The sequence below is a fragment of the Amblyraja radiata genome, chromosome 13 (assembly GCF_010909765.2).
Source record: "Amblyraja radiata isolate CabotCenter1 chromosome 13, sAmbRad1.1.pri, whole genome shotgun sequence".
Classification (NCBI taxonomy): Eukaryota; Metazoa; Chordata; class Chondrichthyes; order Rajiformes; family Rajidae; genus Amblyraja; species Amblyraja radiata.
The window spans coordinates 40,428,071-40,710,492 of NC_045968.1; the positions used below are offsets into that span (position 1 = coordinate 40,428,071).

General features: G+C 44.9%; 6 protein-coding genes across 9 annotated transcripts; 2 read left to right on the top strand and 4 right to left on the bottom strand.

The window, feature by feature from the left end:
- The first annotated feature begins 2,292 nt into the window (after window positions 1-2,292).
- hltf (helicase like transcription factor) lies at window positions 2,293-55,861 on the top strand. 3 transcript variants are annotated; one of them, XM_033031871.1, is made up of 25 exons: window positions 2,293-2,425; window positions 7,574-7,808; window positions 9,001-9,167; window positions 14,775-14,908; window positions 17,502-17,602; window positions 18,819-18,893; window positions 20,706-20,897; window positions 21,662-21,745; window positions 22,426-22,513; window positions 26,150-26,243; window positions 26,634-26,719; window positions 27,561-27,629; window positions 28,009-28,113; window positions 32,318-32,415; window positions 32,529-32,672; window positions 34,676-34,814; window positions 35,624-35,759; window positions 39,976-40,155; window positions 42,581-42,705; window positions 43,776-43,954; window positions 46,471-46,596; window positions 48,971-49,083; window positions 50,061-50,241; window positions 52,114-52,194; window positions 55,413-55,861. In XM_033031871.1, exons 1-25 carry the CDS (start codon window positions 2,418-2,420, stop codon window positions 55,557-55,559), a joined length of 3,087 nt encoding a protein of 1,028 aa, XP_032887762.1. In that variant the 5' UTR covers window positions 2,293-2,417; the 3' UTR covers window positions 55,560-55,861. The 3 variants fall into 3 exon arrangements, with proteins under 3 accessions (XP_032887762.1, XP_032887763.1, XP_032887764.1); XM_033031872.1 differs by having other exon boundaries at window positions 26,634-26,713; XM_033031873.1 differs by lacking the exon at window positions 27,561-27,629 and having other exon boundaries at window positions 26,634-26,713.
- Window positions 55,862-68,216: 12,355 nt separating this feature from the next.
- gyg1 (glycogenin 1) lies at window positions 68,217-135,081 on the bottom strand. Of its 2 annotated transcripts, none has more exons than XM_033031878.1 (7): window positions 134,934-135,081; window positions 116,893-117,028; window positions 111,076-111,250; window positions 108,236-108,398; window positions 83,540-83,666; window positions 71,165-71,387; window positions 68,217-69,124 (listed from the first exon to the last, which is right to left on the bottom strand). In XM_033031878.1, exons 1-7 carry the CDS (start codon window positions 134,941-134,943, stop codon window positions 68,951-68,953), a joined length of 1,008 nt encoding a protein of 335 aa, XP_032887769.1. In that variant the 5' UTR covers window positions 134,944-135,081; the 3' UTR covers window positions 68,217-68,950. The 2 variants fall into 2 exon arrangements, with proteins under 2 accessions (XP_032887769.1, XP_032887768.1); XM_033031877.1 differs by having other exon boundaries at window positions 116,893-117,031; window positions 134,934-135,075.
- A 20,232-nt stretch (window positions 135,082-155,313) lies between these two features.
- On the top strand, window positions 155,314-183,201 carry LOC116979930 (carboxypeptidase B-like). The gene is made up of 11 exons (XM_033031879.1): window positions 155,314-155,487; window positions 155,584-155,659; window positions 155,741-155,865; window positions 155,964-156,066; window positions 159,720-159,821; window positions 161,144-161,248; window positions 161,812-161,922; window positions 170,076-170,166; window positions 172,851-173,053; window positions 177,463-177,547; window positions 182,249-183,201. The coding sequence occupies exons 1-11, from the start codon at window positions 155,414-155,416 to the stop codon at window positions 182,434-182,436; spliced, it is 1,263 nt and encodes a 420-aa protein (XP_032887770.1). The 5' UTR covers window positions 155,314-155,413; the 3' UTR covers window positions 182,437-183,201.
- Window positions 183,202-195,109: 11,908 nt separating this feature from the next.
- LOC116979931 (carboxypeptidase B-like) lies at window positions 195,110-214,789 on the bottom strand. The gene is made up of 11 exons (XM_033031880.1): window positions 214,673-214,789; window positions 212,505-212,580; window positions 212,291-212,415; window positions 210,214-210,316; window positions 207,993-208,094; window positions 205,815-205,919; window positions 205,616-205,726; window positions 200,617-200,707; window positions 199,813-200,012; window positions 196,321-196,405; window positions 195,110-195,519 (listed from the first exon to the last, which is right to left on the bottom strand). The coding sequence occupies exons 1-11, from the start codon at window positions 214,741-214,743 to the stop codon at window positions 195,332-195,334; spliced, it is 1,257 nt and encodes a 418-aa protein (XP_032887771.1). The 5' UTR covers window positions 214,744-214,789; the 3' UTR covers window positions 195,110-195,331.
- A 4,140-nt stretch (window positions 214,790-218,929) lies between these two features.
- On the bottom strand, window positions 218,930-253,971 carry LOC116979933 (carboxypeptidase B-like). The gene is made up of 11 exons (XM_033031882.1): window positions 253,838-253,971; window positions 233,394-233,469; window positions 233,171-233,295; window positions 232,394-232,496; window positions 229,591-229,692; window positions 228,231-228,335; window positions 227,259-227,369; window positions 225,146-225,236; window positions 223,306-223,508; window positions 220,669-220,753; window positions 218,930-219,156 (listed from the first exon to the last, which is right to left on the bottom strand). Exons 1-11 carry the CDS (start codon window positions 253,969-253,971, stop codon window positions 218,969-218,971), a joined length of 1,323 nt encoding a protein of 440 aa, XP_032887773.1. The 3' UTR covers window positions 218,930-218,968.
- agtr1 (angiotensin II receptor type 1) lies at window positions 238,836-253,907 on the bottom strand. Its single transcript, XM_033031881.1, has 2 exons — window positions 253,838-253,907; window positions 238,836-240,045 (listed from the first exon to the last, which is right to left on the bottom strand). The coding sequence occupies exon 2, from the start codon at window positions 240,034-240,036 to the stop codon at window positions 238,879-238,881; it is 1,158 nt and encodes a 385-aa protein (XP_032887772.1). The 5' UTR covers window positions 240,037-240,045; window positions 253,838-253,907; the 3' UTR covers window positions 238,836-238,878.
- Window positions 253,972-282,422: the final 28,451 nt, after the last annotated feature.

A 282,422-nucleotide genomic window follows, 5' to 3' on the forward strand; every position in this document is an offset into this window, starting at 1 on the left:
TTTCAGACTTCATCTATCTGAAGAAGGGTCCTTGTGTTCGTCTTCACATGCACTGACTCTGTCCACCCTCTAAACTTGCTTTGGTTTTCAATCATCCAACCAATGCTTTCTACCAGGATCACTTCCTTCATTCATTCAGCAGGCTCTCAACGTTATTGCCAATGATAACTACAGTTTCTGGTGAATTCCATGGTAAGATGTGCTCTCGATTCAAGAAATTGAAGAGAGTGGTGTATGTAGCCCAGTCCATAACACAGGCTAGATTGCGTACCATTGACTCCATCTACATTTCACGATGCCTCAGAAAAGCAACCAACATAATTAAAGATAGACAAAAATGCTGGAGAAACTCAGCAGGTGAGGCAGCATCAACGGAGCGAAGGAAATAGGCAACGTTTCGGGTCGAGAAGGGTCTCGACCCGAAACGTTGCCTATTTCCTTCGTTCCATAGATGCTGCCTCACTTGCTGAGTTTCTTAAGCATTTTTGTCTACCTTCGATTTTCCAGCATCTGCAGTTCCTTCTTAAACATAATTAAAGACTTATCCCACCCTGGTCATTCCTCCTTCTCCCCAGTCCCATCGGGCAGAAGATACAGAACCTTGAAAGTGTGCACCACCTGGCTTAGGAACAACTTCTTCCCCTCTGTTATCAGTTTTCTGAACTGTCCTCCCATAAGCTAAAGTGCTGCCCGATTCACCTCTACCCCATTGCGGGCATTGGACTTTGTCGCTGGAACTGGTGCACTACAATGCTGAGAACTATAGAATAGAATAGAATAGTTTCTTTATTGTCATTGTAACATGAACCATGTACAACGAAATTTAAAAATGTCAGCCAGTCAGTGCACCATTCAAACATTTCTAAAAGCTAACGATACATACAAGGTAAAATATTTAAAAAAGATAAACAACTAAAATAAATATGAAAATAGCACGCATAAACACCCAACCCTACATCCTTCTGTCGATTTCACAGTGTACCACAGTCCCTTAGTATGTATCGCCCCTGCGTTCCTTGGCGGCTACATTTAGTGCCTTTATAGCAGTGGGGTAAAAACTGTTTTTAAGTCTGTTTGTCCTTGTCCTTGTAGATCTGTACCGTCTGCCTGACGGCAACAGTTCAAACAGGGAGTGTCCGGGGTGGGAAATGTCCTTTATAATACTCTGGAATTTTTTGATGCAGCGGGAACTGTGTAAGTCCTCCAAGGTAAGGAGGGGCAGCCGACAATCCTCTGGGCGTTGTCAATGACCCTCTGGAGCGCTTTCCTCTGAGCCGCTGTGCAGCTGGTGTACCAAACGCATACACAGTATGTTAGGATGCTCTCAATGGAGCACAGATAAAATGACAGCAGCAGTCTCCGAGTGATGTTATTCTTCCTGAGCACCCTCAGGAAGTGCAGTCTCTGCTGGACCTTTTTCTGCATTCTGTATATTCTATATACAGAACTATATTCTGCACTCTCAATCTTCCCCTTTGTTGTACCTATTGAGATTGACTTGATTGTATTTATGACTAGTATTATCTGATCTGATCTGATAACATGCAAAACAACGCTTTTCGCTGTGCATCAGTACACGTGACAATAATAAACCCGAAGATAAACACAAAAAGCTGTAATAACTCAGCGGGTCAGGCAGTATCTCTGGAGAAAAAGAATAGTAAATAAGTAATTTTTATTTATATAGCACTTTTAAATCAAATCAAGTTGTAGTCAAAGTGCTTTATAGAGAAGAAATTAGATTACCATACATCCATATAAAATAATAGGTAACATTTCGGGTCGGGGCCCTTCTTCAGACCAGAAACGTCACCTATTCCTTCTCTCCAGCGATGCTGCCTGACCCGCTGAGCTATTCCAGCATTTAGTGCCTATCTTCAGCGCAAACCTACATCTTGCAGTTCCTTCTTATGCAATTATTAACCTATTCCCCACCTCCACCCCCCAAAAAAAATCTTAATTCAGTAGAAATTGAAAAAAAATCTAAACATTGCCGTGTCTTTTCTCTGCATTGTGGATCAGCAGGCAGGAAAGGCAAGTAAAAACAGCTGTCAAGTCAGATAAAATGAAGAAGTTAGAAGATGTTGATCATGTTTCATAATATTGACCCTGTCAACATCCCACCTTTAAGAGCTGGGCGGCGGGAATGGCAGCTCATCACCGATTGGCTGCCACGGTGCATCCACTGGCCGGCGCCGCACTGGTCCCGCCTCCCGACGGCTCCTATAGGTCGGGCTGGACGAGGGGCCGGCGTTGTATGGCTGAAGGCGCTGTCAATCAACGGCAGCGTTGCCTGCGAATGTGAAACTAAAAGGAAGCACGGAGCTCCGGCGCTGCTACAGTTCAGGCCTTTTGTTTTTGGAAAATCACTGACAAGGGGGGAACGATTTGATTTTGTGCTGAAGATTTATCGTTATATGCAGAGGTAGTGAACCAACTTTCATGTGCGAGTTGCGGTTTAAGAGCTGCGTTTTGCTTTTAAAACGTTTGCGTAAGGACTGGGCTGCAGAGCTCTCTTTTTCTAGCTGCAAGTGTCCTGTTGCAAACATAATACTGGCGTAATACTGTGCCATCAGAGCCTTCACATCATGCTTTGCTTTAGTGTTTTGTAATCCACAGTCGATTGTTTATGGGAGATAAGAACCTGGGGGCAGGCGTTTTGCCTGCCTAGTCATTGCCTTGTTTTGGGCCCTGGGTCGTCAATGAGAAATCAGTGAATGAAAGGTTTTGTTTTTAATGGGAGGGAAGTGGAGAGGCAGCATTTCCTGTTAGAATCAGATCACTTCAAATTAATGTTAGGAAACAGAGTGATATTTCACCGTCCCTTCCAATCGTGTGGTTTAAATTGCCTTTTAATCACGAATGGAGAAATGGATTAGTAGTTCAGCTAGAGCCCAGAATATCCATCAGATTCGAATTAAGTGCAAACCCTAAAATCTATTATCCAGAAGACCGTTGTTCCTTTTTCCCCATTGATTGAGTTAAACGTAGACCATCTAACAGCTTTTAATCTAATTGCTTTGGGACCGAGAATCAGAGGACAGAGGTTTAAGGTGAGAGGGGAAAGATTTGATAGGAACCTGAGGCATGCTGGCCTTCATAGCAAGAGGAGTTGAGTATAAGAGCAAAGAGGTCCTTCTGCAGTTGTACAGGATCCTGGTGAGACCACACCTGGAGTATTGTGTGCAGTTTTGGTCTCCAAATTTGAGGAAAGACATTCTTGCTATTGAGGGAGTGCAACATAGGTTCACGAGGTTAATTCTCAGGATGGCGGAACCGTCATATGTTGAAAGAAGGAGCGACTGGGCTTGTATACGGAATTTAGAAGGATGAGAGGGCATATTATTAAAACATATAAGATTATTAAGGGATTGGACAAACTAGAGGCAGGAAACATGTTCCCGGTGTTGGGGGAGTCCAGAATCAGGGGCCACAGTTTAAGAATAAGGGGTAGGCCATTTAGAACAGAGATGAGGAAAAACTTTTTCACCCAGGGAGTTGTGAATCTGTGGAATTCTCTGCCTCAGAAGGCAGTGGAGGCCAATTCTCTGGATGCTTTCAAGAGAGAGTTAGACAGAGCTCTTAAAGATAATGGAGTCAAAGGATATGGGGAGAGAGCAGGAACGGGGTACTGATTGTGGCTGATCAGCCATGATCACAGTGAATGGTGGTGTTGGCTCCAAGGGCCGAATGGCCTACTCCTGCATCTATTGTCTATTGTGGCGTAATATTTTTTACACAAAGGGTGATGAGTGTATGGAACGAGCTGCAGGAGGAGATAGTTGAGGCAGGTACTATTGCAAGGTTTAAGAAACATTTGGACAGGTACATGGATAGGATAGCTTTAGAGGGATATGGGCCAAACACTGGCAGGTGCGACTAGTGTAAATGAGGTTGTTGCTTCAAAGGGTCTGTTTCCATGCTGTATGAATCTATGCTCAGTTTTGTAATGCTATTGGGTACAATGGTTGGGCTGTTGTGTGTCTTTTCGTAGTGATACCAACACTCAAGAAAATGTAGATATGAAGTGCTGGAATAACTTCGAGGGACAGGCAGCATCTCCATGAAAGTGTAATTAGCTTGGGATTCATACATAGAATGAAATCTTGAATACAATGGTAAGAAAAATACACAATGTGTTCCATGTGATTGGATAGTTAGCACTGTGTATATACCTGGTGACATTTAAAAGGACAGTGTATAAAATCATGAGAGGTATAGATTGGGTAGATGCACAGAGTCTCTTGCCCAGTGTAGGTGAATCGAGGACCAGAGGGCATAGGTTTAAGGTGAAGGGGAAATTATTTAATAGGAATCAGAGGGATAATATTTTCACACAAATGGTAGTGGGCGTATGGAACCAGCTGCCAGCGGATGTCGTTGAGGCAGGGACTATCCCAACGTTTAAGAAACAGTTAGGCAGGTACATGGATAGCACAGGTTTGGAGGGATATGGGACAAACGTGGGACAAACTATAGCTGGGACATGTCCTGTGTGGGCAAGTTGGGCCGAAGGGTCTGCTTCCACGCTGTAGCACTGTATGACTCTTATGACTGACTTGCAGGTGCATTTCTATCCTGCATTTTTACCTGTAACAACATTATCTTAAGTTGTGGAAGATGTTTGATGTCAGGACATTGCTGGTAGAACATGCACCTATAGTTATAACCCAAATAAAACTCAATCTTTGCGATACATCAGTTCACTTTAGCTTATTGTCACGTGTACCGAGGTACAGTGAAAAGCTTTTGTTGCTTGCTATGCAGCCAGCAGAAAGATAATCGATTATTCCAATTGATCCAATTACAGTGTATAGATACATGATAAGGGAATAATGTTTAGTGCAAGGTAAAGCCAACAAAGACCAAGGATAGTCTTGAGGGTCACCACTGAGGTAGATGGTAGTTGTGGTAGGATGATTCAGTTGCCTGATAACAGCTGGGAAAAAATCTATCCCTGAATCTGGAGATGTGGGTTTTCACACTTCAATACCTTTTGCCTGATGGGAGAGGGGAGAAGAGGGAGCGACTCGCCCTTGCTTATGCTGCTGGCCTTGCCGAGGCAGCCTGAGGTGTTAGTGGAGTCAATAGAAGGGAGGTTGGTTTGGGCTGCATCCATAATTTGCTAATTTCTTGCAGTCTTGGATGGAGCTGTTCCCAAACCAAGCTGTGATGCATCCTGATAAAATGCTTTCTATGGCGGCATCTGTAGAAGTTGGTAACATACCAAACTTCCTAAGCCTTTTAAGGAAGTAGAGGCGTTGGTGTGCTTTCTTGGGCATTGCTTCGATATGGGTGGTCCAGGAGAAGTTGTTGGTGATATTAACTCCTAGGAATTTGAAGTGTATAACGGTATTGGTTTATTATTGTCTTGTGTACCAAGATAGAAACATAGAATTAGGTGCAGGAGTAGGCCATTCGGCCCTTTGAGCCAGCATTGCCATTCAATATGACCATGGCTGATCATCCAAAATCAGTACCCGTTCCTGCTTTCTCGCCATATCCCTTGATTCCTTTAGCCCTAAGAGCTAAATCTAACTCAATAAAGTGAAAAACAAATGACTTGCTCAGTCTGAGGAAGGGTCTCGGCCCAAAACGTTACCTATTCCTTTTCTCCAGAGATGCTGTTTGACCCGCTGAGTTACTCCTGTATTTTGTGTGTATCTACAATGAATAACTTTGTTTGGCATGCTACCCAGGAAATTCATACCATACATAGGCAAGAGGTACAGAAGTGTGATAATGCACACCTCCAGATTCAGGGACAGATTCTTCCCAACTGTTATCAGGCAACTGAACCATGCTATCACCAACTACAGAACGGTCCTGAGCTACCATCAACCTCATTGGAGACCCTCAGACTGTCTTTAATCTGACTTTACTGAACATTATCTTGCACCAAACGTTATTCTCTTTACCCTGTACACTGGATGGCTGGATTGTAGTCACGTCTAGTCTTTCCGCTGATGAGAACGCACGTAACAAAAAGCTTTTCATTGTACTTTGTTGCATTTGACAATAAACTAAACTAAAACTACTACAGGTAGTGCAAAAAGATAAAGGAAAAAGAGTGTAGACTATAGTGTTATAGCCACAGAGAAAGTGCAGATAAAAAAAAATGCCAGGGCTGCGAAGAGGTAGATTGGGGGAACAGGAATGCTTCCTTGGCTTATGAGAGACACATTCACGAGTTTGATAACAGCGAGGAAAGAACTGTTCTTGAATCTGGTGGTGCAAGCTTTCAAGCTATTGTGCCTTCTGCATATTAGAAGTTTGTACAGTTGGCATCGGGATGGATGATAGTGGTTTTCTTAAAGAGGTGGGAATCTTAGAATGGAGCATGAAAGAGAGCATTTAAAATGACTTAAAAAACTTTGGAAGCCAAGTTGAGACATTGAATGAGATTGTGATATACATTGTGTGGATGAAATATAATTTCTGTATTGTGCAGTCTCTACGATTTATGTAGTAAAGCATATTTATGTATTAATTGTGTTTTAATCCTTGTGTAGGATTTAACAGGAAATATTTCATTTAACAAACTGGCAACCTTTGTCATCTTAGCTGTCTAGAGATGCAGCAATGTTATTTTCTCTTTTTGGAATCATTTATTCTTGGAGAAAGCCAAATTATGACAAGGGTCCTGTGTCGACAGATCAAATAACAAGGGAGTGGGTTGAACCATCTCCTAATCTGAGTCAAATACCCTGGTTGTTCAAAACATTCTGTGGGATGTTACCAGCTAAAGACAGAGCAGATTACAGGTCATGTATTAAAACGTTGCAGTTTTATGATGCATTTACGATTTATGAAATGTTGCAGGTTTTATGATGCATGCAGTCAAGGATTAATTTAATTTAGAGATAGAAAATAGGTGCAGGAGGAGGCCATTCGGCCCTTCGAGCCAGCACCGCCATTCATTGTGATCATGGCTGATCGTCCCCAACCAATAACCCGTGCCTGCCTTCATAGAAACATAGAAATAGATACGGCATGGAAACGGGTCTATCGGCCCACTGAGTACATTCCGAACATTGATCAAGGATTTTAGGTGAATATATAGTTTACAGATACAGCATGGAGTCTGTATCTGGACTCATGGACTCCATTGAGCCCACGTTGACTATCAGTCACCTGTTCACACTAGGTCCATATTCTCCCATTTTCTCATCCACTCTTTGCATTACAATTTAACTTAGAAATACAACATGGTACCTTTGTCCCACTGAGTCAACACCAACCATTGATCACCTCTTCACACCAATTCTATGTTATCTACTCCCCACACATTAGGGACAATTTTACCAGACCAATTAATCTACAAACCAGCACGTCTTTGGGATGTGGGAGGAAACTGGAACACCCGGAGGAATTCCACATGGTCACAGGGAGAACTTACAAACTCTGCACTGACAGCACCCGGGTCTCTGAGGCAGCGGCTCTACCTGTGCAGCAGAATTGCTGCTGCTTCATGCTGCTTGTGGTAAAAGGGTTCACTTCAGGTGCTGATAAACTGTGCGTTTAAATGCTCCATTCCCACAGATCATGGTTGGTGTTGCTTTTCTTTCTGTAGCATGCTGTCCTGGCGGAATTGGTACAGTTCCCAGTACCTGGGGGGGCAAGCTGCCTCTCGCTTCACCGATGGAAGTTATATCTTTGCTGTGGATCCAGAGGAGACGTTGTCCCAGATGATAAACCGCACACTTGCAGATGACACAGCGGCAGCAGTAGATGAGGATCTGGACACCGCCGTCTTATTTGGAAACCTCCGAGGAAATATAGTTGGATTGCGTTATTATACTGGTGTGGTAAGATCTCTTTCTCCCACCCTATTGTGATAGTACTAACCTGTATTTAAGTTATTGTCAAGTCACGTTTATTGTCAAACGTACAGTAGGGCACAGCTACAAAGTAAAATTTAAAGAGTTCTACAGCATGGAAACAGGCCCTTCGTCCAACTTGCTCAATCCAACCAAGATGCTCCATCTACACTGGTCTCATCTGCCCGCATTTGGTCCTTATCCTGCACCTATTTTCTATGTTTCTAAAACCTTCCCTATCCATGTACCTATCCAAAAGTCTTTTAAATGATGGTTTTAGTACCCATTTCAACTATCTCCTCTGGCACCTCGCTTCATGAACTCACCACTCTCCGTGTGAAAAAAGTGCCCCTCGGGCACTATGTCCTCTGGTTTTTGATTCCCTGCTCTGAGCAAAGGATTGTGCATTCACCCTCATCTATTCCTCTCATAATCTTATACTCCTCTATAAGATCACCCCTCAGTGTCTTGCACTCCAAGGAATAAATTCCTAACCTGCCCAACCTTTCCCTATAGCTCAGGCCCTCGAGACCTGGCAACAAACTCGTAAAACTTCTCTGCAGCTTTCTTTTCCAACTTAATGACATCCATCCTTTGGCAGGGTAACATAAACTGAACATAATACGCTAAGGGGGCATAATGTCTGTGTCCATGTCCTTTGGAGGGACATAGATTCAGACAAACACAAACGCAAATCATACACAAGTTACACACAAAATCTCCAAAAGAAATGTGATAAAAAACAAGAAATTAGCGCAAAAACTTAATTATAACATACCACAGTGCTACCGTCACTTATGAAGGTTATTAACTTGTTGCAGAATTGATTTAAATGTAGAAATCAAGCTATTAAAAAATAATAAGCATAAAGGGTGACAAAAGGAAGCAGGAAGACACAAGGGTGTCAGATTAGGAGAGAAGAGGAGTGAAGTGTAACGCCAGAGGGAGGAAATAGGGGGACATGGAGCTGGTGGGAAGGGAACAATGTAGTAAACCTTGATGTGCACCTTGGTGGGGCACTGGAAAGAGAGGGAGCATAGTTTGTAGAGTGCGTACGTTGCTGTAGGAAGCACCCACTGAGGATGCTGATGTATTTGCTGACAGACTGTGTTCACTGTGTTTGAGGCCTAAACAGTATGGGGTTGCTACGCTGTTAACTTGCTTTTAATGTTGTTGTCAGGTGAGCAATAATGAAATGGTTGCACTTCAGCGGGATCCGAACAATCAATATGACAACAATGCGGTCCAAGTGAATAATGTGAACGGCATACAGGTGGGACACATCAAACGTGAGCTGGCAGCTCCACTGGCCTTCTTCCTGGATAACAAGCTGGCGAGGATCGAGGGGTGAGTCGGCATCTTCATTCCTGGGAGACGCCCATTGTCCAGGAATGCACTTGGTTAACGCACAGGGTTAATTAAGCTGTGGGCCGATCATTGAAAATGTGTCTAGAATTTAACTTTCGTGACCCATGTCTGGGAACTACTTGAAATTTTGCACAGATTTAGATAAAATATATTTGAGAAGGAAGTCATAACTCGTCAGTGCCAAAAGTTGCACATTAATTAATTAAGTTAATTTGAAAATGAGATCGAAAAAGTAAGCGCCATCTAGTGTTCAATGCATCGAACACTAGATGGCGCTTACTTTTACGATCTCGTTTTCTAATATGTATATATAACGTGAATATGACTGGAGTTATATATAATTATATAAATAATATGATGAATATAATTGTGAGTGTGTATTTTGAATGAGACTGCCGCAGCGGTCCAGCTCCTGAACCAGCCTAATTAATGGGCGAGGGCAGTTCCTGTGCGTTCACCCATTTACTGAACCCCACTGACTGCCAGTGTGCAGGGTGGGGGTCATGGCAGTAGTGGGACTGGGGCAGTGCCAGGCTGGGGGAAGGCTAAGGCATCTTCCACTGAGGGGAAAATGCCTAACCCTAACTCGCCCTCCCCCTTCCAGAGTTGCCCACAGCTGGAGCTGGAGCCACTTTGGGACCGGCTGTGTGCTCCGTATGTGTGGCCGCTCAGCGAGTCCATCTCGGCCAGCATGCCCTTCTGGATCACCATGGTGATGATGGTGGGGAGCAGCACTACCCTGCACGTCGCCTGGGCAGCCTTCAGCACCCTCATAGCGCCGGCTCCGTCAGTCCAGCTCGCTTGTTGCAACACCGGCCGGCCGACAGTCCGCCCCACCCCTCGCAGCATCCACCGGGGCCCGACAGTCCGCCCCGCCCCTCGCAGCATCCACCGGGGCCCGACAGTCCACCCGATCTTTTACAGCACTTACCGGCGGCCCGACCGATCCTTCACAGCATCCACTGGCGGCCCGACCGACCGACCGATCCTAATCCTAACCCTAGCTCTACATTTTTATTTATCATTTTTATTTAACAGTTCACATCATAACTTTACAAAGATAAATCAATTGTCAAACAAAATTATCAGCAAGGTTAGCATTACCTTTATTCCTTCGAAACCTTGCTATTGTTTTGATGTAATTAGGAGGCAGCCATGATCCCAGAGTACTCACTGCATAGCTACCATGAAACAAAGCGCGTGATTGGTCAATTGGCTTCCGACGCAATGTCAAACGTGCATTGATTGGACAATTACTACTCGGCAAATTGGAGGTTTCTCTCGTATTTTAAAAATATGTGCAGGTTTTGTTCTTGACGAGTTTTAGGTATGATTTCTATAATATTTTTACACAATATGCTAAAAATTCAGGTAGTTACGTGATTTGGGACACGAACTTAAACGAAAAAGCACCTCGGCCCACAGCCTAAATGTTGTTAAGTGTGAGGTGTTGCATTTTGTGAGGTATGAGGATGTGGCCAGGATTTGAGGGCCTGAGCTTTGGGAAGAGGTTGGACAGGCTATGACTTTATTCCTTGGAGCACAGATGGATGAGAAGTGATCTTAAGGCAGCGATCTTACGGTGTATAGCAGTGATCTTATCGAGGTGTATAAAATCATGAGGTGAATAAATAGATAAGATGCACAGTAGTTTACCCAGAGCATATAGGTTGAAGGTGAGAGGGGAAAGATTTGAAAGGCATTTGAGTGGCAACCTTTTCACACAGCGGGTGGAATGAGCTGCTGGAGGAGGGGTAGTTGAGGCAGAAATTATACCAACATTTAAACTACATTTGGACAGGTAAATGGACAGGAAAGGTTTAGAGGGATATGGACCAAACACAAGCAGGTGGGGCTAGTGCAGATGGGGCATGTTGGTCGGCCGAGGCATGCTGGGTCAAAGGGCCTGTTTTCATGCTATATGACTATGAAGGAATGATGAATCTTAGTCGCACCTTTTTTAAACATGGTGCCATGCTGAACTTGGCAATTTTAACGGTTCAAATCGACAGGTTTATTGGTTGCTATAAATTGCCAATTGTGTGCAGGTGAATGGTAGAATGTTGAATCTGTGAATGGAGCCTGCATAGACTTGATGGGTTGTAATAGTGTCTTCCATGGGGTAAGGGAATTTCTGATCTTTGATTTAAAATATGTGAATGAAATTGTATGTAAGGAAGCTGCTTGTTCAGTGGTACTTCTTATCACATGTAGATGAGGAATATTGTGTGCAGTTCTGGTCGTCCTGTTACAGGAAGGATATGGAGGCTATGGAAAGAGTACAGAGGAGGTTTACCAGAAAGATGCCTGAATTAAGAGGTTTGGATCAGTGTGTGTGATGATCCTTACCAGCAAAATCACTGCTGGAAGGACTCAGGGCAGCACAGTGGGGCAGCGGTGGAGTTGCTGCCTTACTGCGCCAGAGACCTGTGTTCGATCCTGACTATGGGTGCTGTCTGTACGGAGTTTGTACGGTCTCCCTGTGACCGCGTGGGTTTTCTCCAGGTGCTCTGGTTTCCTCCCACACTCCAAAGACGTACAGGTTTGTAGGTTAATTGGCTGTGGTAAAATTGTAAATTGTCTAGCATGGGTAAGATAGTGTTAGTGTGTGTGGACCGTTGGACGGGGCGGTCTTAGTGGGCTGAATGACCTGTTTCCGCACTGTATTTCTAAACTAAACTAATTAGAGGAGAGTGACAATCTTTGGTAACAAATTGGTTGTCTTGTTTATCATTCATCTGATTTTCTTTGCTATTGAATTGAATCGTGAAGAAAATCAGGTGGCGTGGTAGGGCTCTCGACTCATTATTAATCATGCCTGCTTCGGGGGATCAAATTGAAATGCTGAATTTTTAAATGGGAGTAATGTAGAGTCTGGCAATGAATATGCCAGGCTGCTCTATCGGGAATGCTTCCTAGTCCCATCTCCACATCAGCAGTGGTTTAAGCTGCAGGGTGGCAGCTTGCCTCCTTGGTTTGTAGAATTAGTCTTCAGTGTTATTATTTGTTTTGCTGAGCCCCCGCGACGCTGACATTTTGAAAAATACAACTTGGGACTACCGGCTGCAGCACGGAGTTGAGAAGTTAACTTTGCAGTGGTGGGTGATGAGGGGGGGGGGGGGGAGGTAATGATCTCAGTCCCGTGGCGATTGCTCTACTGGTGTTGACGCCCCAGAGCCTGAAGCGGAGTTTGGAGCGTCGTACATTGACAGAGGGGGATTCCTGCAGCGTCTGGACACCATTGCGCCGCTGAGATGCGTTTCCATGCTTGGTTGCAACGCTGCAGTTTTGCTGTCGGCTGTGGTTTTACTAACAGTATAATTTCAGTCACTGACTTGGGGAATGGTTTAGGTTTTGGGTTTATTATATTGCCACGTGTACTGAGGTGAAGTGAAAAGCATTGTTTTGCATGCTATAGTTCATGTCATAGGAGCAGATTTCCACAGCCATCCATGTCAATGAATTCCACAGATTCGCCACCTTTGACTAAAGAAATTCCTCCTCAACTCCTTTCCAAAGGTACGTCCTTTTATTCTGAGGCTGTGCCCTCTGGTCCTAGACTCACCCATTGGTGGAAACATCCAAACAGATCAAATACACTATACATAAATACAATCAAGTCAAACTCAAGTACAACATGTAGAACAAAGGTGAAAATCCAGAGTGCAGAACATAGTTCTCAGCATGTATTGAACATTTAGAAATGCTGCTATACTAACAAGTAGGATAAAAGTGTGACACGGCAGTGCAGCGGTAGAGTTGCTTCCTTACAATGCCAGAGATCTGGGTTTGATCCTGACTACGGTATTGGGGGTTCAGTATTGATGTGGATAGAGAACTGGCTGGCTGACATGAAGCAAAGAGTAGGAATAAACGGGTCCTTTTCAGAATGGCAGGCAGTGACTAGTGGGGTATCGCAAGGCTCAGTGCTGGGACCCCAGCTATTTACAATATATATTAATGATTTGGACGAGGGAATTGAATGCAGCATCTCCAAGTTTGCGGATGACACGAAGCTGGGGGGCAGTGTTAGCTGTGAGGAGGATGCTAGGAGGCTGCAAGGTGACGTGGATAGGCTGGGTAAATGGGCAAATGCATGGCAGATGCAGTATAATGTGGATAAATGTGAGGTTATCCACTTTGGTGGCAAAAACAGGAAAGTAGGCTATTATCTGAATGGTGAAAAAAACATTCAGTATCCCGTACCTGGGATACCGTACATTTTTCACACAGAGTGGTGAATCTCTGGAACTCTCTGCCACAGAAGGTAGTTGAGGCCAGTTCTTTGGCTATATTTAAGAAGGAGTTAGATGTGGCCCTGGTGGCTAAAGAGATCAGGGGGTATGGAGAGAAGGCAGGTACGGGATACTGAGTTGGATGATCAGCCATGATCATATTGAATGGCGGTGCAGGCTCGAAGGGCCGAATGGCCTACTCCTGCACCTATTTTCTATGTTTCTATGTGGCCGATTAGGAAAAGGGGAGATGCAACGAGACCTGGGTGTCATGGTACACCAGTCATTGAAAGTAGGCATGCAGGTGCAGCAGGCAGTGAAGAAAGCGAATGGTATGTTAGCATTCATAGCAAAAGGATTTGAGTATAGGAGCAGGGAGGTTCTACTGCAGTTGTACAGGGTCTTGGTGAGACCACACCTGGAGTATTGCGTACAGTTTTGGTCTCCTAATCTGAGGAAAGACATTCTTGCCATAGAGGGAGTACAGAGAAGGTTCACCAGACTGATTCCTGGTATGTCAGGACTTTCATATGAAGAAAGACTGGATAGACTCGGCTTGTACTCGCTAGAATTTAGAAGATTGAGGGGGGATCTTATAGAAACTTACAAAATTCTTAAGGGGTTGAACCGGCTAGATGCAGGAAGATTGTTCCCGATGTTGGGGAAGTCCAGAACAAGGGGTCACAGTTTAAGGATAAGGGGGAAATCTTTTAGGACCGAGATGAGAAAAAGAAAATTCACACAGAGAGTGGTGAATCTCTGGAATTCACTGCCACAGAAGGTAGCTGAGGCCAGTGTATTGGCTATATTTAAGAGGGAGTTAGATGTGGCCCTGGTGGCTAAAGGGATCAGGGGGTATGGAGAGAAGGTAGGTACAGGATACTGAGTTGGATGATCAGCCATGATCATATTGAATGGCTGTGCAGGCTCGAAGGGCCGAATGGCCTACTCCTGCACCTATTTTTTATGTTTCTACGGGTGCTGTCTGTACAGAGTTTGTACCTTCTCCCTCTAACCGCGTGGGTATAACCCAGGTTCTCCGGTTTCCTCCCACATTCCAAAGATTAATTTGGTTTTGGTATAAATTGTAAATTGCCCCTAGTGTGTAGAATAGTGCAGGTGTATGGGGATCTCTGGTTGGCACGGAGTCGGCAGGCCGAATGGCCTGTTTCCGTGCTGTATCTCTAAACTATAAGATTTAAAAGAGTAGAACGATTGTATGGGATGATAACAGATCCTTCTCAGGGTGGCACAGGCAAAGAATCGCCACGCTCCGGGGCCATCTTTGGATCGTGCGGGGGTGGAGTGGGCGATGACTGAATCACTACCGTCTTCTTTCTTTTCCCCTCAGGGTTGTCCCGTACGGTGCTAACAATGTGTTCACCATGCCCGTGCAGCTTTCCTTCTGGGGCAAAGAGGAAAACCGCGCCGCTGTTCTGGAGAAACTGAAGATTCACGGCTTCAAACTGGCACCGCACAACAAAGGTAAAATCCCATCGGTCCACAGACTCCGTGGGGGGGGGGGGGGGGGTTCTTGTCTGAGGTGAGGAGTCTTAAGTTGACACTGGCAGCGGTAGAGCTGCTGCCTCACAGCACCAGAGACCAGGGTTCGATCCTGACTACGGGAGCTGTCTGCGGAATTTATACGTTCTCCCAGTGACCGCGCAGGTTTTCTCCAGGTGCTCCGGTTTCCTCCCACACTCCAAAGGCGTACAGGTTTGTAGGTTAATTGGCCTCTATAAATTTGCCTTAATGTGTAGGGAGTGGATGAGAAAGTGGGATGACAGAGAACTAGTATGAACAGGTGACCACCTATATTGTACACTGCACAATGCTCCCAACCCATCAATAAAAACAAGTCTATTTGATCAGCATTCTTGCAGGTCTGCTTCTGACAGGAAATCAGACTTGTAGTTCCACAATTCCTATTGTGATGTTACATCTCTTTATGTAATTGAGGGCATTTTGAAATTGAATCACTGTAGTAGCGATGATCGCAACCAGTTTCCACCCTAAGATTACAATACAATACAATACAATACAATACAATTCAATTTATTGTCATTTGGACCCCTTGAAGTCCAAACGAAATGTCGTTTCTGCAGCCATACATTACAAAACAAAAAGACCCGAGACACAACACAGTTTACACATACATCCATCACATTGCTGTGATGGAAGGCAAAAAAAACTTCTCTCCACTGCACTCTCCCCCCCGATGTCAGAGTCAGAGTCAAAGTCAAAGCCCCCAGCTGGCGATGGCGATTGTCCCGCGGCCATTAAAGCCACGCCGGGTGATGCAAGGTCGCACACCGGGTCTTGGTGTTAGAGCCCCCGGCGCGCGCTCGCAGAGTCCCGCGGCCATTCCAAGCCGCGCGGGGCGATGGTGTAAGGCCCCGCTCAGGTGCTCTTCAACCCCGCAACTCGGGCGGGAGAAGTCGCCGTTGCGGAAGCCCCGAAAAGCGGTCACCCAGCAGGGCTCCCTGTGCCGCCGTCCGCCAAACCCGCAGTTGCAGCCTCCGAAGCTCCGGAGGTCGGGTGGCAGCAGTGCTCAACCACAGCTCCACCCGCTCCGGACTCGGCCAGCCCCGTGACGGTGAGTAGTCGGCAGCTCCGCAGCTGGAACCCCAGGTCGTTCCTGTTGGAGGCCGCTCCACGTTGCAGCCCCAACGACAACGGAGACCCGACAAAGAAAAGGTCGGGTCTCCCGTGCAGGGGAAAGATTTGTAGATTATTTATACTTGTTGGCTGTGTGGTTAATGTTGACCAGGGCACTAAACCTGTCATGAATGAGCTTTAGGATCTTTCACTCCAACCTGTGAGGGTAAGTCCGGGACCAACAGAGAATGGCTTCCCCACACTGCAGCAATCCTTCAATAATGTGTGTTTGATGGCCTGTATCTGCTGGCGTGTAGAAGGATGAGGTGGGGGGGACCTAATTGAAGCTTACCGAACAGTGAAAGACCTGGATAGAGTGGATGTGGAGAGGATGTTTCCACTAGTGGGAGAGTCGAGGACCAGAGGGCACAGCCACAGAGTAAAAGGATGCAGCTTTAGAAAGGAGATGAGGGGGAATTTATTTAGTTAGAGGGTGGGGAATTCATTATTACAGACGTGCGTGGAGGCCAAGTCAATGGATATTTTTAGGGTGGGGATTGACAGATTCTTGATTGGTAAGGGTGTCAGGGGTTACGAGAAGAAGGCAGGAGAATGATCTTGAAAGGGAAAGATAGATCAGCCATGATTAAATGGCAGAGTCGACGATGGGCTGAATGGCCTAATTCTGTTCCTAGAACTTATGAACATAATGTGTCAGACTAGATTTACCTCTAACACTCAAGTTCCCAGTGTGCCCCGAATTCAACAGTTTTCAGACTCTGGTGTACTCTTGTTGAATCAGTAACACTTTATCCGTCTACTTCAGGCATCATGCACCTCCCTACTAAACCTCCTCTTCAACATAAACCGTGCTGAATATCAGCATCTTCTGCGATTTTATTCACCTCCCTTCAACGTGTCTCCCTCCCTTCTGTAGTTGTATGACCAAACGTTGGAAGGATAAACAATGGAGCAGCGGTAGAGTTGCTGCCGTGCAACGCCAGAGATCTAGGTTCGATCCTGACAACAGGTGCTGTCTGTATGGAGTTTGTACGTTCTCCCTGTGACCCTCGTGGGTTTTCCCCAGGTGCTCCGGTTTCATCCCTGCTTGAAAGACGTTCAGGTTTGTAGGTTAATTGGCTTGGTAAAATTGTCCATAATGTGTGTAGGATAGTGTTAAGTGCGCAGGGATTGCTGGCCAGCCCAGACTCAGTAAGCTGAAGGGCCTGTTTTCGCACTGTATGAACCAAACTAAACCTGAACTTTTATTAACAATTGATATAGTGTGTGGTGTAGACAGTGTGGACAGAATCTGAAGAAGGGTTCCGACCTGCATCGTCACCCATCCTTTTTCTCCAGAGACGCTGCCTGACCCGTTGAGTTACACCAGCACTTTGTGCCCATGGACAGCACTTGTATTTGGTTGATGCAGACAAATCGCTGGGATGTATAGCAGCCTGACCTTTCATGTTGTTAACAGGCAGTGGGATTGCTGAAGCGTGGTCTGGAATGGGTTCTGCAAGAGCTGGACCAAGCTACAAAGCTCCTGTGCACACAGCAGTGCAGATGACAGCAGAACAGGTGAGCGTTTAGTTCAACACGGCAGTTCCTCAGTTACCTTAGTCGAATTAGCCACATCACCTTCAGGGAGCTTCCACACATATTTTGCAACCAGGCTGATATACAAGTGGAGCGGCATGGTGTTGCGGTGGTAGAGCTGCTGCCTTACAGCGCCAGAGACCCGCATTCAACCCTGACTACGGGCGCGGCCTGTATGGAGATTGTACGTTCTTCCCGTGACCGTGTGGGTTTCCTCTGGGTGCTCCGGTTTCCTCCCAAAGACATACAGGCTTGTCGGTTAATTGGCCTTTGGTGAAAAATCGTAGAATTTCCCTCGTGTGTGGGATAGTGCTAGTGTAACGGGGATTGCTGGTCGTTGCCGACTCGGTGGGCCAAAGGGCCTGCTTCCATGCTGTATCTCTAAACTAAACTAAACTTAACTAAAAAAATGGAGCACTGTTCCAAGCTACAACTGATATGGAATTAAAATATTTGATATTTCCTGAGGTACTAGCCAGCATAATTGCATGATTGTTAACTCAATGGTTCATAAGTTATAGGAGTAGAATTAGGCCATTTGGCCCATTAAGTCTAATGCTCGATTCAATCATGGCTGATCTATCTTTCCCTGTCAACCCCATTCTCCCCATAACCCCTGACACCCGTACTAATCAAGTAATCAACAATGGTTCTTTATTATCACATGCAGCGAGGTGAAATTCTCTTATTTGCATACAGTTCAGTAAATTATTACTATAAATAAACACAATTGCTGATTAAGTGTAAAGTGTACTGAGACCATCTATTCAAGTTACCCGGTTATGGCACCATTTTCAAAGTCCCAGCTGCCGGCCCCTTTGCAGCCGTCTCCTCTGTCCGGATCGTCCAGTGAACTGTTGTCCTCTGCTACCCCGGCCACCTTCAACCTTTGTGCCCCAGGGGTTCCTCCTGCAGCCAATCTTGAGGGCACAGAAGATAAGACCCCCTGTTCTTCTTACTGACCCTGTGTTCTTGCATCTGACGTTGCCGACTCCCTCCGCCCTCCTCTCAGGGACGAGCAGGGGCCGGGCTCGGCGGATTTCATCTTCAGGCGGGTTCCTGTTACTGTGGCGGGCGACCCAGGCCTGACGAATGCCCCAACGATCCTTGTCCCAAACAGTGGTCGACCTCCAGGGAAATACAGAGAATAATTGTTCTTTTGCTGCTCCACATGAGAATTGTTCATTTCTTTTTACAGCTAAAGAATGAATTTGACAAGATATTTGAAGATCTGAAGGAGCATGATAAGACTCAGGAAATTGAACCGGCTAAGGTAATATGAAACGCTTTTGGGGAAATACATATAATTGTGAAGTCTTTTGAGCTACTGTGAAGCAACTTGGAATTTTTCACACCAAAAAGCTATAGAAATGGGAATTGTTAATTTTTGTACTTTGTGTTATGTGTTGCACAGATCAATAATGACAACAGAGTAAGTATTTAAACACTAGTTTACTAAACATCAACGGACATTGCACAGAAGACAGACATAACGCGCTGGAGCAACTCAGTGGGTCGGGCAACATCTCTGGAGAAAAGGAATAGTTGAATAGAAATTGGGTTTTGGGTTGGAACCCTTCTTCAGACTGAAAGTAGAGTAGGTGGAGGATACTGGGGGTAGGAAAAGGCTAGAACAAAACAGAGCATTGTCCATCTCAGTAACCTAAATAATGGCTGCTGCAAAACGTACCTTGTCCCCGCGCAAGCCCTGTGGCACCGTCCTCCAATTGATCGGTGTTGCCAATTTACTGCGCACACATTTACCCATGACATTACTGACCCACATGCACGGATGTTGACTCTTCAGAACAGTTTATCTTGGTCTTAAATAATTGCTTTTATGGAATTGGGCCCAATTTTTGACTCGTGGCCCACCACAGTGATTAATGTTGACCCAGATTTTTGTTCCCTGACGGAAATCGTCTACTTTGACAAAGATTTTTGTATCTTCTGTAGCTCTGGTCAAGGTTCCAGAGGTTTGGAGGGTAGCCAATATTGTTCCTTCAATGAAGATGGGAAATAGGGCCTTGCATCAGTGGCAGGGAAGCTGTTGCAGAGGATTCTTAGATATAGGATTTACATTTGGAAAAGAATGGATTAATTGGGGAGAGTCAGCATGACTTTGTGCAGAGTCGAACTTGATTGTGTTTTTGAGAGTATAATGAAGGTGATTGATAAGGTTAGGGCAGTGGATGCTGTCTACCCGGACCTTTGGAAGGTATTTGACTTCACCCTCTGACTAGAGAAATCCCTCCTCATCTCCTTTCTAAAGGTACGTCCTTTTATTCTGAGGCTATGCCATAAGTTCATGTTATAAGGTATAGGAACAGAATTAGGCTATTCGGCTCATTCAATCATAGTTGATCTATCTTTTCCTTTCAACCCCATTCTCCTGCCTTCTCCCCATAACCCTTGACAACCGTACTAATCATGAATCTATCAATCTCTGCCTTCACATGGTCTGTGGTAATGAATTCCACAGATTCACCACCTTGAAGACACAAGAGACTGCAGATGCTAAAATCCTAAGCAAAATACAAAGCGTGAGAGGAACTCAGTGGGTCAGGCAAGATCTTGGCTGGGGTTGGACAGGCGACGTTTCAGGTCGAGACCCATCAGCCTGAAAAAGAAACCGACCCCGAAGTGTCGCCTGTACGTTCCCTCCCCAGATGCTACCTGGCCTGCTGAGTTCCTCCAGCACGTTTGTGTTTTGCTTAGGCCTATATCCACTGGACTGCGGAAGAATGGGGGGAGATTTGTAGAAACGAAGAACTGCAGATGCTGGATTATGAAGATAGGCACAGAGTGCTGGAGCAACTCAGCGGGTCAGATCATAAAATATGGCAATGATTTGGGTGTGTCAGAGTCTCTAGGTCAGAGGTCTCGCTCTCTAAAGCAGAGGCAAGAGCCAACTCTTTTTTTGCCAAAGCAAACGTTTTCCACTGTTCTTTGGTACAAGTGATTTGTGTTCTAAACTAAGCTAAACTCTCTTCGGCTGTTTGATTTACACGTCAGTGGAAACTGCCCTTGAAGCACCTTCTTCCAGCACGTGAGGTTACAGTGTTTGGACGGTTTTCGTTGGCAGGCAGTCCTCACACCGTTGCTGCCTCACCAGAAGCAGGCGTTGGCCTGGATGATACTGAGGGAGAACAATACTGACCTCCCCCCGTTCTGGGAGCAGAGGAGTAACATGTACTACAACCTGCTGACAAACTTTGCCGAGCGCGAGAGACCCGAAAGTGTTCGCGGGGGCATCCTGGCCGATGACATGGGCCTGGTAAGAGACCGTTCCTCTATCTATATCGCCCTGTATTACCTCATCTTGTAGAACCCTTATTCATACCATCCTTATCACATTGCATCAACTTATCACCCATATCACATTATATCACCTTAGTAGCTGTATCGCCTATATCACCCTGAATCCCCTGTATATCCCTGTATCACCCAAATCACTCCGTATCCCCCGTTTCACCCATATCGCCTTGTATCAGCTTATCACCCATAACTGGTGTCGTATTCCGGTGGTGCCCATTACTTATTCAAAGGTTAAAATGTTCTCCCTTTACCATCTCATGTGAAAGTACACCAAGGCTGTTTTATCTTTTAATATGCAAGAAGGAACTGCAGATGCTCGTTTAAACCAAGATAGACACAAAAAGCTGGAGTAACTCAGCGGGACAGGCAGCATCTCTGGAGAGAAGGAATGCCTGACGTTTCGGGTCGAGACCCTTCTTCAGATTGCTGAAAAAGGGTCTAGACCCAAAATGTCACCCATTCCTTCTCTCCAGAAATGCTGCCTATCCCGCTCAGTTATCCAGTTTTTTGTGTCTATCTTCTCTTTTAATATATTTGGAATTGGGGCAGGGATGATAACTGTACAATCTTGTTTCCCATTCACAAAACGCTGCTTACACACAATCCACAATGTGCTTGCTGCTGCAAGTAAGATCTGAATTGCTCAGGTATCGGTTCATATGACAGTTAAACTCTTGACTCTTCTAATCTCACAATAAGGATACTGCTTTGTATTTTTTCTAGGGAAAAACACTGTCGACCATTGCGGTAATCCTCAGCAACCATCACCGTGGAAAGCCGCTTCCTATTGAAAAATATACAACGGAGGTAGGACTTTATCCCGATGTATTCCATTGGGTTGAATTAGGGCCACAATGATTATTACTGAAGAGATGTCACTATGCAATGGTTGAAGCTATTAATGGTCAAATAATTTTAATAGATAGTAAATAGATGAATGACTGATATTGTTCTTTTACAATGGCCCCATGCATTATTGTCTACTGGCTGTGCCACTGTGCTGCCCCTATTTTAAGTCACTAGTTACAAGAAATTAAGTTAGAGTGGCTCAGCTGGTGGAGTTGCTGCCTCGCAGCGCCAGAGATCCAGTTCGATCCTGGGTGCTGTCTGTGTGGAGTTTGCACGATCTCCCTGGGTTTCCTCCGGTTGCTCTGGTTTCCTTCCATATCCCAAAGGCGCTTAGGTTTGTATGTTAATTACGTCTAGTGTGTGGGGAGTGAATGAGAAAGTGGGATAGCATTGAATTAGTGTGAACGGGTGATCGATGGCCGGCATGGACTCAGTGGGCTGAAGGGTCTGTTCCCATGGTGTAAGACTAAAGTATCGTGAGGCCTAAACTGCATTGTACTCCTTGTGTTAATACTAAGCTCATGAACTACAAATCTGTAGTTCTAGGACAACCTAACTTTGTGGTGTTGTAAAACTTTTAGCTACCAGGATAAACCTTGAAAATAATAAACATTGGCTTTCCATCCTCCCAAATGTAGGAATTATCTGGCTACATGGAAATGACGGGAAAGACTTGCACAGAAAGGTCCAACAAGGCACCATCCAGTACTTCTGAAGTACAATCTGGTAAATGCTTCGTCCTTTCAGTATGATCAATGAACATGGATTTTAGCAAACAACAGGCTACCATTAGGATAACCTAATTTTATGGTGTGGTAAAATCTGTAGCTAGCTAGGAGGCTTGGTAGGCCTGAGTTGGTAGGCCTAATAGCTTGGTAGACCTGGGTTGAGTTGTAAAATGTAATACTTCTTGTCATTTCTGGTAAGAATACTTACCATTGAAAATTGCAACTTCGCTTTTTGATGTATTTATTTTAAAAGTTATACGTGTGAGCGACTTTATTCATCTGACTGTGTTGTTCTATACCAAGAGATACAATTTCATTTCCATGGCAACCCTTCTTCCACCAACTCTTTCCAACACCTTAGCTCCACAAGTGGCAAGTTTTAATGTATGAGCGTAACTTGGCTGGGGGTTGGTGGTGTCAAAGGCAAATTGATCACATTGTGGTATGAGCCTGTCACATCTGTCCTTTTAATTTGCTTCTAATTATTTTAGAGTTTAGGATTATTCCTTATTTTGGATTCACTTTGACACCTATCCAGCTTGTTAATTTTCAGAGTCTAGTTTAGTTACAGAGTCGAGTTACAGTGTGGAAACAGGACCTTCGGCCCACTGAGTCCATGCTGACCTGTGATCACCTTGTACACCAGCACTTTCCTACACACTAGGGACAATTTACAATCTTTACTGAAGCCAATTAACCTACAAGCCTGTACGCCTGCGGAACACCTGGGTAAAACCCAAGCAGTCACGTGGAGAACATACAAACTCTGTACAGACAGCACCCGTAGTTGCGATCGAACCCGGGTCTCTGGCGCTGTAAAGCAGCAACTCTACCGCTGCACCACCGTGTCGACCCGAGTTACAGAGACATCCAGCATGGAAACAGGCCCTTTGACCCAACCTTGTCCATTTTGCACAAGATGCCCCATCCAAGGTTGTCTCAATTGTTTGTGCCTGGCCTATATCCCTCTAAACTTTTCCTGTCCACGTACCTGTCCGAATGTCTTTTAAATGTTGTTATTGTACCAGCCCCAATCACATCCTTTGACAGCTTGTTCCATATACTCACCCCACTCTGTGTTAAAATGTTCCCGCTGGTTCCTATTAAATCTTTCAACTCTCATTTTAAACCTATGTCCTTTAGTTTTTGACTCCCCTATCCTGGGAAAAATATTCTGTACATTCCGCCTATCTTTCCCCAGCACAACTTCTCCCTAGAGCTCACGTCCTTGAGTCCTGTGAACATCCTTGTAAATCTTTGCGCACTTCCTAGCTTAATGTCATATTTCCTACAGCAGGATGACCAAAACAGAACACAATACTCCTTGTGATCTCACCACCATAAGGTCCCCGCTCTATACCCAGTTCCCTGACGAATGAAGCCAGCATGGCAAAAGACTTCTTCACCACCCAATCTACCTGCAACAACACTTTAGTGGAACTATGTACCTCTTAGATCCCACTGCGACGACCTAATCCGCGAGTTAAGAAGAGTCCCTTCGACCTTCAAGCTCGAGGGCACTCGCCTGGAAAACCGCGAGCTGGATCGACCGACCACGCGCGCGCACACACCCACACCACCACACACATCGCAAAGGCGGGGGGGGTCAGGGAAAGCGGGGAAGCGCTGTCTGAAATTCACACCCGCGATGAAGAGGAAGGTAAAAGATGGCTGCACAATGTACGGTAAGTCCTTTAGAGAGCGCGGAGGGGGGGGGGGGGGGGGGGTGAGGGAGAGGGTGAGAAGGAGTGGAGACACTTTTAAGAAGTTTAATAAAGTTTAGCGGGCATTTTACCTACCAGTCGGTTTTCCTTGGTCCTGAAAACTCAATGAGCCAATCAAAATGCCCGGTCAGTGAAGGAGATTGCATAGGGCTGCCCTCGACTGCCTATAACTAAATAGCAACCCCACTGCACTGCGAGTTAAAAAGAACCATGAAATTTTACTCGTGGAAAAATTTTCAACATGCTGAAAAATTTTCTGCAACCTAGCAAATCATAGGTCCTCCTAGGACCACGTGTCAACCATGCTGCGAGTTTGAGTCGAGGGCAAACTCTTCTGAACTCGCGGATTAGGCACCGCAGTGGGACAGGCCCTTTAGTCAACCGTCGGCCCACCGATCAAGATCCCACTAATTCTTGATAACCATCTTCGTTGTCTACAATATCGCCCATTTTAGTGTCATCTGCAAACTTACAATCATGCCTTGCACATTCTCATCCAAATCGTGAGTATAGATAGCAACAGCAATGGACCAGCTCTGACCCCTGAGGCACACCACTAGTTACAAGCCTCCAGTCCAAAAATCAATCTTCCACCACCATCCTGTTTTCTACCACAAAGACAATGCTATATCCAGTTAGCTAGCTCTCCCTGGATTCCGGATTGCTCAGCACTTTAATTCCCTCTCCCATTCCCAATCTGACCTTTCTGTCCTGGGCCTCCTCCATTGTCAGAGTGAGGCCCAGTGCAAATTGGAGGAACAGCACCTCATATTTTGCTTAGGTGGCTTACACCCCAGCGATATGAACATTGACTTCTCTAACTTTTCTTGCTTTTCCTCTATCTCCATCCCCTCCCCCTTCCCAGTTCTCCCACCAGTCTTACTGTCTCCGACTACATTCTATCTCTGTCCCGCCCACTCCCCTGACATCGGTCTGAAGAAGGGTCTCGACCCGAAACGTCACCCATTCCTTCCCTCCAGAGATGCTGCCTGTCCTGCTGAGTTACTCCAGTTTCCTGTGTCTATCTCCCTAGATTCCATGCAGTCCAACCTTCTAGAGCAGCTTACCATGCTGAACCTTGTCAAAAGCCTTGATGAAGTCTATATACCTTAGACAATGTCTACGGCACTGCCTTCATTAACTTTCTTGGTTGCTTTTTCAAAATCCTCTATCAAAATTGTGAGACATGATCTTTCACCTACAAAACCATGCTGACTTTCCCTAATCAAACCCTATCTTTCCAGATGCATGTATATCTTATACCTCAAAGAATCCTCTCCAGTAACTTTCCTGCCACAGATATTAGGCTTGCTCATCTATAGGTCTCTTCTTTAAGAGCACAATATTAGCCACATTCTAGTCATCAGATGGCCCTCAGGTTCCTATTAAATCTTCCTACTCTCACCTTAAACATATGCCCTCTAGTTCTTGATATCCCCACAGTCAGAGACAGACACTGCATGCTATCTTCCTATGGGCCTCGCTATTTTTGGACAGCAGAGGGCGGCACAGTGGCGCAGCAGTAGAGTCGCCGCCTCACAACACCAGAGACCCAGGTTCGATCCTGACCTCGGGTGCTGTTTGTATGGAGTTTATACGTTCTCCCTGTATTCGAGTGGGTTCTCTGCTTTCCTCCCACTTCCATAGACGTGCAGGTTTAGAGGTTAATCGACTTCCATAAATTCTCCTTGATGTGTAGGATAGAAATAGTGTACGGGTGATCACTGGTCAGCATGGACTCAGTGGGCCGAAGGGCCTGTTTCCACGCTGTATCTCTAAACTAAACAAAAAAAAAACTAAAACTCTGTTGTGGTTTAATGTCTCTGAACATTCCACCCTCCCCCCTCCCAAAAATAAAGAATTGTTAAGCATCCATCCATTCACTACTTTTCACTAATGCTGCTTTATAGATGCTGACAACAGAGAAAAGGTCTCTACGATCGATACCACAGGAAACGTTGGTTCCTCAGGATTTGATATATTCACTTCATCACATCCTAAAAGGTAATGAATTGTAATGTAAACATGCATTGTTTCATCTTGTTACTCATTCCTGCCTGTTATTGTTAATTTGCATAATTTTCATTTATTGTTTAAAGCATGGAAACAGGCCCTTCGGCCCACCTAGTCCATGCCGACCGAGATGCCCCATCTAAACTAGTTCTATTGGCTTGCATTTGGTCCTTATCCCTCTAAGCCTTTCGTATCCATGTACCTCGTTTAGTACATACAATGTCTACATTTTGAAATCACTTCATAAACGCTAATGGGCTTTGGATATACTAAGGTTAAAAGGGGCTATATAACAACATTTATCTTTTCACTAAGATTTTTAAAATAAAATTTCCTGCTGTTACTGTGCTTCTATTTTATAAACAATACATTACTCTGTAGGAAGAAAGCGGAGAACGTTAAGTACACTTACAGCAGCGACTCTGAGAAGGATGAAGAATCTCCCCCTACACCGAAAAAAGGCAAGTGTCTGTTTCATTAGAAGACCTCATCAATAAAAGTCATTCATCGCAATCTTGTTTTTCACTAAACTACCTAAAGCATTATTTGGAGACACAAGGGACTGCAGATGCTGGGACCTCGAGTAAAAAGACAAAGTGCTGGATGAATTCAGTGTGTCAGGCAGCATCTGTGGAGGAAAATGGACAAAGAGTCTTGATCTAGAAACGTTATCTATCCATTTCCCTCCACAGATGCTGCCTTGCCCACTGAGTTCATCCAGCAGTTAGACACAAAATGCTGGAGTAAATCAGTGAGTCAGGCAGCATCTCTGGAGAAAAGGCATATGTGACTTTTCAGGTCGACACCTTTCTTCAGACCCTCTTTAGTTCCTCCAGCAGTTTGCACAATCTGGTCATTTTCCAGTTTCTGTTTGCAAAGAGGCAGCTGGTGTGTATGTAGAAACAAGGAACTACAGATGCTGGTGAATATACAAAGTGCTGGTGTACATCAGTGCGTCAGGCAGCATCTCCAGAGAACATGGATAGGCGACGTTCCGTGTCGAGACCCTTCCTCGGACTCTATTTAAAAAGCTCTACGTCATGGATGGCCCGCAACTCGTGAAGGTGGGGGCAGAAGGGTCAAAGGTAAGGCCTCTGTTGAGGACCCAAAACTTTTGCCTATCCACGTTGTCCAGAAATGCTGCCGCTGAGTTACTCCAGCACTTGAGTCCAGTTGTTGTGTCTCCAGTTTTAAGCGCAAGGGCACTTCATTGGCTGTGACATTGGGTGGGTGGATGTTGTGGTGGTGAAGCCGATATTTAAAGGCAGGAATCTCTTGAAAACTGACCAGGTTATCATTGCTTTGCAGTGAAAGCGCGAGCAAGAGGTACGACGGTTAAGGAAACGGAATGGAAGCCGCCAAACACTGGGAAAAAGGGTAAGCCGGGAACAAAACACACACAGTAGCAAGAATACGAGTTTATTTTGAAAATAGATACAAAATGCTGGAGTACATCAGTCGGTCAGGCAGCATCTCTGGAGAAATGTAATAGGCGATATTTTTTGGGTTGAGACCCTTCTTCAGACTGAGAGTCAGGGGAGAGGGAAACTAGAGATATGAAAAGGTTCAGAACAAATCAGAGCCTAAAGAAAGATCCCGGCCCTTAACATCACCTATCGACGTCCTCCAGAGATATTGCCTGACCCACTGAGTTACTTCAGCACTTCGTATACTAACCTTGTAGATTTGAACTTTTTGCGAGAAGATAAATGGTGACAATGAAGGAACTCATTTGATAAAATCTCTTTCAATGCAGCTGTTACCGAAGGTGAATCGCGCTTCAGGTGTGGCATCGTGGAGGATGTTGAATCTACCACCGCACTTGGTGGCAAAGTTTCCACCTCAAAAAAGATGAAGAAAGGTAAAACTTTAGACCATCTCTTCAGACTTTAGTGATACAGCGTGGAAACAGACCCTTCGATCCAATTTGCACACACCAGCCAACATACATATCTCATCTACAATAGTCTCGCCTGCCTGCATTTGGGCCATTTCCCTCTGAACTTGTCCTATCCATGTACCTGTCTAATTGTTTCTTAAACGTTGCGATAGTACCTGCCTGAAGTACCACCCCTGGCAGTTTGTTCCATACAGCCACCACTCTGTGTGGAAAAAGCTACCCCTCAGATTCTTATTAAATCTTTCCTCCCCTCATCTTAAACCTATGTCTTCTGGTTCTCGATTTCCCCCTACTCTGGGCAAGGGACTCTGTGCGTTACCCGATCTATTCCTCTCATGATTTTATCCACCTCTATTGGATCATCCAGCAGTCCCAGCCTGCTTAATCTTTCCCTCTAGCTCAGACCCTCGAGTACTGGCAAATCCTCGTAATAACCCTCTGTGAAAAAAAAACATGCCTCGAACACATCCTTTAAACTTTGCCCCTCTGTCCTTACAGCTATGCCCTCTAGTATTTGATTTTTCCATCCCAGGAAAATAATGCTGAACATATAGAACGTCTCCCGCAAGCTGTTGGGGTTTATCACACAGCCCTGTGGTTTCACCATTAGTCAATAATATCTTTGTCAAGTGCCTACCCAGTTGTTTGTGCACATTCATACTGCTTCAACTATGCCTTAAAGCTGAGAACTTTCACAATCTGATCTTCGGCTAGCTAAAATTTAAAAGACATTTGGACAGGTACATGGATAGGATAATTTTAAAGGGATTTGGGCCACATGCAGGCAGGTGGACTAGGGGACTAGTGTAGATTGGGCATCTTGGTCGGCATGGGCAAGTTGGGCCGAAGGGCTTGTTTTTTTGCTGTATGTTTCTAACCAGCCCTGTTCACTTCTCCTCCGAGATTTGTTCCCATCCCATTACAACCTTTGCTGCTTCATTTAATATTCTCGATCAAATAGGTAAAATTCTAGTCACAAACTTGACTGAAGAAAATGAACATGCATTAATTGTATTGCCTTTAGATGGTGCTGGTGAAGCATGAGCGAGTGCCATAATCTAATATTTCACAAGAGAGATGTGGGAATATTGCTTCAGAACTGTAGATTAAAGGGAACTAAATGCCTTGTGCTTTCTCATGGCAGAGGAGGAGGCCATTTGGCCCCTTGAGCCGTGCCAGCTCCCTCGGGCAAAATACCCTAGTCCCATTACGCCTCTCGATCTCCTTGTAGCCTTGTGCCTAATTCTCATTCACGTTCTTTCAATTCCCCTTTGATTTTATTTCTCATCCACCTACGCAAAAGAGCAATTCATAGTAAGTAGTTAACAGATCAGTGTATATTTGACAGGCACAAAGTGCTGGAGCAACTCAGTGGCTCAGGCAGCATCTCTGGAGAAAAGGAACAGGTGACATTTCGGGTCGGAACCCTTCTTCAGAGTGAAAGTATAGCAGCAGGGGGCAGTGGGGGTTGCAAAAGGCCTGAACAAATCCGGGCCGGTAACAGATGACCAAGCAATGGCCCATTGTTGGCTGGGGAAGAGATGATAACGAAGGGATGCAAGGATGCGAACAGTGGAACTAGTAGAACGACTAAGGTGGGGGTGGGGAGGGTGAGAGAGGGAATGCAGGGGTTACTGAAAATTGGAGAAATCAATGTTCATACCACTGGGTTGTAAGCTGCACAAGTGAAATATGAGGTGCTGTTCCTCCAATTTGCGTTTGGCCTCACTCTGGTGTGGAGGAGGCCCAGGACAGAAAGGTCAATGCGGGGATGGAAAGTTGGCTTAAAATGATTGGCAATCGAGAGAGGAAACTGGAGCACCTGGAGAAGGCCCACGCGGTCACAGGGAGAACGTACAAACTCCGCACAGACGGCACCCGAGGTCAGGATTGAACTCTGATCCCTGGAGCTGTAGGGCACTACCTGTCATATCAGCATGCTGCTCTGGGCACTGAGCCGATTGGAAACGTGGGGTAAATGTTTAGAATCGGTGATCAAAGAACAAGTATAAGAAGGTGAGTAGGGGATCGTCAAATGGGGAATTGGGAAGGAATACAAAGAGCACAATGTTTGTGATGTCTTGTTGCATTTGACAGCACTGGGCCTGTGCTCGCTGCAGTTTAGAAGGATGAGGGGACCACCTTATTGAAACTTACCGAATAGTGAAAGGCCTGGATAGAATGGATGTGCAGAGGATGTTTCCACTAATGGGAGAGTCTAGTAACATAGGCAATAGCCTCAGAATAAAAGGATGTACTTTAAACAGGAGATGAGGAGGAATTTCTTTAGTCAGAGGGTGGTGAATCTGTGGAATGCATTGCCACAGACGGCTGTGGAGGCCAAGTCAATAGATATTTTTAAGGTGGAGATTGACAGATTATTGATTAGTAAGGGTGTCAAGGGTTATTGGTAGAGGCAGAAGAATGGGGTTGAGAGGGAAAGATAGATCAGCCATGATTGAATGGCAGTCGACTTGATGGGCCGAATGGCCTAGTTCTACTATAACATCAACATGAAATGGTCATTGAACATTAAGGATGCTGCTTTGAAGAATTGTTACCACCTTCATTTTAATTTATGTTGTGTGTGTGTGTGTGTGTGTGTGTCTGTCTGTCTGTCTGTCTGTCCACAGTGGCGCAGCATTAGAGTTGCTGCCTTACCGCGCCAGAGACCCAGATTTCATTCTGACTACTGTTCGTACGGAGTTTTTCCCTGTGACCGCGTGTGTTTTCTCCGGTTGACTCCCACACTCCAAAGACATGCAAGTTTGTAGGTTAATTGCCTTCTGTGAATTGTAAATTGTCCCTAGTGTGCAAGATAGTGCTGGTGTATGGGGTCATGGCTGGTCGGCGTGGAGATAAGAGTCTGGAGAATGGTGCCCAACCCGAAAGGTCACTTATCCATGTTCTCCAGAAATGCTGCTTGACTCGCTGAGTTACTCCAGCACTTTATGTCCTTTTTTGACTGTCTGCCTTACTGCTTCAGAATCAGAATCAGAATGCTTTATTGTCATTGCATGTGTCACATACAACGAGATTACTGTGTCTCTCCATTTAAAAGAACTTCAAACATTCACATACTCATACTTTTTACACTCCCTCCCTCCCCAAACCCACCCATGGATTCACATTTACATAAATTAACACTGTCTCCCACCCCCCCCTCCTTCACCATAACCCGCTCCCGAGAGAGTTCAGTTCCAAGATTGCTGATGGGTAAAAGCTGTTCTTGAGTCTGGCAGTGCGTGACTTTAGCGACCTGTACCTTTTTCCTGAGGGCAGCAGTGTGAAAAGGTGGTGACAAGGATGTGTAATGTCTTTCACGATATTACAGGTCCTGCTGCGGCATCTGGAGTGGTAAATGTCCTCCAGAGGGGGCAGGGGGAGTCCAATGATACCCTGGGCAGTTTTTATCACCCTCTGGAGAGCTGCTCTGTCAGCTGCTGAACAGTTCCCAAACCAGGCAGTTATGCAGTAAGTCAGTATGCTTTCTACCGAACAGCGGTAGAAAGACTCCAGCAGTTTAGCAGACAGATGGGCCTTCCTCAGTGTTCTGAGGAAGTAAAGTCTCTGTTGTGCCTTTTTTACAACTATAGCAGAGTTCACAGACCATTTAAGATCCTCACTGATGTTGATCCCCAGAAATTTAAAACTAGGCACCCTCTCAACCTCCTCGCCCCTTATCTCCAGTGGCCTGAGCTCCGCTCTATGTCGCCTGAAATCAGTGATGATCTCCTTTGTCTTTTTAGTGTTCAGAGAGAGATTGTTGTGAGCACACCACTCAGAAAGTCTGTGCACCTCCTCTCTATAGGCGACCTCGTTCCCATTTGAGATGAGCCCTACCACGGTTGTATCGTCCGCAAATTTTATGATCCTATTTGCGGGGTGATGGGGCAAGCAGTCATGTGTGTATAGGGCGTAGAGGAGCGGCCTGAGCTTGGCTGCAGAGTTAGATTTTAGCAGCTATTAAAAAAGAGGAGATAAAGAGGGGCCTTGGCAGCTGAAGGCACACTACCCACTGTGAGTGGCATCCACAAATGCACCATTCAGACAACCTGTATCTCAGCTTACAGACATCATCTGACTTTACAACTGTTTTGTGCGCAGTCCTTGAAGTAATTGTGGTTTGCATGTCCAATATCTGCAGTTATTTTGTTTTCCTTAGGTTGTACCAGTATACAGACCAGCATGAAGTCAGCATTCAGCACAAAGGCAAAGTCAACCCTGGTTATTTGTCCACTCTCAGTGCTCAGTAACTGGATTGTGAGTACATCATGGCCGATCGCTTTCTTCAATATCCTTCTTTATTATCGTTGCAAAGTGTAAAGATCAAACTTGGTGAAATGACTTGGTGGAAAAATAAATCTGTCTTTCAGGATCAGTTTGGCCAACACCTGTGTCCTGATGTGAAGCTGAAGATGTACCTTTATTACGGCTCTGAGCGAAATAAGGACACAACGTTCCTTGCCGAGCAAGATGTGGTACTGACGACCTATAACACATTAACGGTGGATTACGGGGTAGGTACTCAGCAGCTGAACTCCACGTGGAATATAGAGTCCTAGTGAGTTTAAAGAGAGTGTGGGAAATGGGGGCCCTGGTGAATTTAAAGGGAGACTCATTCAGATGAGCCAGATGGGGGAACCATTGCGATTGCCAACCCATCAGATGCTGGATTATCGGAGTTTTGCTGCAGATTCCAGTAAAAGCTTTGTGATCTGCCATTTTGAATGCAGACGTGCTCTGGAACTGGTATTGAGGGGAGCACTAACCCGACAGCAAGACTGCATTGCTGGGCCGACGGGCTGCCTATTGATTGAATAGACCCGGTCAAGTTAGGCATGTGCCAGAGGACAGAGCTTGTGGTGCAGTTGCAAGCTGAGATGGTGGTATTTGTTCCCATTGGGTAAGGAGAAGAGGCAGGCCAGGAGAATGTTGGAGTGGATGAGCACAGTTGATGGTGGAGGCAGGGACGTGTAGTGTAAATTAGTTTTAGCGAGGTTGAAGATTGAGAGCTTTATTTTTGGAGCCATTACAGGCTTATTATCTTGTCGTGGCAAAAGGAGAGGCACTTTTGATCCTGACCCTCTTCCCTCCTCTCTTCCCCCAGCACAGCCCGACCCGAAAAGTCATTCCACCCCCCCTTCCCCACATGTTCTCCAGAGATGCTGCGAGGCCGACTGAGTTACTCCAGCACTGTGTGTCTTTTATTTTTATGGGGTTATTCCCTTTTCTTGGCAAGAGGAAGTTCAGCACAGTGGCTTAACTCGTAGAGCCACTACCTCACAATGACAGGAGACCCGGGTTTGATCCCGACCTCAGGTGCTGTGTGCGTGGAGTTTGCACGTTCTCCCTGTGACCTGCGGGTGCTCCGGTTTCCTCCCCATCCCAAAGACGTGCGGGTTTGTTCGGTGAATTGGCACTCTGTAAATTCCCCCTGGTGTGTAGGGTGTGGATGAGAAAGTGGGATAACGTGGAACTAGTGTGAGCGGTGATTGATGGTCAGCTTGGGCTGGGTGGGCCGCAGGGCCTGTTTCCATGCTGCATCTCTTAACTAAATTAAACTTGTTATCAGCCTGGTTGTGACCCGTGGTAATGCTAAACCAAAAGCCAGCTTGATTTCCCTGCCTGCCAAGGATATAAGCATCAGAGTGACACCGCTCACTGGGTTTATAATATCTAATGCAACCTGGATGATGTAATGGTAGGAAGCTTCAGCATCGGACATGCCGCATCTGTGGAAGTTTGCACAGCAGACGGAATGGGAAATGATCTGTTAGAAACCGTTCGGGAGTGTTTTGATAATTCCCGTGTGGGTTAAAATGATGAGTAGGCATGGATGCAATATTCCTGCAGAATGAATAATGCAAGAGAGATGTAATAGGAGTAGCCTCCTAGTATACAGTGCCTCAGCAGTCATGCGAGTCATTAGAGGGTTGCGAGGAAGTTTCCGTCTGTCAGCACAGAGATTTTAATCCTAACACAGGATCGTTAGTTCCCAGTCAATATTACTTCCATTTTAGTTTAGTTTAGAGATACAGCATAGAAACAGGCCCTTCGGCCCACCAAGTCCACGCCGACCAGCAATCACCCTGTACGCTAGCACTATCCCACACACTAGGGACAATTTACAGTTTTTTTTTTTTTTACCAAAGCCAATCAACCTACAAACCTGCACGTCTTTAGAGTGTGGGAAGAAGCCGGAGCACCCAGGGAAAACCCACACGGTCACAGGGAGAATGTACAGACTGCACCCGTAGTCAGGATCAAACCGGGGTCTCGGGCATAAGGAAACAACTCTACTGCGCTGTATCTCTAAAAACATAATGACCTGAAACGTCACCCATCCATTTTCTCCAGAGATGCTGTCTGACCCGCTGTGTTACTCCAGCCATTTATGCCTGACTTTGGTATAAACCAGCATCTGCAGTTCTTTGTTTCTGCATCTGCAGTTCCTTATGTCTAGCCAAATTGTGGTGGTTTGCTGTTCTTTATAGTAAATATTATAAATTTGCCCTGACAGAGTGGAAGCGCCAGCCCCTTGCATAAGGTGAAGTGGCTCCGTGTGGTACTGGATGAGGGGCATACTATCCGAAACCCCAATGCCCAGCAGACCAAAGCAGCCCTGACTCTAACTGCTGAGAGACGATGGGTGTTAACAGGTATAGTTGGGGGTTGGGTACTGTGGAAGGGATTTGATCATTGTCTGAGGAAAGGACTTAGGATCTCACTGTGATCTTGCTATTAGTGCACTCTACTATTGAAGTGTGAATCGAACAGAAACATCTATGATCTTTCAGCACAGACAGTTATGTAGGTTGTAAAGTAACAGTCTTGATCCTCAAAGTTGTACCCTGGTATCTTACTAAGTTACATTCCATTAAAGGACATTGAAACTGTTCAATTAACTTTTTGTAACTTTGTCGGTGCCAGAAATGTGGTGACTCTAGTTTAGTTTAGTTTGGCTTAGTTTAGTTCAGTTTAGTTTAGAGATACACCGCTGAAACAGGCCCTTGAGCTCACCGATTCCGCGCCGACCAATTCCGTATTCCGTATACAAACTTCACTAGGTTCCCACAGAATGAAATGCTGCCCATGTTCATGACAAAACGGAAGAACAGTCTAGTTCTTCCCACAGCTCACACAACAAGGTCCAATGTCTGCAATGGGGTAGAGGTAAGTCGGGCAGTACCCGAGCTTATGGAAGGACCGTTCAGAAGCCAGATAACAGAGGGGAAGTAGCTATTCCTGAGTTTAGCTAGCTTTCAACCGTTTGTACGTTAAGCACAACAGGAGCAGGGAGAAGAAGGAATGACCGGGGTGGGATAAGTCTCTGATCAAGTGGGCTGCTTTTCTGAGCCCGCGCGACATGTAGATAGTCTGTGGTTGGATAGTCTGTAGAGAGTCAATGGTTGGGGGTCTGGAAGCCTGTATGATATACCGTTATTAATACAATATAATTCTGCTGCAGGCACACCAATTCAAAACTCCTTGAAGGATCTCTGGTCCATTCTTTCATTCCTGAAGTTGAAACCATTTACAGACAGACAGTGGTGGCACAGAACGATCCAACGCCCTGTGACCATGGGTGATCAACACGGCCTCAAGTAGGTACTTTTTGAAATGTCTGAAGAAGGGTCTCGACCCAAAACATCACCCATTCCTTCTCTCCAGCGATGCTGCCTGTCCCGCTGAGTTACTTCAGCATTTTGAAATGGAGATGTGTGTGATGGAAGGAACGAAAGGGCGGCATGGTGGCGCAGCGGTAGAGTTGCTGCCTTATGCCAGAGACCCCAGTTTGATCCTGACTACAGGTGCTGCCTATACGGAGTGTGTACGTTCCCCCTGTGACCTCGTGGGTTTTCTCCTGGATCTCCAGTTTCCTCCCACACTCCAAAGACATATTTATAGGTTAATTGGCTTCTGTAAAATTGTCCTTAGTGTGTAGGGTGGAACTAGTGTATGGGTGATCGCTGGAGAGCACGGACTCAGTAGGCCGAAGGGCCTGTTTTTACAATGCATCTCTAAACTAAACTAAATGGGTAGAGGCTATTTTGAGACTGCAGATGTCTTTGGTGCAGAGAACTGGCCCAAACGTCAACTGGAGGCTCAGACCATAAAGGTGTATAAAGACGGGAAGGGGAGGGAGGGGTCGGGTGGTGGGGGAGAGTGTCAAAGGAAAGCCAACAAGTGTAGTTTCTAAAGAGAACAAGGCTGATGATCAAAATATTTAGTGCTTGATTGCTGTAATGTGGCAAGCTGGATTTGGGAAGGATTAATGATGAACAGGGCCTGGGAATAAATAGATGGGGCCAACTGTACGGAGTTTGATGTGCTTTTACCTGTTGTTCTTTCTGTGACCAGACTCTGGAACGTGGGTGTTCGGGTGGTGTTTGATGAAGAAGTTTTAACTTCATACCTTTCTCTGGAGTGCGCTCTGACTTGGGAGCAGACCTATTGTGGGTGATACATTCCCATGGTCATTGTCTATCCTCCCTCACAGGGAGAATTGCAGATAAGACTTTTCAAAAACAAAATGTCACAACTAAGAGGAAAAAGAGAATTTCTGAGATGTTTAGTTTTTTCAGAGTTTTCTGTAGCATGGAACAGGCGAGGTGAATAAGGAGCAAGATTAGGCCAATCATCTCCTTGAAGCAGCTCCACCATTCCAAACGATCATGACTAACGTCATACAGCAAAGAAACAGGCCCTTCGGCCCAACATGTCCACACTGGCCAACATGCCCCATCCACACTAGCCTGCCAAAGCCCATATCCCTCTAAACCTGTCCTATTCATGTACTTGTCTAAATGTATCTTAAGCATTGGGATAATACCTGCTTCAACTACCTATACTCCAGCAGCTCGTTCTGTACACCCACCACCGTTTGTGTAAAACAAAAATTACCCCTCTGGTTCCTATTAAATCTTTCCCCCCTCACCTTAAACCAACGTCCTCTGGTTCTCGATTCTCCTACTCTGGGCAAGATACTGTGCATCTACCCGATCTATTCCTCTCTTAATTTTGTACACCTCCATAAGATCACCCCTCATCCTCAAGCGCTCCAAGGAATAGCGTCTTAGCCTGCTCATCCTTTCCTACAGCTCAGGCCCTTGAGCTTTGGCACCATCCTCTTAAATCTTTGTACACTTTCCAGCTTGACATCTTCCCTATAACATGGTGGCTAAAACTAAACACAATACTCTAAATGCTTCCTCACCAACATGTTATATAACTACAACATGACCTCCCAACTTCTATACTCTCTGATCAAATCTTGTCCTCTCGTTCTCTCCCCTTGTTTAAATGCCAGTTGATCGTTTCCTTCACTGCATTCATATATTCCACTTGGACATGGGTAGAGAACTCCAAAGAGTTACTAGCATTCAAAAGAAATTATTTTTTCTCGTCTTTCCCCCCCACTCCCATTGTTCCCCTCTCTTCCCTGTGCCCAACCTGTCTGCGCACCTATTACTCCCTTCCCCCTCCCGTCCCCTTCCACTTATATTCCTTCCACTGACTTAACATTTTTTACGCATCTTCTCTCCTTGTCTCCTTATCTTACGCTTTTTGTCTTTTCATCTCTGGCCTTTGTACACCACCTGCAAATCAACCCCCACCACCATCCCTCACCTGTATCTAGCAATGTTACAAAATTTTGAGATTTAAAAAATCAAGTCTGTAATTTATCCCATCAGATAAAGCATAAAAAGAAGTTTAATTTGACACCTAATTCACTTTCATATCTCAAGTATTAAAAAAATTATGGCCATTTTCATACTCGGAAATTAGCATCTTGTTCCCTATTGATTTTCTATGGACATAACAAAAAAGCTGTGATCGTGTGCAGTCAAAAGCCCATAACTTTCTTAAAAATTAAGAGAACTGAATGAAATTTTCAGTTATCGTAGATTGAACCATTCTGAAATAAATATAAAATAATCTTACTTGGATGACCTGAAATTAAAGCATATAATTAGTTAGTTACCCAAGTGTAGCTAATTTCAAACTTCAATTACTAGATCTAAACATCTATCCATTTCTTAATAAATGATTAACATTTTTAAATAACCTAAGTGTCCAAATAATATTCATAAATAATTCACAATAAAACATGATTTTTAAATCTCATTTACATTAATTTATAGGCCAAATGGAAGGAATTTAGTGTTCAATTGCTGTAAATTAAAGTCCATTTTAAATCAGCTTTCTAGTGGGATCCTGTGAACGCGCTGGTTTAGAACGTTCACATTGCGGTAGATTTGTGCCCTCAAATGCCCAGAAAAATACTGCGGGATATAATGGGCCCAAAATGAGCTACTCGCAATATTAAACTTTGTATAAAGGGATCTTAAGAAGCCCTTTTTAATGTAAAAATATGCAGCTTACCTTCAGTTGTTTGCTCTATGAGACCCTGACAGCTGCCGTTGTTCGCGGGTTTAGAGATTGATTTTTAAACTACTATAACTATTATACGAGGCCTTTAAAACTAATAATAGCTTTTGCGACGGGGTCTTCCAGCGATTTTTCGTTAATAATTAAATAGGCTTAACATCTTCGATTTGAACAGCCTAGAGAAAATCGCGTTTTAAACCCGCCCCCCTCTAAACGGCGCCAAAATCGCGCACACCCGCAGCGACAGATTTTCAGCGACACTTCAGGTAGGCTTTGCAACATACCTACTGTATCCATCTATCATTTGCAAGGCTTTGTCCTGCCCCTACCTCTCTTCCAGCTTTCTCCCCTCTACTCCAATCCATCTGAGTAAAGGTCTAGACTTGAAGCCTTTCCATGTTCTCCAGGGATGCTGCCTGACCCCCTGCGTTACTCCAGCACTTTGTGTCCTCTTTTGTAAACCAGCATCTGCAGTTCCCTGTGTATCTTTCTCATCTTCGTCTGAAATGGGCAACAACTTATTTACTGGAGAGCCTCCCCTCAGCATCGATCCCTTCAATCTGCCTGAGGTTGTTGGTGAAACCACCTCCTTGCAGACCCGAGTAGGTTTAGGTGCCAATTAATCAGCCTTCCTTCATATATCAACCTCTTTGTCCCAATGAAACTTCCACGCAATGTCTCCAGTGAAAGTATACTGTTCAAAATGGAGATTCCAACTGGAGACATCACAAAAGTAATTTCTCCACGTTCATTGGTATAACTTAGCCAGAGGGTGGTGAATCTGTGACATTCATTGCTACAGAGGGCTGTGGAGGCCATCAATAGATATTCTTAAGGCGGAGATTGACCGATTCTCGATCAGTAAGGGTGTCGGGGGCTATGGGGAGAAGGCAGGAGAATGGGGTTGAGAGGGAAAGATAGATCAATCATGATTGAATTGCAGAGTAGACTCGAAAGACTGAATGGCCTAATTCTGTTCCTAGAACTTCTGAATGTATTAACTTATGAACCTTACCATATGGACATAGGAAAGATTCATACTTCTTCAGAAGCTTGATAAAAGTATATACAATTATGAGAGGCACAGATAGGGTAGTCAGTCAGAACCTTTTTCCCAGGGTGGAAATATCAAATACTGGAAGGCTCAGCTTTACAATGAGAGAGGCAAAGCTTAAAGGAGATGTGCGGGGACATGTTTTGTGTACAGAGGGTGGTGGTTGCGTGGAACGCACAGACGGGGGTGATGGTGAAGGCAGATACAATAGTGGCGTTTAAGAGGCTTTTAGATAAGTGCATGGATACGGAGGGATGTGGAGTACGTGCAGGCAGAGGACACGGGTTTAACCTGGAATCATGTTCCGCATGGACATTGTGGGCTGAAGTTCTGTGTTGCACTGTTCAACGTTTTCCTGCGTATTTATTCCATAGACGGCTTCAAGCATTGATAAACAACATCACCTTACGAAGGACCAAAACCAGCAAAGTCAATGGCAGGCCTGTAATTGAGTTGCCGACACGTACCGTTTTTATTCAACACATCACATTATCCGACGAAGAGAAGCAAATATATGAATCTGTAAAGAATGAAGGTCGGGCAATTATTGGCAGGTGAGCCTCATAAAGAAACCCAGAACACTTGTGGAATGGTTGTAGAAAAATATTAACAAGCTACTGGAGGGTCACAGAGGGCCAGGCAGCATCCACGGAGGGAAATGGCCAGATGACGTTTCATAAGTTCATAAATTATAGGAGCAAGACTAGACCATACGGCCCATCAAGTCTACTCTGCTATTCCATCATGGCTGATCTATCTATCACACTCAACTGCATTCTCCTGTCTTCTCCCCTTAACCCCTTCAGGTTGATTCAACGTTGTCAGTCCATTTCCCTCCATAGATGCTGCCTGGTTCATTGAGTTCCTCCAGTAGACACAAGGAACTGCAGATGCTGGTTTACCAAAAAAAAGACACAAAGTACTGGAGTATCTCCAGTCAGGCAGCATTTCTGGAGAACATGGACAGATGACGTTTCAGGTCAGGATTGTTCCTTAAACCTCACCGATCATATTCTCCAAGGATGCTGCCTACCTGTTGATTTACTCCAGCACCTTGTGTCGTTTTTTTGTAAACCAGCATCTGCAGTTCCTTGTTTCTCACTCTGAAGAATAACATTTTTGCTGAAAGTATTTATTTCCATGAATGAAGCTTTATAAAACGTTGATCTTTTATATTGCATTGTAGCTTTTAGCAATAAATTGGCAAATTTACAGGAAGGTTGCTGTTTTTAATTTAATGCATGCCTATACCAAGTATATTTTCCAGATAGGCTTTGATATCCTAGTAGAAACAAGGAACTGCAGATGCTGGTTTACACAAAGGATTAAAAATGCTGGAGTAACTCAGTGGGTCAGGCAGCATCTCTGGAGAACGTCACCATAGATAAGTATCGTTTCAGATGGGAACCCTTCTTCGGAGCGGGGGAAGTGAAGGACAGTGTTTCACTGTTATTTCTCTGTGTGGTTGTCCAAATTAGGCCATGTCATAGAAGCAGAACGAGGCCATTCAGCCCATCAAGTCTGCTCCGCCATTCAATGTATTTTCCCCTCTCAACCCCATTCTCCTGCTGGGAGAGAGGAGAGGCAGGACAAAGTGTGAGAATAGAGCAAGGGTCTACACTCAATACTAAGGAGCACCAATGTTGAGGGTCTGGCTGGTGGATCTCCAACATCATACACTTGATCCTGCCTCCCCTCTCTCCCAGCTTGAACGAAGAAGGTTCCTGACCCGAAACGTCACCTATCCTGGTTCTCCAGAGATGCTGCCTGACTCGCTGAGTTACTCCTGCACTTTGTGCCCTTTTTTGATATCCAAGTTATGGGAATGACATTTAGTGGACAGCGGTTCAGAGAGTAAAAGGCTGTCTTTTGCTTTTATTGCTCTGTGGTCGTACAAATTTGACCATAACTCATAGGAGCAAAACAGAGCAGGGCGGCACAGTGGTGGAGTAGTAGAGTTGCTGTCTGACACCTGGGGTTGATCCTGACTACGGGTGCTGTCTGTATGGAGTTTGCACGTTTTCTCTGACTGTGGGTTTTCTTCAGGTGCTCCGGTTTCCTCCCACATTCCACAGAATACGTAGGCTCTGTGTATGGGTGATCACTGGTCAGCATGGACTTGGTAGGCCGAAGGACCCGTTTCCATGCTCTATCCCTATACTAAACTAAACTAATTTAGACCAAAAGACTTAGGTACAAAATTAGGCCATTTGGCCCATCGAGTCTACTCCGCTATTCAGTTATGGTTGATCAATTTTTCCTCTCAGCCCCTTTCTCCTGTCTCTCTCCACCCCCCCCCCCCCCCATAACCTTTGATGCCCTTCCTAATGAAGAACCTATCAATCTCAGCTTTAAACATGGTATGTGTTCAGTGACTTTAAACATTAGAGATACAACATGGAAACAGGCCCCATACCCCACCAAATCCATGCCGACCAGCGATCAACCCGCATACTATCACTATCCTACACACTAGGAACAATTTACAATTTACAGAATCCATTAAACCTAAAAATCTCCACATCTTTGGAGTGTGGGAGGAGATCGGAGCACTGGGAGAAAACCCACAAGGAGAACGTGCAAATGCCGTACAGACAGCACCCGTAGTCAGGATCAAACCGGCGCTGTAAGGCGGCAAATCTACTGCTGAGCCACAGTGCCGTTCTGGGGGCAGAGCATTGTGATTTCACGTCCATAAAGCTATGTTGAGACTGATGAAATGGACAGGGAACAGTTGATAAAATTCAACTCAAAGGTGCTTTGAATTTTGGAAGGAAAAATGAGGAGAGGTTTAAAAGCAAAACTCAATGTTACAGTCTTTGGAGTGTCAAAGGATAAGGGAAGATTTTATAGAAGTATACAAAGTTATGGAGAGGCATTAGTGATTGAGGAGTACACCTCTTATCTCTCTGTACACACTGCTTTCAAATGTTTGTGTAGCCACGGGTTAATGATTGCCGCCTTTCCACCATGTTTCAGATATTTCAGCGAAGGATCCGTTTTCACACATTATGCCGATGTCCTTGCGATCCTGGTCTGGTTGAGGCAGCTGTGTTGCCATCCGCGTCTGTTTGCAAACTCTTCAGCTGTCATGTCCTCCACAGGTAGGAGGGAGCAGATTCCTGCTGAACCCCCACCAGTGCCTTTGTTTGAATGAAATGGGAGACTCCTTTGGGCGCCTCTTGTAGTCGAAGCCCAGGAGGCAGCGGCTCTGTGATGGAATTCTTCAGCGGGTCAGGCTGCAACTGTCCGCCAAGCCCTACTGGATTTCAGAATATAAGGACGTTCCTTTAGGAAGAAGATGAGGAGGAATTTATTTAGTCAGAGGGTGGTGAACCTGTGGAATTCATTGCCACAGGCGGCTGTGGAGGCCACGTCAATGGATATGTTTAAGGCAGAGATAGATAGATTCTTAATTAGTACGGGTGTCAGGAGTTATGGGGTGAAGGCAGGACAATGGGGTTGAGTGTGGAAGATATATCAGCCATGATTGAATGATGGAGTATACTTGATGGGCTGAATGGCCTAATTCTGCTCCCATCACTTACTAAACTTATCTCCTGGTTGCCAACCCTTCCCCTTCCCATACTGACCTTTCTGTCCAGAGCCTCCTCCATTGCCAGCGTGAGGCCAAACGCAAACTGGAGGAACAGCATCTCCTATTCAGCTTGGCTAGTTTACAACCCAACGGTATGAACATTCAGTGTAGGAAGGAACTGCAGATGCTGGTTTACACCAAACATAGACACAAAATGACAGAGTAACTCAACGGGTCAGGCAGCATCTCGGGAGAAAAGAAATAGGTAACTTTTTGGGTCGAGTCCCTTCTCCAGACTGCGAGTCAGTGGGGAGGGAAACTAGAGGTATAAAAAGGTTCAGTACAAATCAGAGCCGGCACCAATGGCCAAGGAGCTCACAATGGTCCATTGTTGACTGTGGAGGGGGTGATAACAAAGGGATAGAAACAGTGAAACTAGTGGGATAACTCCCCAAGTTTCCCCTTATCTCCCTGCTACTCTTCCCTCTCCCAATTACCCTTCCCTCTCACTCTTCCCACTCCCCATTTTCCCGTCTCTCTCCCACTCCCCTCGTCGCCCCCATTTCCCTTTCTCCCTCCCCCCCCATTTCTCCTTTCTGCCCTCTCATTCTCCCCATCTGCCCCCTTTCCCTGTAGATAGTGCCACTCCTGATGAACTGAGGGAGAAGTTGGTGAAGAAGATCAAACTGGTTTTGAATTGTGGCTCGGACGAGGAGTGTGCCATCTGCCTGGAATCACTGACGTTGCCAGTAATCACACACTGTGCCCATGTTTACTGCAAGCCCTGCATCTGCCACGTCATTCGCAACGAACAGGTTAGTAAAATGCAACGTTACATAAACTCTTCTGTTCTTTGAGGATCTGGGCGATTTCTATGAGAGCTTGTCATAGAGACACACAATGTGGAAACAGGCCCTTCAGCTCAATTTGCCCACACTGGCCAACATCTACACTAGCCCTACCTGCCTGCATTTGGCCCATATCCTAAACCTGTCCTGTCGATGTACCTATCTAAGTGTTTCTTAATGTTGCAATAGTACATTCCTTAACTAGTTCCTCCAGAAGCTTGTTCCATACACCCACCACTCTTTGTGTGAAAAAGTTACCCCTCAGATTCCTATTAAATCTTCCCCTGCCCCCCCCCCCTTAAACTTATGTCCTCTGGTTCTCAATTCTCCTACTGTGAGCAAGAGACTCTGCTTCTACCCGATCTATTCCTCTCATGATTTTGTACACCTCTACAAGATCACCCCTTATCCTCCTGCTCTCCAAGGAATAGTCCTCGCTGCTCAACCTCTCCCGTTAGCTCAGGCCCTCGACATGTTTTAACATTATTTAACATGTATTAGATTTCTCTGACTGGTTGCTAAAACTTCAATGCAAACCCTCTTCAATTATTTGTCTTGGGGTGAAAGCCAATTCATAAGTCATAGGAGCAGAATTAGGCCATTTGGCCCATCGAGTCTACTCTGCCATTCAATCATGGCTGATCTATCTTTCCCTCTCAATCCCAGTTTCCTGCTTCTCCCCCAAACCCTTGACACCCTTATTCTCCACCTTAAAAATACCCATTGACTTGGCCTCCACAGCCGTCTGTGATAATAAATTCCACAGATTCACCACCTTCTGACTGAAGAAATTCTTCCTCATTGCCTTTCTAAAGGTACCTCCTTTTATTCTGAGGCTGTGCCCTCTGGTCCTAGACTCTCCCACTAGTGGAAACATCCAACTTTTGTTTGGAAGTGTCTTGCTTGATGGTAACCAAAAGCAAATGATTGTTGAATGACCCAATTATTAGTTAGTTGTTAATTGCTCGTTGTGTCTGCTCAGTGGATGTTTCTTGCTGTGCATGTCTCCACTAACCTCAACAATGAACTGTCATGGTTGCACTAAGGACTTCTTTTTTGGGATGTTATTAATTTATTTTGAATTTTTGTATATTATTTAATAGTAGGGACAATTTTTTTATGCAGAGGATGGTGGGTATATGGAACGAGCTGCCAGAAGAGGTAGCTTGGGCAGGTACTAAAATTACATTTAAAATAATTGAACAGGTACATGGATAAGAAAGGCTTAGAACACTTAGTCCCACCTGCCCAAATCTGTGTAGATGGGGCATCTTGGTCAGCATGGGCAAGTTGTGCCGAAGGGCCTGTTTCCTTGCTGTATGACTCTGACTCTATGGTAATATAGACCGCTACATAGTGGCACAGCGGTAGAGTTGCTGCCTCACAGCGCCAGAGACCCGGGTTTCCTATAATAATAATAATAATAATAATAATGGATGGGATTTATATAGCGCCTTTCTAATACTCAAGGCGCTTTACATCGCATTATTCATTCACTCCTCAGTCATACTCAGTGGTGGTGAGCTACTTCTGTAGCCACAGCTGCCCTGGGGCAGACTGACGGAAGCGTGGCTGCCAATCTGTGCCTACGGCCCCTCCGACCACCACCAATCACTCACACACATTCGCACACAGGCAAAGGTGGGTGAAGTGTCTTGCCCAAGGACACAACGACAGTATGCACTCCAAGCGGGATTCGAACCGGCTACCTTCCGATCGCCAGCCGAACACTTAGCCCATTGTGCCATCTGTCGTCCCCGATGGCGTTATGGGTGCTGTCTGTACGGAGTTTTACGTTCTCCCTGTGACCGTGTGGGTTTTCTCCGGATGTCCCGGTTTCCTCCCACACTCCAAAGAGGTACAGGTTTGTAGGTTAATTGGCATTGGTAACATTTTAATTGTCCCTCGTGTGTAGGATGGTGCTAGTGTACGGGTGTTCGCTGGTCAGCTCAGACTCGGTAAGCCGAAGGGCCTGTTCCATGCTGTGTGACTGACTGCTACTGGACAATGAATAAAATCAGTTCCACCTGATTTCATGGGATTTATTAGGCCAAAAGGTCTGTATCGTGCAGTTTAGTTTAGAAATACAGTGCAGGAACAGGCTCACCGAGTCCGGCCAGTGATCCTTGTACACTAGCACTATCCTACACACACTGGGGACAATTTTACCAAGCCAATTAGGCTACAAACAAGATAGACACAAAATGCTTGAGAAAGATCTCGACCAGAAACGTCACCATTCCTTCTCTCCAGAGATGCAGCCTGACCCGCTGCATTTTGTGTCTGTCTTCTGTGTAAATCAGCATCTGCAGTTCCATCCTACACAGCCGGCAATCAATGCTGTATGGCTCTATCACTCTATATGTTACCTATGGACATTGTGTTTGCAGGCCAGTAATACTGCTGCAAGTAGGAACTTCATTATTTTGTGCCTACGGCAGTTAAACGCTCTTTGACCCTTTCTTCCCACTCGTCTCTGCTAGCCCACAGCCAGGTGCCCCCTGTGTCGGGCGGAGATTCGCGTGGAACAGCTGGTGGAATGTCCTCCTGAGGAGATGGACTCGGCACCGTTTGACAAGACCCAGCAGGCCTGGGTCTCCAGTTCAAAGGTGAGTCACAAGCCGTGCATTCCCATCCACCATGTGTGGGAGAGAGACACTGATGCTGGGGAGGGGAGAGGTAGCGGACGTCATCTGTGGAATGTATGGGAGAGACGGCTGCTCCAACGCTTGTGACCTATGTGGGAGCTCACATTATTTATGAACTTGACAGTAAGTCATAGTTGAGATGTTGAGATATAATCCCAAAGTTAAGACTAGCTGGATCACCAAATTTGGGCAATCCTGCCTGTCGCGACTTTAGGATTATACTTGAGAAACACAACTGGGCATTTACAGTTGCCGTGGGAGAGGATTCCACTGCACAAGAGAATTTAAATCCAAAATATTTATTTGCTTGATTTTCATTGCACTTCCTTTACATCGCTTTACAGAAGTGGGTTTGTTATAGGGCGGCAGCGTGGTGCAGCGGTAGAGTTGCTGCCTCGCAGCGCCGGAGACCCGGGTTCGATCCCGACTACGGGTGCTGTCTGTACGGAGCTTGCATGTTCTCCCCGTGACCTCATCGGTTTTCCACAGGTGCACCGGTTTTCTCCCACATCCCAAAGACGTGCAGGTTGCTAGGTTAATTGGTTTTGGTGAAAATTGTAAATTGTCCCTAGTGGACGATAGGATATTTAGGAAAGTGCTGATGTATGGGGTGGTAGCTGGTCAGCACGGACTCAGTGGGCCGAAGGGCCTGTTTCCACGCTGCATCTCTAAAGTCAAAATTAATGACTTTAGAGACACACACTTTACAATTTTACCAAACCAATTAACCTACAAACCTCTACGTCTTTGGAGTGTGGGGAGAAACTGAAGCACCCGTGAAAATCCCCGCAGGTCACAGGGAAAATGTACAAATTCCATACAGACAGCAGCCATAGTTAAGATTGAACCCGGTCTCTGGCGCTGTAAGGCAGCAACTCTACCGCTGCGCCACAGTGCCATCTTAGTTTGATGATCATGCTCCCTCTGCAAACCTGCGAACCTCTGAACAGAGGCTTCTCTGATTTTAATTTTGCCTTTTAATTAATCTTGCTTCCTAAAAGCACAGGACTCCTGAGTTTGTTTCTCTTTCATGGCACTGTAGATAATTCTGTCCTCTTTGTAAATTGCCAAAAGGTGTATAAGGGGTCATGGATTTTTTTTAGAATTACGTGACGATCAAACTCTAGCAGGTGTACAAGCATATAATCTGCGATATATGTACATCCAGGAATTAGTTGGAGGGATGGGGACAATTGGAAGTACATGTAGGTATGTTGCAAAGCCTACCTGAAGCGTCGTTGAAGATCTGCCGTTGTGGGTGTGCGCGATTTTGGCGCCGTTTAGAGGGGGCGGGTTTAAAACGCGATTTTCTCTAAGCTGTTCCAATCGAAAATGTTCAGCCTAGTTAATTATTAACGAAAAATCGCTGGAAGACCCCGTCGCAAAAGCTATTATTAGTTTTAAAGGCCTTGAATAATAGTTATAGTAGTTTAAAAATCAATCTTTAAACCCGGGACAGCCAGCAACCGCAGGGTCCCATAAAGCAAACCACAGAAGTTAGGTTGTATATTTTTACATTAAAAAGGGCTTTTAAAGAACCCTTTATACAAAGTTTAATATTGCGAGTAGCTCAATTTGGCCCCATTATATCCCGCAGTATTTTTCTCGGCATTTGGGGCACAAATCTACCGCAATGTGAACGTTCTAAACCAGCGCGTTCCACAGGGACCCACTGGAAAGCTGATTTAAAATGGACTTTAATTTGCAGCAATTGAACACTAAATTCCTTCCATTTGGCCTATAAATTAATGTAAATGAGATTTAAAAATCATGTTTTATTGTGAATTATTTGTGAATATTATTTGGACATTTAGGCTATTTAAAAATGTTAATCATTTATTAAGAAATGGATAGATGTTTAGATCTAGTAATTGAAGTCTGAAATTAGCTACAATTAGGTAACTAACTAATTATATGCTTTAATTTCAGGTCATCCAAGTAAGATTATTTTATATTTGTTTCAGAATGCTTCAATCTATGATAACTGAAAATTTCATTCAGTTCTCTTAATTTTTAAGAAAGTTATGGGCTTTTGACTGTTCACGATCACAGCTTTTTTGTTATGTCCATAGAAAATCAATAGGGAACAAGATGCTCATTTCCCAGTATGAAAATGGCCATAACTTTTTAAATACTTGAGATATGAAAGTGAATTAGGTGTCAAATTAAACTTATTTTTATGCTTTATCTGATGGGATAAATTACAGACTTGATTTTTAAAATCTCAAAATTTTGTAACATTGCTAGTACATGCTACCAAAACGAGGGGCCATTCTGAAAGCGGTCAGAAAGATATTTCAATACGTTGGTGTAACTTTGCTCTTTGCAATTATAGGTGGATGCCCTGATGCATTCCTTGATTGAACTTCGAAAGCAGGACCCCACCATTAAGAGTTTGGTTGTGTCACAGTTCACAGCCTTTCTTACTCTTATAGAAACTCCTCTGAGGTAGGTGAAATCTTGCACATTTACTTCTAGTTTTCTTCTCAAACAGGCTGTCTCCAATAGTTAGCGGAGCCACAAGGAACTGCAGATGCTGGATTCTTGAGCAAATAACAAAGTGCTGGAGGAAACTCAGCGGGTCGGGCGGCATCTGTGGAGAAAAATGTAAGATGATGTTTTGAATCAAGGTGCTTCCTCAGCCTGAGGACTGAATTTGAAGAAAGCACTCGACCCGAAATGTCACCTGCCTATTCCCTCCGCAGATGCTGCCTGACCCGCAGAGTTCCTCTAGCACTTTTTTTTTGTGCAAGAGTTAATGTTTGATTACTTTGCTGCACTCCCCGTGTAGTAACTATGATCTATGGGTAAGAAAACCCAAATTATATGCCACATGAACTGTAGTTCTTCCAAAGCAAAAAGAGTCTTCATTCATTTAGATTAATTAATTTAATCTAAACTAATTGAGTTTAGTTTATTGTCATGTGTACCAAGGTACTGTGAAAAGCTTTTGTTGCATGCTAATCAATCAGCGGAAAGACTATACATGATTACAATCGATGTATAAGATCAAAGGAATAATGTTTAATGCCAGATAAAGTCCAGTAAAGTCCGATTAAAAATAGTCTGAGGATCTCCAATGGGTAGATAATAGCTCAGGACCACTCTCTAGTTGTTGGTTGGATGGTTCAGTTGCTGAGAACAACTGGGAAGAAACATCCCCTGAATCTGGAGGTGAGTGTTTTCACACTTCTGTACCTCTTGCCTGATGGGAGAGGGGAGAAGAGGGAGTGACTGGGGTGAGACTGGTCCTTGATTATGCTGGTGGCCTTGCCAAGGCAGCATGGGGTGTAAATGGAAGGGAGGTTTATTAATGTAATTTAGATTTAATTGTACTTAATTACTTCAGCTATTTCATCGGGCTCCAAACGCGTGCCTTGGTCGGAGTTGGATTATGCGTGCACACCTGCTTTTATCTTTTCCAGACAAGAAGGCTTCAGCTTCTCCCGCTTGGACGGCTCGATGCCTCAGAAGCGACGGATAGTCGCCATCGACTCCTTCCAGAGCAGCAGCCCGGGCTCACCAACCATCATGCTCCTGTCGCTAAAGGCTGGCGGCGTTGGGCTGAATCTCACGGCAGCTTCCCGCGTGTTCCTCATGGATCCTGTGAGTGGCCGGGAATCCTTCACACCCATCTAGCTCAAAACTTCATGTGGCTACAACCATTTTACACAGTTTAACCCATGCAGTTCCCATTACTTGTGCTCTTTATGAGATAACTCTGTTTATCCCCGTTGGTGAACAGGTCCAGAATTTCCAGTCTATACCCCCAGTTCATCTGGCTTCCTTCCCAAGTGTCTGCAAACAAAAATATTGAGTAGCTCTTGGACAGGGAATCCTCTTTACCATTTATAAAATTCAGAATGCAAACTTATCCAAGTCCAAAACTCACACTCCTTAGAGCGAACTATAGGACATCGGTTTGGGTGTGGGGGGTGAGTTATTTGTGATTAAATCTAACTTCAATCAGACTTGTTTGTGTAAACTGGCTGGTCAGGTCTTGCCCCAAGACCCATTTACTCCACTTGATTGATTGAAAGATACAGTATGGAAACAGGCCCTCAGGCCCAACAAGTCACGCTGACCATCGACCATCTGTTCACACTATTTCTATGTTATCCCACTTTCGCATCTACTCCCGACACACCAGGGGTAATTTACAGAAGCCAATTAACCTACAAACCCACGCGGTCAGGGGGAGAACGTGCAAACATCACACAGACAGCATCTGAGGACAGCATCAAACCCAGTCTCTGTTGCTGTGGGGCAATAGCTCTACCAGTTGAGCCACCGTGCTGCCCTTGGCTGTTAATCCTTACGGAAAGATTAATTCCAAGGGCATGGAAACAGATCCTTTGACCCACCGTCGATTCTGATCATCAGCGATCCATTTAGCACTAATTCTATAACAATCCCCATTCAAATCTTCCACTTTAACATTCCGTGCTGACTTACACTTACTGTGGCCAGTTAACCTGCCAACATATTAGGGATGTGGGTGGAAACCAAAGCACCAGACGGACACTGGCACAGTCACACGGAGAGTGGGCAACTCCACACAGGCAGCAGCAGAAGTTTATAAGTTCTTGGGCATATCAGAACATTACCTAAAACTCACAATAAACCAAAGAAATTTCCTTGATTACAGTATATAAATTGGGAAAAAATTAATATTAAAATTTTGGAAAGGCCCAACAACCCCCACAATCAAGATGTGGATTATGGAGATGTCGGAGACCTTACATTTGGAAAAAATTAGATATGTCTTAATTGACAAACCAGAATTATTTATTAGAATATGGTCTCCATTTATAGATTACTTGAAGGGGTAGACCGGATTGGCACAGAGGCCGGACTGAAGCCTGAACCCAGGACTAGATGAATAGTTATGTTCTCTGACCTACGGACCTAACTCCCAAGTTGTATTATTGATAGTTTATTCTATTTTTCTAATTTCTTTCTTTCTTTTTTTCTATCTATAAATATAAATAAATAATTAGAGGCAATGTTTATAGATAACCGATAAAGGAGGATCCCAGCTACTTCGGTAACTGGGTCCCTGGAAACCTGAATACTTGATATGTAACCGCTAAACAAAGTCTGTACCGGCTTGGTTTATGATATGCAAATGCCTCTCATAAAAATTTATTTAAAAAAAAAAAAGGTTTATAAGTTCTAGGAGCACAATTAGGCTATTTGCCCATCAAGTCTACTCTGCCATTCATTCATGGCTGATCTATCTTTCCCTTTCAACCCCACTCTCCTGCCTTCTCGCCATAACCCCCGACACCCTTATTAATCAACAACCTGTCAATCTCGGGAAGTCTGGATTGAACCTGGAGCTGTGAGGATTTTCATCCATTAAGTACTTTTGGGTGTCTGTGGGAAGCAGTCTTGACACGGGTTGTGCTTGCTGCTAGGGTTGGTAATGAGTGTTCTTGCATTAGCAGCAGTGTAGTAATTTATTGTTGTACCCAGGCTTGGAATCCCGCTGCAGAGGACCAGTGCTTCGATAGATGCCACCGGCTGGGTCAGACGCGAGATGTAGTCATCACCAAGGTAAGTACAACTGCCTTTCACAAGGTCAGAGGGAAATCGACTGCACTGCAGCCACTCGGGTAACCTGCATAAAGCCCAAAGGAGCTGCACTTTTATTTCTCTCTCGTCACCTCCTCCCTCATAAACATCGGACATTTGGTGCAAGGCATTTTACATATCAAAGAGATCAATCTAGCTTCTTCTCTGCTTCCTCTCTCGTCACTTGGGAGACAAATGTTATAGTATTCATTATCTCAATACACAGCAACCTGAGGCAAACCTAAACTTGCCTTTCTGTATTATTCTATTGGTGAAAAGCCTAATTTGAGACTAAATATAAGCTGTAAACTAGACCAGGAACCAATTTAATATCTTCTTATATTTTTAACTTAATTCAGCCTTATCACTTTTACATTAACTTCCCTGCAGATGCTGCCAGTCCTGATAAGTGTTTTTGGCAATTCCTGGGATGTAGAGTTTCAGAGGTACAGCACGGAAACAGGCCCTTAGGCCCATCGCGTCTGCTCCGATCCGCGACCACCCTGTACATTAACACTATCCTACATCTACACACTAGGGACAATTCACAATTTTACCGAAGCCAATTAACCTGCAAACCTGTACGTCTTGAAGTGTGGGAGAAAACCCTCATGGTCACAGGGAGAAAGTACAAACTCGGTACAGACAGCACCCGTTGACAGGATCAAACCCACGTCTCTGCCGCTGTAAGGCTGCAACTCTACCGCCCTTTATTTTCAGATTTCCAGCATCTGCTATTTTTAAAAATCTTACTTTTGAAATCCAAATGTGTTGAAATCACACGGGTCAGGCACCATCTGTGCTGAAAAAATGAATAGTTAATGTGTTTAGTTTAGTTTAGTTTAGAGATACAGCACACGGTTCAAGCCTTTTGACTCACCGAGTCCACGCTGACCATCGATCACCCGTACACTAGTTCTATGTTATCCCATTTTGTGGTCTCGCCAAGTATAATTATATTGTATTGTATTGTATTGTATATCTTTATTGTTATTTTCCTGAGTACTCACATACCCAGAGGAAACAAAAAAACGTTACTCAAACCAGTGTCCATTCAGTGTGCAGTAAAAAATAAATAGAAATAAAAATACATATATCATGAACAAGATTAACACTACTCTCAACTAAACATCAACAGGCGTTCCGATCGGCAGCGGCACGACAGTGGCTCTGTCCAGGTTGGTGGTTGGTGCGCGATACTTTGGCAGGGGGCAAAGTCCGTTTAACAGTCTTATAGCCTGAGGGAAGAAGCTGAGGAGCATCCTGCTGGTTTTGCAGCTAATGCTCCTGTACCTCTTCCCAGATGGCAGGATGGAAAATATGTGATGCGATGGGTGGTAGGGGTCTTTGATGATGGAGATGGCTCTGTTGATACATCTCTTCCTGTATATGTCCAGCAAGAAAGGGAGTGGAGCACCAATAATCCTGCTGGCGGTCTTCACAATCCTGTCAAGTTGGTGCCGTTCGTACGCCTTGCAGCTCCCGAACCAGGAAGTGATGCCGTTGGTTAATGTGCTCTCGATTGTCCCCCTATAAAAAGTTCGTAGATGTGTAGTGGGGAGACCTGCTTTACGTAGTCTTCGGAGAGGGTGTAGTCGCTGCTGGGCTCTCTTGACCAGTGCTGTGGTGTTGGTTGTGGACATCAGGTCATCTGACAGGTGGAGTCCTAGGAACTCCATGCTTATAATAAGCGTATAATAATAATTATACCCTGTATCATTGCAGAGAAATACCTTTATTAGGAGTGGATTTGAGGACAAGGGCACAATGTACCATTGCCTTAATGATCTGCCACCCCTGTTTATTGGGTTTCAGTGACATGTGTACAAGAACCCTCGGTCCCTTTAACCTTCAAAGCTTCCAAATGTGCCATTATTATGGGTGCGACAGTGACGCAGCGGTAGAGTTGCTGCCTTACAGCGCCAGAGTCCCAGGTTCGATCTTGACTATGGGAGCTGCCTATGGAGTTTGTACGTTCTCCCCGTGACCGCGTGGGTTTTCTCCGGCTGCTCTGGTTTTCTCCCACATTCCAAAGACGTGCAGGTTTGTCGGTTAATTGTTCCTGGTGTGTAGGATATAACTATTGTACAGAGTGATCACTGGATGGCACAGGCCCAGTGGGCCAAAGGACCTGTTTCCACGCTGTATCTCCAAACGAAATTAAATAAAATTTAAACGAAGCTCTCATAGTGAATCAGATGAAGTAAAAATAAAAGATTATTTCTGTACCTATAGATTGGGCTAATTTCTGCTAGTGACTGGGAAGGAGAGCAGAACATGTGAAGTTAATTTTGTTTATAAGGTCATCTCTCTTTATGTTGCTATGCCTTGGGAATTAAATTGTTCATTCTATTAAAGCTGTTCAAGCTTTTCCACCAATTAATAAGTCCTTTGTAAAGAGTGCCGAGGAGGTTTACCGGAATGATGCTCGGATTAGGGGGTATTAGCTACAGGGAAGAGTTGAACAGACTTGGATTATTTTCTCGGGAACCCCAGAGGCTGCGGAGAGACCTGATAGAAGTATATAAACTTGTGAGAGGCACAGATAGAGTAGACAGTCAAAATCCATTTCCCAGGTTGGAAATATCAAATACGAGAGGGCATAGCTTTATGGTGAAAGGGGCAACATTTAAAGTAGATGTGCGGGGCAAGTTTTTTTTTAGAGAGGGTGGTGGGTGCCTGGAACGCACTGCCAGGGGTGGTTTAGTTTATTTTATTTTAGGGATACAGCGTGGACGCAGGCCCTTCGGCCCACCGAGTCTGTACCGACCAGCGATCCCCGCACATTAACACTATCCTAGGGACAATTTACACATACACCAAGCCAATTAACCTACATACCTGTACGTTTTTGGAGTGTGGGAGGAAACCGAAGATCTTGGAGAAAGCCCACGTGATCACGGGGCGAACATACAAACGTCTTAGACAGCACCCGTAGTTGGGATCGAATCCGAGTCTCTGGCGCTGTAAGGCAGCAACTCTACCGCTGCGTCACCGTGGTCGCCCGTTGAGGCGGATATGTTAGTGGTATTTAACAGTCTTTTGGCACATGGATATGCAGAGAATCGAGGGAGATGGATTATGTGCAGGCAGATAAGAATTGGTCTTGGCATCATGTTTGGCCCAGACATTGTGGGCCGAAGGGCCTGTTCTTGTGCCGTACTGTTCTATGTTCTTACGTTTTGTTTGTTTGTATGCAGTTCATCGTGAAGGACTCTGTGGAGGAAAATATGATGAAAATTCAGAGCAAGAAGCAAGAACTTGTTGTGGGAGCTTTTGGATCCAAACAACAGCAGCAGATAAAGCAGAGTCGCATTGAGGAGATCAAGATCTTGATCAACATGTAATGCCAGTGTCTGCTGGCTAAAATGTTTTATTTTATTTCCTTCCGTCAAAGAAAACGCAATAATTGAAATTTTAAGATTTTGGCAGTTTTGCAGCCTGAACAAATTTGAATGAGAAGGCAACTTTAATACAAAATGTATAACGAGTTCTGTAAGTTTAGAGTCTATAAAACAAATCCAGTTTAATATATGTGCCAGTTTCTTCTTCAGATGGATGAAATGCTGCAGTCAGAAGTGCCAAGCCTTGGATGTGACATTAAAAACATAGAGATTAAAGTAATTTTTGTCAAGGGAAATCTAACATACAACCAGTATTTACTCTTGCATTTCTTCCTCGTTCAACAAATGTTGTTATGTTCATGATGTTCCCGTGCGTCTGCAGTACCTGCCTGATGGCAGTGAGTTCACTGTGGGAGGATTGATGCACGTTTAACATGGGACGAGATCTGACCTGACTTTGGCAGAGTGGTAGAGTTGCTGCCTTACAGCGCCAGACCCGGGTTAGAGCCTGACCACTGGTGCTGTCTATACGGAATTTGTCCGATTTCCCCATGACTGCTTAGGTTTGCTCCAGGTGCCCCAGTTTCCTCCCACATTCCAAGGACGTGCAAGTTTATATATTAATTGGCTTCTGTAAAATGCCCGTAGTGTGTAGGGTAGAACTAGTGTTTGGGAGACCGCTGGTCGGCGTGGACTCGGTGGGCCGAAGGGTTTATATATCTAAACTATAAACTAAAGGAAACTTCGTCTCAACTTATCCCTATGTTGTTGTACAGTGTAATCCAGCTAGTTTAGCTTATTAGCCCGTGTACCGAAGTACAGTGAAAAGCTTTTGTTGCGCTAACCAGTCAGCGGAAATACTATACATGATAATAACCAAGATGTCCACAGTGTGCAGATAACATGATTCTTAAATTTGTCCGGTTTCATAAGAAACAGGACACTGGAGCAGAATTAGGCCACTCAGCCCATCACTCTGCTCTTTCATTCATGGCTGATCTATTTGTCTCTCTCAACCCCATTCCCCTGCCTTCTCCCCGTAACCTTTGACACCCTTACTGATCAAGAACCTATCAATCTCTGCTTTAAAAATACTTAATAACGTGGGCTCCAACACCGTTTGTGGTGATGAATTCCGCAGATTCACCACCCTCTGGCAACCTTCAGGTGGCATGGTGGCCCAGTGCCGGAGACCTGGGTTCGATTCCGACTACGGGTGCTGTCTGTATGGAGTTTGTACATTCTCCCCGGGTGCTCCTGTTTCCTCCCACATTCCAAAGACTTGCAGGTTTGGAGGTTAATTGGCTTCAGTAAATTGTCCCTGGTGTGTAGGATAGAACAAATGTATGGGGATTGAGAGCTAGAGGACATAGGTTTAAGGTGAAAGAGGAAAGATTTAATAGGAATCTAAGGAGTAACATTTTCACACAAAGGGTGGTGGCTGCATGGAATGAGCTGCCAGAGGAGGGAGTTGAGGCAGGGACAATTGCACCATTTAAGAAACAATTAGGTACACAGGATGGGACAGGTTTAGAGGGATTAAAGGCTAAACACAAGCAGGTGGAACAAGTGTAATTGGCCATTCTTGTCAGCTTTGGCAAGTTGGGCCGAAGAGCCTGTTTCTGTGCTGTATGACTACGATAAGTAAGGTTTAGAGGGAAGGGTCATGACTCAAACATCGCCCATCCCTTCTCTCAAGAGATGCTCCTATCCTGCTGAGTTATTCCAACATTTTGTGTCTAAGGTTTAGAGGGATATGAGTTCAACCTTTGGTCGACATGGATGAGTTGGGCCCCAGGGCCTGTTTGCCTGAATATGCAGTGCATGCAGCAGTGTGTTGCACTGGCCTGCAAGTGTCACTTGCTGCAGGGAGGCAGAACCCCACAGCACTGCTGGCACCAACTGTAAAAATAAAGAGGCCCAGTTACTCTTGTGTCTGTTGCAGACAGCAGCCTACACGCTCCCCCTTCCCCCGCTGGCATCGTCATGAGCCTGCCATTCTGCGGGTTACACAAATGCCTGGCCACAAATCTGTATCTATCGTGTCTCAGCCGCTGCGAGCTGTTTACCCCTGCTCATCAGCTGCTGTGTTAAATAAAACCCAATGTTCACACATGCTTTGCTCCTTCACACGGGTCATTTATAACCACGCACGATGCAACACAGCTCTGCTGCAGGTAGGAGGCGTGGCAGAAGGCTGGCCATAATACATGGATCGAGTGGATGTGGAGAGGATGTTCCTACTAGTGGGAGAGTCTCGGACCAGACGCCATAGCCTCAGAATAAAAGGATGTACCTTTAGAAAGGTGATGAGGAATCCCCTTAGTCAGAGGGTGGTGAATCTGTGGAATAGGTGATTTTTCGGGTCTGATGAAGGGCTCCGACCCAAAATGTCACCTATTCCTTTTCTCCAGAGATGTTACCTGACCCACTGAGTTACTCCTGCACTTGGTTTGTAGGTTAATTGTCCTTAGTAAAATAGTTCCTCATGCAATTTGGATGAAAAGTGAGATAACATAAAACAATGTGAAAGGGTGATGAACTCAATGGGCCGAAGAGCCTATTTCCATGTTGTATCTCTAAACTGATAACTACATGCGACTGATAGAATATGGCTGGGGTTTGGTGTGATACCATCTTTCAAGAAGACAAAACAAGAAACTACAGAAGGTACACACAATTGCTGGGGAAACTCAGCGGGTGCAGCAGCATCTATGGAGCGAAGGAAATAGGCGACGTTTCGGGCCGAAACCCTTCTTCAGACTGATGGGGGGTGGGGAAAGAAAGAAGGAAAAGGGGAGGAGGAGGAGGAGCCCGAGGGCGGGCGGGTGGGAGGGTGGGAGGAGACAGCTAGAGGGTTAAGGAAGGGGAGGGGACAGCACGGGCTAGCCAAATTGGGAGAATTCAATGTTAATGCCATAAGGACGCAAGGACCCCAGACGGAATATGAGGTGCTGTTCCTCCAATTTCCGCTGTTGCTCACTCTGGCAATGGAGGAGACCCAGGACAGAGAGGTCGGATTGGGAATGGGAGGGGGAGTTGAAGTGCTGAGCCACCGGGAGGTCAGGTAGGTTATTGCGTACTGAGCGGAGGTGTTCGGCGAAACGATCGCCCAACCTACGCTTGGTCTCACCGATGTAAATGAGCTGACATCTAGAGCAGCAGATGCAGTAGATGAGGTTGGAGGAGATACAGGTGAACCTTTGTCGCACCTGGAACGACTGCTTGGGACCTTGAATGGAGTCGAGGGGGGAGGTGAAGGGACAGGTGTTGCATGTCCACCTAACACCTCCAACGTGACCCCACCACTCGCCACATCTTCCCATCTCCCCCAATGTCTGCCTTCCGCAAAGACCGCTCCCTCCGCAACTCCCTCGTCAATTCTTCCCTTCCCTCCCGCACCACCCCCTCCCCGGGCACTTTCCGTTGCAACCGCAAGAAATGCAACACCTGTCCCTTCACCTCCCCCCTCGACTCCATTCAAGGTCCCAAGCAGTCGTTCCAGGTGCGACAAAGGTTCACCTGTATCTCCTCCAACCTCATCTACTGCATCCGCTGCTCTAGATGTCAGCTCATTTACATCGGTGAGACCAAGCGTAGGTTGGGCGATCGTTTCGCCGAACACCTCCGCTCAGTCCGCAATAACCTACCTGACCTCCTGGTGGCTCAGCACTTCAACTCCCCCTCCCATTCCCAATCCGACCTCTCTGTCCTGGGTCTCCTCCATTGCCAGAGTGAGCAACAGCGGAAATTGGAGGAACAGCACCTCATATTCCGTCTGGGGTCCTTGCGTCCTTATGGCATTAACATTGAATTCTCCTAATTTGGCTAGCCCGTGCTGTCCCCTCCCCTTCCTTAACCCTCTAGCTGTCTCCTCCCACCCTCCCACCCGCCCGCCCTCGGGCTCCTCCTCCTCCTCCCCTTTTCCTTCTTTCTTTCCCCACCCCCCATCAGTCTGAAGAAGGGTTTCGGCCCGAAACGTCGCCTATTTCCTTCGCTCCATAGATGCTGCTGCACCCGCTGAGTTTCCCCAGCAATTGTGTGTACCTTCGATATTCCAGCATCTGCAGTTCCCTTTTGAACAAGAAACTACAGAGGCTGGTTCATACACAAAAGGACACAAAGTATTGGAGCAACTCAGTGGGACAGGCAGCATTGCTGTAGAACATGGATAGGTAATGTTTCAGATCAAGACCCTTCTCTGATGTGCTGAGTTACACCAGCATTTTGTGTATGAACCAGCATCTGCAGTTCTTCGTTTCTTCCGCTAACTGGTTAGCACGCAACAAAAGCTTTTCACAGTACCTCGGTACACGTGACAATGAACAACTAAATTTCACTAAGTTAATGGGAAAAGAGTGCCCATGGGCATGAGGTCAGAGGTATAAAAGTTCTGTAATTGTTGAGGAATTCATCCAGTGTCCTTGTGATATTTTTGCACCTACACTTTGCTAAAAGGGAACCTTAACAAACCTCTGGAGCGATCGGGGGAATTCTGAAATTCTCCATTGTTGGCAGGAATCAGCACATAGCAAGAACATACTTTCAAAAGAAATCCAAAACCTAAATGACATGATGAGCAAAGTGTTTCTTCCATGTTTATACTGAAGCACGCTTCTTTTAGCCACAGCTTAAAACCTTAAGTGCCATCGGGCCTGAGTGATTAGATATCATGGATTAGAAAGGCCCCGACATAACATTGTTCCCTCAGGACTTCCATGACACTTTTAGCTGGTGAGTTGCTCTGTTCCAGCTGTTGCACAAGCATATCTTGGTTTTTCTTAAGAGGCACAGCTTGGAAACAGGCCCTTCGGCCCACCGAGTCCACACTGACCATCGATCACCTGCACACTACTATGTTATCCCACTTTCTCAACCATTCCCTACATTCTAGAGGCAATTCGGTGGGAATGGGAACCAGCCCGAAGGCTCATTGGTCAGTGGGACTGTGAACGCTCCTGAAGGCTTGTTGGTCAGTGGGGCCTGGCAAAAGGCTCGTCCGACAGCAAGGGAGCTGGAGACATCGGGCACTAGGAGTGGGCCAGAAGGAGAATGAACCGGGGAAATGCCTCTAGCACTTTCGTGGTTGGCTGCAGGAGGCACAGCCGGGACGCAAAGATGGCCGGTCGAGGAGAGGGACGTTGGTTCATGGGAACTGCTCCAGTAGATCGAGCGCACGGGCCCACTGGAATTTGGACTCAGTATAAGTCATGGCAGTGCCCACATGCGTAAAATATGCAAAAAGAATTTCATTGTGAAGTTGCATATGTGACAAATAAAGGATTATTGAACCAGCACTGAACAATCAAATGTTGGCAGCCTTGTCAGCTGGTGGAATGCAGGGGGCGACCTCTCAGTTCCATGCGTTGGGTGTTCTCCATCAACCCATGGATGGCAGTGGTCATATTTCTTCGAAGAAAAAGTATGAAACCTCAATTGCAGCAAGCAAGCTTTTCCGATCATTCTGCAACTGCAATTGAACCCTTTGCAAAACACTTCCAGGATCTAGAGTTACATCAGAGGCGCTATTTTAGGCGAGGCGTCACTTGTAAATCCACATGGTTGACTTGAGTAGCAAATCACCGTGGCTGACATGCAAGGCACCAGAATGATTTATGGGACTAGGACTTGCTCACCAGCTAAAACTGGGAGCTTAAGTAGTTCAAAAGTCTGGCTGGTACATTACAATCAGTGGCATGTATTTAAGTGCATAAGTTACGGGCTTTACATTTTTGAGTTTAGAGATAGTGGAAATAGGCCTTTCGGCCCACCAAGTCGGTGCCAATCAGCAATGACCCTGTACACTAGCAATATCCTACACACGAGTGACAATTTATAATTTTTACTGAAGCCAATTAACATTTTAACCTTTGTTTTTGGAGTGTGGGAGGAAACCAGAGCACCCGGAGAAAACCCATACGGTCACGTGGAGAACATATAATCTCCATACAGACAGCCTCTGCAGTCAGGTTCGAACGCAGGTCTCTGTCGCTGGAAGGCAACGCAACCCCTTTCCCCAATATGTACAATCCTTGTTTTCAACACCAGTAGCATGTCCTTGTTACTCTGAATAGTTGATGAATGCTCTATAGATAGTTGATGTCATCTGTTCAAGACCCAGTTTGCTTTCTGACTGAATTTGTGGAAAATCTCACTCATTCAGCAATATCATGATAACAATAGCCTTGGGTCAGCAGAAGACTCTTGCCTACCCAGTTTGAGCAGAAGGCTGAGAGTTTAAGTCTTAAATCAGAGACTTTGGCACTAAATCCAAGTTGATGCTCAACTGTGGTGCTGAGCGAGTGTCACATTGTCGACATTTGTTTGGGAACTTACCATCACCCCTGGAGGGGAGCTTCGACCGCCGGCCCTGCAGTCTGCGGTGCTTCTGGCTGCGGGGACTTTAAATCTTCGACCGCCGGCCTGCGGCCTACACCAACTTAAAGCCGCGGTCTCCGGTGGGGAAGAGCCGACTCTGGACTTACCTGGACTTGTACCTTGTTCTTTTACCATCTGGACGCCCGCAGCAACGGCTGCGGAGGGTTCAGGTCCCGACCACGGGTGAAAATGGAGGACTGGCCAAATTGTGTGCCTTCCACCACAGTGATGAATGCTGTGGTGGATGTTTATGTTAACCTTTTATTGTGTTTTTGTGTGTGTTCTTTATAATTGTACCGCTGCTGACATATTCATTTCACTTGCACTTATGTGCAATGTGACAAATAAACCGTATTGTATTGTATTGTATTGTATTGTTGTATTACCTTGCAGGTAGACTTTTGAGATGTTACAGCAAATGGTACTCCAACCAATGTTTATCATAGCAAATAAACTGGGTTACATTGTCAAGAGGGAGATTAATGTGCACAACACAAATAGGAAAGATGTTGTTAAACTGGAAAGAGTACAGAAAAGATTTACAAGAATGTTGCCAGGACTGAGCTATAGGGGAGAGGTTGAGCAGGCCAGGACTTTATTCCTTGGGAGTGCAGGAGAACGAGGGGTAATCTTATAGAGGTGTACAAGGTCATGAGAGGAAAAGATAGGGTAAATGCATGGAATCTTTTACCCAGAGTAAGGGAATAGAGAACTAGAGGAGGTACACAGAATTGCTGGGGAAACTCAGCGGGTGCAGCAGCATCTATGGAGCGAAGGAAATAGGCGACGTTTCGGGCCGAAACCCTTCTTCAGACCTAGAGAACTAGAGGACATGGGCGTAAGGTGAGGGGGGGGGGAGATTTTATAGAAACGTGAGGGGCAACTTTAAAAAAAATACACACAAAGGGTGGTATGTGTATGGAACAAGCTGCCAGAGGATGTATTTGAGGCTGGACTTATCACAATATTTAATAAATATTTACACAGGTACGTGGATAGGATACGTATAGAGGGATTTGGGACAAATGCTGGCAGGTGAGACTAGTGTAATTGGGGCATGTTGGTCAGTATAGGCAAGTTGGGCCAAAAGGCCTGTTTTCCTGCTGTATGTTTATGATTCTAACATGGTCATGAATATATAATACCTGCTCCATTTGCTCAAGAAAAGTTTATTTTGCTCAAGAAAAGATCATGAAGGTATTGTGCATTTGTCAAAGCTGCAACACTGATTGCTGCCCAAGCATTCTATTTCTGCTTTGCCATTACAGTTATACGCTGCCTCAACGCCACTTCTGAAATAATCCAGATTTTCATTAATGTACCAACAATTGTATTGTACCAACAACAATGAGAGTTTAGACATCATCCTGACCGCGGTCTACATCCCATCCCAGGCAGACATCCGTCTAGCATTGGAGGAGCAACAAGCACCAGACAGCGTACCCCGAATAGTTTACCACCATAGCTGGGGACTTCAACAAAGCCAACCTGAAAAAACGCTCCCAAACTACCACCAACATGTCGCCTGCAGCACCAGAGGACGAAACACCCTTGACCACTGCTACACGACATCAAGGATGCCTATCGCTCTCCCTCGCCCTCACTATGGGAAATCCAACCATTCAGCAGTGCTGCTTCTTCCTGTATACAGGCAGCAACTGAACAGCGCACCCCCAGAGGTGAGGACTGCACTGAGCTAGTCTGGGGAGGCAGAGGAACAACTACAGGACTGCTTGGAGTCTGTAGACTGGGCAATGTTCAAGGACTCGGCAACGGACCATAATGAATACGTCACAGCCGCTACAGACTTCATAAGGAAACGTGTGGAAGACTGCGTTCCTACCAAAACCTTCCGAGTGTTTCCTAACCAGAAGTCTTGGATGAACCAGGAGATCCGCATTCTTCTGAAGACCAGATCCCGTGCATTCAGGTCTGGTGACGCTGAGATCTATAAGGTCCAGATACGACCTTGACAAGGCCATCAAAAAGGCCAAAAGGCTCTAAGCTGGAGGATGAGACGGATGTTCAGCAACTGTGGCAGGGTGTGAATGCCATCACCTCCTACAAGGCGAAAACAGGAGGCGGCTTGAACGACAGCAAAGCATCACTCCCTGACGAGCTCAATGCGTTCAACACACACTTTGATAGGGAGAACACTGATGTGCCTTCCCGAGCCCACATTCGCCCTGATGGTATTACAGTCACAGTGGCCAACGTCAGAAGATCCTTCAGGGGGGTGAACCCTCGGAAAGCGGCTGGACCTGATAGTATACCCGGTCGAGTTCTCAAAACCTGTGCAGACCAACTGGCTGGGGTTTTTGCAGACATTTTCAACCTCTCACTACTGAGGTCTGAGTTTCCCACCTGCTTTAAGTGGGCGTCAATAATACTGGTGCCCAAGAAGAGTAAGGTGACATGCCTCAATGACTATCGACCAATGGCACTAACGTCTCAAGACAAGAGTCAAGTCAAGAGAGTTTATTGTCATGTGTCCCAGATAGGACAAATAAATTCTTGCTTGCTGCAGCACAACAGAATATTGTAGGCATAAATACAGAACAGATCAGTGTGTCTATATACCATAGACTATATATATATACACATAAATAAACAGAAGGCTCAAATCCTTCAATGTGTGTAATGATATGCTGCACATGTTTTACAACACGGTGGTTGCAAGTGTTATTTTCTACGCTGTTGTCTGCTGGGGCAACAGCATTAGTGCAAAAAACAACAAGAAGCTGGTCAAACGAGCTAGCTCAGTGCTGGAGGGGAGAATAGACTCTGGGATGGATGTGCTTGAGAGGCGTATGAGGCACAAGGTGCAGGTCATCCTGAAAAACCCCGGGCATCCCCTCCATGTAATTCTGGAGAGTCAAAAGAGCACTCGGAACAACAACCGGCTCCTCTCTCTGCCCTGTAGAACGGAGCGGTTCAGGAGATCCTTCACCCCTGCAGCCATTAGATTTTATAATTAACTGTTAATTATTGGTCTTTTTAAGTATTTATTGCTCTCAGGTAGTGTCCACATTGTATTCTATGTATTTTCTGTCTGCGTTCGTTTTGAATCTGTGGGTTTGTTGGTTGGGGGCTTCTGGACATCTGAATTTCCCTGAGGGGATCAATAAAGTATTTATTATTATTATTATTAGATAAAGTGCAATAGGCTGTTATAGTTCAGAGTTTGATTGAAGTTGTGTTTAATAGTTTGATGGCTGTGGGGAAGCAGCTGTTCCTGAACCTGGATGTTGCAGATTTCAGGCTGTGGTGATGAAGTACATTGAGAGGTTGGTTACGGTGGATATCAACTCCTATCTCAACAAGAACCTCGACCCATTGCAGTTTGCCTGCCGTCACAACAGGTCAACGGAGGATGCGATCTCACTGGCTCTCCACTCCGCACTGGACCACTTGGGCAATAAAAACACTTGCGTCAGGCTGTTGTTTATAGACTACAGCTCGGCGTTCAATACCATCATCCCCTCCGAGCTGGTTACACGAGGTGTGGTGTTGCGGAGCTCCCGTCCAAACACAAAAACGAGTGTGTTTATCATCTTTTTGGGAATTCGGAGGAGGTCAGCGGAACATTTAAACATTCTTGAGTATCGCTGGGACGTTCCAGAGACTTGTTTTAAAGTTTCTGCGTGTTTTGGGACTGCGAGCAGTATTATCAGCTAACTGCGTAGCTCCCACAACTGTGGCTGGCAACTTGCCAGGAAACTGTGGCGCACCAAAAGGGGGAGAAAACCTTTCTGGACTTTTGCACCTGTGTCCGGAGCAACCTCCCCCCCCCCCTTACTGCCTCGTCGGTGCTGACCGGGCTGGTCTGGCTTCGTGCGGTGTGGGAGGTTTTCTACACCTGCACCGTATCAACCTCCTTCTGCAGCCTTGGAACTTGGAGCTTATGAAGCCTTCTTTTTCTCGGCTAGACCGGCGGAGATACTATAGGAGGCTTCCAACAACAAAGACTGCAAGCAAATCCCTTTCGTTGCTGCAGGAGCAGCAAAGGCCGTCTGGGATTGTCTGCAAAGGTCAGCAGTTCGCCAGGGAACGCAGGAGAGCCGAGACAGACGGGCAAAGAGGGATCGGGGCCATCCTGGAGCTATGCAAAGGCGGATGCTTCAGCTGCTCCTATTGGGGCCTGGTTCTCCATGAGGAACCTGCCTTTTGAGCATGGGATAAGGTGCTACTTGCCCCCCCTGGCGGACCGTGGCGGCCAAGCCCGCAGGTGTCCTGTACCTGGGCAGGATGTTTGGGAAGGCCGTGTTCTTCCTAGAGTCTGTTGAGGGGGTGAACGCAACCACGAGTAAAGGGATCTCAGTGGGGGGGACATTCCTGCAGGTCTCCTGTCCAACGTCCCGCCCTGCAGGACAAATGAGGCCCTCCACCCCCACCTTCACACCCTGGGGAAGGTACTCACGGACATCACCCCGATATCCCAGGGGTTCCGCGGGAAAGAGCTGCGGCACGTTCTTTCCCTCCGGCGCCAGCTGACGATGCTGCTGTTGACGGGCGCTTCTGTGTCCAGCAGGATGGATGTGAATTCACCATCTTTTGGACATCAGAGTGCCTAAGGTGCCAAGCCTGTAAGGAAGTGGGACATATTCGGAGAAATTGCCCCAAATCCCGGGCGGAGGTCTCAGCCTCCGGTGCCGCTAAACCTCCCTCCCCCCTCTTGTAGTGAGTCAGGGAACCCTGTGGTTGCACAGAGGGGAGGGGGAGGGTCAAAAGAATGGGGGCAAAGAAAAAAAGCTGGTTACTAAGCTCACGGAACTGGGTCTCTGTGCATCCCTCTGCAATTGGATCCTTGACTTCCTCATCCACAGACCAGTCTGTTCGAATTGGCAGAAAAACGTCTTCCTCATTAACAATCAATACGTGAGCACCTCAAGGCTGCGTGCTCAGCCTCCTGCTTTACTCACTCTATATTCATGACTGTGTAGCCGGACGTAGTGCGAACTCCATCTTCAAGTTCGCCGACGACACCACCGTTGTTGGACGAATTACAGATGGTGATGAGTCAGAGTATAGAAGTGAGATCGATTGATTGACCAAATGGTGCCAACACAACAACCTGGCTCTCAATATCAGTAAAACCATGATTGTGGACTTTGGAAGAGGAAAGATGAGGACCCACAATCCTGTTTATATCAATGGGACGATGTTGGAGAGAGTCAAAAACATCAAATTCCTGGGCAGGCATATTTCCGAAGATCTTTCCTGGACCCTGCGCACTGATGCAATCACAAATAAAGCACATCAGCGCCTCTACTTCCTGAGAAGATTAAGGAGAGTTGTGATGTCAAAGAGGATTCTCTTGAACTTCTACAGGTGCACAGTAGAGAGCATGCTGACTGGTTGCATCGTGGCCTGGTTCGGCAACTTGAGCGTCCAGGTGCTGAAAAGACTGCAAAAAGTTGTGACCACTGCCCAGTCCATCACCGGCTCTGACCTCCCCACCATCGAAGGGATTTATCGGAGTCGATGCCTCAAAAAGGCAGCCAACATCATCAAAGACCCACACCATCCTGGCCACACACGATTTCACCACTGCCATCGGGAAGAAGGTACAGGAGCCTGAAAACTGTAGCGTCCAGGTTCAGGAACAGCTTCTTCCCTTCAACCATCAGGCTATTAAACACGACAACCTCAAATAAGCTCTGAACTATAATAGCCTATTATTATTATTATTATTATTGCATTGTTTGTTTTTTTGCGTGTGCGTGTGTGCGTGCGTGTGCATGTGCTATATACACACTGAACTTTTTTTCTCTCTCGTTTATCATATTGTATACAGTGCACTATGTTTACATATTCTGTTGTGCTGCAGCAAGTAAGACTGTCGTTGCTCTATCTGGGACACATGACAATAAAACACTCTTGACTCGAAATGCTGGTGGAGTAACCAAGCGGGTCACGCAGCATCTCCAGAGGAAATTAATAGGTGATGTTTCAGGTCGGGTCCCTTCGTCAGACGGAAGGACAACTTGAGTCAGAAGAAGGTTCTAGACCCGAGACGTCAGCTATTCCTCTTCTCCAGAGATGCTGCTGACTCATTGAGTTACCCTAGCACTTTGTGTTTATATTTAGTATGAACTAGCATCTGCAGGTCCTTCCTCCAAAAGATTTTACGAGAATTATATTGCAAAAAGGAATAACATCATTAATTTCTGGATTGCTTCACGTTCATTCATTTCCCTTATCAATCCATCTTGTGACATTTTAAAAATGGCAGTGCATAAAATGGCGGGAATTTCACACACGGTACAAGAGAGTCAAAGCCAGGGGTAAAGATACTTTTATTGGAAAACATTTTCAAACCATAAGCTTATTTGGTGGTTAAAGTGCGACGTTACACTTCAGGATTGATGGTCAGTAGTATAATCACAGCACAAATGTCATAAAAGGTTGGGGTAGTCTTCGGTTCCTTGTTAAATTTGTAGGGTACACTGTGTACTGTGTATGCACAGAAAGCTCACCTCTAGGTTTCTTTATATCATTAAGACTCAAAAGATACAATTGGTTTTGTCGTTTGAACAATGGGACACAGTACTTCCACGGAAAAGCTGATGGGGAAGGGATATAATTAAATTCCTTCATGCAACAGGGCAGCTAATTCAAACAGTAAAATACTGGCGGAACTGTCAAATCCTGTGTCTATAAGAGTGCAGAAGTTTATCATTAAGTGTGTCTTACTAAGTCAAGCAAACAGCAGTATTGTTCAGGAGGAATATTTCAGCAGGAGGCAGTGTTGTGATGCGCTGAGGATTTAGACATTGGGAGGTGATTTGCTTCAGGAATTTAAAACTTGATCTTCTCGGGGCTTTTGTCACATTCTCGCTACAATTCCGCAGCCTGCAAGTGACCAAACCAGAGCAAGACAACCCATCTCAAACCATGTTACTAACAGGCCAAGTACAAACCAACCATGCACTGGACTCCAGCCTAGACGCTGAAGACCTTCTCAATTCAGTTCTTGCTGGTCAGACACAGCCGGTGGTGTTCATTCGAGCAGTTTAATTCAAGTACGTATCCAGCTTCTTCTGGATGTTCTGGAAAGAATCCACTCCCATGAAATCAGCTTGGCCCTGTTCCCAATTTCTCCGCCGCTCTTCCGAGGAGATCATTGGGGCAGTTGGGACAGGCGGACTGACAGAAAGTTGGGAGACGGCTTCGCTCAACTTCTCCTCCTGCAGGATTACAGGGAGATATTAAGTACACAATGTCAACCTTGCAGAGACTTTGGAAAAATTGTGACTGCGTTAAATGGTTAACCAAGCCCCCCTGCACAAATCTTGCATCGTACAACAGCGGGAAGCATTGAGTAATTTATGCTTAAACGATATCCGATCAACAAAGTAGCTTTGTACTGATAGTTATCAAGATGTAAACAAAACCACAAAAATAATCATCCATGCACACAATAATCCTTTAACAAAAAGCAGATAGCCTTCAGTAATCAAGGTAGCAAGAACTTGCCCAGAGAGAGAGAGAGAGAGAACAAAAGCAAAATACATTTAACTTAGATAACTTAATCAAAATTCAATGAGAATCGATAAGAGGGGCAGGGACCTTTGAAGATGAGCATACCTTCCTACAGAATGGCAAGCCACAAGTGAAAGCCAGTGAATACACCAGACATGACTGCTGAAAGGTTGCCAGACATATTTGTAAAAGAGAAAGAGAGTCAATGTGGGAAGTTCACATCAGTTTTACTGCAAACAAACAATGGCTCCACATCACAACCCGGTTCCACATGGACCGCGCCTCAAGACTATTAACACCAACATGCAGGTGAGGTTTGGGAGTCAATGCACGATGGGGGTCCTGAACATTGATGGGACCTCAAAGGGTGGAAGGATTGGAGTTAGATTGTTGCCTCTCACTCAGGTCTGAGCTGGGGTGGGGAGGGAAGTTTTGAAACCCAATTTTGCCACCAGGTGGCAGATTTGTTTGGAAAATTTTGGGGGGTAGGAGTTCTGAAGAATCTTTTCACCAGAGATTGGTTGCAATCTAGAACTCATTACCTGGAGCAACTATAACATGTAAGAAGCATCGAGCCCAGCATTTGAAGTCACTAAGACTCAGCAGGCTCAGGGTGTCTGCTGGCAAATGGGGTTCGTATAGATTGGTTGGCATGGACATGGTGGACTGAAGGGCCTGTTTCTGTGCTGTGTGGCCCTCTGACACTTGGGAGGCATGGAGAGATGCGAGGCTGGTGAGGGGTGGCTGATGGATGAGCGGAGGTCGAAGTCTACAAATCATCTTAACAGCTTGCTTCATTACACAAGCTGCTTGGACAAGTGAGTTAGAGTGAGCCATGTTCCAATTTGTGTTGCCGTTCATTCGCATCTTACAATGCAAACCGGAGATCAAGAAGCAGGCAGAAACCGAACAGGAGATTATGTTTCATGTTCAACTAGATGAGAACTGGGTTCCAAACCATTAATTATACAATTCAGACCACCTAACGACTAAGAATTTATTCCCGATCTCCCAATCTACCTTGTTGCAGCCCTTGCACTCTTTCCTTTATCTGCACTTTCTCTGTAACTGGACACTACATTATGCATGGTTGATTATTTTCACATGTGGATGTTCTATCTGGATAATAGGCAAAACAAAGTTTGTCACCACTCTACACATGACACCAATAAACCAGTACTAGTAATAATTAGTAAAACTAATCGTTAACTGCTCACTCACCATTTAACTAATACTCGTGTATTGATGTTTATTCATTCAACTAAGCTTTTATAAATGTGCATTCACTTAAATTTACTGCAACACCTTAAATGAAGTGTTGCTACTTCCAAAATCAAGGAAAAGCTACAACTCACACTGTTAGAGACACAAGGAACTGCAAGTGCTGGAATCTTAAGCAAAACACAAAATGTTGGAGTAACACAACGTGTCAGGTAGCATCTGTGGAGCAAATGGATAGATGACGTTTCGGGTAATGACTCTTCTTCTGACTGATTGTAATAAGGGGGAGAAAGCTGTGAGCTCTGAAGAGTCTGAAGAAGGGTCCCGAGCTGAAATGCCATTTATCCATTTCCTCCACAGATGCTGCCCGACCAGCTGAGTTACTCCAGCACTGTTTAACTCGCACTGTTACACAGGGTTAAATCTTTTTATCTGCTTTCCCACATGTTTGTTGATCTCCGGATTGTTCAATGAGCCATTACTTTGCCAGCGTGCCGAGATCCAGAGTTATATCTGGAACTTACCTCCTGTTTGACAGGACTGATGCTCTTTGAGATACCATGTTCCATAAGCATCGGCAGAATAGATGTGGAGTAGATGTCCCACCACATGCTGACGAATTCCGAGTGAACAACTGGAGCAGAGTCGTGAACGGTTCTCGTCACACATTTTGTCTTCGTGTCATAAGAGCAGTTCCACGGTTTGATGTTACCAAGGAAGTGGACCACTTTGGCATCTGCACCATATCTGTGCACATTTAGACAAGGCATTAATCATATTTACTTCATTTTAAAAGTTCACGTTATAGAAACATAGAAACATAGAAATTAGGTGCAGGAGTAGGCCATTCGGCCCTTCGAGCCTGCACCGCCATTCAATATGATCATGGCTGATCATCCAACTCAGTATCCCGTACCTGCCTTCTCTCCATACCCTCTGATCCCTTTAGCCACAAGGGCCACATCTAACTCCCTCTTAAATATAGCCAATTAACTGGCCTCGACTACCCTCTGTGGCAGGGAGTTCCAGAGATTCACCACTCTCTGTGTGAAAAAAGTTCTTCTCATCTCGGTTTTAAAGGATTTCCCCCTTATCCTTAAGCTGTGACCCCTTATGGACTTATGAAATTGAACAATTCTTCAGGGATAAATCTTGCAGTAATTCAAAGACTTTTCCTGCAAGACGTTAGTGGTGGCATAGCAGTAGAGTTGCTGCCTCACATTGCCAGTGACCCAGGTTCGATCTGACCGGGTGCTGTCTGCATAGAGTCAGCATGTTCTCTCTGTGACTAAGTGGATATTCTCCGAGTGCTCCGGTTTCCTCCCACATTCCAAAGACTTGCAAAGGTTTGTAGGTTAATTGGCTTCTGTAAATTGTCCCTAGTGTGTAGGATAGAACTAGTGTATGGATGATCGCTGGTAAGCGTGGACTCAGTGGGCCAAATGGCCAGTTTCCACACTATCTCAAATACTAAAACTAGGAGAATGTTACCATTTAATACAGTAAGTATATCAGGAAGATTGTTTGTGTCCTCCTCAGTGAAGGCGGATCCAAAGTAGCTCTTCAACTCATCTGCCATTTCCTTGTTCCCCATAATAAATTCACCTTTTTCAGTCTTCAAGGGTCTAACTTTGGTCTCAACTATTTTTTTCCTCTTCACATACATAAAGAAGCTTTTACTATCCTCCTTTATATTCTTGGCTAGCTTTCCTTTGTACTTCATCTTTTCTCCCCGTATTGCCTTTTTAGTTATCTTCTGTTGCTCTTTAAACATTACCCTTAATGTGTTCTTCATTAAACACAGCGAGTGGTAGATGCCTGGAACGCAATGCCTGGGGAAGTGGTGGAAAGAGATATGATAGTAATACTCGAGAGGCATTTGGACAGTCACAAGGACGGCAGGGTACAGAGGGACACGGATGTTGTGCAGACAGTTTAAATTGGCATTGTGGCCAGCACAGAAAAGGTGGGCCGAAGGGCCTGTTCCTGCACTGTACTGTTCTACATTCCCTCCCCTGGAGATCCAGGGGCAGGGTAATGTTCCATCAGGCAGGGCTGAGAAAGCCAAAGGGAGGCTTTTGTTCACATTTATCCAGGGAAGACTTCATTCATGGTTTGGGCTTTAAATAACCCTGCTATTCTTAATCATGTTCTCTCAGCAGATAACCAGCAGCTGTTGCCTTCAACCTCAACCCTGGATCACACTGGCAAGGAATGGAAATTTCACTTTGGCTCCGAGCTGTGCCAAAATGTACAAGACCTTAAACCTATACTTCACGAGTCACTGAATGTCCTCCCATTACAGGTGTGTGCATGCCTTTCGTCAATACATTCATGCCTGATATACGTACATCACTGCAAAGTGCATTCTCTACTCTATCGCCCATTGTGTCTGAAATCACGGTGGGGGGGGGGGGGGGGGGGGAGGAGGGGATATGGCCCTCCCATGTTTTGAGAGGTGGGGACAATCCCCCCCACGGTTTGTAATCCGGATTTTGAAATTCGGTGACAAATCTAGGAATATCTCCGATTTCCACGAGACAATGGGGGTGTCACTGTTAAGCACTTGTTATATGTCTCTATTAACATTGTATTAACATGATGTGTCACCAATTGTGTTTTGACCTTCAAGTATTACTGAAGGTACTCACGAAGAATTTCTTAAAGCTGTCTGATGTGGGTACAATTACCATTTGACCTAATTGGATGTATTGGTGGATGGGAAAGATTTAACGGGTATCGGATTTAAGCAAGTCAGGTCATTAAGGGCTCCGGTCGAACGGGTTTCCTGGCTGGCTTGCAGGTAAGTCCTTCATTCACGGTCACTCACGTTATTTAGTATTTTCTTCCCATCTCGCTCTCTCTCCACCTCCCCCCTCCAAGGTTCTTCTGTTTGCCTTTATTTGCTTCAGTTTTATTTGTTTAAGTTTTATTTATCACATTGTAGCTTTTGAAAGATTCAAGCGGGTATCAGACGCTTTCTAAGAGATGAATGGGCCCGTCCGCCTTTTATTGTCCGGCGCGGCTTAAAATCAAACTGCTGCGTCGAGACGATCGAGGCTCCCGATATTGAAGCCCCGCCGGCCGATTATAAGCCGCGCGGAGCGATGAAAGGCCCCGCGAACGGGCCGATTCAAGCACTACGATTCGGGGCAGACGAAATTGCTGTTGCTGGAGTTCGGAGTCGGTCACCAATGAGATAATCTCCCGATGTTACCATCCACAGGGGCCACGGCAGAAGCCTCCGAAGCTGTGTGTGTGTGTGTGTGTGCGCGCGTGTGCACGTGTGTGTGTGTGTGTGCGCGCATCCCCATATTTTTATAGTGATTTCCGCCCTGGTCTGAACTGTGGGGGCAGGTTAATAGTGACACCGTTGGGCATCGAGTTGGATGCAGATTAGACCAAGGCTGACATGTGTCTTCTCCTGAAGTGCATGGGTGAACCAGATGTTGCTACAATCTGGTAGTTCTATGGTTGTTATTAAATGAGATTACCATTATTTTTAAAAATTGCAGATTTATGAATCATATGAATTTAGTTCAGTTTAGTTTAAAGTTATAACGTGGGAACAGGCCCTTCATCCACTTAGTTCTAGGTTATCCCAGTTTTGTATCTGCACATTGGGGACAATTTACAGAAACTAATTAACCTACAAACCTGCACGTCTTTGGAATGGGGAGAATGTATAAACTCCTTACAGATAGTACCCATAGTCAGGGTCAAACCTGGGTGTCCGGTGGTGTAAGGCAGGAACTCTACCACTGTGCTGCCCATTTAAATCTCCAAGCTGTCATAGTGGGACTTGAACTCGCATCTTTGGATCAGAACCTTATGCTACTACTCATGTAAATTAACCACTGCACCACTGAAGATCCTTCCACCCACTTCATGCTCAATTACTCCCTATTTTTCACACCTATTCCTTAGGAAGGCCAAACTATTATTCTCATCCTTGGAAAAAAAACTGCATTGTCAAAACCCTTTCACACAATTGTATTGCAAGATTAATTTTTGTCTCATTGACAATGAGTACTTCGTTTAAAACCTTGTTTGTGTCTCACATAAGTTCTCCATCCTGATTCTCAAACCCTGCCTGACTTGAACTAGTTGGACCATTTACACATGCTCTTAAAACATAGAGCATAGAACAGTGCAGCACAGGAATGGACCCTTTGGCCTACAACGTTTGTGCCGAACACGATGCCAAGTTAAACTGATCCCATCCTCCTGCACATGATCTATATCCCTCTATTTTCTGCATGTCCATGTGCCTATCTAAAAGCCTCTTGAATGGCACTATCGTATCTGCCTCCACCATCATCCCTGGCAAGGTGTTGCCCCACTCATCTCCATTAAAAACGTTCCCCCTCCCACCCTCCAGCGTTGGACATTTCCACTCTGGGTAAAAGATTCTGACTGTCCATCCTCTCATTATTTTATATACAAATACTCTGGTGATGAACCTGTATTAGGTTTAAATTTATGATTGTCACATGTACCAAGGTACAGTGAAAAGCTTTGTTCTGCATGCTATTCGATCAAATCAGAACACTATACATAAATATAATCATCCAAACTTAAGTACAATAGGTAGAGTGAAGGGCAAGATACAGAGCGCAGGACAGAGATCTCACCGTTACAGAGCAATTGGTCTTGTTGGAGTCAAGGGAGTTTAATTGTCACGTGTATCGAAAATAGAATACAATTCTTACTTGAAGAAACAAAGAACTGCTGGTTTACCAAGGAAAGGCACGAAATGCTGGCTGGAGTAACTCAGGCAGCATCCCTGAAGGACCCTTCTTCAGACCATGTTCTCCAGGGATGCTGCTTGACCCGCTAAGTTGCTTCAAATTCTTACATGCACTAGCATAACAGGTCAGTAAACATAGTATTTATTGATAACATAACAAACAAACAAAATAAAACATACATTGATAGCCCCAATATTAGTGCTAATAGGGCGGAAGTCCTGAGTGCAACCAAGACAGTTTGTAGATTAGATCGTGTTTGTAGTGCTCAAGAGCCTGATGGTTGCTGGGAAGATGCTGTTCCTGAATCTGGAGGTTCATGTTCATAAGATCTAGGAGCAGAATTAGGCCATTCAGCCCATCAAGTCTGCTCCGCCATTCAATCATGGCTGATCTATCTTTTCCTCCTAACCACATTCTCCTGCCTTCTCCCCATAACCCGACACCCATACTAATCAAGAATCTCTCGATCCATGCCGTAAAACTATCCATTGACTCTGCCTCCACAGCAGTCCGTGGTAATGAATTCCACAGATTCACCACCCTTACGGGTGATCAGGTCACGATTTTCAGACTCCTGTATCTTCTTCCCGATGGCAGGACTGAAGCGAGAGCGTGGCCAGGGTTGTATGGGTCCATGATGATGGTGGCTGCCATTTTGGAGTGTGATGGCCATGAATTGGGAAGGGAGGTAGATGAATTGATGAGTAATCAAGTGGGTAAAATAGACAATGGGATTAGTGTAGATGCCTACTGGTCTGCATGGACACGGAAAGCTGAAGAGACTGTTCCTGTTCTGCATTACTGAAATTTCCTGTAGTCAATAGAAACTGCTGCATTAGAGCCATCTTCCTTACATGGGGCCCATGCCAACTTTGAATTAGGCTCAGAAATACTATGAACCGGCAATTAAAAGAACTGCCTGCTTTTGTTAATGGGTATGTTCTTACACTGGCCAAATACCAGATACATTTTAACAGTACATTTTTGAGCAGTGTTTCTCCTCCAGCCACGATGTCAGAGGAAGATGGAACACTAATGAGTCTCAACTCAGAGAACAAGCTGAAATTCGGAACCCTTTGGGACCGGCCTAAGTTGATGTAATGGTAGATACTGTAACCCGCACTGCACCTTACCAGGAACCTGTATAAATCACAGGAGATACCCCGCTCAATCTTCATCCCAGCTACAACACTGCAAAACGCAGGCCAACATTTAATCTTGGCACTGAGGTGGAGCTGCACTGTTAGCGGCGCAGTCTATCATTTGAGACGCTAAGCCAAGACCCAGCTTGCTCTCTCGGACAGATATTAATGATTCCAAGACACAATTCTGAAGAGGGTCTTGGCTAAAACTTATCCCTCAACCATGGCAGAGAAATCATATCCTTGGACTTTCAAAAGGGCTTCGATAACATAACCCATGACAATGCAAATTTTCGAATTGGTTCCATAGGAGGTGCTGCCTCAAAAAGGCAGCCCTTATCAACGACCCACTGCACCCTGACCCACACTCATTTCATTCCTACTATCAGGAAAGTGGTATAGGAGTCTAGAAACCATGAGTACCAGGTTCAAGAACAGCTTCTACCCAACAGCCAGCAGCTCTTGAACACTGCACAACACTAAACCTCAACTATGACCTTCTATGGACTGGTCTTGGGACTAAGGACTTTGGGATTTTTTTTGTACTCGCATTGGGGTTATAAATTTATTGACATTTTTTGCTTCTTATATATCTACGCAAATTATGTCTACAGGTCTGAAATTCGGAACCCTTTGGGACCGGCCTAAGTTAATGTAATGGAAGATACCGTAACCCGCACTGCACCTTATTGCACTGAGTGAAATCCAGGTTAGCCGGGAAGTGGTGTTAGGTAAATTGAATGGATTAAAGGCCGATAAATCCCCAGGGCCAGATAGGCTGCATCCCAGAGTACTTAAGGAAGTAGCCCCAGAAATAGTGGATGCATTAGTGATAATTTTTCAAAACTCTTTAGATTCTGGAGTAGTTCCTGAGGATTGGAGGGAAGCTAATGTAACCCCACTTTTAAAAAAAAGGAGCGAGAGAGAAAACTGGAAATTACAGACCAGTTAGTCTAACGTCGGTAGTGGGGAAACTGCTAGAATCAGTTATTAAAGATGGGGTAGCAGCACATTTGGAAAGTGGTGAAATCATTGGACAAAGTCAGCATGGATTTATGAAAGGCAAATCATGTCTGACGAAGCTTATAGAATTGTTTGAGGATGTAACTAGTAGAGTGGATAAGGGAGAACCAGTGGATGTGTTATATCTGTACTTTCAGAAGGCTTTCGACAAGGTCCCACATTAGAGATTAGTATGCAAACTTAAAGCACATGGTATTGGGGGTTCAGTATTGATGTGGATAGAGAACTGGCTGGCAAACAGGAAGCAAAGAGTAGGAGTAAACGGGTCCTTTTCACAATGGCAGGCAGTGACTAGTGGGGTACCGCAAGGCTCAGTGCTGGGACCCCAGCTATTTACAATATATATTAATGATTTGGACCAGGGAATTGAATGCAACATCTCCAAGTGCGGATGACACGAAGCTGGGGGGCAGTGTTAACTGTGTGGAGGATGCTAGGAGGCTGCAAGGTGACTTGGATAGGCTGGATGAGTGGGCAAATGCATGGTAGATGCAGTATAATGTGGATAAATGTGAGGTTATCCACTTTGGTGGCAAAAACAGGAAAGTAGACTATTATCTGAATGGTGGCCGATTAGGAAAAGGGGAGATGCAACGAGACCTGGGTGTCATGGTACACCAGTCATTAAAAATAGGCATGCAGGTGCAGCAGGCAGTGAAGAAGGCGAATGGTATGTTAGCATTCATAGCAAAAGGATTTGAGTATAGGAGCAGGGAGGTTCTACTGCAGTTGTACAGGGTCTTGGTGAGACCACACCTGGAGTATTGCGTACAGTTTTGGTCTCCTAATCTGAAGAAAGACATTCTTGCCATAGAGGGAGTACAGAGAAGGTTCACCGGACTGATTCCTGGGATGTCAGGACTTTCATATGAAGAAAGACTGGATAGACTCGGTTTGTACTCGCTAGAATTTAGAAGATTGAGGGGGGATCTTATAGAAACTTACAAAATTCTTAAGGGGTTGGACAGGCTAGATGCAGGAAGATTGTTCCCGATGTTGGGGAAGTCCAGAACAAGGGGTCACAGTTTAAGGATAAGGGGGAGTTCTTTTAGGACCGAGATGAGGAAAACATTTTTCACACAGAGAGTGGTGAATCTCTGGAATTCTCTGCCACAGAAGGTAGTTGAGGCCAGTTCATTGGCAATATTTAAGAGCGAGTTAGATGTGGCCCTTGTGGCTAAAGGGATCAGGGGGTATGGAGAGAAGGCAGGTACAGGATACTGAGTTGGATGATCAGCCATGATCATATTGAATGGCGGTGCAAGCTCAAAGGGCCGAATGGCCTACTCCTACACCTATTTTCTATGTTTCTATGCTATGCTGCTGAAAGTAAGAATTTCATCGTTTTGTTTGTCCATACACATGACAACTAAATACTTTCACTATTAAAAAGCACAAAGCAAAAGGAATGTGTAAAGTGTTACATTATTAAGTAGGAAAACAGTGGTGTTTCTGAAGGTTTATTGCAAGGACCATGAATGACACTCATGCTATATCAAGGATTTGGACAGTAATGGGTGACTGTTACAAACTTTACAGATTATTTCAAAATGGAGGCAATAAACTGCATCCCTACAAAAACCTTCCGAGTGTTTCCCAATCAGAAACCTTGGATGAACTTTGAGATCCGCACTCTCCTGAAGTCCAGACACAGGGCATTCACCTCCGATGATACAGTGGCCTACATGAAGACCAGATACGACCTTGGTAAGGCCATCAGAAAGGCCAAAAGGGACTTCTGCTCCAAACTGGAGGACGAGACAGATGTTCGGCAGCTGTGGCAGGGTCTGAATGCAATCACCTCCTACAAGGCAAAACCAGGAGGCAGCTCGAATGCCGGTGTAACATCACTCCCTGACGAGCTCAATGCATTTTACGCACGCTTTGACAGGGAGAATACTGATGTGCCTTCCCGATCCCCCATTCGCTGCGATGGCATTTCAGTCTCAGTCACAGAGGCCGATGTCAGGAAATCCTTCAGAGGGGTGAACCCCCGAAAAGCACCTGGTCCTGATGGTATACCCGGCCGTGTTCTAAAAACCTGTGCGGACCAACTGGCGGGAGTTTTTACGGACATTTTCAATCTCTCACTTCTGAGGTCTGAGGTCCCCACCTGCTTTAAAAGGGCATCAATTATACCGGTGCCCAAGAAGAGTAAGGTGACATGCCTCAATGACTATCGACCAGTGGCACTAACGCCGGTGGTGATGAAGTGCTTTGAGAGGTTGATCATGGAGCAAATCAACTCCTACATCGACAAAAACCTGGACCCACTGCAGTTCGCGTACCGCCACAACAGATCAACGGTGGATGCGATCTCGCTGGCCCTCCACTCCGCACTGGACCACTTGGACAACAAAAACTCATATGTCAGGCTGTTATTCATTGATTACAGCTCGGCATTTAACACAATCATCCCCTCCAAACTGGTTACCAAACTCGCAGAACTGGGTCTCTGCGCATCCCTCTGCAACTGGATCCTCGACTTCCTCGTCCACAGACCACAGTCTGTTCGTATTGGTGGAAATGTGTCAGCCTCAATAACAATCAGCACGGGAGCACCTCAAGGCTGCGTGCTCAGCCCCCTGCTGTACTCACTCTATACCCATGACTGCGTAGCGAACCACAGTGCGAACTCCATCATCAAGTTCGCTGACGACACCACTATTGTGGGGCGTATCACTGATGGGGATGAGTCAGAGTACAGAAGAGAGATCGAGCAACTGTCCATATGGTGCCAGCGCAATAACCTGGCCCTCAACACCAGCAAAACCAAGGAACTGATTGTGGACTTTGGAAGGAGTAGGAGGGGGACCCACAGCCCCATTTATATCAACGGGTCGATGGTTGAAAGGGTCAAGAGCTTCAAATTCCTGGGCGTGCACATCTCTGAAGATCTTTCCTGGTCCGAGAACACTAATGCAATCATCAAAAAAGCACATCAGCGCCTCTACTTCCTGAGAAGATTACGGAGAGTCGGATTGTCAAGGAAGACTCTCTCTAACTTCTACAGGTGCACAGTCGAGAGCATGCTGACCGGTTGCATCGTGGCTTGGTTCGGCAATTTGAGCGCCCTGGAAAGGAAAAGACTACAAAAAGTAGTAAACACTGCCCAGTCCATCATCGGCTCTGACCTTCCTTCCATCGAGGGGATCTATCGCAGTCGCTGCCTCAAAAAGGCTGGCAGTATCATGAAAGACCCACACCATCCTGGCCACACACTCATCTCCCTGCTACCTTCAGGTAGAAGGTACAGGAGCCTGAAGACTGCAACAACCAGGTTCAGGAATAGTTACTTCCCCTCAGCCATCAGGCTATTAAACCTGGCTCGGACAAAACTCTGATTATTACCAACCACTTTCTGTTATTTGCACTATCAGTTTATTTATTCATGTGTGTAGATATTTATATCATGGTATATGGACATATTTATCTGTTTTGTAGTAAATGCCTACTATTTTCTGTGTGCTTAAGCAAAGCAAGAATTTCATTGTCCTATACAGGGACACATGACAATAAACTAACTTGAACTTGAACTTGAAATGGAGTTAAGAGTCTGTAAACTGTAATGTCCAGGTTCAGGAACAGCTTCTTCCCAATGACCAGACTATTGAACACAACAAACTTCAACTAAACTCCAAACTAGCTGGGTTGCACTAGGGACTTTGGGCTCCGTTTAGCTTTTGAATTATATTGAGATTTTATTAATTGAACTTCCTTTCCGTTTGTTTATTGTACGTATTATCTATTGAGTCACATGTTTACAACCTGTTGAGCTGCTGCGAGTAAGAATTGAATTGTTCTGTTTCAGGACATATCACAATTAAACACTCTTGACTAATAAGGCAGCAATAAAGAGAAAAATGTCATCCAACAGGACTCAAGTTAGTTGTGTATGTGGAGACCGCAACAGTTCATACTTCAGATCAGGGTGGCATGGTGGCGCAGCGGTAGAGTTGCTGCCTTACAGCGCCGGAGACCCAGGTTCGATCCTGACTACGGGCGCCCTCTGTACAGAGTTTGTACATTCTCCCCATGACCGCGTGGGTTTTCTCTGAGATATTCGGTTTCCTCCCACACTCAAAAGATGTACAGGTTTGCAGGTAAATTGGCTTGGTAAATGTAAAAAAATTGTCCCTAATGTGTGTAGGATAGTGCTAATGTCCAGGGATCACTGGTCGGTGGGGACCCGGTGGGCCGAAGGACCTGTTTCCACGCTGTATCTCCAAACTAAACTAAAGAACAACAACTTTTCAAAGATCCCAGGCCTGAAATGTTAAATCTACTTCCCTCCAATTTCCTGCTGTGTCCAAAAAGGAAATGAAGGTTCTTCAGTCTGAAAATGATAAGAATGTGGAACTTGCTAACAGAAAGTAATCGAGCCAAGTACCTCACATGATTTCACCAGAGAAAGGAAATTGGCCAAAGCTTGAGAGAAAAATAGAAAACAGGGAAAACCCAAAATGCAAGAGTTGATGACGCAGCCCAGTCCATCGTGCAAACCAGCCTCCTCCCCTAATCATGGATTTCACCTACACTCTACACACTCAGGATGTAGCCAACATCTCTCCTCTGTGCGCCACCTGGACTCACACCCATTTCTCCCCTCACCCTCCATTCTCTTCTCCAGCTCCACAATTTACACCTCTTCAATTCTTTTGTCTCGCACTTTCTGCCTTGTCATTTCTGGCCTTAGTCCACCCATCTGCCTATCAAAAAAGATCTACCGGATGCCAAACATTTTAATTTACTTTCCCATACTGACCTTTCTGTCCTGGGCCTCCTCCACTGTCAGAGTGAGGCCACACTCAAATTAGGGGAACAGCACCTCATATTTTGCTTAAGCAGCCTACAGTCCAGCGAGTTGATTTCTCCAATTTCATGTAACCTTGCATTCCCTCTCTCCCCCCCCCTCCCTTGTCATCCTACTAATTCCACCATTCACATCCTTGTATTCTTTTGTTATCACCTCTTCTCTAGCCAACAATGGGCCATGATGGTCTCCACCCTTCCTTGGTCATTTGTTGCTGGCCCCGACTTCCATTGACCTTTTCTTACCTCCAGATCCCTCCCCTCTACTTTCAGCCTGAAGAAAGGTCCCGACCCGAAACATCATCAATCCTTTTTCTCCAGAGATGCTGTCTGACCCGCTGAGTTACTCCAGCACTTTGTGTCTATCCTCATTCCATTCAAAGTATTGATTGGCGATAGAGGCTTGAGTCACCCAGGAGATGTGAAAGGCATTATATAAATAAAACACTTAAAACAAAATCATTATCTCAAGCTAGATAATGAACTGCGATAAGATTATTTTGTAGCATGAGCTAGCAGCCAGAGGTTTGCGCCCATTGTAAAATATGGATGGAACATAGAACAGTACAGCAGAGGAACAGGCCCTTCAGCCCTCAACGCCTGTGCTAAACATGATGACAAGTTAAACTGATCTCATCTGCCTGCACATATCCCTCTTCCACGTGACTATCTAAAAACATCTGAAACACCACTGCAATATCTGTCTCCACCTCCACCCCTCCACCCCTCCACCCCCATCACTGGCAATGTTCCAGGCCCATGTAAATAAAACTTGACCCACATATCTCCACTAAACTTTCCCCCTCTCATCTTATAACTATGCCCTCTAGTGTTGAACATTTCCACCATGGGGAAATGATTCTATCTATGTCTCTCATAATCCAAGTCTACCCACCCTCTCCCTGTCGCTAAAACCCTCTAATCCAGGCATCATTCTGGTAAACCTGCTCTGCACCCTCTCCAAAGCCCCCACATCCTTCCCGTAATGGGGCGACCAGAACTGCATGCAATACTCCAAATACAGCCCAACCAAAGTCCTATAGAGCAGCATGGTGACACCCCTGGCTCGTATATTCAATGCCACTAGCAACGAAGGCAAGCATACCATACGCCTTCTTAACCATCATAGAAGTCTAGAACATTTTGAAGAGAGCATTCTGCTAGTACTTACTGTTTGAATGCAGGAAGGTAGGAATAAATGGCGACACTGCTCAGATTGTAAATGAAGGGAAGGTGCTTATTGATGTCCGCTGTTGGCCAGCTACTGAAGAAGCTGTTCAGTAAACCCTGGTCCCCACCTAGATCAAAGGAAAATAAACTTCAAAATGGAAAATTTCGAAAGAGAGGTGGGATAAACACTTGCTATATGTGCATAAATGCTCGATCAATGTAAGACATATTCTAATCCAATTTAAAACTTTACATGGACTATATTACTCAAAAACTAAAATAAGTAAACTTTTTCCAAATGTAACACCCATCTGTGATAAATGTCTATCCCAAGAAGCAACTATAGCACATACTTTTGTTTTTTGTATAAAAATCCAAAAATTTTGGAATGAAGTCTTTGATATTTTTACAAAATTATTTAAAATAAAACTGAAACCGAACGCAGAATTGATTATTTTTGGAACAATGGAAGCCAGCCTTGAGCTGACTTTATTCCAAACGAGCTTATTTAATTACGGTTTAATAACGGGAAAAAAACTCATACTTAAATTCTGGAAAAACGCCCCAACACCAACGATAAATATGTGGATTTCAAATATGTCCAAAATGTTACACCTGGAAGACATGAGATTCCTTCTAGCAGGCAAACCAGACCATTTCCAATAGATTTGGTCTCCATTTATCGACTTATTACAAGTATAGGGTGCAACATAACTGAAAATAAATGGTTTCAGGACCGGGTGAGGGGTGAGTAAAGATACGAAGTAGGTATATCCCTTTTATATTTTTTTAAACTTTTTTTAATATCTTCTGTTCTCTTCTTCTCTCTTTCTTTTTCTTTGGCTTTCTTCTTAACTATTTTTCGAGTTTTACGTTTCTAAGGGTCTCTCTTGATCACTCTTTCACGCACTTACTATCCTATCTAACTCTCTTTACTTTTCTTCTTTTTAAAGTTTAAAATATGAAGTGGTACAGGAAATGTATTATGTTATTTTGGGCTTATATCACTGTAATGTACACTACTTCTAATAAATAATTTAAAAAAAATTTAAATAAAAAATGGAATGGTGTCTGGCATTTTAACAACCATTACATTCACGCGGCAGCAGCAGTGTTCTTAATGCTCCAATGCTCAATGCTTCTGATTGAATTATTTATCCCGTAAAGAGAGATCGAGTCTTTGTCAGAGTCGTGCAGCACAGAAAAGAGCCCTTCGGCCCCTCACTTTCATGCTGACCCCTTTGTACCCATCTATGCTTAACTCAGGTCATCTTTACCCAGTGGAGATTACAATAAAGAGGGGTGCCCTCATGAAAAGATAACTGGGTATTGACGGAATTCAACTTTTATTAATGTCAATGTAAAATTGATTAAAAAAAACAAAGAGCTGGAGGAACAGTGGGTCAGGCAGCATCGGTGGAGGGAATGGACAGGCGACGTTTTGGCTCAGGACCCTTCATCAAACAAAATTGATGTGTATACTAATGTATTCATGCTGGGGGCCAAGAAAGGAGGTGAGGGGAGAGCTGAAGAGTCATTTTCTCCAGAGATGCTGCCTGATCCGCTGAGTTACTCCAGGACTCTGTGTATTAACCAGCACCTGCAGTTCGCTGTTTCTACTAAAAAAACATCTCTAGTTCCGAGGAAGGAATCTGAGCAGCCTGCAGCCAGTTAGTTCTTCCAAAGCCAAACAAATGTGTCCCCCCCCCCCCCTCCCAAAGCAGAGAAGACAGCATTACATGATTTTGATACTTTTACACTGAAGTCTTTATTTTAACATGTTGGTGCAGATTGCAATGAGTATTACATAAATAATTAGATCATTGAATACACTCCAAACGGCAGGAGCAGGGTCAGGCTCATTAGAGGATTGTGCGTGTAATGCTATCACCTCCAGGTCCTACAAGTTATAATTTAGAGGCAATAACTTACAAATTAAAGTTAGAAATCTTTGGCCAAAACAGATGCTAATAATCGACAGCATACCAGAGAATCAGAGGTGATAGTTTTATGGGGTCAACACAAATCCGTACTAGTGCTGGAAAAAGTGCAGAGAAGATTTAAGAGAATTTTGCCAAGACGCCAAATCCTGAGCTATAGGGAGAGATTGGCTGGGTAGAACTTCATTCCTTGGAACGCAGGAAGCCGAGGGGTAATCTTCGAGGTGGATAAAATCACCAGAGGAATACTGGAATTAAAGTCCGAGATGAGGAAGAGGCCGGAACTGACAGCACAGAGACCTCAAGAGGGATGCAAATCTAGATTTCAAACCAACAAAAAGAAGGGTTTCGGCCCGATACGTTGCCTATTTCCTTCGCTCCATAGATGCTGCCTCACCCGCTGAGTTTCTCCAGCATTTTTTTCTACCTTCGATTTTCCAGCATCTGCAGTTCCTTCTTGAACAAAAAAAAAGCTCTTCACTGTACCTCGGTACATGTGACAAGAAAAAAACTAAACTAAACTATGGAGGAACTTGCAGAGAACTGTAGACACAGTCTGGTGTTCAAAGTCAGCTTTAGAAACATAGAAAATAGGTGCAGGAGTAATCATCAGTCATGGAGGTGCACTACAATACGTTGTTAGTTCATCTCTACCACCGGTGTAACTATGTAATATGGGAAGTGAGTGTTAATATAAAGTGTACAGTAAGGTGGAGCTAGTGTTAGTACATTACTCTGATTGGTGCACATGCACTAACCAATCTACAGAACTCAAAAGCCAGGATGAGATTTCCAAGAAGAAGGCATTAATGTGTTGGAAACACAAGGGGTGCTGGTGCATTGGTTCTCTTAGTTTCTGATAGGACAGAAGGGTAGTCAGCACCTTGAGTTTCTCAGTGTTCTCCCATCAGTCGCATTCTCCGACATATCTTCCAGCAGCCTCCTCTGATAGAACCATTTTATCAAGCAGTTCCTGAGCTAATTGAAGTTCCTGACCTAACTCATTGAAGACACTATATTTAAATCGGACTTTATCTCCCCCCAAATGTTATTCCCTTTGTCATATATCTTTACACCATGGATGGCTCGATTGTAATCAAGTATTGTCTCTCCGCTGACTGGTTAGCACGCAACAAAATCTTTTCACTGTACCTCGGTACATGTGACAATAAACTAAACTAACCAGCTAACAAAATAACCAACTAACCAGCTAACAAAATATCCAACTAATCAATTAACAAAATAACCAACTCCCTTGCCCATTAAGACCTGAAGAAGGGTCCCGACCTAGAACTTCAGTGCCCTTTCTCTCCACAGATGTTGCCTGACCTGTGAATTCCTCCAGTACTTTATTGTTTAGCTCAGGATCAGCACTTGTTTAGGGCGTCAACAGTCGAACAGAGTGTTGAGTAAAGTTGCCGAACAGGCTTTCCTGCAGTGGACATTCATCAAGAAAACTGTGTCAGCAATTTCCAGCCACTTCCTGAAATTCAGTAAAGCCGACAGTTTAAGTGAGCCAACAAATTAACTGCCACCCAGCCAACGACTCAAGTAAAATTATGTAAGTGTTTCCCACAATGTAATCACCTTGGTGTCTGTTCTCCCAATTAATATGCTGCACTTCACATGACTGCAGTGGTGACGTTAGCAGACTTGGCAGTCCAGAGGTTCACAGGGTAGGTGTAGTAGTGTTGTTGGGCCGGATATGCCTTCGTCATGTCCGAACCCTATGTCAAGTTTGTGCGGGACAATTCACCTAGTTTTCCTCATATTTTGACAGGGTGGTTCTGGTGTGTATATATATATATATATATATATATATTTATATTTCCAGGGCAGAAATGTCCATTAGTTGGGACCTGAAATGCCACCTATCCTATTTCTCCAGAAATGCTGCCTGACCCACTGGGTTACTCTAGCACTTTGTGTCAATCTTCAGTATAAAGCAGCATCTGCAGTTCCTTTCTACACACCAGTTTAGTTTAGTTTATCGTCACCTGTACCTTAGGTACAGTGAAAAGCTTTTTTTGTTACGAGTTATCCAGTCAGCGGAAAAACTATACAATATTACGATCAAGCCGTCTACAATGTACAAATACAGGATAAGGGGAATAATGATTAATGCAAGATAAAATCCAGTAATGTCCGATTAAAGATAGCCAGAGGGTTGGTGATAGTTGGTGATAGAATGAGAGGGAAGGGGGTGAACGTTTAACGTTGATATGCGGGGCCACACATGGGTGCTAGGAACAGAATGGTGGTGGAGGCAGATAATATAGTGACGTTTAAGAGGCTTTTGGATAGGCACATGGAAGTGCAGGGAATAGAGGGATATGGATTATGCATAGGTGGATCATTTTATCTTGGGATCATGCTTGGTACAAACACTGTGGGCCGAATGGCCCGTTCATATGCTGTGCTGTTCTAAAGCTGCAGCTCGCTAGCCTTTACAGAAGAGAGCCAAGGGTCAATTACACAAGTGTGCTTGGAAGTCACATCCAGGCTAGACAGACAAGGATCATTCCAGGCTCAACCTCATCAGCAACATAAAGGGCCAGAACAAGCAGACAGAAGCACGAGTGACAGAAATCCTTCCTCAAGCACATTCTTCTTAATAATATGTAACACGTACTCGATTTCGAAATTTGTACAAACTGTAATCACATTCGGTGGACATGACAAATAACAGGTTTCACTCTCCTGGTATTCAAGACGCCACACCAAGATGAAAATAAATCAGGAGCAGAGCTTCAAAGATAGGATCACATTTTTGCAGGAGTTTTTCAAACAACAGGACAATAGTTAACAACCAGGAATAACCGGGTCGGAACACAAGGATGCTCCACAGATGCTGAAATCTTGAGCAAATAAACAAAGTGCTGGAGGAACTCAGCAGGTCAAGCAGCATCTGTGGGGGGAATGGACAGGAGATGTTTCAGGTCAGAACAATCGGTATGAAGAAGGGTCCAGACCCAAAGTGTGTTATATTCATTTCTCTTGGTACCTCACTTGGTAACCCCTACATTCCCTCTCTCCAGCCCACCCCCACCCTAATTGTCCTGCCAGTTTCACTGTTCGTATCACCTCTTCCACAGCCAACAATGGATCATTGTGGGTTCCACCTTTCCTGAGTCATCGCTGCCGGCTGATTTGTCTGTACCTTTTCAAACCTCTAGTTTCCCTCTCCCCTAACTCTCATTCTAAAGAAGGGTCTCGACCCAAAACGTCACCTATTCCTTTTCTCCAGTGATGCTGCCTGACCCACTGAGTTACTCCAGCATTTTGTGTCGATCTTCGGTGTAAACCAGCATCTGCAGTTCCTTCCTACACGATAGTCTTACTGATCTGTATGCAAAGAGAGAATTTCACTGTACCTTGGTACACGTGATAATATAGTACCATTGAACCTGGACCTTGATGTGGATGGGAGCTTATAATTAAGAGAGTTGGGGCACTGAGACTAGTTCCTCTGAAGGACGAGAACATAAACAGGTTGAGAGGGATATGGGCCAAACGCAGGCAGGTGGGACTAGTGTAACTGGGATTGTTGGCTGGTGTAGTCAAGTTGGGCCGAAGGGCCAGTTTCCACGCTGTAGGACTATGAAATGCTGGAGGATCTGAGAGGCAGACATGCAGCCTCCGTGAAAAGAGAACCAGTCATTGTGTCAAGGCAGGGACCCTTCCTCAAAGCTAGGAGAGTGTTATCAAAGCACTGCTGGTGGGATGGGAGATGGGGGGTGGCAGGGGCAGGAAGAGCGAGATGCAAGACCAATGGGACCAGGTTGGGTTTATTTAATCCTTGAAGACAGCAAAGTTGACTATTTCTTGTAGTTACAGGGATAAATGGCCTTCAGTTTAAAATTGTTACTAAAATTGAGACATTAGAAAAACAATCCTCATGCGTTGAGCTATTAGATCCTTGAGAACTGTGCCATAAAAGGATAATGGAAGCTGAGACAATGGCTAAAAGGAGAAGTAGGTAAATACTTTCTTCAGGTTTTAATGAGTACTCGAGCATTTGTCCAATAGTATGTGGTGGAGGCAGGTTCTCTGGATGCTTTCAAGAGAGAGCTAGATAGGGCTCTTAAAAATAGCGGAGTCAGGGGATATGGGGAGAAGGCAGAAACGGGGTACTGATTGGGGATGATCAGCCATGATCACATTGAATGGCGGTGCTGGCTCGAAGGGCCGAATGGCCTACTCCTGCGCCTATTGTTCGGCTCAGTGGTTTTGCATGGAAACAGGCCCTTCAGCCCACCTAGTCCGGGCCGACCCGGGATCACCCATACACTAGCTCTATCCTAAACACTAGGGACAATTTATGGAAGCCAATTTGTACCTCTTTGGAATGTGGGAGGAAATCGGAGCACCCATTGAAAACCCACTCGATCACATGGAGAATATACAAACTCTGCACAGACAGCATCCAATGGTCAGGATTAAACCAGGGTCTCTGGCACTGTAAGGCAGCAACTCTACTGCTGTGCCACTGTACCTCCCCAGTGGATCAAATGATTTTTTTCTACATGACTTTAAAGCAGCAAAGAGAACACGTGGGAGTCATCTCCTGCGCTGATGAATTGATCATGAATTATTCACTTGGCACTTTAATTAGATCTGTCAGTTCTAGTCAGACCAGTCCCCTCACATAGGTCCATGCAGTATGTGACCTGCTGAGAAGAGCTAAGGTGACAGAGACCCATTTTACAGACAGCAAAGCAAATAATGTAATCAGTCTCCATCAGTCTCTCCTCTCCTACTCACTCCAATATCCCCTCCCCCTCTCCCATCACAACACTCTCCCTCTCTCTACCTAACTGCATATTTGAAACAGATATTCAGAACCAAACCCCTGTAAATGGAAAACCTGATCAAACCAAGAGGTAGTAGGTAGAAAATACGAGATCAATAAAGAGTCGAGGAAGACCAGAGTTTTAAGAGAGAGGGGAAATAAATGGTTTTGATCCTAGTGTGAATTAGCAAATCTGCTGGACTGGTCATTTTAACCAGGGGGTTGAGGAGATGAGGATAAACCTTTGTATATTACACATAAGCAATGTCTTTCAAAATGTTCCAGGCATTTCACAGCTGATCACCATGTTTGTTCAAGATCAAAAGCCTGTTTGAGGGGGGAAAGATTTAATAGGAACCTGAGGGGTATACTTTTTTTTACACAAAGGATGGTGGTTATATGGAACGAGCTGCCTGAGGAGGTAGTTGAGGTAGGTACTGTCGCAAAGTGTAAGAAACGTTTAGACAAGTACATGGATAGGTTTAGAAGGATACGAGCCAAACACAGACAAGTGGGACAAGTGTAGATGGGCAAGTTAGGTCAAAGGACCTGGTTCCATGCTGCACGACTACAGCATTAAGTGTGCACCACCAGACTCAGAAACAACAGTCTTCCCAGAAAATAACACATTTTTAGACGTAAGTGTAAAAGAACACATGAGTAACTCAGCGGGTGAGGCAGCATCTATGGAGCGAAGGAATAGGCAACGTTTCAGGTCAAGACCCTTCTTAGCGAAGGAAGAGGCAACTTTTTTGTCTACCTTCGTTTTTTCCAGCATCTGCAGTTGTTTCTTAAATATTTGTTCTGGAGTAACTCAGCGGGTCAGGCAAAATCTCTGGAGAACATGAATAAGTGACATTTTGGATTGGAACAACCTTTTCCTCACCGTTATCAGGTTCTGAACAATTTGTCCACAGGCTAAGGTACTGTCCTATCCACCTCAACCCCATTGTGAACATTGGACTTTTTCTGTGGAGCTGATGCACTATAATTCTGAGAACTATACTCCGCACTTTGTACCTTCCCTCTTTACTCCATCTGTTATACTCAGGTTTGACTTGATTGCATCTATGCATAGCATGTCTGATCTGTTTGGATGGGTGGCACAGGGCTCCCCCCCCCACCCCGGGTGCTCTGGTTTCCTCCCACACTCGTGCAGGTTTGTAGGTTAATTTGGCTTCGGTAAAAATGGTAAATTGTCCATAGTGTATAGCATAGTGCATTGGATATAGAAATGCCTATTTCTGCACGATATCTCTAAACTAAAAAGCATGCAAAATGAAACTTTTTACTGTACCTCAGCACACGTCACGATAATAAGCCTAAACCTAATATGGTCTCTTCCATACAGACAAGCCAAGCACATACTGAGGGACAATTTGCACAACACGTCAATTCATTCCACAAGAGCAACCTTGACCTTCCAGTTGTCTGTGACATTAACTTTGCACCCCCACCCAATCCTATCTGTGACCTCTTATAACATTCCAATAATGTCCATAGCAACACGACAAACTGCTCTTCCATCCCTCTGTGTACAACATTAGTCTCTCTCCCCTCCCCCCCCTCCTCTCCCTCACTCGCTCTGCTGTTTTATTGTCATTTTTACTGAAACATTGAAATTCTTACTTGCTGCAGCTCTCGCCCAAGTGATATTTCAGTTTCAATTTATTCCTTTGATTCCTGTCTAACCTCTTTCTAGCTGCCAGTGTTTAAAGCAATTGACAACTTTAGTCAGCACTTTTTACCAAGGATGTTGCCTTTACGAGGATGTTGCCAGGACTCGAGGGCCTGAGATAAAGAGAAGAGGTTGAGCAGGCTTGGACTCTATTCCTTGAAGTGCAGGAGGATGAGAGGCGATCTTATAGAGGCGTACAAAATCATGAGAGGAATAGATCGGGTAAACACACTTGCCAAGAGTAGTCTCTTGCCCAGAGTAGGAGACTCAAGAACCAGAGGACACAGGTTTAAGGTGAAGGGGGAAAGATTTAGTAGGAACCAGAGGGATAACGACTGCCGCATTTGACCTGCTGAACAGGGGTTTGATTTATCACGAAGAGACATTGATCTGAAATATTAAGCATACCAGAGCGATATCAGGCATTTTCAATTTTGTTTCAGATTTCCAGCATCTGCAGTTTTTTTGTTTCAGTTACTGTGTAGTCACGATTGCTTCCTTCGCCACCCGATCCCATAAACAGCAAAGAGCTGAATCAATGAGTTTGATTTTGTTGGCATTGGCCATGGGATGAATGTTGACCAAGAAAATTAGCCATTAACCTGTCCTTCACTCTAAAGTACATTGTGACCATTGTTCCTGGCCTGATCCGGCAGCCATTACACCCTGGTGAGGGGGAGGAGTGGGGTGGAGTGGAGAAAGCAGTTGTTCATAAGAGCTCAAAGTGCACCCATTTCATTAAAAAAATCCATTGCTCACTGAAGGGTGAGTGCATACAGGCTTTTGCACCAATGTAGAGGAATCAAGAACTAGAGGACATAGGCGAGAGAAGTAAGAATTAATAGGGACCCAGGGGACAGCTTTTTCTCCAGTGTGCATATGGTCGTCTTCTTGGAGTTGAGGACGAGGTTATTGTTGGCACACCAGGTTGTCAGGTGCTGGACCTCATCCCTGTAGGCTGACTCGTCGTTGTCACTGATCAGTCCTACCACCGTGGTGTCATCGGCAAATTTAATGATGGCGTTGGAGCCATTCTTAGAGATGCAGTCATGGGTGAAGAGGGAGTAGAGGAGAGGGCTGAGCACACAGCCCTGTGGCACGCTGGTGTTCATTGTTATAGTGGAGGAGGTGAGGTTGTTGACCCTAACAGACTGTGGTCTGTTGGTGAGGAAATCCAGTGTCCAATTGCAGAGGGAGGTGGAGATGCCAAGTCCGCTGAGTTTGGTGATCAAACTAGCGGGGATGAAAGTGTTAATGGCAGAGCTGAAATCAATGAACAGCATCCTGATGTAGGTGTTATTGCTGTCCAGGTGGGTCAGGGCAGAGTGTAGGGCCGCCGATATGGCGTCCTCTGTAGACCTGTTGGTCCGGTAGGCAAACTGATGGGGGTCCAGTGTGGGGGGGAGGCTGGCTTTGAGGTGAGCCAAGATCAGCCGCTCAAAGCACTTTGCAATGACAGGGGTGAGTGCCACTGGGCGGAAATCGTTGAGACTCCCTGTAGCTGATTGTTTGGGCACTGGCACGATGGTTGATGTCTTGAGGCAAGTGGGGACAACACCCTGGGCCAGTGACAGATTGAAAATGTCAGAGAAGACCAGGGATAGTTGTCCAGCACATGCCCTGAGCACCCGCCCGGGGATGCTATCGGGGCCGGCAGCTTTGTGCTCATTCACCTTGCTCAGTGCATCTTGTACAGCAGAGGTGGAGAGACTGAGGGGTTGTTCGTTCGGGGGTGGAGCAACTTTGATGGCTGGAGTTTTGTTGTCCCGGTCAAAGCGAGCATAGAAATGGATTAGCTCGTCAGGAAGGGAGGCGTTGTCTGGGGGGGGGTGTTAACTTTCTGGTAATCGGCAATGGATTTGATTCCTTGCCACATGCGCCTGGGGTCGGAGTTGTTTTGGAAATGCTCCTCAATCCGCCGTTTGTGATTGAGTTTGGCATTCCTAATTCCCTTTTTCAGATTGGCCCTGGAAGAGCTGTATCCCTCAGCGTTGCCAGATCTGAATGCGGCATCGCGAGCCTTCAGTAGGAGTCTGACCTCCCTGCTCATCCACGGCTTCTGGTTAGGGAAGGTCTTTATCTCTTTGCGGGCAGTGACGTTGTCAGTGCAGAATTTTATATTGTCCAAAACGGATGAGGTGTATGAGTTGATGTCCACTTGGGAGTTAAAGGTGGCCTGGGTGGCAAACAGACTCCAGTCTGTCTGCTGAAACTGTTCCTGTAAAACAGAGACAGCCCCCTCAGGCCAAACCTTCACTGTCCTCACGGTAGGTTTCACACGTCTGATCAGAGGTGTGTATTTGGGGAGCAGGAACAGAGAGAGGTGGTCAGACTGTCCAAGGTGGGGTAGGGGAGGGCTTTGTAGGCTTCAGTAATATTAGTATATACTGTCCAGAATATTGTTTCCTTTGGTTGGGCAGGAAACATGCTGATGGAACCTGGGGAGTACAGTTTTAAGGTTGGAGTGGTTGAAATCACCCGCAACAATAAATGCCCCCTCTGGGTGTGCAGTTAGTTGTTTGCTGATAGCAGCTTGCAGCTCTTCCATTGCTAGCCTGGCATTAGCGTCCGGGGGTACATAGACTGCAGTGATAACAGTCGATGTGAATTCTCTGGGCAGATAGAAGGGCCTGCACTTTATCATCAGGTATTCCAGGTCAGCAGAGCAGTGACTACCAATCCTAACAACGTCCGTACACCATGTGTTGTTCACATAAATGCACAATCCACCGCCCTTGGTCTTACCGGAGTCCTCCGCTGTTCTGTCGGCCCTGAAGACAGTGCGCCCCTCCAGCTCGATGGCGTTGTCCGGGATGTTGTCGTTGAGCCATGTTTCAGTGAAGACCATGGCGTTGCAGTCGGCGATCCGTCTCCAACTACAAATTCCTCGGGGTACACACCTCGGAGGATCTGTCCTGGTCCCTCAACACCTCCAAGCTGATCAAAAAGGCGCAGCAGCGCCTTTACTTTCTGAGGAGGCTCAAGAAAGCTCACCTGTCCCCCCAGATCCTGACCAACTTTTACCGCTGTACCATCGAAAGCATCCTGACCACCTGCTTCACGGTATGGTACAGCAGTTGCACCGTAGCGGACAGGAAGGCACTACAACGGGTGGTGAAAACCGCTCAGTACATCATCGGTGCCCCGCTCCCTGCCATGGATGCCCTCCACCGAAAACGGTGTCTGAGACGGGCCGGGAAGATCATCAAAGACCCCTCCCACCCCAACCATGGACTGTTTGCCCTCCTCCCATCAGGGAGGCGGTACAGGAGCCTCAGGTCTCGTACTAGTAGGATGAGGAACAGCTTCTACAACAACACTATCACATTGCTGAACTCGGAATCCCGCCGATAGATTTCTCCAGTCTCTCCGTCCACATTGTTTGCTTATTCTGTATTTTTATTTCTATATTGCACTATTACTACGGACTGACGCTAAACTGCATTTCGTTGTACCCATACTTGTATCTGTGCAATGACATTAAAGTTGAATTGAATTGAATTGAATTGAAATGGTACGAGCTTCTCGAGGAAGTGGTGAGGCAGGTACAATAACTACATTTAAAAGGCACTTGGACAGATATCATGGATAGAAAAAGGTTTGTGGGATACAAATCAAAGTGGGGGGAAATGAGATCAGCTAAAGTGGGCATTTGGTCAGCATGGAAGAGTTGGGCTGAAGGGCCTGTTTCTTTCCTGTACGAGACTATGATTCTATGAAGGAAGCAAAATATTTAAACCAAAAAACCGCCCATCATTTATTCTGTTCCACTTACCCCCTTCCTTACTATTCAGATTCTGAATAGTAACTGCTCGTGTTTTACTTATTACCTTGCAGCCTCCATCACTACCTCATTCCCTCACCTGTCTCCATTTGCCCTTTTCGCTCTTTCCCAACGTTTATAGAACACAGTACAGTACAGGACCAGGCCCTTCAGCCCGCAATGTCTGTGCCCAACATGTGAAGTTAATCTTCTCTGTGACCGCGTGGGTTTTCTCCGGGTGCTCTGGCTTCCTCCCACACTCCAGAGACGTGCAGGTTTGTAGGTTATTTGGCTTCTGAAAACTGTCCCTAGTCTGGAGGATGGAAATAGTGCATGGGGATTGCTGGTTGGCGCAAACTCGGTGGGCCAATGGCTCCGTTTACACGTTGTATCTCTAAACTAACGTGTAGATTTAAAAGAATTCAAGGGCCAAGTTATTCCGATGATTTGGAAGAGTAGAACAATTTGTAACGCAAATGGCGACGGATGTGTTAAGAGTCTCCCAGCAGTTGCCCTTGCTCAACTGACCAGTGTGATCAATTGTCCTTGTTTAAACCTCCATCCTCCTCTGCACAATTACTTCAGCATTTGATCTTGAATGCAAGTCCTGTATTGTCCAGGAACTAGCGCTATCAATCTGTCCAATACCCATTGCAAGAATGCAACAGTGATTTGCCTGGACTGCCCGAGGCAGGGAGAGCCTGCAGTCAACAGTGAATCAATGGACAGGTGTGAGATTCAGTCTACAGATATACACACTCTTCTGACCGTGGCATCAGCAGGCAACCCGTTTCTCACCAGCCCGGAAAGTTGCAACACTAACTTCCCCTCCAATTCCCACACTGACCTTCCTGTTCTGGGCCTCCTCCACTGTCTGAGTAAGGCCCCGCGGAAACTGGAGGAACAGCACTCATATTTCATTATATGCAGCGGTATGAATATTAACCCTTGCTTTCCCTCTCTCTCCATCCTTCCCCCTTCCTAGTTCTCCAACTAGTCTGACTGTCCCCTTGATTAAATTTTTTTAATCTCTGTATGCTTCGTTGTCAACTTTTCCTAGCTAACAATGATTTCCCTTGAACTTTATCCTCTTTGATGTGTCGCTTTCTCTTCCTTATCTCTGTGTCTCCCTCTCCCCTGACTCAGTCTGAAGAAGGGTGTGGAGCCGAATGCCATCGTCTATGTTAGGTGTGTGAGAAAGAATTGATGGGAGATAAATGAAATGGTGGATACAACAAGGACACACACACGCACGCACAGTGGGTGTGGGGAGGGAGGTGGATGAGAAAACTGGACGCGAGATGGGGCAGGACAAAGCCTGGCAGGCAAAAGGTTGGTACAATTGCAGGGGGTGGGGCAGGTTTAAAAAAAATAGGCAGACGGTGGACAAAGGCCAGAGATGGAAAGGCAAAGTGTGAGACAAAAGGATTGAAGTGTTGCAAATTGTGACGGTAGAGTAGGGAATGTGGGTGGAAGGGGAGAAATGGGTGCAAGAAGGAGGAAAGAAAGGCAGAGGGGGAAGAGTTGTATATCTATATTACTAAATCTCTGTTCTTGACCGGTTTTGGCCGTCTGTGCTGCGATTTCCGAGAGAACGCCGCCACCTACAGCCGTCATTTTTGGCCACCTCGCTCAGAGCCCCCCTCCGCCGCATGTGTGCCGAGGATTTTACCCGTCGATGAAAAATGACAGAGATATTAATGTTTTTACAAAATTCACCATTCTCTCTGCTGCCCCTGCTGGAGGGAGGGGGAGGGACTATAAAACCAGGAAGTGGTGTGCCTCAATTAGTCTCTGCAAGATGGAGCTCTGTCAATTAGTCTCTGTCACTCTGAGCTCTGAATGACACTGAACAGATGTCTACATCACTGCGAGTACCCTTAATGTGGTTTGAAAATGAATATATGGTTAGTTTGAAGTAAAAAAACACTGCCTGCAAATGGTTGTTTGGGTTTGGGTTCAAGTAAAAAGGCACTCTCTCTCTCCCTCTCCCCTGTCTCTCCCCCTTTCTCTCTCTCCCCTCCTCTCTCCTCTCCCCCCCTCTCTCCTCTCCTCTCCCCCTCCTCTCTTCCCCACCTCCTCTCTTCCCTCCTCTCCCACCCCCCTCCTCTCCTCTCCCCCCTCTCCTCTTCTCCCCCCCCTCTCCTCTTCTCCCCCCTCTCCTCTTCTCCCCCCCTCTCCTCTTCTCCCCCCCTCTCCTCTTCTCCCCCCCTCTCCTCTTCTCCCCCCCTTTCCTCTCCCCTCCTCCCCTCCCCCACCGTCCCTCCCCTAAACCCCCCTCCCCTCCACACACCCCTACCCCCTTCTCTCCACCCTCCCTCCCCCTCCCTGCTCCCCACCTCTCCCATTCCCCTCACCTCACCCCCCTTTCAGCACACCCTATCTCTTCCCCCCTCTCTCTCTCCTCCTCCCCTCCCCCACCCTCCCTCCCCTCCACACCCCTTACCCTCCCCCCCTCCCTGCTCCCCACCTCATCCCTCTCTCAGCACCCCCTCTCTCTCCTCCTCACTCTCACCCTCTCTCTCCTCCCCTCCTCCCCCACCTTTCCCCCCTCACCCACCCTTCCTCTTCTCCTCCTCTCCACCCCCCTATCCCTCTTGCCCCTCTCTCTCTCTGTGTCTCTGCCCCTTCTCTCTCTGCCCTCACTCTCTACCCCCGCACCACCACCCCCCCTCTCTCTAGATGTGACTGCAAGTTGGGGGCTATGCGTCAGTAGATAGGGTGGTTATGGGGTAAAAGGAGCAAATTAATAATATTAATATAATATCAAGGAGGGTAATTAGCGTGAGTGCGGGGAGGGGTGGGGATAGTTAGTGTGTGTGACGCTGCATGCCGCCTCTCATCCCCACAACCGCACGTTGGGGGAACAGACCCAACGGGTCTGCACTTGGTCCAGTAGTTACCTAAAATTGGAAAATTCCAAAATGGTGACTTTGGGTTAATGAGACTGGCATTGACTTGATAGGCTGAATGGCCTCTTATGCTGCAGGAAAGCATTAAGTGTACAGGTTCCCCTCCAGGACACACACCATCGCAGCTAAGAAACATAAACACTAGCCATTTACCGTCACTGGTTGCAAGTCCTGCAACTCCATGTCAAATGGCACTGTGGGAATACCTGAATTGCCCACTGGGCTGAAGCAATTCATCATTAGCAGCTCTGATTAAAACCCATTGAAAAAGGCGCTGAGGTTCATCGCCAAAAGACCCTGGGAACCCTAACAAAATGCACTTAGTAAGATCTGTACACAATTTTATTTTGTAGTTCAAAGAGACATCTTTGGTGCAGTTACACCTGGCTCCAAGCCAGAAGTTCAACATGCTGCACTTCAGAAAGGGAAGCCACTTGGCAGTTAAGGTCGATCAAAGGGGAAATGATTTTTACTAATCTGCATTATTACATCCACAGAAAAATACATAACTTCCTTCAGGTACCACTTAGTTAGCTCAGTTTGTGCAATGCTGGTCATGGTAGCCGGCTATAATGTGCACAAAATGCTGGTGTAACTCACCAGGTCAGGCAGCATCTCTGGAGAAAATGGGTGACGTTTTGGGTTGAGACCCTTCTTCAGATTGGGTTCAGCAGTCTGAAGAAGGGTCTCAATCCAAAATGGCATCTATTCCTTTGATCCGCTGAGTTACTCCAGCATTTTGTGTCTAACTTCAGTGTAAAACAGCATCTGCAGTTCCTTCCTACACACAGCTATAATGTACAGCAGGCTCCTCTTGTGATATTGTGTACAGACAATGCTTCTAATGTTGGTCAGGCTGCTGCAGCAGGCCGAAGCACCATTTTGAAGCACAATGCAGTGCAACAGAACACAATTAAAAACACAATCTGCAGTAAAGAGATCATTGCACCAGACATTAGTATGTAGAGGAGAAAAGGGAGTCACTCAAGCAGAAATTTGGCAGCCTGAAGCGCACCATTTGATCTGGTTTATCCCAGTCAGGTCTGTTCAAGCTGCACTGCACACAAACCATAATTTATGGTTCTTCACACTAATTATAGAATCCCCACTTTCAGAGTGGAAGGCTTATTTAAAGTTGGGTCTATGCAGACAGTGCCACAGAAAACAAATGAGAGAATCTTGCTTAATAGCACCAGTGGGTGGGGCAGCAGCCCATTGAATAAAGCCGCCCTTGTCACACAATCATTGTTGACATGAAACACGACAATAAATAACCAGAGCCACTGGTCCACAGAGGAATGCCTTTGGTATCCACCAGAATCACTGCTCTCTTAGAAAGGTCAGTCAGTGGCAAAACCCAGCCAGCCAAGCTAGAGTTGTTCCAAATTGCAGATTTTTCCTTCTGAGAGAGACATTGTTGTCTCTTGGCTCTGCCACCCCAATTAAAAAGGCTCATTTCGTTTTCACACAGTCTTTCTAGCCATTTTTCCATTGCAGGGTTGATGTCACAGACTCGGACACTTCAGCAAGCTCCAATTAGATAGAAGTTTTCAAATTCTCCAAGGTAGAAACAAAAAGGTTTTTTGTCCACATCCATCGAAGAGCATGAGAATGCTGATAAGATTCCAGAACACCACAGATATGGTGTGACTTTACTTTGAACTTTAGAGATAACTTTAGTGTGGAAACAGGCTGCTCGGCCCACCGAGTCCGCGCTGACCAGCAATCACCCTGTACACCAGCACTATCCTACACGCTAGGGACAATTTACAATTTTACCGAAAGACAATTAATCTACGAACCTGGATGTCGTTGGAGTGTGGGAGGAAACCAGAGCACCAGGAGAAAACCCACTCAGTCACAGGGAGAACGTACAAACTCAGTACAGACAGCACCCATAGTTAGGATTGAACATGGGTCTCTGGCACGGTGAGGCAGCAACTCTACCGCTGTGCCACTCTGGAACAGATGTTGACCATCACCTTGGAGCAACTTTCGAGAGGGTAAACTATAGAATCAGGGCCAGTATCTTTGTTTAGTTTAGAGATGCAGGCCCTTTGGTCTGAGTCTACTTGCACTATCAATCACCTGTTTGCACAAGTTATTTGTTATCTCACTCTCATCCCCTCCCAATACACAATAGGCAATTTTACAAGAGGAAGTAAATGTAGTTCTATGCATTGCATGTATCAACGTCCAAAGCCTTTGCTTAGGTTGAGAAGATATCATGCGTCGCTGATAATTTGGGCAATAACCAATAATCAACAAAGTTACCTCAAACCAGAAGGAGAAAGTGCTGGAGACGGACACATAATGCTGGAGTAACTCAGCAGGACAGGCAGCATCTCTGGAGAAAAGGAATGGGTGACGTTTCGAGTCGAAACCCTTCTTCAGTCGCAGCCTGACCGGTTGAGTTACTCCAGCATTTTGTATCCATCTTCGGTACAAACCAGTATCTGCAGTTCCTTCCTACAAAGAAAGTGCTGGATCTGCTCATCAAGCCAGTCAGCATCTGAAACGGATTCTGGTCAACAAATTGCTTAGACACATCCAATGGACAACACTGGAGACAACAGAAACTGATAGCCATTGACGTGTACAACACTGGCTAAATTTCTTCCCATATTAATGTTTCATCAATCCCAACTGATGATTTCATTCTCAGCCTCGACTATTGAAACATTTACATGTCAAAGTGTTGGAATGCAATTTAAGGAGGCTTGGGTCAATCCGATAAAGGTCTCCAGCTGTCAGCTGAGACTTGCATTGAACGTGTTAACTTATCTCCCAATTTAAATACTCAGTTCAAATTAAAGAGTAGTGATTCCACTTCACAGTCTTGTCAAGCACGTGAACACGGCAAATGACATCCGTATTATGTCATGCCTTCTACTTAAAGATGATTCTCAAAGCAAAATACCATTGAACTGAAATATTATGTGTAAGAAAGAACTGCAGATGTTGGTTTAATTCAGTTAAAATGCTGGAGTAACTCAGCGGGACGGGCAGCATCTCTGAAGAGAAGGAATGGGTGACGTTTCGGGTCGAGATCCTTCTTCAGACTGATGTCAGGGGAGTGGGCGAGACAGAAATAGAATGTAGTCGGGGGCAGTAAGACTGGTGGGAGAACTGGGAACAGGGAGGGAATGGAGAGAGAGGGAAAGCAAGCGCTACTTGAAGTTAGAGAAGTCAACGTTCATACCGCTGGGGTGTAAGCTACCCAAGCAAAATATGAGGTGCTGTTCCTCCAATTTGCGCTGGGCCTCACTCTGACAGAAAGGTCAGATTGGGAATGGGAGGGGGGAGTTAAAGTGCTGAGCAACTGGTAGCTTACACCCCAGTGGTATGAACATTGACCTCATAACTTCAAATAGCCCTTGCTTTCCCTCTCTCTCTCCATCCCCTCCCCAGTTCTCCCACCAGTCTTACTGACTCCAAACACATTCTATCTCTGTCCAGCCCACTCCCCTGACATCAGTCTGATGAAGGGTCTCGACCCGAAACGTCACCCATTCCTTCTCTCCAGAGATGCTACCTGTCCCGCTGAGTTACTCCAGCATTGTGTCTACCTTCAAACTAAAACATTACTAAGATTCACTCCCCACAGCTGCCGCCTGACCTGCAGTGTGTTTCCAGCATTTGTTGTATTATTAAAGATTATTCTTATGCTTCTAACTAGGATTGTGTGTAGGTCCTAGACTACCCGTTTAGTTTAGCTTGGAAAGCGTTCAGTTTAGAGGGACAACATGGAAATGGGTGCTTCGACCCACTAAGTCCACACTGACCATCGATCACCCATTCACGCTAGTCCTATGATATTCCACTTTCTCATCCACTCTTTACACACTCAGGGCAATTTACAGTGGGCCAATTAATCTCAACACCCAATGCTTCTTTGGGATTTGGGAGGAAACCGGAGCAAACCCACATGGTCACAGGAAGAACATGCAAACTCAACACAGACAGCAGCAGAGGTCAGAATCGAACCCAAGTCACTGGCGCCTTTTGAGTAACACAGATCCAGGATCATCGGCATCTGTGGAAGATGTACAGTTCCAAGGGGTGGAAAAAAGAGGAATAAATAGAGTGGAAAAGGGGAGATAAAAAGTACAAGACAAAACAAATCAGTACAAGATAACGGTAAAGACACACTGCTGCCATTGTGTTCAAAGGGGATATTTTCATGTTCCTCCTACTTTAAGCATCTGATCACTACCAAGTATTTATATATTTTTGACTGCTCTATAAAGGCCAAATTGCACGTTTCCTTATTTGGAGAAGGGAGTTCAATATAACCCAAAACGGTCTAGTCAACTTCCTTTATATAGTCAGAGCTGCAGGAGGAACAGTTTGGAGCATTTGATGGGTTGATTCAGAGATTTATTTATAGTAAGTCCTCGCACTGCTATTTACTCAGGTATTCCCTGCCTCTCCGTCATCAGCTCAATTGTACGAGACCAGGCCATGAAGCTTTAATAAGTGGCCTTGGGGCCTGTGTCACCACTCTGCTGCTTAGCCTGTAGGTCAAGTACACACACCCACAGGAAGCTACTAGCTGCAAGGAGCCTCCTCAAATGTTAGCACTTTGCTTTTATCAATGACGGGCACCAGGGGAGGGGGAGGGGGAGGGGAGCAGAGCATGATGGCGCTGTGGTAGAGTGGCTGCCTTACAGCGCCAGAGACCCATGTTCAATCCTTTCTGTACTGAGCTTGTATGCTCTCCCAGTGATCGTGTGGGTTTTCTCCAGGTGCTCCAGCCTCCTCCCACATTCCAAAGACGTACAGGTTTGTAGGTTAATTTGGCTTTGGTAAAATCGTAAATTGTCCCTAGCGTGTAGGGTTGTGCTGGTGTACGGAGTGGTCGCTGGTCAGTATGTTTTTACATATCTGTTGTGTTGCTGTAAGTAAGAATTTAGTTGTTCTGTTTCGGGATATCTGATAATAAAACACACTTGACCTCTACCAGCTGTGTTACTGGTCTTACAGGAAAGCCAGTGTTGCCCGTTTGAAATTTTATGGCCTAGAGATTCCTATTCTACTGCCGATTCCTATTCCGTCTACTGGCATTAACCTTTGCATGCACCCCCTTCACACCCAAGGGCGATTTACAGATGCCAATTAACTTACAAATCTTTGGAATGTGGGAGGAAACCAGAGCATCCAGAGGAAACCTACATGGTCGCAGGAAGAATGCACAAACTTCAATCTCAATCTCTGGCACTGGGAGGCATCAGCTCTACCAGCTGCATTGCTGCTCTTGCAGGGATTAGTGTTGACAGATTGAAATAGTATGTGCTGAAAATTTCTCTCCGACTGTCCAATGGCATTAAACAGGGTGGTGTGTCACTTTAATAGTATTTTTTCTACAAGTTCTTATAAAGATAGCAAATTTTCTTATGCAAGATTCGCAGACAAATACGGCTGGGCTTTCTTGTGCAACACCACACAGAGTTGGCGTGTGCTATTGTACTAGACTACAGCAAAATCACACAGCCGTAGAGTTGCTGACTTAAAGCGCCAGAGACCCGGGTTTGATCCGGACTACGGATGCTGTCTGTATGGAGTTTGTACGTTCTCCCCGTGACCTAGGTGGGTTTCCCCTGAGATCTTTGGTTTCCTCCCACATTCTAAAAACGTGCAGGTTTGTAGGATAATTGTATAGGTATCAATGCGGATCGCTGGTTGCCGTAGATTCAGTGGAATGAAGGGCCCGTTTCCATGCTGTATCTCTAAACCAAACTAAACTACCAGCTGTGAATATGGGAGCTAGCCTTTAAAGGGGCCCTATACACAATGTAAAATGCACTCTTCTAATTGCTGGAGAGTGCTGCTGCCTTTAATAGGCAAAGAGTTGCTGGCTGTCTGTGTTACGCCAACGTGCGGTCCAAGTCAGAAGACAAGACAGGGTGCAGGGAAGACTTACGAAGATGTTGTCAGGGCTCGAGGGTCTGGGCTATAGGGAGAGGTTGAATAGGCTGGGGTGCAGAAGGATGAGGGGTGATCTTATAGAAGTGTACAAAACCAAGAGAGGAATAGATCGGGTAAATGAACTACTCCAAAAAGGTTGCAGGGAGACTGGTCAGGGTGCTGGAGGACAATGGCCACTTGGTGCAAGGGGGTCACGGGGACCCTCGGGGCAACAGGTAGGAGCTCCTGGCTAGAGGATGTCAGGAGGGATCTTTGCTGGAAGACAGAGATTAGTTTACAAAAGGATAACATATGCTGGAGTAACGCAGTGGGTTAGGCAGTATCACCGGACAACCTGGATAGGTGATGTTTCAGGTCGAGATCCTTCTTCCGTCTGTGTTTACAGTTCCTTGTTTCTACATTTTGACTGTTCCACTGTGAAATCTCCGCAACATATGCCTACTTTGAAGAAGTTTTCTTCCTCTCTTCAACAGGACTTCTGCAACTTCCGCTCCTCCTTTGAGTCTGAAGAAGGGTCCAACCTGAAACCCAGAGATGCTGCCTACCCCACTGACTTACTCCAGCATATAGGTGTACTTTTGGTTTAACCGCTCCACGTTCAGCAAGGATATCGTGGGCCAATGGGCCAGTTCCTGTGCCCTGTTCGATGCTCTGATATGTATTACAGGGTAGGCTGATCTTAGGGAATGTTTGCAGGGTATGAACTTCAAATCTCTGCTTCCTTTTCCTATGTGCCCATGAGAACGATTTACAGCATTGTTTATGGAGACTGCAGCCTCCCTAATGTAGCAGTGGGAAGCAGGTTGCATGACTGTTGAGATCGTTGACTGTTGAGAAATTTTCTTATGCAAGGTTCGCAGACAAATACGGCTGGGCTTTCTTGTGCAACACCACACAGAGTTGGCGTGTGCTATTGTACTAGACTACAGCAAAATCACACAGCCGTAGAGATGCTGACTTAAAGCGCCAGAGACCCGGGTTTGATCCGGACTACGGCGACTTCTCCCGCCCGAGTTGCGGGGTTGAAGATTACCTGGAGCGGGGCCTACATCACCGCCCCGCATGGCTTGGAATGGCCACGGGACTTTGTGAGCGCCCGCCGGGGCTCCAACACCAAGAGCCCGCCGGGGCTCCAACACCAAGACCTGGTGCGTGGCCTTGCATCACCCGGCGTGGTTTTAATGGCTGCGGGACATTTAACATCGCCCGCCGGGGGCTTTGACTCTGTCTTTGACTCTGACATGGGGGGGAGAGGGGAGTGCAGGGGAGAGATATGTTTAAGTTTTGCCTTCCATAACAGTGAGGAGGACTCACTGTGATGGATGTTTATGTGAATTGAATTGTGTTGGTGTGTGTCTTGGTTCTTTTTTTGAATAGCTGCAGAAACCAAATTTCGTTTGAACCTCATGTGAGGTTCAAATGACAATAAAAGGTATTGTATTGTTGTTGTATTGTATTGTATCAACAGTCCAGCCTTGAACAATCCCAAGACCAAGGAGTTGAAAACGACAGGTGCGGCACGGTGGCGCTGAAGTAGAGTTGCTACCTTCCAGCGCCAGAAACACTGGTTCGATTCTGACCACGGGTGCAGTCTGTGTGGAGTTTGTACGTTCTCGTGACCGAGTGAGTTTCCTCTAGGTGCTTTGGTTTCCTCCCACAGTCCAAAGACGTACAGGTTTGTTGTTTAATTGGCTTCGGTAAAAATTGTAAATTGTCTCAAATGTGAAGGATAATGCTAGTGTGCGGGGTGATCACTGGTCGGAGCACTATCTCTAAAGTCTAAAAATAAAGCGGTACAGGCATGGGTGCAAGTCTGTATTTCAGCTTCCAAGAGATCACAGACGTTAAGGAAGATTGTTTAACATTGCTCCCTTGAGAAGACCAACTACAAGCATAGTTGCCTTTAAAATCTGGATGGATAAAGTCTTGGGTACCGTGTTCCTCTGTGCCTCCTTTAACATGGTCCCAGAGGTCTCCATCTCCACATCATGCAGGGGACAAGTGCTAGTTACAGACAAACCTTACGCAAAGCCACTGTACCCAAGAGAGAATGTGACTGAAGATACATAGTCTTGTGTGCAGCTAGCAAGCAGAGTCAGATGGTCTGGCCAGCAGCATAATCAAGGACGAGTTGCACCCTGGCTACTCCCTCTTCTCCCCTCTCCCATCAGGCAAACGGTATAGAAGTGTGAAAATGCACACCTCCAGATTCAGGGCCAGTTTCTTACCAGCTGTTATCAGCCAACTGAAATCCTAACAACTAGAGAGCAGTTCTGAACTACTATCTACCTCATTGGTGACCCCTTGGACTACCTTTGATCAAACTTTACCTTGCAATAAAGGCTATTCCCATTTCATGTATCTATACACTGTAATTGGCTCGATTGTAATCATGTATTGTCTTTCCGTCAACTGGTTAGCATGCTTCAAAAGCTTGTCAATGTACCTTGTTACACATGACAATAAACTAAACTGATGAAGGGTCTCGACCCATAACGTCACTTATGCCTTTTCTCCAGAGATGCTGCCTGACCCGCTGAGTTCCACCAGCATTGTGTGTCTATAAGTAGAGTCGGCAGTAGAAGCCGTACAGCTGTCACCACAAGAATGTAGTCCGACTGCTTTTTTATGAAAAAGCATCGCAGCTTCAGGTGAAACCAGTTCAATAAAGCCAATGAGATTGAAAAATCACACCCAAGGCAAACACTGCATGGTACACAATTGCTGAGTTAATTTGGGGGTGGGGATAAAGAGGAGCTTCATGCCACAACAATGTTTCGAGCACGTACTGAAATCCTGTCGCAAAATCAGAGATCAAATTTACAATTCAATACAATACTTTATTAGCCAAGTATGTTTTGCAACATACGAGGAATTTCATTTGCCAAGTCAGTCATACAAATAAAAAGCACCATTTCTCAACCAACATTAGTTAGCATGGAGGTGGGTATGATTTCGCCCTGTTCCCCTGGTTAAGGCCATTTGTAAATTCCACACTACTTATTTTTCACGTTGAAAGTAGGAGTTTCAAGGTCTACAAACACTGCTTCCTTAAGTTTTCCCGAATCAACTTTAATCCTGAATGACAGCCTGCGTTACGCCAACGTGTGGTCCACGTCAGAAGACAAGAACGAGTGCAGGGAAGATTCACGAAGATGTTGTCAGAACTAGAGGGTCTGAGCTACAGGGAGAGGTTGAGTAGGCCGGGACTCTATTTCCTGGAGTGCAGAAGGACGAGGGGTGATCTTATAGAAGTGTACAAAATCATGAGTGGAATAGATTGGGTAAACAAGCAGAGTCTCTTGCCCAGAGTAGTGGATTTGACAACCAGAGAGCAGAAGTTTAAGGTGAGGGGGTGGGGAGAAAGACTTTATACAAAGTGGAGGGGTAGGTTTTTCACACAAAGGGCAGTGGGTATATGGAACGAGCTACCAGAGGAGGTAGTTGAGGCAGGGACTCAATTAGACAGTTACATGGATAGGACAGGTTTAGAGGGATATGGGCCAAGCACAGGCAAGTGAGACTAGTGCAGATGGGACATGTTGGCCGGTGTGGGCAAGTTGGGCCGAAGGGCCCGTTTCCACACTGTATGACTCTACGAAAGCACTTGCCAACCCGACAGGACTGTGCAATAACATTGGCTGTTATTTCAAGTCAACTTTTCTGCAGAGGGATCAAACGTACCGTCAAAGCTGCCATTTTCTGTGGACGACCGTAGAAGTTCGTGGTAGGTTTCCACGGAAGGGCGATAAACAAACACTCCAGTGTTGAAGCAATCTGGCCAGCCTGGATCTGGAGCTGCAGACAATTCCTCCCTCTCAAACAGCTCGTCAATGTTGCATAATACCTGTTAAACAATATCAGATATGTGGATATACTCAGCAGTTATTGTCCGTTCAAATAGAAAGAGAGATTAATAATATTCATAGGGCAGACACAAAGAGCTGGGGTAACTCAGCCGGATAGGCAGCAACTCTGGAGAAAAGGAACAGGTGACGTTACAGGTCGAGACCCTTCTGCAGACGGGTCTGAAGGGTCTCGACCAAAGACGCGAGACCAAAAAAGAGTCTTGACCCAAAACGTCACCTATTCCTTTTCTCCAGAGACGCTGCCTGTCCCGCTGAGTTACTCCAGCATTTGTGTCTATCTTCAGTGTAATCCAGCATCTGCAGTTCCTTCCAACACAATACTTATGGGTACCATGGATACAGATGGGAGTAGGGATAAATGTCCATCTCTATTACTTCAAACATTACTATACAGGAGGAGGCCCTTCAGCCCACAATGACTATGCTAAACATGCCAAATTAAACTAATCTCCTCTGCATACACGTGATCCATATCCATCCACTCCTGACAATCCCTTCATTCCAATTTGACAGATTATGACAAGGAAGTGGGTCAGGCAATAAATTCAATATAATTTGTGCAAAGCCATTGTTATGGGTTTAAATCACTTATTGCATAAATGGTCGCTTTGTGGTCCCAGGGCCTTTACAGGGGCAAATTCCTCACATTTAGACCAAGGGATTAATCCCCACAATAGCAGAAGTGTGAGGATCCTAAACCCACCACAAGGAATGGGTAACAATTCAGATTAACAGGTAACCAAGTAGAGAAAAGGAATTGCAATACGTGACTTCCGATAATCTGTAATCTGATTGATCAGAAACCTTGATGGCTCAGCATCTGAATCACTGGAGGCTTGGTTAACTTGCTCCCTTTCAACATTGGGAAATGTTGAATATTATTGTATTGTGTGACATCTTAAAACAAGCAGCTAATTAAAAGCATGTTGGACTATCCATTGTATTAACATCCAATACTCTAGAAAATATGAAGTCCAGCAGCAAAAAACTAAACATGCCAGATAAACAGACTTTTAGTGTGCTCTTTAATGTGGCTGGTATAGCTCAGTTGGAGGATGAGTTCAGTTAGAGGTAATGCGATGAACAAACTGATGAAAACAACTCGCTTCCCCATTTATAGCTGCATCATCACTGCACAGGACTCTGGCTCGAAGCCAAACACCAGAGGCCAACACACTGAAGTTGACACTCAGATGGCATTATGTTCCTGCGCTACTAATAGAATCACCCGCAGAGCTCAAAGCAGTTATTTCCCATACTTGTGGAAAGGAACTGCAGATGCTGGTTTTTACCGAAGATGAACACAAAGTGCTGGAGTAACTTAGCGGATCAGGCAGCATCTGTGGAGAAAAAGGATGGGTGACGTTTTGGGCCGGGGCTTCCTCAGAAGGAGATTCTGAGGATCTATCTTCTGAGGAAGGGTTCCGAACCAAAACGTCACCCATCCTTTATCACCAGAGATGCTGAACGACCCGCTGAGTTACTCCCTGCACTTTTGTGTCTAACATGCAGATGTGGGATTGTTTGTCTCAGATCAGGTCTTGTCTTCGACTTATAGCAAAGTAATCACACCATAGAGAACACGGGGTAATTGGAACATTATACTGGGACACACAACATAGATGTGTACAGCATAGGAACAGGCCTCAACCGATGATGTGCTGATGCAGATAACTATATTCTGCTCTCTGTACCCTTCAGGTAGTTGCCCATTGCTCATTGTCCTGCCTCTGCTAATCCACATGTCCAGGAACCAACAGATAGTTGGTATAGAAATTAGAGGGAATGGGAGTCAACCCTGGACATTGATAGTTAGGAGATGATCCAATACGAAGGCCTCTTATAATGATCAGCAAGAAACCCACCCTCTTCCAGCCTTGCCAGGTTTCCTGAACCTCTCTGGAGAACAGACATTTCTTGGGAACTTGAAGGCAGTTAGTTTGCCACTTTTCATTTCACTGCACATCTCGTATGTGTATGTGACGAATAAACTTGACTTGACTTGACTAATTTGGCACCATGATCAGCATTGACATTGTGGGCTGAAGGGCCTGTACCTGTGCTGTATTGAAGTCTATTCTCTGTCGCTAACGATTTAGATGAGAATGTAAGTGGTGATTACCAATATGGATAACACCAACATTGGTGGCATGGTGTAGGTGGTGGTCCATGGTTACAGCAAGATATAGATAAACTGGGAAAGTGGGGGAAATAGAACAGCAGACGGAATTTAGCTCAGACAATCTTCAGTGTGAAGAAGGGTCTCAACCCGAAACTTCATCTATTCCTTTTCTCCAGAAATGCTGCCTGACCCAGAGTCACTCCAGCATTTTATGTCTAGCTAGAATCTTTGTGGAGCTAGATAGGGCTCTTAAAGATAGCGGATATGGGGAGAAGGCAGGAACGGGGTACTGATTGGGGATGATCAGCCGTGATCACATTGAGTGGGCGGTACTGGCTCGAAGGACCGACTGGCCTGCTCCTGCACCTATTGTCTATTGACTGGTTAGCACACAACCAGCAGCTTCTCACTGCACCTCAGTACACGTGACAATAAACCAAAGTTTTGTTTTTTTAAATCGCATACTAAATGATCTCCCCCTGGATGTATTTGACAAGATACTCATCCCAAACAGTTGAAGATCCGGGGCTTACCAGTGTGTCTGCGTCCATAAATATACATTTGGAGTACTGGGTGAGAGCCCAGCAATGCAGCTTTGTGAAGGTTACGCCTAGTTCAGGCCTCTTGATCATGGCGAGATGCGCAGAATCCTTGCTGTCTAGCACGTCCACTAAAAGAACCTCATCAAATATCCTTTCCAACGCACATCTAAAAAGAGACGAGCGTTAAATAAAATAAGCACACACGTCACACAAATGTCTATTGAGCTTCCAGAAGTAATTGGTATTGATTCTAACTCGAGACTGAATGCAGTCATTTCAATTAACCCACAATCCAAGTCCACAAAAAAGGACACAAACATCTGGATAATTTGGATAGGCGACCTTCAGTTTTAGTTTAGTTTATTGTCACGTGTACGGAGGTATAGTGAAAAGCATTTGTTGCCTGCTAACCAGTCAGCAGAAAGGCAATACGCGATTACAATCGGGTCATTTACAGTGTATAGATGCATGATAAAGGAATAATGTTTAGTGCAAGGTAAAGCTAGTAAATTCCGATCAAAGATAGTCTGAGGGTCACCAATGCGGTAGCTAGCAGTTCAGGACTGCTCTTAGTTATGGTAGGATGATTCAGTTGCCCGATAACAGCTGGGAAGAAACTGTCTCTGAATCTGGAGGCAAGTGTTTTCACACTTCCGTACCTTTCGCCTGATGGAAGAGGGGGGAAGGGGAAAGGGGGAGCGGCCAGGGCGTAACTCATCCTGGAATATGCTGCTGGCCTTGCCGAGGCAGAGTGAGGTATAAATGGAGACAATGGAAGGGAGTTTGGTTTGTGTGATGGTCTGTGTTGCGTCCACAATTTGCTGCAATTTCTTCGGGTTGGGCCAATTGTAGTGGGGTGGGATGGGGGGGGGGGGGGGGAAGATGGCATTAAAGAGAGGTGGAACGGATAAAGTCTGGTCTGAAGAAGGGTCTCGACCCGAATCGTCGCCAATTCCTTTTCTCCCAAGGTGCCTTACGTCATAGAAGAGGGCCATTCATCTATTGAGATTGTCATCGAGCCACTGAACCATCCCATTGCCAACTAGAAGGCGGTCCTGAGCTCCCATCTACCTCATTGGAGACCCTCGGACTAGCTTTAGTCAGACTGTACTTGCTCTAAACATTATACCTCTCATCCTGTATCTGTACACTGTGGACAGCTTGATTGTAATCATGTATAGCCATTCCACTAACCGGAGAGCACACAGAGTGGGGCAGTGGAGACAAAGATAATTGACCCAATAAGTGCACATGGAAAAATACATTTGGGGAAATGGGTCAAACTGCATTACTCTACAGTGCTGGCGTGAACTCAGCAAGCTGAATGGGTTCCTCCAGTGCCATAATGATTTGTGACATCCTGATCTATGGCACGGCTGACAAAACCATGACGCTTGCTAAACCCATGCCAGTGGCTTTTCATACAACATTAAGCCAGCTGGAATTAAGGCCAAAAATAAAAGGTCACAGCCAAACCCCAAGGTGAAAGTGACAAAGGGCAAGGGCAGATACAGAACCTTTCCAAAGCCAAATCAATGCAGTAAATATTTGATCCATGTCAGAATGTACGGGAAACTAGCGGCTACAGTTTACAGAGATACAGCATGGAAACAGGCCCTTTGGTCCATCGAGTCCGCACTGACCATCGATCTCCCGCTCACACTGACCTCATGTTATCCCACTTTCTCATCCACTCCGACACACTCGGAGTAATTTACAGAGGCCCATTAACCTACAAACCTGCACGAATTTGGGATGCGGGGGCGAAAGCGGAGCCACACGGTCACATGGAGAACCCGAGTATTAATGAAGAATGTTGAATAGCAGTGGTCACAATCCTAATGTGGTGGGTACGGGTGAATGAGCCTGCTTCACTGCACAGTACAAATATACTGCCATCTTATGAGTCAATTTCTGACTAGCTGTTCCAGTACAAGATAACCAAAGACACTTTCTTCCCAGCGGTTCCAGCTTCCCAGGCAACGGAACTATCCTATTAACAACGAGAAAGCAGTCGTGATCCACTATCTTCCTCATTGGAGACACGTGTCTTTAATCGGACTTTACCTTGCACAAAACATTCTCTTTATCATGTATATGTACACCGTGGATGGCCTGATTGTGATCATGTCTAGTTTTTGCACTGATGCTGAAGTAACTCAGCAGGTCAGGCAGCATCTCTGGAGAAAAGGACTAGGTGGCATTTCAGGTCAGAACCCTTCTTCAGACACGCTCCGAAGAAGGGTTGCGACCCAAAATGTCACCTATTCCTTTTCTCCAGAGATGCTGCATGACCTGCTGAGTTACTCCAGCACCTTGTGTCTGATATCAGAAGAAACTAGCATCCGCATTTCCTTCCTACACAGCTAGTCTTTCCACTACTACAAGTCAAGCAACAACTATTCTCCACTGTTGACATAAGGAAATGCAGATGCTGGTTTACAAAAAAAAGTGCTGGAGTAACTCAGGTCAGGCATTATCTCTGAAGAACATGAATACGTGATTTTATGGGTCTGGACCTTTCTTCAGACCCCAATGTTATTCTGTGTAGGTGCTAGATTGAACGAAAGATAGACACAAAATGCTGGAATAACTCAACGGGACAGGCAGCATCTCTGGAGAGAAGGAATGGGTCAGTTAAAATTCCTTCATTCTCTCCAGAGATGCTGCCTGTCCCGCTGAGTTACTCCAGCATTGTGTGGCTATCCAGTTATTCTACTGGTGCAATTATTCTTGTGCATTGTCAGAGTTATACAGCACTGCAACAGACCCTTGGGCTCAACCTGTCCATTCTGACCAAGATGCCCATCTAGGAAAGTCCCACTTGGCCTGCTTCTGACCCAAATTATTCTCTACTTTTCTTAACCAACAACTAAAAATATAATGTTCAACATACTCTGTGGTAGCTTCTATCAGCAATGCAGGGCAGAATCTAAACACATCCACATTGTAGCTTTTATGCCTAATGAAGTACATTTTGATGCATTTGGAGTTTCTTGATTAGTAAGGGTGTCAAATGGCACAATGGGCTAAGTGTTCGGCTGGCGACCGGAAGGTGGCCGGTTCGAATCCCGCTTGGAGTGCATACTGTCGTTGTGTCCTTGGGCAAGACACTTCACCCACCTTTGCCTGTGTGTGAATGTGTGTGAGTGATTGGTGGTGGTCGGAGGGGCCGTAGGCGCAGATTGGCAGCCACGCTTCCGTCAGTCTGCCCCAGGGCAGCTGTGGCTACAGAAGTAGCTTACCACCACCGAGTGTGACTGAGGAGTGAATGAATAATGCGATGTAAAGCGCCTTGAGTATTAGAAAGGCGCTATATAAATCCCATCCATTATTATTATTATTAAAGGTTACGAGGAGAAGGCAGGAGAATGGGGTTGAGGGGAAATTTTTTAAAACTTTTTTTAATTTGTATTTTTATTAGAAGCAGTGTGCAGTGGTCTAGACCGCGGCATATGACAAAATACCTTTAATGTACATCTTCTATTTTAAACTTAACAAGAGAAAAATAGAACAAGAGAGAAAGAATGAAAAAGAGAGAGAGTGAAAGAAATAGTGATGTGTAAACCCCTAGACTAGCAGATAGTGCAGTCCAGGAGTGAACGAGTAAAAGCCTATAGAAGAGTAAGAAGACAAAAACCAAAAATAATAATGAAAAAGAAAATAAAGAGACCCTTATGTGTTGATATACCTGCTTCATATCTCACCACACCCATCATCCAGTTCGTGAATCAGTTTATTTCCAGAGTGTGTTGCACCATACTATACTTGTAATGAATCAATAAAAGGAGACCATATCTTTAAAAATTGCTGATTTTCCTGCTAAGACGAGTCTCGAGAGAGGAAAAATTGATCACCCATGATTGAATGGTATGGTAGACTCGATAGACTGAAAGGCCAATTCTGCTCCAATGTCTTATGGTTCCCCACCAAAAATAGAGAATATATGCTGAGTATAGAAATGTACATCTCAACAACCTGATCTCAGCACAAGATGATTTCCTTTACACATGTTAAATAAGGAGATTTTATACGATTGTCATGGCTGACAGTCTCCTCCAACTTGGTGTGCAAATATAAAAAGGTCAACTTTTCCCCATGATTGGCCTAATGCAAGAATTATACACTCCACCCTAACTTGGAGAAGTTCCAACCAACTGAATTATTGAGACGTTCACCATTTACTTTTAGACCTTGCTGCAAAGGTTTATATTTTGTCTGGCAGACAATCATTCAGGTCCAAAGATAAACACAAAATGCGGGACAGGCAGCCTCTCTGGAGAGAAGGAATGGGTGGCGTTTCGGGTCGAGCCCCTTCTTCAGACAGGTCTGAACCAGCATCTGCAGTTCCTTCCTACACTAATCATTCAGGTCCCTTTGGGATTGAGAGAATGTACTTAAGTGCCCACAGTGGGACAATATAAAATGCTTCTCGTGCCATGCATAGCGAGAACTGTTTGTAAGATAATGAGAGAGCATTCTACTCAACACATTTAGATCTTCTTACTAACCACAGAGGCAGGTTGCGAGAAGGGGAGGCTGTGAGAAAGGATCGGAGGCCAATTCAAATTCTCCCAAAGGCAATCAGTGGTAAATAACTGCAGGTAGTTAAAACTGTTGGGTCAATTGAATGTTTAATTATACAAGGTCCTCAAACGATCTCAGCTTTAAAAAAAATTAGATAAATAATGGGAATTGTTCAGTATGCGGAAATAAAGAACTACAGATGCTGACATTCCATATTTGATATGGGTAGTTTACAATGCACCGACCGGTGTGATCGTTGAATTCTCCAATTTTAATTAACCCTCCCTCCACCCCACTTTCTCCCCCACTCCTTCTGATGTGCCCACCTGGACTCCACCCATTTCATTCCTCTCCCCCACCCCCCCCAACCCCACACTACTTTCCTCCCCCCGACATCACAATCCACAATTTTTTTAAACCAGTCTTATATCTTATATATGATCTGTTCTTATATCTGGCCTTTGGTTCAACCATTTGCCTGTCAAATTATCCCCCTCGCCTATGTGGACATAATACCTGCCAAGCATTGCCCTGCCTATCCCCTTTTCCAGCTTTCTTCTCTCTCCTCCCCCCCCCCCCCCCCCCCCATACAATCAGTCTAAAGAAGGGTTTCAACCCAAAACAGCACCTATCCATGTTCTCCAGAAATGCTGCCTGACCCGCTGAGTTACTCCAGCACTGTGTTCTTTTCATTAGTTCATAAGTGATAGGAGTAGAATTAAGCCATTCAGCCCATCAAGTCTACTCTACTCTACTTCAAGAGTTCAGAGTCTTTCCTTTGAACATCACAGAGGACACTATCAAGGTGTCCTATTTTAGGCCAACATAAACATTACAATTCGTCAGTATAAAAATTCTCATCCTATCACTGATGCTCACAAGCCCATCAAATCTACTAATCATGGCCGATCTAGCTTTCCCTCTCAACCCCATTCTCCTGCCTTCTCCCCATAACCCTGACACCTGTACTAATCAATAAACTATCAATCTCTGCCTTGAAAAAAAATCCTTTGACTTAGCCTCCACAACCTTCTGTGGCAATTAATTCTAAAGATTCATCACCCTCTAACAAAATTAATTCCTCCACATCACCTTCTTAATGGTAGGTCATTTTATTGAGAGGCTATGGACTCGGGTCCTAGACTTTCCCACTAGTGGAAACATCCTCTGCACGCCCACTCTATCCAGGCCTTTCAATACTCGGGAATAGTTCAGTGCTTCAAGTAAGTAGAGATAAGTTAGATAGAGTATAATGAACCATCCAACTCAATTTAGAAATACCTCATATTGTTGGACACTTGGGGAGTGATAAGAATCACCAGATTTCGTGTTGTTTTGTGATCCCGCAATGAGGTTCCAAGCACCAAGGCTCCTTTTGCGTACAGGTCATTAGTTGCTAGCGTCACGAAGGCTTGAGCTGCTAGACAAAAGATAACATTAATATTAAAGTTCCAGTCACAGCTCATGATTCATAATATTTACTCAACAAATCAACCTTCTAATCTTTTGGTGAAGCAGAAAGTAGCGTTCAGTAAAAATAAAACATGAACGTTCTGCACATAGCTTCAAATACTGCTCCTATTCTACTTTCATTCATTATATGAAAACATACGCAGGTAGCAGTCAGAGTAATTGAAATTGAGCTCTTGTTAAAAATAAAACAGTAATCAGGAGGCACTCAGAGATAGTGAGATATTCTTTGGCAATTTCAGAGAGATAAGCTTTATCAATTTGGAAAGGGTGCAGAGAAGGTTTACGTGGATGTTGCCGTGACTCAAGGGGCTAAGGTACAGGTGGAGGTTCTTGGTTTCTTGGTCCGCCAAAATATTCCCACTCTTCATTTTAAATTTGAATTTAAACTGGAGGTGGTGGAGGGAGGACTTAAGCCAGAAAGGGCTATTGGGAAGAAAGAGCTACCTTAAATTTAGTTGCATCTGGTTGAGTAACTATAGTAGGGTGGAGATTATTCCACCCAGGTTGAGCAGGCTGAGACTCTATTCCTTGGAGTGCAGGATGAAGAGTGATCTTATAGAGGTGTACAAAATCATGAGAGGAATAGAACGAGTAAATGCACAGAGTCTCTTGCCCAGGAGAGTCTCTTGCCCAGAGTAGGGGAATCAAGAACATAGCTTTAAGGTGAGGGAAAGATTTTATCGGGACCTGAGGGGTCATTTTATAATGTATATAAATATAAAAACACAAAATGTGGCGGGTATATAGAACGAGCTGCCAACGGAGGTAATTCAGGCAGGTACTATTACAAAATTTAAGAAACATTTGAATGAAGGATAGACTCGATAGGAGCAGAATTAGGCCATTCGGCCTATGACCTATGACCCTCTCATACAGTGGACACATTGAAGACGATTGGCAATTGCATCTACTGTTGAAGGAATAAAATGGTTCCTGGCCTGTCAGTGGCGGCAGACTTCACTCTTACTCAAGGCCCTTCTTCTCAACACAGGGCACATACAACCCATGCCATTATTTTGTTATTTACTGTCAGAAGGACAAGTCCCTTGATCTCACCGAACTGTACACCCCAGCGCCAATCCAGAATATTTTTGTTGCTCTCAAATTTCCCCACGTGGAATTGCAGAGTTTAATGTGAAGGAGTACTGCGTGCCTGGTGCTTAGTCATAGAGTTACACTGCTCGGCGATCCAACCTGCCGCATGCATGCTGACCATCAAGCCACAAGAAAAACTTGGCTTTGTGAAGAATCCGTCCACTGTCCACTTTGGCAGTGTGTTGTTCTTCATAAAATGCACCAGCCAATGGTTATCATCAACCGCTACTCATTTAATGCTCGAGTTTATGATGAAGATGTTCCATAGCAGCTCCTACTGCAAGTAATTTATTACAGGTCCACCACCGTTTTCTGACTACTGGTAGTCTGGCACCTCCATTAATCCGGACAAACTGAAATCCTCCCCGGATGTCCCCCCGAAAATGTGGCGTCTATGCCGGGTGAGGCGGCCGATCTCGACCTCATCGGGACGCCCGCTGCCGATTGGCAGGTTGAATTTGCCCCCTGCGGCCGGGGCTCTGGAACTCTGTTCCCATAGGCGACTTCGCAAGCCAGTATCTCTCCCGCCCCCCCACCCCCCCCCCAACCTCAGAGACCGTGACCTCTATTGGTCTGGCAAAATAATAGAGCATAATACGGATAATACGGCAAGGCTTTGGAATCAGTGGTGGACCTTTAATAAAATGCTTCCACCATCTCCCACAGGGTCTTAATGGAGCAAACTCTCAAGAGTTAATACGTATAAGCATACACTTCCACTCTATCAAATCCTATAAGTGTAAGGCGCTTCAGAAAACCTCAAGAGTCACACAGCAGAAGCTAGTTTTGTGCAGAGTTTAGACTACCATCAATAAACACCAGTATGTGGTACCCTTATCTTAATAAAACATCAAGGAATGATCAAACACAATTTGAAGCAAATCATGTTGGGAGATATTCGGCCTGATTGAAAAATATATCTTCAGGCAAGTGTTTGGTCAAAGTTTCAAAAGGAGAATTCCAGAGAAAGGAGAAAGTTTCCAAGGGAAATTCCAGAGCTTTAAGCTCAAGACAGCTGAAAGCCCAGCTGCCAATTACAGAAAGATACAATCCAGGCGAGTGCAAGAGGTCAAAATAAGATGGCAGTGGATATGGTGGCTGTACAGCTGCAGGAGATTGGAAGGCAAACCCAGGCAGGATTAGAAAGCTCGAACAATGGGACTGTTGGATCGAGAGTCAACTGTGGAACAAATGGCACTGAAAACTGGCTCTGGTGTGGAGACTGATGGGAAAGTACAATGCGAGACAGAAAAACAAAAACAAAAAAAAACAGGAGCAGTGGTGCAGCGCCAGGGACCCAGGTTCAATCCTGACTACTGGTGCCGTCTGTACGGAGATTGTACGTTCTCCCCGTGACGGTCCCGACCACGGGGGAAAATGGAGGACTGACCACAGTGATGAATGCTGTGGTGGATGTTTGTGTTAAATTTTTATTGTGTATTGTGTGTTTTTTTTTTAATTGTACAGCTACTGGCAAGTTCATTTCACTGCACTTCATTGTGCATGTGACGAATAAATCTGACTTGACTTGACCACGTGGGTTTTTCCTGGATGCTCCGGTTTCCTCCCACACTCAAGACTTACAGGTTTGTAGGGTGACTGGTTTTGGTTAAGATTGTAAATTTTCCCTGGTGTTAGTCTATGGGGTTGACTAGTTGCTGGCGTGGACTTGATGGGCTGAAGGGCCTGTTTCCACGCTGTATCTCTAAACTAAACTAAAATAAACTAATAAAATGAAGTTAGTGCAATAACGTGCTTGATATTTTGAATAGACAGTGGGCCAAAGGCCCTTTTCCAGGCTGTATAAATTGAATGAGGGGTGTAGCTAGGACTAGAAAGAGTTAAACATAGAACAATATAGCACAGGAACAGGCTCTTCGGCCCTCAATGCCCATGCCGAACATGATGGTGGTTAAGAGGGCTAGCATTCCCACAAAAAAAGGAAATGAGTGCATTTCTACAACTACAAATAATCAGAAAATATCCACCATCCAAATATCCTGCTTATTCTGATCCCTGTTCACAGGTATTGTGTGCAGTTCTGGCTGCCATTGTACAGCCAGGATACAATACAATAATACTTTATTGGGCGACAGATGGCACAATGGGCTAAGTGTTCGGCTGGCAACCGGAAGGTAGCTGGTTCGAATCCCGCTTGGAGTGCATACTGTCGTTGTGTCCTTGGGCAAGACACTTCACCCACATTTGCCTGTGTGTGTGGATGTAATTATGTGAAGCACTTTGGGGTCAATGCAAGTTGACTAAAAATGTGCTATATAAATAAAGAAATTTAATTTAATTTAATTTACTAGCCAAGTACAACATACAAAGAATTTCATTTGCCAAGTCAGTTTAGAGGTGGTGCACATGAGATTCACCAGGTGGATAGACAGATGAAGCTGGAGTAACTCAGCGGGCCAGGCAGCATCTCTGAGGAAAAGGAATAGGTGACGTTTTGGGCCGAGACCCTTGTTGGTGGTTGCCTGGTTTACAGTATTAACTACAAGGAGAGGTTGGACAAACGGACGACTTTCTCTGAAGCGATGGTTGTCCTGCGAGAAGTGATGAGAGGTATAGACAGGGTCGATTGTCAGCCTTTTCTCCCCCTTGGTGCATATGTCAAATATGAGTGGGCATAGCTTTAACGTTGAGAGGGGGGGGGGGGGATAAAGTTTACAGGAGATTAAACAGGGTGGTAGATGCCTGGAATGCGCAGCCTGGGAAAATGGTGGAAACATGTAAGCAGCAATGTTTAACAGGAATTTACTTTAGTTTTGGAGATACAGCATGGAACCGGGCCCTTTGGCCGACCAAGACTGTGCCAACATGCAATGCACGTACACTAGCACTATCCTACACACTAGGGACAATTTACAATTTTACAGAAGCCAATTAACCTACAAACCTGCACGTCTTTAGAATGTGGGAGGGAACAGGAGCACCCAGGGAAAACTCACACGGACACAGGGAGAACGTACAAACTCCGTTCAAACAGCATCAACCCGGTTCTCTGGTGCCCCAAGGCAGCAACTCTACCACTGTGTCATCTTTCTCGAAAAGAGTCTCTGCGTCTTACGGTTCCGAATTAAACTTCCAAGACAAGGCAGGTACTGTTCAATCTGAGTTTATTCTTACTTTTGATGAGCATTGCAGATTTGGATTGAATGCTATCCTTGTCAGATAGTATTGGTGGCGCAACGGTAGAGTTGTTGCCTAACAGGGTCAGAGACATGGGTTCGATCCCGACTACAGGCGCTGCCTGTACGGAGTTTGTACGTCTCCCTTTGACCTTGAGGGTTTCCTCCCACACTCCAAAGGCTTATAGGCCAATTGGCTTTGGTAAAAATTGTAAGTTGCCCCTAGTCGGTAGGATAGTGCTAGTGTACGGGGACTCAGTGGGCCGAAGAGCCTGTTTCTGCGCTGTATTGCTAAACTAAACTATTGTCTGTGCAAGGCTCGTTAACAGCTGGTGCATCTCTTCCTCATCGTTGTATTCCAGCAAATGGAAATAAAAAGCTTGAAACGTTAAACTGGAAACACTGCGTGATGCAGCAGAACATTTTGTTTTTCCAATAAAAAAAACACTCACTGTTTAAGTGGCAACAGGTTTGATTTCCGCTGTTAATGTTTCCATGCATTAGGCTGCATTGAGACAACTCAGCATTTAAGGTTACTAAGGGATAAGAGCAGAATTAGGCCATTCGGCCCATCAAGTCTGCTCTGCCATTCAACCATGGCTGACCTATCTCTCCTAACCCTATTCTCGTGCCTTCTCCCCATAATCCGACACCCGCCCTAATCAAGAATCTATCTGTCTCTGCCTTAAAAACATCCATAGACTTGGCCTCCACAACATTCTGTTGCGTAGAATTCCACAGATTTAAGTTGTATATCAAGGGCCAGAGGGTAACAAGAGAAACTACAGGTGTCCTTAGGTAGCAAAGGGGTTCCGAGTGTAGAACCAGGCAATGTCCTGAATGAATACTTCTTATCCGTATTCATCAAGGAGAAGGACGTGGAAGATAACAAATCCAGAAGTGTGCAAATAATCTGGCGCAGGTCACAATTAAGAAGGTGGTGTTAGATACCATGGAATGCACAAGGGCAGATAAATCCCCAGGGCTGGATGAGATCTAGCCCAGGTTTCCATGGGAAGCAACAGCGATGATAGCTGGGGCCCTGATGGAGATTGTAGTATTGACTTTAGACATACAGAATGGAAACAGGCCCTTCAGCCCACCGAGTCCACTTCGATCAGCAATCACCCCATACATTAGCACTATCCTACACACCAAGGACAATTTACAATTTATAAAAGCCAAGCAACCTACACATCTTTGGAGTGTGGGAGAACACCAGAGAAAACTGACACGGTCACAGGAAGAACGTACAAACTCTGTACAGACTGCACCCGAGGGCAGAATCGAACCCGGGTCTCTGGCACTAAGGCAACAACTCTACAGCTGCACCACTGTGTCCTACTTTTCCTTAGCCAAAGGCCAGGCACCGAACGATGGGAGGACAGCTAATGTTGTTCCCTTATGGATGAAAAGCAGCAGGGACAATCCCGGTAACTGCAGGCCAGTGAGCCTTACGGGAATAGTCCCCATGTCTTTGTGCTGGGGAAAATCTGCCTCACTAACTTCAGCGAGATTTAAGGAGGTAACCAAGAAGATTGATAATGGCAAGGGAGCAGACGTTGTCTGTAGGGACATTAGTAAAGCATTTGACAAGATCGTCCATTGTATATCACCTGGCATGGTCATCATGGCTGCTAGGCATCGGCACTAACTGCTGCATTACCATTCCATATTTACCTGGTTGTGATCCCCAAATGAACTAAATCAGCAAGCACACACCATTTTTGGATTATAGCTGACACAGCACCATTTGCAGCACCATTTGACGTTTCAACCATCACACCAAATATAACCAGCTTCAGGTAGCCTCAATGAGAAAACTTGAATTATTCATTAGATACGAAGCTATATAAATCCCATCCATTATTATTATTATTATTATTATTATTCACAATAGTGTGATAGAGGAAAAATAACATTGCAAATTAGTCTAACGAAGGGTTCCAACCCGAAACTTCACCTATCAATGTCTTTCAGAGATACTGCCAATCTGTGGAGTTGCCCAGGCACTTTGTGCAATGTTTAGTGACTTCTCTGGTGTACATGGATTCAGGGATTCAGGGATTTGACACCAAACCGCATCTCGACACCACCCCCCTCCTCACACAATCAGCCTGAAGAAGTCTCAACCGCAAACATCGTCTGTCCACGTTCTCCAGAGTGGATACTGTCTGATCCACTGAGGTACTCCAGCACCCAGTGTCTTCTTTTGTACACCAGTATCTGTAATTCTATGTTTCTACATAATCTATTCCAGAGCAAGAATGTTGCATCTCACCAACATTCGCCATTAAGATGAAAATTATATCCCCATTTTCCAAGGCAAGAGAAGGTGCACTGATCACCATCAGGAAAAGGTCAAGCTTGGTCAGAGCAGAAAGTAACCAAAAGCAGTTCCAAAAGCAAAAAAAGAGAAAATGCAATATTGCTATCATATTCATTTGTTCGTGCAATTCAATACTATCACACTTTAGGTAAACGTTATTTGTAATAATTTTTTTAAATCAAATCAATTCTCTTTTGGGAAAAAAAACAGCACTTGTGTTATTTATGCCACAGTTTAAAATGTGATTAATGTTTTTGTTAAATCTACTAAAGCCACTTATTGTCAGTGATAGCCCAGTCAACATATCCATATATACTCCCCCCGCCTTACTTCAAATTAACCACGCGTAGCTTCAAGGACTTTCAGGCTAACCTGCAATAATACAATGCAGCTTAAACAATGCACACTGAAGTCTCCGTGATAGAGCAATGGACAAAAGCGAGATCCAATATAGAACAATGTAAATGAAGGACCCAGAATGAAAGCAACGTCCTGGTCAAATTCCATGGACATATCTGAAGAGTAACACATTTAGAAGACATTTCGGTGGGTACATGGATAGGATAGATGGCACAGCGGTAGTGTTGCTGCCTTACAACGCCAGAGATCTAGGTTCGATTCCGTCTACTCTGTCTGTACAGAGTTTGTACATTCTCCCTGTGACCGCGTGTGTTTTCCCCGGGTGCTCCATTTCCCTCCCACACTCCAAAGACGTACAGGTTTGTAGGTTAATTGGCTTCAGTAAAGATTGTAAGATGGCCCCAGTGTGTAGGCTAGTGTAGTGTGCAGGTTGATCGGTGGTCGGCGCGGACTTGGTGGGCCGAGGGGCCTGTTTCCGCGCTGTATCTCTAAAGGGAAGGTTTAGATGGATATGGGGCAAACACAGACAGGTGGGCTTAGTGTAGATGGGCATCTTGGTCAGTAACTTGGGCCAGAGAGCCTGTTTCCAAGCGATATGACTATGACCTTTCTCACAACAGGTCACAAGGTGAAAGCCAAACTGGAAGTGTGCAGAGATTATTTTGGAACCAGCTGATAAATAGATCTCATTGTAACACTATTATAAATCTCAAAAAGTAAATTAATCAAGAGTTTAAAAACCAATGTCAGCCATTTCGAGAGTGTCTTCCGGATTTACATGTGTTTTGCTCTGGGACTGTGTGGTGCATTTGTTTGTTTCACAGAGGATATGAGAATCAGCCACATTGGCCTCTGGATACAAGACACATGTATTATCAACACTAACATACCACATAGGCTCCTGTAACCAACCAACTGCAGTATTTCTCCAAGGCCACAAGTCAATGAGATGCACGATGGGTGGTACTGGACATATATCCCTTTGTATCTCCTCTTCCACAGCCAACAATGGACTATTGTGGGCTCCATCTTTCCTTGCTCATCGGTGCCAGCTCTGATTTGTTCTGAACCTTTCCATACCTCTAGTTTCCTTCTTTGGAAGTTATATGTTTTTCAAGAAGGCATCAAGAACATCCTCAAATCATTTTCTCGGTCCACTTGGTGACCCACTCGCCATGAGAGAACTCAGACTAGGGCGAGGTGTCAAGCACGTAAATCATGTGGCCCGTCAATCAGACCTGGCTTAAGGTTTGTAACAAGGGGGGGGTCTGAGACAGACCAGTGACATGGACACAGCGCGTAGACAAGTGGACAAAGTAGATCCAAAGTACTAGGTGACGTTTTGGATCGAGACCCTTCTTCAGACGGATCAGTCTGAAGAAAGGTCTCAACCCAAAACGTCACCCAATCCTTCTCTCCAGAGATGCTGCTTGTCCCGCTGAGTTACTCCAGCGTTTTATGTCAATCTTCGGTTTAAACCAGCATCTGCAGTTCCCTCCTACAACAGATCCAAAGTACTGACTGAGCAGCATGCTACATGGATAAAGACAACACCAAGTTTAAGTTATCAGCACAGAGTGGCATTGCAGGTACAGCTACTGCCAACGGAAACCTGCTTCCATCCTGACCTCAGGTGCTGCCTGTGTGCAGTACGCACTGCAAACTGTGACTGCATGGGTTTCCACTGGGTGCTCCGGTTTCCTCTCACATCTCAAAGACAGTGGGGATCTGTAGGTTAATTTGCCTCCGAATAATTACCCCTTACTGTGTAGGGAGTGGATGCAAAAGTGGAATAACGTAGAATTAGTGCAAATGGGTCTTCGATGGTCAGCATGGATTCAATGGGACGAAGGGCATGTTTCCACGCTGCATCTCTAAAAGCAGGAAACAAATAACCCTATTTCACCAATTGGAAGTAAATTAAAATAAAAGCTATAGATGGTTTCTTTAACAAGTCCCTTAAACCTTCAGCCAACTGTGGGAGAGCTACAGCAAGTTTCCTTGTAGTTGTCAACCATCTACAAAGATATCTTTAAAATGCTTCGCACGATCTTGTCAGTAACCAGATGATCACACTTTGCAAACAAATTCGAAACAGATTCCTCTGGTGCGCAGAGCCTCAACCCAAAAAGTCACCCATTCCTTCTATCCAGAGATGCTGCTTGTCCCGCTGAGTTACTCCAGCATTTTGTGTCTATCCTCTAGTTTCAGAGCACCTCTATACACAATAAACTAGTGGGAAAAAAACGATTTAAGATAACAAAAATCCCTCCCTCCCCCATCTTCCCCACCCTCTTTCCTCCCCCCACCCCTCTCCCCTGAGCCCAACCTAGACTCGCACCCACTTCTTCCCTCTCCTGCCTACCTCCAATCCTTCCTCTAGCCCATGGGACAAGCACAGGCAAGTGGGATTAGTGTAGAGGGGACACGTTGGTCGGTGTGGGCAGGTTGGGCTGAAGGGCCTGTTTCCGATCTGTATGACTGTGAATTAGAATCTGCCAATCATTTACAAATGAACTAATAACTGAGTATTTGCAGGAAGATTTCAAACATTGCTCAGCAGTTTACTTCTGAAAGATACCTCAATTGACAATTCAGTTATTTGATGCAAGCAATAAATCTAGAATTCTGAGATGATCCGCTCCCCAAAACACTCCACTGGTCTTCTGATTACAATCCCATGCCAACCATCACATTCTACCCTCAAAATGATTGGTGATAATAGTCACTCAACTCACTGACACAGAGCCACAGGTAAAAATGTGATGATGTAGAAAATTGTCAATACCCCACCCCAAACAATTGCTTCAACAATGATTCCATGATACATTATTGTCATATGTACCTAAGCACAGTGAGATGCTTTGTTTTGCACACAACTCGGTCAAGCAGACCTCACCAAAGCATTACACAATTGTCACCATATTTGGTGCTGACAAAGTTACAAAAGTTCACCAGACTGTCCCATCTCCAAAGACGTACAGGTCTGTAGGTTAATTGGCTTAGTGAAATTGTAAATTGTCCCCAGTGTGTGTAGGGTAGTGTTAAGGCCCTGTCCCACTTTCCCGAGTTACTCACGAACTCTCCCGAGTTTTCCCCTTGATTCGAACTCGGAGAATTACGGTAATAGCCGTTCGTAGGTACTCTGGGCTATTTTTTTCTAACTCGTAGACATTTTTCAACATGTTGAAAAAACGTCCCGACTTAGCTAATGCCCCGAGTTCCTACAGCTGGCATTACGAGCCGCTACGAAACATCTACGGACACCTACGAGCTCGCTACCGACATTACCCGACATTGCCCGAGTTCGAATCAAGGGAAAACTCGGGAGAGTTTGTGAGTAACTCGGGAAAGTGGGACAGGGCCTTTAGTGTGTGGGGATCGCTGGTCAGCATAGACTCGGTGGGTTGAAGGGCCTGTTTGGTGCAGTAACTCCTGCAGCTGCACGTGGCTACAGGCGGCACCCGCTGGGTCCCCCGTCGATCTCGGCGCCCCCCAGCCCGAGCCTGATTCTTGTGTTGCACAGCTTTTGCTTAGAAATACAGCGTGGAAACAGGCACTTATATGCAAGGAGATTGCAGACAGCTGCAGGTCAACTATCGTTGTTGTAGTAGAGGATTTTAACTTTCCCAATATAGACTGGGAAAATCATAGTGCGAAGGGTTTAAATGGGGTGCAATTCCTCAAAAGTGTTCAGGAGAGTTTTCTTAAGCAGTATACGGAGCCCCCCCGCACGTGAGAGTGCAACGCTGGATCTAGTGTTGGGAAATTGGGAAGAGCAAGTTAATTAAGTGTCTGTGGAGGAGTCTTTTGGGACCAGTGACCACAGTTCAATTAGGTTTATAAGAGTTATGGATAGGGATGGAGAGGGTCCACATGTCAAAATGCTCAACTGGGGTAAGGCCAACTTTGAGGGCACGAGAGAAAGTCACTGGTCCCAAAAGGGCAAAGCAGGCAAACGCAAGGAAGCATGGCTGACGAGGGAAATTGAGGCGTTGGTCAAAAACAAGAAGGTTGCATGGGACAGGTATAGGCAGCTGGAATTAAGTGCATCCTGGGAGGAGTTTTGGGAACTAAGGAGTAAACTAAAAAAAGGAAATCAGAAGGGCAAAAAGGGGCGAGGAGATAGCTCTGGCAGGTAACATTAAGGACAATTCCAAAGATTTTATAAATACCTAAGGTATTTTCTAAACTAGAGAGAGAGTGGGACCTCTCAGGAATCAAAGCGGTCACCTCTGTGTGAAGCCGCAGGAGATGGGCAAGGTCCTAAATGAGTATTTCTTCTCTGTATTTACCGAGGAGAAAGACAGTAGGACGGAGGAAATTGGAGTAGTCACTGGAAGTGTCTTGAGAGCAGTCAGGGTTACCGTCGAGGAAGTACTGAAGGTACTGCGTGTTTCAAGGTAGACAAATCTCTGGGGTTTGATATATCCGAGGACATTGTGGGAAACTAGAGAGGAAATTGCTGGAGCCCTGGTTGAATTGACGAATCATCCTTAAATACAGGAGAGTTGCCGGAAGGCTGGAGGGTGGCAAATGTTGTGCCTCTTTTCAAGAAGGGCTGCAGGGAAAATGTTGGGAACTATAGGCTGGTGAGCTTAACATCTGTATTTAAAAAGTTACTAGAGAGTATTCTGAGATATAGGTTATACAGGAATTAGGATGGGCAAGGGCTGATTAGGGATAGTCAGCATGGTTTTGTACGTGGGAGGTCGAGTCTCACAAATCTGATTGATTTTTTTGAAGTCGTGACCAAAAAGGTCGATGAGGGCAGAGCTATAGATGTTGTGCACATGGGTTTCAGTAAGGCATTCGACAAGGTTCTGCATGGTAGGCTGCGCTGGAACATTACATCGCATGGGATCCAAGGTGAGATAGCTGAATGGAAAGCAAATTGGCTCCATGGAAGGAAGCAGAGAGAATGGAGCGGCTGGGCTTGTATACTCTGGAGTTTAGAAGGATGAGCGGGAATCTTATTGAAACATAGGATTATTAAGGGTTTGGACACGCTAGAGGCATGAAACATGTTCCTGATGTTGGGGGAGTCCAGAACCAGGGGCCACAGTTTAAGAATAAGGGGCAAGCCATTTAGAACAGAGACGGGGAAATACGTTTTCTCACAGAAAGTTGTGAGTCTGTGGAATTCTCAGCCTCAGAGGACAGTGGAGGCCAGTTCTCTGGATACTTTCAAGAGAAAGCTAGATAGTGCTCTTAAAGATAGCAGAGTCAGGAGATATGGGGGGGAAGGCAGGAACGGGGTACTGATTGGGGATGATTAGCCATGATCACATTGGGACATTACTGGCTCGAAGGGCCGAATGACCTACTCATGCTCCTATTGTCTATTATCTATTCTCAGAGGGTTATGGTGGAAGGTTGCTTCTCAGACTGGAGGCCCGTGACTAGTGGTGTGCATCAGGGTTCGGTGCTGGGGCCGTAACTGTTTGTTATCTACATAATGATTTGGATGAGAATATACTGGGCAAGATTAGCAGGTTTGCTGATGATACAAAAGTGAGTGGTTTTGCAGATAGTAAAGATGGTTATGAAAGATTGCAGCAGGATCCGGATCGATTGGCCAGGTGGGCAGCGGAATGGTTGCTGGAATTTAATACAGAGAAGTGTGAGATGTTGCATTTTGGGATATCGAACAAGGGCAGGACCTACACAGTAAATGGTAGGCCTCTGGGTAGTGTGGTAAAGCAGAGGGATCTAGGAGTACAGGTGCATGGTTGCTTGAAGGTCGAGTCGTAAGTAGATAAGGTGGTCAAAAAGGCTTCTGGCACTTTGGCCTTCAATAGTCAGAGTATTGCGTATAGATGTTGGGAGGTCATGTTGCAGTTGTATAAGACGCTGGTGAGACACATTTAGAATATTGTGTTCAGTTCTGGGCACCATGTTATAAGAAAGATATTGTCAAGCTTGAAAGAGTTCAGAAAAGATATACGAGGATGTTGCCAGGACTAGAGGGTGTGAGCTATAGAGAGAGGTTGAGTAGGCTGGGTCTCTATTCCATGGAGCGCAGGAGGATGAGGGGGAATCTTATAGAGGTGTATAAAATCATGAGAGGAAGATGCACAGAGTCTCTTGCCCAAAATAGGGGAATCAAGGACCAGAGGACATAGGTTCAAGGTGAAGGGGAAAAGATTTAATAGAAATCCAAGGGGTAACTTTTTCGCACAAACGGTTGTGGGTGCATGGAACAAGCTGCCAGAGGAGATAGTTGAGGCTGGGACTATCCCATCATTTAAGAAACAGTTGGACAGGTATATGGATAGGAAGGTTTGGAGGGATATGGACCAAGCGCAGGCAAGTGGGACTAGTCTAGCTGGGACATTGTTGGCAAGTTGGGCCGAAGGGCCTGTTTCCACACGGTATCACTCTATGATTCTATGACTTGGGTCCACTGAGTCTGCGCCAACCAGTAATCACCCGTACACTACACACTAGGGACAATTTACTATTTTTAAAGAAGCCAATTAACCTACAAACCTGTAAGCCTTTGGAGTGTGAATGGAAACCGGAGCGCCCGGAGAAAACCCATGCAGTCACAGGGAGAACATACAAACTCTGGAAAGACAACACTTGAAGTCAGGATCAAGCCCGGGTCTCCGGCGCTGTAAGATAGCAACTCTACCGCTGTGCCACCCCTAGTATCAGCAATAGGTTAAGGATGATCAAATGCAAACAAATTATGGGTTTGGCCAGAAACCCCATGCAGTCACAGAGAGATCGTACAAACCCCGTCAGGAGGCCAGGACCGAACTTGGGTCTCCGGCGCTGATAGGCAGCAACTCTGCTATTGCAACACTGTGCCGCCCTATTACTCTATAACCCCTGCAGTATCGCCATAGCGGAAATTTGCCTTTACAGAATGCACAAATCATTACACAAACACTTGAGATATGGAATCAAATTCACTCTTGCTGAATTTAGTGAGTAAATAAATCAATACAATTTTTGTTTCCAATGTGCCTCTCTTGACACATGTACAGATGATGCATTGCATTGCAGAAAAATCATGATATGGACTGTTTTCTCCCTGCTTGTTCTGCTTGAAAGTGATGAAGATTCTGCTTGTATTACCACCCTGCACATTCCTTCCATCTTCCGAGAGAATTTATTTCCTCCCCACTTCCTCTCTAATCTTTCTAGCAATTATTTTCTATCTATGTCCCCCCCCCCCCCATTCCCTCCTAAGGAAAATAAATTCTTCCCATCTACACCTTATAGGCCTTTCATAATTTTAAATACCAAGTGTTTTCTCCCTCAGTCACCTCTATTCCTAAGTCGAACATCCTCAGCCGATCTTTATTCATCGCTACAATTTTACGGTCCAGGGAACGACCTCATAAATCTCTTCTGTCAACTCTTCGCTGCAAACACATCTTCCCTGCAATCTGCTAATCCAAGCTGCACAAGGCACTTGTGGTAAAACAGTGCCAGCATTACCTCCCTATTCTTAAACACTTTTAACATTTGAGGCAGAAAATGGAGGAGCCACCTCAGCCACAGCAAGCTGTCACAAACAGCTTCAAGGGTGACCAGGTCATCGTTTCTAAGAAACGGGGGGGGGGGGGGGGTGCAATTGTTACCAGGACAGCAAGCACAATGGCATGGTATTCACTTTAGACTTTTACAGATACAGCATGGAAACAGGCCCTTCTGCCCACCGGGTCCGCGTCGACCAGCGATCACCCCGTACACTAGCACTAACATGCACACTAAGGACAATTTACAGAAGCCAATTAACCTACCAACCTGTATGCTTTTGTGGTATGGGAGGATGCCGGAGCACCTGGAGAAAACCCACACAGACAGCACCCGCCCGCAGTCAGGATCAAATCCAGGTCTCTGGCGCTGTAAGGCAGCAACTCTACCATTGTGCTACCCCTGGTGTTAGCAATAGGTTAATCAATCCATCAATCAACCTTTCTTGTCATCTTGCAAAGCAACAATTGTACAGTGCAAAATGAGAAGACGTTTCCCTGGGAATACCGGAGCATCGCACATAAATCTTAAACATTTCACACATAATAAAACAATAAAAACAATCCAGTCCCTGATGAAACAGTGCAAATAGTTAAAAGCAGGTAAAACAGCAACATTAAAATACAGTTAAAAAAGTCATTCAAATGTCCAGGGCAGCTGATTTGAGTGGCCAGTGCCAGAGTTATTAAATATTAAGGATGATCAAATGCACAACAAATCATGGGTTTGATCAGAAAACCTATGCAGTCACAGGGAAAACATACAAACTCTGTACAGACAGCACTCGTAGTCAGGACTGAACTTGGGTCTCTGGAGCTGTGAGGCAGCAACTTTATCGCTGTGCCACCCCTTGTTGGCAATAGGTCAAGGATGATCAAATGCACAACAAATCATGGGTTTGGTCAGGCCACTGAGAGAGGAGGGAGAGAGACAGAGAGAGTGCGACTGAGGATTGTAGGCATGCATCTCCAGTGGAAAGGAATGCAGAAAGGGATCAGCCTTTAATCTGGAGAGTAGGTGTCGTGATAAGACATTGAAAGAGGGATACAAAGGGCAAGTCTGTTAAGGAATGTAGGAGGAAGATTCTGAGATCCATGTGGCATAAGAGGAATAGATAGTGCAATTGCAGTCTTTTACCTAGAGCAAGAGAATCAAGAACCAGGGGACCTAGGTTTAAGGGGGAAAGATTTAATAGGAACCTGGGGGGCTCTTATTTCTTTTTTTAAAGCACAATGGGTAGCAGATATATGGAACAACTGCTGGAGGAGGTAGTTGAGGCAGGGACTATCACAATGTTTAAAAATCATTTAGACAGGTACATGTGTAAGAAGGAACTGCAGATGCTGGTTTAAACCGAAGATAGACACAAAAAGATGGAGTAACTCTGCAGGGACACGCAGCATCTCTGAAGAGAAGGAATGGGTGACGTTTTGAGATGAGACCTGAAACGTCACCCATTCCTTCTCTCCAGAGATGCTGCCTGTCCTGCTGAATTCCTCCAGCTTTTTGTGTCTGTGGACACGTACATAGATCGGGTAGATATAGAGGGATATGGGCCAAACGGGGATCTGGACCCGAAGCGTCACCCATTCCTTCTCTCCGGAGATGCTGCCTGTGTCTGTGGACAGGTACCTGGATCGGGTAGGTTTAGAGGGATATGGGCCAAACGTAGGTGGGTGGGACTAGTGTAGACGATCACTTTGGTCGGCGTGGTCAAGTTGGGCCAAAGGGCCTGTTTCCATGCTTTATGACTCTACGCAAATGCACAAACCCTTAAGTTGCTGGAGATAAAAACAAAAAATGTTGGAAAAACTCAGCAGATTAGGCAGTATCTGTACAAAGAGAAACAGTGAACATTTCAGGCAAAAGATTCTTCATCACAACTGGGAAAGAGTGAAGGTGGACACAAGGAGCTGGTTGGGCAGCATCTCTGGAGAAAAGGGATGGGTGACATTTCAGGTCGAAACCTTCCTCAGACAAAAAATAAAAAGAGTGAAACGAGGTTCACTTTAAAAGGTAGAAAGGCTAAGAGATGGATCGACAAGACAAAGGAGGAAGGACAGGGTTGTTATGGGGATGAGATGCAAGAGTCATCCAATTGATACCTCCAGTACCAACAATGAGGAACTCATACCCTTGACCATCCATGTGAAGCAGCACTCTCCCAATCAAGTATACTGCACAACACGATGTCCTAAACTTTTGTAAAACCAAATGCATATTGGGTGATCACTCTGTAGAGGCAACTCTGAAACTACCCGACTCAAAATCTCCTCAAGGTATTCCTACTTTGAAAAAGTGCTCCCAGTATCGCAACGTTTAGGAAACATTTAGACAGATACATGGATAGGACAGGTTTAGGAGGGATATGGGCCAAACGCTGGCTGGTGGGACTAGTGTAAATGGGAAAAGTTGGCTGGTATGTGAGCAAGTTGGGCGGAAGGGCCCGTTTCCACGCTGTATGACTCTGTGGCTGACTTTCCGTCACCTCTCTATGTTTTCCATAGATGCTGCCTGACCTGCTGAGTTACCCCAGCATTTTTGTGTCTCTCTTGCTTGTAAACCAGCATCTGCAGTTCCTTGGTTCTTCAAAAAATAAATGTTTGCTTTAACTGGCCAACTGATGCCAAAATGAACTCATTATCAAAGTTAGTGATGCAGTTAATAGAGAACTGCGCCGGCTACTGGCGGTGAACACAAGCGGAGAAATAATTTTTTTGTAAGCCAGTGCAAAGAAAACAGAACATTGGTGAGCTTAAAAAGTTTTAAATCAGAGTTATTTCTTAAATAGTCTACTCAAACATTTTAAAACGCTGCTGAGACTGATATACTTGGAATGATATTTAAATCCATCGTTCGATAGGAATTGTGATAACATAGGCAGGACTTGTATGGTTTACAATAATTCGTTGGATAAAGTTAGGGGGAAAGTCTTTGCAGAAGCTAGTTCTGGGAGTTAGTTACACAGGACTATATTCGAGGAATATTTTTCGAACCGTGCAATGTTTGCAAATCACGCGAGGGATCAAAAGGAAGGAAATAAAAACAAGCCAGTCAAACTCAGGCTTAAATGCAGTCTTGAAAATAGATTGGAGGGCGCGCAGTGATCCCACAGCGGGCCAGGCCTGCTGATATTTCAGTGCAACCCAGGTCAATTTCAACCGGAAGAGAAGAGAGAGCGGAAAGAGAATTTGGTTTTAAAAGCAAAGTGAAAAAAAAGAAGAAAACAGCAGCAGGGCGACCGATTAGGTGAGAATGCAAACTGCAGCTATCTTGCACGTAGTAAGCATAGACCAAAAAACGGGTTGTCGCAGACTGCAACTGCCCACCAGCCGCTGGAAGGAAAATTGCAGCTAGATTTATCTGCACATTAAACCTGAGAAAGAATGCAAAACGTGTCCCTTCAGGGAAAGGGGGGCCGAGCAGCGAGCACTCACCCTGAGACATGCTGGCACGGTGCGATCACAGTAGCGGCGGCGGGGCCGGTGGGGAGAGGGGGGTCGCTACTGCCCGCTGTGTCCTCTCTGTCCGCTTGGCAGGGAAGCCGCAAGTGCTCACTCTGTCCTATATACAGCGGCGGAGACACGTCACGGCGCCGGAGGCAGCCCAATGTGTGTGTGAGAGAGAGAGCGCGTCAGTGTCAGTCCGAGTCAGCTGAGTGTGGATATGGCAGAGAGGAAGGTGTGTGTATGAGAGATCTCTCTGTGTGAAAGAGGTAGTTGTGTGTATGAATGTGTGTGAGAGAGAGGTTGTGTGTGAGAGGCAAGCATGTGTATGAATGTTTGAAAGATCTGTGTGTGTGAGAGAGATAGTGTATGTGAGAGGTAGTGTATGTGAGGCACTTGTGTGTGAGAGAGGTAGTGTATGTGAGGTACTTGTGTGTGAGAGAGGTAGTGTATGTGAGGTACTTGTGTGTGAGAGAGGTAGTGTATGTGAGGTACTTGTGTGTGAGAGAGGTGTGTGTGGAGAGGTAGTTGTGTGTGCATGCGTGTGTAGAGGTGTGTGTGTGACAACTGTATATGAAAGAGGTAGTTGTGTGTGTGTGTGAGTGAGGTAGCAGTGTGTGAGGGAGACAGTTGTGTGTGCATGAGGTCGTTGTGTAAATGTGTGTGTGCAAGAGGCAGCTGTGTGTGCATGAGAGAGATATGTAGTTGTGTGAGAGGTAGTGTGCGTGATGGGCAATTGTGTGTGCATGAGGCAGCTGTAAATGTGTGTATTGTCAATGTTCAACTGTGTGTGTTTTTTCTATACAGGCACAGTGCTCATTATTTGATGATACTAACAGTATTATTTGAGGTGTGACAAAAAATGCTGGAGTAACTCAGCGGATGAGGCAGAAGGAATTGGCAGCGACGAGACCCTTCTTCAGACTGACTATTTGAGGTGTGTCAGGTAGCGGCTCGAAGGGGTCAATGTCTGGGTAGCACGGTTCTTTGACGATGAATGCCAACACCTGTACATGTGTGTGCGTGTGTGATCCATGTATACACGTGTGTGCGCTCAATGCGCGTTTGTGGGTGCCCAATGAGTGTGTGTGTGCCCATTACCCGTGTGTGTGTGTGTGCCCAATGCATGTGTGTGAGCCCAATGCGTGTGTGTGGGGTTGAGTTAGTGTTGGCGAACTTCTGCAGGTGCACAGTAGAGAGCATGCTGACTGGTTGCATCGAGGCTTGGTTCGGCAACTTGAGCGTCCAGGAGCGGAAAAGGATGCAGAAAGTTGTGACCACTGCCCAGTCCCATCATTGGCTCTGACCTCCCCACCATCGAAGGGATCAAGGACCCACACCATCCTCGCCATGCACTCAACTCTCCACTACCCAGCGGGCAGAAGGTACAGGAGCCTGAGATCTGTCACATCCAGATTCAGGAACAGCTTTTTTCCCACCCATCAGGCTATTAAACTCGCAAACAAACAGACTCTGAACTAACAGCCTATTGCACTTTATCTGCTTATTTATGTGTATATTGAACTGAACTGTTCTATATTTTTGCTTACAATATTCTGTTGTGCTGCAGCAAGCAAGAATTTCATTGTCCTATCTGGGGCACATGACAATAAACTCTCTTGACTCTTGACTTGTCTTGACTTGTGGGCAGGGGTCTGTCTACCTTGGGCCAATTTGTCACAGAAACAAGTTTGTGTGTTCAGACTCTGTACACCAGCTGGGCTGTGCAACGATGAACACACCCTGGGAATGTATGGATGTACCCCAGGCTCACTCCTCACCCCCTTTTCCCTCCCACCAGGGGGTGATCTCTGAGGAAGAACGAAGCAAAACTCCGACATGGGAATAGGCAGAGCTGAGGCATCCTGGGAACAGAGGCCTCTGAAGCAAGATAAGATCTTTGCTCTGAAGCAGGTTGCTTGCACACAAGGGATTGTGGGATTTGTAGTTATTTTGCCACAGATTCCTGTTCCAACTGCTCGACACAAAGTGTTGGAGAAACTCAGCGGGTCAGGCAGCATCTCTGGAGAAAAGGAATAGGTGACGAGATCCTTCTTCAGACTGAGTCAGGGGAGAGGGAACCGAGAGATATGAATGAAAGATATGCAGAAGGACAGATTAAAGCCAGCAACGATGATCAAGGAAAGCTGGAGACCACAATTGTTGGCTGTGGGGAAAGTGTTAATGAGTAACATAAACTGAAACTCAGCAATACAACAACTATGGTGGCGGAGGACAAAGAGAGAGGGGATGTAAGAGTTACTTGAAGTTAGAGAAATCAATATCATACCGCTGGTGCTGTTCCTCCAATTTGCATTTGGCCTCACTCTGGCAGTGGAGGAGGCCCAGGACAGGAAGGTCAATGTGGGAAGGGGAGTTAAAGTGTTTGGCAACTGGAAAATCGGTGTAATCAGTTCCTTCCTGCTCAAGACACAATGTGTGTAGGATGGAACTGCAGATAATGGTTTACACCAAAGATAGACACAAAATGGGGGCGGGGGGAGAGGGAAGGGTGGGAGGTGGGGGGAAGAAGGGGGAAGGGTAGAGGGGAGGGGGGAGGAAGTTGTGGGTGGGAGGGAAAAGGGGGAGAGGAGGTAAAGGGGTGAGGGAAAGGGTGGGGAGGAGAGGAGGGGGGAGGGGATGGGTGATATCAATGTGATCTCAATTGCTGAGATCATTGGACACAGTAAAGACCACGGGGCAGTCAACATCCCAACTGTAGTACTGAAGGTCTGTTCTCTATAACAAGCTGAACTCCTAGCCGAACTGTTCCAGTTGTTACAATGCTAACAACCCAACTATGTGGAAAATTGCTCGGGTATGTTCTAACATAAAAGCAGGAGGAATCCAGTCGATCTAATTATCACCTGCACCTTGTGTCTACCCTCTGGGGAAATGTTGAGAGTGTTATTAAAATGCTCACCATAGAAGCAGAAAAATAGGTGCCATTCAGCTCTTCGAGCCAGCACCGCCATTCAATATGATCATGGCTGATCATCTAAAATCAGTACACCGTTCCTGCTTTTCCCCCATATCCCTTGATTCCTTGAGCCCCAAGAGCTAAATCTAACTCTTTCTTGAAAACATCCAGTGAATTGGCCACCACTGCCTTCTCTGGCAGAGAATTCCACAGATTCACGACTCTAGGTGAAGAAGTTTTTCCTCATCTCAATCCTAAATGGCCTACCCCCTATTCTTAAACTGTGACCCCTGGTTCTGGACTCCCCCAACATCGGAAACATGTTTCCTGCATCTAGCTGCCCAATCCTTTGAACATTTTATATGTTTCTATAAAATACCCTCTCATCCTTCTAAATTCAAGTGAATACAAGCCCAGTCGACCTATTCTTGCATCATATGTCAGTCGCGCCATCCCGAGAATTAACCTGGTGAACCTACGCTGCACTCCCTCAATAACAATAATGTCCTTCCTCAAATTAGGAGACCAAAATTGCACACAATGCTCCAGCAGCGATCTCACCAGGGCCCTGTACAACTGCAGTAGGACCTCCTTGCTCCGAAACTCAAATCCTCTCGCAATGAAGGCCAACATGCCATTAGCTTTTTTCACTGCCTTCTGTACCTGCATGCTAACTTTCAGTGACTGATGTACAAGCACACACAGACCTCATTGCACCTCCACTTTCCTTAATCTGACACCATTCAGATAATAATCTGCCTTCCTATTCTTGTTACCAAAGTGGATAACCTCATATTTATCAACAAAAAATTCCAGAAGATTAGTCAAGCATGATTTCCCCTTCATAAATCCATGTTGACTTTGACCGATCATGTCACTGCTTTCCAAATGCACTGCTATAACAACTTTAACAATCGACTCAAGCATCTTCCCCACTACTGATGTAAGGCTAACTGGTCTATAATTCCCTGTTTTCTCTCTCCCTCCTTTCTTAAAAAGTGGGGTTACATTGGCTACTCTCCAGTACACAGGAACTGATCCAGAGTCGAGAGAACATTGGAAAATAATCACCAATGCATCCACAATTTCTTGGGCCACCTCCTTGTGTACTCTAGGATGCAGACCATCAGGCCCTGGGGATTTATCTGCCTCCAGTCCCAACAGTTTACCTAACACCATTTCCTGCCTAATGTGGATTCCCTTTAGTGCCTCTCTCCCACTAGATTCTTGGTCCCTAGCATTTCTAGGAGATTGTTTGTGTCTTCCTTAGTGAACCAAAGTACTTGTTTAATTGTTCTGCCATTTCCTTGTTTCCCATTATAAATTCACCTGTCTCTGATTGTAAGGGACCTACATTTGTCTTCACTAATCTTTTCCTTTTTACATATCTAAATAAGCTTTTAGAGTCAGTTGATACCCAGTCTAGGATGGCCTGTCCTCTAGTCGGTTTTCTACATATTGGTTTAAAAATTGGGTGGGCGGCGTGACTCACGTCGCAGCGGCCTCTGCAGTCCGTCTGTCGTTTTAATATTTTTTGTCTCGTTTGATTGTAGTTTAAAGTGTTTTTTTTTTTAACTGGGTATGTGTGTGGACACGGGGGGTGGGGAAACTTTAAAAATCTTTCCCCTGCACCGAGAACCCAACCTTTTCTCTGTCGGGTCTCCGTTGTCGTTGGGGCCTAGCACCGTGGAGCGGTCTCCAACCGGAACGACCTGGGGCTCCAGTCGCGGAGCTGCGGACCTACTACCATCGTGGAGCTGGCCGAGTTCGGAGCGGAAGGAGCGGTGGTGGCGCGCTGCTGCAGCCCGACCCCGGTGATTCGGAGGCTCCAACCGCAGGTCTGGTGGACAGTAACACCGGGAGCCCGCGGGTCCCTGATGGGAGACCGCTTTTCGGGGCTTCCGCAACGGCGACTTCTCCCGCCCGAGTTGCGGGGTTGAAAATTACCTGGAGCGGGGCCTTACATCGCCCGGCGCGGCTTTAACGGCCGTGGGACTTGCTAGCACACGCCAGGGGCTCCAACACCAAGACACGGAGCGCGGCCTTGCATCACCTGGCGCGGTTTTAATGGCCGCGGGACACTTACCATCGCCCCCCGGGGGCTTTGACTCTGACATCGGGAGGAGAATGAGGAGTGCAGGGGAGAGATAAGACTTTGCCTTCCATCACAGTGAGGAGGAGATTCACTGTGATGGATGTTTGTGTAAATTGTGTTGTGTCTTGGTTCTTTTTCTTGTGTGTATGACTGCAGAAACCAAATTTCGTTTGAACCTCAATGAGGTTCAAATGACAACAAATAAATTGTATCATTGTATCAAAAAACCATCCCGTATAAAGTTCCAGGAAATCCTCCTCCTCAACTCTACTACCAATTTGGTAGCCCAATCTATAAGCAGATTAAAGTCACTCATGATAACTGCTGTACCTTTGCTACACACATCTCTAATTTCCTGCTTGATGCTATCCCCAATCTCCCTACTGCTGCTTGGTGGTCTGTATACAACTCCAACAAGCATTTTCTGCCCTTGTCTACTTCACAGTTCTACCCATACTGATTCTACAGTATCCAACCTAATGTCTCTCTTTGCTATTGCATTAAACTCCTCTTTAACCAGCAATGCCAACCCACCTCCTCTTCCTTTCAGTCTATCCTTCCTGAGTAACGAATACCCCTGCATGTTTAGCTCCCAGCCTTGGTCTCCCTGGAGCCATGTCTCTCTAATTCCAACTATGTCATATTCCTTAACTACTAACTGCACATTCAATTCATCCACCTTATTACAAAATTATCACCAATAACAAACACGCTCACCATTTCCCAGAGGATAGGCACAAGATGCTGGAGTAACTCAATGGGTCAGGCAGCATCACTGGAGCTACAAGATACAGGAGCAACTCAATGGGTCAGGCAGTATATCAGAAACATCGCATCTCCAGAGATGCTGCCTGACCCGCTGAGTTACTCCAGCATCTTGTGTCTATCTTCGGTTTATACCAGCACCTGCAGTTCCTTCCCTCACCATTTCCCAGCTGGATTTCACTAGGGCTAGTTGTCTCTGGACCTTGGTCCAAACATGATGCAAAGGTCCGACTTCCAGAGGTAAAGTGAGAGTGATTGTCATGGAGTAATACGGCAGCGAAACGGACAGCCTGGTGGTAGCAGTGAGGAGAGGGATGGCCCGGATAGTGGGTGTAAAAGGACTTGATCCAACACTCAAAGTCTCTTACCAAGTATCTTTATTCATTCACTACATACATTATGCCCTAGCTGTCCGTGGTCATCACTGGGACTAGAGAGAGAGCTAGAGGCGGGGAAGCTACAATTATACAGGAGACAATGGGGCGTGGTTAGTAGTGGTGAGGTCACTATGTTAAAGGAGCATGCACTGATCTACATCCTTTCTCTTGGAAACAAAGCGACCACGGCTCATACGCTAGAGGCAAACCAGGAACAGTTGGAAAACATAATGAAGCAGACTACTCGCCCACTCCGTACCAGACAGGCGGCTTGACCAAACGCCCAGAGCGGGTGCGCAACCCGCCTTCCCCTTCCACCGCAGGAGCAACAGGAACGGGTGCAGGGACAGAGATAGGGGAACTGGGAGATGAAAGCCCTGGTGGAGGAGGAGAGCAAGGCGACGGAACGGGATCCACCGCAGGTGAAGTAGGAGAAGGGGGACCGTGCGGGCTGGGCACCATGAGCTGAGAGGGAAGGGACCGTGGCATGCGAGGAGTGACAGGGGCAGGAGTAGTCGAAGGCGGCGGTGAATGGACTGGCGGCGGGGGCTGGACAGGTGGCGGAGAATGAACAGGCGGCGAAAACGGGTCCGCGGGAGGCGGAGCAGGTTCGTTGACTAGCAGCAGGTGCTGGCATGTCCGACGGTACACGGTGCCCTCGTAATTAACCAGGTAGGACCGGGGAGAGTCGGCATTGCCAACGACAACGGCCAGCCGGTGATGACCGGAGGTGGACATCATCCGAACAACCTGGCCCGGGAACAGACGGGGAAGTAGTCGGGAAGATTTATCAAAGGAGCGCTTTTGGATGACCTGTTTCTCGATGATGCGATCCTTGACAGCGGCAGGGCTTAGGACAGCGGGCGTTAGAGATTGCTGAGAAACCGGGAGAGGGGGTCTAGTGGTGCGGGACATAAGGCGCTGGGCAGGCGAACCAAGTGCGGGGTCCCGGGAAATGTTGCGGAGGTTGAGTAGGGCAAGATAGAAGTCCGAATGGGACAGACGGCAATGTTCCAGCAGCTCCTTGGCACTGCGGACAGCGCGCTCCGCAAGGCCGTTGCTCTGCGGGTACTCGGGGCTGCTGGTGATGTGGCGAAAGTTCCATAGGGCGGCGAAAGCGGCGAACTCTGCGCTGGAAAACTGTCCGCCATTGTCGGATTGGAGAGTCACCGGGGAGCCAAAGGTAGAAAAGTGGCGGCGAAGCTTCCCGATGACGGCAACAGACGTGAGGGAGGGCAGCTGGTCCACCTCGAACCAGCTGGAGTAGGAGTCCACCAGGACCAGGAAGTGTTTGCCACGCCATTCGAAAATGTCAGTGGCGACAGCCATCCACGGCAGCTCTGGAGCCGGCTGCTGCATGAGAGGTTGGCGTTGTTGATGAGGCAGTAGGCTGTTGCAGGCAGCACAGGCGGAGACCCTGTCACGAATCTCCGGAATCATGCCAGGCCAGAAAAACTGAGCCTGGGCCCGGGACAAAGTGGCCTCCACCCCGGGGTGACCGCTGTGTGCGGTTTGGTAGTAGTGGTCACGCAGAGCGTCCGGCACCACGACCTTGTGGCCCTTCACCACCACGCCGCTGTGCAGCACCAATTCGTCCCGAACCAGGAAGTAGGGCACGGCACCGGCCGGTATAGAAGAGCGTCGGTCAGGCCAGCCACGGCGGATGACGCCCGCAAGCTGTTGTAGGGCAGGATCAGCGGCAGTGTGTTCGACCAGGGACTGCATCTGCCAAGAGGGAACAATGTTAACGTTCAGTACCATCAGGTCAGACGATTCGTATGGATGACGGGCAACGGAAGGGAGCGGCGCACGGGACAATGTGACGGCCACGAACATTTCCTTGCCCTTGCGGTACACAATGTTGAATGTGAATCGTTGGAGCTGCAGCATCATTCGCTGCAACCGCGAGGAGGCCGCATGGATAGGCTTGTTCAAAATAGAAACCAGCGGCTGGTGGTCCGTTTCAATGGTGAAAGTGTTGCCCATAATGTAGTCTTTGAATTTGGAGCATGCGAAAACCACTGCAAGGAGCTCCTTCTCGATCTGAGCGTAGCGCTGCTCAGCAGGGGTCATGGTGCGAGAGGCATAGGAAACAGGCAGCTGCCGATTGTCCTTGAGCTGCAGGCAGGCAGCACCGAGTCCGAACCGAGAAGCATCGCAGGTGAGGACGATTGGTCTGTTCAGGTCAAAATACGTTAAAGTCGGGGTGCGAGCGAGCCTGGACTTCAGGGCTACGAATGCCGACTGGTGATGCGGTAGCCAGACCCAGGCATTGTCCTTTTTGATTAGCTCCCTCAGAGGGGCACTCAGTTCGCTGAGGTCGGGTATGAACTTACCCAGGTAGTTGACCATGCCCAGAAATCGCTGCAGGCCGGGCACGTCGGTGGGAGCAGGCATTTCGGTGACCGCAGCAGTCTTCTGGGGGTCTGGCTTTAGTCCACTGGCCGTGAAAACGTGGCCCACGTACGTGACCTCCTGAACGCGGAACCGACACTTCTTCGGGTTGAGCTTGAGATTAATCTCACGGGCCCGGTCCAGGACTTGGCGTAGGTGCAGGTCGTGCTCAGCGACGTCCTTCCCGTATACCAGAATGTCATCGACAATAATAGCACATGGCAACCCGGCAAACAGCTGTTCCATGGTCCGCTGGAAAACCTCACTCGCTGAGTTGATCCCGAAGGGCATGCGAAGAAAACGAAACCTGCCGAAAGGTGTGCTGAAGGTGGTTAAATAAGACGAACGTTCATCCAGAGGGATCTGCCAAAAGGAGCTCTTGGCATCTAAGACCGAGAAGACAGTGGCAGGACCAACCTGTGCAGCGACGTCCTCCACCGTCCGCATGGGGTAGTGCGGGCGCTGGATAGCAAGGTTCAGGTCCTTCGGGTTGATGCAGATCCTGATCTCGCTGGCGTCTTTCTTGGCAGCAACGACCATGGTGGAGACCCACAGGGTGGGTGCGCTCACCTCTCTGAGAATGCCAGTGGAAACCATATCACGAAGTGTGGACTCCACGCGGCCCTTCATGGCAAAAGACACCCGGTGGGCCGGTCTAACGACCGGGTCGACCCCCGGGTCAACAACGATTTTATAGGCACAGGGCAGCTTGCCCAGAATGTCATCGAAACGGTCAGGATACTCTATCAGGGGGTCCATGGGGGCCTGCACCAGGTGGACATCGCGGTGAAAAGAGACCAAACCCAAGTCCTGGCATGCACGGGCGCCCAGCAGGGTGACGTTATCAGAGTCCAGCAGGAGAAAAGTGAGGGGCCGAGAGGTCTTGAGAACAGTGCAGATAACAGTGGCCTTCCCCACTGCGACCAGAACACCTCCCCCATAGGCATGAAGGCGGGAGCTATCGGGAAGCACTCTCTCACCCAAACCTATCTTTTTGAAGAGGCGAACAGACATAATGTTTGCAAACGCACCAGTATCGACCTTGGCCGAGAAGGAGTGTCCATTCACAATAACATGTATTGAGGGATCCGTTATCGGGCCAGGTGCACCCAGGAGCGAAAACACAGTCGGATCACCATGGGAGGAAATCGTATCTGAATCAGGGAGTTCTGGTTGGTACTGGGAACCAGGCGCGCTATCAGTGTCCGCAAGAATGTTTAGACTCCTTCTAGGAGCAGGGATCGGTTTCCCACGAGAACGGCAGGCTGACGAAAAATGGTTAAGTTTCCCGCAAGAGTTGCAAGTCTTACCCAGCGCCGGGCAAACGTTGTTCTGGTGCGAGGAGAAATTACAATTCGGGCAACGACGAGGGGTGACCTTAGCGGGAGAAGCGGGCGAGAACGGGCGAGGCGGGCTATTGATCCGCCGGCGGCCCACGGTACCGGTGAAGTTGATGTCCTGGGACTGTGGGTGGGAAACGGAGCCGACAGCAGAGGCCATACGAGCAGAATGCATGGCATCCTTTAGCGTGAGGTCGGGTTTCATTAGTAGATCTTCGCGCAGCTTTGAGTTTAGGAGACCGTATACCAGGACGTCCCTGATCAATTCGTCAGTTGTAATAGCTTCGAGGCGGCACCTCCGAGCCAAATGACGCAAAGAGGCAATGTAAGCGTCAATGTGCTCACCGGGAACCTGACGTCTTGAGAAAAACTTAAAGCGCTCAATTATGTTATTTGTGGGAATGTCACATAGGGCATTAAATTTGGCCATGAGACATACCGGGTCATGGCGGTCTTCCGGAGGGTCGAAATCGAACGCCGCATAATGTTCCATAGCCTCCGGACCAGCCAGGTTGAGGAGTAGGTGAGCCTGTACCGCAGGAGATACACCAGGATGAGCAATAGCGACGTAATGTTCATAGTCGCGCTGGAAGACAGTCCAGCGGTGCACGATGTCCGCGTCAAAAATGAGCTTGTCAGGACGACGGAACGAGTTAGCCATAGTAAATGTAAAGGTGGGGAAACAACTGGGAGAAACAAATAATAAAATAAAACCGATAAACAGGAGACGCAAGTCTACCGCGCTGACACCATGTAAAAGGACTTGATCCAACACTCAAAGTCTCTTACCAAGTATCTTTATTCATTCACTACATACATTATGCCCTAGCTGTCCGTGGTCATCACTGGGACTAGAGAGAGAGCTAGAGGCGGGGAAGCTACAATTATACAGGAGACAATGGGGCGTGGTTAGTAGTGGTGAGGTCACTATGTTAAAGGAGCATGCACTGATCTACAGTGGGGACCCTTGTATCTCTTTTCCCAGAATGATGGATGCCTAGATTAGGGAGGATTGGCTGCAAGGAGAGGTGGGACAGGTTTGAATTGTTTTCTCTGGAACGCCTGAGGTTGAGGGGAGACACGATAGAAGTACATACAATTCTGAGAGGCATAGAGAGGGTAGACAGTCAGAAACCTTCTTCCCCAGGGTGGAAATATCAAAGCCTAGAAGGTCAAAGACGAGAATATCAAAGACTAGACCTCATAGTCTCTTGAAGACTAGAAGGTGAGAGGGGTAAAGTTTAAAGGAGATTGCGAGGCGATTTTTGTATACAAAACACAAAGCGGTGGAGTTACTTAAGCGGGTCAGGCAGCATCTCTGCCAACATGGATCGGTGATCTTTCTGGTTGGGAACCTTCCTCAGACAATGATAGCACAATGGATTTTTTTTACACAGAGGGTGGTGGGTGCCTGGAACATGCTGCCTGGGAAGATAGTGGAGGCATATATGATTTTACATTTAAAGGGTTCATATACAGTCACATGGATATGCAGAGAATGGAGGGATATGGATCATGTGCAGGCAGTGGAGATTAGTGTATCTTGGCATCGTGTTCGCATAGACATTGTGGTCCTGTGCTGTTCTGTTCTATGTTGTATGTTCTACCTATGCAAGTACACAGCAAACAGAAGCTGGCCACGCCACCCCTCAAGCCTGCTCTGCCTCTCGTCGCCGATCCATGCCATCTAGAGAAAGTTGCCTGACCGGCTGAGTTACTTCAGCACTTTGTGCCTTTTTCTGTAAACCAACATCATGGCTTCTTCGACTTATATTAAAGCGTATTGTGTTTTTTTAAATGTAAATGAGCATCTGCAGTTCCTTGCGTCGCCAACCATATTGAAGAGAGTGTCTGTGTGGGTGTAGGGTGATATCTGGGCTGGAGGTTTCTGTGGTAATCCCATGGTGAAACTGATTGCCTCCCCTCATTGACGATGCTCTCCATAAGAAATGGTTACTGCTGCCAGAAGTCCATACTCTCGACTGAATCAGCAACCAAAGGAGATGAAGGAAGGCTCCACATCTCTAACGCGCAGAATCAAACATTGCTACCTGTACCACAATGACCTTTATTGTTGGCAGGGATAAAGTGTAACTGTCCTTATTGGCTTCACTGACAACCTTTGCACTGGTGCTCCGCCATTATCAAACAAGTTGGACAATCAAGCATTGTGCCTTTATTCTGTAAATGAGTTGATGTTTCAACCGTCTGTCAACACTTGCAAGGACAAACAAAATACAAGTATTGTTGGTTTCTTCTGTTGATTTTGGCAGTGACTGACTATTTTCTATGCAAGAAACCGTGGGGCGAAAGGTGAACTGAAAAGACAGTGAAAAAACAGTTGGACTAACTTGGATTATTTTCTCTCAAATGTTGGATGCTGAGCGATGGGACTATATAAAATTATGAGAGGCATAGATAGAGGGTAGACAATCAGATTATTCTTCCCAGAGTGAAAATATCAAAGGCTAGAGGTCAGAGCTTTAAGGTGAAAGTGATAAAGTTTAAAGGAGATGTGTGGGGTAATTATTTTTGTAGGGAGGGTGGTAGGTGTCTGGAACACACTGCCGGGGGTGGTGGTGGAGTTTAAAAGGCTTAAGATAAGCATATGGATATGCAGGGAATGGAGGGATTTGGATCACGTGCAAGCAGAGGAAATTAATTTATCTAGGCACCATGCGTGGGCTGAAGGGCCTGCTCCTGTGCTGTGCTGAGCTGTGTGCAATGTTCTAAGAATGCCCAACACTTTTTTTAGCAAGAATAAATGTAATCAATGATTGCAATAATATATACAATACAAAACAATACCAAACAAACCCACCACTATTATACAAAATCACCCAATTATCTAAAACAAATATTTTTAAATGTTACACCCTTATACAACTATATTACATTCCTTGTCAATGATGCATTCCATCCCCCGCGGTGCCCAGCGGTCCCAGAAATCCCCCAGAACGCCCGCGGACAGCGCGTAGTCCCTCTCTAGTACCACCCGGGTGCGGACGTAACGCCGGAAGGAATGTCCAACACCAGGGGGCGTAGCTATAAGGTGAGAGGTGGAAAGTTTAATGGAGATGTATGGGGCAATTTTACACTAATTCTACCCGACACACTAGGGACAATTTACAGAAGTCAAATAATATATAAACTTGCATGTCTTTGGGATGTGGGAGAAAACCGGAGCACAATGGCCGGTTTATGAATGCACAAACTCCATACAGACAGCACCCTTAGTCAGGAGTGAACCTGGTCTCTGCTGCTGTAAATTCTGCAATTCTACCGCTACGCCATTATGCCGGGCCCAAAGACCTGTTGAAATCCTCTCCTGAATGCTGTGGGCTTTAAATTCATTTGTCAAAAAAGCCACAAAGAGCTCATCGTTATAAAGATGGCCATAAAATGATTGGAATTTAGTCAAATCTCAGCTGCTTCACCAATGTCCTTCAGGGAAAACAATCTGGCATTCTTTCCTGCCGTGACCTATATATCATTTGCTATGGAGAGGGTATGGTTTCCTCCCTATCAGGCAAAAGGTATAGAAGTGTGAAAATGCACACCACCAGATTCAGGGCCAGTTTCTTCCCAGCTGTTATCAGGCAACTGAATCAACCTACTACACCCAGAAAGCAATGCTGAACTAATATCTACTTCTTTGGTGACCCTCGGACTATCCTTGATCGAAATTACATGTCTATCCTTGATCGGACTTTGCTGGTTTTACCTTGCACTAAACGTTATTCCCTTATCATGTACACTGAACATGGATCGATTGTAAACATTGTATTGTCTTTCTGCTGACTGGTTAGCACGCAAGAAAAGCTTTTCACTCTACCTCGGCACACGTGACAATAAACTAAACTGAACTCTTTGCAGAGTGTGTATTTGTGGAGAGGGTCTGGAGAACGATGCACGGGTCCCAGTCACGGTTCATCCCGAGCAGCTGCATAACGGAGGACTCCCTGATTTACGGACTGTTCCCAGGGACACTGTTGGGGATGCTCTTTGGTCTCCCAGCAGAGCGAGATGTCCATCAGGGAATGTTGCCGACTGGCCCACTGCAGACTGCAGGAGTACGTGCTGAGGGACGCACTGAAGCTCAGTGCAGCCAACGCCAAGGCTCTGTTGTGGAGGACCACAGTCTGGGGTCCTTCTGCAGCTGGACATTGAGGGATAAAATTTGGTGTGGTCACCCCTCAAACAAGGGAAAGGATATCACCCCAGGGACCACGTGAGTGGCAAAAGTGTTTTCACAAGCTCACAAGTTATAGGAGTAGAATTAGGCCATTCGCCCATCACGGCTACTCCGCCATTCAATCATGGCTGATCTCTGCCTCCTAATCCCATTTTCCTGCCTTCTCCCCATAACCCTTGACATTCTAATCAAGAATTTGTCTATCTCTGCCTTAAAAATATCCACTACATATTTTATGTAAATACAGATGCAAACACTAACGAGTATGACACCATTGAATGTAAGGACTAAAATTGCGTGAAGATTTTTACACAGTTTTTGTCAGTTTAATTTTTTTAAAGATTAAAAATAAAATTAAAACAAATTTGTGATTCCAGACCAGGCATTGTAGCTGACTCTTAAATTCCTTTGAAATGACCTAGAAAGTCATTTTGGGAAGGTAATAAACGCTGGAGATGTTAACGATGTCTTCATCCCAAACCGAAACGAACTTTAAAATAAAGAGTATTACAATGGGGGGGGGGGGGGGGGGCGGCATGGTGGCGTAGCGGTAGAGTTGCTACCTTACAGCACGAGAGGTCAGAGTTCGATCCTGACTCCGGGTGCTGTCTGTATGGAGTTTGTACGCTCTCCATGCGAGCCTTCTCCGGGAGCTCTGGTTTCCTCTCACACTCTATACACGTACAGGTTTACAGGTTTGTAGGTTAACTGGCATTGGTAACGGTTGGGAATTGTCCCTAGTGCGTAGGATAGTGCTGGTGTACAGGAATTACAGGTTGGCGCGGACCCAGTGGGCTGAAGGGCCTGTTTCCGTGCTGTATCTAAACTAAACTAAACTAATTAGATGATGTACCAGTGATGATGTACCATGATGTGCCAGTGAATGTCCTGTGTTTGTTAATACCCACCACTAAAATCTGTTGTGGACAAGACCCAAAGAGTGCAGGACACCGGGAAGGTCACAGTTTGACCTGGGACGTGAGCATGTGATCGACCTGACATCACCTGCAGTGAGTTGGAGGAAGTGGTCATGAGGGCCAAGTTAAAACATAGAGGGGAACGATTGGTCAAGCCCCCTGGAAAGAAGCTGTTGTTGGAAGGCAATCAACTCAGTGAAAGACACGCTTTGCTCTGCCCCTAACTTGTTGGTGTCCCAGCACCGCGAGGTATCCATCAAGGAATGCTGCCCACTGTCCACTGAAGTACTGAATGTGTAGCCCACTTTTTAGTTTTGTTTAGTTTAGAGCTACAGCGCGGAAACAGGACCTTTGGCCCACCGAGTCCGCGCCGACCAGCGATTCCTGCCCACTAACGCTAGCCTACACACACTAAGGACAATTTACAATTTTAATCAAGCCAATTAACCTACAAACCTGCATGTCTTTGGAAAGTGGGAGGAAACCCGGAGCACCCTCGCAGTCATGGGGAGAATGTGCAAACTCCGCACAGACAGCACCCACAGCCAGGATCGAACCACTGTCTCTGGCGCTGTAAGGCAGCAACTCTACCGCTGCGCCAATGTGCCACTTGACCTAGCCATGTTAGGCAAGCAATATCCAATCCTATTTTGATTGCATATCTCCATATATTAGTGTCTCAGGGACACGGAGAGCCCAGAAGATAAATGGAAGCTACCCATTCCATGCAATAGCGTAATATCAAGGAACAGCAGATGCTGGCTTGTACCAAAGATAGACACAAAGTTCTAGAGTAGCTGAGCAAGTCAGGCAGCATCTCTGGAGGATAGGTGACGTTTCAGGTCGGGACTTCTCCTGAAGAAAGGTTCTGATCCGAAACGTTGCCTATCTATGTTCTCCAGAGATGCTGCCTGACCAGCTGAGTTACTCCAGCATTTTGCGTTTATCTTTCATGCAATATAGTTAAAGCAATTGGCTTTAGAAAAGTGAACAAGAAATGCAATAAAAATGTTGTGCTATGCAATAGAAAACGTTTCCTCCTCTCACATCTCATCCCTCAATTACTTTACATCCATATTTCCTGGTTTTAGTCCTATTTTCATCTGGAAAATAGTTCTCTCTATTTAATCTTCCTTGTTCCTTGTAATTGTATTTAACCTCCTTTGTTATAAAAAATCTCTCACTTAGTCATCTTTCATAATTAAAATGGAATGGTCCCAGCAACATCCAGGTCAACCTCTGTAATCAAACCTTTTGGGAATTGTGGGAGGAATGGGATTAATGGGACTGCTCTAGGCATTGGGATAGATTAGTGGGCTGAATGGCCTCTTCCAAACCATAGAAATTAAAGGAGAAATACAGGGGTCTCTGAACTGATGAAATGATATGGGTTGCATGGCCATTGACATGTGCATTCTTTATGCTTTAGACTTTATTTTAGAGGTACAGCGGGGAACTAAGCCCCTAAGCCCACTGAGTCCGCACCGACCATCGATCACCTGTACACCAGCACGATCCTACACACTAGGGACAATTTACAACTTTACCAAAGCCAATTAACCTACAAACCGCTATGTCTTTGGAGTGTGGGATGAAACCGGGAAACCTGGAGAAAACCCACACAGGTCACTGGGAGAACGTACAAACTCCATACCGACAGCACCTGTAGTCAGGATCGAAACTGTTTCTCTAGCGCTGTAAGGCAGCAATTCTACCACTGTGCTACTGTGCTGTCCTCATAATTTGGTTTAATTTATTTGGTGATCTTATGTGGTTCTTTAATCTTTACATGTGCAGTAACAATAGGTTCCACCAGAGGGAACCAAAGGGACAGAATACCGAAAAATAAACTTTCAATAAACTATAAGGTACACAAAAATGCTGGAGAAACTCAGCGGGTGCAGCAGCATCCATGGAGCGAAGGAACCATGTTCTTGTACTCCTAGGTCCCGAAGTTCTATAACTTATAACTATCGATTCTGACTACAGGTGCTGTCTGTACGGAGTTTGTACGTTCTCCCGTGAGCACGTGAATTTTCTCCAATGCTCCGATTTCTTCCTACACTCGAAAGATGTACAGGTTTGTAGGTTAATTTGGCTTCGGTAAAAAAAATTGTAAATGGTCCCTGGTCTGTGGAATAGTGCTGGTGTACGGGAGTCACTGGTCGCCACAGACCCAACGTGCTGATGGACCTGTTTCCACGCTGTATTTCTAAACTAAACTATACTATACTAAACCAAACCTGATCCTCCTAAGTTTGTTCAGCTCACCACATGCCTTGTCTCAAATTACTTAGCTTTCAGAGTATTCTTTTACAAAAGATAATATTGCAGCATTAATTTACATGAAATGCTTCATTTGTCTTCTGGGGAAGTTTCAATGAAGATTTTCCACTGAAATATATATTCTGCAGGGATGGGAGTCCTGTGCCATTCCCAGCTCACTGATGCTGCACACAGATCAGGAACAGACGGTATACGCTTCTCGCTGCCTCTGAAAAATAGCCAACAGCATCAAAGACTGACACAAAGTGCTGGAGTAATTCAGCGGGTCGGGCAGCATCTCTGGACAAAAGGATAGGTGACGTTTCGGGTCAGGACCCTTCTTCAGTCACGACCTGAGAGGTCACCTATACTTTTTCTCCAGAGATGCTGCCCTACCCGCTAAATTAATCCAGCATTTTGTGCCTAACTTTGGTATAAACCTGCATCTGGTATCTATAAACCGACTCCAACTGGTCCAGAACGCAGCCGCCCGACTCATCACCCACATCAAATCTGGCATCACATCACTCCAGTCCTCAAACAACTTCACTGGCTTCCCATCTCCCACCGGATCACCTACAAAATCCTGATCCTCACCTACAAAGCCCTCCACCATCTGGCCCCCCCCATATCTCATTGACCTCCTCTCCCCTACCAACCCTCACGGTCCCTCAGATCCACATCAGCCGGTCTCCTCTCCATCCACAAGTCCAACCTCCGCAGTTTTGGGGACAGAGCCTTCTCCAGGGCAGCTCCCAGGCTCTGGAACTCCCTCCCCCAACTGATCCGCAATTCCGTGTCCCTCACCATCTTCCAGTCCCGCCTCAAGACCCATCTCTTCACCTCTGCCTATCCTTAGCCCCACGTCCCCCTCCCTTTTCATCTGTGCATTAATTGCCTCATACTGTGTTTTGTATTGAATTCTGTCTTTACTTTGTGTACTAGTCATGTCTCTACTATTTATTTCATTCCCCTAACATGTTTTTCCTCTACATGCTCAATTTTTGTAAGGTGTCCTTGAGACTCTTGAAAGGCTCCCATAAATAAAATTTATTATTATTATTATCTGCAGTTCATCGTTTCTACATAATCAAAGGTTTGTCTCATCCAGGTCATTCCTTCTTCTCCCTGCTCCTGTCGGGCAGAAGATGCAGAAGCTTGAAGGCACACACCACCCGACTCAGGAACCGCATCTTCCCCTCTGTTATCAGAATGCTGAGCAGACCTTTCATAAAAGAGGGTACTGTCTGATTCACCTCTGCCCCATTGTGGACATTGGGCTTTGTCTATGGAACTGAGAACTATATTCCACACTTTGTATTGCTTTAAGGTGAGAGGGTCAAAGTTTAAAGGAGATGTAATTGAAGGAGGGAGTATTATTTATTTAAATAAAACCACTCACAATAAAATATTCACCACTCACAATTTAGGCTGTAAAAAACTATTGGTACTACTTAATTTTCTCCCCATCCATTCTAATTTAACTGAAACACTTAATCTGAAAATGCAGTTTCTTATTGGGGACAGATAATGGAAAAAGTAATGCCCAAAGATCTGCTCTAAGATCTTTGGTAATGCCCTTGGAGACAGCGGCTGATTGGACGGGAGGAGACCGATTTGTTGATTGGACGGGAACTTTAAGGGAAGCTCGTCGGTGATTGGACGCAACCCCCTTAGAGACAGCGGTTGATTGGCTGCCAAATAATCGGGCACAAAAAATTGACAAATAGGAAAACAAAAAAATCGGAATTCCGATTTAAATCTGATATATGGTACATAGGGTGGGTATCGATTAATTCTAGACAACAGATTAAAACAAAATCTAACCCCATTAAATCACTCAGGGTGTATTAAGATATGTTCTACAGTATGAAGTGTACGGCAAAACTGTAACTTCCAGAGTGGTCTATTGTGTTATTTCTTCAGCGGACCACGGATTTATTTCAAGACCAAAACATAAAGTGCTGGAGAACTCAGCAGGTCAGGCTGGATCTATGGAGGGATATATTTTATTATTTTAAATGTGTCAGCCTGACAGTAAAAAGATTTGTGAAAATGTGGTGTCCATTACGTCCGATGAAGGGTCTCGACCCAAAACGTCACCTATTCCTTCTCTCCTGAGATGCTGCCTGACCCGCTGAGTTACTCCAGGGAAAGACAGAGAGACACAGCGAGAGAGGGAGGGAGGATGAGGGAGAAAGGGAGAGAGGGTGAGGGAGAGAGGGGGAGAGAGCCAAAGAATAATAAAATAATGTGGAATAATAAAATAACGTGACTACCTGCACACCAGAAGAAGCCCGTGCTCGCGGTCCGGAGCAATGACGGTGAGTTTATTAAATTCCCCCATGAATTTTATTCAAAGGAACGCGGTGTCATTAATACATGGTCGAAACGCAATTACATTTACTGAGGAATGTGGATTGATGTATTGATGACACATTGTATAACTATGTGTTAACTACGGGCTGTTAACAAGTGCTAACAATGGTATTTAACAAATCGTTTTAATCTCTTCAACATTGTGACAATACCTGATGTTAGAGTGAAGTGATTTAAACGAGAAATGTGACGTTTCTGGTCGGGGCCCTTCTTCATACTCAGAACTTCTTCAATGTAGGCAAACCTTGAGGAGATTTCACAGTGGAGCAGTCAAAATGTAGAAATAAGGAACTGCAGATGACATCTTACAAAAAAAAGGACACAAAATGCTGCCCTCATCTCTGGAGTCATAGAGTCATACTTCAAGGAAACAGGCCCTTCAGCCCAACTTGTCCACACCTACCAACATGCCCCATCTACACTAGTCTCAACTGTTTGCCTTTGGACCATATCACCCTAAACCTATCTGATCCATGTACCTGTCTAAATGTTTCTTAAACATTGCAATAATACCTGTGGTTGGGGTGAAGTGATTTAAAAGAGAAAGGTGATAGCCCAGCTAGCACAGACATCCCCTGCCTCCCTCTCGTCCCCAGCAGTCAATGTAGACAATGAGCAGATAGCTTCCAATTTGATAAACACAGGCACATCAAACCATTGGAATGTTGCCAAGGCTTATGATTCATCCAGGAATCATGCTGAAACCGGAAACAGTCACCTGTTGGGAGTTTTGCATTACAATCACCTGTTGGAAGTTTGGGCTGGATGGCATTTGGGTATAACAGTATCTGATCTACCCGGCTGTCCGCAGTAATCCTGGGTACATGATGGAAGGACTACTGTTCCTGGGTTTTGTTGCAGTAATTTCAGAAGCTGTTCCTGTTGAATTTTACTCCCGGTAAGAAATATCACTGGATGTACTGCATAAATGTAGGAGTCGGAGAATTCTTACCACCACAAACACAATCTGAGATTTACATTTTTGTTTCCAAAGGGATAAAGTTTTACGCCTAAAGCCTGAAAATGAACAGCATCTGCAGTTCTTAAGGAATGTATCTCTTCCTGAGCAGGTATTATTTTGTATTTATATCTGAGATTAAAGAGAGTGGGGGTGAACTACAGAACTAATGGGGTCTTTCATGTGCATGCAGGTTGATTTCTGGAAGCCAGCTTGTGCAGAGCTGGTGACTACAAACAGTACTGTGGACATTAGGGTCCCTGCAGACTGGGTTGCCGAATTGCAAAGTGAGCTGGAGAAGATTGCATTGAAATTTGAGTCAGTTTCAGATACTTTTAAACATCCACCAAATACTATCATTGTTCGTTCCCCTCCTTATTTTCTGTCGGAACAATACAATGCTTTGTGTTCTGCAGGGTTTTAACTGAAGATTTGCAAATCTTGATTGAGAACCAGTTTGACCAAAGATCAACGCGAGATATCCACTACAATTATGAAACTTATCATAGCTGGGACGAGGTAACATTCATTTTATTTTTAGTAGTATTATTTCAAATTGTGTAAAACAGCGTTCCGGACTGTTAAGTTTAATTTAAACGAAACAGTAGAAAAACAGGTTCTTCAGCTGGCCGAGTCCATGCTGATCATCACAAATCAGTTCTATGTTGTGCCACTGTCTCTTCCATTTCCTACATACTAGGGGGAATATACAGAAACCAATTAACCTATAAACCTGCGTGTTTAATTTAGTTTAGTTTAGAGATACAGCGCGGAAACAAGCCCTTCGCCCCACCAAGTCCGCGCCAACCAGCGATCCCCGCACATTAACATTATCCTACACACACTCGGAACAATTTACAATTTTACCAAGCCAATCAACCTACAAACCTGTACGTCTTTGGAGTGCGAGAGGAAACCGGAGCACCCGGAGGAAACCCACGCAGTCACAGGCAGAACGTGCAAACTCTGCATGGGCAACACCCCAGGTTGGGATTGAACCTGGGTCTCTGGTGCTGTGAGGCGGCAGGTCTACCAGCTGCGCCACCATGCCGCCCCCTAAGAGAGAAGAGAGTGGACGTATGAGACATCTATTCAGCCTCATGAATCATTTGAACCATTTGATATAATCTGTTCGGGAGCTTCAATTACTGCCTCTGGTTAGAAATCTGTTCAACTGCCTAATTGTGAAAAGGACTTGCCAGACGAGGTATGGCCATTAGTAGGAAGTGCTGGAAAATATTTACACTGAATACCTTCCTGACCTCGTTAGTGGCTGTCAATAATCAAGTATTATTTTAGAAATTATATCTAATTATATGTCTGAGTGAAACAGTCTGAAGAAGGGTCCCCCGCCCATCCATTCCCTCCACAGATGCTGCCTGACACTTTGAGTTCGTCCAGCATTTTGTGTAATGCTCAAAAGTCCAGCACCTACAGCTACTTTTGTCTTAATGTTAACTATGGTTTATATAAATCACTGCATTTCCCTGTAAGTGACTCACGTGCCATCTATGCATACAATTCAACAACAAATAGAAGCATTTATATGGTGTCATTCACACCTTCACAAGCAATTCCATGTATGAAACTGGAACTTTAGGAATGTGGCAGCAAATTAATGTGCAGCAGATTATTATTACACCTCCCCTTAGGAAATATCCAAGTTATCAGTTCGGACATTTATCAATGGACAAAATTAACAAACTTTTGTTAAGATGCTAGTTTACAAAAAAAAAGACACAAAGTACTGGAGTACCTCAGCGGCCAGGCAACATGTAGAGGCGACATTCCAGGTTGGGACAGTTCTTGGGACTTTTTGAGATGGGGAGGGGGAAAGAAAGCTGGAAGAGAGGTAGAAGCGGGATAAAGCCTGGCGAGTGATATGTGGATACAGGTGAGGTGCTGGAGGAATTTAGCACTTTGTCCCATCTTCATCTCTTCCAGCTTTCTTCCCCACCGCTCCCCTCCCAATACAATAATTCTCGACCCAAGACGCCAGCTGTCCATAATCTCCAGAGATGCTGCTTTGGGCAGTTGAGTTACTCCATGACTTTGTCTCTTTTTTTCTGTAAACCAGCACCTGCAATTTAGGTTAAAGATGCAGCGCATAAACGGGGCCTTCGGCCCACCAAGTACGCATCAACCAGTGATCCCCGTACACTAGCACTATCCTACAGACTAGGGACAATTTACAATCTTTTACCAAAGACAATTAATCTACACAGCTCTACATCTTTGGAGTGTTACATAGAAACATAGAAATTAGGTGCAGGAGTAGGCCATTCGGCCCTTCAAGCCTGCACTGCCATTCAATATGATCATGGCTGATCATCCAACTCAGTATCCCGTACCTGCCTTCTCCCCTGATCCCTTTAGCCACAAGGGCCACATCTAACTCCCTCTTAAATATAGCCAATGAACTGGCCTCAACTACCTTCTGTGGCAGAGAATTCCATAGACTCACCACTCTCTGTGTGAAAAATGTTTTTCTCAACTCGGTCCTAAAAGATTTCCCCCTTATCCTTAAACTGTGATCCCTTGTTCTGGACTTCCCCAACATTGGGAACAATCTTCCTGCATCTAGCCTGTCCAACCCCCTAAGAATTTTGTAAGTTTCTATAAGATCCCCCCTCAATCTTCTAAATTCTAACAAGTACAAGCCAAGTCTATCCAGTCTTTCTTCATATGAAAGTCCTGACATCCCAGGAATCAGTCTGGTGAACCTTCTCTGAACTCCCTCTATGGCAAGAACGTCTTTCCTCAGATTAGGTGACCAATACTGTACGCAGTTTAAACCACACAATTTAAAACCGCCCGTGTAGCAGTGGCAAACCTGCCCGCCAGAATGCTGGTCCCCCACCTGTTAAGATGCAATCCGTCCCTTTTGTGTTGGAGGAAACCAGAGCACCCGGAGAAAACCCACGTGGTTACAGGGAGTACATACAAACTCTGTACAGACAGCACCCATAGTCAGGATTGAACCTAGGTCTCCGGCGTTATAAGGCGGTAACTCTACCCTGTCTGCTTGTGTCTGCTGGAGCAACTCGGCAGGTTGGGCCTCATCCATGGAGGGAAATGGACAGTCGACATTTCGAGTCAAGCCCTTCATCTGGACTGAAAAGGTATAAGGGAGATAGCCAGGATAAAGAGGTGAAGTGGGGAGGGGTGGGCCAAGAGCTGGCTAGAGATCGGTGAAATGTTGATTGGCAGTTTGGTGGGTGTTGGGAGGGGAAAGGTGGAAAAATCGACAGAGGCTTGGTGGGGATGTGTCAGGGGTTGTGGGGTGAAGGCAGGAGAATGGGGTTGAGAGAGAAAGATAGACCAGCCATGATTGAACGGTGGAGTAGAATTGATGGGCCGAATGGCTTATTTCTGCTCCTGCAACATGAACATATGAACAACAGAGGGCTGTAAGATCATGACATCCAATAAGAAATAAAGGGATGAATGGTGGTCCAGTGGGAATAGTGGCGTCAGAGGAGAAGGGAGGCAGTGGGAGCTGTGTGTAGGCAATGCACAGATATGGTAGGTGGGGGAGGAGAAGAGGAAACTAGGTCATATGGATGACTGGAAAGAGAAGGGGTTGCATGGAAAATCAATTCTTACAAATCCATACCGGCTATCTACTATTTCAGTCCAGATGAAGACCAAGGGGACTCACTCAGTGGGTACACTGAAGGCAAAGGTATTTGATGTTCTGGGGATCAAGGGATGTACTGACAATGGAATAAAGTAGTACTGAGGTAGAAGATCAGTGACAATCCCAATGAACGACACAAGGGCTAAATCATCTCCGCTTGACTCTTTGCCTCATGTTTAGTTTAGCTTAGCTTAGAGATACAGAATGGAAACGGGCCCTTTGGCCCACCGAACCCACGCCAGCCATCGATCACCCATTCACATCAATGTGCACAACTATAATAGTCTTGAATAGGAAGGGACTGCAGATGCCGGTTTACACTGTAGATAGACACAAAATGCTGGAAATGTCTAACTCAGTGGGTCAGACAGCATCTCTGGAGAAAAGGAGTGGGTGACATTTCGGGTCGAGACCCTTCTTCAGATGTAATGGACACCACATTTTCACAAATCCTTTTACTGTCAGGCTGACACATTTAAAATAATAAAATATATCCAGGGTAATGATAATTTTGTTTGATAATTGATTGTAGATTGAATCCTGGACTGCCAGAATAGCAGAGGAAAACCCAGACCTAGTTTCTCGGATGGAGATTGGAAAGACCTATGAGGGAAGAAGTATTTACCTGCTGTGGGTAAGATCATTTTTATTATCAGACGATATTTCTCTGAGGTGGAGGCTTCTGCTCGCTCGGTTCCATCCTGTTAATTTGTAGCCAAACCCCTGTGGTTTAATTTTAAAGATGGTGAGTTGAGTTTGAGTTTAGTTTATTGTCACGTGTACCGAGATTAGTGAAAAGCTTTTGTTGCATGCTAACCAGTCAGTGGAAAGAGTATACATTGATTACAATTGAGCCATCCCCAGTCTACAAATACATGATAAAGGGAATAACATGAATACAGTTTAGTGCGAGGTAAAGTCCAGTAAAGTCCGATCAGACAGAATTTGCGCCTGGTTCAAATCCAGACCTGCATTTTCTAAAATAAAAATGGAAATACTGGAGGAACAGCCAGTCACGCCACTGGGGGCCAGGCTGCTGCCCCTCCACTCTTCCCTCAGTTCTGAAAATGAGTGCCCAACCCAAAACATTAACTGGAATCAGAGTCATACAACATGGAAACGGGCCCATTGGCTCAACCCATCCATGCTGACCATCTAAGTTGTGGTCATACAGCACGGAAACACACCCTACAGCCCAACCTGCCCAGGCCGACCAACATGCCCCATCTACACAGGTCCCACCTGCCTGCGTTTGGCCCATGTCCCTCTAAACCTGTCCAATACATGTACCCATCCAAATGTTTTCGAAACGTTGTGATATTACCTGCCTCAACTATCTCCTCTGACAGCTCGTTCAATATACACACCACCCTTTGTGTAAAAAAGTTGCCCCTCAGGTTCCAATTAAATCTTTTCCCCCTCATCTTAAATCTATATCCTCTGTTTTTTGATTCCACTACTCTGGGTAAAAGACTATTCCGCTCATGATCTTATACACCTCAATAAGATCACTCCTCATCCTCCTGCGCTCCATGGAATAAAGCCCTAGCCTCCTCAACCTCTCTCTATAGCTCCCGCCCTTGAGTCCTGGCAACGTCCTCATAAATGTTCTTTGCACTCATTCCAGCATATTTCCTATAACATGGGAACACAATACTCTAAAAGTGGCCTCACCTATTTCTTGTTCAACTGCAACATGACCTCCCAACTTCTATACTCAATACTCTGTCTGATGAAGGCCAATGTGCCGAAAGCCTTCTTGATCATTGCTTACGCTTTCCACTTGTACTGCATGAATGGCTGAATTGATCCGCATTTATTATCGGATCTTGCTTCAGATTCAGGCATCTGCAGTTTTAATTGTTTTGCATTTTCCAAAAGCTCGAATGGATGCAATGATTTCACTTGATGACGCAGCCTTGCAATTAGACTGTATGTTCCAATCCTTTCTTAAAGGTCGGCAACAGAACAGGTGCAGAGAAGCCTGCCATCTTCATGGACTGTGGAATGCATGCCAGGGAGTGGATTTCCCCAGCCTTTTGCCAGTGGTTCCTGAAGGAGGTCAGTGGGGTTGTGGAGTTTTTATTTTGCATTTCTCATTCTTCTAGGCCTTGAGAAACATACCCAGGTTTAATTCAATGTGAATAGATGGTAGTTTGGCATGGTAGGGTTGCTGCCTTACAGCGCCAGAGACCCGGGTTTGATCCTGACTACGGGTGGTGTCTGTATGGAGTTTGTACGTTCTCCCCGTGACCACATGGGTTTTCCCCGGGTGCTCCAGTTTCCTCCCACACTCCAAAGGCGTACAGGTTTGTAGGCTAATTGGCTTTGGTAAAGATTGTAAATTGTACTTACTGTGTAGGATAGTGTTAATGTACGGGGATCGTTAGTCACCGCGGACTCGATGGGCGAAAGGGCCTGTTTGTAAACTAAACTAAGTTAGAGACAAGGAAATACATTTTACACATAAAAGACACAAACTGGGGTAACTCAGCGGGTCAGGCAGCATCTCTGAAGAACATGGAAAGCTGACATTTCGGGTCAGGTCCCCTCTTCAGACTAATTGTGGGGGGAGGGGGAAGCAGGGAGAGAGAGTTCATTATAAAGTATTTTATATGTTTTAGGTTGTTGGAAGCTACAATTCTATTCCCCTGATAACTACACTTTTCAATCAATTGGATTTCCTGGTTGTTCCTGTTGTAAATGTGGATGGTTACATCTACAGCTGGACTACGGTAAGCATTATTGTAAAGCATTGTATACATAGTTTCTGTTGCCTGGGCATTCACTTGGTTCTCCTGCTATCTACTCAGCCTAAATAATTTATCTGTCTGGTCTTAACTCAACCCGACCTTCCATTCCTACTCTGTTATAGTCCTGTTATCCTCCACACCAACCAAACACATTGTCCATTAAAACTCAACTTGCTATGCTCAATAGTTTATTCATCCATGTACAAGTATGGTACCCAGACGCAGAGTTCGCAGCTGGCTTATGTCACAATTCATGCAGTGAAAAGTATACCCTAAGGAAAATTGTGTATATCCGGCATCATCCAATTTAGTTTAGTTTAGAGGTACAGCATAGAAACAAGCCTTTCGGTCCAACCTTCGATCACCCGTTCATATTGGGTTTTAGTTATCCCAATTTCTCATCCATTCCCTTTACAGTTCAAAGTAGACAAAAATTGCTGGAGAAACTCAGCGAGTGAGGCAGCATCTATGGAGAGAAGGAATAAACGACGTTTTGGGTCAAGACCCTTCTTCAGACTTTACAGTTTAGGCAATTTATAGAGGCCCTTCAGCCCAACTTGTTCATGCTGACCAATAAACTCATCAAACTAGCCTACAACCCCTCCACTTCCCTCACTCCCCCCCATGCCTTGTTCCTCGCTTGTTTCTCCATACCCCCACCTGGATGTGCATCCACTTCTCCCTTTCTCCTTCCTCTGTTCCCCTTCCACCTACACCCCTTCCTCTGACTTCATAAATTCGGCAGATCAGGCAACATCGTAGGTTTAATTTTATTATTGTCATGTGTACAGCTGAAAGCTTTGTTTTGCACACTTTCCAAACCGAGCAGATATACCATACATAAATACAATCAAGTTCACCCAAACTCGAATAGATAGCGCAAAGGGGAAGGTACAGGGTGCAGAATATAGTTCTCAACATTGTAGAGCATCAGTTTCATAGACAAAGCCAAATGTCCGCAAAGGGGTAGAGGTATATTGAACAATACCCTAGCTGATGGAAGGACCGTTCAGCAGCCTGATAGCGGAAGGGAAGAAGCGGTTCCTGAGTCTGGTTGTGCGCACTTTCAAGCCTCTGTACCCTCCGCTGGACGGGAGCAGGGTGGAGAAAGAATGACCAGGGTGGGACAGGGACAAGTCTTTGATTATGTTGTCTACTTTTCTGAGGCAAAGTGAAGTGTAGATTGAGTTAATGGTGGGAAGTCTGATCTGCGTGATGGACTGGGCTACATCCAAAAGTCTGCAATTTCTTGTGGTCTTGGGAAGAGCTATTTCCAAACCATGCTGTGGTGGAACCCAACAGTGTGCTTTCTATGGTGCATCTCTGGGGAAGGAAATGGACCCTGAACCAGATTTCTGAATCAGTTTTCTGAAGGGTCTTTGACCTGAAATATCAACTCCATTTCTCTCTCCAAATATGCTGCCTGGCCTGCTGAGTGACCATGCTCTGCTTTTGCTTTAGATTGCTGAAACCTGTTTTTTCTTATGGCTTCAGTTTCCGGATGGAAAGAAGCTGTATCTCCAAATATACAATGGGAAGTCTGAAGCCTCAAAGGCTGGAGGCTTTCCCAGCCACTGACTCCAGGACCCCACATCCCATCTTCCCGAACATCACTGCCCGGAACCAAAGTGGGCTCGTTGCAACCCTTAACAACCCATTGACCATGGAACATAAAACAGCACAGCACAGGAATAGGCCCTTCAGTCCACAATCTCGGTGCCGAATATGATGTCATGTTAAACTAATCTCCTCTGCCAGTATGTGATCCATATCCATCATTCCTGCAATTCCGCGCACCTATCTAAAAGCCTCTTTCATGCCACTATCGTATCTGCCCCTATCTCTGTCCCTTGCAGCATGTTCCAGGCAAACACCAAACTCTGTGTCAACAAGCTTGCCCTGTACATCTACTTTAAACTTTGCTCCTTTCATCTTAATGCTACGCCTTTGACAATTCCAACCTGGAAAAAAGCTTGTGACCATCTACTCTATCTAAACCTCACGTAATTTTATATATAAAGTGAGATTGAGTTCTGATGTGACTTGGTTTAGATGTTTTATATACTCCTATCAGGTATCCCATCGGCCTCCTAAGCTGGAGAAACCAATCCACGTTTGTCCAACCTTTCCGTATAGCTAATGCCCTCTAATCCACAAATCGTTCTAGTAATCCTCTTTTACGCCCCCTCCAAAGCCTCCACATCCTTCTTGTAATAGGGTGATCGGAACTGCACACAAAACTCCAATGTGGCCTAACCAAACTCCTAGAAAGCTGCAGACGGAAACAGAGTGCTGGAATAACTCAGCGGGTCAGGCAGCATCTCTGGAGAAAAGGAATAGGTGACGTTTTGGGTCGACACCCTTCTTTAGCTCCTATAAAGTTGTAACATGACATCCTGACTTTAATATTCCATTCCCCGAAGAAGGCAAACATACTGAATACCTATTTTTACCACGCTACCTACTCATGTTGAAGAAAGAACTGCATTCCTTTGCTCCATTGATGCTGTCTCACCCGCTGAAATTCCCCAGCATTTTTTTCTACCTACTTATGTGGTGTCGTATTTTTGGACTTTAGTTTCTGATCCCACCTTGTCAGTGAACGTGGTCATTTCTGTACGTCCGTGACACTCCTATCTATGTAGCAAGCGATAGGGCCTTTGTTAATTCTCTGGCTTGTTTCCTATGCTCCATTCTCTGTAAACTGGTTCAGCTGTGTTTTGGCTGAGACATGGATATGTGATACATTGATATTTTGGGCGTAGTGAATACAATCGGGCTTAATTCAATTTCCCAACATTGTGGCACACATTTCACAGCAAAGATAAAGCTCAGAACAGGGGCCGCGGAGCATCTTTGAAAGTGGTGGGGGTGGGGGTGGGGGGGGGGGTGGGGGGGGGGGGGGGGCGGGGCGATCACTTATCACTGGCCGTGGGGGTACCTGGCGAGGGAGTGGAGAGACTGAGTGGAGGAAGGGTGTGGGAGGGGTTGACCCCCCTCCCATGGTAGGGACATTTTGAAATTTGATGTATTAAACTCATGTTTTAGTGCATTGTAGGTATGATTTCAATGTATTTTGTTTTAAGTATTTTTAAGATAATGTAGCTCCTACATGAGAGATAGGAGCAGGTGATTATTATATTTGTTATTGTTCGACCTCCAAAAACTGGAGGATAATAATACAGGCCATCCCCAACCACAAAAAGTGGGGGGATATATCGCCCATCCCCCCCCCCCCCCCCCCCCCCCCGGGATCGACGCCAGTGCCTTCCACGGCTTCTACTCAGTGCTTTCGCTCGTCTACTCAGCTACTTCCAGCAGCCACTGGTTGTCCTCCAGGATGCACCGAGCCGCAGCCTCGTCCAGGGCGAATTCTGCGCAGAGACTCTCACGGCAGCGGCGCAACGTTTCCGACGCCTCCGACGCCTCTTTCACTGAAGCTGCTCCATGGCCGGAGCTGCAGCGAGCGACTCACCAGCCCGACAAACACTCGCCAGCCCCAGCTCCCTGTCTGCATCTGCTTCCGCCGCTGCTTCTGCTTCCATCCCTCCCTCCGCCCGGCTCTCCAACACCCACGATCAGGTTGCTCAGAGCACAGAAGCGCCTCATACAATGCCGGAGACATTGAAACCTGCCTAGCCAAAAAAGTGGGGGGGGGGCTGCAGCCACCCCAGCCCCCCTGGTTCCGCGGACTATGCAGTAGGTATAAAATAACACCACCACCTCCAAGTCACACACACTGACTTGGAAACTCCATCATTGTTACTGATAGCGCAGCGGGACTGCTTTCACCAGGAGGGCTTCAGTAGTTCAAGAAGGAGGTACACCACCATCTCCCCAAAGACAATTACTAATGCACCATAAACACTAATAATTGGTGTCTCGGAGATGAAGGACAGATTATACACCATCAGTACAGAGGCTAGATCAATGCAACATTCATTGATATGTAGAAACAAGGAAGTAGAATTGCTGCTTTACATTAATTGATCAGTCTAAAGAAGGGTCCCAGGCTGAAGCTTCCAGAAGGCCGCAGCCCTTGGCTGAACGGAAGACCTGGCTTATTGCGGCTGCAAGAGGAAGCTGGTGAGGCAGTCCCCTGTTCGTTGGCCCTGGCGGACTGCAGGCCTGGGCGGGGGAGCCTGCCAAGCCGGCCCCTGAAGAGCAGGATGGAGCCAGCAACGACGGACGTGATGGGCGAGCAGCGGGGCCGGTAGGAGAGGAGAGGGAACTACCGCACCTGCTTCCATCCCTCCCTCCGCCTGGTCAGCTGCGGGAGGCATCCCCGGGGCACAAAGGTGGACGGGCGAGGACAGGAACGTGGCGTCCAAGGAATGAGATGACTGAAGGCCCACAACAGTCTGGGACTTGCCTGGAACAAGCACCGCTCATGAGAACCAAAGCGTGGATTTTGAAAGTGGTGCCAAAACATGGCGTCTCTTTCATGTGGGTTTAGTAGACTATTTCTGTACACTTACTAATCGTGTTTTAGGGGTACAGCAAGAAACTTTACAAGAACGTTCTCCACACAGGCTCAGGGGTACGGCAATACTCTACTGGACTGTTAATATGAAAAATAATTTCACTGCGTTCGCACTTCTCACATGTGATGATAAAAACACCATTGAACCATTGACCGGAAATATCACCTATCCATGTTCCGGGAATGTTGCCCAACCTGCCGAGTTACTCCAGTTCTTTGTGTTTTTATTAAGGATAAACAGAGTATGCTGGAAATACTCCGCAGGCCATGCTACTTCAGTTAATACATCTCACATTTTACGTTATTGTGTCAGATACCTTCTTCAGAATTTTGCATTTTATACCATATCCAGCTAGGTTGAATATTTTCAAATAGATTAGGGTGGCACCATGGCGCAGCAGTAGAGTTGCTGCCTTACAGCGCTGACAGCGCCAGAGACACAGGTTTGATCCCGACTATGGGTGCTGCTTGTATGGAATTTGTACATTCTCCCCGTGACCGTGTGGTTTTTCTCCGAGATCTTCGGTTTCCTCCCACTCTCCAAAGACGTGCAGGTTTGTAGGTTTGGTATAGATTGTAATTTGTCCGTAGTGTGTGTAGGATAGTGTTACTGTGCGGTGAACGCTGCTCAGTGCGTACTCGATGGGCCGAAGGGCCAGTTTCCACGCTGTATCTCTAAACTAAATTAAACTAATAAACTAAGATTCAAGATTTCTACAGCTTTTCTTTCTCGATTCTAGCCTATGAGAGGACTGTTCAGCTGCCTGAGTGATAATAGTGGGGTTAGGGAATATATTGTGGTGGGTGGGTGCCTGAGTGAGTAAGAGTAAGGAGGGAGTTGAAAGGATGGGTAATGTGTCAGCAGGTTCAGTTTATTCTACATTCCCTTGGTGCTAAGTCATGAGAATGGCTTCTGTTCATCTGTTGTGGTGTTGTAATATATTTTGCATTGTTGCTTGCATAGGCAAATGATGAGGGTACAGTTATCAACAGAACATCTTATTTAATAGATTGTGATTGTTGATAACTGGTACAACAATGTATGCTGTCATATCTCAGAATAGACAATTCTTAAAGGTACACTCACTGTTATATACACTCTAAAGGTGTCTTTAAGTGAAGCTTTTCTTTAACCTGGTTTTGCAGGTATTCAGCTTTCAAACTCCCTAATGAGTATATTCCCACTACTGGAGAACTACAAGACTTCACATTGCCCACCACATTAAACCATTGGGGGAAGCTGATGAGATGTTAGAGAGAGAAGAAATTGCTGGGAAATAAATTGGGGAGCTGGGACGGATGGGATTGACATGAGGGCCAGCATAGAGTCAATGGGCCAAACGGCTTTCTTCTGCGTCATAAAGAAATGTGAGCCTGGTGTCTTGAAAAGTGTTCCTTCCACCAATAACTCACAAGCTCTCACAATATCTCACAAGCGTGTTCAGTTCAGTTTCAGTTCACTTTAGTTTATTGTCACGTGTACCGATGTACAGTGAAAAGCTTTTGTTGCATGCTAACCAGCCAGCAGAGATACAATACCTGATTACAATTGGGCCATTCAGGGTGTACACGATACACGATAAGGGAATAATGTTTACTGCAAGGTAAAGCCAGTAATGTCTGACCAAAGATAGTCCAATAATAGTTCAGGATGTGATGAATGAACACAGTGGTTGAACCTGCCTGGAGCTGAGACTTATTCCTCCAATTAAAAGGAAGTACAAAGTCATGTGGCCCTTTCCATGAAGTGATGAGCTGTAATGAAATCAGTGTTTACATCATAATTCCGAGTCATGGCACTGTGTGGTTACAGCATATTTACATACTTCCTGTTTGAGATAGGAGCAGAATTAGGCTATTTAGCCCATTGAGTCTGCATTCCCATTCGATCATGGCTGAACTATTTTTCCCTCTCAACCCCATTCTCCTTCCTTCTACCTGTAACATTTGACGCTCTTACTAATCAAGAACCTATCAATCTCCGCTTTAAAAATGCCCAGACATGGCCTCCACTGTCGTCTGTGGCAATGATTCACCACCCTCAAGTAAACAAAATTCCTCCTCAGATCCATTCTAAAGGCACGTCCTTCTATTCTGAGGTTATGCCATCTTGTCCTAGACTCTCCCACTAGTGGAAACATCCTCTCCACATCAACTGCAAATAGGTATTTCATTATTCGATAGGTTTCAATAGGATTCCTCCTCATCCTTCTTAACTCCAGCGAGCACAGGCCCAGAGCCATCAACGATCCTCATAAATTAATCCCAAAACGGCTCCATATTGAGACAACGTCGGTGCCAAGAGAAAGCCCTCAAGGCGGATGGATCGATGACTCGGATCTGCTGGCAGAATCATGCAGAGCTCATTCACCTGCCACTCTGACTGTGCTGAAGTCAGAGACTCCAAGAATGACTTAAATCAGTGCGACTTAACATGGAAAATTCCCACTTCATTCCAATGTGGGAATAGAATGGCAGAAGACAAAGTTTCCTGGCACTTATGGTGGGAACTCTGCCCATGACCTCTGCCTGTCAGCACCATTTTGCTCAGTCAAGTGGCGCAGCGGTAGCATTGCTACCTTGCAGCGCCAGAGACCCGGGTTCAATCCTGACTACGGGTACTGTCTGTACGGAGTGTGTATGTTCTCCCTGTGAAGCGTGGGTTTTCACCGGGTGCTCTTGTTTCCCCCCATATTACAAAGAATTGCAAGTTTGTAGGCGTCGGTAAAATTGTCCCTATAAGTGTAGGATAGAAGTAGTGTATGGGAGATGGTTGGTCAGTACGGACTTGGTGGGCCAAAGGGCCTGTTTCCACGCTGTATCTTTAAACTAAACTGAACAAAATAGTCCCTGTTCCCTGTCAGAGAGCAGATCTGTTGGAGTTATATTTTTTAGATGGTTTTGTTTTTGAGATACAGCGCAGAAGCAGGCCCTTCGGTTCACCAAGCCCGCACCGACCAGCAATCCCGGCACATTAACATTACCCTACACACACGAGGGACAATTTACATTCCTACCAAGCCAATTAACCTACAAACCTGTATTCTGTGGAGTGTGGGAGGAAACCGAAGATCTCGGAGAAAACCCACGCGGTCGTGGAGAAAAGTATAAACTCCGTACAAACAGTATCCGTAGTCGGGATCGAACCCGGGTCTCTGGCGCTGTGAGCGCTGTAAGGCAGCAACTACTGCTGCGCTTCCGTGTCGTCCTAGTTGAATAGAGTTAATCACACTATCCTTTTTCTCAGAACATCATCAATTTCCATTGACGTATAATCCCTAACCTAGTAAAGCCTTCCAGGAGAATTCACAGGGGTGTGATTAGATGAAATTTAGCAGCAGGCTTCACAGGAAATGTTAGGGCAGGATGCCAACAAGCTTGCTGAGAGAGAAAGGCTTTAAAAATGAGTTTCGAGGCAGGGATAGTGGTGGCAGGGCAATAACCTCAGCAAAGCAATTCCAAAGCTCAGCGCACACTATTCCAGAGATTGGATATCAAATGATAATATGCCAAGTTGCTGCAACTATTAAATCATAATTATTGCACTGGAGTGAAATAGCAGAACATAATTAAATGTTTGCATAAATTGTACCTATGGTGTAATAACTGCCCGATATTTAATCCGACTGTGCCTGTGCATATTTGTGCGTAGCATCGATTTTGGAGGAAGACACGGTCCAATAACTCTAACAGTAGCTGTGTGGGAACTGACCCCAACCGAAACTTTGATGCCAAGTGGTGCAGTGAGTTAATGCTTTTTAACAGAGATCTGCCGTGTGAGGGGTGGGGAATTTAAATTAGGAATGTTCTAAATATTTGCCCTTGTGGAAAGCGATGATGGTTGGTGCCAAGGAACCATAGCATGTTCCTTCCTTTTGCTTCAGTCTTGACACTAATTGATGATCCAAACATGGTTTAGTTGAGTTCAGTTTAGTTGAGAGATACAGTGCGGTAACAGCCCATTTGGCCCACTGAGTCCAAACTGACCAGCGATCCCCGCACCTCAGCCCTATTCTAGGGACAAATTACAATTTTACCGAAGCCAATTAACCTACAAACCTGTACATTTTTGGAGTGTGGTAGGAAATCAGAGCACCCGGAGAAACCTCACGCAGGGAGAATGTACAAACTCCGTACAGATAGCATCCGTAGTCAGGATCGAACCCGGGTCTCTGGAGCCTCAAGGCAGCAACTCTACCGCTGCGACACCTTGCCACCCTGGATGGGTTGGACTCAGGTCATTTCAACATTTCAAGATTTCAAGGTCAGTTTATAGTCACATGTACCAATTAAGGGACAGTGAAATTTAAGTTAGCATACAGCCATATTAAGTGAAAAGCAAAAGCACACAACCACATAAAAGTAAATATAAACATCCATCACAGTGGATTCCACATTCCTCACTGATAGAAGGCAGTAAAGTTCAAACTTCTTCCTCTTCTTCTCCCACGGTCGGGGCAGTCAAACCATCCGCAGTCGGGGTGATCAAAGCCCCCGCAGCTGACGATCGAAGCCCCTGTCGGGGTGATCGAAAAGCTCGCGTCATGGCGGTTGAAACTCTCTCCGCGGCATGGAGCTCCCGAGTTGGCCTCTTCTTACCAGGGAACGTGGGGTTCACGATGTTCAAGTCCACAGGCCCGATGGTTGGTGCTTCGATCCCCGGCAAACGGATCGCAAGCTCTGTGATGTTAAAGTCCCGCAGACTCCTGCGGTTTGGAGCGCCGGGTCAGTCTCCATGAAAGACCGCCAACTCCACGATGTTAGGCCGCAGACGGGACGGAGATACGAAACGGAAAAAAAACGTATCTCCGTTGAGGTAAGAGATTGAAAAAAAGTTTCCCCTAACCCCCACCCCCCACGTAAAATAAACTAATGCCACTGTCCCACTTAGGAAACCTGAACGGAAACTTCTGGAGACTTTGCGGCCCACTTAAGGTTTCCGTGCGGTTCCCGGAGGTTTTTGTCAGTCTCCCTACCTGCTTCCACTACCTGCATCCTCCGGCAATCACCTGCAACCTCCGGGAACCGCACGGAAATCTTGGGTGGGGCGCAAAGTCTCCAGAGGTTTCCGTTCAGATTTCCTAAGTGGGACAGGGGCATTGGGAACACTAAAGCCTACTTCTTAACTCAAACTAAAATTACCAAAAAAGAAGAAAGGACAGACAGACTGTTGGCGAGGCAGCCACTGCTGGTGCAAGAAACATAGAAACATAGAAATAGGTGCAGGCGTAGGCCATTCGGCCCTTCGAGCCTGCACTGCCATTCAATATGATCATGGTTGATCATCCAACTCAGTATCCTGTACCTTCTACTATCACCTACCAAACTACCATCTAACAAACTACCATTCTTGAGTAAAGCACAAAGTGCTGGAATAACTCGGTGGGTCAGTCAGCTTCTGTGGATGGAATGTACAAGCAAAGTGTTTGGTCAGGACCTTCTTCAGACTCAAGAGTGTTTGGAGAGTTGTGTGCAGTTTAAATGTCAGAGACTAGGAACCATAGCTCGAAGGTGCGAGGGAAAAAAGTTTAAAGAAGATGTGTGCAGCAATTTTTTTCATGTAGGTGGGTGCCTGGGGTGGTGGTGGAAGCAATTACAATATTGGTCTTTAAGAAGCTTTCAGATAGGCACATCTCTTGAAGGAAGAAACCTTTGAAAAAACTTTTGAAGAAAGGACACCCTAAGTGAATCTCAACATATGGAGCTGGGAATAAGGGCATGGGATTTAATAGAAATGTATAGGAGTCTGAGGAAGAAGGGACTCGACCTGAAACGTCACCCATCCCTTCTCTCCAGAGATGCTGCCTGTCCCACTGAGTTACTCCAGCTTTTTGTGTCTATCTCTGGCATTTAGTAGAGTCAGGCTTTTCGCTGTGACCCACACTTTATTTAAAGTATAGATGATATTCCCGAGAAGAAGGAAGGAATTAAATATCCCAGTAGAGTTGCTGCCTCACATCTTCAACAATCTGAATACTAGTTTGACCTCTTGAGTTGTTTGTGTGGAGTTTGCATGATCTCTCTATGATTCAGTGAGTTTCCTTTGAGTGCTCCCGTTTCCTCTGGCATCTCCAAGATGTGCAGGCTGATAGGTTTATAGTTTAGTTTAGTTTAGTTTAATTTTGTCAAGTTGGTTTATTGTCATGCATACTGAGATACAGTGAAAAACGTGCGATCCAGTCAGCGGAAAGACGATACATGATTACAATCAGGCCATATCTGTACAGATAGAGGATAAAGGTCTGCTATAAATTCACCCTAGTGTATAGACAAGTGACAGAATCTCAGATGGGAATGTGGTGGGAATAAAATAGCGATTGGTGTAAATGGATACCTAATGGCCAGTGCAAACTAGATGGGCTGAAGAGCCTGCTTCCTACTATGTATGAATCTATGACTCTATAATGATGACTTATCTCACCCACAGCCTCGGGTGCCTCAAGAAATCCATGCTCAGCCGTTTACTGTGGATCGCATGCAGAATCCGAAAAAGAAGTCAAAGCTGTTGCAGACTTCATCCGTAACCATAGTTCGATCATCAAGGCATATCTCACCATCCACTCATTCTCACAGCTCCTCTTGTATCCATACTCCTATAACTTATCTCTTCCATTTCATCACAAAGAGCTGGTAAGTTACCGTCTGTTCCAAATGAATTAGTAACAAATTTAAGGCCTATATAGAAATTAATAGTTTATTTGAAAAACATGCCCGATTCATTAAGGCATCATTTAGAACCAAGACAAAAATAGTAAATGGTCAGCTCTGTAATTAGAACTAATTTTCTTTTGTCTGGGTTTTTTTTTAACTTCCCCTCATTGGCCTATCAATGAGGATTCAATAAAATATCAGTGTCAGATGAAACTTTACATATCAGATGATATCATATGATTTAAAGACAATAAAGTATCATCATCATCATCATCATCATCAATATCTTATCCCCATGACAATTCCCGCCACACCCTATCAGAGATTCCCTTTGTCCGATCCATCTCTCCCTCACACGATATGTGACTGAAAACAACTTTGTTTTTCTCTCATTCCCAGTTCTGGCAAAGAGCCTTTGAAATATTGACTCATTGCCATTGAAACATTGACTCTTTTCCCCTTTCCACAGATGCTGCCTGACTTCCGAGGGTTTCCAGCATTTTCTGGTTTTATTTCAGATGCTCGGTTATAGCCATTCTTTGATTTATTTAAAATATAGAACAAGGAGTCATAGTTTAAGACAAAAGGGGGGCCCCATCCACAATGGAGTAGAATGTTTCTCGCCCTACAGTTTGGAACTCAACGAGTGGTGGAAGAGAGACTTTGAATATTTTTTAAGTGTAGATAGATTCTTGATGTTGTGAAAGTTCATAAGTTATAGGAGCAGAATTAGGCCATTCAGCTCATCCAGTCTACTCTGCCATTCAATCATGCTGATCTCTCTTTCCCTCTCAACCCAATTCTCCAGTCTTCTCCCCAAAACCCTGACACCCTTACTAATCAAGAACCTGTCAACCTCCGCCTTAAAAATATCCATTGACTTGGCCTCCACAGCCATCTGTGGCAATGAATTCAAGAGATTCACTGACCTGTGACCATATAAATTCCTCGTCATCTCCTTTCCAAAGGTACGTCCTTTTATTCTGAGGCTGTGCCCTCTGGTCCTAGACTCTCCCGCTAGTGGAAACATTCTCTCCACATCCAGTTCATTGGAAAGAGGTGCAGTTGAGGAGTTGAAGTTACAATCAAATGTACTGATTAATTGCCTCTCTGTAAATTGCATCTAATATGTAGGGAAAGGGTGCAAAAGTGGAATAACATATAAACTAGTGTGAACTGATGGCTGGCACGGACTCGGTGGGCCGAACGGCCTGTTTCCATACTGTATCTCCAAACTAAACTAAACTAAACTAAACTAAACTAAACTATATATCTGTCTACATTTTGTCAGAGTTACCAAGTTGTCCCACCTGCCAGCTCTGTTACCACGACCATGCCAACCTTTCTTTTTAATACATATTCAATTTACATTTGAACCATCTTCAATGCAACTTAATCTAGATAATTAAATCACAATCACAATAATACTTTATTAGCCAAGTATGTTTTGCAACATACGAGGAATTTCATTTGCCAAGTCAGTCATACAAATAAAAATCAACGGAACACAAAAAAAACTTTTTAACATAAACATCCATCACAGTGACTCCCCCACATTCCTCACTGTGATGGAAGGCGAAAAAAAAGTTCAAATCGCTTTCCTTCATTGCTCTCCCGCGGTCAGGGGCCTCGAGCCTTCCGTTGACGGGACGATCTTGACTCCCGTAGCGGTAAAGTCTGCAGGCTGCGGTTGGAGTGATCCCAGGCAGCCCAGCCCAAGGTCAGTCCAAGGAGGCCTCCAGCTCCATCGATGGTAGGCTGCAGAGCCACCGGAAATACAACCCGGAAAACAATCACATCTCCCGCAAGGTAAGAAACTGAAAAAAAGTTTCCCCCGCCCCCCCACATAAATCAAATCGAAGACCATTTACACAAACTTTTAACACACACTAGAAATGAAAAAAAGACGAAAAAACATACAGACTGTTGGTGGGGCTGCCAATCATGCGGCACCCCTGGTGGTCTGTAAAGTTTTCTGAATACCAAAAGTTTGGCATACAATATCTGTAAAGTATTCTGAAAATAAAAAAATCATCTTCCACCACCATCCCTGGTAGTGTGTTCCATGCATATACCACTCTCTGCAAAAAGAAAATTGCCCAACACGTCTCCTTTAAACTTTGCTCCTTTCACATTCTAGCTAAGTCCTCTAATCTTTGACATATCCACTCTGGGGGAAAATTCTGACTGTCTCTACCTTATCTATGCCTCTCATAATGTTATATACTTAATTTCTCCTATGTGTTAATATCCTTCCTGAAGAGCAACCTTATTTGGTAAGCATTTGACCTGAGCTCTAATCAAAAGAAAATAGACAATAGACAATAGGTGCAGGAATAGGCCATTCGGCCCTTCAAGCCAGCACCGCCATTCAATATGATCATGGCTGATCATCCACAATCAGTACCCCGTTCCTGCCTTCTCGCCATATCCCCTGACTCCGCTATCATTAGAGCTCTAACAAACTCTCTCTTGAAAGCATCCAGAGAATTGGCCTCCACTGCCTTCTGAGGCAGAGAATTCCCCATATTCACAACTTTCTGGGTGAAAAAGTTGTTTCTCATCACCGTTCTAAATGGCCTTATTCTTAAACTGTGGCTCCTGGTTCTGGACTCCCCCAACATCGGGAACATGTTTCCTGCATGTCCAATCCCTTAATAATTTTACATGTTTCAATAAGATTCCCTCTCATCCTTCTATACATGCCCAGCCGCTCCAATCTGTCAACATATGACAGTCCCGCCATCCCGGGAATTAACCTCATGAACCTACGCTGCACTCCCTCAATAGCAAAAATGTCCTTCCTCAAATTTGGAGACCAAAACTGCACACAATACTTCTGGTGTGGTCTCACTAGGGCCCTGTACAACTGCTAGTGAGTACTAATTATTAGTATGTGTCCTGAGGAAGGGTCTAGGGCTTGAATTGTTCATTCTGTTTTTCATACCACATATGCTATTTGCCTTGTTGAGTGTTTCCAGCATTTTCTGTTTTTATTTCAGATTTCCAACATCAACTATTTTTTTAAATGTTCACCATCAAGTGTTTCCCAGAACTTAGTCACATTTTTGCTCACAGATTTTATTAACTCAAGGGTCTAATTTGCCTTGTATATTATTATCTTGTCCTGCTATATTGCTTGTTTCTACATTGGGGACGATCAGCCATGATCACAATGAATGGCGGTGCTGGCACGAAGGGTCGAATGACCTCCTCCTGCACCTATTTTCTATGTTTCTATGTTTCTATGCTGCCTTCATAGATTTGTGTATCTCTGATCCTGGAGATCTAGGAAAATGCCATAATTTTGTTTATATTGGGTTTTTTGTTTTGTTAATCCCCATCCAAACCTGCAACAATCTGTGAGCTGTCTCTTTGTAAACTGCAGTTGCTAGTTTACAAAGAAAAGACACACAAAATGCTGGAGTAACTCAGCAGGTCGGGCAGCACATCTGGAGAACATGGATGGGTGACATTTCATGGGGACCATTCTAGTTTAATTTAGTTTATTGTCATGTGTACCAAGGTGCAGTGAAAAGTTTTTTGTTGTGTGCTAGCCAGTCAGCGGAAAGACTATACATGACTATAATCGAGCCATCCATAGTGTACAGATACATGATAAAGGGAATAACCTTTAATGCAGGATAAAGTTCAATAAAGTCTGAATTAAAGATAGTCCGAATGTCTCTATTGAGGTAGATAGTAGCTCAGGATCCTTCTCTAGTTGTTGATGGGATTGTTCTGATAATATTCTTCAATCCGAAGAAAGGATGGGACCGAAACTTCACTATCCACGTTCTCCAGAGATGCTGCCAGACCCGCTGAGTTACTCCAGCACTCTTTGTCCTCAATCTGTGAGATGTTGCGTTAATTTAACCCACAGTTTGCCTTTGTTTCAATGGATGTTATTTCATGTTATTCTGATTGACACAACCACTGGAGTGATCATCGCACCAGACACATTCAGATCAAAAGTGAATGTTTAGATGCTGTGCAGGAGAGAGGTTCTCTTTCTGACCTGTATTGACAGATTCTAGGCACTATGGTGGAGCAAAGCCCAACCAGCTGAGAATGTAGAAAGAGACGGCACGGTGGTGCAACGGCAGAGTTGTTGCCTTACAGCGCAAGAGACCTAGGTTCGATCCGGACTATGGGTGCTGTCTGTATGGAATTTGTACATTCTCCCCTTGACAATGTGGGTTTTCTCCGGGTGCTCTGGTTTCCTCCCACACTCCAAAGACGTGCAGGTTTGTAGGTTAATTTGTAAAATGCCTGTTTCCTAGCCTGTTTCCGCACTGTATCTCTAAACTAAATGAAACTAAATCCACTCGTACATTTCAATTTGAAATTTCTGAAAATCACATTGTTTCTTGGTAATTTTATTTCAGGATGATCTAGCTCGGGATGCGGTTGAGAAATTACGACGCCTTTATGACACTAAATATATCTATGGCCCTGGAGCAAGCACAATATGTAAGCATCCCATTATTTGGGTCTGCAGAAAACATTCCATTAATAGGATTGGTGTTGTAGAGTTTTGCACTGAGTCTCATTTACAGCAGTAAATTAGGCAATGCCATGTTTCCTTACAAGTTTTAGGCAATGCAGCATGGAAATAGGCCCTTTGGCCCACTATGTCCACGCTGACCGTTAAGCATCTTGATGACATGGTGACACACTTAGTAGAGCAGTTGCCTCACAGTGCCAGAGACCCAGGTTCCAACGACCTCACGTGCTATTTGTCTCTCATTGTCAGATGCAGTGAAAAACTATCTAACCAAATCATACCATGCATGAGCACAATCAATTCCTAAACATGTATAACAGGTAGTGCAAAGATAAAAATAAACAGAGTGTTGAATATAGTGTTACAACATTTCTGTGCGGCAGCTAAAAAGTGCAGATTAAAAAAGTGCAAGAACAGCAATGAGTTAGATTGGGAAGACGGGACTAAACCCTTGGCTTATGAGAGGTCCATTCAGTGGTCAGGTTACAACGGGGAATAAGCTGTTTCTGAATTTGGCGTTACGTGCATTTAAGCTTTTGTATCGTCTGCCCGATGGGAGAAAGGAGAAGAGGGAATGACTGAAGTGTAAGTGGTCCTTGACTGTTGGCTGCTTTCCCAAGGCAACGTGAAATATAGACGGGTTTGGTGCAGGGAGGCTGCCTAATTCATCCACAATTCTCTGCAATTTCTAGCGGTCTTGGGCAGAGCAGTTGCCAAAACAAAGATAGACACAAAGTGCTGGAGTAACTCAATGGGTCAGGCAACACCTCTGGAGAAAAATGATGTGCGATGTTTTGGGTCAGATTCCATCTTTAGACCTTCTTCAGACCCCATACCTACTTTAACCTCATCCCCTCCGAATGTACAACCCTCGGCTCACTTTGATTTAATTTGTGCCCTCATTGCCAAATCAAGTTGTGATGCATCCCGATTGGATGCTTTCTATGTTGAAGTTTGTAGAGTCGTTGGAGAAATGAAGATGGAGAAGTGAAGAGTTTGAACAATGTAGGGTTTCCCCCACTTTCCTCCCACGGCCCAGAGACTTAACAATTGCTGGGTTGATTAGGCACCGTAAAGAGCCCCAAATATGTGGTTGAGTGGAAGAATCTGCATTCGGAATAAACTGAATCAGTGTTGGGCGGCACAGTGGTGCAGCAGTAGAGTTGCTGCGTCACAGCACCAGATACCTGGGTTCGATCCTGACTACCGATCTCCCTGTGACCCGTGGGTTTTCTCTGGGTGCTCCGGTTTCCTCCCACATTCCAAAGGCGTGCTCATTTGTAGGTTAGTTGGCTTCTGTAAATTATCCCTAGTGTGTAGGGTAAAACGAATGTACGGGTGATCATTGGTTGGTATGGCCTTGGTGGGCCGAAGGACCTGTTTTCATGCTGTATCTCTGAACTAAACTAAACTAAACTGTAGATTGGATGTAGATGGTCAGTGCAAACTCAGTGGGATCGAGGGCTTGTTTCCATGTTGTTTGTGAGTTATGTCTCCATAGCTCTCATCTATACTATTCCCATTATTCCCTCTTGCATTCCCATCAAGCTCTCTCCCTGATTCTTCTACCACCCATCACCAATGCTGGCCAATTGACCGACCAACTCCCTAATTTTTGGGAAGTGACTGGTCACTTGAGCCTCCCAGAGAGAAACACTTGCAGTCAGAGGAAGCACATGCAAACCTCCTACAGATAGAACCAGAGGTCAGGATCGAACCAGGGCTGCTGGAGATGTTAGTGAGTGGCACTAACTGCTGAGTCACCGTATAGCTAAGTACAGCCTTTATTTTGTTTCCAACCTCCAGGAATTGGGTAACTCTTGCTAAGTGGTTGGAAACAAATTCCACTGTGGTGTAATAGAAGAAACTTTATATCTCCCCATCTGTTGATTACTCACCCAAATTATACACCATGGAACAGTGTTGATACCATTGTCATCCCAATACGTTAATTAGGCCGGCTCATAACTTTGCTAACCCCTGCCTAGCCTTACATGGCAACCACTCAAAACACAAATTGCTGGAGGAACTCAGTGGGTTACACAGCAGCAGAGGAGGGAATGGGTTGATGAAGTTTCGCATCCGGATCCCTGAAGAAGGATTCTGACCCAAAACGTCACCTGTCCTTTTCCCTCCCCAGTTGTTGCCTGACTGCTGAGTTCATAAGTTCTAGGAGCAGAATTAGGCCATTCGGCCCATCAAGTCTACTCCACCATTCAATCATGGCTGATCTATCTTTCCCTCTCTACCCCCATTCTCCTGCCTTCTCCCCATAGGCAAGGCAAGGCAAGGCAAGGCAAGGCAACTTTATTTATATAGCACATTTCATACACGAGGCAGACTCAAAGTGCTTCACATAAAAACATGTCATACAATAAAATGAAATAATAAAATGAAATAAAATAGAACTAAAAGAAAAGAAAAGCAAAATTAAAAATGCATTATAAAAAGTGCAAAAGTTAAAAGTGCAATGTAGTTAAGATTTAGCTGAAAGCTAAAGTAAACATAAAAGTTTTCAGTCTTGTTTTAAAAGTGGTCAAAGTTGAGGCAAGTCTTAAATCTTCAGGAAGTTTATTCCAGCTATTTGTTGCATAATAACTAAATCCTGCTTTTCCATGTTTTGTATTTACTCTGGGAATCACTAACAGATTGGTTTCAGAAGATCTTAGCGGTCTAGAAGGCTTATATAGTGGAAGCATGTCAGTGATATACTTTGGTCCTAAACCATGTAGTGATTTATAGGTGAGCAGCAGGATTTTAAAATCAATTCTCTGACATACAGGGAGCCAATGTAAGGATTTAAGAATTGGTGTAATGTGTTCAAATTTTTTGGTCTTTGTTAGAACTCTAGCAACAGCGTTCTGAACAAGCTGTAGCTGCCTGACAGTTTTTTTCGGAAGACCTGTAAGGAGACAGTTGCAATAATCTAGCCTGCTAGTAATAAAGGCATGTACAAGTTTTTCTAAGTCTTGAGCTGACATGAGTCCTCTTAATCTTGCTACGTTTTTGAGGTGATAGTAGGCCGATTTTGTTACTGATTTGATGTGCCTCGAAATTTAAATCTGAATCCATAATGACCCCAAGATTTCTGGCTTTGTTTGAAGTTTTCAGGGACAGAGAGTGTAGGTGTTGGGTTACTTTAAGCCTTTCTTTTTTAGCACCAAAAACAATTATCTCTGTTTTGTCCTTATTTAGTTGGAGAAAATTTTAGCACATCCAGTCTTTGACTTGCTCAATGCACTGGCACAGCAGATCTATGGGGCGATAGTCATTTGGTAATAGCGCTACATAGATTTGAGTGTCATCGGCATAGCAGTGGTGGTCAATATTATTATTTCGCATGATTTGCCCTAGTGGGAGCATGTAGATGTTGAATAAAGAGGGCCCTAAGATCGAACCTTGCGGGACTCCACACGTCACGTTGGTTGGTTCTGATACAAAGTCACCAATGGAAACAAAATAGTTCCTATCTTGTAGATATGACCTGAACCAACTTAAGACTGTGCCTGAGAGCCCCACCCATTTTTCCAACCTGTCCAAAAGTATTGAGTGATCAACAGTGTCGAATGCAGCATTGAGGTCTAATAGCATTAATATTGAAACTTTGCCAGAGTCTGTGTTAAGACGGATGTCGTTTACAACTTTAATAAGGGCGGTCTCGGTGCTATGAAGAGGTCGAAATCCTGACTGGAAGTTGTCGTAGCAGCCAGTTGAAGCCAGGAAGTGATTAAGTTGCTGGAGGACAAGTTTCTCAATGATTTTACTTATGAAAGATAGGTTTGAAATTGGTCTATATTGTTAATAATAGAGGCATCTAGGCTCCGCTTTTTTAAAAGAGGTTTAATAACTGCAGTTTTCAAGGCTTTTGGGAAATTGCCTGATTGAAGAGAGCTGTTAACTATTTGCAGTATGTCTATTGCTAGGCAGTCAAAAACATTCTTAAAGAAGTTGGTAGGTAAAGCATCAAGGCAGCAGGTGGATGGCCTTAGTTGTGTCACCGTTTCCAAAAGAGTTTTAGAGTCTATGACATTAAAGCATGTCATCATTGCCACATTACCTTTGCCTAAATAGGGTGGTGATCCAACATTTTTATTTGAAGCGGTGATATTGATGGCACGTCTGATGCCTTCAATTTTTTCTGTATAAAATAATGCAAACTCATTGCATTTCTGCATGGAATGGAGTTCAGGTGGTATTTGTGTTGGGGGGTTGGTCAGTCTGTCAACAGTTGCAAATAGGGTTTTTGCCTTATTAGTGTTGTTGTTAATGATATTGGAGAAAAAAAAATGCATTAACCCCTGACACCCGTACTAATCAAGAATCTGTCAGTCTCCACCTTAAAAATATCCATTGACTTGCCCTCCACAGCCGTCTGTGGCAATGAATTCCACAGATTCACCACCCTCTGACTAAAGAAATTCCTTCTCATCTCCTTCTTAAAGGAACGTCATTTAATTCTGAGGCTATGACCTCTAGTCCTAGACTCTCCCACTAGGGGAAACATCCTACTGTGGCAATGAAATTTCTCCAGCACTTTGTGTTTCTCTCGGGATTCCAGCATCTGCAGTTTCTTGTAGGCTCCCAAGTATTTTTACCTGTTTAAGGGTAAGTTGACAGATTTAGAAACTATGTTGTACTAAAACAGCATCATTGTGTTTTCCCATCAGATCTTGCGTCTGGGGGTTCAGATGACTGGGCCTACGATCTTGGCATCAAATACTCATTTACCTTTGAACTCCGTGACACGGGCCTGTATGGCTTCCTATTGCCCGCGTCGCAGATCAAGCCAACATGTGAAGAGACCATGTTGGCAGTCTACCATATCACCCATTACGTTCTTGACAACCTATATTAAATTTTTTAAAGAAAGGGCAAAGTTAAAGATGGGTATTGGGTGACTTTAAAGCTTAGGTTTAGATTTAAAAGCAGTTTTGATTTTGCTGGAGGAAATGACTAATGCATCTTTGAAAAGTATCAAGGACACACTGGTTCAGTAGGATAACATTTGCCTTGGTTTAATTTTCCCTCTTGTACTCATCAGATCATAGAGTTCAGAAGAAAAACATTAGGCTCACAGTGTCTGTGCCAGCTCTTTGAATGAGTAATACAATTACCCTCAATTTTCTTTGACGCAAGCTGTTGTTATTAAGTGCTTGTCTAATTCCCTTGAAAATTGTTTGAATATTTCCTATCACCGCACATTCAGGCACCATGTCTGCATTATAATAACTTGGTTCTCCTCTGGTCTCTATCCTTTGTGGCTTCCTGCTGGTGGAACCAACGGCCCATCTAAGCTAGGCCCATTTGTCCACATTTACCTCTAATCCTTTCTGATATGTCCATATGTCTTGCACATAAGTGATAGGAGCAGAATCAGGCTGTTCGGGCCATCAAGTCTACCACCATACAATCATGGTTGATTGAGCTCTCCCCCCTAACTCCATTCTCCTGCCTTCTCCCCATAACATCTGATACCTGTATTAATCAAGAATCTATCTATCTCTGCCTTCAAAAATACCCACTGATGCCCTCCATAGGCTTCTGTGGCAAAGAATTCCACAGATTCACCATCTTCTGACTAAAGAAATTTCTCCTCATCTCCTTCCTAAAAGAATGTCCTTTAATTCTGAAGCTATGATCTCTGGTCCTAGACTCTCCCACTAATAGGAAACATCCTCCCCACATCCACTCTATCCGAGCCTTTCACTATTCAATGAGGTCCCCTCTCATTCTTCGAAACTCCAGCGAGTACAGGCCCCGAGCCGAAAAACGCTCATCATAGGTTAACCTACTAATTTCTGTCAAGTCAAGTCACTTTTATTTCTAGAGCACATTTAAAAAACAACTCTCGCTGACCAAAGTGCTTTACATTGGTGGAGGTACTAACGTTATACAACATTGGTTCATAGATTAAGTACATACATAAATACATACATATAGCCCTCCCTCAGAGGACGTCAGGAAAGGCTTGAGAGTAAAGATGAGTTTTAAGTCTCGACTTAAAAGAATCGATGGAGGGGGCAGTTCTGATGGGAAGAGGGGTGCTGTTCCACAGTCTAGGAGCCGCAACCGCAAAGGCGCGGTCGCCCCTGAGTTTATGCCTAGACCGCGGGATGTTCAGTAACCCCAAGTCGGCTGATCTGAGGGACCTGGGATTTTCTGGGATCATTCTTGTAAACCTCCTCTGAACCCTCTCCAGAGCCAACACACCCTTCCTCACATATAATACCTAAAATTGCTCACAATATTCCAAATGTGGCTTTACCAGCGCCTTATAGGTCCTCAACATTACATCCCTGTTTTTGTATACAAGCCCTCTTGAAATAAATGCTAGCATTGAGTTTGCTTTCTTTGCTACTGATTTACTTAAGGGCCTGTCCCACTTGGCCGTCATTTACGCGATAGGCCGATAGTGACTGTCGCGCGCATCGTCATGCGTCTTCATGCGTCAGCACAGCCGTCTGGAGCGCATGACATCATTTGAATACTCTGTGGAATATTGTTTAATGCATAATACTGTATTTTCTTTCGATTTATGGTGTAATTCAGAAAATTGTTCGCTTTGATGTTATGTTTTCATCCTCCACTCCCCTTCCCCCCCCCCCCCCCCCCCCACGGAATATACATGTTTGCTCCGTGCTCAGTACAAATGGTATCGATCCAATCGCTGTATTGCGGATGGTTCCCCGCACTGAGGTAATGGTTAAACACCTATTAATTAAGTGACTTTTGCGTGTTCCCTTGGGGGTGTGGGATGGGGGTTTGAAATGACGAGAACTTGACACGTTGTAAGTGAAGCTGGAACAAAAAATAAATAAACAGGTAAAATAATCAGAGCTGACTCAGCGTATAAGCAAAATACCGAATATTGTTCTTTGATTCCCTGACCTTGCATTAACATTAACCTCAATTATCGGTTCAGCTGCCCGTTGAACAAAATATTTAAAACTCTATAAAATAGAGTGTCAAGTGTCTGAATATTCACAATTTTTACTGAATTATCATCAGCATCAAACATCACAGATCCGCCTACCGCAATATGTCACCTACATGTATACAGGCAAATGACTCAATAGAGATGACTTATTCTCTGGGGACTTTCTGATTTCCAACTCCATTGCAAAATGCACCTACATTCCACGATCAAAAGCATGTACAATCAAGATATTCATGATCGTTGATTCGTATACTACAGTACTGCACGTACGAGGTCAGGACATCAGCGTGCGTATGCGATACGTCACGCCGGAGGCGCGTGAAGCTTTTGTGTACTACAAAATCCTGGAGTGCCACGCAATACCGCGCGCAATTCCATACCCCTCCGCGGTTCTCCATGCGATCGTCCCGCGCCGCTCACACGCTACCCGTGCATCTCAATGCGACGACGAGGTCGCGCAAATGACGGCCAAGCGGGACAGGCCCTTTACAGATTAACTTTTTGGGAATCCTGCACCAGCACTCCCAAGTCCCTTTGCACCTCCGATTTCTGGATCCTCTCCCCATTTAGAAAGTAGTCTACGCCTTTATTCCTATTACCAAAATGCATGACTCCACACTTTGCTACACTCTTTTCCATCTACCACTTCTCTGCCCAATCTCCCAACCTGTCCAAGTCCTTCAGCAGTGTCCCTGCTTTCTAACACTACCTGCCCCTACACCTATTTTTGAATCATCTGCAAACTTGGCCAAAAAAACCTCAATCCCCTTGTCCAAAGCATTAATATACTGAGTGAAGAGTAGCGGCCCCAACACCGACTCATGCGGAACTCCAAATGTCCTTTAAATGTTGCTTTAGTACCTGCCTCAACTACTTCCTCTGGCAGCTCATTCCATATACTTACCACCCTCTGTGTGAAAATGGTGCCCTTCAGGTTCCTATTGAATCTTGCCCCTCTCCCATTAAACCTAAGTCCTTTTGTTCTTGATTCCCTTATTGGCTGACTGTTGTGGCTAATCTCTAGTCAGATGGATAAAGGGCAAATACATAGGGGACTAGCTTAGATAGGCGTCTTGGTCGGCAATGGAGGGGTTGGGCCGAAGATGGGTATAACTCTATGACTTCATTCGCACAAGCTGTACAACATTATCAGTTCATGTGGATAAGTTCATAGGGGCAGAACTACGCCATTCAACCCATCAAGTCTACTCCGCCATTCAATCACGGCTGTCCCATCTTTCCCTCTCAACCCCATTCTGCTGCCATCTCACCATAACCCCTGGCACCCTTACTAATTAAGAACCTGCTTATCTCCACCTTAAATATACCCAATGACTTGGCCTCCACAGCTGTCTGTGTCAATGAACTCCACACCCTCTGATTAAAGACGTCAGTCCATTAAGCAGAACCAATACTAGGGTGAAATTGGTTCCTAGAGACTAGTATTGAGTGGTAACTAATTATATTCAGCTCCATCTGTCTGGTTCCACTGAGAAAGGAACCAAACAGATATTCGTATTCGGTGCTATCACAAATCAGTGAAACTCAATATCAAATGGGCGGCTTGATGGCACAGCTGATAGAGCTTCTGCCTCACAGAATCAGCCACCTGGGTTCGATCCTAACTGTCGGTGCTGTCTGTGTGGAGTTTGCCTGTTCTCCCTGACTTTCCTCTGGTGCTCCGCTTTTCGCCCACATCCAAAGCATATGCAGTTTTGTAGGTTAAATAGCCTCCGTAAATTGCCACTGGTGTGTGGGGAGTGGATGTAAAAGTGGGATAGAATAAAACTACAATGAGTGGGTGATCAATGGTTGGCGTGGACTCGAAAATGGAAGGGCCTGTATCCATGCTGTGCCATTCCATCCATTCCACTCCACTCACTCCTCAACGCCCCTCCCATTCAATTACACCCCACTTATCCCATCTCAATCTCAATCTCCTAATTGCCTAAATGTCTAAAATGATTTTCATTTGATACCCCAAGGGGAGCATTACATGTGTAGGAAAGAACTGCAGATGCTGGTTTAAATCGAAGGTAGACACAAAATGCTGGACTAACTCAGCGGGATAGGCAGTATAGATACATAGACAATAGGTGCAGGAGTAGGCCATTCGGCCCTTCGAGCCAGCACCACTATTCAATATGATCGTGGCTGATCATCCACAATCAGTACCCTTCTTCAGTCTGAACATTACTGAACAGGAGCATTACATGCGCAAATCTTTTAATACACCTCAGTTATATTAACTCTGCAAAATAATAAAGGAATGTGGATCAGCATGACAGGGTCACATGGCATTAAAGTAATAAACCTGGTTAAGGTATAATTCCATTACCACGGTACTGAGCAAAAGCACATCACTGAGGCCACATAAGGGACTGAGAATGTTAGCTAAGGTTTTATGATTAGCTGACTGGATCATCTTTAACCAAGTCACCAGGTGCAGGTAATATTTCGGGGTTTCATGGTTATCAACCATGTTAACTTATCACAGTGGTTTGTTGGGAAGCTTTTATACATTAAAAAAAATGAGAACATTGTTAATATACTGGTTGAGTTTTTCATTGGTTCGATACGATACAATAGAACTTTATTTATCCCAGGACGGAAATTGGTCTGCCAACAGTCGTAAAACACAAGATGCATGAAGCATGAAATTAATGTGATGAGTGGAAAGGATTGGGGTTGAGCAAAGATTGGGAATGAGCGGGACGGTGGTTTGGGGGGAGAGGGGTCAGTCTGCCCCATGACAGAAGGGGGAGGAGTTGTACAGTTTGATAGCCACAGGGAAAAAGGATCTCCTGTGGTGCTCTCTGCTGCATCTTGGTGGAACCAGTCTGTTGCTGAAGGTGCTCCTCAGGTTGACCAGTGTGTCATGGAGGGGGTGAGCTGTATTGTCCAAGATACTCTGCAGTTTGAGGAGCATCCTCCCCTCCAAGACCAGCTCCCATGAATACAACTCTGCCCCCAGGACGAAGCAGTAACACTGTGTCATCAAACGTTGCAATAGTGGATTAACAATCCTACAGTTATACACTGGATTTCTCTCTCAGATTTGAGAGAGGATTCGATGAGAGGAATAGATCAGCTAGATGCACAGAGTTTCTTACCCAGAGTAGGAGAATCGAGAACCATAGGTTTAAGGTGAGGGGAAAAGATTTAATAGGAACTTGAAGAGTAACTTTTTCATGCAAAGGGTGGTAGGTGTATGGAATGAACTGCCGAAGGAGGTAGTTGAGGCAAGTACTATAGCAACGTTTAAGAAACATTTAGACAGGTACATGGATAGGACAAGTACATGGATGGGCCAAATATGGGGAAATGGGACTAGTGTAGGGGGGGCATCATGGACGAACTGGGCCAAAAGGCCTGTTCCTGTGCTGTATGACTCAATGAGTCATTCAAGAAAGACCAACTGCAGGATTTACACACAACATCTCCCTTGTCCCATCATGTGGGCATCTGGGAGGGAAAATCTAGAATTTATTTTGTCATCATGTATTGGTTATTGAATAAACAATGAGGTTGGGCTAACCTTATGATGTTAGCTTTAGATAGATGAGACATGTTGGTCAATGTGGGCAAGTTGGGCCGAAGGGCCTGTTTCCACGCTGTAAGACTCTATGACTATTTCTACCCTGCTTGGGAAAGTCTTGAGTGTGTGAAGAGGCTAAAATATTTAATGAATAACCGTCACCTAATCCTTGTGTAAAAATCTGCATCTGAATACTCCATCCTAAAATAGCAGCCAGTTAACAACAAATAACCAATAGACCTAAAGTGTTCAACGGCCTTTGAATTCTGCCACAAACAAGTTTTAGCTGTTCTCTTGGATCAATTTCCATCTCCTGAAACTTATGTAGTCGTTGGGAAAGGAGCTGAAGAAAATAAAGTTGTGAATCTTTGCTGTTGTGCAGCTTGTGTGTGTGTGTAGAAAGGAACTACAGATGCTGGAAAATGATGAAGATAGACGCAAAGTGCTCAAGTACCTCAGTGGGTTAATGTAGCATACCTGGATAATAAAAGATGGGTGACATATTGGTGGGGTCCCTTCTTCAAACTGAAAGCAGAAGGGAGTTAACTGGAGTTAAGAAAAGGCCAGAACAAAGCAGGGCCGGCAACAGACAACCAAGGGAGGGTGGAGCCCATACTGGCCCATTGTTGGCTGGTGCAGAGGTGATAGTGAAGGGTTACAAGGATGCAAACAGTGGATCTAGTAGGCCGACTAATGTCAGTCATTTCTTAGGCGATGAATATATTAAAAAATAAGTGATATCAGTGGTCTGAGGGGGGATCTCATTGAAATGTACCAAATAATGAAAACCTTAGAGGTGGAAAGGATGTTTCTAGTTGTGGAAGAGTCTCGGACCAGAGGGTACAGCCCCAGAATAAAAGGACGTACCTTTAGAAAGGAGATGAGGAGGAATATTTTTAGCCAGAGAGTGGTGAATCTATGGAATTCATTGCCACTGATGCCAAGTAGTCAATGAGTATTTTTAAACCAGAGGTTAATAGGTTCTTATTTAGTAAGGGCGTCAAAGGCAATGGGGAGAAGGCAGGAGAATGGGGTCAAGAAGAAAAGCCAGATCAGCCATAGTTGAAAGGCAGAGCAGACTCAATGGGCCGAATGGCCTAATTCTGTTCCTATGATTTATGAACTTATGGGGACACCAGGACGCGGTGGAGAATTTGAAACAAAGGAGAAGTTCCAAAGCTGTCATCAAGGTCTCCATTTGTGAAAAACAATCAGTAGCATGAGAGGAGGGTGCACAGAGTGTGAGATTTCATCAGTCGGATTGTGAAAGGATCACACATTGTCCAGTGTCCAAGCATTGGTGGTTCACTAAACAAGGAAGACCTCAGCTCACACCTCCACTTTCTTAAAGGGTCCATCCACATCCAGAGATTAAGGCAATGTTAGTGTTAAGGTGATAGCCTACATATTGCTAACCTCCAAAAATGTTATATGTAAACAGAAATAGAACTAACTGGGCAAAAGCTATCTTAGAGCCACAAGGGACTGCAGATGCTATAATCTTGAGCAAAACACAAAGTGCTGGAGTAAATCAGCGGGTCAGGCAGCATCTGTGGATGGAACGGCCAGGCAATGTTTTGGATCGGAACCCTTCTTCAGATTCTGAGACACAAAGAACTGCAGGTGCTATAATTATGGGCAAAACACAAAGTACCGGAGTACCTTAGCGGATCAGGCAACATCATTGGAGAAAATGGACAGGCAGTGTTTTGGGTCAGGTCCCTGAGTCTGAAGAAGTCCCTCCACAGATGCCATCTGTTCCACTGAATTACTCCAACACTTTGTGTTTAGCTCAAAAACTATCTGAACCTTAGAGAGAAACACCATTTCCAATTCTCCAGAAAGTGCCATGATTCCAATCATCTTTTTTAAAATAGTGATTTATTTTTCACGATACAGTGTCACTGGCAAGACCAGCATTTGTTGCCCATTCTAAATTACTGTTGAGAAGGTTAAGAAGTAAACTATCCTGTTAAACTGCTGCCTGTAGTCTAGATGTAATGGCGCAACTGGGCAAAGTCCTGGACCATTCCAGAGGGCAATTAAATCCTTGCAGCAGTTCTGGAGTCAACATATGTCTGGCAATAATAATAATAATAATAATAATAATAATAATAATAGTAATAATAATAATAATAAAAACTTTATTGATCCCCTCAGGGAAATTCAGACGTTCAGAAGTCCCCAACCAACAAACCCACACATTCAAAACGAACGCAGACAGAAAATACATAGAATACAATGTGGACACTACCTGAAAGCAATAAATACTTAAATAGACCAAAAATTAACAATTGAAAATTAAAAAATGCAAAAATGCCTCCCCCTACAGCCTAGCGGTCCGAATTATGAAATCTAATGGCTGCAGGGGTGAAGGATCTCCTGAACCGCTCCGTTCTACAGGGCAGGGAGAGGAGCCGGTTGTTGTTCCGAGTGCTCTTTTGACTCCAGAATTATATGGAGGGGATGCCCGGGGTTTTCTAGGATAACCTGCACCTTGCGCCTCATACGCCTCTCCAACACATCCATCCCAGAGTCCACTCTCCCCTCCAGCACTGAGCTAGCTCGTTTAACCAGTTTGTCCAGCTTCTTGTTGTTTTTTGCACTAATGCTGTTGCCCCAGCAGACAACCGCGTAGAAAATAACACTTGCGACCACAGTGTTGTATAACATGTGCAGCATATCATTACGCACATATGCTTAAGACTTTAGACTTAAGAAAAATAGCATGGAAACAGGAGCTTCGGCCCACCGAGTATGCACAAACCAGTGATCACCCAGTACACTAGCATTATCCCACATACTAGGGACAATTTACAAGTTACAGAAGTGAAGTAACCTACAAAGCTGTACGTCTTTGGAGTGTGGGAGGAAGCATCCGGAAAAAAACCCATGTGGTCACAGGGAGAATGCACAAATTCCTTACAGACAGCACCCGTAGTCAGGATCAAACCCGGGTCTCCGGCTCAAAGGCTGCAACTCGACCGTTGTGACACCGTGCCGCCCACAGGCTAGTTAAGGATGGCTCATCTCCTCCCATGAGAACATTAATGAAACAGATGGGTTTTCACAACACTCCAGTTGTTTTTGTAGTCATCATTACTACTTGCTGTTCTCCAGAATTGCAAAACATATAGTGTATTTAAATTCTTCATTGTTGTGGTGGGATTTGAACTCAGGTCCCTGGATTGCTAATCCTGGCTCTGGATACTGGCCTATTCATCTGATTCAACTGGTGTACCAGCAGTCTTCCCTGTATTAATTCTCATGATCATGGCAGAAGCTTCCGGCGAGCTATGGCCACGCTCCCACAGCGGGCCTGGTTGTCCCGCTGCGGAACTGGGAACCCACCTGGTATCATCCGAGTCTCATCTCCTGCTCGACCCTGAAGACCAAGAAGTGAGGAGAGTGGAGGGAGTTGGCGACGGCGGCAGACGCTGGCCAAAGGGCTGATTTCAAGATGGCGGCGGGTGGAGAAGAGGATCGTTGCTGCCATGACACTGGCCTTCAAGGCCAAGATAGACTGTACTCTTAACAACTTTGAAGTCTCGTTTGTGCTGGAAACGCAGCGACTCTTTGTGTACTGTCTCGGTGAAGTCTACTATTACACTACAGTCATTGCACTTTTGTGCTTATCTATGATTGTCTATGATATGATTTGACTGGATTATAAGCAAAACAAAGAATGTCACTGTACCTCGGTACATATGACAATGACTCATTGAATCTCATTGAAGTTATTGAAGCTGTTAATATTTTTTTTTTCTCTTGTTATATATTACTCAAACAAGATGATCTCCCAGTAAGATGAGACAGAGATTAAATTGCCCTTTCATTTGTAAGGGTACCTTTAGAAACATACTAAACTCAGAGTGCTCAAATGTAGATTTGTTTCTTTGTGTTATGTAACTCTCAGGATCAAATGTCTAAAATTCGTATTATATGTTCTTCATTTATGGTGTAAAATTGTTCTTGAAATGTACTTAATTGAACAAAGTACTCCAATGAAAGAATGAAAAAAGCAAGACAGGTCAATAGGCCTGACAGAATGGTTAAATGCGGATTCATTTGCTGAATGATTTGAAACAAAGGATTTTTTGGGTAGTTTATTTTATTGTAGCACTTACAGGTATATTATCCCCCAATGAGTAAGGAAACAAGATCATCCTTAAATATAATGTAGACAAAGACATAAAATGCGGAGTAACTCAGCTAGTATCTCTGGAGAACATGGATAGGTGACATTTCGGGTCGGGACACTTCCTCAGACTGATTGTAGATTGGGGGAGAAAGATGGAAGAAAGGTGGAGGTGGGACAAAGCCCGGCAAGTGATAGGTGGATACAGGTGAGGGGGTATTGATAGGCAAATGGTTGGACTAAGGCCAGCGATGAAAAGATAAAAAGGTAATGAGATGAAGCGTGAAGAGGCATGAAACGTGAAGCTAGAGGAAGAAATGTAGGTGGAAGGGGATGGGGAGAATGGGGAAGGGCGAAAATATAGGTGCGCACCCAGATGGGGCACAATGGGGAACAAGGAGGGGGGGGGGGGTTTGTAGATTAGTTATCTAAAATTGGAGAATTCAGTGTTAATATTTTTGGATTGCAAGCTACTCGAGCATAATATAAGGTGGTTGTAAGATTAAATAACATTTAATAGGCAGTGATGATAAGTGAGAATCATATAGTACCGAAACAGGCCCTTTGGCCCAATTTGCCCATGCTAACCAAGCCACCCTATCTACACTAGCCCCACCTGCCCATGTTAGGCACATAGTTCTCTAAACCTTTTCTATCCACATTCCTGTCCAAATATCTTTTAAATGTTGTTTGTAGTACACTGTCCTTTCATTCTTATTGATGTATGTGTACACACGCTCAATCCAAACTTTGTTTGTATACAGTCCAAATGTTGTTATTGAAACCTTTCCTATCCATAGTTCTGAATTCTATGAGTGGTTTGGAGACCTGTGTTGTACTTGTAAAATGGAAAGCAACTCTAAGCTGGACCTTCACCCATATAACACAGCCCAAACATTGAACCACAGGATGGAAACTCCACCTCTGCAAGTACAAATATCTGGAAAGTACGACACGAAGCAAACCACAGATAGGCAAACAGGTTTCCTTGCCTTGGGATGGGAAATGGGGTTCTGCACAGGGAATGTTCCCCTGGCTCACTTCTTTAGGAAGTTCTGCTCCAAAAAAACATGGCTGGAGAAGTTGAGAAGCCTGTGGAAGTCATTGCCACAGACGACTGTGGAGGCCAAGTCATTGGATATATTTAAAGTGAAGAATGATCGGTTCTTGATTAGTTATGGTGTCAAAGGTTACAGGGAGAAGGCAGGAGAATGGAGTTGAGAGGGAAAGATGGCTTAGCCTTGATTGATTGGCCGAGCAGACACGATGTGTCGAATGGCCTAATTCTGCCCCTATGTCTTATGAACGTCCGAACCTATGTCTCTAAACCCGGATCTACTTCCCATGCATTGTTAGAATGCCACCATGCAATTGGGAGCGAGAGATTTTGGACTATTATCTACGAACCTGTGGTAAATGTTAGGATTGTGCAATTGAGACTTTATGGTTCTCCCTGTGAGTCAGAGAATCATGGATAAACAAGACCCAGCTGTTGTTATTGCGAGAGGTTGGGCGGACTATGATTTTATTTTATGGAGCAAAGGAAGTAGAGGGATGTTCTTGTGGAGGTGTATAAAATCTTGAGGGGAATAGATAGATGTGAATGCACAGTCTTTACCCAGGGTCGGGAAATCAAGAACTAAAGGACATAGGTTTAAGGTGAGAGGGGAAGGATTCAATATAAACCTGAGGGGCAACTTTGTCACGTAGAGGTTGGTGGATATATGGACGAGCTGCCAGAGGAAATAGTTGGGGCGGATACAATAATGAATTTTAAAATACATTTGAACGTGTACATGGATAGGAAAGCTTGAGATGGATATAGGGAAATGCAGATAAAATGGGGCTAATTTAGAGGGGGCATCTTGTTCTTTATGAACAATTTGGGCCGAAGAGCCTGTTTCAGTGCTGTATGGATCTACGACTCTCTGATAGGGACAGGCACAGGGTTGAAAATTCATTATAAGCCTGGATACTGTGATTTTCTACCCCTCAAGGCAAGCTTTGGGGGAATCGGATAGGAAGGTATGGTAGAAGTTGTGAAGTCTATGGAGGGTGGAGGTAAGGAGAGGTTATGGCAACATCAGCCTTCTTTAGGAAAGGCCATGTTGATTGATTGCTAACATGGTCTCTTCACATGTTGGTTTGACTCAGGCAACAGGAAGCCACACTGGCTTGAGTCTCAGAGTTCAAAGGTAAACAAGTGTGTGATGCCAAAATTAAGTGAAGAGAAAAGACAAACTGAACATCGAGTGTGGTGGGAAAAGTGATGGGAATGAAGGGGAGTTAATTTTCTAATTGGAGAGTGAAGGGTTTGAGAACTGGAGGAGCAAGGATGAGTTGGGGGAACAGGATTAATTCGATGAATGGAGGAGGAAGTGGAGACAGAGCCTCAAGGTGGGACGTTTATCCTGTGATAGACACAAAAAGCTGGAGTAACTCAGCGGGACAGGCAGTAAGCTGATGCTGATGTTGATGCTGTCAGTCCGGCTGAGTTATTCCAGCTTTTTGTGTCGATCTTCGGTTTAAACCAGCATCTGCAGTTCCTTCCGACATGTTTATCCTGTGACCTACACCCACGTACGCCATGCCCATCACCTCCTCCAGATGGGACAGAAGGAGGAGACAAGAAGAAGTAAAAAGAAAAAAACTATGAAGAAATAAAGAGGAACAATAAGAACCGGGCATAGACAAAAAGCTGGAGTAACTCAGAAGGAATGAGTGAGGTTTCGGGTTGAGACCCTTCTTCAGTTGTCTCGACCCAAAACCGGCATCTGCAGTTCCTTCCTACACAATAAGAATCGGGCAATGGAGGAACACAAAGGAGAGATCATCTAATAGAATAGCAAAACTGAGAGAATTATGATAAGAGATTTCCGGGCCCTGCTCCCTCCACCTATGGAAATAAACACTTATACATAGCAACAATGTTTTATTGTTGAGAAAAGGTGCCAGTATGCACATAATAAACATACATGTCACGTGGCTGGAAAAAAATAATGACGATTAACTTTTTAGTAGTGCTAGTGTATAATATTGTCACATCTAAAAAATGTACTAGATTCTAAACAGTGGAAACATACACGTGCATTATTTTCTGAGAAATCAATGGATTCTTCTCTTTCCCCCGGGTGTGGTTAATGTGGATGGGTGATAACGTAAGTGGCGATATAGTTGATCGCTAACATGGTCTCTTCACATGTTGGTTTGATCTGGGACTCGGGCAACAGGAAGCCATACCGGCCCGTGTCACGGAGTTCAAAGGTAAACGAGTACTTGATGCCAAAATCGTAGGCCCAGTCATCCGAACCCCCAGCTGAAGGATCTAGAAAGGGATAGAATAGAATTGTGGATAGACATAAAACGCTGGAGTAACTCAGCGGGACAGGCAGCATCTCTGGAGAGAAGGAATGGGTGACGTTGCGGGTCATTCCTTCTCTCCAGAGATGCTGCCTGTCCTGCTGAGTTACTCCAGCATTTTGTGTCTATCCTCCAGCACTTTCTGTTCTTGCTCAGGATTTCAGCATCTGCAGTTCCTTGTGCCTTTATAACAATCTTGTCTTCATTGGTCACTTTCACTAGACTTCACTGATCATTGAGCAAAACACAATTCCATTGATGCTGTTTCCTTTAATTGGTAGAGTTGATGGGACTGTGTGGAGCTATCTTTTGATTGCTCACTCTGGCATGATCGAACTGGGCAGCAAGGTGGCACAGCGGTAGAGTTGCTGCCTTATCGCGCCAGAGACCCAGGTTCGATCTTGACTATGGGTGCTGGGACAATGCACAGAACTCAATTAACCAAAAAAACTGCATGTCTTTGAAATGTGGGAGGAAACCAGAGCACCTGGAGAAAACCCACATGGTCACAAGGAGAATGCGCAAACTCTGTACAGACAGCACCTGTATCCAGGATCGAACCCAGATCTCTGACGCTATAAGGCAGCACCTGTACAGCTGCGTCACTGTGCTGACAAAAGGCTAGAGATGAAAGGAGACAAATGGGAGAAAAGGAGAGGAGAGGGGAAGTGAAATGTAAAGCTGAAGGAAGGGATATGGGTGGAAGTCGGGAGGGGTGGGGGGGTGTTGGGAAAGAGCGGTGAATAATGGGGGACTCGCCACTTACATATTGTGATTGCACCTGGGCCGTAGGTGTATTGAGTGCCATGAAGGTCCTTTAAGGCCATAACTGCATTCCTGGCGATGAAATTCTAAAACAAGATCAAAGAACCATCGTGTCAACAGCAAAATATGACATGGACAGTCTCACTTTGTCTTACTTTAAATATTCATTATGGAAAGTTTTTGCATAGAACTTACCACAGAGTTGCAGCTCATTCATAGAGTCATGGAGTATAGAGGCATACAATACGGAACCAAGCCCTTCGGCCCAATTCATCCATGCCAACCAAGCTGCCCCATCTAAGCCTCCTAAAGCGGACCTCCAGCACGTTCAAAGTTGGCCCCGGGATACAGGCGGTCGGCAGAGGAGAGGGAAGTCGGGTCGGGCTCACCTAGACTTACCTGGATCGGGGACCTGGTCTGGACATTGCACTTTGAATTGTTCGTGGTTTTTTTTCTTCTCTTTTTCTTTTAACAGTGCCACAACAGTGGTGATTGTGCATTTGTGGCTGTGCAAAAGAATTTCATTGTGCTGTGCATATGTGACACTAAAGAACCATTGAACCATTGAAGCTTGTACCATTTGCCCATTTGAAGACATGCCCTCTAAACCTTTCCTATTATGTATCTGTCCAAGTGCCATTCAGTGCAACTGGTCCATACTAAAGATAGACACAAAATGTTCCTTCAAATGACACACTTCCTTCACTTGGTAGCACATTCCACATCCTCATCATCCTCTGGGATTATAAATCTTTCCGGAATTGCCGATTAGATTTATTGTTGACCATTTTGTATTCTACCTCAAGTCAGTGTGAGCAGTACTCGGACAAAGACACAAACATAAATTATACCTAAATTACACAAATTCAGCATATTAGTTAAGAGAAAAATAAAGGGCCTGTCCTACTTGGACAACCTAATCCATGAGTTTAGAAGAGTTGAAAAAAATGTCAAGGTCGTGTTGACTCGCCGATGTAAAAGGTCTCCTACGACCTCCTATGACTATATCTATGACCTCCTATGACTATGTCTACGACCTCCTACGACCCCCCTCGACCTCAGTCTTCCACACCTAAGACCAACTACGACTAGCTACGAGTGAAAAATGATCACATGATAAAATTATGTCATGTTTGCATTTTTTTTCTTGGGCCAGTTACTGACCTACGACTGCCTACGACTACCTACGACTATCCACGACTACCTACGACTACCATCATGACCTACTACGATCTACCTACCACCCACCTACGAGTAAAAAGTATCAATTTTTTCCATGCCGACTTTTTTTTTACTCGTGGACATTTTTTATCAGGCTGGAAAAAACGCCGCGACCTACTTGATGCCACGAGTACACAGAGACCACTCACGAGAATGAGGAAGCGTTACGAAGACCTCTTACGACCTTGTGGAGACCATGCTGCGAGTATGAGTCAAGGGCAAACTCGGCAGAGGTCGCCAATTAGGTCGTGAATGTTGGACAGGGGCTTAAGACTGAAAAAAAAACAGGACATCAGTGCAAAACACAATTAGAAATGAAAAATGGAAGTCCATGGAAGTGCAAGAGGCAGTTTGTAGGGTTCCATTGTCGAGGTGTAGGGTAAATGACGGAAGAATAACAGAGGCATTGATGGGCATGCATGGGGAATACGTTCCAGGGACATGGAAATAAGGGAAGGGGAAATGTGTTGGTGGTATTACACCCTGACATTGATGTGGTGGCTTGCGTGGTATTTGGTGGTATTTTGAAAGTTCACTGATGGCTATGTGGGAGAGGGGTTGAATAGAACCAATGTTCAGAGCATGAAACCTCTAACATTAAAATCCCCTTTCCTTTTATCTACATGTTATGAACTGAGAATAAGAACAATGAACAATTCTGGCACCGAAGGAGAATGTTCAACCCATCAGAGACATGCTGGTTCCCAGCAGAGCAATTCCATCAGTCCCATTCCCCCTTCTCTTACTTTCATGAGGCCTTGGAACTTATTCCCCATGCATGCCCATCAATCAAAATCTTTTGCAAAGAAGGCCAAAATGACATTTACCTTATTGGACCTGTCTGATAACTTATTGTGCCAACAAAAGCAGATGGATAGCATAACATGCTAGTAATTTTGTTATGACTGGTTAATTCGCACTTGGAGTATTGAGGGCAGTTCTGATTGCCACATTAAAGGAAGGATGGAGCAGTGCTGCATTTGATTGGAGAGATTGGGCTTGTTATGGATAGAGACTGGATAGGCTGGCCTTATTTTCACCTGGTGTGTAGAGGTTTGACGGCTAACCCCAATAGAGGCATATTAAACGTTGAGCAGTCTAGAGAGGGTAAGTAGTCAGAATCATTTTCTTTTGGAGTAAGGTTGTTAGAAAACAAGGGGATGTAAGCTTAAAGTGAGAGGAAGGAGTCACTTTTACTGAGTAGAAACAAGGAACTGCAGATGCTGGTTTACCAAAAAAGACACTTTGGGCGGTACAGTGTTAGAGCTGCTGCAGGTGACCCGTGTTCGATCTTGCCTACAGGTGCTGTCTATACAGAGTTTACACATTCTCCCTGTGACCGTGTGGGTTTTCTCTGGGTGCTCCAGTTTCCTCCCACATTCCAAAGACATGCAGGTTTGTAGGTTAATTGGCTTTGTACATTTTCCCTAGTGTGCAGGAAAGAACTAATGTAAAGGGCGATTGTTGGTTGCCATGGACTCAGTGGGCCAAAGGCCCTTTTTCCACGCTCTATCTCTAAAACTAAAAACTAAAATACAATGTGCTGGAGTAACTCAGTGGGTTAGGTAGCATCTCTGTAGAACATGGATTGTTGGCGTTTCGGACAGGATCCTTCTGGACTGATCGCTTTTCCAGATACTAGTTTTTTTTTAAGCTCCAGATTTTAATTATTTTCATGAATTTAAATTTCCCCTACGGCTGTGTCAGGATTCAGATTCAGTAGCCTGGATCTCTGATCTGTAATCCAGGAACTGATTCACTGGTGTTTAAATGCTTCATTCATAATTGATGCAAAATACAAAGTCACATAGATTGGTACAATCTTCACACAATTAATTCATGTGTGGAGCAGCAGAGGGAACCAGAGAGCCTCGGTGCAGGAGTGGATGAAGAGCAAAGACTACCTGGATGAGTCTGACTCAGGCAAGTTTAAACATGGCTCTGGGTCAATGGTCAATAAGTAACCCATTACACTCCTGTACACCTGCCCTGATCTAGGGGATTTTACCTGCTGAACCTGCATCGCTGGAGATACAAAACTCCAGAATAGATTAAAGGCAGCCTGAGGTTCCAGCTCCCATCTTGAGTGAAATTAATGTTAGTATCTTGCTAACGTTAATGAAGCTGGAAGATAATGCTACAAACACATCTTTTCTTAAAGAGGATGTCTGCCTCCTCCCTGACCATGGTTGCCCCACTGTTGCACTGAAAACCAACAGTAATCCCACAGCTCTAAGTATCTCACAATAATAAACACATGCCTGGCACTTACCAGTTCCTTGTGGTTTGGAGGCAATGAGTAGGTGTAGGAATATGGAAAGAGACACATCTGAGAGTATGAGTGGATGGTGATGTAAGCCTTGATGGCTTTGTAGCTACGGATGGCATTCGCCACAGCCCTGACTTCCTTCTCAGACTCTGCGCGGGACCCACAGTAAGTTTCGTCACAGGGGTTCCTCGAGGAACCGATGGCTGCGGATAAAAATGGAACAGGTTTGCGCAAAGATTATAGAGGACAGTAGGGCCTGGTTCAACACTGTGTATCTAAACTAAACTAGAAATGTCAGTTCATGTCACTACAAGGTTCAGTGCAGTCATTGCTAACCTGGCGGCATGACTATCGCCACAACTTACACAACCCTGAGTTTTTTAGTGCCAGTTAACTAATTTTGAAACAAAGTCGCTGTGGCGATGCAGAATAAGTGCTCTGCCATTAACAAGGTCTCACCCACAGCAGTGAATGTCCATGGACCTGCAGTGGCCATCCTGTGAGGACCAGCAGGAGGTCCAAACAGTGCCTGCACCATAGACGACTCAATCCAAGGCCTGACTCCCCCTAACATCCTCCAACAGCTCTTCCGGCAAACCCCTTTTCTCCTGCCCCATACTGCTTCTGATCAAAAATAAAATACATAAATATATATTTTTTAAATTTGAAAAAAATCATTTAGAAACACATTCAACCTATGTGAATTTATGTTTTAGAACAATGTTTGCCCAATGCTGCGGATAGCTTAGATTTATCTTCTTCTGTTCGAACAAATGCTTCCGCCTTTGTTAAAATATATAAACTCACAGCACCACTTGGCATCAAAGTTTCGGTTGGCATCAGTGCCCACACAGTAACTGCCAGGGTTCCTGGAACGAGTCTTTCTCCAGAGTCGATCCTGTGGGCAGCAAGAATAACAATCTTTTCCAACTTCCAATACCTTCTTCTCCCCGCTCCCGTTAGGCAGAGGATACAGAAGCTTGAAAGTGCGCACCAACAGACTCAGGAACAACTTCCATGTCCGCCCATAAGCTCGGGTGCTGTCCGATACACCTCTCCCCATTGCAGACATTGAACTTTGTCTCTGGAATTGTTGCACTATAATACTGAAGATTATATTCTGCATTTTGCACCTTTACCTTTGCTCTACCTAATGCACTTGAGTTTGGCATGATTTTATTTCTGTATAGTATTATCTGTTATGGTTATATAGCATGCAAAAGCTTTTTATTGTACCTTGGTTGTGTACTAAGCCCCATGCTCTACTCCCTCTTCACTCACGACTGTGTCCCTGCATTCGACACCAACACCATCGTGAAGTTTGCAGACGACACAACAGTGATTGGGCTGATCACCAACGGTGATGAAACAAAATACAGAGCGGAGGTGCAGAACCTGGTGGACTGGTGCGCCAATAACAACTTGGCACTAAACACCTCCAAGACCAAGGAGCTGATCATTGACTTCAGGAGGTCCCATTCTGGAGAATACGACCCAATCTCCATTTATGGGGAAAGTGTGGAGAGAGTGTCCAGCTTTAAGTTTCTGGGCACTCACATTTCAGAAGACCTCACATGGTCCACAAACACCGCCGCGCTGGTCAAGAAGGCACAGCAACGACTGTTCTTCCTGAGGACATTAAAAAAGACTGGTCTGCCCCAACAGCTGCTGACAACGTTCTACCGCTGCACCACAGAGAGCATACTAACGTATGGCATCTCTGTGTGGTATCTCAGCTGCACGGAGGCGGAGAGGACAGCTCTTCAGCGCATCGTCAACAGAGCGCAGAGGATCATCGGGACAGAGCTACCAGCCTTGGAGGGCATCTACCACACGCGGTGCCTCAGGAAGGCCCTCAGCATCCATAAGGACTCATCACACCCCTGCCACGGTCTGTTTCAACTTCTTCCCTCCGGCAGACGTTACAAGGCCTTCTACGTCCGAACCTCCAGACTCAGGAACAGTTTCATCCCAAGAGCTATAGCGGCTCTGAACCGGCCCTAATGAGTGCCCCCCCACCCACCCCCTTTGGACAGTCTCCCTCAGATGGTCACGTCAATCAATTCAGCGTGCTTATTTATGTATTGTATTTATTTACCTTTCTTGGACATCAGTGGAGCTGCACACTAAATCTCGTTGCACTGACGTGCAATGACAATAAAAGATATATTATTATTATTATTATATTATTGGCACACATGACAATAATAAACCTAAACCTAAATCACTGAACCTAGAGAAATGTCCCAAAGTACAAGTCCCAAAGTCCTAAAAGCTAAAGAGAGGCACCTTAAGAGAATGGGAATTGGGAATGAAACCAAATAAGGTTTCACTCAGAAAATGTCTAAACTATAAATCCTTTTATTACTTTTCCAGGCATCAAAAGACTTGCTCTACATTTTGTTTTCCTGAATGAATATTTTCTTGTTCTTTTATTTTGGGTGTAGCTCAGTGGCACAGCTGACAGAGCTGCTGCCTTATAGACCCAGTAAAATGGGTTCAATCTTCACCTCGGGTGGAAGTTTGATCAGGTTATGTTTGTGTGGAGTTTAAAATTCTACCTCTGTGTCATTGTATGTTTCCTGAGGGTGCTTTGGCTTCCTCCCTTATCCCCAAAACATGCAGGATAGTTGGCCACAGTAAACTGAATTGACCTAGGTGTGCAAATAAGTGGTAGAATCTGTGAAATTGATGAGAATATGGGGAAATTAAAATGGGCCACGATCAGAGTGTAAAAATGGGTGCTCGATGGTCAGCATGGACCGTGTGGGCCAAAGGGCCTGCATTTGTAATCGGTCTCTCTATAACTCTATTGCTTTATTGGGTGTAAATAACTGTTATTGGTTCCAGCTGGGATCTTGAATTCCTATCACCTTGTACACTGCAAAATCCAACAAGTAGCAGTCAGATAGATGACAGATAATGGAGACACAAGAAACTGCTGAGCAAAAAACACAGTGCTGGAGGAACTTGGCAGGTCAGGCTGCATTTGTGGAGGGAGTGGACAGACACGCTTCAGATCAGGACCCTTCTCCAGACCCTTCTTCAGACCACCTGAAGTGTAACACATTGAAGAAGGGTCCTGACCTGAAGCATCGTCTGTCCAGTCCACCCACAGATGCTGTTTCGACCGTTGAGTTCTTTCAGCACATTGTTTTTTTGCAAATGACAGATTTGGTCTGTTTTTCCACCAAACATTGTCTTACACATCATTCAACTTATAATGAAATCAGTTACAGAGGTTCCACTTCCCTGACACACCGGGAACCTAGTCTTAGTCAGGTCTATCCACACATAACATGGCGCTGCAATCATTTTATCTACTGTATCTGGGCTGAATAAACTGCCTTTCAAAAGGATCTGCTAGGAATTAAGAGTTCAGTTGAAATATATCTATTTACCCAGGAACAATTGTCTTAAATGTCTTAATTAGAGGAAGCACAGTGGCACAATGGTGGAGTTGCTGCTTTCAGCGGCAGAGACTCAGGTTCAATTCCTGAATAAGAGTGCTGTCTGTATGGAGTTTGTATGTTCTCCCTGTGACCGCGTGGGTTTTCTCTGGATGCTTCGGTTTCCTCTCACACTCCAAAGACATACAGGTTTGTAGGTTAATTGACTTCAGTAACGTTGTGACAAGCTAAACCCTTAGCTAAACTTAAGTATCTGCGACAAATGGGGAAGAACCATTAGGTAACTGTAGATAATCTCATAAAAGACTCGGTAGCCAGCGGGCTGGTTACCGAAGCTGAAGGGAGGAATGTGCACACATTCTCGCTGTCCGAGCACGACGTGAGGAGGGCTCTGACACGGGTGAACACGAGAAAAGCTGCAGGCCCCGATGGCATCTCGGGGCGAGTACTCAAGTCCTGTGCTACGCAGCTAGCTCCAGTGCTCACTACATTATTCAACCTCTCCCTGGACAAGTCCGTGGTCCCTGCCTGCTTCAAAAAATCTATCATTGTACCGGTACCTAAAAATGCCTCCCCAGCCTGTCTGAATGACTACCGTCCGGTGGCCCTTACCTCGGTAGTCATGAAATGCTTTGAGAGGCTGGTGAAGAAACACATCTGCGCCTTCCTCCCTCGAAACATGGACCCGTTGCAGTTCGCATACCGTCCGAACAGATCCACGGACGATGCGGTCTCCCAGGTCTTGCACACCGCTCTCTCCCATCTGGACAGCCAGAAGGGGGGCTACGTGAGGATGCTGTTCATAGACTACAGTTCAGCCTTCAACACGATAGTCCCCACCAGACTGGCCGAATAGCTAATGGAATTGGGGCTCAACACCTCCCTGTGTGCCTGGGTCCTGGGCTTTCTCACAGCCAGGCCCCAGGTAGTCAAGATGGGAGGGAATACATCGAAGTCCCTCACCCTGAGCACAGGATCGCCCCAGGGTTGCGTCCTCAGCCCCCTATTGTACTCCCTGTACACACATGACTGTGTGGCTAGGTTCAGCTCCAACTCAATAATTAAGTTTGCTGATGACACTGTGGTGGTGGGCCTGATCTCAGACAACGATGAGAAGGCCTACCGGGAGGAGGTGGCTGATCTAGCACTCTGGTGCCAGGATAACAGCCTCCTCTTGAACATCAAAAAAACGAAGGAGCTGATCATGGACTTTAGGAGGGCACATCATCCGAGGACGTACACTCCATTGAGGATAAATGGGGATCCTGTGGATAGGGTGAACTGTTTTAAATATCTGGGAGTCCACATCTCCGAGGATATGACATGAGCATCACACGCCTCAGCACTCGTGAGTAAGGCAAGGCAACCACCTCAGGCAATTGAAGAAATTCAGAGTGTCTCCGAGGATCCTCCAGTGCTTCTACGCAGTGGCAGTGGAAAGCATCTTGTCCGGGAACATTACCATCTGGTTTGGGAATTGCTCTGCCAAGGACAAGAAGGCTCTGCAGAGAGTAGTGCGTTCGGCCGAACGCACTATGGGAACTTCACTTGCCCCCCTGCAGGAACTATACATCAGGAGGTGCAACTCCAGAGCCAACAATATCATGAGAGACCCCTTCCACCCCTGCAACGGACTGTTCCAGCTGCTACGGTCAGGCAAACGCCTCCGTTGCCATGCGGTGAGAACAGAGAGGTTGAGAAGGAGTTTCTTCACAGAGGCCATTCGGACTGTAAACGCCTATCTCACCAGGGACTAACTCTACTGAACGTTTTTCCTTCCATTATTTATTATGTAAAGGTATATGTGTGTTATGATTGTGTTTATAGGTTGTTTGTCTTTTTGCACAAAAGTCCGCGAGCATTGCCACTTTCATTTCACTGCACATCTCGTATGTATATGTGACAAATAAACTTGACTTGACTTGACTTGACTTGGTAGAGGCGGGTTTTCTCTCTTTGTTGAACCTAGAACCAGAGGTCTCATCTCTGGATGATGACTAACCAACCAAGACTGCAAGGAGGAGAATACTCCTATAAGAGAGAATATGGTTCTTGGAATTCTTTAACTTAGTTCTGTGGATCTCTGAGTAGAGAACAATCAATGAATGGATTCAAAGGTTAGATATTCAAGGAGGAATATCTAGTGGAGAAGGATTGTTGAGAAGCAGATCAGTCCCGAACGTACCAATGACATATAGGCTTGAGTGCCACCTACGTATGTTTTACATAACTGTGTAACATACTAGATCCTTGTCATCCTTGATTTGCTTTAAATCTTATCATGCTTTGCCTCAAAGACTTTCAGTGGCCATTTCTCCCTAATCTTAGCAGGATCACAAAGCTGGTCAACATAGTGTAAACTACTTTGTATCATCCAAAGAGATTCTGATACTTACCGTGGTCCAACTGTATATATAACCATCCACATTGACAACAGGAACAATCAGGAAATCCAGGTTATTGAGAAGGATGGTCATGGTACAATTACTACCATATGATTCAACAGCCTGCGGAAGCATAAACTTATTTGTCGATATATTCTTCGATCTGGACTAAAAAGTTTCACTCAGTAAGCAACACAATTCATCTACTGACCTCCTTCACAAACCACTGGCAAAAGGCTGGAGAAATCCACTCCCTGGCATGGATTCCGCAGTCCATGAAGATGGCAGGCTTCACCGCACCCGTTTTCTTGCCAACCTTTAGCGAGAGATTGGTGGACAATGTCATTATTGGGATTGATCACAGCATGATTTTGGAACAGCTCCATCCAAGATGGGAGAGGGGAGATGAGGGAGTGACCGGGGTGATCCTTGATTAAGCTGGGGGCCTTGCCGAGGCAGCGTGAGGTGTCGATGGAGTCAATGGAAAGGAGATTGGTTTGTGTGATGGTCTGCGCAATTCTCCGCAATTTCTCCGGACGCTCCCTCATCTCCCCTCTCCCATCAGACAAGAGGAATTGGCAAGTGTGAAGATGCATACCTCCAGATTCAGGAACAGTTACTTCCCAGCTGTTATCAGGCAACTGAACCATTCTATCACCAACCAGAGAGCTGTCCTGACTTACCACCTACCTCAATGGAAACCCTTGAAATACCTTTAATCAGACTTTACTGTTCTCCTGGTCTGAGAACACTGATGTAATTATAAAGAAAGCACATCAGCGCCTCTACTTCCTGGGAAGATTACGGAGAGTCGGTATGTCAAGGAGGACTCTCTCTAACTTCTCCAGGTGCACAGTAGAGAGCATGCTGACGAGTTGCATCGTGGCTTGGTTCGGCAACTTGAGCGCCCAGGAGCGGAAAAGACTACAAAAAGTAGTAAACACTGCCCAGTCCATCATAGGCTTTGACCTCTCTACCATCGAGGGGATCTATCGCAGTCGCTGCCTCAAAAAGGCTGGCAGCATCATGAAAGGACCCACACCATCCTGGCCACACACTCATCTCCCCGCTACCTTCAGGTAGAAGGTATAGGAGCCTGAAGACTGCAACATCTAGGTTCAGGAATAGCTACTTCCCCACAGCCATCAAGCTATTAAACTCAACTCAAACAAAACTCTGAACATTAATAGACCAGTATTTGTACTTTATCTGTTTATTTATTCATGTGTGTATATATTTATATAATGGTATGTGGACACACTGCTCTGTTCTGTAGTCATGCCTACTATATTCTGTTGTGCTGAAGCAAAGCAAGAATTTCATTGTCCTATCTGGGACACATGACAATAAATTCTCTTGAATCTTGAGTTTGTACATTCTCCCTGTGACACTATCTTGCACTAAACATTATTCCCTTTGTCCTATATCTGTACGCTGCGGAAGGCTTGATTGTAATCATAGTCTCAATGTATCACACCTTTGTGACTGGAAACATATCATCTGTCCTTTTTCATCTACTTGCTGAAACTCCTTATTCAACATCATGGTGGGAGGACTTTCACTAGAAGGACAGCAATGATTCAAGAAGAAGGTCAACGATTATCTTTTCAAGGGCAAATTGGATGGACTATGATACAACCCTTGGATATAATCGTGACTATGGGTGCTGCCTTACTGGCTCAGAATAAAATGACAAACCTTTTGAAAGGAGACGAGGAGGAATTTCTGTAGCCAGAGGGTGTTGAATTTGTGGAATTCATTGCCACTGATGGCTGTGGAGGCCACGTCTTTGGGTATTTTTAAAACTGTTAGATTTTTGATTAGTAAGGTCGTCAAAGGTTGCAGGGAGAAATCAGGAGAATGGGATTGAGAGGGAAAGATGGATCAGCCATGATTGAATGGCGGAGCAGACTCGATGGGCTGAATGGCCTAATTCTGCTCCTATGACTCTTTGTTGGCTTCAGTAAAATTGTAAATTATCCCTATTGTGTAGGATAGTGTTAGGATAAAGCCCAGATGATGAAAATGAATTAAAATAGAAATAAAATAACCAATTTAGACCTAGCAAGATCCAACAACCTGCAATCTGCTTGGGAAATGTAGACACAAGGAACTGCAGATGCAGGTTTACCAAAAAAGACACAAAGTGCTGGAGTTACTCCAGCACCTTGTATCTGCTTTGGTTATGTTGTTTGAGGAGAAAATGAACTGCGCAGCATATTGGGGCGGCGTTATGGCCCAGCGGTGTGATGCTGTCTTACAGCGCCAGAGACCTGGGTTGAATCGTGACTGTGGGTGCTGTCTGTATGGAGTTTGTACATTCTCCCTGTGACTGCATGCCTTGTCGCTTTATTTAAAATTATAATAAATTAAGCCAGAAGGGTTTTACCCGGAGGATATAGATACTGCGATGTTGATAGGTCCTTCCGATTCTGAACCAGGAAACCAGTGTTGGGTGTTCAGCTGTAATTTTAGACATCCAGGATTCAATCTAGGATAAAGAATGTAGCTGTGAGCTCCTTTTCAATGTTAACACTCTTGCATTTGGTGGCAATCTTTTATCAACCCTTAGATATATTTAATTGACTTGGTAGAGGCGGGTTATTAAATGTTATTTAATATACATTTTTTTACACAATGAGTGGTGGGTTTATGGAATGAGCAGCGAGAGGAGGTAGTTGAGGCAGGTACGACAACAGCATTTAATAGACACCTGGACAGGTACTTGTGCAGAAAAAGTGTGGAGGGATATGGACCAAACATGGGCAAATGGGACTATCTTAGATGGGGTCAGCATGGATGAGTGGGTTGAAGGCCGTTTGCTCATGCTGTATGACTCTATGACTAATCCAAAGCCAGGATTCTCAAGGTGCTGAGCGGATTTTAAAGACTGTTATAGTACCTGCCTCAACTACCTCCTCATTCCACGAGCTCGTGCCCCTCTCACCTTAAACTGATATCCTTTGGTTCTTGATTCCCATACCATAGGTAAATAACTGTGCATTCACCCTATATATTCCTTTTATGATTTTATATACATCTATAAGATCATCCCTCAGCCTCCCGCGCACCAAGGAATAAAATCCTTGCTTGCTCAACCTCTCCCTGTGGCTCAGTCCCATGAGTCCTGCCAATATCCTCATCAATTTCTGCACCCTATGATTAGAATTACTGAAATGAGCCTTGTATAGTTGATATCTTAAATTTCATTCGTTTGTGGCTGTTTGAGGGTTACAGCCTTTGGGATTGGGTGTCTGAAGCAGTCATATAAACCAATATCTCAGAAAGACCACCCCATCAGGTTCCCAGCACCTACCCATGGCGCCCTCCTTAACTTGGACAGAAGAATTGGAGAAACAGCACCTCATATTTTGCTTAGGCAGCTTACAACACAGCTGCACAAATTTTGAATTCTCTAACTTCAAGTAAGCCTTGCATCCCCTCTCTCTCTGTCCCATCCCCACCCACTCTAGTCATCAAACTAGTTTCACTGTCTTCCTGCTTAGTTTCACTGCTTGTATCACTTGTTATTACCTTCCCTACAGCCAACAATGAACCATTGTGGGCACCACCTTTCCTCGTTTCTTCATTGCTGGCTTTGATTTGTCCTTTTGTATATCTTTCATTCATTTGTGTCGCTATACTTTTTCATATCTCTCATTTCCTTCTCCCCTGATTCTCAGTTTGACAAAGGCACCTGTTCCTTTTCTCCAGAAATGTTGCCTAACCCGTTGAGTTACTTCAGTCTATCTTCAGTGTAAACCACCATCGGCAGTTCCTTCCCACACATTTCAAGGGGACATTAGATATTTTCCTCTTCATCTACAGCATGCAAACAACATGCACAAAAACGCTGCAGGTGAAGTCGGTGCCATGTTCAGAACCCTTCCTATGTCCTATGAAAAGACTCGGAACAAGAATTAGGGTTCTGTAACATTGATATAAAAATTGACATAAAATTACCAGCGCATTTAAAAATAGATGGTTTGTGGTCTCATTAGGAAAACAAATCAGGAAACCCTTTCTCAGTCATATTTGTCCCTCATCATATGATGAAAGAATGGATCGACAGGGCTTATATTTATTGGCATTTAGAAGGATGAGAGGGTATCTTATAGAAACATATAAAATTCATAAGCGATTGAACAGGCTAGCTGCAGGAAAAATGTTCCCCATGTTGGGGGAGTCCAGAAGCAGGGGTCACAGTTTAAGAATAAGGGGTAGGCCATTTAGGTCATTTAGGATTGAGATGAGGAAAAAAAAATTCACCCAGAGAGTTGTGAATCTGTGGAATTCTCTGCCACAGAAGACAGTGGAGGCCAATTCACTAGAGAGTTAGATATACAGTAGCTCTTAGGGCTAACAAAATCAAGGGATATGGGAGAAAGCAGGGATGGAGTACTGATTTTGGATGATCAGCCATGTTCATATTGAATGGTAGTGTTGGCTCAAAGGACGAATGGCCTACTCCTGCACCTATTTTCTATGTTTCTCTGTTTCTATGTTTCTATTTTACACAGAGCAATGTGCATGTTTTATCCCCGTATAAAGGTTTTTACAGTATGCATTGCTATTTTGTTCTGGTTTCGTATTTTTGTCATGATTTTTACCTCAGTCCACTCATGGTATTTTTCATAATTGTAGCGGGTTGTATTCCGATCCACTTGGTCAAACTGTTTCTCCACCAGGGTCTTCACGTTGTCAATTAACACTCTGTGTGGAATAAGATTAATTAGGAAACAGTCTATGTACACAGTGAAGATTAAAGGCTTGAGTTTCTATTGGCTTTGCAATTTATCTAAAACTAACCAAACCTTTGTGAAAGAAAAATGAACTTCAGGGGGACGTCATAGTGAATATAACTGAATTCACCCGATCTTTGATGCTGGTTTAAAAAAAAATCACATTGAAAGCCCACACCCCTTAAACTGGCCTGAACTAAGATTAATTATTGATTAATCATTGATTAATTTACAATCAATTATGAATTAATTGTAATTGTTTATTAGTTAGTCATGATTAATTATCAATTATTTTGGATTAATCAGGGATTGATCACATAATGAATCATGAATCAGGAGTGTTATCCTCATGAATCAGGATGAACATAGTACAGTACAGGATTAGGCCCTTCAGCCCACAATGTTTGTGCTGATCATGATGCTACGTTAATCTGCCTATACATGATCCATTTGCTTACATTTCTATGTGCCTATCTAAATTCTAAAAGCCTCTCAAATGCCAGATTAATCTCTTTAATAAACTATTTTTTCAGTGCACTCTCTGCATTCTCAAACTCGATGGCACCCCTTAAAATATTATTATTTTCTATTTTACTAAGAAATTGAACATTGTATATTTTATAGTTTAAAAAAATCGACATATTTTTAAAGTAATTTGCGTTCATTTAAAATTCATTAGAATTAATTTTAAAAATGGATACTCCTGCTATTTTTTATTTTGCAATGACCCCATTTTTCAGTTGTATTAGTCAAACCATAACTGGTTTCCATGAACCAAGGCAACATTTCTGTCGGTGAAACAGCACTGTTTTAACAATTATGTTGGTTCCTGAAAGATTATGTGCACAGTAAAAAACATTAAAAGTTTGGGGGAAACTATAAATAGATGCAGAAGTATTGGTTTCTTCATTCCATAAGATCATGGGTGAACTTTTACCCAAGTGCTATTTTTCTATACAAAACCCCAATGTCTTGTGGCCCTCAGTTCACAAATATACATCAGCCACTGAGCATAGATAACCCCCTTGGGTGAAGAATGGCTCTGATTCAGTATCCTCTGCACAGCCTCATATTTCACCCAGACCACGTACAACCCATTGGTATGAATATTGATTTATTTCATTTCAAATAACCCCTGCATTCCCTCTCTTCCCCTCCCCCATTTTAGTTGTCCTGCCTAGTCCGCTGTTGGCATCCTTGTATCCCTTCATTATCACCTCTTCCCCTGCCAACAATCGACCATTAGGGGCTCCACCCTTCCTTGGTCATCTGTTGCTGAACCCAGATTTGTTTTGGCCTTTTTCCTACCTCTTGATCCCCCCCTCCTCTACTTTCAGACTGAAGAAGGGCTCTGACCCGAAACATCACCCAACCTTCTTCTCGAGAGATGCTGCCTGACTCGCTGAGTTACTCCAGCACTTTGTGTCTATCCTTGGCCATTCTCTTATTTTGAGATTGTGTTCCCTGTTTCTATACACCAGGCCAGAGGAAACGACATCTCTGCATTTACCATGTCAACCTTACAGTATAGAACAGTTGCATCACAGGAACGGGCACTTTGACCCACAACATCTGTGCTGAACATAATACCAAGAGCAACTCTTATCTGCCTGCACATCATCCATATCCCTCCATTCCCATGTGCCTATCCAAAAGTCTCTTAAATGCCACTATTGCAACTGCCTTCACCACTACCCCCGACGATGCATTCCAGGTGCTCACTGCTGTCTGTGTAAAACAATCTTGCCCACCCACCTCCTTTAAACTTTGCCCCTCTCATCTTAAAACTATCCACTCTAGTATTTGATATTTCCATCCTGGGATAAAGGTTGTGACTGTCTACCCTATCTATGCCTTTTATAAGGAAAGCCAACAAATTAACTTTGCCAAACTAATGCATCTTTGGACACTATTGTCCTGAGTTAACGTAGGATCTGAATCTAACTCATATTTCAATCCAATCTTCTGCAGCCGGTACTGGATGCTGGAAGCCCAGTCTGCAGGGACTCTGAAATCCACAGTCCTGTTTGTAGTCACCAGCTCGGGAGAAGATGGCTGCCAGAAGTCAATCTGCGGGCATATCAAGGACACAATTAAACAATTGGCTTCATCACAAGTTACTAGACATCAGTTTATTCAGTAGCAACAGGACATCATACCTTCATAGTCTGAGCCACGTCCCTTATAAACTGCAGCTGCTGTTCGTTGTTTGGTTTCAGACGCAAAACTTTATCCCTTTAACGAGAGGTAAGTGTGAGCCTTATCACATATCACACCAATGGTTCTTCAATACTATGACTGATGTTTGTGTCATTCCTTTCACCGATGTTACAGGAAGATTATTAGACAACATTGATTCTGAGCTTAAAAGAGTAGAAACTTCATAAAGCTTGGTGAAAAAGGCTAGTAGCCCGCCCGAAAACTCGTCGGATGGCGTAACAAAGAGGGAGCTGGAGATGTCGGACACTAGGAGCAAGGGCCGGTAAGCAAGCAAGCACGCAAGTTTATTTATATAGCACATTTCAGCAACAGGACAATTCAAAGTGCTTTACACAGAGAATTAAAGAGCAATCAAAAGCAATTAAAAACTGTCATTAAAAAGAATAGAAAATAAAAAATAAGCTAAAATAAAATAAGACAAGTATAAAATACACGAATAAAAGTTACAGTGCAGTGTAAGAAATTAATAATTATTTAATTTAATTAAAGGCAGCGTTAAACGGAAAAGTCTTCAGCCCCAATTTAAAAGAACTGAGTGGACCTGCATTTTATCTGGAAGGTTGTTCCATAAATGTGGTGCATAAAAATTAAACACTGCTTCTCCATGTTTAGTTCTGACTCTGGGGACAGAAAGCAGACGTGTCCCAGACGACCTCAGAGGTGTAGATTGCTCATAATGTAGCAGAAGATCAGAAATGTATTTTGGCCCTAGACCATTCAGTGCTTTATAAACCAACAGTAATAGTTTGAAATTAATTCTTTGACAGACTGGAAGCCAGTGTAAAGACCTCAAAACTGGAGTGATGCGATCGACTTTCTAGGTTTTGGAGAGGACTCGAGCAGCAGCATTCTGAATCAGCATTCTGAATCACCTGCAGCTGACTAATCGATTTTTTTAGGGAGACCAGTGCAGACAGGTTTACAGTAGTCAAGTCTACTGAAGATAAATGCACGGACAAGTTTTTCCAAATCCTGCTGAACCATAAGTCGTTTAACCCTTGATATATTCTTAAGGTGATAGTAGGCTGACTTTGTGATTGTCTTAAAGTGGCTGTTGAAGTTCAGGTCTGAGTCCATGATTACACCAAGAGTTCTGTCTTTGGCCGTGGTTTTTAACATTGCCGATTGAAGCTGAGCACTGACTTTTAATCATTCCTCTTTGGCTTCAAAATCAACTACCTCAGTTTTGTCTTTGTTTAATTGAAGAAAGATATGGCACATCCAATCGTTGATTTGTTCGATGCACTTATTCAGTATTCGTATTGGACCATAGTCCCCTGGTGATATGGTTATGTAAATTTGTGTGTCGTCTGCATAATTATGGTAACTTATTTTGTTGTTTTCCATAATCTGAGCCAGTGGGAGCTTGTAGATGTTAAACAGAAGAGGCCCCAGAATGGAGCCCAGGGGAATTCCACATATTTGTCCGCTCTGATGTGTAATTACCTATAGACACAAAGTAGTCCCTGTTCTTTAAGTAGAATTCAAACCAGTTCAGTACTGTGCCAGAAAGTCCAACCCAGTTTTCCAATCGGTCTAGTAATATGGTGTGGTCGACCGTGTCAAATGCAGCACTGAGATCCAGTAATACTAAGACTAAAATGTTGCCACTGTCTGTATTTAAGTGGATGTCATTTAAAACCTTAACAAGAGCAGTCTCAGTGCTGTGGTGTGGTCGAAAACCCGACTGGAAAACGTCAAAACAGTTGTTTAGTGACAAGAAGTTGTTAAGCTGTCGAAAAACAGCATTTTCAATGATTTTACTTAAAAATGGAAGGCTTGATATGGGCGTGTAATTGCACATTAGTGATGTGTCTAGATTGTAGTGAGGATGAACTGGGGTAATGTCTCCAGCGCCTACATGATCGGCTGCAGGAGCTGACCCCGAGACACAAAGATGGCGGATGGAGGAGAGGAGAGGTTCACTTGTGACTCAGTGGGCCGAAGATCCTGTTTCCACACTGTATCTCTAAACAAAACTAATCTAAATATATAAAATACTAGATCTGAAGGAGCACAGACTTCTCGTGGCATGGCCTAGAGAGGGGAGAGCAAGACTATGGGAAAGAATTGAACAAAGCGAGAGAAAAAAAAAGTCTCTCCTTACCCGGCATATTGGTCACCTGGAACTTTGGCTAAAACAACCGCGACAAAGCTGAGAAGCAAATGTCCTTCCATCGCCTCTCTGGGATGGTAATGGAGGCCCAGTCAGATTGGACACACTTATACTGGGTGCGGTATCTGGAGTAAACACACAACTTGTTGCTGACATGTAATTCGGGTTTGTGCATGAATGTGCCATGTCATATCCTTCAGGTCGTTCGCTGAAGGGCTGTTTCCTTGTGGTTGATTATCTCAGGGTGATTGTCTCTCTGACACAGAGCTAAACATAACCACAAGTGTCCTGTCCTCTAACCTGTCTTCATCGACGCGACGTGTAAAAAGGAACTGCAGATGCTGGGCTATACCGAAGATAGATACAAAGTGCTGAAGTAACTTAGCGGGTCAAGCAGCATCTCAGGAGAAAAAGGATGGATGTCTTTTCAGGTAAAGTCTGAAGAAGAGTCCATTTTCTCCAGTGATGTTACCTGACCCAATGAGTTACTCCAGCACTTTGTGTCTATCTTCATTGACAGGACAGAGGTGGAGAGTGTCAAAAACATTAAAATCCTGGGCTTTCCTATCTCTGAAGATCTGTCCAGGACCGAGCACATTGATGCAATCATGAAGAAAGACCCTCACCGCCTCTACTTCCTTAGAAATTGAGGAGATTCTTTATGTAGATGAACACCCTCTTGAACATCTACAGGCGTACAGTGGAGAGCATCTTGCATCACTGGATACATCACTGGCTACATCACGACCTGGTGCGACTTGAATGCCCAGAAATGAAGGAGGTTTCACGAAGTGGTGAACTCTGCCCAGTCCATCAAGGATACTGACCTTCCCACCATCGAAGGGATCTACAGGAGTTGTCCCTTAAAGGCAGCCAGTATCATCTGAGACCCACACCATCTTGGCCACACTCTCATTTCACTCTTGCCATCAGGTTGAAAGTATAGGACCCTGAAAACTGTAATGTCCAAGTTCCAGAACAGCTTCTTCCCTACAAACATCAGGCTACTGCATTCAATTGTGGGCTCCATCAGTTACCCACTATACAGACACCAATTGTGGGCTCCATCAGTTACCCACTATACAGACACCAATTGTGGGCTCCATCAGTTACCCACTATACAGACACCAATTGTGGGCTCCATCAGTTACCCACTATACAGACACCAATTTTCCTTCATTGCCTTGTTCAAGTTTTTTTTTTCTTTTTAGAGATACAGCGTGGAACAGCACCAGACACCGAGGCTTGATCCTGACCTCGGATGCTACCTTGTGTGAAGTTTGCACATTCTCCCTGTGACTGCGAAGGTTTCCTCTGATATCTTGAAGATGCATGGGTGTGTAGGTTAATTGGCCTGTGTAAGAAATAAAATTGCCCCCAATGTATAGGGAATGGATGAAAAATTGGGATAACATCACATTAGGCTAATCGGTGGTTGGCTTGGGACTCAGTGGGCTGAAGGGCCTGTTTCCATGCTGTCTCACTAAACTAAACTAAACTAAGCTAAACTAAACTGGGGAACAATTTGGACAAGCATGGGTAGATTGAAAGGCCTATTCCTGTACTGTATGACTCTATGACTATATATATGACAATGGGAACTGGCACAGAACCAAATTGTTAAGCCAGAAGTGACAGGAGGAAGAGGGTTTTTGTGATAAAAGAGATGGTATTTAGGGATGAAGAAAATGGCCTTTGGCAAACGTCCATATGAAAGAGTATGCTGTGGGAAGATAACTTTGACACTATTGTTATGAATTCTATTAAAATGCTAAATTTAAATTGTTCTCTGGGTTAAGTTAGAGACTTATATTCCTTTTATCCTCAGAAGAGTAAGGATGAAAGATTTGATAAATGCTGATAACAATTTGGGGGTTAAGAGTCCAATTATTGGCCAGGACGCCTGCTGTCCTTTGCAACAGCACAATGATATTCTGTGACAACCACCTCAAAGTGTAGACGGGAACTCAGTTTAATGCTTCATTAGAAACAAAATGCTTCAAACTGGGCAGCTCTCGCCTAAAATGAGGGATTTAAAGCCGTATCTGATGGGTTACTGTCACACTGTGTGAGGGTAATAGTGTGCTGAGTTCTATAAAATTGTTAAGACAAGAAGGGATTATAAAATGTCATGTGGATGTAATAATTATGAGCTGGAGTAGATAAAATGTCCCTTCAATTCTGATTCTCCATCTCTGCGAAACATTGCTGCAGTGTCCCTATATTTCACGATTCACTTAAAATCCAGAAATCGATTGAGAATAGTGAACAGATTAAAGATGTAATCAGCGAACTGCTATTTTAAACTACATGGCTTATAGCACATCCTTTACTGGTTTGCTTGGTTTAGTTTAGTTTAGAGATACAGCATGTAAACAGCATGTAAACATTCGCCCCACTGAGACCATGCTGACTATCGATCACTCGTTTACACAAGTTCTATGTTATCCCACTTTCCCATTCCCTGCACACTAGAGTAGTCTACAGAGGGACAATTAACCTACAGACCTGCACGTCTTTGGGAGGAAACCGGAGCACCCAGTGGAAACCTGTGTGGTCACAGGGAGAATGTATAAACTCCATACAGTCAGCACCTGAAATCATCATCGAACCTGGGTCTCTGGTGCTGTGAGGCAGCTGCGCTTTGCATTGCAAAGTGCAAACTAAATATGAGAGGAAGTTTGGCTGAGTTTTACTCACACTCTGGGTGGAGAGGCTGTGGTGGGTGTGTGTTGGGTGCTGGCCAAATTTTGGCTGATGTTGTAACAATTTCTTCAGAGGATACAGTGACTCTCTGGTCAAGCGGCATGCTCAAGACGTTGATGCTGATTAATTAGCAGATTTTCTTTGTGCCTTATTTATCACCTTGTGCCTTATTTTGTACACTTTTAATTCAGATTTACCCGATGACCCACGGTAGAATATTTAAAGTTGGCAGTGGACCCCATAAATTTCAAAGGAGGTCAGAAAACAGAAACAGATGAGTTTCGAGAGAGTAATGGGCCTGTCCCACTTGGCGATTTTTCAGCAGACTGCCGGCAACTGGAACGGCGACTGTCAGAGTGGAACACACACACACAAACACATCGCTTCCTTCACCAGCCTGTTATGCAGGCAGGGGACAGGGCAAGCGGGAGGAGCGCTGTCTAAAAAAGTCACATGGTGCAAAGCCAAGGTGAAACTGACACACACCGCGATGAACAGGAAGGTTGGCGCTGTAAAAAGATGGCTAAAGCACAGTGTAAGGTAAATCCTCTAAAAGAGGGGGGAGAAGGAGTGGAGACAACTTTTAATAAGCCAGAGATACACAGCTGTGAAGCTTGCCGGACATTTAACGTTACCGGTCGGTTATCCTTGGTTCTGAAAACTACTGCTTACCTTTTTTTTTTATCCCAATGAGCCAATGAAATTCACAAGTCAGCACCGGCTACAACCTACGAGAACCTCGCAGAGCCTCCGACCTCCTGGCGACCCATTAGGACCTCCTGGCGATCCACGTCGAGAATTCTCGCTCCTCTCCATGGCGGCTTCATTCTAGTCGCCGCTAATTTTTCAACATGATAAAAATTCTCGGCGACCATAATGAGGCCGCAATTAGTTCCCAGAATGCGGGAACTCCTCGCGACCGTGAAGGCGACTTCCCGGCAACCACCCGCGAACATGTGGCGACCCATGTGGCGACTGCATAATCTCCTGCGGTCGCCTAAAAAGTGGCCTAAGTGGGACAGGCCCATAAGGGAACCGGGGTCCCAGTCATGAGAGGGGCTGTGAGAACTGGAACCCCTGTCTGTTAATAGGAATACAGGATCTGGACCATAGCATGTTATCGGGAACATAGGAGTTGGGATCCGTTTGTTAAAGATGATGTGGGAATCAGCACCTGGTAAATCAGATTACAATAAATTGGAGTTTTTCAAATAGTTGTATAATAAATTATTGGAACTTTGGCTACACTTCATTGTACAGTGGCACAGTGTGTATGGGGGGGGATTGCTGGTCGGTGTGGACTCAGTGGGCTGAAGGGCCTGTGAGATTAGTACAGATGGGGAAAGAGGTCAGCAAGGACATGATGGACTAGGGGCTATTTATTTGCTATATGCTCTAAGCCTCTATAAATCCACTATCCAACTTCTCCTCAAAGCTCCTGGCAACATCCTTGTACATTTTCTCTGCACACCTCTCCTGCAATGTGGTGACCAGAACTATACACAATAACGTCAACCGTGCCTGCAGCAATGATAATAGATGGCAGATTGTCAAATTGTTTTATTCACTGACAAGTTGTTTTCAATACATGTTGTTGGTGACGTAGTTAGCGATGTATTTAATGGCCAACATTGTTTCTTCACATGTCGGCTTGATTTGAGATTCCGGTAACAAGAAGCCATGTCTACCAGTATCACGGAGCTCGAAGGTGAAGGAGTACTTGATGCCCATATCATAGGCCCAGTCATCTGAACCACCTGCTGCTAGATCTGCAAACAAAGATCACATGAAAGGATCATTATTGAGGTATCTTCCATTCAGTCCTTTGGCCTCACTCTGACAGTGTCGGAGGCCCAGGATAGAAAGGTCAGTATGGGAATGGGAAGGGGAGTTAAAGTGTTTGGCAACCAGGAGATCGCGTAGGCAAGGCAGACTGAGCCTCTTATATTGTCAGAGTGAAGGCAAAAGCAAATTGGAGATACAGCATCTCATATTTCACTTGGGCAGCTTACAACCCAGCGTTAGAATATCGATTTATCTACCTTCAAGTAACTCTTGCATCCCCTCTCTCTCTGTCCCTCCCCCATCCTAGTCGCCATACTAGTTTCACTGTCATCCTGCTGAGTTTCACTGTTTGTATTACTCATTCTCACCTTCCCCACAAGCAACAATGGACCATTGTGGGCTCCACCTTTACTTGATCATCGTTGTTTTTTGTATATCTTTCATTCATTTGTTCTATGTACCTTCTACATCCCGTTTCCCTCTCCCCGACTCTCAGTCTGAAGAAGCATCTCGACCCTCCTCAAACTGTGGAGCATCTTGGACAATAGAGCTCACCCCCTCCTGGTCAACCTGAGGAGTACTGGTTCCACCAAGATGCAGGACAGAATGCCACAGGAGATCCTTCTTCCCTGTGGCTATCAAACTTTACAACTCCTCCCTATTCTGTCGTGGGGTAGACTGAGACTGAGACTGACCCACCACCCCCCCACCCCCCACCTCCACAATCTTTACACATCCACAAAGCCTTACAACTTGTCACGTTATTTTCATGTTTCATGTATTTTGTGTTTTTTATGACTTGGCAAATTAATTTCTCTCTTGGGATAAATAAAGTGCTATCGTATCGTATCTACCCGAAATGTCACCTATTCCTTTTCTTCAGAGACGCTGCCTTGCCCGCTGAGTTACTCCAGCCTTTTGTGTCTATCTTCTGCTCCATTACATTGCTGCGAACTATATTCTGCACTCTGTGTCTTCTCCTTTGCTCTATCTATTGTACTTGATTTTGAATTGATTTTGTTTATCTTTGGTATATCTATGTATTTGGTGCATGCAAAACAAAGCTTTTCACTGCAACACAGTACAAGTGACAATATTAAACCTGAACCTAAACCTACATTCCATACTCCCACCAATTGAATAAATCAGATTCTCAAACAGAAGATCGAATGGGTTATCGACAACCTGGTCAGGACAAAATTGGCTCATTTTCTTAGATAGACACGAACACTCCACTATCTGATGGGAATAGTATGGCCGGGACATCAGACAGGAAGATGTGAAGGTGCGTTGTGGAAACGCATGCAAACTAAAGGAACAGCACCTCATATTCTGCTTGGGCAGCTTGGTATGAACAATAAATCCTATAATTTTAGGTAACCCCTCAGATTCCTATTAAATCTTTCCCCCTTCACCTTAAACCTATGTCCTCTGGTTCACAATTCCCATAGTGTTGTTAATGTTTTATCAGACACTGGAAGAAACAGAAATCTTACAGATGGTGGTTGCTCCAGGCCCGTAGGTATACCGTGTCCCGTAAAGGGATTCCAGACGGCTTGTTGCTTCCTTGGCAAGCTGATTCTGAAAGACAGAACGGCAAGAGTAAATGCTTATTGCTTGGTGTCATTCGCACCGTAATCAGATTCAGAGTCTGAGGAAAGACTCAATTTTGTTCTTTACAGATAGTAAGAAGCAAAAGTCCCCTTTAATGAAGGACATTCCCGGCATTGCCCCAACTCAGAAGTGCACACGGAACCTTTGCTCTTGTAATCACTTACAGATGTTGCACCAGTAAGAAAGATGCTTCGGTTAATGTCTCACCTGAATAACTTCATGCCCAAGTATAAGGTAATTCACTGAAGAGTCAGAGTAGACTGATGTTCAGATTAGGAAGGGGAAATTAAAATATGTTCAGGCAACACTGCAGCCAGTGAGGATTGCTGTCAGTTGGAGACAAGTTTAGAAAGTGCAACCTTTACATGAAACTTCAGTTCAGTGGGCAGTTATGAATCCCCAACAACACCTGCAATTTAGTCCACTGTTCATCCTTTCTGCTTCCTTCTCCATTTCCCCCTCCCACGCTGAAGGATTATCACAGCTCCCACCGTAACCTACATCAAATTGGCGGTCTCTGTATCAAAGCCAATCAATAGCATGGTTGCACGCAACATCATTAGTGAGGCCTTCGCATCCAAACTTAACTGTTTGCAGCATTGCATAATGCATTAAGATAAGAATTGGATGAGATCTCTGCTTGATCTATCGCCACTGTAGATATAAGGAACTGCAGATGCTGGTTTTCAAAAAAAGGCACAAAGTACTGGAGTAAACTGGCACCTGCTGAGTGACTCCAGCATTTTATGTCTACTTCCAAATGGCAGGTCTGGAGACACCAAGGCCAACTGTAGCATCTAATCCAATGGCGCAACTAGGAATAATCCACTAATCATTGCCTAAGAAGCAAGTCAAGTCAAATCGAGTCACGTCGGGTTTTGAACTGTAGAGATACAACGCAGAAACAGGTCCTTCGGCCTACCAAATCTGCGCCGATCAGCGATCACCCCCAGGATTCCAACATTATCCTACACACTACGGACAATTTACAATTTTACCAAAGCCAATTAACCAATTAGGCCAAGTTAGTGGATATTTTAAAGGCCGAGGTAAAAAAATTCTTGATTAGAACGGGGGTCAAGGGTTATGGGGAAAAGGCAGAAAAATGGGATTAGGAGACAGAGATCAGCCATGATTAAATGGCGGAGTGTACTTGACAGGCTGAATGGACTAATTCTACTCCTATAACTTGTGAACTTGTTATCCCACTTTCTCATCCATTCCTTTTCTCTCAGCATTGAGGACAATTTGCAGAGGCCAATAACCTACAAACGCACATGTCTTTCAAATGTGGGAAGGAACCAGAGTACCTGCAGGAGACTCACATAGTCACAGGGAGAACATGCAAACTCCACATAGACAGCACCCGAGGTCAGGATTGAACCCGGATCTGTCAATTTATGAGGCAGCAGCTCTACCAGCTGTGCCACTGGGCCACCCCTTCATTGCACCTGCAACAATGTGCGTCCTAATTTGAAACTCTAAAGCCAGTGGAAATAGGTGCAGTGGAGACCCAGTACTCATCTGAATGTTTCTAATCTGGCTGCTTTGATAATTATCCATTGTTTTTTTTAATCCCCCAATGAGTCGTCAGATCAATTATTTGCCATGAGAGTTTCAGAGCACTATCCTTCCCCACTCCTGTTCCTTTGTTGTGGACAGCGCACAATCTGGCCCTCACCACCTCCCAGCTGATGTGTGTAGATGCCCCAAGATACGGGGTATCCAAGACCCCAAAGGTGGCGCAGCGGTAGAGTTGCTGCCTTACAGCGCCAGAGACCCGGGTTCGATCCTGACTACGGGTGCTGTCTGTACGGAGTTTGTATGTTCTCCCCGCGACCTGCGTGGGTTTTCCTCTGAGAACTCCAGTTTCCTCCCACACTCCAAAGACGTACAGGTTTGTAGGCTAATTGGCTCGGTATAATTATAAATTGTCCCTAATGTGTAGGATAGTGCTAGTGTACGGAGATCGCTGGTCGGCGTGGACTCGGTGTGCTGAAGGGCCTGTTTTTGTGCTGTTTCTTTAAACTAAAAACTAAAATGTGTAGGCATCTGACTCCACCATAGCGAGGAAGGAATTTTGTGCCTGGGAAGAAACAAGGAACTGCAGATGCTGGTTTACACAAAAGGACACAAAGTGCTGGAGTAACACAGCAGGTCAGGTAACATCAGAACATGAATAGGTGACTTTTCGGGTCGGGATCAAAATGGCAAAACAAGGAACTGCAGAAGCTGCTTTACACAAAAGAACATGTTCCACCTGAAACGTTACCTATCCATGTTCGCCACAGATGCTGCCTGACCTGCTGATTACTCCAGCACTTTGTGTCCTTTTCTGCCTTGGTAACTGGGTGAGGGTAGTGGAGGGAGTGGAGAACCCTGTGAAAAGGGAGGTACGTTCCAAACTGAGAATTTGCTGCACAGCCCTTCACCAAATAACATAGAGAGGATTTAGATTTGTAGCAGATGTTGCTGCACCTGACACTGTCGGTGATGCACTGATGTACTGAGATACTCACCAGTTCATTGTGATTTGCAGCCAAGTCGTAGGTGTAGGAGTACGGGAAGAGGCACATCTGCGAGTACGAGTGGACTGTGAGATAGGCCTTGATGCTGTTCCTGTGGAGACGGATGAAGTCTGCAACAACTTTGACCTCCTTCTCAGACTCTGCCTTAGGCCCACAGTAGGTCTCGGCACAGGGATTTGATGAGGCACCGACAGCTGCCAGACACAATGGGACAGTAAGGTGTGTTTGTGTGTGTGTGTGTGTGCGCGCGCATGTGTGTGTGCACGCGTGTGTTTGTGTGCGTGTGTGTGCGCGTGTGTGTTTGTGTGCGTGTGTGTTTCTGTGCGTGTGTGCGTGTGGTGTGTGTGTGTGTGTGTGCACGTGTTTGTGTGCGTGTGTGTGTGTGTGTGTTGTGTGCGTGTGTTTGTGTGCTAGTGTGTGCGTGTGTTTGTATGCTAGTGTGTGTGTGTGTTTGTGTGTGTGTGCATATGTGAGAGTGAAAGGGCATGTGTGTGTGTGTGCATGCATGTGTGAGTGTGAGAGCGTGTGTGTGTGAGTGAGCAAGCGGGAGAGTGAATGTGTTTGTGTTGATGTGTGAGTTTGTGTGTGCGTGTCTAAGTGTGTGTGTATGTTTGTGTGTGTTAGTTTGTGTGTGGATTGCGTCTGTTTATGCGTGTGCCTTTCTGTCTGTGTCCGTACATGGTGTGTGTGTTTGAGTCTATGTGTCTTTGTGGGCATGTGTGCATCTGTGAGTGTGTGTACATCTGTTTATGTGTATGTGTGCATATATGTGTGAGTGTCTAATTGTATGCATTTGTCTGTGAGAGTGTGCGTGTGCATATGTGTGTATGTTTTTGTCTGTCTATGTGTGTGTATGAATTTGTCTGTGAGTGTACGTGTGTGTGTCTGAGTTTATGAGTACATATCCATGTGTGTGTGCCTGCACATCTAGTGTGTAAGTGTCTGTGAGTCGGAGTGTATGTGTATGTTGTATGTGTGTCTATCTGCTGACTGTGTGCGTGTCTGTCTGTCTGAGTGTATGTGTGGCTGTCTGTGATTGCATCCATGTGTTTCTGTGTGCCTGTCTATTTGAGTGTGGACCCCAGTGTCTCCCTGCACTGTAATGCAGCCTACAGTAAGTACCAGGACCATACATTGTTCAGTCAGCATCAAAGATAAGAGGAACGATTGTCCGATGCTTCAAGCAAAACTATTCTAGAGGCTATAGGTGAACCTTCTTAGGAAACCACTACATTCACAAGTATTACTATAAACAGTTATTCTATCTGTGTATACATGTGTGCTGTAAATAAGCCTGGCCTGTTTATCTCAGTGATCTATTCCAGTTATAACCCTCCCTGTCTCTAATTCTCGTCTTTTCAACGTCCCTCGTTCCACCACTGCCAGCTGCCTCTTCTCCTGCATTCTCTCCCCTCCCCTCGCTTCCACCTTCGCCCACCCTTGTTGTCCTACCGGTTCCACTGGTCACATCCTCGTATCCCTCTTGTTATCACACCTTCCCCAGCCAACAATGGGCCATTCTGGGCTCCACCCTTCCTTAGGTCATCAGTTGCCGCCCCTGATTTGTTCTGGCCTTTTCTTGCCTCCAGTTTATTTCTCCCCTGTCCCCTCCACCTCTACTTCCAGTCTGAAGAATGGTTCCAAATTGAAACGTCACCTATTCTCTTTCTCCAGAGATGCTGCCTGACCCGCTGAGTTGCTCCAGCATTTTGTGTCTATGGATATATGTGTGGTGTATGTGTGTATGTGGCTGAGGAAACTCCTCAACCTCATCCCGTCCCACACAACCCTTCCACTCAAACCATGGGACAGCTGCTTGCAAACTACTTACTGCACCATCCCGCATCCCAGTTTCTGTTGGGGTCAACTCCTCGGCAGTTGCTCCCGGCATTCCTCGATCGGGTCTTTCTCCACATACGGTTCTTCAGATAGATGAATGACAGAGGTTAAGGATGATGGATCTCCCACGGTCCACCATGATACAGAAAGAGGAAGTATTGGCAAATGAGTGGGGGCCTCAATGGATAGCTCCTTCCCTGGACTAGCATGGACTTGAAGGCCGAGTAGCCTATGTCAGTGGTATCTGATTCCACTGGGAATTTCCCAGGCTTTGTCCTAATGAACAGTGAAGATTTGATGTGGAAATGGACACAAATGCAGTGCAGGCAACTGAGAGTAACCTGATAAGGGCAAAGCACATTAATGGCGCATTGAAGCACGTATGTGTACATGTGTCTGGACACGTGTGTGGGCATGTGTTTGTATGTGTACCTGGACGGGTGTGCAGGTATGTGTTTGCATTGTATCTAGCTGAGTGTTGTATATTATGTATGAGTGTGCTTATGCAGTATTGAGATGAGTGTGCATACACACGTATATGTGTTTTTCAGTGTGTGTACAGTGATGAATGTGTGACTGCATGAAGGTACATCTGTCTCCAGAGATTTGTGAGTGCGTCTGCCTCGAGATGAATATGTGTGTGTGTGTGTTTGTGTGTGTGTGTGTCTCTGTGTCTGTGTGTCTGTGTGTCTGTGTGGGCGTATATATTTTTGCGTTAGTCTCTTGTTGAGTCTGAATGTGTGTGCACATCGGTTTCTAGGTGAGGAGTGGAAGCCTTGTTCCCTGCATCAAGGCCAAAGGGTGCAGAGAAGATTTATCAGGATGCTGCCACAATTCGAGGGCCGGAGTTATAGAGAAAATTAAGCAGGCTCAGACTTTATTCCTTGGTGTGCAGGAGGATGAGGGGTGATCTTATAGAAGCATACAAAATCATGAAAGGAATAGATCGAGTAGGTGCACAGTCTCTTGCCCAGAGTAGGGGAATCAAGAACCATAGGACATAGATTTAAGGTGAGGAGGAAAAGATTTGATAGGAATCTGAGGGGTGACAAAAGACAATGGACAATATGTGCAGCAGTAGGCCATTCGGCCCTTTGAGCCATTCACTGTGATCATGACTGTAACATTTTCACACAAAGTCTGGTGGGTGTATGGAACAAGCTGCCAGAGGAGATAGTTGAGGCAGATACAATCACAATGTTTAAGAAACATTTAGACAGGAACATGGATAGGACAGGTTTAGATGGATATGGCCAAATACAGGCAGGTGGGACTAGTGTAGGTTGGACATGTAAGGCGGTGCGGGCAGGTAGGGCCGATGGGCCTGTTTTCATGCTGTATGAGTCTATGTCTCTATGTGTCCATGACTTGCACTCACACGGCCAATGTGCACTTGGCCAACACCAGACTCCTGAAACCAATGCTCTGCCAAGGGAAAAGGTGGGCAGTGGGAAAAACGAGCTAATCTGCCATAACTCCGTACCCAAGTATATCATGGACCACACCTCAGGGAACCTCTGGCCCATGACCACCCAAAGTGGGGAAAGAGCTCTGGGGATGGTACTGAGATCTTTAAGGCCAAAGCACGGAGCAACCCGGAACAGAGGAAGTGCATCAGCTTACAAGCCACCCACTCTCCTGCCCCACCTGTGGGAGGGTCTGCTGATCTCACATTGACCTCACCATTCACCGCAGAATCCCAGGCAACTGCCAAGGAAGAAGAATGAGCACTATTCAAAGAGCCATTATATGTGCACTCCAATACATCAGGGGCAGCACAGTTGTGCGGCATGGTGGCACAGTGGTGGAGTTGCTGCTTTACTGTGCCAGAAACCTGGGCTTGATCCTGACTATGGGTACAGAGTTTATACGTTCTCCCCGTGACCTGTGTGGGTTCTCTCTGAGACCTTTGGTTTCCTCCCACACTCTGGCTTGGTATCAATGTAAATTGTCCCGAGTATGTTGGATAGCGTTAATGTGTGGGGATCGCTGGTTGGTGCTGGGCTCAGTGGGCCGAAGGGTCTGTTTCCACATTGTATCTAAACCAAAGTGAATGTAATCGTAGTAAACATTTCCCATCTTTTTAATGTTGTTATTGTACTTACGTTTGACCAGGTGTAGGAATATCCATCAACATTGATAACGGGGACAATAAAGATGTCCACGGAGTCCAGGATGTGGGTAAGAGTGGGATCCGATCCATAAGTATCCACTGCCTAGAGATGACAGACATATCTCTCATCCACAAAGTACAGGCCTTACATTGAATACATTGATATTAAAATGCCCATGAGGCCTTATATTGATAAATAAAGATTTCACTGCAGAAGCTAATTTTATTTGCAGGAAATAATTGGCTCTGTGCAAATCAAAGCAATTTTGCAATTTAAAAAGGTGTTATGTTTACATCAATCTATGATCTGTTTATTCTCTTGCTGGCTATTGACTCACAAGCCATCGTGCACTGAGTATAGACTCACCACCTCACCTGTAGGGTTTGTGTGTCTGTGCTCAATTATTACATGAGAAGAACATTTGATTTTGTTGATACACATGATGCTCACAATCTAAAACATAATTTAAAGGTATATTCCTAACTTCAGAATAAAGAGTAACGGAATAATGAACGTTGGACTAAAATAACTCTGTTAATCATTACCTGGTGACAGAACCTGGCTGTCTGGTTGGCAACATACTTTATATCATTGAGACTCAGTGCTGGAGTAACTCAGCGGGTTAGACAGCATTTCTGGAGAAAATGGATAGGCGATGTTTCGGGCCGGGACTCCTCAACCTTTCTCATAACTTTGAAGAAGGATCCTGACTCGAATCATCGTCTATCCATATATACTCCAGCGATGCTGCCTGACCCACTGAGTTAACCCAGCATGTTGTGCCTATCTATGGTATAAACCAGCATCCGCAGTTGCTTTTTATTACTTTAAGATATTGCCACATTAATAACACGTTAACACACACTGGCAGTCTTGGACGTGTATAGTAGTTGTGGCATAACTCAATCATATTATTTTTAACAATCTATATCAAAATGTAAACAGCCAAATTTTTATATTGACCTCCTTCACAAACCACTGGCAAAATGCTGGAGAAATCCACTCCCTTGCATGCATCCCACAGTCCATAAAGATCGCCGGTTTAGCGTGACTTGTTTTCTTGCCGATCTTTAACAAAGAATGAAATAAACAGTCATTTATTTTCATAGCATGGAAATATATCAATGAGGAGCTGAATGTTAAAAAACGGGTCTTAGCTCATCTGCTCAATCCGTCGTGTTAGATGGTGAAGCAGATGCACTGAGATCACCCCTACCATTCCAGGGCCTAATCTACCTGCCTCTAAGTCTTTCTCCAAAATGGATAAGAAACCATTCTATTTTTATTGTATCAAGTAGCTCAGTTCCACTCATTCTGGAAATAGAAACCTTTTCTGCAAATAAGCTCTCTACATGATCAACTTGCATTTATTTCAGGTATGCTTGGGTTGAATCAAATACCCTGGTTTGAAAATGGCGGCTTGAAAATTGAGCCAAAAACTGGGACTCTGTGTATTGTCTCACTGTACTACAGCTATACACTTGTACTGTATCTGAGATGCTTGTCTAAGATGGATCTAAGTGCTTATGTATAGTGATACCTGTACTGAACTGTATACAAAAATGAACTTCACTGCACCTCGGTACATGTGATAAATAAAGCACCATTGGTTCCTTTCTCTAAGTTAAATATATTTCCCAGATATTTCTAACAACTTAGCTGTTTCCACCGAACACTAGATTTGGCCTCTGTAACCTTTACGTAATTGTTCCTCACTGCTGGTAGAACTACTGCCTTACAGAGCCAGAGACCCAGGCTCAATCCTGACCTTGAGTGCTGTCTGTGTGGAGTTTGCACATTCTACCTGTGGATGTTTCCTGCCACATCCCAAAGACGTGCAGGTTTGTAGGTTGATTGGCCTCTTAAATTGCCTCTAGTTTGTAGAGAGCGGATGAGAAACTTGGATAACATAGCGGGAACGGGTGATCGAAGTTCGCTGTGGATTCAGTGGGCCAAAGGGCCTGTTTCCACGCTGTATTTCAAAACTAAATTAAACGGCGCAGTGGCGCAGCTGCCTCACATCACCAGAGACCTGGGTTCAATCCTGTTTAGGAGTGCTGTCTGTACGGAGTTCGTACGTTCTTTCCGTGACTGGTAGGTTTTCTCCGGGTGCTCCGGTTTCCTCCCACATATCATAGATGCACAGGTTTGCAGGTTAATCGGCTTCTGTACATTGTCCCTTGTGTGCAGGATTGAACTGGTGTACGTGGAGATTGCTGGTCGGTGCGGACTCGGTGGTCCGCAGGGCCTGCTTCCACGCTGTATCTCTAAACTAAACTAAACTAAACTAAGCAAAAATATTCAAAGAAATAACTGTAGCTACCTTGACGACATAGATTGGCCTTCCTTCATAGCTGGTTCCGATTTCTGTGAGAGACATCATGTTTGCATTTCTGGCGACGGTGCTAGTAATCCAGGCGTTGATCTGTTTCAGATGAAAATGGAACATTTAAAAAAATATATAAAGACAAGATTTATACATTAACCTTAACACACATTGCCCACTATTGCAAATGGCCTACAAAAGTGTTTCTGAAGTGTTAACTGCTCTCAATAGTAACTCTCTGCACTCTGGAGGTTGTGGCATCAGAGACTGAAATATAAATTGAGGACTGACTATCAGTCTGAAGAAGGGTCTCGACCCGAAACGTCACCCATTCCTTCTCTCCAGAGATGCTGCCTGTCCCATTGAGTTACTCCAGCATTTTGTGCCTATCTTTGGTTTAAACCAGCATCTGATGTTTCTTCCTACACACTGAAATGTAATTGTTGGTTATCGTTCCCTAAAATGTAGACAAAAGATAATTGGAATGAGTCTTTCCTCCTTCCCCTGTATGGCATCTCTGGTCATCACTGGTTTAATCCCAGGGTTTGATATAATCAAGTTAGATCCGGTCTTCACAGTCAGAAGACTAAGTGCAGCATGTCTCCAATGACTCTTACCGACATCTATGGATACACCATAGAAAGCATCCTATTGGGATGCATCACAGCTTGGTTTGGCAGGAGCTCTGCATTGCAGAGAGTTGTTAATGTAGCCCAGACCATCGCATAATCCAGCTTCTCCCCCTCCCCTCCCCCCCATAGACTCCATCCTCACTACACCTTGCCTCGGGAAAGCAGCCAATATAACCAAGCACCATTCTCACACTGGTCATTCCCTCTTCTCCCCTCTCCCATCAGCCAGAAGATACGAAAGGTTGAACGCACGTACCACCAGATTCAGGTACAACTTCTTCCCCACTGTTATCAGACTACTGAACAGTCCTCTCATAAACTAAGGGTGCCGGTCTAATCTCCCAACCTATCCCATTGAAGCTCTTGCACATTTTCTTGTTTAAGCTGCACTTTCTCTGCAAGTGTAACATGACAACACTGTAGCATTATATTCTGCATCTGGTATTTTTCACCCTGCACAGCTTGATTGTACCCATGCATAGTATGATTTGACTGGATAGCTCGCATTCAAAGTTTTTCACTGTGTCTCGGTTCACATGATGATAATAGACAATAGACAATAGGTGCAGGAGTAGGCCATTCGGCCCTTCAAGCCAGCACTGCCATTCAATGTGATCACGGCTGATCATCCCCAATCAGTACCCCATTCCTGCCTTCTTCCCATATCCCCGGACTCCACTATCTTTAAGAGCACTATCTAGCTCTCTCTTGAAAGTATCAAGAGAACCGACCTCCACCGCCTTCTGAGGCAGAGAATTCCACAGACTCACAACTCTCTATGAGAAAAAGTGTTTCCTCGTCTCCGTTCTAAATGGCTTACCCCTTATTCTTAAACTATAGCCCCTGGTTCTGGACTCCACCAACATTGGGATCATGTTTCCTGCCTCTAGCGTGTCCAAACCATTAATATTCTTATATGTTTCAATAAGATCTCCTCTCATCCTTCTAAACTCCAGAGTTTAGGACATGCCCAGCCGCTCCATTCTCTCAGCATTTGACAGTCCCGCCATCCTGGGAATTAACCGTGTAAACCTACGCTGCACTCCCTCAATAGCAAGAATGTCCTTCCTCAAATTAGGGGACCAAAACTGCACACAATACTTCAGGTTTTGGCTCACTAGGGCCCTGTACAACTGCAGAAGGACCTATTTGCTCCTATACTCCTATTGTTATAAAGGCCAACATGCCATTCACTTTCTTCACTGCCTGCTGTACCTGCACGCTTACTTTCATTGACTGTTGAACAAGGACCCCCAGATCCCGTTGTACTTCCCCTTTTCCTGACTTGACACCATTTAGATAGTAATCTGCCTTCCTGACTTTGCTACAGTGGATAACCTCACATTTATCCACATTAAACTGCATCTGCCATGCATCTGCCACTCACCCAACCTGTCCAAGTCACCCTGCACTGCATTCACATAGCATCCTCCTCACAGTTCACACTGCCACCCAGCTTTGTGTCATCAGCAAATTTGCTAATGTTACTTTGAAACCCTTCATCTAAATCATTGATGTATATTGTAAATAGCTGCGGTCCCAGCACCGAGCCTTGCGGTACCCCACTAGTCACTGCCTGCCATTCTGAAAGGGACCCGTTAATCCCTACTTTTTGTTTTCTGTCTGCCAACCAATTTTCTATCCATGTCAGCTCCCCTTGGAATCTTTCTTCCTCTTTGGAATGAACTGAGCCCGCACCTTCTGTATTATTTCCAGAAAACTCCCAAAAAAAGGGGGTGAGGTGAAGAGCTGGAGGCAAGAAAAGTCCAGAAACAATCAGGCAAATGACCTCAGGCAGGACTGTGCCTGGCTTGCCTGTTGCTGAGGGAGAGATTTTATTGACTAGGGAACGTGTGATTTCAAGAGAAAAACAATATGTATTATTGTGGAACTGGTAAAACGACTAGGGTGGAGGAAGGGGTCCAGAGATTTTAGATTATAGTCGGCACAGACCTTGTGGGCCGAAGGTCCTGCTCCTGTTCCTATTCCTGTTTCGCTGTTTTACTGTTCTATGTTCTAAGTTCTATTTTGGCAGAGATTCTGCATACTGATATTAATATGACCGTCTATGAAGCCCTGGACATCCAGTGTATTTCTCAACTATACATCATTCACAACTTATCCAGCAGTTCTTTGGCACCCAAATTGCCTCATGAGTCAGTACGCACCGTTTCCATGTCATTGTACATCATGTAACTGTGCACAGAGGCTGAACGCTCCTTATTGTCGAGTTGTTGATCAATCATTACTTGCAGGTCTTCAATTAAAACCCTGGAGGTGGTTGGCGGGGAAGGAGGGTGATGGTGGATGGGGGTGGGTTGGGGAGAGAGAGAAAATTAAATTGTTATAATAATGACTAGCTTCAGCACTTTAGTAAACATTTAGTACAGCCAAAGATAGTGCTGTAAGTGTTGGGAGGTCACAGGTGAAAGAAGGACTTGGAACTGGGTTACAGGCAAGATTTTAGAGTTTTGAGCAAATAACGAACTGCTGGAGTAACTCAATGCAGCGTCTGTGGAGGGACATTGACAGTCTAAAGAAGAAGCTCGACACAAAATGTTGTCTGTCCATTTCCTTCCACAGATTTAGACATGAAACTTTAGAGGTACAGTGCAGAAACATGCCCTTGGAACCGCCGAGTCCACACCTACCAGCGATCATCCCGTACACTAGCACGATCCTACACACTAGTAACAATTCACAATTTTTTCATAGACCAATTAACCCACAAACCTCTATGTATTTGGAATGTTGGAGAAAACCAAAGCACCCGGAGAAAACCTCTGTGGACACAGGGAGAACGTACACACTCCATACAGTCAGCACCTGTACTCAGGATCGAACCCGGGTCCCTGGCGCCGTAAAGCAGCAACTGTGTGCCGTTGAGCAGCAGGATATTGACAGCCCCATGTGAACTGAAACATTGGAGGGTCAAGAAAACGTACTCATATTCTAGGCCACTCTCTTCCAGAAGCTCTTGAACATTCGCTGCATCCTCGGCGCTAACACGGATATCCACAGTGACATCCGCCGCCACTTGGTCGAAGGAATCTGGTTGCCATAAATCAACCTGGATAGAGTGAGAAAAATAGAGAGATTGAGTTCCTTTGCTCATTTCTTTCCCCCACTGAGAAGCACCTTTAAGAGGTTTAGATCTTCAGGTCATACCGTTGCGTAATCAGCCAGGCTTCTTATAAAACCCACGCCCGGTTCACTGTTCGGCTTCAGGCGAAACACCTTCTCCCTTTGCAAGGAAACAAAACGGCAGAACATGAATGGCTAGTAAACCATAAAGAGACAGGAGCAGGATGCGGGCCAAATCGTCCTCCAAGCCTAATCAACTATTGTTACATATGGTTAATCAAAGTCCTATCTGACCACTCGATCCAAAGGTTTACTGTTTGGCCCTTGAGTTTAGTTTAGTTTAGTTCAGTTCAGTTTAGCGATAGAGCATAGGAACAGGCCTTTTGTCTCACTAAGTCAGCACTGACCAACGATCACCCAATTTAGCACACACTAGGGACCATTTACAGAAACCAATTAACCTACAAACCTGTACGTCTTTGGAATGTGGGACAAAACCGGAGCACCCGGATAAAATCCACGCAGGTCACAGGGAGAACATGCAAACTCCGTACCGACAACATCCGTGGTCAGGTTTGAACCCGGGTCTCTGGCGCTGTTAGGCAGCAACTCTACCATTGCACCGCTAATGATTAGGGATGGTGAATCCAATGTCCTATCTGATCACTTGGTCCATAATTACATTGGCCTTAACCCTTGAATATTCCCAGTAACTCAGTATCTACCGGCATCCGCAGTAGGCTCACCATCCCTCTTAATAAAAGAGTTTCTCAACATCTCTGACTACTTATCCTGGAATATCTCCAGTCTCAGGAAACGGCCTCTGAGCAACCAACCTGTTTATCCCACTCAGAATCCTGAATGTCCCATTGTGGACACTTCCCTTTCTTCTCATCCAGAGACCATGAGCTGGTCCTGGTTAATCGTGATAGGACAACCTCCACATACCAAGCGATCTAGTCCTCCGACTCTGTCCCTGGATTTGGTGACCAAGGTTGCCCACATTACTCCAGGAGTGGTCTGGACAAAGCCAGGTGTAATTGCAGCCATGGTTTCCATGCTCCTGTTCTCTAACCCTCATTAAGTAGAGGCCATAACCAAAGAGTCAGATCTTTTACACTCCGAAGCCCATTTAATATAATGCAATGTACATGAGTGTTGCCTTACCCATCGAATCGTTCTGGACTAGTACCAGCCAGGACGGCTGTAACCAGCCCAAGGAGACAAAAAACCTTCATCCTTCTGAAAATCCAGCTGCCTTGATGCTGCCTTTATATACCCTCAGGGTGAGCTGCCACCTGTCCTAACACTTTGTTATTTACTGATACGGTGGAATTTATAACTTGCACAACCTTGAAGTTCCTTCGTTTTAAGAATTAATGTCCTTAATCTCCGTAATGGGATTAAAACTGGCACCTCCACAAATCATATTTTATCAGCTTCTGACCAGGCAGCCATTTCGCATAAACAAGGCGGGAATCAGGTAGGTGGTTTGGATTGGAAGGGGGTGTTTTGAAAGGATCTTTTTGCAAGAGGTTTCTCTACACATACATACGTCCAGCAGGCTTGCAAAATTAGGATCTGAAAATGTGAAAGTTAGAAAGCTGCAGATGCCGGAAATCTAAAACGTGAGCAGAAATATGTGGTCACGGGCCAGGGATTGCCTAATGTATGGGCCCGGAGGGCTGGAATTTGTTGAATGTTTCCAGGAAGGTTTCTTAAAGAAAGTAGCGAGTTGTACTAGGGAGGGTGCTGCACTTGACTTTAAGTTGGGCAATGAGGATGGCCATGTGGTGGAGTAATGTGGAAGAACCATTTGCAACATTGACCATTTTTCAATAAGCTTTAAAGTAGTATAGGAATGTATGTATGGTATATATTTGGGCGGCACATTGATGTAGTGATAGAGTTCCTCCCTCACAGCGCTAGAGGCCCGGGTTCGATCCTAACTGCAGGTGCTGTTTGTATGGAGTTTGTACGTTCTACCAGTAACTAAACATTTCAACTGCCCTTCCCATTCCCACACTGACCTTTCTGTCCTCAGCCTCCTCCACTGTCAGTGCAAGGCCACATTGCAAATTGGAGGAAAAACACCTCACATTTCACTTGGGTAGCTTAAAACCTAGTGGTATGAATATTGATTTATCTAATTTCAAGTACTTCCTACATTTCCCCCCCTCTCCCCCCCCCCCCCCCCCCCCTTCTCCACCCCCCCCCCCCCCCCCACCCACCCACACCCTAGTCATCTTACTAGTTCCACTGTTCGCATCCTTGTATCCCTGTCATTTTCCTCAGCCCTCAATAGGCCATTATGGACTCCACCCTTCCTGCGTTCATCTGTTGCCGGCCCTGTTTTGTTCTGGCCATTTCTGTCATTACGTCTGAAGAAGTTGTTCTTACCTGAAACGTTGCCTATTTATTTTCTCTAGAGATACTGCCTGACCCGTTGAGTTACTCCAGTATGTTGTGTCTATCTTTGGCATGAATCAGCATCTGCAGTTCCTCCCTGACATGATCATTTATCTCATTTCTGGAAGTGGGAGTTTGCTGTATCCTATCAGCCATGGAATTCATCTTTAGGATCTACATTTATCTATGGGGATCTATACATAGGAGGTTCTGCCTCAAAAAGGCAGCCAGTGTCATCATAGACCCACACTACCCTGGCTCTCATTTCTTTCCTAACATAGGGAGGAAGGTAAAGAAGTCTGAAACCATGACCACCAGGTTCAAGAACAGTTTCTTCCCAAAACCTGTAAGAAAGAATTGCAGATGCTGGTTTAAATCGAAGGTAGACACAAGATGCTGGAGTAACTCAGCAGGGCAGGCAGCATCTCTGGAGAAGGAATTCCTTCTCTCCAGAGATGCTGCCTGTCCCGCTGAGTTACTCCAACATTTTGTGTCTACCTTCTTCCCAAAACCATCAGACTCTTGCACACTACATAGCACTAAGCTATGAACTATATACTATGTTTGCACTAAAGACTTTGAGCTTTTATTTACACTATGATTGGGATTATGAATTGATTGATTTTTTGCGGATTAAATGTTATCTATGTGTATTGTGTTTGCAGCCCTGTTATGCTGCATCAAGTAAGAATTAGATTGTTCCGTTGTTGGTACAGATGACAATGAAATGCTCCTTACTCTTGAATTTCCTAACAGTTCTCTCTAAAGAGAATCTCATTGTCTGAAGTGCTTTGGGACATTGCATAACATTGAAACTTGGTGGATCAATGCAACACCTTTCTTTTGATATGCAACATATTACTCGAATAATGGAGGCAGCTCACTGTTATAGCACATTGAAATATGTTTATTAAAGTTAACTGATGACAATAGAGGGAAAACTTTATTTAAGAGTCGTGCTCTTACAAAAAAGCAATGCTAAATAGGACCAGACATGATAAATATTCAAGTATGCCAACAAGTTGTCCACAATACCCGACAGTTAAAAGCTTTCAAAATAGATGAACAGAATTTTGTGGGTGAACATCATAAAATAGTTTTATGTAAGTCTTTCTTTAAAGTTTCATGGGGCTATTTCCCCATAATAGTATAACTACAGAGAACACAACCAGTATGTACCTGTCCATACAAAAGGCAAGGAAGAGAATGGGGATGCTGTGATAATGTTGAAGAGCAGTCGTGATAGTCGTAAATGGCAGAGCAGGATCGAAGGGCTGAAATGCCTATCCCAGCTCCTGTTAAATACACTACTATAAATACACTTATTAACACAATGTCGTGCAAATCTTTATTTTGTTTTAGTTTCAGTGATACAGAGAAGAAACAGGCCCTTCGGCCCACCGAGTCCACACTAACCAGCTTTCCCTGCACATTAACACTACCCTACACACACTAGGGACAATTTACCATTTCTACCAAGCCAATTAACCTTCAAACCTGCATGTGGCTGGAGTGTGTGAGGAAACGAAAGATCATGGAGAAAAGTGACACAGATCATGGGGAGAATGTACAAACTCCATACAGACAAGCACCCACAGTCAGGATCGAACCCTGGTCTCTGGCCTTGTAAGGCAGTAGCTCTACCGTTGTGCCAACGGGCCGTCCTTGCTTTCTGATTCGCAGGGCACTGGTTATGCTAGAGTTTATTATATGTAGGCAGTCAGGGCAGAAATGTCAAATACTAGAGGGCACAGCTTTAAGGTGAGAGGGAAAGATTAATGGATGTATAAGACAAGCATAGTGGTAGGTGCCTGGAATCCACTGCCAGGGGAGGTGGTGGAAATATGTACTGTACAACGATTAAGGGGCCTATCAAAATTCAGGGAGGTTATGGAGAGGTGCAGACCATGTGCAGGCAGATGGGATTTGTTTAATTTGGTATTTTAGGAACCACAGGCGTCGAGGGCCAAAGGGCTTGTTCCTGTGCTGTATTGTTCCATGTTCTATTTGCTATATCCTGCATCATGGTCAGTATAGACATTGTGGGCTGAAGGGCCTGTTGTTGTGCTGTACTGCTATATTATGGTCTGCATCATTGTCAGTACAGACAACGTGGGCTGAAGGGCCTGTTCCTGTACTGTACCACTCTATGTTCTATCTGCTCTATCCTGCATCAGGGTCAGTACAGACAACGTGGGCTGAAGGGCCTGTTCCTGTACTGTACTGCTCTATGTTCTATCTGCTCTATCCTGCATCAGGGTCAGTACAGACAACGTGGGCTGAAGGGCCTGTTCCTGTGCTGCACTCCTCTATGTCCTATTTGTTCCTCCTCCCTTTGGCCGGGAATGAGTCTTGGGTACAGTGGTGGTGAGAACTGTACGTAAAACCTCTGAACACCTTGGATACAAGCAGGCGATCAGCTCACAAATCACTGTTTTCATTGGTTAGGGGGAGTGAAAAGTGAAAATCTACTGTCTTCGGCAAACTAAATTGTATTTAATTAGTGGAACCCTGGACTCTGGCGCTGTGCGGCAGCAACTCCACCGGCTGTGCCACTGTGTCGGTACTTTATGTATTTATGAGTCGAGGGCATTATTTTCAGGTTCAGCATAGACAACACAATTGCCTTTGAGAAGATGGGGATGAATCTCATAGTTGAGCTTCGGTTGTCCTTCTGATAAACCGTTCTTCCCCCGGTGGTGTTGAGCGAGGGATTTCCAGGATTCAGACCCAGCGATGATAAAGGAACACTGACATATTTCTAAATAACGTGCGACTCGGAGGAAAACTGTCAGGAGTTAGTATTCCCACGCACTTGATGCTTTGTTCATAAGTAATAGGAACAGAATTAAGCCATTCGGCCCATCAAGTCTTCCCCGCCTTTCAATCGTAGCTGATCTATCTTTCCCTCTCAAACCCATTCTCCTGCTTTCTCCCCATAACCCCTGACCACCGTACTAATCAAGAATCTGTCAATTGCCACCTCAAAAAAATAGATTTAGAGGGATATGGGTCAAATGCAGGCAGGTGGGACTAATGTAGATGGGGCATGTTGGTTGGCGTGGGCAAGTTGGGCCGAAGGGCCTGTCTCCACGCTGTATGACTCGATGACTCTATTCAATTCAAACTTGCTGCTAATCGGTGATGGAATTTGACCCCATCATGGTGACCCCCTCCGAGTAGTGTCCATCTGCTTCCTCGACGGGTCTGTGGTCCAATACGATAATGAGCTTTGTTTGGTCGACAGGCTGGTGTGGTGTTTTAACTTGGGCCTCCTGCACCTCAGGAAAAGGAAGAGCTTCTCTCTGAAGTTACGGCCAACCAAGCTGTAGAGGATGGGGTTGAGGCAGCTGTTGAAGTACGCGATGCAGATGGTGAAGGGGATGGAAGTGTCGATGATTTCTGCAAGGCGGCAGTTCTTAATAATCTGCAGGCGGGACAGCATGTCCAAGAAGGTGAGGACCTGGAATGGAAGCCAGCACAAGATGAAGGACACAACGACAGCCACGATGAGTTTAAACGCTTCGTTGCTTGATGGCTTGCTTCTTCTCACCTGATAGGTCTGCACCAAGCTCCTGATGATGAGGGAATAGCAGATCAAAATAATGAGAAGCGGAATTAGAAAGCCCAGCAGTGTCTTAAGCAGCGCCATAACAAATATCCACTGGGTCCGGTACCTCTCGGGGTAATCGAACGCACAGATGGTTTGATTCCAGCTGTGATAGTGGGAGGTGTTTCGGAAGAAGGTGGCGGGAAGGCTGGCAATGGCGGCCAGCAGCCAGACGCCGATGCAAACCGCCCGGGCATGGAGCAGGGTCCGCCGGCTCCTCGACCGCATGGGGTACACGATGGCAAGGTAGCGGTCCACGCTGAGGCAGGTGATGAGGAAGACGCTGGCATTCATGTTCAGTAGCACCACTGTGGCGCTGGTCTTGCACAGGAAGTTTCCGAACATCCAGTGGTACTCCATGGCGGTGTAGGTGGCCCAGAAGGGCAAGGTCATCACGAAGATCAAATCGGCCAGTGCCAAGTTCAGCAGGAAAATGTTGGCAACTGTGGTCAACTTCAGGTGGCAGTAAATAATGATCACCACCATGCTGTTTCCCACAACCCCCACCACAAAGATGACGGTGTATATAATAGGGATCATAAGGAAGATATAGTTGTGCCTTCCCCCTATTGTGCAACGGGTGGCATTGGCCTCAGCTGAGGTATTCCCCAGTGAATCATTGGACGCGGTTTCTATCATGTTCTGGTCAAAGTCGGAGATCGGGTTTTGAAGGACGCTGGTGTTTTCGATCATCTGTGGCCACCACATGCCCAGCACCTGGTGGGAGAAAAGATTTCATGTGAATACATCTGTACGGATCCGCAAACCCGCACTCATTCAAGGCTGCTTCAGAGGAGACCTGGAGCAAGTAAATCCGCACTCATTCAAGGCTGCTTCAGAGGAGACCTGGAGCAAGTAAGAACTTCAATATTCCATTTAGGAGCATACGACAATAAAAACAGTCTTGACTCTTGACTTGATCTTATCCACACAGTGGCACGTTGGAGTGATGCTGGTAGTGACAGAGATGTTGCCTTACGGCGCCAGAGACCCGGGTTCGATCCTGACTACAGGTGCTGGCTGCACCATCTCCCTGTGACTGCGTTGGTTTTCTCTGGCTGCTCCAGTTTCCTCCAACACTCAAGACATGCAAGTTTGTAGGATAATTGGCCTCGCTAAGTTGTAAAGATTGTTCCTAGCGTGTGCAGGTTCATGTACGGGGTGATCGCTGGTTGGCATGGACTCGGTGGGCCAAAGGCCATGTGTCCAACATGTGTTCAATAATGTGGTAGCTATTTACGTGTCCAGAAGTGGCTTAATGTTGCAGTAAGTATATTGTCCAGAATGGGACTCTTCAAGGTGCAAGGGGAGAGTTGCTGCCTCACAGCTCTAGAGACCTGGGTTGTATCCTGACTACTGGTGCTGTCTGTACAGAGTTTGTACTTCTCCCCGTGACCACGTGGGTTTTCTCCAGGTGCTCTGGTTTCCTCACACACTCTAAAGATGTACAGGTTTGTAGTTTAGTTGGGTTTGGTGACATTTGTAAATGGGCCCTAGTGTGTAGGATAGGATAGTGTTAGTGTATGGGGATCTCTGGTCAGCGTGGAATCGGAGGGCGAATGGGCCTGTTTCTGTACTGGACTGTATCGAATGCAACTTTGAATTGTTTGAACAAATGCGCTAGTCTTGTCTGTTGCCAGGATGAATGAATTGGGCTGGGTTTCTACAATTAATGGCAGGCTAGTGTTTTGACTACCTTGGGCCCTTTAGTGCTGGCCTGGTGTCAAAATGCCCAGATAATTTATTGATCAGCCTTGCGGCACATGCAGAGTATAAATTCCTTTGCTCAAATGAACCATTAACACAAACCTAAGAACGTAGAAAGTCTATAAGTTGAACAAAATGCAAAGCTGGTTTGAAAATAAATGATATTTTTCTTTTACCCACTAGGGACTACTGATCTGCAGTACAAATTCACTATTCATTTATTTAAAAGGAAACTTTTTTGAGTGAAGAAACATCACAAACCAGCAGCTCCAGGCTTGCACAAAGTGCCTGGCAACTGATAATCAGAATGTAATCCATTTTCCTCATGTCTCCATCTTCTGGCTTGGTTTCTCTCCAGTAAGTGTGTGACTAACTGGGATTTGGTGAATACAATAAAGTCATGGAGTCATACAGAGGGAAACAGGCCCTCGCCCAACTTGCCCACACCGACCAACAAGTCCCATCTACACTAGTCCCACCTGCCCGCATTTGGCCCATATCCCTCTAAACCTGCACCATCCATGAATCTGTCTAAATGTTTCTTAAACGTTGCGTTAGCACCTCCTCAGCCACATATCCGAATGTTAACTATATCTTGTGAAGATAGACACAAAAAGCTGGAGTAACTCAGCAGGACAGGCAGCCTCTCTGGAGGGAAAGAATGGGTGACGTTTCGGGTTGGACCCTTATTCAGACTATATTCGGTTTCAAACAGGATCTGTGAAGTATCTTTTACCTCAAAGATTTATAGAATCGGAAGATGATACTGTTTGGTCTGTTCACTCTGGGACTGGGTGATACAGTGAATCACTACCCTGCCTTAATACTGTGGGACTGGGTGATACAGTGAATCACTACCCTGCCTTACATACTGTGGGACTGGGTGATACAGTGTCTAGGAAATGAAATGCAGATGCCGGTTTCAACTGGAGATAAACACAAAATGGTGGAGTGTCTCAGCGGGACAGGCAGATTTCTGAAGAGAAGGAATGGGTGATGTTTTGGGTTGAAACACTTCTTCAGGCTTCTTCTGAAGAAGGGTCTCGACCTGAAACGTCACCCATTCCTTCACTCCAGAGATGCTGCCTGTCCTGTTGAGTTACTCCACCATTTTGTGTCTGTCTTGGGTGATTCATTCTCCTGTCTTACACTCTGTGGGACTGAGTGATACAATGATTCACACCTTGCCCTTGTGCACTCTTGCACTGGGTTATACAGTAAGTCACACTCTATCCTAACACACGCTGGGGCTGAGAGTAAAGGGCCTGAACCACCGCGGGGACCTAATTGGCGAGACTAGGGGAATTCAGACTCGGGGAATCCAGAACCTGAGGACATAGGTTTAAAGTGAGGGGGGAAAGATTTAATAGAACCTGAAGGGTAACTATTTTACACAAAGGGTGGTAGGTATATGGAACGAGCTGCCGGAGGTACTTTATGTAGCTGGTTTAATAAACATTTAGACAGAGGTACATGGATAGTCTAGGTTCAGAGGGATATGGACCAAACAGGCAGGTGGTACTAGTGCAGATGGAACATGTTGATCTGAGTTGGGCAAGTTGGGCTGAAGGGCCTGTTTCCATGCTGTTCAACTCTATAACTCTAAAATGAATTAGTGAATTTAATGTAAGATAAAAACCAATAATGCTGGAATATCTTCTAACCTGCTCAGTTTTTCAGCATTTTCCTTTTTTTTTAAATTGTGTGTGAGATGATTATTATTTTACAAAAATGCTAACAAGATGACCAGGCAGCCTGTTTCATAAGTTAAAGTAAATTTTTTTTTTAATATCAGATGCTTTGGGATTTCCAACATTTGCAGCTTTTGATTTTCAAATTGGAACTTTATAAAACAGGCTGCTTGGTGATCTCTTTCGTATTATCATGAGAATAAATTTATCTCACCCACAATAAGGGATGGCACAGTGGTGCAGCATTAGAGTTTCTGCCTTAAGGGCCTGCCCCACTTTCATGACCTAATTCACGACCTCTGCCGAGTTTGCCCTTGACTGAAACTCGCAGCATGGTCGTCATAAGGTCTTAGGAGGTTATAGGAGGTCGTAGGTAGGTCGTGATGCTAGTCGTAGGTACTCGTGGCGTCAAGTAGGTCAGGGCGTTTTTCTAGCCTGATGAAAAATGTCCACGAGTAAAAAAGGTTGTGAATTAGGTCGTGAAAGTGGGACAGGCCCTTTACAGCGCCAGAGATCAGGGTTTGATCATGACCAAGGGTGCTGTCTGTACGGAGTATGTATGTTCTCCCTGTAGGTTCATGGGTGCTCTGGTTTCCTCCCACATTCTAAAGCCGTACAGGTTTTGTAGGTTAATTAACTTCAATAAAGATAATTTATCCATAGCGTTTAGGATAGTGCTAGTTTATGGGGATCGCTGGTCGGCGCAGAACTCGATGGGCCGAAGGGTATGTATCTCTAAACTACACTAACCCTGTAAAAAAAAAATCCGTATAAATATGTCATTCATTGTTATTGAACCTTTGGTAATTTCTGAGCTATGTGGTCAGTGAACATGGGCCATGGTTCTCCGGGCGTCTGTTGGCTCCTGAATGTGATGGATGGTGCCTCTTGGAAGACAGACACAAAATACTGGAGTAACTCAGCGGGACAGGCAGCATCTCTGGAGAGAAGGAATGGGTCAAGACCCTTATTCAGACTAGAATCAGGGGAAAGGGGAACAAGGACTTGTCTGAATTTTAATGTGTTTTCATTCTGCCTGAAACATTCCACTCACAGGCTTTTCTGCCAATTACCTTCTCTGGAAAGTTCATCGGGTCAGGAATGAGAAGGCTTCCTCGAAATGGGCCACTCGGCTGGCGATATATGATGGAAAGCTCTGTGGCCGATGTTCAAAGGTAAAGTTTTCTCAAGGGTACATTATTCAAGTGGATGTGTGAAAAACCACGATGGAAAACAGCTGAGTAAATGTTATGCTCAAAGCAATTTGCGAAGAAAATGCAAAACATTGTACTGGAAAAAAAATGGCTTAACTTAATGGTTCACTAATAAACTGCTCCCAATATTCCAACACACCCTGATAAAGTAATCCAAAAAAGACACAAATTGACCTCGAATATGAGTATGTTTTCTTGACCCTTCAATGTTTCAGTTCACATGGGGCTGTCAATATCCTGCTGCTTTGTGGCACAGTGGCACAGCGGTAGAGTTGCTGCTTTACTGCACCAGAGACACGGGTTCAATCCTGACTATGGGTGCTGTCTGTACGGAGTTTGACCATTCTCCCCGTGACGCTGGTCAGCTAGGACTTGGTGGCCGAAGAGCCTATTTCCACGCTGTTTTGTCTAAAGTCTAAAGTAAAGTCTGCTGGGGTAACGCAACAGGTCAGGCAACTAGTCTGATCGGTGGAAAAAAGGTCTCAAAGTGTTGGATTAGCTCAGTTACCTGACCCATTGAGTTACTACAGAAGTTTGTGTCTTTCTTGTAATCCAGCATCTGCAGTTCCTTGTATCGACAAGTGAAAGGTGGAAACAGGTGGTTGGGGATTGGTCAATAACAACATTTGAAAGACATTTGAAAGACAAAGGCTCATGGATAGAAGGCTTACATGATATGGGCCAAGCGCGGGCAAATGAGACTAGCTTAGAGGTCCACTTAGTTGGTATGGATGAGTTGGACCAAAGAGCCTGTTTCTTGGTTGTATGACTCCAGGACTATAATTCGCAGTACTCTGTAATATGAAATTCCTGCTCATCTCAGTCCCAAGATGATACTCACCAATTCTTAGAGTCTGCAGCCAAAGAAATCAGTCCCAGTACCATAGAATGTCGCAAGTCTCTTTGTTTATCCGAATGATATCCTCCATCATTCTCTCCTGTGTTAACCAATTGCCTGCCATGCTTTGTCCTCTCCCTCCTATCCAGCAGCTTTCTTCTCCCCCCTCCCCCTCCCCTTCCCTCTCCCATACAATCAGTCTGAAGAAGACCCCGATCCGAAACATGACCTATCTATTGTCCTCCAGAGATGCTGCATGACCCGCTAAGTTAGTCCAGCACTTTGTATCATTTTCAGGTGAAACTAGTTTGGAACTGGGTTAAACAAGAGACAGCAGAGTCTTGAGCAAATAACGAACTGCTGGAATCACTCAGTGAGTCAGGCAGCATCTGTGGAAGGAAAATGACAGTCTACGGAAGGGTCCCCCATCCCGAAATGTTGTCCATTTCCCTCCACGGAATCATATCTGCCTCATGCAGCGCATTCTAGGGACTCACCACTCTCTGTGTAAAATGTAAAAAGAATCTTAAGAAAGAAATTAGAAAAGCTAAAAGAAGATATGAGGTTGCTTTGGCAAGTAAGGTGAAAGTAAATCCAAAGGGTTTCTACAGCTATATTAATAGCAAAAGGATAACGAGGAATAAAATTGGTCCATTGGAGAAACAGAGTGGGCAGCTATCTGCAGAGCCAAAAGAGATGGGGGAGATATTGAACAATTTATTTTCTTCGGTATTCACCAAGGAGAAGGATATTGAATTATGTGAGGTAAGGGAAACGAGTAGAGTAGTTATGGATACTATGAGTTTCAAAGTAAAAGAAGTACTGACACTTTTGAAAAATATAAAAGTGGATAAGTCTCCAGGTCCTGACAGGATATTCCCTAGGACATTGAGGGAAGTTAGTGTAGAAATAGCCGGGGCTATGACAGAAATATTTCAAATGTCATTAGAAACGGGAATAGTCCCCGAGGATTGCCGTACTGCGCATGTTGTTCCATTGTTTAAAAAAGGGTTCTAAGAGTAAACCTAGCAATTATAGACCTGTTAGTTTGACTTCAGTGGTGGGCAAATTAATGGAAAAGATACTTAGAGATAATATATATAAGCATCTGGATAAACAGGGTCTGATTAGGAACAGTCAACATGGATTTGTGCCTGGAAGGTCATGTTTGACTAATCTTCTTGAATTTTTTGAAGAGGTTACTAGGGAAATTGATGAGGGTAAAGCAGTGGATGTTGTCTATATGGACTTTAGTAAGGCCTTTGACAAGGTTCCTCATGGAAGGTTGGTTAAGAAGGTTAAACTGTTGGGTATAAATGCAGGAATAGCAAGATGGATTCAGCAGTGGCTGAATGGGAGAAGCCAGAGGGTAATGGTGGATGGCTGTTTGTCGGGTTGGAGGCAGGTGACTAGTGGGGTGCCTCAGGGATCTGTGTTGGGTCCTTTGTTGTTTGTCATGTACATCAATTATCTGGATGAAGGGGTGGTAAATTGGATTAGTAAGTATGCAGATGATACCAAGATAGGGGGTGTTGTGGATAATGAAGAGGATTTCCAAAGTCTACAGAGTGATTTAGGCCATTTGGAAAAATGGGCTGAAAGATGGCAGATGGAGTTTAATGCTGATAAATGTGAGGTGTTACACCTTGGCAGGACAAATCAAAATAGGACGTACATGATAAATGGTAGGGAATTGAAGAATACAGTTGAACAGAGGGATCTGGGAATAACCGTGCATAGTTCCTTGAAGGTGGAATCTCATATAGATAGGGTGGTAAAGAAAGCTTTTGGTATGCTAGCCTTTATAAATCAGAGCATTGAGTATAGAAGCTGGGATGTAATGTTAAAATTGTACAAGGCATTGGTGAGACCAAATCTGGAGTATGGTGTACAATTTTGGTCGCCCAATTATAGCAAGGATGTCAACAAAATAGAGAGAGTACAGAGGAGATTTACTAGAATGTTGCCTGGGTTTCAACAACTAAGTTACAGAGATAGGTTGAATAAGTTAGGTCTTTATTCTCTGGAGCGCAGAAGGTTAAGGGGGAACTTGATAGAGGTCTTTAAAATGATGAGAGGGATAGACAGAGTTGATGTGATCAAGCTTTTCCCTTTGAGAATAGGGAAGATTCAAACAAGAGGACATGACTTCAGAATTAAGGGACAGAAGTTTAGGGGTAACATGAGGGGGAACTTCTTTACTCAGAGAGTGGTAGCGGTGTGGAATGAGCTTCCAGTTGAAGTGGTGGCGGCAGGTTCGTTGGTATCATTTAAAAATAAATTGGATAGGCATATGGATGAGAAGGGAATGGAGGGTTATGGTATGAGTGCAGGCAGGTGGGACTAAGGGAAAAAAGTTGTTCGGCACGGACTTGTAGGGCCGAGATGGCCTGTTTCCGTGCTGTAATTGTTATATGGTTATATGGTTATTAAGAGGATGTGTAAAAGAAGATGAGGAATAGATTGGGTAGATGCACAGAATCTCTTGCATCAGTAGGGGAATCGAGGACCAGAGGACAGAGGTTCAAGGTGAAGAGGAAAAGATTTAATAGGAATCTGAGGGGTAACCTTTTCACACAAAGGTTGGTGGGTGTGTGGAACAAGCTGCCAGAGGAGGTAGTTGAGGCTGGGACTATCCCAACGTTTAAGAAACTGTTAGACAGGTACATTGAAAGGACAGGTTTGGAGGGATATGGAATAAGAGCAGGAAGGTGGGACTAGTATAGCTGCGATATGTTGGCCGGTGTGGGCAAGTTGGGCCGAAGGGCCTGTTTCAACACTGTATCACTCTATGACTCTATGACCATTTGCCCTACTTCGGCCCTCTCACCTTAAAGCTATGTCCTCTAGTATTTGATATTTCCATCCTGGGGAAAAGGTTCTGACTGTCTACCCTATCTATGACTCTCATAATTTTATAAACTTCTATCAGGTCTTCCCTCAATCTTATAGGGCGGCACAGTGGCGCAGAGGTAGAGTTACTGTCTTACAGCGCCAGAGACCCAGGATCAATTTTGACTATGGGTGCTGTCTGTTCGGAGTTTGCACGTTCTCCCTGTGACCGCGTGGGTTTTCTCTGGGTGCTCCGGTTTCCTCCCACATTCCACAGACGGTAAGTTTGTCGGTTAATTGGCTTCAGTAAAATTGTCCCTATTCTGTAGGACTGTGTTGATGTTAGTGTCATGGGGTGATCGCTGGTCGGCACAGACTCGATGGGCCGAAGGGCCTGTTACCATGCTGTATCTCTAAAGTCTAAAATCTAAAGTTGTACCTCCAGCTGGAAATGTTATCAAAGGCCAAATAGGAAATGCTAAATTAGTAGAAAAGATACCTTTGAGTATGAATCTTCTCAGCTCCTAACCCTCTTTCTCCCATTGACACAATTGATTTTAGTTTAGTTTAGTTTAATTTAGGGAAACAGGTCCTTTGGCCCTGCGATGCCCGCACACTTGCACTATCCTACACATTAGGCACAATTTACAATTTACAGAGGCCAATAAACCCACAACCCTGAATGTCTTTTGAGCATGGGAGGAAACCGGAGCACCCGGAGAAAACCTACATGGTCACTGGGAGAACGTACAAACTCCACACAGACAGCACCCGTAGTCAAGATCAAACCCGGGTCTCTGACGCTGTGAGGCAGCTACTCTACCTCTGCGCCACCCTTATAAACGCCGTTAAAATGCAAGCTTTGTGTGTGGATGAATGCCACAGGCTAGTCTTCTCACCAGATCCTTGCGCACTCTGCCTGCACTCTGTCAACAGGCAGCTGCTGCAAGCACGGTGTCTATAATCAACCTTCCTCATGGGCTGCACTGAGCTTCATGTTCCTGGCCTGCAGTATGCAGCATCAGCCACCAGGTGTCAGACGCCTTCCAGCTCAACCACTGAAAATCAGAAAGAAAGCACGCCCTGAAATCTGACATAAGAAAAAAATGTGCTGGAAAACCAGAACAGTGATGGGTCTTCCACCCGAAACAATAACTGTTTCTCTTTCCGTAGATGCTGCCTGACCTGCTGAGTTTTTCCAGCAGTTCTTCCAGTACAATGAGAATTGGCCGGCAAGACTTTATGACCAGTGGTGGCAAAATAATGGGAGTAGACAGCTATTGTGTAGCCAATGACTATTTCATGCAAGGATAAGGGTAAGACAAAAATGCATGTATGTCCTTTTCTCCACAACTCTACAGGGTTCCAAAGGCGATTGTAAAGACTGGTAAGATTTCGAGAGCATGTAGTATTAGGGAGTGGAGACGTTGAGGGATTGAAGAGGAGTAGAAGTGGAGAGGCGTTAACGGGAGGCCTCCAGAGTCCCCGTGGTCTCTGCGTGTTCTACCTTTCCCTCTCAACGCCATTCTCCTGCCTTCTCCCCTTTGCCCCTGACATCCATTGACACTGTGTGTCAGGGGTTATGGGAAGCAGGTTGAGTGAATTTGAATGGATTTGCATCGTAAAACAGCACTGTCCAAATATGAATGAAGTATTGTTTTTGGACAGTGCTGTTTTACGATGCAAATACATTCAAATTCACTCAACCTGCTTCTGCCCTCTGAGTCAACAGTTATGTCTTTTTTTTTTAATGGAAATACTGGTTCTGTTCTGTTCCGTTGTTCTGTTGTTTTGCATAATCCCGCAGGCATTGCCACTTTCATTTCACCGTACATCTTGTATGTGTATGTGACAAATAGAGTTGACTTGACTTCAACTACCCTCTTTTGACTATTTGGCGTCTCCATGGTTGCCAGGCTCATACATGACAATGTAGGAACATGCAATATATAAATTAAGAGCGGGAAAAGTCCTTCAAGCCAGCTCCGCCGTTCATCCAGACCACCGTTCTAACTCTACCCGTTCCTTGCTATATCCCCATGTCCCTTGGCTTTAGAATTTAGTCCCCAGACTTTAGACTTTAGAAATGCAGCATGGGAACAGGCTCTTCAGCCCACTGAGTCCACACCGATCAGTGATCACCCCATACACTAGCCCTATCCTACACATAATTTACAAATTTTTACCCAAGCCAATTAACCTACAAATTAATTTTGGAATTTGGGAGGAAAATGGAGCACCCGGAGAAAACCCACATGATCACAGGTAGAACGTACAAACTCTGTACAGACTGCACCCGGGGTCAGGATCGAACCTGGGTCTCTGGCGCTGTAAGGAGGCAAATTTGCGCCACTGTGTCACCCTAAGATTCCCTTTAATCTAGATTTCTATCAACGCTGAATAAAGTCAATGACGGAGCCAACACTCTGATCCATGGAAGAGAATTCCAAAGATTCACCACTCTCGTAATGGAGCAATTTCTCCTCATCTCAGGCTTAAGTGGCCTTCTCCATATTGTGAGACTGCAAACTTTGGTTTTGGAATCCTCATCCAGGAGGAAGATGTTCCATGCATCCCGTCTCTCCTGCCCTGGAAGGTTTCAATGATACCTCCTCAGGACACACACAAGCCCACACAAAAGGTTCAACGCTGGGAAAGTCCCACTACATAACAAGTGTTGGCACAGGAAGACATATAGAACATGGAACAGTACAGCACAGCAACAGGCCCTTCAGGCCCACAAAGCTTGTGCCAAATAGGATGACAGGATCAACTCTTATCACATTATTTATATTCCTCTATTCCCTATCTAAAAGTCTCTTAAATGCCACAGTTGTATCTGCCTCTAATCTCCTCTGCTTGCATGTGATCCACATCCCTCCATGGCCTGCATACCCAGGTGCCTATCTAAAACCCTCTTAAATGCCACTATCATGTCAGCCTCCACCACTAACACTGGCAACATATTCCATGCACCCACCACTCCCTGTGTAAAAAACCTGTTTTAAACGTTGCCCCCCTCACCTTAAAGCTATACCCTCTAGTCTTTGATATTTCCACCCTGGGTAAAATATTCTAAATGTCTGCCCTATATCTATGCCTCTCATTAAGTTGATATACTTCTATTAGATCTCCCCTCCAGCATCCAAGGAAAAACAATCTATTTGTCCAAACTCTTCCTAGAGTTAATGCTCTCTAATCTAGGCAGCATCCTTTGTAAAGACAAATCCTAAAGCTTGTATACACAATAGTGTGAATAGTCCAAGTCATTGCTGTGAAAGCGTTTGGTTAACGACACAAAGAAAATTAACGGAGAGCTAGAGTAGGAATTAATTTATGTTGTGGGCAAAATAATAGCTCTTATAATGAATTAATTCGTGATGAGAGAAAATACAGCCAGGCACATTACAAGAAGCAGAGTGGTGAAGGTTCGAACCACAAGCAACCGGTTATTAGATCATGCAATGATTATCACATATTGATATTGAAACGGAGTCAATGATAACAACATTAGAGAGATAACAACATTACAATCAGAGCAGGACCTGGAAAGTGAGGTCAGAGAAGGGTGAACTGATCGGGAAGTTAGGATTGAGATGGAATTAGGAAGGTGGAGCACAGTATATTGAATCTGAACAAGGTCAGTTCACGGGAATCATGGTTCACTTTGGCCATTCATAACCCATTCAAAATAGCGTGGCACAATGACACAGCCAGGGCAGCACAGTTGCTGCCTGACAGCGCCAGAGACCCGGGTTCCATCCTGACTACGGGTGGTGTCTGTATGGAGTTTGTATGTTCTCCCTGTGAAAGCGTGGGTTTTCTCCAGGTGCTCTGGTTTCCTCCCACACTCCAAAGACGTGCGGGTTTGTAGGTTAATTGGCTTCTGTAAATTGCCCCTAATGTGTAGAATATGAAACTGCGAACTAATGTACGGGTGATCGTTGGTCGGCGTGATCTTGGTGGGCCAAGGGATCTGTTTCCACGCTATATCTCTAAATCTAAATCCCTTGTCTGTTCCTGTAATCTCTTCTCTCTCCCGTGGCTATCAGCACCGTGCCCATTCTACCAGACCTGTGTTTCAGCAATTGTCAGTGACAGACATGTCCTTTCCAGTTTCACACCACACTGAAGGTCTTGTTAGCATATTTTCTGCACTCCAGTGATAGACCTGTCTTTATCTGTACTGTGCCCCTGTTTTATCCATTAACAGGCCTGTTGGCCTGTTCCCCAGGGTACTGGAGCCCATTGTTATACAGCCTCCACCTGTACTGCACATATGTGTTATTTGGTGACTGTTCCTACCAGTACTATACTTCAATGTTACACACTTTATGCTGGAAACACAGCAGGTCAGGCAGCATCTGTGGACAGGGAAACAAAGTTAGCATATCACTTTTAAAATCCTTTGTCAGGACTCGGAAAATTAGAAAAAGTTCATTTTAAGCAGTTGTCAATCCCTGCCCCATCTTCTCAGTAACTTAAACTTATTCGCCTCTCCCAGATTTGATATAGAACCTTAGTTCTGAAACATTAAGAGAGACCCAAGAAACTGCAGGTGTTGGAATCTTGAGCAAAACACAAAGTGCTGGAGGAACTCAGTGGGTCACGCAGCATCTCTGGAGGGAAATGGACAAATTATGTTTTGGGTTGGAATGCTTCTTATGCCTGGTGAAACATTGATCAGTATCTCATATTCCACTTGGGTAGCTTACATCCACCAAATATGAACATTGCATTTGTCAATTTCAAGTAATCCTCACCACTACCCCCACGGTTCTTTGACGATGAGTGTGGCTTTGTCCATTTTTGGTGCTCTATGAAGTCAATGTTTTACATTCAAGTCTAGTGGAGGAAAATCTGTCTTTAACTATATTCAACCTTCTGGAGAATTTCTACAAATTCTACGATGCCGTATGTACCAAGTTTCAGTTCACACCCTGCTGATACTCACTCCAAGATGCCAATGTTACCGTCTATTTATTGACAGTGACCAAAGTAAAATCTCACCTTTTACACCTTTTCAATGCTTGTGAGTCTAGTTACACTCCACCACAGAGTGTGCACACAACTTGTGGTTTAGACAGAATGCAGTCTTGACTCTGGGACAGAAAGCTGTGAGTTCAACACTATCTTCAGTGGTTTGTGTGTAAAAATATAGCTGACCTTTTAATGCAGTACTCAGGGAGTATTGCATAGCTGAAGATGTCCTGCTTGGAATGACGTGTTAAACCACTGCTGACTCAGATAGACCTAGAAGGGCAAAGGAATTATTCTCAGTGTCTTGGCTATTTCCTGCTCCTGAACTCATAGAGTCACAGTCATACAGCATGAAAACAGGCCCTTCTGCCCAACTTGCCCACGTCGACCAACATGCCCCATCTACACTAGTCTCACCTGCCTGCATTTGGCCCATACCCCTCTAAATTTACTATGTATTTGTCCAAATGTTTTTGAAACGTTGTGATAGTACCTGCCGCAACTACCCCCTCAGACAGCTCCTATACCCACCACCATTTGTGTAAAAAAGTGGTCCCTCAGGTTCCTATTAAATCCTGCATTTTTGGGTACTGATTTTGGATGATCAGCCATGATCATATTGAATGGCGGTGCTGGCTCGAAGGACCGAACGACCTACTCCTGCACCTATAGTCTATGTTTCTATGTTTCTATCCTTCCTCCCTCACCTTAAACCTATGTCCGCTGGTTCTTGAACTACCTAGGAAATCTTCCCAAATGTCCCACGTTAGTGACAGAGTGGGCTAGATTATAAACAGAGTCAAACTGTAAATCACTCTGTGGCCATGGTACAATGTGAAAGATGCTCTTGAAGTGGAAGTCTTTCTTTAAATAAATCAATTTTCTTTGCTGATTGGATTAATTTTATCTTCTTCATTTCAACAAGCAGTCTATTCCTCATTGAGCCCCCATCTGTAATTGAACTCAAATCTGCTCGGACAGCTGTGTCGGTAATTCCCTCCTACCGTACCGAGATGTACATACAATTAACCAAAGAACTTTAAGCACGAACAAAAATAATTTATCAACATCGATCAGAGAGAGTGTAACTTTCCAGCAAAATTCAAATGTAGCTTAGAAATGAATAGGAAAGGCATCAGGATGAAGGATAGATTTGCTGGAAATCACACTGGCTGCATTTCTAAAAGGTCAATGGGTAAAGAGGGAGAGCATAAAACAAAGGGTCTATTAAATGATGTCTTGCTTACCTGTTGGTTGCCTGGTGTGTCGGGTTCTCAGTCTGATTGGGTGCTGAGCCTATTGCTTGTGGAAGGAGTGGGCATTTATACGGGTGTATGACTCGATGAATGGTAGGTTTTATACTCAGCCTGACACCAACCATGGGGCGGGGGTGGAGGAGGGGGGGGCAGTGCAGGATGATTCTCTTCTTCCCTCCGAACTGCTAGCAGCATTTCGCTGTCTCTTGGAAGCTGGGGAGAGATTTACAGCCCAATTTCCTGCGGGAGGTTTATTGCTCACTGCTTTGATCCATCAGCAGCGAAGCATTGGGCTCAAGTGATCTGCACAGTGACTCTTGGTCCTCGTTTGTTTATAATAATCTTTTGCATCATTAATTAAGTTCTGCTTCACTAACGGAAATGAGTACAAAGTAGGGTCTCATGCACTCCAGAAATAACCTGTATTAACCATTTTATCTGCAAATGTTTTTCGTGGCACCCAATTTGCACATTTATTTTACACAATGACACCGTGGTTGGTACATATTAAAATACTAATTGGTTTGCTAGGCATTTTTATATTTAATATTATTTATTTGGCACAGTGGCGTAGAGCTAGAGCTACTGCCTTACAATGCCAGAGACCCGGGTTCGATCCTGACTACAGTTAATATCTGTATGAAGTTTGTACGTTCTCCCCATGACTGTGTGCGTTTTCTCTGGGTTCTCCGGTTTCCACCCACGTCGCAAAGACATGCAGGTTTGTAAGTTAGTTGGCTTCAGTAAAAATTGTAAATTGTCCCTAGTATGTAGGATAGTGCTGACGTACGGGGTGATCGCTGTTCGGTACGGGCTCGGTGGGCCGAAAGACTTGTTTCCGCACAGTATTTCTAAACTCTGCAGTCTAAAGGTTTTTACTTCCTTTCTTGATATAACAACACTTCCATATAGATTGTGCCTTTCAACCTACGAAGGAAAAGCTGATTTGATAAGGATAAATTAAGATTGTTATTTTGTCGTTGATTTTTTGGATCCGAGCATCGCTGACAAAGCCAACATTGTCCATCACTAACTGCCCTTGAGAAGGTGTTAGTGAGTCATCTTCGTGAATCGTTTGAGATATTTGTAGGTGCTTACACCTCAAGACCATGAGACATGGGAACAGAATTAGGCCATTTGGCCCATCGAGTCTACTCCGCCATTTAATTATGGCTGATCTATCTTTTCCTCTCAACCCCATTCTCCTGCCTTCTCCCCGTAACCTTTGAAGCCTTTCCTAATCAAGAACCTATCAAGCTCTACCTAAAAGTAGCCAATGTCTTGGTTTCCACAGATTCACCACCCTCTGGCTCAGGCAGTTCCTCCTCATTTCCATTCTGAAGGTACGTCCTTTAATTCTGAGGCTGTGCCCTCTGGATCTAGACTCTCCCATTACTGGAAACAACCTTTCCATGTCTACTCTATCTAGGCCTTTCATCATTCGGTAGGTTTCAATGAGATCCCCCCCTCATCCTTCTATACACAAGCGAGTATAGACCCAGAGCCTTCAAATGTTCCTCATACATTAACCCAATCATCCCTGGGATCATTCTCATAAACTTGTTCTGCATCCTCTGCAAAGTCAGCACATTGGCCACATCATTCCTCAGATATGTGGCCCAAAACTGCTCACAGTTTTCCAAATGTGGCCTCACCAGTGACTTATAAAGCTTCACCATTAGACCCAGCGATGATACAGGAGAGCATGTTTTTCAGAGTCAGGGTGTGTGTGACGGGGATGGGAATTGGCAAGTGTTGGTGCTCTCAAGTGCCTACTGTCCCTATCCTTCTAGAGAACAAGGGCTTAAGTGGTAGCCTGAGCAAATAACTGCAGGGCATTGTGTAACTGGTGCATATTACAGCCACTGTGTGCTCACGGTAGATGGAATGAATGTTTAGGGTAGTTGATGTGGTTCCAATCAAGTGGGTGGCTTTGGTCCTGGATGGTGTTGAGCACCTTGGACATTGTAAATTGTCTTTAGTGTAGGTGAATGGAAGGAGAACTGGGGGGTTGTGTGAATGTATAGGGGTACAAGAGGAAACAAAAGATGGATGTTCAATGACGGCACAGACATGATGGGGTGAAGGATCTTTAGTTTAATTTAGTTTAGTGTAGACATACAGCGGGGAAATAGGCCATTCGGCCCACCGAGTCTATGCCGACCAGCGATCCCCACACATTTACACTTTCCTACACACAAGGGACAATTGTGTGTTACCAGGCCAATTATACCAGGCTAATTAGCCTACAAACCTGTACGCCTTTGGAGTGTAGGAGGAAACTGGATCTCCCAGAGAAAACCCACACAGGACACGGGGGGAACAAACGCCTTTAAAGCATGAGAAATAATGGTTGGCATCGTAGATAAGTAAATATTTGAATAAGCCAGCCTAAATATAATTCATTCAAAGGCAGCATCTTTACCTTGTAGATCTTCTCTGCACTTCTCTGCAAGCTCCATACAGACAGCACCCATAGTCAGGATCTCAATCCGCTCTCTGGTACTGTAAAGCAGCAACTCTACCGCTGCACCACCAACCTGTTGCCATTCTGTACAAATCTATTGACTCCCAACGCCCACCTCCAATGGATTTCAGCAACAGAAAGTGCTGACCAGTTCAAGTAATGTTAAGGCCACTTTGACGCAGAGCCAAGCTTGATTTGAGCAACTTTCAGAGAAAGAAACAAGTTCAAATCACAAATTATGTACCAAACTGCACTTTTTTTCTTTAAGGGACACTCGTCAAGGCTAGAGGAAACTGTTTCAACCAGTGAGAATTTCATTGTGCTGTTTGCCATGTACTGCGGACCAGAATATGTTGCAAATAATGTTGCTTTTATTGGTTCTTATCATCGTTAAAGTATCCATTTCCCAGTGATTTGTAGTGAGGAGGAGCTGCCTTGTGCTTTTCCATGAACTGCCACCATTAGTCTTGCAGTCGTCTTCCTGTTCCTTGATGTGGTGAATTTGTGGATTAAACTTGAATTAACCTTGTATTGATGTTGACTATCAGAGCTGATATGCAACAGTTTAATGTCCATGTGAAGATGAAAAAGAAATTGGATGCATTCCATCAACACTGCTTGAGGAAGATCCTGAAGACTAGCTACAGAGACCACATCACAAACAAGGAGATCTACCGTGGAACTGCAACAAAGCCTCTAAGCCAGGACATAGAGGTACGCAGGATGAAATCTGCAGGACATGTGCTCAGAATGTCACCAGAACGTGCATCTAAGATAGCAATGACATGGCAACCTGACGGAAGAAGGAAAAGAGGCCGACCAAAACTCACATGGAGGCGAACATTGCAGGATTTGGAAGCCCGGGATGCAAGCCTATCGGGGGTGGAAGACATCGCACATAACCGAACAGAATGGCGAAAGCTTGCTGCCCAATGCACTCAACAGTGTGGGAGGAACTAAGTCTAAGTAATGTCCATTTAATGTTGCAATAAATCCAAGTCCAAGTCCATAATGGCAACACAAGTAGATAGAGTCGTAAAGAAGGAGTATGGAATATTTGCCTTCATAAGTTAGGGTATTGACTGCAAGAGTAAGGAAGTCATGTTGTGGCTTTATAGGACTTTGTGTTATAACAAACAACTGCAAATGCTGTTTTATACCAAAGAAAGATACAAAATGCTTGAGTAACTCAGTGTCAGGCAACATTTCTGGAGAATGGCGACGTTTTGGGTCGGGACCCTTCCTCAGACTCAAATTTATAGGATTTTAGTTTGGCTGCATTTGGAGTTTTGTGTGCCCCATTACAGGAAGGATGTGTGAGGCTTTGAAGAAGGTGTAGAATGCTGCCTGGAGTGGAGGGTATCAGTTAGAAGGAGAAGTTGGATATGTTCTCTGGAGAGTCGGAGGCGATAGAAGGCATAAATAAAACAGAGACGTGAACCATTTCCCCAGGACGAAATGTTAAAACTAGAGAACATGGGTTCAAAGTGAAAGGGACAAAATTTAAAGAAAACATGTGGGGCAAATTCTTTGCACAGAGATTGCATTACCAAGGATGGGCAGTGGAGATAAATACAATAATGTCATTTAAGAAGATTTTGGATATGTGGAGAATGAAGGGATATGGATCGCATGCCGGCAAAGGAGATTAGTTTAACTTGGAATCATCTTTGGCATGGACATAGTGGGTCAAAGGGCTGTTTAGGTGCTGTACTGTTCTATGTTCAATAATTAACAGCTTAAATATCTATTTAATGTTGCAATAATTCTTAAAGTTACACAAGTCAACTTCTCTAGGCCAGAAACCATTTAGGTTCAGGGTTAAACCATGAGTTAGGGTTAAATCATTTAAAACGTGTGCCTTATCCCTGGAGACAGCAAATTATTTTGCAAGGTTTCAAAGAGATTACTTTTTTTTCTTTTTACTATTCACTCTCTGTTTATTTTTCTCTCTGCCTGATTTAAGACAGTTTAAAACACAAATGGGGTGGAGTAACTGAGCAGGGTCAGGCAGCATCTATGTTTCTTAAACATTGCGATAGTACCTTCTTCAGACTCTTTGCAGTAATCTTGTTTCCTTCCCAGTAGCTGTTCTCCTTTAGTTTGAATTGTATTTGGCTAAAGTATTAGCGACTGTTGGACCCAAATCTCAGTGCAGTGTGCTAAACTGCTCTCGACCTCAGCCGCTCCACTGAGGACAACCTCTCCCTGCCTTTGTTATCTCTGGACCTCGCCAGAACAATTTTAATCCTTAAGGGCCTGTCCCACTTGGGCATCATTTGCATGTCACGCAGATGGCGCGCAAAGATTTTGTACATCCCAAAATAATGGGGCGCGGCGCTTCACTGCGTACGTCACCACGCACCATGCGCGCGTACTGCACACCGTGCGCACGTCGTGCATCGTGATGCGTAAGTGATGTCGCGTAAATGACGCGCAAATGACGCCCAAGTGGGATAGGCCCTTTACCGTTTCCTTTCACTGAACTCTATAAACATCAAGTCCTCCAGGATTCTGCGGCCTGTGAGTAGGCTCACACGTAGTTATCAACAGGGACCAATGCGAAGACACAGAGGAGGTAAAAGGTCAAAGGGTAAAGGTAAGTTTAAGGATGCCTGAAGAAGTCACAAAGCTTGCGAAGAATATAATTAATTAGTTTTAATTTGCACTTTATTGCCTTATTCTATTAATTAACTCTCAGTTTAGTTTAGTTTAGTTTGGAGATACCACATCAGCCTGCCGAGTCCACGCTGACTATTAATTCTATGTCTCATCCACTCCCTACACACTAGAGGCAATTTACAGAGGGCAACAAACCCACATGTCTTTGAGCTATGGAGGGTCTATGGAGTGAATGGATAGGCGATATCCTGGAGGATTAGATAAAGTTTTGAAGGAATTCTTCAAAAAGGTTAACATTTTTGTTTTGTTTCGTTTCACTTTTCACTCTCTGTTTATTTTTTTCTATGGCTGATTTAAGACTGTTTAAAACAGAAGTAGGTACATGAAAACCTAGGCAGTCACAGGGAGAACATACAAACTCTATTTAGACAGCAGCTGAGGTTAGGATCGAACCTGGGCTTCTAGTGCTGTGAGGTAACGGCTCCACCAACACTGTGCCCCCCTTCGCACAAATAATTCAGATCTATTTCAAATACTTTAAAATATCCATGTTACTTTCTGTATTTTCAGAATGATCGTCAATCAGTCCGAAGAAGGATCCCGACCCGAAATGTCACCTGTCCATGTTCTCCAGGGATGCTGCCTGACCCGCTGAGTTACTCCAGAACTTTGTGTTCTTTTTTTCCCCCCCAAGCAGAATGGTCGTCTGTCCATTTCCTTCCACAGAAGCTGCCTGACCTGCTGAGTTCCTCCAGCACTTTGTGTTTTGCTTGAGCTCCTCCAGTAGTATGTGTTTTGCTCGGCATTCCATCGTCTGCAACCTGCAGATTATCTGTTGAAAGACAGAGTGCGCGTACTCAACCCTACACATGTTATCCTGACACATACTCAGTTCCTGCCAATTTCCTGCTGTGATAAGTACAGGTTTGATTAGTACAGGTGTCACAGGTTATGGAGAGAAGGCAGGAGAATGGGGTTAGGAGGGAGAGATAGATCAGCCATGATTGAATGGCGGAGTAGACTTGATGGGCCAAATGGCCTAATTGTACTCCTAACACTTATGACCTTTTGACCTTATGATAAGGCTAGTGACGAGAATATTGCAAATATGATTTTACTGATGAGTCGGCAGGGTCAACACTTTGATTACATTTATTATGGCATACTCTAGGGTTTGGACTGTCATAACCTTCAATATACAGTGCACAGAGAATTCAGCAGACAATTTAATCCTGTTTTACAGCTGGTTTGGCTAAACAGTTGAATGTAGATTACAGGACCTGGATAATTACCATATTTGTTATGTGCATTCTGATCTACAACTAAGTGGTTTGTCATGGTTGCAAATAAATGGTAGAGATAACAGTTTAAAATTTAACAGCACCATTATTATATGCCGGATGTCTGCCCCTGAAAACACTCATTTTATTATTTCTTTTTTTTTTTCTAGAGAGGGATTACTGTAAACTAAGCCCAAAGTAGACTCATATCTCTCTGCTCATTCTCTGCCCTAAAACAAGTCTTTCTTTTCTGTTGCTTTCTGCTGTGTAAATTCTCAGAAGCAATTAGCCCAGGGCATTGTCCAAATCTGGCAAGAGGCAGCAACTATTAAGTATTCTCTTACTCAAAGTGCTCTTTACTGCATTTAATGTGTGTGTGTGTGTTTGAGCGTGAGAGGAAATGGAGATCAAATAGGAAGTAAGGATTAGAAGGCACTTGGATAAACATGACTTCATCGGACAGAACCAGCATGGTTTTGTGAAGGGGAAGTCCTGTTTAACGAATCTGCTCGAATTCTTTGAGGAAGTAACAACCCGGGTGGATAAAGGGGAACCGGTGGATGTGGTATACTTGGACTTCCAAAAGGCTTTTGACAAGGTGCCACATAAGAGACTATTGCTAAAAATAAAAAATTATGGGATTGGGGGTAATATATTAGCATGGGTAGAGGATTGGCTAACAAATAGGAAGCAGAGAGTGGGGATAAATGGTTCATACTCGGGATGGCAACCGGTAACTAGCGGGGTTCCGCAAGGGTCGGTGCTGGGACCCCAGTTGTTCACAATTTATATAAATGATTTGGAGGAGGGAACCAAGTGTAATATATCAAAATTTGCGGACGATACAAAAATGGGAGGAAAAGTAGGGGATGAGGAGGATAGGAAGAGTCTGCAAAAGGATATAGATAAGCTAGGTGAGTGGGCAACAACTTGGCAGATGAAATTTAATACTAATAAATGTGAAGTCATTCACTTTGGGAAAAAAAATGATAGGGCAAGTTATTTTCTAAATGAGGAGGAGCTGCGTTGTAATGCAACGCAAAGGGATCTAGGGGTATTAGTACATGAATCACTAAAAGTTAGTATGCAGGTGCAGCAAGCAATCAGGAAGGCCAATGGAGTTTTGGCCTTTATTGCTAGGGGGATTGAGTATAAAAACACGGAGGTCTTGCTGCAGCTGTACACAGTATTAGTGAGACCACATTTGGAATACTGTGTACAGTTCTGGGGTCCATACTTAAGAAAGGATGTACTAGCCCTGGAGGCAGTGCAGCGAAGGTTTACAAGATTAATTCCTGCAATGAGGGGATTGACATATGAGGAAAGGTTAAGTAGGCTGGAACTCTACTCTTTGGAGTTTAGAAGAATGAGAGGCGATCTCATTGAAACATATAAGATCGTGAGGGGCCTTGATCGGGTGGATGCACTGAGGATGTTCCCAATGATCGGGGAAACTAGAACTAGGGGACATAGTTGCAGAATAAGGGGGGGCTCTTTTAAAACTGAGATGAGGAAGAACTTCTTCACCCAGAGGGTGGTTAATTTATGGAATTCACTGCCCCAGGGAGCAGTGGAAGCAGAAACTTTAAATATATTTAAGACTAAAATAGATGGTTTTTTAGCTGCCAAGGGGATAAGGGGCTACGGGGAGAGGGCAGGGATATGGACCTAGGTATGGTTAGTATAGTAAGACCTGAGTGATCTCCTGGACAAGTGTCGATCGCCTGGATTGGGGTCGGAGAGGAATTTCCCGGATTTTTTTCCCGAATTGGACCTGGGTTTTTATCCGGTTTTTTGCCTCCCCCAGGAGATCGCGAGGTTCTTGGGGTGGAGAGGGGTGATAGCGGTATAAAGGGGAGGGTAGTGTCTTGTGTTCTGTGTCTTGTGTCTACTGTTTGTGGGTAAGTGTGTCTGTTTAGTGTTCAGCCATGAGCGAATGGCGGTGCGGGCTCGACGGACCTGGTGGTCTACTCTCGCACCTACTTTCTATGTTTCTATGTTTCTATGTTTAGAAAGGCAAAAAGTGCGTTGGTCTTTATCACAAGAGGACTGAGAACAGGGGTTAACATATCTTAAAAACACACAAAGTGCTGGAATAACTCAGCAGGACAAGGCAGCATCTCTGGTGAACATGGATGGGCGACGAGAGATAAACACAAAGTGTTGGAGTAACTCAGCGGGTCAGGCAACATCTCTAGAGAAAAAGCATTCTTCAGAAGGGTACCGATCCGAAATGTCACCCATCCTTTTTCTCCAGAGATGCTGCCTGACCCGCTGAATGTTTTATTATTAATGTTTATTAAAAATAAAAAACATTATTGATTGATGTGAGTTTAATGAAATTCCAAAGCAAAAGGAGGCTACAGATTTTGGTTATTGAGTAGAGCTACTACTCGTGGAAAAAAGCTGTTTTTATGTCTGGCTGTGGCAGCTTTGAAAGTCCGGAGTCGCCTTCCAGAGGGAAGTGATTCAAAGAGTTTGTGGCCAGGGTGAGAGGGGTCAGAGATGATCTTACCCGCTCGCTTCCTGGCCCTTGCAGTGTACAGTTCATCAATGGAGGAAAGGTTGCAGCCAATAACCTTCTCAGCTGATCGGACGATTTGCTGCAGCCTCCGGGTGTCGTGCTTGGTGGCTGAGCCAAACCAGACCATGATGGAGAAGGTGAGGACAGATTCTACGATGGCCGTTTAGAATTGGACCATCATTGCCTGTGGCAGATTGTGCTTCCTCAGCTGCCGCAGGAAGTACATCCTCTATTGTGCCTTTTTGACTGGAGTCGATTGTGGCCCCCCACTTAAGGTCCTTGGAGATGATGGTTCACAGGAACTTAAAAGACTCCACAGATGTGACTGTGTTGTTGTTGATGGTGAGTGGGGTGAGGGGAGGGGGAGCTCCTAAAGTCTACAATCAATTCCACTACAATTAACCTACAAACCTGTACCTTTTTGGAGTGTTGCAAGAAACGAAGATCGCGGAGAAAACCCATGCAGGTCACGGGGAGAACGTACAATGGATATTTCAAAGGCGGAGATTGGCAAATTCTTGATTAGTAAGGGTGTCAAAAGTTACGGGGAGAAGGAAGGAGAATGGGGTTGAGAGGGAAAGATAGATCAGCCACAACTGAGTGGCGGAGTTGACTTGATGGGCTGAGTGGCCTTATTCTGCTCCTAGAAATTATGAACCCATGAATTTATGAAATTTGAATTGAATTATTTTTGTAAATTTTGCATTATTTCAAAGTTTTCTCACTGGTTCTTTGATTCTTAATAATCTCTTGAATACATTGTCTCAATGTGCCAGAGCTTGGATTAGAGAGAGGGAGAGAGAACGAGGGAGAGAGGAAGGGGCTGTGGGAGAGAGATAGAGAGGGAGAGAAGGAGAGGGGAGAAAGACAGAGAGCAAAAGCGAAAGAGTAAGAAAGGGGGAGAGACAGAGAGAGGGAATTTAAAGAGAAAGAGAGAGAGAGAGAGAGGGGGGGAAGAGAACAATTCATAGAAAAAGAGAGATAAATAGGGACAGAGGGAGGGAGAGATAGAGGGGGAGTGGGACAGACAGAAGACGGAGAGATAACAGAGAGAGAGAGAGAGAGAGAGAGAGAGAGAGAGAGAGAGAGAGAGAGAGAGAGAGAGAGAGAGAGAGAGAGAGAGAGAGAGAGAGAGAGAGAGAGAGAGAGAGAGAGAGAGATAGAGAGTAGATCTCTCTCTCTCTTTCTTTCTGTTCTTTCTTTATTTCTCTTTCATTTCTTTCTTTTCTTTTCTGTCTTTCCTTTCTCTCTCTCTCTCTCTCTCTCTCTCTCCCTCTCTATTTCTTCTTCTCTCTCTCTCCTCTCTCTCTCTCCTCTCTCTCTCTGCTCTCCACTATCTTCCTCTCCTCCTCTCTCTCTCTCCTCTCTCTCTCTAGTCTCTTCGCCTCTCTCTCTCTTTTATCTCTCTCTGTCTCCTCACTTATCGCTCTCTCTCTCTCGTACTCTCGCTCTCTCCCCCCCCTTGTGCTCCACCTCTGCTCTCTCTCTGTGGGGGCAAGATAGAGAGAGGAAGAGAGAGCCACATAATTTACCAAGTCATGATTTACTGCATTTCATGTTTATGTTGTCTGGATAATTTTATTTATTTCTGCATTGCTTTGGTTCTTGGCACATAACTACTCGATCTGCGAGGAGACCAGGGTCATTGAAACTTTCCATCTATCATATGATTTATCTAAATATTTCCCATTTATTTAGCAAAAGCAGTCATCAGAAGCTTCCATTCAATGAATAATGTCTTTTATCCTTGGCGGTGGTCTCAGGGTGAAGTTGAAGGAGAGCTGTTGGACAAAGAAGTGAATGAAATCAAAGTTATCATTCGCCTTTCTGTGAAGTTATATAGGTGTTTTCTCAGCTAAGTGTGGACAAAGGTGAAAGGTGAAAGTTGAAAGAATACAATTTCATTTCTGACCCCTGCATCGTTAGCACCAGGAGGCCATTCAGCCCTTCTACCCTTTGTTCTACCCTTCTGTTCATCGTGTCTGCTTTGGTTGTATCTCCCCTTCGGCAGTCCATCTCCACACATTAAACACTCCAGTTTTAAATATATTTAAACTTTCTCCTTTGAGGAAGAATTTGAAAGACATCATCCTCGAAAGTTAAAAAAAATCACCTCCTCCCTGATGGGTGGAACGGTGGCACAGTGCTAGGGCTACTGCCTCACAGCGCCAGAGACCTGGGTTCGATCCTGACTATGGGTGTTTTAACTATGTATGGAATTTGTACATTCCCCTCGTAACTTGCATGCGTTTCCTCTGGTCGGTCCGATTTCCTCCCACACTCCAAAGACATTTAAGTTTGTAAGTTAATTGGCTTCGGTAAAATTGTAAATTGTCCCCAAGTGTGAAGGATAGTGTTAGAGTGCGGGGATCGCTGGTCAGCGCGGACTTGATGGGCCGAAGGGCCTGTTTCAGTCCTGTATCTCCAAACTAAACATAATAAACTAAATCTGTCAGATTCTCCCTGGATTCGCTCACAAGAAGAAACATCCTCTATACATCTAGCAAGCATCAAACATGTCCCCTCTCATACCTCTCAGACGGGGGGATGGGCGGATGGGGCGATGGGGGGGGATGGGGGGGACGGGACTAGCTGTGTTCACCTTTTGCAGATTTGATAAAGACTGAGCCACTGGGACAAATCTGAGACCACCAGTGCCACTGTGTGATCAAGACTCGGCTGCTGAGAAGAAGCCCTGGACACTTACGAGGGACTGTGCCACACACAGAGGCAAAGACTGTGCTGTCAGGATCATTCAGAGACCGGTAGCCCAAGGCTGAGTTGCCAGGATAAGGCAGGGACTGCCAGTGCCCCCTTTCAAGGTAAGGGTGAACTGCAAGGAGAAGCCTGAGATCACTGTGCCTCCACCTTTGAGACCAGGACTGAACCGCCGGGGCAAGACCGAGATGGCCAGCTCATGTTGCTCTGTCAGCAAGGAGACAGCGCCCCCATACAGTCCTGGACTTGCTTGTCACTGTAAATAAAACATATCACATGAGTTCACCCTACTGCAAGTGTCGGTGTGGTCACTGCTGAACCTGGCATCATCCCTGCCGCCACAATACATATACACAGTGCATATTAGGCAAGGTTAAGGAGTTGCTACCACATGTTAACACACAAGATCATGATATTGTAATAATAATGGAAACCTGGAAGAAAAAAAGAGCCAGGACTGTCCAAAACATTTCTGGATGAAAGCTGCTTAAGAAAGATATGGGTATGGAAAGGAAGAAAGATTGACAGCTGACGGCAGTTCTGGAGAAATTGTCATGATTCTTTGATTGTCCAATCTACCCACACACTGAGACCCTCTGACATGTCTCATTGATCACATACCCTGGTTGTTTACAGTTCCATCCTGTTAGCATTCCAACATGGCTTAATCATCTTATGTAAATTATATTTCTCCCAATAAACACATTTCACAAACTAGTTCTTTGTACATTTCCTCTCTATACCCATGAAAAACTGAGTTTAAACCAGGCAATGTACCTCCGTGGATTGTCACCTTGTCGTGGTGGAGAAGCTTGTGTGGACCTGAGATCCTGAGAGCGATGCCGTCTGGAGCAATGCTCCTGGTAGGGCCACCCATGGCGGTAAGGTCGAGGGGGGAGGTCTCTGACAAAGAGCTATCCAACCAAGACCTCAACGGTGGAACAGGCAGAGGATGATGGCTGACCTTATTGGACCGTCACAACGGCTGGGAAGGCGGATGAAGGCAGCAGCAGAAAAGGGTCTCTGGTCGTCTTGGACTCCATGCCACTGGATCCTGACCCAGATCTGTCAAGGACTGTGGGGAGGCTGTCTGTGCACCAGTCTCCCCATGTTAAATAAAGTCAAGCACAGGCGTCCTCCATAGAGGGAATAGCACCCTGGAGACACCCGTGGTCGGACATGACCGAAGGAGGCCTAAGAAGAAGAAGCTACGGAGGTTATCGATGGTTTAACAGATGATTTTGATAATCCCCAGCTAAATACAACTGTCATGCAAATTACTTGAACATTTTCCTGTTTTTGTCATTTGTTAATTAACAAACTGTACCGACAAATGTCTATTTTCTGCAATGTTCTGTGAGTTTTTCTCCCGAATGTGCCACAGTCTTAGAAGTCGGAGCAGTACAGAGATGTCAAGGCCAATGTGCTAATATATCAAACAATGTAAGTAAATAATTGTTGGGCAATAATTTGAATAATGTCCTTATTTAGAACATACAACAGTACAGCACAAGGACAGGCCTCGGCCTACTACATCCATGCCAAACATAATGCCAAGACCAACTCTTACAGACTAAAAATGCTGGAGCAACTCAGCATCTCTGGAAAACATGGATAGGTGACATTTTGGGTCAGGACCCTTCTTATGACTAATTGTAGTGGTGGGGGGGGAGGTAAAATCTGGAAGCAAGAAAAGAAGTTCCAAACCTTATCTGCTTGCATATAATGCATCTCCCTCCACTCCCCCCCATATCCATGTGCCTATCCGAAATTTCTTAAATGTCACTGTTGTATCTGCTTCAACCACCGCCTTCGGTAATAAGTTCCTGGCATTCACCACCCTCCGTGTAAAAAGAAAAAAGCTTGCCTCGTATGTCTCCTTTAAAATGCAGGTCTGAAGAAACATCCCCTCCACATCTGGTTATTGGAGGACAATGCTATTTTATGCTTTATACTCGTTATAAAGTATTCATACATTACAACCAGGTTTGTATTTTCAATCAGGATGTAGGATTGTGATCCATCTGGGAAGGTATCCAACACGCATCAGTCATGTGAGAAACAGCCACTGCTTTTGTGTGAAGTGAAGTGTCATTGCTGGACTGTTCCCATAATGCTCAATCGATCTATCAAAATCTTTTTCTTCTTTAAGTTCTTCATGTGGGTCATTGGTTTCCATTAGACGGGTAGTGGTGGGCCAACATGTCGACCTGTGTGACCACTATAAAGTCTATCCAGTCTGGGTGGCTGGTTTGGAGTGTGTGTGTGTTTACTATTAGTTTAGTTAGAGATACAGTGGGGAAATGGACCCTTTGGCCCCCTGAGTCTGTGCCGACCTGTGATCCCCGCACACTAATACTATCCCACACACACTAGAGACAATTTTACCAAGCCAATTAATCTACAAGCCTGCACGTCTTTGGAGTGTGGGAGGAAAACGGTGCACCTGTAAAATTAACCCACGCGGTCACAGGGAGAATGTACAAATTCTGCAAGGACAGCACTCATAGTCACGATCTGACCCGGGTCTCTGGCACTGTGAGGCAGCAACTCTACCGCTGCGCCATCATGCCGCCCGCCGCGTGTGTAGAGAAGGGTGTGGGTTGTGATCGGTGGTCACTGCGTTTCCATTATGCAATTTGAGTCCCTGAGAATGAACAGATGCATGGCATGCTGTTAATCTGACATAAAGATTTAAAACGTAGATGTAACAGTCGTTGGTGCCTCTCTCCCCCTTGATCCTCACGTTGAATGACCAGAATGCAATAAAAATCTTTTACCTGTTTATTGAACTTAATATTTGCAATTTCCTCATTAAAGTCATGAAACCTAGGCGACAGTCACCTTTGTAGCTGCTTATTTAATTAAATTGACCAACATGACGAACTATACTAAAACCAATAATCTAATTTCAACAAAGTTTCTATGTTGTTGTCTGTGGAGAATCTACCTTGGGCGTTTGAGAGCTTTGGAGAGTTAATTCTTCAGAGGAATATAGTTACATAACATTGTTTTAAGTGACAGTTAATATTTTATATGTAACATTATAATGATTAATTCTAGAGTAATCCCTCCTTTTGGAGACTTTAAACTTTAGAGATTCAGCATGGAAACAGGCCCTTTGGCCCACCGAGTCCGTGCCGACCAGCGATCACCCTGTACACTGGCACCATCATACACACTAGGGACAATTTACAATTTGCAGAAGCCAAATAACCTATAAACCTTGTGTCTTTGGAGTGTGGGAGGAAACTAGAACACCCGGAGAAAACCCTTGCGGTCACAGGGAGAACGTACAAACTCTGTAGAGACAGCACCGGAGGTCAGGATCGAACGCTGGTCTATGCCGCTGTAAGACAGCAGCTCTACCACTACTCCACTGTGCTGCCCTTATTACCTCAAAGTCTCCTTTCAACTGGAAGAGCTTATCCAGAGAACTACGTCCCACTATTAAAGGAAAATCTTCTGCAACATTTACTTTGTCCTTCTCTCCATAGTTGCTGCTTGATCTACTGAGTATTTCTGCTGCTTTCTGCTCTTTTTCCACATTTTCAGTATCCAAAGGACTTTTATTTTGTAATATTGATCCGTAGGCATACGCCAGATGACTGTAGATTCATCTCCATGCACTCTAGGTTGACACTTCAGAGGACTCGTTGAGGGTGCTGCGTTATGAAATCTCCCTTAAAATATATATTTGCCTGCGATTCCTCTATTTTCATTTGTGGCATCCCAGGTAGATAGGGTGCTCAAGAAGGCTTTCGGCACATTGGCCAACATCAGTCAGGGTATTGAGTGCAGAAGTTGGGATGTCATGTTACAGTTGTACAGGACATTAGTGAAGCCACATTTTGAGTATTGTGTTCAGTTTTGGTCACCATGTTAAATGAAAGATGTTGTTAAGCTGGAAAGGATGCAGAGAAGAATTACAAGAATGTTGTCAGGACTTGAGGGCCTGAGCTATAGGAAGAGGTTAGGCAGGCTAGGACTATTCCTTGGAGCGCAGGAGAATGAGGGGTAAATTTATAGAGGTGTATAAGATCATGGGGGGAATAGATAGGGTAGATACACAGTGCCTTTTACCCAGAGTAGGAGAATCATAACCAGAGGACTTGGGTTTAAGGTAAAAGGGAAAATATTTTAAAGGGACCTGAGGGGCAACTTGTTCTGCCTTAAACCTGTCCTATCCATGTACCTGTCTAAATGTTTCTTAAATGTTTCGATATTACCTGCCTCAACTACCTCCTCTGGCAACTTGTTCCATATACCTCCTACCCTTTGAGTGAAAAAGTTATCCCTCAAGAATCCTATTAATTCTTTCCCCCCTCAGGTTAAACCTATATCCTCTAGGTGGGCAGAAAAGCATGTCATGTGTGGTTTGAAGAGCAAAAACTTGTAGTTTACAATGCCAAAATTGAAAAGTTGAGGAAAAACAAGGTGTACAGAGTTGCTTATTGGTTACAATCTGAGGAGTATGATGATGCTATTGATTATGATATGCCAATGTACCTGGTAGCAACTGATCTTCTCCATAAAGACTTGGTCTATTGCTAGAAATTGTAATTTATTTACCTATCTGTTACAGACTTACAGCATATAATACAATAATATTAAAGTTCTGATCTTGAGAATATCACATTTTGAATTTTGGATGTTTAATACTATTTTCGTCACAACGGTCAATTTTGTAATTAGGTAACTAACTAGTTATAGGCTTTAATTTCAGGTTATCCAAGTAAGATGTTTTATATTTGTTTCAGAATGCATCAATCTATAATAACTGACAATTTCATTCAGTTCTCTTAATTTTTAAGTAAGTTATGGGCTTTTGACTGTCCTCAATCACAGCTTTTTTTTAAATAAATATTTTTATTAGAAGCATGTATACAAATAATAGTAAGCGACAATTTAATTACAGATTTCTTACACAGCTTCAGTTTTTTAAAAGAATAAAGATAAAGAGAGAAAAAGATGAGAGAAAGTAATAGAGAGAGAAGAAAAAAAAGAAGGAAAAAAAGGAGGCGCAGAAGGAAACTACCAATAACAAGATTATGGAGATAGATCTGGGAAATGTTGAGTGTAACTATTCATCCAGTCCCAAACTCAGGTTTCAACCCCGAATTTGTGTTAAACCAATTTACTTTTTGAAAAATTCAATAAATGGAGACCATATTCCAACAAAAAGTTCTGGTTTGTCAATTAAGACAAATCTTATTTTTTCCAAATGCAATGTCTCAGTCATTTCTGTAATCTACATTTTAATTGTGGGGGCTGCTAGTTTTTTCCAAAATTTTAGTATTAATTTTTTCGCAGTTATTAGACTGTAATCAAGAAATTGTCTCTGACTTATCATAAAGTTTGTGGTATGTTCTGATAATCATAATATTATTAATTTTGGCTCTGGGTCCAGTTGGATATTGATAACCAGAAATAATTTTTAAAATGTCCGCCCAAAAATTTTGAATTTTTATTTTTACATAGTCTCTGAGTTGCAGCTATCTAAAAAAAATCATTAGCGTGTAACTCGTATTTCTGCTGTAGTTCCTGAAATGAGAGAAACGGTCTCCCACCGTTTTAATTCTATGGATTTTCCATTGGTCGGAGGGGCCGTAGGCGCAGATTAGCAGCCACGCTTCCGTCAGTCTGCCCCAGGGCAGCTGTGGCTACAGAAGTAGCTCACCACCACCGAGTGTGACTGAGGAGTGTATGAATAATGCGATGTAAAGCGCCTTGAGTATTCTAGAAAGGCGCTATATAAATCCCATCCATTATTATTATTATTATTATCTAAAATAGACGGTTTAATAGAAGCGTTATTTGCAATCGGGAGAAAAAGCGATAAATTACCCAATTTTAGAGTGGGTTTTAATTGTTTCCACATACGTATAGCACTATGTATAATCGAATTTCCTCCGTATGTTTTTTTATTCAAATTAATCGGAGCTAGAAGAATCGAGCCTATTTCAAAAGGTAAGCAGTCCTCCTTCTCCATCTTTAGCCAGTCTGGTTGTTGATCAATGTCATCCAGCCAGAAGGTAATATTTTTAATATTAACTGCACAGTAATATAATAGAAAGTTTGGTAAAGCTAATCCTTCATTAACTTTGGAGTTGCATAAATGTTTTTTATTTATTCTGTGGTTCTTATAGTCCCAGATAAAATTTGTAACACTTGAATCAATTTTTTTGAAGAATTTTTTTGGGAGATATATCGGAATCGATTGGAATAAGTATAATAATTGTGGGAGAAAAATCATCTTTATAGCATTAATTCTACCAACTAAAGAGATGGGAAGTGTTTTCCAATATTGGGTATTTCTGTGTAATTTAGTAAGTAAAGGAGGAAAATTTGATTTGAATAAAGAAGTATATTTCTTGGTCACATAGATTCCATGGTATTTAAACTTTTCATAGGCAATTTTAAAAGGATATTGTTGAAGCATAAATGGGTTTTGTTCCATTATTGGCATAATTTCACTTTTATTCCAATTAATTATATATCCCTAGAATGAACCAAATTAAGTTATGAGATTTAATAAACTCGGAATGCTAATTTCTGGGTTTGTGATGTATAATAATACATTGTCTGCATATAAAGACATTTTATTAACTGTATGTTTAGCATTATATCCATGTATTTCTGAATGGGATCTAATATTCTCTGCGAATGGTTCTATAACAAGGGCAAATAGAAGCGGGGAAAGTGAACATCCTTGTCTACACCCTCTGGATAAATTAAACTTAGGTGACAACATTTGATTTGTCAATATTCTAGTTGTTGGGTTTGTATATAGGAGTTTCACCCATGGGCAGAAGTTTTCACCGAGATGAAATGTTTACATCACAGAACAGAGTTAGGGCCATTCCACCTGATCAAATGCTTATTCAGCGTCTAACGAATTGATAGATAAATCTTCATTTAATATTCTATTTGAATATATTATATTAAACAAACATCTTAGATTATAGAATGAATATCGTTTCGGGATAAAACCTGATTGATCGGGATGTATTATCTTGTGGACCACCAAACTTATTCTGTGAGCTAATATTTTGGCTAATATCTTCGGATCAGTGTTTAAAAGGGCTACGGCTCTATACACAGAAACATAGAAACATAGAAAATAGGTGCAGGAGTAGGCCATTCGGCCCTTTGAGCCAATATGATCATGGCTGATCATCCAACTCAGTATCCTGTACCTGCTTTCTCTCCATACCCCCTGATCCCTTTAGCCACAAGGGCCACATCTAACTCCCTCTTAAATATAGCCAATGAACTGGCCTCAACTACATTCTGTGGCAGAGGATTCCAGAGATTCACCACTCTCAGTGTAAAAAATGTTTTTCTCATCTCAGTCTTAAAAGATTTCCTCTTTATCCTTAAACTGTGACCCCTTGTTCTGGACTTCCCCAACATCGGGAACACTCTTCCTGCATCTAGCCTGTCCAACCCCTTAAGAATTTTGTAAGTTTCTATAAGATCCCCCCTCAATCTTCTAAATTCTAACGAGTACAAGCCGAGTCTATCCAGTCTATACGAGCCTGGGTCTTCAAGATCCTTATCTTTTTTTGGAATTAGCGTTACTGTTGATTCAGTCAAAGTTTGTGGCAATATCTGTTGCTTAAAAGCGTAACTATATAAAGTCTGAAAGCATGGGGAGACCAGGTCACTAAAATTTTTACAAAATTCATTGTTCAAACCATCGGGGCCAGGGGTCTTCCCATTGTTCAGAGATCTGATAGTTTCTTCAATATCTGTTAATGTTATTTCTGCGCCCAGTAAGTCTCTATCTCCCTCATTTAAACCTGAAAGGTTGCATTTATGCAAATAAAATTGCATGTTCACTGAGCTGTGTGTTGTTTTTGCTGAGTATAGTGTCTGGTAATATTGCAGGAATCCATCATTAATGTCCTTAGGTAGTGTGAGCAAATCTCCCTTATCTGATCTGATTTTGTAGATTGTTCGTTCGTCCTGTAATTTACGGAGTTGACGTGCTAACAATTTCTGTGGTTTATCACCAAATTCAAAGTGTGTTTGTTTAGTATGCTGGAATAGCCTTAAAATTTGAGCTGAGAGTATATGATTTAACTTAAAGCTGCAATTTTGTTGTTTTTTATCATAGAAGGAGCGATCGCATTTTCTAAATCTAACTGGCTTATCTCTCTTTCTAATTCATGTTGTTTAGTGCGATTCTTCTTGTTTTGAGAAGTTTGAAATGAAATAATACACCCTCTGACAAATGCTTTAAAAGCTTCCCATAAAAGGGAGGCAGATGTTTCTGGAAGGTCGTTCATCTGAAAAAACATTTTAATTTGCGTGTTGAGGTAGTCATAACATGCCCTGTCATTTAAAATTTGTGGATTGAATTTCTAGTGTGTCTGCTTCTCCGACATTCCTTGTATTTTTACCATAAAAGTTAAAGGAGAATGATCTGAAATAATAATGTTGTGATATTTTGAGTTTTATGAATAGGGAATAAGTTTGGAATCCACTAAGCAATAATCAATTCTTGAGTAAGTTTTGTGCACTGGAGAATAAAATGAATACTCTCGCCCTGAGGGATTTTCAATTCTCCAAACATCTTTAATATTGGCAGTGTTTATGTATGAATTTAATAGTTCACACGTCTTGATCACAGCTTTTGTGTTAAGTCAATGGAAAAGCAATAGGGAACAAGATGCTAATTTCCGAGTATGAAAATGGCCATAACTTTTTTAATACTGAAGATACGAAAGTGAATTAGGTGTCAAATTAAACTTCTTTTTATGCTTTATCTGATGAGATAAATTGCAGACTTGATTTTTTTAATCTAAATATTTGTAACATTGCCACATGATTTTATATACCGACTGTTCGGTGAACTTATGTAACTGTTAGCGCCAGAAGTGTGGAAGCACTTGTGTATTGACTAGGTGAGGTTAGCTGTATGATTTTACCGGGTTGTATGAAAAACAAAACATTTCTTTGTACCTAGGTACATGTGACAATAAAGTACAATTGAATCGGTGAACTATTGAATTGAATATGATTGCAATCCAAGGCTCAATAACTACTAACTGCATCAATATCAATCGAATCATTCTCCGTGGATTGTCAATTTGTCGTGGTGGAGAAGCTTGTGTAGTCCTGAGATCTTGAGAGCGATGCCGTCTGGAGCTATGCTCCTGGTAGGGTCTCCGGTCGTCTTGGACTCCATGCCACGGGACACTGACCCAGATCTGTCAAGGACCGTGTGGTGGCTGTGTGCACCAGTCTACCCACGTTAAACAAAGTCACGCACTGGCGTCCTCCAACCCTGGAGACACCCATGGTCAGCCATGGCCGAAGGGGGCCTAAAGAAAAAAGAAAATCAATTGAACATATGGCTGTATGTTTGGTGGTCTGAGAACTGGAGGCCAACTATGTTCAACATTTAAGGATGCCCAAACTATGATTTAAGATTCTAAGCTTTTGGAATTTTTTTGGTTTATATTTTGGGGAGATGAGCCCATAGATATTTTGAAGAATCATTTTTAGAACAAGAAATATTCAATTCCCACTTGCCATTGCTCAGGCAATGAAGTAGTCATTCCTGCATGAAGCAAGACCTTAACAACATTCAGACACGATCTGATAAGTGCCAAATAATATTCACTCACGAAATGCCAGGAGATAACGATCTTCAATAAGAGAGAGGATTGCCAATAAGTTTCTTCAAAGCGTTCCAGATCCTAAGTGACAAGGCAAAAAGTGACAGCAAGACCACTAAATGCTACCGCGTGTTTAGGCCTCGTAGCAGATTTAGTTTAGTTTAGAGATACAGCGCGGAAACAAACCCTTCGGCCCACCGAGTCTGCGCCACCAGCGATCCCTATACACTAACATTATCCTACACACACTTGGGACAATTTACAATTATACCAAGCCAATTAGCCTACAAACCTCATCCGTCTTTGGAGTGTGGGAGGAAACGGAGCACTCGGAGAAAACCTACGTGGTCACAGGGTGACCATACTAACTCCATACAGACAAGCCCCTGCAGTCAGGATTGAACCCAGGTCTCCGGCGCTGTAAGGCAGCAACTCTACCGCTGCGCCACCTTGGCACCCACTTTAATGACAGGCAATCACAGTGGTAGGTAACTCAAGCTGTCCACCAGCAAATTCCAAATTTGCCAGGTGGCTAAACTATGACGTGTAAAAAGGAACTACAGATACTGGTTTATAACAAACGGAGGCACAAAGGGCTGAAGTAACTCAGCAGATCAGGCAGCATCTCTGGAGCAAAAGGGCGTGTGACGTTTGGGTCAGGACCCTTCTTCAGTCTGTTCGGGTTGGGATCCTTCTTTGGTCTGAAGAAGGGTCTGACCCATAAGGTTACCCATCCTTTTTCTTCAGAGATGCTGCCTGACCCGCTGAGTTACCCCAGCACTTTGTGTCTATCTTTGGGCTAAGCTAAGATCCCTGGCTAAACTGGCTGTCAAACCAACTGCAATCTTAGTTTATTTTATTGCATTTATTTTTGTACGGCTTATAATAACACTTTACAATAAATAATAGCTACAGTTATTATTATGTGACTATTGGTTGTATTGTTATTATTGTGTGGGATTTTGGTGAGTCAATCATGTCTCGCATTAATTTTGGTTCCGAGCTACAATTGTTGTATTGGGGACTTGTTCATTGTGGAGCAGAAAGTCAGCTGGTGGACAGCTGGAGCTCCCTGCCACTGTGAATGCCTGTCATTAAAGAACCCAACTGTAGCCCGATTATTACCCACTTCCCAGTGTGACTGAAGTCATTATCGGCGGCACAGTGGTGTAAGCGGTAGACCTGCTGCCTTACAGCGCAAGAGACCTGGGTTCGATCCTGACTATGGGTGCTGTCTGTACAGAGTTTGCATGTTCTCCCCGTGACCTTGTGGGTTTTCTCCGGGTGTTCCGGTTTCCCCCCCACACTCCAAAGAGGCGCAGGTTTGTAGGTTATATCTCTTTAGAATATAGAACATTGAACAAAGAACAGTACAGCACAGGAACAGGCCCTTTGGCCCAAATGTTTGTGTTGAACATGACGCCAAGATAAACTAATCATCTCTGACTATACATGATTCATATCCCTCCATCCCTGAATATTCATGTGCTTAACTAAAAGTCTCTTAAACGGCACTGTCATATCAGCCTCCACCACTACCCCTGGCAGCATGTTCCAGGCACCCACCACCCTCTAAACCTTGCCCCTCTCACTGTAAAGCTATGTCCTCTAGTATTTGACATTTCGATCTTGGGGAAAAGGCAAATAGGAGTTAAAAGTCTCAACCTTCAGCGCACGCCTGAAGGTTAGGACTAACTCAGTAATATATAGTAGTGTTAATCTCGATCTTGATGTGCGAACATTGGAGATGCACTTGAACCTACTACTTTGGTGATAACAAAGCAACTTTGCCTGACTGGTTTGTCAATCGATAGAGCTTTTCCCTCAGGCTCACATTATTTCATTAGCTGCTCTATGATTGCAGGATATATTGCACAGTCGAAAGCTTTTCTAGAAGTGTGATGAAAAGAGAGATGTGCTCATTGTTGTGATTAGGAATTAAAACCAAACCTTACACTGTTTGAAACCTCAGTGTGGTTGAATTGGCTTAGTTTTTTATTATTTTATTACTTTGGATTTGACAAGGATTTACAACTTAGAAGTGATCTTAAATAACCAGCAGCTTCTCAGTTTGCAGATCCGCTCTGAGAGCAGATTAAAGCTGCAACACTCTCCACTATCTCACAAGATATTTTCACACTAAGGGCATGAAGTAATAGCACTGTTACCATCTCCGCTAGAACTAACTCTTAATCTGGAAGGGGAGTCTAAAACTAAAGGACGTAGGTTTAAGATGAAAGGGGAAAGCTTGAAAAGGTACCTGAGGGATAACTTCACACAGAGGGTGATGATTATATGGAACGATCTGCCAGAGGAAGTGGTGGAGCGGGTGGTGAATCTGGAATTCATTGCTACAGAAGGCTGTAGAGGCCAGGTCAATTAATATTTTTAAGGCAGAGATAGATGGAGTTGAGTTGTATGGGTGTTAGGGGATATGGGGAGAAGGCAGGAGAATGGGGTTGAGAGGGAAAGATAGATTTGCCATGATTAAATGGTGGAGTAGACTCGATGGGTTCGAATTGGCTAACTCTGTTCCTATATCATATGAATTTATATTGGCCAAGTACTGTCAAGTAGGACTAGCTTGGTTAGACAAGTTGATTGCATGGACAAGTTGGGCTGAAGAGTCTGTTCATGTACTGTACAACTCTCATATGACTCTCAACTCTAATCATGATCGAGAGCATACCTTTCCTTCCATCATACAAGCATGCTTATGCTGGAAATCTAAGATAAAAACAGAAAATGCTGGAAATACTCAGTAGGTCAGGCTGCCTCAGTGGGAGGAGAAATAGAGCTAAAGCCACTTTCTCACTGAGCTGTTGATTTGTATTTGTAGGAAGGAACTGCAGATGCTGGTTTAAACCGAAGATAGACACAAAAAGCTGGAGTAACTCAGCGGGACAGGCAGTATCTTTGGAGAGAAGGAATGGGTGACGTTTCGGGTCGAGTCTCTTCTTCACACTGATTTCTATTGTCTGTTCTATCCGCTGATTTCTAGACCAGCACTTTGTATTTTGCATTAGGTTCCAGCATCTGCAATTCCCTGTGTCTTTCTGATTCCTAGAATTTAATAAGGTTCTAAAGGTCAAAGGCTGTGGTGTGCCAGGTACTTTAGACTTTACTTTAGAATTTAGATACAGCGTGAAAACAGGCCCTTCGGGCCACCGAGTTCATGCCGACCAATGATCACCCGTACACTAACACTTATTTTAGGAAGGAGATGAGGAGAAATTTCTTTAGTCAAAGGGTGGTGAATCTGTGGAATTCTTTGCCACAGAAGGCTGTGAAGGCCAAGTCAGTGGATATTTTTAAGGCAGAGATAGATAGATTTTTGATTAGTACAGATTATGGGGAAAAGGCAGGAGAATGGGATTAAGAGGGTGAGATAGATCAGCCATGATTGAATGGTGGAGTAGACTTGATGGGCTGAATGGCCAAATTTTTCTCCTATCACTTACGAACTTGTGACTTATGACTATCCTATTCACCAGGACAAATTGCAATTTCCTGGAGCTGAATAAACTGCAAGTGTGGGAGGAACCTGGCCAATCCGAAGAAAATCCAAGTGGTCATAGGGAGAACGTACAAACTCCGTTCAGATAGCACCTGTAGTCAGGATCGATCCAGGGTCTCTGGCTCTTTAAGGCAGCAACTCTACTGCTGTGCCACTGTTTAAAAGTGTATTCATCAACAATGTAAAATTGAGGGTACATTGTTGGAATCTACAGAATGTTTTCCACGAAATAAACCCTCCCTGGGAAATTGTGTGGTTGTGTAGCACGGAATAGTTAAACTTAAAAAACAAATTATTCTCTGGAGTCTTAAAGCACTAGGATTTGTTTTCCTCCGGTCAGCCATAGTAAATACTGTATTTTGCCAACAACACATTGGTTCCCATTTCCTGTGTTGATTTTAGGCCAAATGTCCCATTAAAAGCCCTTATAATTGTTAATCTTGCATTCCCCTGATAGTTCCATTTCAAGATATTTGCAATTACTCAGAAGGTATGGGAAATGGTTGCTCTGTGCTGTAAAGCTGTGCTACTCCAGTTTTGCATGCATTGCTATCAACAATTAGCAACCGGGGGGGGGGGGGGGGGGGGGGGGGGGGGGGGAGCAGATGATCTGGCTTGCAACAGGTGCAATGGAGAAATCAATGCTAATTACCAAGCTCATAAGATCATAAGACGTAGGAGTGGAATTACTCCATGAGGCCCATCGAGTCTGCTCCGCCATCTGATCTTAGCTGATCTACCTTTCCCCCTCAACCCCATTTTCCTGCCTTCTCTCTGTAACCTTTGACGCCCTTCCTAATCAAGAACCTCTCGATCTCCACTTTGAGACTTCGCTTCCAGACCCACCAATCTGGTTGACTATTGATGACGCTCAACATTACCTTTCAAGAAACAATTGGAGAGGACAATGAATGTCCTACCTTGCCTGCAATGCTCAGATGCTGAAAGAGGAATGAAATAATATCAATATTTTATTTTAAATAACTGCACTTCCTGATCAATAGTTGAAAATAATTTGCTTAACATCTATTTACACCTCTGCAAATTAATGCCTTGCTCCTGGCCCAACTCAGCTGATTCTGTCGTGTGATACGCAGGGGATTTGATTACAATGTCAAACCAAGACTGAGATCTCTTCCCTCGTGCAGCTGAGGGTGAGGAGAGCCACGGCAGCGACTCTTCTGCCGCGCCACTGTGCCAAATGGACGCATAACCCGCTGAGATCTTGATGCTGTTCCAGGTCTGTTCTCTGTTCTCGTTCCCATAGATGATCCTGTCTTTCACCACCCAGGCCAGCACAGTGGCACAGCGGTAGAGTTGTTGTCTCAAAGCACGAGAGACCCTGGTTCGATCCTGACTACGGGTGCTGTCTGTACGGAGTTTGTACGTTCTCCCCATGACTGTGTGGAATTTCCACGAGGTCTTCGGTGTCCTCTCACATGCCAAAGGCATACAGGTTTGTGGGGTAATTGGAATGGTATAATTGTAAATTGTCCCTAGTGTCTGTCCGATGGTGTCAGTGTACGGGGATTGCTGGACGGCCTGGACTCGGTGGGCCGAAGGGCCTGTTTCCGCAATGTATCTAAACTAAACTAAACCCAGGTCCCAAACTGTTGAATTTCACACACCCCTCTGCTATTCAGTCTTGCTCCTTCTTTGAGATGCTCCTTAAAACCCAATTCTTTGGCCAAACTTTTGGTCATCTGTTGCAAACCATGATTGGATACAGTATTGAATCTGAGACCTACGCAGTGATTTATTGCTTCCTTGCCTTTGATCTAACCCCTGATCCCATCTGCTCTAGTTACAGGCTTATTAAACTTGTCCTCTCGCCTTCTAATATTTGTGTTATTATACCACCCCACCCACGGTGTCTCTACTCGGCTGAATTTTATACCATTTAGATGAGAGAAGGAAAGTAAAATGACAAAGAGGGAGGAACAATAGAAACATAGAAACATAGAAATTAGGTGCAGGAGTAGGCCATTCGGCCCTTCGAGCCTGCACCGCCATTCAATATGATCATGGCTGATCATCCAACTCAGTATCCCGTACCTGCCTTCTCTCCATACCCTCTGATCCCCTTAGCCACAAGGGCCACATCTAACTCCCTCTTAAATATAGCCAATGAACTGGCCTCGACTACCCTCTGTGGCAGGGAGTTCCAGAGATTCACCACTCTCTGTATGAAAAAAGTTCTTCTCATCTCGGTTTTAAAGGATTTCCCCCTTATCCTTAAGCTGTGATCAATATTTATTTTCACAGGAGTGCTGGTGAAATCCTTCTTCAGGTTTATCATGTTACATTGGAGCACCTGCCATCAGTAACAGGCCATGAGGGTAAATAGCTGCTAAATAAGGGCGGCACGGTGGCACAGTGGTAGAGTTGCTGCCTCACAGCAGAGACTAGGGTTCGATGCTGACTATGGGTGCTGTCTGCGTTGAGTGTGCACTTTCCCCTTGTGACTGCGTGGGTTTCCTCCGGGTGCTCCGATCTCCTCCCACATTCCAAAGACATACTTTTTTGTAGGTTAATTGTCCTCTGTAAATTGTCCCTAACGTGTAGGATGCTACTTGTTCTGTCTGGTATAACATAGAACAGGTATACAGGCGATCGTTGGTCGGTGCGGACTCGGTGGGAAAACCGCACTGGGAAACATGCATTGAATTAAAAGCAACACAACCTTATCATCAGGTCATTGAGAAACTCTGTTTCAATCCTCTAATACTATCAACCTTTTAATTTCAATTCCGTCAAGCAGAAGATGCAGAAGCTCTAAATTACGCACTGCTCTTCTCTACTCTCTGCTCTATTATGGACATTGGACCCAGTCACAGCTTCTTCCCTTCTGTTATCAGCCTTCTGAATAATCCTTCCATTGGCTTGGCTACAGAACCAATTCTCTCTACTCTATTGCGGACATTGGTCTTTGTCTCTGGAACTAATGTGCTGAGAACTATATTCTGCACTTTGCATTTTTCTCTTCACTCTACCTATTGTACTTGAGGTTGGCTTGATTGTGTTTATGTGTAGTATAATCTGATTTGATTGGATAGCATGGAAAATAAAGGTTTTTACCCTACCTCAGTACGTGAAAATAATAGACCCGGACTTCAACCTAAACACAGACTAGTTCCAATTCCCTCTCCCCATCAACCCCATAGGGTTGTTACTCTAAGAAATTCAATTCCTGCCATTTGCAAAATTTAGGATCCCATCCTTGTTAACTGAGATATTTTCCTCTGTTGTTATAGATAGATAGATAGATATAATTTATTGCCACACAGCCAGGCTTGTGGAAATTTGGGTTGTCTGCAGCGATACAATAATAAAGAACACACAACCACAATAAAACTGTAACACAAACATCCACCACAGCATTCATCACTGTGGTGGAAGGCACAACATTTGGCCAGTCCTCCTCCATTTCCCCCCCGTGGTCAGGACCAGAGTCCAGAGTCAGTCCAGGATCGGCTCTTCCTCACCGGAGACCGCGGCTTTAAGTTGTTGTAGGCTGCAGGCCGGCGGTCAAGATTTAAAGTCCCCGCCGCAGCCAGAAGCACCGTAGACTGCAGGGCCGGCGGTCGAAGCTCCCCTCCAGGGGTGATGGTAAGTCCATGCCGGACCCGCGGTAGAAGTCGGCCGCGGGCCGGCAGTGATGGCTTCTTCTTCCCCCGGGTCCCCAACGTGAGATCCGGGCTGTAGACGCCGCACCAGCTGGAGCTCTGCAGACCGCGACTTCAGGCGCGACTTCAGGCTGCCGGCTGCCCCGGGCCAGCAAAACGGAGCGCTCCCCTCCAGCGAGCCCCAGCGAGGGCT

What these genes read in the sequence shown, in the direction of transcription:
- hltf (XM_033031871.1), top strand. An exon ending in TGCAGATGACAGCAGAACAG is followed by an intron (nt 17,603 to 18,818) that starts GTGAGCGTTTAG and finishes TTCTTTTTACAG; the next exon opens with CTAAAGAATGAATTTGACAA. An exon ending in TACTTCTGAAGTACAATCTG is followed by an intron (nt 22,514 to 26,149) that starts GTAAATGCTTCG and finishes GCTGCTTTATAG; the next exon opens with ATGCTGACAACAGAGAAAAG.
- gyg1 (XM_033031877.1), bottom strand. An exon ending in CAAGTGTCCAACAATATGAG is followed by an intron (nt 111,251 to 116,892) that starts GTATTTCTAAAT and finishes GTCTCTTTTTAG; the next exon opens with ATGTGCGTTGGAAAGGATAT. An exon ending in AGAAAATGGCAGCTTTGACG is followed by an intron (nt 83,667 to 108,235) that starts GTACGTTTGATC and finishes CCTTTGATCTAG; the next exon opens with GTGGGGACCAGGGTTTACTG.
- LOC116979930 (XM_033031879.1), top strand. Translation starts at nt 155,414, where the DNA reads ATGATGGAAGGACTACTGTTCCTGGGTTTTGTTGCAGTAATTTCAGAA. An exon ending in GAAGTATTTACCTGCTGTGG is followed by an intron (nt 159,822 to 161,143) that starts GTAAGATCATTT and finishes CCTTTCTTAAAG; the next exon opens with GTCGGCAACAGAACAGGTGC. An exon ending in CCCTGGAGCAAGCACAATAT is followed by an intron (nt 177,548 to 182,248) that starts GTAAGCATCCCA and finishes TTTTCCCATCAG; the next exon opens with ATCTTGCGTCTGGGGGTTCA.
- LOC116979931 (XM_033031880.1), bottom strand. Translation starts at nt 214,743, where the DNA reads ATGGAAGGACATTTGCTTCTCAGCTTTGTCGCGGTTGTTTTAGCCAAA. An exon ending in AATACCATGAGTGGACTGAG is followed by an intron (nt 208,095 to 210,213) that starts GTAAAAATCATG and finishes TCTTTATCCTAG; the next exon opens with ATTGAATCCTGGATGTCTAA. An exon ending in GCCAGTGGTTTGTGAAGGAG is followed by an intron (nt 205,727 to 205,814) that starts GTCAGTAGATGA and finishes ATGCTTCCGCAG; the next exon opens with GCTGTTGAATCATATGGTAG.
- agtr1 (XM_033031881.1), bottom strand. Translation starts at nt 240,036, where the DNA reads ATGTGGTGGCCACAGATGATCGAAAACACCAGCGTCCTTCAAAACCCG.
- LOC116979933 (XM_033031882.1), bottom strand. Translation starts at nt 253,971, where the DNA reads ATGGTTGGTGTCAGGCTGAGTATAAAACCTACCATTCATCGAGTCATA. An exon ending in ACACACCAGGCAACCAACAG is followed by an intron (nt 233,470 to 253,837) that starts GTAAGCAAGACA and finishes TTCCTTGCAAAG; the next exon opens with GGAGAAGGTGTTTCGCCTGA. An exon ending in ATTCCTACACCTGGTCAAAC is followed by an intron (nt 225,237 to 227,258) that starts GTAAGTACAATA and finishes ATCTATCTGAAG; the next exon opens with AACCGTATGTGGAGAAAGAC.